The sequence below is a fragment of the Solanum lycopersicum genome, chromosome 3 (genome assembly GCF_036512215.1).
Source record: "Solanum lycopersicum chromosome 3, SLM_r2.1".
In the NCBI taxonomy this organism is placed as follows: Eukaryota; Viridiplantae; Streptophyta; class Magnoliopsida; order Solanales; family Solanaceae; genus Solanum; species Solanum lycopersicum.
The window spans coordinates 57,936,179-58,215,952 of NC_090802.1; the positions used below are offsets into that span (position 1 = coordinate 57,936,179).

Here is a 279,774-nt window from a genome sequence, read left to right on the forward strand (position 1 = left end):
AGTACTATAAATTGCAATTTTTTGCATATTAATATAATGAAAAATACATCTTAAAATGTTAGTCAAAGTTTTTATAGTTTGACTCTAAAAATAGAAACCATGACAAATAATACAGGACGGAGGGAGTAGTGTTGCATTGATTTTCTTTTTGCAATAATATAAATTTGATTTTTATTTAAGTTTTATTAAAATTATCAATGTGTATGAACTATAATCTTTATTGGACCATTCCGAATTCTAAGTTTTAAACTTGAAATAATATATTAAAAGATAAAAATTATGGAATAGTATAAGTAAATATTTTAAAATAGTATCAAAGTAAATATTTTTATGTATAAAATAAAATTTTAAGAGAAAAGACATAAAGTGACACTTGAAGTTGTCCCCAATTTTAAAAAAGCATTTTAACTATGCAGATGTCCTATTATCCCCCTAAACTATTCCGAACATATATTATTACATCATTTTTGGATCAATTCCAAATTTAAATGGCTAGTGTAATCACACACCAATCATTGTGTGACACGTGTTAATTCAATTTGGAATATTATTTTTTTTCATTTAAGTTTTTTTTTATTTCTCTCTCTTACTTTTTGACTTATTTTTAGTTTTATTTTTTTTATTTTAATTTCATTTCAAATTTTAATTCATCTTTCATCCCACCTTTCAAGCTCCCTCCATTTTCTTTCTTTATTTCTCTTCTTCACCTAACCCCACACCCATATCAAGTTGAGCCCCTCCTTTTTCTTTCTCTTTTCTTCTTCTTATTTGGTCAAATTTCTTACTTTCCAAAATTACATTATTTTTTAGACTTTGTTGAGTTATTGATAACAAAACTAATTATTTTACTAAGAAAGATCAAAATTTTGAAGGTATCATCATTTTATTTATCTCATTTTCATATAAATTCAAAACTAGAAGTGATAATTTCGAAAGCATAAGAATTGTCCGTAAATTGAAAAAGTTTAATTAAAATTTGGATAAAAAACTAAATAATGTCTAGTAATCATCTTATAATCTAATGGGTTTATCATATTTTTTGAAATGTATTAAAATATCTAGATATAATTTTAAAATTAAAGAGAGTTAAACTAATAGTAGAATAAAAGAGAGATGGAGTTGTGGTAAAAAGTGACAATGAAAGTGATAAGTTAATGAAGATGACAATGAATTAGTGAAGAAGAAGGAAGAAAGAAAAAGAAAAAAATAATGAGAAAAAGTTAAAATAATAATAATAATAAAATATATATATATTTTATAGTAAAATTCTTGTAAAAATAAAATTATATTCGTTTTTAGTCTTTAAGAGAGTGTGTACACTCTCCATGCCCGATGAACAAAAAATGATGTATTAATATCAGTTCAGGATTGTTTGAGGGAGTAATAGGACACTTTCATAGTTTAGGTGTCTTTTTGAAAATTCGAAACAACTTTAGGTGTCACTTTATGTATTTTCTCAAATTTTAAAAATACATATACAATGATGCATGCAATTTTTTACTCATATATTTTTTTATGTGTGTGTTTTGTCGTATATGTTTACGAGAAAGGAAATGCAAATAATTAATCAAGAGAGAAGTATTGAAAAGCCTCTAGAACTTGACAGATTTTATTAGTTTCGATCCCAAACCATTGTCAGCCTTAACACTCTTCTACTTGACTAACTAAGCTTATATACGCCCCTAATTTGCCACATGAAACAACAAATAATCTCAAACTCTTGCAGGAGCATGAGACTTTTAATAAAAAGTCTAGAGAAGTGTTGAAAACACTCCCTAACTTAATGAGAATTTAGGAGTGTACGTATTTCACTCATATTCCAAGATCGAATTTAAGTTTGGTTAGTCAAGTAAAAGAGTGTTTATAAGTTTGTCGACAGATTGAAAATAAAACTAATAACTCGCGCCAAATTAATCTACAACCATTCATAGAAATATTTATATTTAGGGTATGTTTGGTATAAAGGAAATGTTTTCCTAGAATATATATTTCCGGATAACAAGTAGATTTTTGACTTATTTTCTCATTTTTCGTAGGTGAGTAGAAAATATTTTCTGGAAAATATTTTTAGAGTTTGATTTATCTATGAAAATATTTTTGAGAAATATCTTTTTTGTCTACCATAGTAGAAAATAATTTTATAAATTGAAAATATTTTTTAAATACAAACTTAATTATTTTATTTTATTTTTGAGTGTGGGCTTAGGGGTGGGGGGTCGAGGATAGGAGTGAAAAAAAAAGAATTTTTGATTTGAAAATATTTTTTAAAAAACAAACTTAAATTTTTATTTTTATTTTTTTTGGGGGGGGGGGGGGTGAGGGGAAGGAGGAGGAGTAGGGGAGAAAAAATGAAATTTTGAAAGTTGAATATAATTTCTAAAAGCAAATATAATTTTTTTCGGGGGTGGGGTGGGTGGGGGGGTCGAGGATCGGGGTGAAAAGATAAAAATTTGAAGTAGAAAATATTTGTTAAAAATAAACTTAAATTTATTTTGTTATCGGATTATCGGTTCTGAATGGTTTGACGTTTTTTCTTAACGGGTTAACCAATAACCCGATAGTAAATAAAATAATTATATTTATATCATTTTGTATATAAAGTCCTTGACTTAGAGTTTGGTTTCCTACTTTTATATCATTGGTTATTCTACAATGTTAAAGTGTTTGCTTTTTAGCAAGATGTAACTTGTGAACTCATGTGCATGGTTCATTTGGTTTGTCACATGTTTCTAAGTGATTTTCAATGATTTTTTTTGTCAAATCTTAACGGTTTATAAACCCATAACCGAACCGATAGCGATCAATAATTGATAAGCCGATATCTTAATGGTTCTATAACAGTTTAGCATCTCTACAAACCGATAACCAATAAGCTAAACCAATAAATTTCAAAATCAAACTGAATCGACTGATACGCAACCCTAATCCCACCTGTTGTACGGGATACGAGGGTTGCTACTATTTAAGCAAAAATGGCAAGTTTGTAATTTGTGAAAGAGCTAGAGATTATTGAACCCAAGGCATGTACCCTAAAATGTGACCCTAAAGTTATTTACATGACTCGTCCATCTTCTGGGTTAGCCAAACATTATGAAGTTTGCATTGATTATTGCACTGCAGGAGGGTTGCAAACTATATGGATATGAATCTTTAGTTTGTACTAATATAAATGAATTGTTGAAGCGTGACTTGCACAAAAAGATATTAAAAATTATTAACCAAAAAGTAATCTATCAATATAAAATAGTGTCAATAATTCGTTTATTTTGGATTAGAGGGAGTAACCCACTCATATGTTATTAGTTTTATCGTTTCATGTAGAAAAATAGTCACCGAACACGAATAATGTGTGCTAAAAATAATGTTTTATATACCATATCAATAATAACATATTTAACTTAGGAAAACAGTCCCAAAACATGATTTATTTGTGTGCTACAAATAAAGTTTTACTATGTCAACATCAAAATATTTAATGCAGGAGAATGGTCACAAAAACATGATTTGCATAATTCAACGATAGGAAAAAGACTGAAAATAGGGCTAATTAGTGAAGAGATTAACAAAAAGTAGATGGTGACTCTTTCTTTTGATCACATCAAGTTAATTTGCGATAATTAATTACTTAATTATGACTACTATCACTATACCTTTGAAAAAAATTGATAAGTCATTTCATTTTTTTAAAAAAAATAACTTCGAATATATTCAATAGAATAACATGGCTAGTACAACTTTCACTATATTTGTTGGATCCATTATTGACTCTCTAGGGTCGTGTAAGTCCCCGTTAATCTGCACTAGAATCTAGTTAGTGATTAGTAATTTGCTCTAGATTGATTTAGACAAAGAATTACTACTACTTACATATGAAACATTAAATGTAAACATTAATTTTCTTTCTTGTAAGCAGACAAAAAATTGTAACTTACATATGGTTTAATTAATTGCATTTTCTTGCTGAGAAAAACATTTTTTAACTTAAAAGAAAAAGATACAATTAATTATGCACCATATATAGTGAGTACTAATATTTAACTTTAGATATGCCAAATATGAATCATCTTAGTTGGGTGGCAAGTTTTATTAGTAATGACGGATATATCCATTATTGTCCTTCAATTAGATACAATAATTCCACTAATTATGCTTACTACTCGATTCATATATACAGGGGGATCAAAATGAAAATAAACTTATAATACATGGACTAAAATTGTTATTTCCCCTAAAGAGATATATACGTGGAGAAGAAAATTGTTGCTAGCTAGATGACAAATATTTCAAAAACAATAAAATTAATTAAAGATGAAATTGGGGAAAAGTTAAGGAAGCGTAATTAACTAGTCAAGCTAATTACACTAACTAGCACATTTTTTTTTATTTATCAATTGGAGGCTACATAAAAACGTTTTAGTAACTATGTTTATTTAATCACTCGTTTGGCTATAAATAGGTGGAGGATAGACACTCAACCCAAACAAAAGAAAAGAAAATAAAACAAAGGTAAAAAGAATCCATAATATGGCTGTTCACAAACAAGTTAGTTTCCTTGCTTACCTACTACTTGTTGTTGGTAAGATTTCCCTTTCTCTAATTTTCTTCTCTTTAGTTTCTTTGTTGTGGCATAAACTACAAGTGTTAGTATGTTTTTTTTCATTTCACAGCTTTCTCCTTATTATATTTGTTTGTAGGATTATTGCTACTTGTAAGCGCGGTGGAACATGTTGATGCCAAGCCTTGTACTATGGAATGTGGTCATCTTGGGTTTGGGATATGCCCACGTTCACAAGGAAGTCCGCAGAATCCCATATGCACCAATTGTTGTTCAGGTTTTAAAGGTTGCAATTATTATAGTGTTAATGGGACTTTTATTTGTGAAGGACAATCTGACCCAAGAAAACCAAAACCTTGCCCCTTAAATTGTGATCCACATATTGCCTATTCAAAGTGTCCCCGTTCAGGAGGAAAGACGTTTATTTATCCCACTGGATGTACCACGTGTTGCACGGGATACAAAGGTTGCTACTATTTCGGTAAAGATGGCAAGTTTGTTTGTGAAGGAGAGAGTGATGAACCCAAGGCATGTACCATGGAATGTGACCCTAGAGTTGCATACATGATTTGTCCATCTTCTGGATTGGCCAAACTTAGCCAAGTTTGTGTTAATTGTTGCACTGCAGGGGACGGTTGCAAACTCTATGGATATGATGGATCTTTAATTTGTACTGGGGAGCCTCAGAGCTACATATCTACAGCATAAGGCATGATGCATCATCAATAATATGTGTTGTACTTTTTAATTTATAATGTATGAAATAAAAGGATGGCATGCTAATCACTATAATGTGGGCATCAAAGTTGTGTTATGTGTAACTACTTATTATTTGAATAAAAGAAAAAGATCATCCATAATTATATTGAGGACTTGGCTCCTCTCTATGGGTGATCTCCTTTGGTCTTATCCATAGTAAATGACATGCCTCTTTATAATATTTTAAGGATTCAGATCTATAAATTTATATACTTTTAAATAAACTACCTTTGGCTCTTGTCAAGGACCATCCTCTTGATGTCTACTTCAAGCTAATCTAGTAACAAATTATGCTTGCAGCTAGATTATATGTTTTAGCTAGCCTGGTTAGCTACCATTTTTACATATTAATATGATAAAAAAATATTCTCTAAAATATTAATAAAAGTTTTTATAGTTTAATTTTAAAAAATAAATTATAACAAATTAAAAGTAGACAGAAAAAAAATAGTATCTAAGATCGGAAGTTTGAAAGTTCAAGAGGAATATGAATCACTCAATGAGTCAATATCAGTGTCAAGAGGATTCTAGTGAATCCCCTTACCAAATAAATTATATTTTCTTAAAATAAAATATTTTTCTTCGTATCAAGTACACATAATAGTAATACTAATATATTTCGTAAAAGAATTTGAGAGGTCTTATTTTTGTTCGAAGGAACACATTAGATGGATCCATCTACCCCGTGAATGATGTGGATATTTCATGAAATATTTGAAGCAAGAAATATTCAAGTCCTGGAACCATTTCAATTGGAAATGAAAAAATAATTAATATATGATTAAAGAAAGAAGCATCCAAATTTCACTTGTTATGCTAAACTTGAGTTACAAGGCCAATTATGGATATTTGATGTGCCAACGGATCCATTAAAATGTGTCAATGAAGTACGATATGGTTAGACTAATTAACCATTCAATTTCAGATATTTTAAACAATAATTGGCTCTTATAGCTTAGTAAAAAAAAGAGAAAGAAAACTAAAATTGCTTGGTTATAAAAAAAATTATGTTAAAAGTTATTTCAAAGTGGATGAATTTATAAATTTTCACACACTCCGAACACAATTTTTAAGTTTATGATTAAGGCATGATCCGTTAAATTTTCATAATTTAGTTGTTTTCTCTTTTTTTAAAAAAAAATGATTTGGGACCAAGGCATTTTTATCGAAGAAGTATGATGATCCGTAAGAGAAATATCCTAAGACTATGTTCAATATTTTATGTAAATAAATATATGTTCAAATGTATTACACGTGATGTACAACATTGATATATACTATTTGAATAATGTTCATTGAAATTTGGTGATATCCTTTGATTAAAATAATAATAATAATAATATACAAACTTCCCATAACATTGTTGAAAGGTTCAAAGTCTTACTTAATTTCTGCATGTGTTGTTATGTTCTCGTTCTTATCCTTAAACTTCATTGAAGTTTCAGAATCCTACCAAGCACTTTGCTTAATTATCCGCAAGTACAAGGGTGGCTTAATTATTCGATTTTGTTTTATATATCCACGGGTACCTAAAGTTTTATTTATTTATTTTTTTAACTTCAGGATAATTCAAAATTATAGCATAATATTTGTCTTTCATATGAGTACTGAGTAAATTTCTCATGTGTAATATCCTACAAATTACACAAATCACACTAGTTTAGCTCTATATGATATGTTTGACAATGAAACTGTCGTGGGTTGATCTTAGATGGATATAAAGTTTTTTTTTTCGCAATATCAATATCAGTAATATTTATTTGTTATAGCAGGTTAATTAGTTATAATTTTTATCTTGTGATATAAATATCATAATTGTAAACTAATTTTCCACGTGGAACTTATATCATTTAACGAAAGTTCAATTTGGCAGAAAAAAATAGAGTCGTGTGAGCTCTATTGCACCACGTGAATCATTAAAAGCCGCCAATAAATAAATAATAAAAAAAAAAAGTAAGCGTATATATTGTAATTGTACGTAACTAAGCATTTAGCAAGTAGAATAAAAAATAATACAAAAATTTATCAATTCATATAATATTTTAATTAGACAATAATGAATACATCTATCCTTTTTGTTCTATAAATAGGTAAGAGAAAGACGGACCCTTACCCAAAGAAAAAATAAGTTAATTACGATAAATTTATAAAGCATATCTACAATGGCTGTTTACAAAGTTAGTTTCCTTGCTCACCTACTTGTTCTTGGTAAGATTTTAATTTTTTTTCTCCTTGGTACAATCAAATTTCTATTATAACGGTGTCATTTTTCATGAATAATATTACTTGAAACTAATTGTCAGAGAGAAATATCGTTATAGATGATTATTGTTATAACGTAACGCTATATAACTTATATTTGTAATTGTAGGAATGTATCTACTAGTAAGCACGGTGGAACACGCTAATGCTTGTACTAAAGAATGTGGTAATCTTGGCTATGGGATATGCCCAGGTTCAGAAGGAAGTCCAGAAAATCCAATATGTACCAATTGTTGCTCTGGCTATAAGGGTTGCAACTATTATAACGCTAATGGAACTTTTATTTGTGAAGGAACGTCTGATCCAAAAAATCCTAACATTTGCCCCTCATATTGTGATCCACAAATTGCCTATTCAAAGTGTCCACGTTCAGAAGGAAAGACGATAATCTATCCCACAGGATGTACGACGTGTTGCACTGGTTACAAGGGTTGCTACTATTTTGGTCAAGATGGAGAGTTTGTGTGTGAAGGAGAGAGTATTGAACCTAAGGGTTGTACTAAAGAATGTGACCCTAGAGTTGCTTATATGACTTGTCCATCTTCTGGATTGGCAAAACTTAATCAAGTTTGTGTTAATTGTTGTAGTGCAGGAGAGGGTTGCAAACTCTATGATAATGATGGATCTTTACTTTGTACTGGGGAGCCTCAAAGTATTTCCACAGCATAAGGAAGTTGGTTATTTCTATTCAATGTTGTAGTTTATTAATGTATGAAATAAAAGAATGAATGGTGATATATGATGCTATTTTATTAAAGTTCAAATTAAATAATTAAAGGTTTCAGTGAATTCGATTCAATCTCAATTCATTCAAGTCGTAATCTACTCGAAAAAAATATTCAATTGACGCAATTTAATCTCCGTTTTGAGGCTCTCTTTATTTGCAATTTGCATTGATGTAATGCACCTTCGTATATTGAATGTATGGATTAGTATCTATTCTTATATCTTTTACTATTTATCTATCCATTTATAACTTCTTTTTTAAAGTTTTCTTGAGTTGAAATTCAAATTGTGATTATAAAACATTCAATATATTAAAATTATTGAGATTAAGATAGTCAAAATTAAGCGGGTCAAGACTCAACTCATTTAAACCCAAAGTAAACTTGAATAGGTTAGGAGCAACTCTATTTCCCTTTTGGGGAAAAAATAATTTTCAACCCACTTTAATTGACACCACTAGTGTATATATTATATAATTTAATAGAAGAAGAACTGTGTAAAATGTATACAGGTGGGAGAGTTGATACACTTGAATAATATTTTGGGCTGCTTCTCTTTTCTTTATTATTGGGCCTCAGAAACTAAATGGTAGCTCCTCCTTCAACTTTGAACTTTAATCTGAATCTTATATGATCCAAATAATTCCAAACTTAAGAGATATAAACTCCTCTAGATATTAGTATAAAATCGAATCGAATCAAATCGTAAATTGAGTTTAATGGAAAAAAATCAACTAGTGATTGGTTTGATTTGATTTGGTATTGACAAAAAAATGACTATATTTGGATTGATTTGGTTTTAACTAAAAACAACCAAACCCGAGACCAAACCGCCCCAAAATTATATATATAATTTTAAATTTTTATTTTATACATAGAAATATTTACTTGATATAATTTTTAAATATTTCTTATACATTTTCATAGTTTTTATCTTTTAATATATTATTTCAAGTTTGAAACTTAGAATTTTGAATGGTTCCATAAAGATTATAGTCAACAGATGTTGGTAATTATAATAAAATTTAAATCAAAATTAAATTAGTGTCAATATTGCCGCTAAAAATTATTTTTGTTACAGTGTCATTGTAATAATTATTAGATATTAACGATTAATTTTACTAAGCTATCAAATTAATTATTTAACTTTTCTTTACCATTAATATATATTTCGAAATTTCTCACACATGCCAATGTAAAAACTGTCCTCTCTAATCACAAAATATAATCACATGGTTAAAGTTTCCAATAGTTGTAGTAATTTAGTTAGTTAGACATAAGGTCCTAATTAACTACTTCTACTTGGGATATTATTAGTATATATCTCCAGTTGACAAAAAAAATTATTGATAATTCAAATGGCTACAAAGAGCACTGGGAAAAGCTAAGATGCTAAAAATGTTTAGTTTAAATAATTAAAGTGATTAGCCATTTGCTTTTATAGAGGAAATAAGTGCTTTAAAATACTTGAAGAAGTTATTTGTCAGAAGCTGAAAAAAATAGTTTTTTTGCCAATTGCCCAAAAGCATTTTTGGAATATTTATCAAGCACGAATTACTGCAGAATATTAATGTGTGTCTTATGTTTTTATAAATTGATCAGTCAAATACAAATTACAAAGATTCAATAACAAATAGATCGATCTAACTCTCTTATTATTGTATTTGACTCTACCTCACCAAATTTACACTAGCAAGTACAAAAAAAAAAAAAGTAAATCCTACCAATTGAGGAGACTCTATATTGATGTTAATTAATTAGGTATAATAATGAGATCTTTAATTTGTATCGGAGATCCTAAAAATTATTTGTAGTATGAAATAAATAATAATAATAATAATAATATGAAATAAAACCATGACGACATATTCATTATTGTCATGTTAGTCTCTGTAATCATGTGGGCTTTGGAACTTTGTCCCCCACGATAATAAAACACTACTTTACTTAACTACTGGACTTTAAAGTTTAAAACATTCTGTAAGTTGGTTCGTGATTATCTTATCTAAATAATCTCTTTAAAATGTAAAAAAAAATTAAATTTTTTAATGAAATAGAAAAAAGACATTTCATAAGTGATATTTCATAAAGATCGTCTCCTCCTAGCTCACCTTTCAACACGCCTCATTTCCACCTTACCCCTCTACCTTCGCCTCTTATCATATTTTCTTAATATTCTCTCCAACTCATTTTATATGATTAAAGTAATTTGACACAGAGTTAAGAAAGAAAAGATTTTTAAAATTTATAGTCTGAAATAAGTGATAAATATTTGTGCGACTATAAATCACTCTGATCCTTAAAGGGTGTGTTTGGTATGAAGGAAAACAATTTTTGGAAAATGTTTTCAATTTTCTCATGTTTCGTTGGCACAAAAGTTTTGAAAAATATTTCCCAGATCAACTCATTTTCCTCAAATTTAAGGAAAATGACTTCCCTTCAAAAAGTTAAGGAAAACATTTTCCAAAACCCTCATCCAACTTCAAATTATATATTTTTTTGGAAAATATCAATTTCTAAAAAATATTTTCAATTTCAAAATTTTATATCTTCACTCCGTCCTCTCCCCTACCCCGATCACCCCTCCACCCCTCTTCAAAAAAAAAAAAAATTGTTTTTAAAAAAATATTTCTAATTTTAATTTTTTATTTTTTTACCCCGATCCCAAACCCCCCCCCCCACCCCCAAATAAAATAGATTTTGTTTTTAAAAAATATTTTCAACATTAAAAGTTCATTTCTTCACCCCTGTCCTCGACCCCACCCATTTACCCCCTACCACCCCCCATCCCCTACAAAAAAAAATTAAGTTTGTTTTTGAAAAATATTTTCAACTTCAAATTTTTATTTTTTCACCCCTACCTCGACCCCCGTCCCTCAACACCCCACCCCAGCTCCCAAAATAAATTTTAATTTTGTTTTGAAAAAACATTTTCAACCTACCCTTTCCCCTCCCCCCCCCCCCCCCCCAGCCCCCAGCCCAAAAAGTACTTTTTTTAAAAAAATATTTTCAATTTCAAAAATTGTTTTTTGTTTTAGTAAAAATAAAAGATATTTCTTTAAAATATTTTTCATTCATAAATCAAACACTAAAAATATTTTCTACTCACCAATCAAACATGAGAAAATAAGTCATAAATCTACCCCCTAAGAGTAAATGGACATTTTCAAATCAAATGGTTACTTAATAGAGAAATGTAGCATTCTTTTTTAAACTAACTAAAAAAAATGTAAGTCATATAAATTGGGACTGAAAAAATATTGTATATAAATACTTTTAAAATAATATTTTCACCATAAATACCAAACATAAGTTTTGAATGTTAACATAGGCCCTTAGGTAAGTCTTTGTTCTTACAATTAGGGATGACAATTTCAGTCCATATAAATGAAATGAAACTATTTTTGCTCATATTAAATTAAATGGATCACTCATATTTTTTTAAAATGAATAAATATGATCTTTAACCTATTTAAGCTCGTATAAATACAAATACAAACATTAAAGAGAGTTAAGGAAGTTCGTCTTAAAAAAAACATTTTGTTGGTACATATATCAAAATAAATCCTTCCCAAAAGTACAAACCAAAATGGATACTGTGGCAAATAAACATTAACTGATTTCGAAAACAACAAATACAATAGATATGATATAGCTCTACAATTGTTTTCCTAATTGCGCTCCATAATTATAGTTTTGTTTGTTATGGAGGTTGCGGTTGTATACTTCTATTTGTTTGAATATTTTGCTTGCGAATATATAAATTGCGTAAGTATATACAAATTTTGTATAATTTTTTAGAACTTCGTCTATATATTTCGCTTGTCAATAGAGCTGTCAATATGAGCTAGCCCACCCCATCCGACTAACTCATACAGGCTTTGACATTTTACGGGTCAGGCCGGGCTAGCGCATTTTTTGCGTGGGCCAGAAAATGACCGACCCAACCCACAAGTATGTGGGCTACAGGCTTGACGGGCCAGCCCACTTTTTTAAAAAAATTATATATTTTTTTATAATTATTAAATTAAATTTTAAATTATAATTTAAAATATTATCATAAATATCGACAAAACAATATTACATGATGTCAATGTTAGTACTTGTTAATCAAATCAAAAATAAAATTATTTTTATAATATTTATTAGGGATAATTTCAGAGACCTCCATGTTTCGCTCTATAACACTCACCTCCCCATTGATTTACGATATTACGTCTATCTCCCTTATTTTCATTTACTTATAATCATTCTTTAAACCTATTTAAAATAAATATAAATTAATATAGATTTGACAATTTTACTCTTTTTTATATAAATTTCTTCTTATTAATAAATATTATATAAAAAATAACTCATTTAACAAATACTTTAGAAATAAATTAACACAAATATTAACTCTTTATCTCTATTTCACCTTTACCAATTAACGTAAAAAAATTCCTCACAATAACGCATCATTTTCCGGCAACAATTTCTTCAAATAGAAGACAAAATTGAACTTTCCAAGAAAGAAATTCGATAAGAACAATAAGATTTTGTTCTAGTTAAACATTTACACAAGCGAAGAAGAAACATGATCCAAATAATAAAGATAAATCATTGAAAATTAGATCTAAATATTCATATATAAGGGTAAATTTGTCAAATCTAAATTAATTTATATTTTTTTTTAAATAGGTTTAAAGAATGGTTACAAGAAAATGAAAATAAGGGAGGTAGACGTAATATCGTAAAGCACATGGAAGGTGAGTGTTATAGAGCGAAGCCTGGAGGGAAGTCTCTGAAATTATCTCTATTTATTAAGTTTTTTTTCAAGTAAAAGTATAAATATATAAAATAAAAATATTAACCTAATTATTTTGAATTTGGACTCTCTTAAATTTTAATATTATATTATATATTTTAATTATTTGGCCCACGGGCCGATCTACCTATATTTCTTAAGCCCATCAAATCACCAGGCTTATTCAGGCCGGGCTAAAATGCCCTTTTCTTAAATGGACTTCAAAAATCTTAGCTCAATCCTATTAAATCCCGAGTTAGGCCAGGTCGGCCCAACGGGCCTAGCCCATATTGACGGCTCTATTTGTCAATATACAAATATGGTAACTTATTAGGAAATTTTCACAAATCGTATACAAATAATTAGGGTACGCATATACAAAATTTTGAATTTGTACCATAAGAAACCAAATTATACAAATTCTTGATTTATACTAATCAAACAAATTATATAAATGAAACGAATAGAAAAATTGAAGGACACTATAGCTATGAATTAGATTTTCCCTAAACAATAACTATAATATCTAATATGATTTAAATTTTGCTATTCTGCGCAATTTTCTGATTTTTCCAATATTGAGTAATCCCACGTGGAAGTGGCTCCTCTCTAGTACATAATCTCTCCCATTTCTTCGTTATCCCTTTAATATTTTGACATGTGTCATCCAAATAATCTAATGGCTCATATTTGTTTGGGCTATTAAAATTTTTTACCATAGTTAATATTTCTCACTTACTTTATATGCTTAGAATCATGTGGGATTAATATTAGGTCTTGAAAAATAATTTGGAAAATAAATATTTATGCTAAGGATAAAACATGAAAAAAATAATTATTTTTTCTTGATACGTCAAAAAATAATAAGTAAAAATAAAAATTTATTTAGATATAAAAATGACAAATAAAATTGAAAAAAAAACTACAAATAATTATATATATATGAAAATTGATTAGTCAAATATAAACAACCGCTCAATAACTAATAAATGAGACTCTCTTTTTGTTCTATTTGATCCTACCTTGCCAAACTTACACTAGCAAGTACAAATGAAGAGATTTGACAATTTTTTGTTTTATTTGATCACCTCTTTGCTATAAATAGGTGAAGGAGGACAGACACTCCTCACCCCCAAAATAAAAAGAAAACAAAGAGTACTAATTAATTATCCATAATGGCTCTTCACAAAGATGTTAGTTTCCTTGCTTCCTTGCTTGTTCTTGGTAAGTTAATTACTTTTCTCTTTAAATTCTTCGTTGAAACATACACACTTATTTAGTAGTGCTATATATATGTTTTTTCTTAATATATATATCTTATATTTGTTGTAGGATTAATGTTTCTCCATGTAAGCGCGGAGATAGACCAAGGTCGCGATATCATAAATCCTAAGCCTTGTACCAGAGAATGTGGTAATTTTAGCTATGCGATATGTCCACGTTCTGAAGGAAGTCCAAGAACCCCCATATGTACCACATGTTGTGCAGGCTACAAAGGTTGCAAATATTACAACGCTAATGGAACTTTCATTTGTGAAGGACAATCTGACCCAAGAAAGCCAAACGAACATTGTCCCAAGGAATGTGATCGTAAGATTGCTTATTCAAAATGTCCCCATTCAGAAGGACCTACTAAAATTATACCCACTAAATGCACCACGTGTTGCACGGGATACAAGGGTTGCTACTATTACGGTAAAGACAACAAGTTTGTGTGTGAAGGACAGAGTAATGAACCCAAGGTTTGTACTCAACAATGTGATCCTAAAGTTGCCTACATGACTTGTCCACCTGAATCGACAAAACTTACTCGAGTTTGTGTCAATTGTTGTACTGCAAAACCAGGGTGCAAACTCTATGGTCATGATGGATCTTTAATTTGTATCGGAGGTGTTAAACCTCATTAATAGTCCTTATATGTATGAAATAAAAGCATGATTATATACTTATTATTGTCATGCTAAACATTGTAATGTGGGCAATGGAGCACTTGCGCAATAAATTAATAAAATATTTTACTTTGAACTCTAGTTTTTTTTTTTTCCTCAAAGTCAATTTGTTTGATTTACTTTAAATCCTTTTTTTAGTTTATTTTAAAAAAATAATCATTTCTTTTAGTAATTTCTTATTTTTAATTTTACACATGACATGTTATAAGATTATGAGATTAAAAAAATGGATTTTTAAATCTACAAGTCATACCGAATTAATAAATTTTGGGTTTCTTTTAATTTTCGTGTTTTCGGATTATTTCGATAAAGTATTCATCTAAATATATAATTAACGTGTGCTTCAAATATTCTTTGGTCCTATCAAAATACAACTATGTAAGGTATTTATTAAAAAAAATAACACAAATATATTAAAATGAGTGATGACACTAAAATATTCAACAAAAAGACAATAATAATAATAATAGTAATAACAACAATAAATCACATAAAACAAATATTGTAAATTAATAAGTCATAACATAATTTAAAAATACTAAATAAGTCTATTAAGTAATAGCTCATGACTTTCTTTTGGTAATACTAATTACATGACTAAACATGGAAGAAAAATAAAATTAGGATATTCATATTTTAATTGTCTAAATGTAAAACTAAATAACAAAAATTCAAACATTATTGTCGTTCTCGATGTTCAATTAATTTTTTTTTGTTAAATCGATATTGATTTAATTTGTAAGAGTTGCTCATATTTATAGACAATTATCTTTATAGTTAATCATTCAAAATTCTAAGTCTTTAACTTCACATAATGTGTAAAAGGACAAAAATTATGAAAAAATTAAAGTGTAAGAAACATTACACTTTATATCAAATTCAAAGTAAAGTATATATGAAATATATTTTAAAATTATATATTTAATATCAGATTGAATTGACTTAGATAAAATCAAATCAATCCAAATATAATTTTTTTCTTAAAAAATCAATGCCAAATCTAATCAAACCAAATTACAAATCAAATTTCTCTTCCAATATATTTAACTCAATTTACAATTCTGTTCAATTTTTCGCTGATTATATACACCGTAATAATCATATCTACCAATTTGCTTATTATTATTATACTCAAGTGTAAGGGCGGCTTAATTTTAATAACCTGTCAATTAATTATATTGTAATTATTTTAACCATTAATGTGTCGAACATATAAGCAATAATCAAAAGCCAAAAGTTATAATAATTTAGCTAGACCTGGTAATTTAAGCACTTCTAAGAGTCCACGGTTATTCTTCGCATAGTCATTTAATCGATAGTTGTTATATTAATTTATTTAACAAAAAGTATACACGACTTTTTAGATAAAAATTACTAATTAAGTGAGAATCTGAAAAATTGATTCAACACTTCAACTTTATATATAACTAGAGAAATTGTCGGCTGCGATATTTATTAAAAAATTTATATTCATGTTAGTGTCAGATATATAAACAATATTAATATTCTCTTCATATAGGATATGATATATTTTTTTTATCTTTCTAAAAATATTAAATTGATTTTTTTTACATCTTTTTAGTGCAGGCTATATATATATATATATATATTAGGATGAATTATTTATCACGGTGAAGTAAATGAAATAGAGATCATATATTAAAATAACAATATATCGTATAAGTATTTTTAAAATCCTCTATAAAAATTTTGCTTTCGTAGTTTAAAGTTCTTCATTATGTCTTTATTATTATTTTTTTGATTTTGTAAACATTGAGTAAAATATTAATAAAAATTGTAAAAAAAAAACATGAAAAAGTTATAACAATATTTAAGAATAGAAGTTACAAGTAAAATGAAGAGACGTGAATTATGAATTTTATTAGACATTAATTGCATTAATAATTATGTATTAATTTTATTTATAAAAATAAATAAATAAATGTGAAATAAGTGATAGAACTACAATAATGAACAAAAAAAATGATTGATGAATGATTAAAAAATATGAATATATTTCAAACAAAAAAGAATAATAACTTAAACAGATTGTTACATAAAAAAAAGGCATCATAGAATTTTAATTATTTTCTTGCAAGCATAATAAAAATGTTCATTATCAGTATAATTTATTTATTTTTAAATGAGATAGTTGTTAAATTGTGCTTCATAACAGAGAAATAGATTAGTACATGTAGTTAACTTACTTGTACAAACTAAAGTTTAAAAAATCTAGCAAAAGTAGCTAGCTACCTTACCAATAAAAGTCAAAAAAAACCCAAAAAAATATTCTAGCAAAAAATAATTTCTAATTATGCTTCAAAAATTATTTTCTTTTATATCTTCCTTAATAAGTAAATTCGTCATCATATTTTGAACTCCAAATGTCGACCTCTTTATTATATGCTACCTATTGGAATTACGTAAGTCCATTAAGTAGTTAGGCAAGTTATAGTTAGTTGTAACTAACTTCATGCACCAAAAGTGTGATCAAATAGAATGACATGATTCTTATAAATAGGAGTCATTATTGTATACTTCATATATGAAAATCAAATCTTCTTCTTCTTCTTCTACATGTTTCTTACTGCATTTCTTTAGAGTTGCAGAAATCTGCAACAATGGAGTATTAACTCCACGATTATACGAAACTATTATGGTATCAGAGCAGGCGTAATTAGGACTAGTTTGAGTTCGAAATCTTCTTTCCGCGAAGAAATTCTTTGAAGATCAGATTATAGCCATGGCAGAACTTACTGTAGCAACCCTTGGACACAATCATCCACTCTATCTGCAGCCTTCAGACGTGCCTGGTGTTGCATTGATCACAACAAAACTTACAGGACCTGAGAATTATGGTCTTTGAGCAGATCGATGAGATTGGCACTGTTGGTGAAGAACAAGATAGGCTTCATAGATGGAACCTGTTTGAAGAGTATGTACAAGGATGAATTAGCAGTTCAATGGGAAAGATGCAATGCAGTGGTTCTTTCATGGATTAGCAGCACAGTAGCAAACAATTTGTTAACAACAATAGTATATGCATCAAATGCAAAACGAGTTTGGGAAGATTTCAAGGAGAGGTTTAATAAATCTAATCTTACTAGGATCTATCAACTCTGGACAAAAGTAGCCACATTAAAGCAAGGTACGGATTCTGTAACAGAGTATTACTCTAAATTGAGGGATTTATGGGATCAGTATGATGTATTGGTGCCCTCACCATCATGTAAATGTGATGATGCTAAGCCTTACATTGAGCATTTACATCAACAAAGGCTGATAATGTTCTTGATGGGATTAAATGAGACTTTCAGTCATGTGAGGAGATCAATCCTATATAATCAGAAGTTGATGCTTCTTTAGAGAATAATCTGTTGGAGCCACAACATAGTGAAATCACAGGTGATAGTAATCTTACACCTGCTAGAAGAACTGGTAGACATTCTAGGCCTCCTCTTTGGCATAAAGATTACATAATTTCAACTAAGTCTAATATGACTAGTTTGTATCCTATTGCTAATAATTTGTCATATGAACTCTTGACACCATCTTATCAAAATTTTATCAAAGGGTTCTCAGTTATAGTAGAACCCACCAGCTTTAAGGAAGCCTCCAAACACCAACAATAGGTGGATGCAATGCAGCCTGAAGTAGCTGCTTTAGAGCAAAACAATACCTGGACAATAGTAAATTTGTCATCTGGTAAACACCCTATTGGTTCAAAATGGGTTTATAAAGTTAAACTTAAGGCCAATGGTGAGGTGGAAAGGTACAAGGCTAGGTTGGTTGCCAAAGGCTATAATCAACAAGAAGGGTTGGACTATCATGAAACTTTTTCTCCAGTAGCTAAGATGGTCACAGTGAGAACTGTGATTAGTGTTGCAGCATCCCATGGTTGGCCTCTTTTCCAAATGGATGTACATAATGCTTTCCTTCAAGGTGATCTCAATGAAGAAGTATATATGGACTTGCCTCAAGGATTTCAGAGGCAGGGGGAGAACAAAGTCTGCAAATTGTTGAAATCTTTTTATGGCTTGAAACAAGCTTCTAGGCAATGGAACCTTAAGCTAACTGAGGCTCTAGTTAATGCTGGATATTCTCAAAGTTCTTATGATCATTCTCTTTTCACAAAGATAGTTGGTGATGATATTGCAGCAATATTGATCTATGTAGATGATCTTCTTATAACTGGAAATAGCAGTGTTCTAATTGAGGATCTAAAGGCTACATTGCATAGCAACTTCAAAATGAAGGATCTTGGTGATCTAAAATATTTTCTTGGTATTGAAGTACTAAGATCAAAAAATGGTATTGTTCTTAGCCAAAGAAAGTATGCACTAGAGTTGATTTCAGACTGTGGTCTTGGAGGTTCAAAACCAGCAAGCACACCTTTAGAATCAGGTGTCAAATTAACTACTGTTGAATATGATGAAGCCACTGCAAAGACAGATGATCCTTTATATGCAAATGTGACTGCATATCAGAGATTAATTGGAAGGTTATTGTACTTAACAACTACTAGGCCTGATATATGTTTTGTTGTACAAGTTTTATCACAATTCATGCAAAAGCCTAAGATGTCTCACTGGGAATCTGCATTGAGATTGGTTAGATATATTAAAGGATGTCCAGGACAAGGAATACTGCTTAGCAGTAAAGACAACAATGAATTGGAGGCATTTTGTGACTCAGACTGGGCATCATGTCCAAACACAAGAAGGTCAGTAACAGGGTATGTAATCAAGCTAGGGAATTCACTCATTTCTTAGAAATCCAAGAAGCAACATACAGTCAGCAGAAGCTGAGTATAGAAGCATGGCAGCTGCAGTATCAGAAATATCTTGGTTACTTGGAGTATTGAAAGAACTCAATGTGAATGTGATAGTTCCTATGAAGTTGCACTGTGATAGTAAGGCTGCAATTCAAATTGGAGCTAATCCTATTTTTCATGAAAGAACCAAGCACATTGAGATTGATTGTCATTTTGTGAGGGAGAAAATCAAAAGTGGTATGATACAAACAGAATATATCAACACTAAGGAGCAATTGGCAGACCTTTTAACCAAAGGACTGGGAGTTTCTCAACATCTTGAACTGATCAACAAACTTGGAGTCTTCAATGTCTATAGAGATTCCAGTTTGAGGGGGAGTATTGGAATTACATAAGTCCATTAAGTAGTTAGGCAAGTTATAGTTAGTTGTAACTAACTTCATGCACCAAAAGTGTGATCAAATAGAATGACATGATTCTTATAAATAGGAGTCATTATTGTATACTTCATATATGAAAATCAAATCTTCTTCTTCTTCTTCTACATGTTTCTTACTGCATTTCTTTAGAGTTGCAGAAATCTGCAACAATGGAGTATTAACTCCACGATTATACAAAACTATTACTACCAATTGAGTAAAACAAACATAATTATGAATAAATAAAATATTACACCAGTTGAAAGTGATTATACCAAAAGAAAGAAAGAAATCTACTCTATGTAATATATTTGTACATGATTTTTTCAAGATATAGTATTAACAATAAATAATAATCTCTTAAAATCTCACACATATTGTAATCAAACCATATTATATTCAACAAATTAACTGTTAAAGAGAACAATCACATACTAACAACACGTTGTTTATTATTACAAGTTTTTTTGAATCATACTTCCTTTGGAGAATAATAATACATACATAAATAAAATATTAATAAAGCATATCCAAATATATATAAAAATAAAAAGAGAATCGAGAATGAAATATTTCATTTCCAAGTCTTTCTTTTCATTTTTTATAATTTACCTATCTAAATTCATGTTTAATTTCATGAAAATTCACATCCACATTCAAGAATATATTTTCTCTTCTTTATCATATTAATTTGTGAATTAACTTACATTTAATGAAAAAAAAGTATATGACAAAGAAGGAAAGGATAACCTTGAAGTGAATCTTCATAAAACTAAATATGAGTTTATATAGACAAAATACAGAAATATCATAAGACATCATAAACTTATAATTAATTTTGGAGGTTATAGGCATGAAAATTATGAGTCTTAAATATTATTAAAAACAAAAATTAAAGAGGAGTATATAAGTCATGGGTAATTACTCCTCCTAAATAAATTAAATAATAAAGAGAAAAACACTCAAAATATTAAAATATATTATCAAGTAAAAAAGAATGTGAAGAATCTTTGATATATATAGATGTTACTTCATTATTAAAATATTTATTTTTAATGAATTGAGTAGTTTGATTTTATAATATAATAATTATTTTTAAAAAAAAGTCAAAATTTGAGAAAAAAAAATTACAAATAAAGATTATATAGAGGTGTCACATCACCTACTTTATATTTTTCCTCCATATATAGATAGATAGATTAGATTGTTCGATTGACCAAAGTTATTGATAATTCAATGGCGGCTACAAAGAGCATTGACTAAACTAAGTTTTATATCACAACGTCTTAATCTATGTTTTATAATTGATATTTTTAGATTGAGTGTCCTTTTACTTTGCTAAAAACTTCAAAAATTCTATGTTATTTATATCAGTAGGCCTAAGGGTATTTGGCCTTCCCTTGGGTAAGCCGCCTATCAAGAGGTAATTTTTGGAGTTAATTTAAGCTTTGAATTATTCTGTTTCATTGTTATTTGGTGATGAACTCTTAATTCTTATATTATATTTAATTTTTTCTGTCAATTGAATAACCGCCAATCAATTATACTCAATGCAAGGGAAGCTTAATTATTTTTAAAAAAATTCTGATATCTGTATTAATCTATTATAACACGTTAGTAATCAAATAATAATATAAAAAAAATCATTAAAAATTGCACTATAGGTATTAATCTATTATTATAACATGTTAGTAATCAATTAATCATGCATAAATTTTTTATTATTAATATTAATAATATATAGAAAGTAGATGCAATATAATAATCACATGCTAAAGTGCGTTCCAAATAATTGTAATAAGTTAGTTAGACCTGGTAACCACTTTTATCTTGGATTTAGCTTGTTTAGATGGGGCTCATTTCAAGTGATTTTGAATAGTTTAATAGTGTATAAGTAAGTTACAAGAAAATACTTATTAACATTAATTAGTTTTAAGTTAAATGAAAAAAATGAATCAAAAGTCATAAGTTAAAAATATAATTAATCAAAACTGAAAAATCAATCCAAACAGGCTGCTAAAACTGATAATTCAAACGGCTACAAAGAGTACTGGGAAAAGCTAGGCTGCTAACACTGTTTTAAAATTTAGTCAATTGATTTTGTTTTATTTTCATCACTCATTTGCTATAAATAGATGGAAGAGGACAGACACTCCTCACCCCAAAATAAATAAAGAAAACAAAGTAAGTAGTAATTAATGGCTCTTCACAAAGATGTTACTTTCCTTGCTTCCTTGCTTGTTCTTGGTAAATTAATTACTTTTCTCTTTATGTTCTTAATTCGTTGATACATACACAAGAATCGCAATTATATACTATGTTTTAATCTTAATATATCTTATATTTGTTGTAGGATTAATGTTTCTCCATGTAAGCGCAGAGATAGACCAAGGTCGCGATATCATAAATCCCAAGCCTTGTACCAGAGAATGTGGTAATTTTAGCTATGCAATATGTCCACGTTCAGAAGGAAGTCCAAAAAGCCCCATATGTACCACATGTTGTGCAGGCTACAAAGGTTGCAAATATTACAACGCTAATGGAACTTTCATTTGTGAAGGACAATCTGACCCAAGAAAGCCAAACGAACATTGTCCCAAGGAATGTAATCGTAAGATTGCTTATTCAAAATGTCCCCATTCAGAAGGACCTACTAAAATTATACCCACTAAATGCACCACGTGTTGCACGGGATACAAGGGTTGCTACTATTACGGTAAAGACAACAAGTTTGTGTGTGAAGGACAGAGTAATGAACCCAAGGTTTGTACTCAACAATGTGATCCTAAAGTTGCCTACATGACTTGTCCACCTGAATCGACAAAACTTACTCGAGTTTGTGTCAATTGTTGTACTGCAAAACCAGGGTGCAAACTCTATGGTCACGATGGATCTTTAATTTGTATCGGAGGTGTTAAACCTCATTAACATTTACGAAATAAAAGTATGACAATACAAATATTATTGTCATGCTAATCAATGTAATGTGGGCATTGGAGCTTTTTCCACCGCTTGCGCAATAAATTAATAAAATGTTTTACTTCCAATTTTAGTATTATTTTTCCTTTCTTATAATTTGTTTGATTTATTTTTTTTCTCTAGTTTGTTTAAAAAGAAATACTAACTTTTTTTATTTTAGTAATTTTTTAATTTTAACTTTTCATCTGAATTTAAATTTTTTTGATATTTTCATAAACTTCGAATCAAATTAATTAAAATATGTCAATAAATTGAAAGAAACGAAATATATTAGTCATCTAGTTTACTTATAATTGCATTGCTTTAAATTTTTTTATTTATTTTTTTTTTGGGGGGGGAGGGGGGGGGGAAGAAAAATAATATTAATACTAGTATCAAACATTAGTTTTTATCGTATAAAGTTTCTAGATAGAGCTAATTGCATTTCCTGCAATAATGGCAGTAATTTAGCTCTAATGTTATTAGTATCAAAGAAATCACCTATATATCCTAAATTCTAGCATCTATTATTTTTCTATTTAATTTTATTTGTCCAACTTTTTATTTTTAAAAAAAAATCATTTTTATGTGCCACTTTATCATATCATAAACATTTAACATTAAGTTTTTATTTTTCAAATTTATTTTAAAAAAACTTTTTTACTATACATCAAATAATACGGAGTGTGTATCAATTATTTTCTTTTAGTCGATGTGTCACATGCAAATATAACAAGTAAATTTATTACTGCACTTTGAAAGTCAAAAGCTTTACTTCTAAACTGTTGTATTATCTTAATATACTTAATTACATTACTTTAAAACCTAATATATTACTTCTAAAAACTGTTGTATTTTCCACATTAGAATAATTGTTGTGGACTAAAAAAAGTTGCTCAAAATATTGTCAAAATTTTCAGTTATTATTATTACATCGAAAATACCAAATAAAAATTCACAAGTAATACATTACTCCTAGATTTCCAAATAATTAAAATGAATTGTTATTTATTTTTGCACAATCAATTTCTATTTATCATAACAAGTTGGTTGCATTTTTTATGAAGATAAACTACCTAGCTAATCCCTTTCATCATTAAAATGTATAGAACTTGTACGTGAAGATGTAATAGTTTAGTTAGACTTGATAACTTATTAAATAATATATATATCTCCAGTTGACGAAAAAAAAATACTTACTGATAATTCAAATGGCTACAAAGAGCATTGGGAAAAGCTAAGCTTTGTACTCATGTTTGACTAATTAAGCTTCTAGCGATTAAACGGCTTATTTTTAAAAAATAAAATTAAAACGTTTGATCAAGTTTTTAGAGAAAAATACATTTGAACCTTAATCAAACACAAATTACTGTCCAAAAAAAATGTTCTGACCATAGTTTTTAGAGAATTTGTTCTATTGATCATACCTAGCTAGTACAAAAAATAATAATTAGATTCTACAAATTGAGGAGACTATATATTAATGTTAATTAGCTTATAATAATGATGTAATTAATCACTTCATTCACCAAATTAAAAGAAAACAAGGCACAGAGATGTTAGTTTCCATGCTTGATTACTTGTCCGCGAAATCCCATATGCACCAATTGTTTTGGTTGCAGTTATTACAGTGCAAACGAAACTTTTTTTTGTGAAGGAAAATCTGATCCTAGAAAGCAAAATACTTGTCCGAAGAATTGTTTATTCAAAAAGTCCAATGATGCCATATGGACCGTTAGTCCTTATGATTGATGAGCCCAAACCTACTTTTTAATACTGGGTGGAGTAAATGGTCGGAATTGGTTTAAGATTGAGGAGTTTGGGGATAATTATAAGATTAGGTATTGTCCATCGGTGTGTAAGGATAATTGAAATGTTTGGGTCCAAGTGATTTTCCTGTTGAAGTGAAGTTTGCATGAAAATAAGTCTTAGAATATTGCGATAGTAGAACAATATAATGTACTAAGTAATAGTAAAAATTAAATAAGTGATACTTTTTTCTTTTTAATGTAATAACTAATAAGCCGATATGCCAATGACTTGTGAGTCACTTGTAATGTGGCCTAAATTTGTGTGGAGTTTTCTAAGCAATATGTAAAATAGTCATATTTGAAATTTATGATGTACACTTTTACTACTCTTATTTTATTAAAAAAATCGATAAACACTTATCTCATAGATAATAAAACGTACATAAAAATACAAAAATAGTATTATCATTAATGACGTATATATTAGACTAGTAGTTATTCAAAATGAACTTTTTGTTCCAGTTGTAAAGATCTTAATTTTGAAATGATGGAACTTAGATAGTGCTATAAAATAATAAAGCAAGAAAAAATATTGTAAAAAAAAAAGGTAGAAGGAATAGAGAAAATGAAATATAATGAATGAGGACATCATTGATTATAGAGAGAAAAACTAATTTAATATCTAGTTGATTAGTCCCAGTCTTTTTCAAAAGAAATACGATAAATATTCACTACGATACATATAGGAAAATTACTTGGTTAAGAAATCTTATATTATTTAATTACTCATTATAGCTATAGTTATCACTCGCGACTAACATTAGACATTAATTACGTGGGATAACTTTGAATTTGTATAATAAACCGTGTTTGTATATGTATAATCGCTAGAATATATAAATACAAATGTATAATATACAATTATATAATATACATATACAATTCACCTCTCTAGCCTCTCTCCTCTCTCTCCCATTCTCATATGCCATATATACAAATACATGTATAATATACAATAATCTAACCAATATAGATATACAATTCACCTCTTTGTCACTCTTTTCCCTCTCTCGCTCTCCTCTCTCCCCTCTCTCTAGTCTCGATTCCAGTCTCGCTAGCCTCTCTCCTCCCTGTAATAACACTTAATTACAAATTATAATTATCAAACTATATCTATGGTGAGTAATTAAGCTATTTTTGAGTGATATATGTGAAAATTATAGATAAAATTGTTTTACTATTATAACTTGATAATGATGAGTTGTTGGGGCGCAGCTATCACTCTACTTACACATATATCCTATTGTTTATCACAAACTTTATAGTTATATTATAAAAAAAAAATACAATTCATGAACTCGAAATATCAATTTCCGGCTCTAAATTGAGTTGTTCACATGGATTTAACCCAGTCCGAGTGCAAGACCCATAGATTAATATTAAAGAGAAATTACGTAACAAAACATATTTATACTATTTAATTACTCATCATAGCTATAGTTTGGTATAATTATCTCTCGCGACTAACATTATACGTTAATTACGTGGACTGATTTCGAGTTTGTATAACTAGTCACGTCTGCATATGTATAATTCCCCATAATTTACAAATACATATGTATAATATACAATTTTTTAACCTATATACATATACAATTCACCTCTCTCCCACTCTCTTCCCTTTCTCAGTCACCTCTCTCCTCCCTCTCTCAATCTCGCTCGTCTCTCTCCTCAATCTCACGCCTCTCTCCTCAATCTCACAATCTCGCTTGCCATTTATACAAATGCATATGTATAATATACAATTATGTACATATAATTCACCTCTATCCTATTCTTTGCCCTCTCTCCCCCACCTCTCTCCTTCCTCTCCCAATCTCTCTCGCCATATATTCAAATACATATGTATAATGGACAATTATCTAACCAATATACACATATGATTCACTTTCTCCCACTCTTTCCCCCTCTCTCTCGCCTCTCTCCTCTCTCTCCCAGTCTCGCTCGCCTCTCTCCTCCATATAACATGTATCTACAAATTGTAATTATCAAACTATAGTTATGGAGAGTAATTAATTATTTTTAAGTGACTATATGTGAAAGTTCCCCAACATATTAAAATATTCCTATCTATTTTCGTGCATATTTAGTTCAAAACATACATTGGCTTTGACTCCTTTGTTTGATTGCAATGTCACAATCTTCATTAAATAAAAATTAGAAATCGGTTAAAAACATCTTTTTTTTTCAATCTTTTTTTTAGTGGAGGACATATATAAAATATACTATATATTTTTAAAATGTTAAATATCAACGTTGAGAGTAAGTAAGTCAAATCCATCAATTTAGTTTGTTGGCAAGTTCTTGAGTTGTATGCATCTATCCATATGCCAAACTTACCTATAAAAGATTGGGTTATTTCTTAAGAAACTTAATCAACCAAAAAAATTCCAATTCCTTTTTCACAATAAAGAAAACAGAAGTATTTTGCATTTTCTTAATTACATTATTAGTGTTTATAAAAGATTTTCTACTTTTTGAAGCAATTTCTGCACCTAATCCTGTGCTTAACACGACAGGAAAAATAATTCGAGTAGGATTCGACTATATGATTGTGCCAGTAAGAAAAGACTTAGGAGGCGATCTTGGGCTAGCCTTTTGTTGGAACCCAAGTTTGTCCACTTGATGTTGGCCCACGTAATAATAACAATCCAGGTCTTTCAATAAATTTATTTTCAGTAAATTTAAAAAAAAAATGTAATTCACGAGTTCATTGATCTAAATATTAAGCTCACAAAAACTTATACCATAGGTCAACATCACTCCAATGTATGGAGGTTGGACCACTATAATCCTCAAAAGGAAGATCATATGATCGCGACACCATTAGCAATTGGTTCAAGATTGTGAAATATGGAGTTGGATACAAGTTTGTATTTTGTCCAAGTGTGTGCACTTATTGTGATGTGATTTGTAAGAACGTTAGATTTTTTGTACAGAATAATAGTCAGGCACTCTTGACATTGAGTAACGAGCCATTAGAAGTCGTGTTCAAGAAGGTGTGAACAATATGTTCCTATCAAATAAGAAAAATAAATTATGAATGATCTTCATGTAATATTTATATTCAAATAAAAAAATTTATGTTTTTATATACTACTACTGAGGATGTATAGTACTCGAATACAACTTTTAATCCATCAAATTTGTTGAAAGTATGTTAAATTATTTGCAAATATCTTCCAAATAAATAGTTTTCAAACTTTATGTATCTCATCTGCTTAAGTAAAATTGTATGACTTGTATATAAACGAAGACGAATTTAAACTCTCAAAAGAAGCTGATACATATAATGTCATGTGAAAGGCACGTGATTTTTTTTTTCAATTAACAAAATAAATATTAATGAAGCGTTGGAACATGAAAAATTGAAAAAATATTTTTTTAAAATAATTTTTATTTTTAAAAGTGAAAAATGATATTTGGACATCGGAGTTATTTTTATCCATGAATACAAATTATAATTGCTTTTGAAATTTTTGTGAACAATTTTAAAAATTCTGAAATACTTTATTGACAGATAAATTTTTCGCAATTCAACTTTGAATTAACGTTACAAAAAACTGTGTCCAAACGCCCCATAAAGAGAAATCCATATTCAAATTCTTTTCGGGAGAGATTATTACATGCCTAATTTCTTCTCATTCATAAAACTAGATATGAAGTGGTCTATTAATTATAATCAATATATCAAAAATATGATGAGCTTAATTTAAAACTTTATAATCACTAATAAGGGTTTGTCATGCATGGTAAAAATAAATAAGTTTTACATTCAATAGGTAAACATGTAGCTTATAAGCTATAACTGAAGTGTTTAAGAGTAATAAAGCCATCTTCTAATAATTTATATGTGATGTTTATCAAGAGTTTTCTTTTAGGCTTACAAGCATTTCTTGACTAATTTTATTCATAATATTATGATAATTTCTCAAATATTGTTTCCAACATAAAATTTCTATTTTCTTTTAAGGATTATTTCAAGGAGCAGTGGTTATGAGACGATTTGGTTAGGTTATCGATCTAATCAAACTATTGTTATATAAGGTTATTTAGATACTAAATTTATATATTTATGTTTTTATCCTTTATTCTAATCACTTTTTAAATTAGAGATAAGTGTCAAAAACATACCTAAACTATATTTTTTTTGAGTTTCATACTTAGACCTGTTTGGCTCAGCTTAAAAGCTGGTCAAACTGACTTAAAAGCTGGTTTTTGACTTATTTAGCTGTTTGGCAATACTCAAAATAATTTATTTTAAGTTAAAAAAAACTTATTTTAAGTCAAAAGTTAAAAGCTGGGATAGGGGTGCTTTTTTTTTCCAGCTTATAAGCTGTTTTAAGTTGACCACATTTTTACCTTTTTGCCCTTAATATTTTTATACAATCTCCGAATTACCCACATAATCCTAACATTTCTTTCTTTTATTTTTCCCTTTTCACGTGTGGATGATAGACATTACTATTACTAATGAATGAAAATAAAATAAATCTTAAATCAGGTGATCTATTCAAATTATATATTAATAAAATGTAACATAAGTTGCACATATAACTTAAATAAAAAATTATATTCTTCTTATAAATAACTTGTGATAATAAAGAAATATGTGAATGATAGACAATTATTATTACCTATGGATGAAACTAAAATAAAATCTTAAATCGTTCTTTAATCTATTCAAATTATATATCTTTAAAATCTATAATAAGTTTATATTCCTCTTATAAACAATTTGTGATGAGAAAGAAATATGTGAATGATAGCAAAATATAATTATTTATGGCTGTAAAATATAAATTAATTAACTTTTATTATATTAACAACTTTTAAGGGTATTTCAGATATTTTGATTTAAAAAACTGTTTATCAGCACTTATTTGCCAAACACATCAACAATTTTTTTTAACTTCAGCACTTTTATCCAAACGCATAACTGCTTATTTTAAAAATAAGTTTCAGCACTTTCAAAAGTACTTTTTTAAAACTGCTTTTATTAAGCTCATCCAAACGGGCCCTTAAACTATTGAAAGTTCGAGTTTCATACCTAAACTATCATTTTTTAGTTTGAGAAACACACCTCTCTCTTTTATACCACTCTCATCATGGTATGTGTAATACACACTCTTTCTTTTACTTTAAAGAATTTCCACATCACACTTCACATGGACAAAATATTCAATTTTGACAAAAAATAAATATATTATTAATATTAGTTAAAATTAAAAAATAAAAAATTATTATAAAAAAAATATTTTCTTTATAAAATAAAATGTAAAATATTTTTCTTACCCATGCCATTTTTTAAAGTTTTTTATTTTGTTTAAGTTTATTTTATAAATGTATTTCATTTTTACTTCGTCTCCTCCCCCTCATCAAATACTAATTTAGATATTATTTTATTTTCTTAAAAATATAATTCTACCCATCCCCCTTAACCTTCTGCTTTCAATTTTTTTCCCGGTGTTTAAATATACATATCGAAAATATTTTTTACTTGCCACCACAAGACTTTTTATATTTTTTAGTTGTTTTTGTTATATTCGGTACACTAATAGAATTTTTTTTAAAAAAAATATATGCACGTGCATATCTAACTCAAAACAAGAAAAACGTAGAAAAAAATAAAAATTAGGAGCAGAAAATTAAATAGGATGGGGTAGATTTTTTTAAATAAAATAATATCAATTTCTATCGTGGGAGGGGGAGGGGGGAGGATGAAATATGAATTTTTTAAAAATATTTTATAAATGATTTTTTTTTAAATGATGGGTTGTGGGGGGGGGGGTGGTACATGGAGGAGGTGGTGGAGTGAGATAAGAAAAATAATTTAATTTTTTATATGGATAGTAATTTTTTATTTTCAATTAATATTAATTTCTTATTATTTAATTTTTATCTAGGTAAAATATTTTATTTTTGTGGAATGCCATGTGTCAAAGTTTTTTCATATAAAAGAGAGAGTGCACTACACACACCACTGAGGTGTGTTTTTCAAATTTAAAAGTGATAGTTTAAGTATGAAATTCATACTTTCAATAGTTTAGATATGAAACTCAAAAAAAGTAAATAGTTTAGGTGTGTTTTTGACACTTATCGCTTTAAATTATTATCAAACAAATCAAATATGAGATATTTATCATTTGGTTGTTACTGATTTCGATTCAATTTAATATGATTGTCAATCATACACGAAAAAAAATAAAAGAAACTTATTCAAAAAAAATTAATTATTATCAATTTTGATTCAATTTGATATAATTACTAACCATGCCTTTTATTTTATTTTTTTAAAAAAACAATTTATTCGAAAGAGAAAAAAAATACAAAGACTTCATTCAAAAAGAAATAATTATCTTGGTGCCATTTGATCTTGTGATTCTTCTACCGGAACTCCAATCATGTTTAACTTTCGCTAATATTATTAGCTAATTCACTGTTCTGCACAAGCCATCGATATTGTTGCACGAACGAAAGATGCATTATACCTTATATCTTTTTATCGTGTTTAAATGGTTATTTTCTACTCCATTTTAAAAAAAATACACATATTAAGATTATAATAATTAATATAGTAAAGTTACATTTTTACTTTTATTAAATATGATTTCAAAAAGGATGAATTAAGACTTAAAAAATTTCAAGAAATTTAAATAAATATATAATAAGAATTTTTTTTTGTTCTATCTTGATTTGTCAAAATGGATAAATAAATAGAGATAGAAGGAGTATTGTATTGAGTTATTAGTTTAAATATAATATTTATTTAGATTATTATTCAAATTTTATTATATTGTATAGTTTAAATTTAAAGTTAGGTAAAGACGGAAATATCTTTTTTCTTTTTTTGTAACAACTGATTTGGTGTGGTTGCATCATTACCTTACTATTTTCTTCTTATGTTATGTCTTATTATTAAATAATTTTATTTTATATCTTATCCTACCATTTTACAGTCACTTTATCTCGTATCCTACTTTTCTTATACATAGATCATTCAAATAATTATTGTGTAACATTATATAGTAACAAAAATAATACAATCTATTAAATACTATATTTTCTTAAAATATTACAATATAATATAATATACCATGAAATAATACATAAAACCATCCAAACAAAGTGTTAATTAGTGTGCCACATTTTCACATGAAAAATAATATATTATGCTATATATGTGTGGGTCGGGGGAGGGTTTAGTTCACTAATTTCTTCGATCTCTTTAAATAAAATTAAAATCAAACTGAATATTATCAATACATAAACCATCCAACCATTGTGTTATAATATTATGTTATATATTATTATTTTTTTAAAAATATAAACTAAAAATCAAATAAAAATCATTGTAGATTTAATTCGATTTTTAGCTTTGAATTATTTTTATTCAAACCGTGAAAGCGATCTCATTTAAAGAGCCCAAACAGTTCAAAGACGAAATCACCCTCAATATATAATAGAATAATCTTGTTAATACTAGGATAATAGAGTCAATTTTCTGGGTTTAATCAGACTCTTCTCCTTGCCTCTTCTTCCTCAATGTGGTAAAACCCTAGCACCAAAACAAGATTCAGATTTAACGGTTCGGGTCAAGTTTTTCCGGCCGGAACACGGGAAGGTACGGAATGGGTCGACCGGAACCCCATGTTATCTATTCCCACACTTTCAACCACCCCCAACTCGATGAGTATGTAGACGAGGTAACTGAACATCTAATGCAGTTATATAGACAATACCAACTACTTTGTTAGTTTGTTCTTGAAAAGTCTTTGGTTTTTATAAGCAAATTGTTTAAATTTTGGGCAAGGGAAGGGAACTAATGGTCATGATATGTGGAGAATTATTGTTTTTTAATTATTTAAACTGTCTAAATTCTTATAGGGGATGTTTTTTTTTTTTGATGTCATTGCTGTATCTGTGTGTTGCCAGGTGTTATTTGCAGAGCCGGTTGTTGTCTCTTCTTGTGAGATTGTTGAACAGAATGCCCCTTCAGCATGTTCTTCGCTGAAGATTGTGGGGTATGGTTCCTATTCATACTTCCTTATTTCGGTAATGTGTAACAGCACAAGTGTTGGTGGTTGTCATTATTTTCTTGAATTAAACTTCCACTTAATGTAGTATGCACCATGGAGTAGTATTGCACAAAGGTGTATTCAATCTGTCCTTGGGAGTGTGAATTCAAAGATTTCTAGGTTGGTTACTTTTGATGTTTTATTGCATTACTGTTGGTTCACACACACACACAGAGTCTTGATACACCATGTATTATGCTTACAGTGGAAGGGGTGGTGGTTCTGAGACCATCAGACAATCAGGTTATCAGTGTTGACATGATAAGTAAGGAAGCAAAACAAAAAGGATGTGTCATTCCTTAGAAAATGTTAGGAGCGTAATTTGTCAAAAACTTTTTAGATATAAATATTTGCTTGTAAGTCTGAAGTTTTAGGGCTTGGTTCTACTCAGCTTTGAACAAATTCTACACTCTTTGTGATGCATCTGGTGAATGCAGGGAAAACATATTCATCTAATTACTTAGTTCGTAATTCGTAAATTAAGGAAAATCTTTACATGTTCATCTGGGTTAAGCCGAAAGTCAAAAGCCTATGTCAATACTGATAAGCTTATTTTCTTTTTCAAGTGACTGTGGTCAGTAAGGAGGTATATACAGTGAAAAGTGTTTTTTTGGTGCCAAGCAGAACTAATAAAAAATGCCTCACAGCCGCAGTAACTTTGCAAGTCAGTAAAGTAGATCTTTTGGAATTCTAGCTTATGCTATTCAAAAGTAGAATATCTCTAGTGTTCTAACCAGAAGTGCATCTCTCAAGTCTCAACCAGATTTTTATGGGATCTTGCTGTTAGTTCTTCACCAACATGCAGCTATGATTTTAGACTTTTAAGTCAAGCGGATCCTGAAAGATATCACATCCTCTCCTATTAAATCTGCTTTTACATTGTTAGGACAAATTTACCCATTATTGGTTGAAGAGGGTTTACTCTTTTCTGAAATTGTCATCATCTTGCTTTCCTCGAGCTTGTTGGAATTATGAAGAGATGAACTTTATATGTCTTCATGATTGTTATGACTTAGAAATACCTCTTTAGACATTTTCGTAAAGTTTATCCAGTTCTAACTTTAAAATGAGAATTTCTCTTGACGTATAATTTGACACTACCTTTCATTTTGTCCAGGGCCACTTCACCACCCTCATTTGCTTTGGAAGTTTTTGTCCATTGTGAGGGAGAGACGAGGTTTAGGCGTCTATGTCAGCCTTTCTTGTATTCCCATTCTTCATCAAATGTTCTTGAAGTTGAGGTACCAAGTAAAATTTGTTTTTATCGTCTTATTCATATGATGGTCTTAAACGTGGGTTGTGTTTAGGATTTTTTTTGTAAGAACTAAGAATTAATCCATATGATGGTCTTTTATTCAGCAGTACTTAACGTTCATATGTATCATCCGTACAGATTTTTTTCTGGATAAATACTTATGGCAGTTCTTATTTTGTGGCCTTTAATGACGTCCTGCTGTATATTTGCTTGTATTTCTTCACTTCTATAACTGAAGCTTCCTTTTTTAACTGGTTGTTTCAATTCTAACCACAGTTGCATTTGGAGGAATTTGTTTTGTATTCTCCTGTTACAGTGTGACACTGGTTTCTTTGGTAGGTTATCTTGAAAAAATAGCCCTTTTCCTGAATGGAGTATGTTTAGAATTAGTTTTCAAATGGTTTGTTTTACCCTTTATTGTATATTATCCAAAACTTTTGACGTCTATACAATCAAGAGAGAAACCTATTAGCCCATATTGAGTCCACCTGCCAATATATATATATATATATATAAAATGTTGCACCATTAGAGGGAATACGACTTCACAAAATCCCAACCAAGCTTAGGCTATTGCTTCACAGGAATCATGTCGTATCAACTAGTGATTTAGCCTCCTCAGCATAACTTTCTTTACACCTAAAATATAACATAAAATATACAATTCATCCTTATTTTTAAGTTCCAACTCGACAAACAATCCAATTTCAATGTGATCTGTTTATTTTATGACTTGATCCATTGTGATGTGTCCCTTCCGTGGACCTGCGTAAACGTGGGATGCTTTGTGCATTGAGCTGCCCTTTTTTGCTAAAGCTACTGTTAATTTACTAACCCCCCCCCTCTTTTTTTTTTTTAAAAAAACAATTGGTGTTTTTCTAATAGTCGTAGAGATATGGTCTCCCCACACATCACCTTCACTAGACCCCACTTGTAAGATTATACCACTTATGTTGTTGTCGTGTAATAACTGGAGTGTTCGCGATAGCTTGCACGCGTCTCTACTAATCCGTTATCTCCCACCAACATAGGTATCTAATCTGTGCCCCAAGGCTCGGAGAAATGGGAAAAATCACCTGGTGTTTTCATCTCCGCTGGGTTTGAACGTGAGACCTCAGGATTCTCAATCTGCTTCATTGACCACTAGGCTACACACATCTCTTCCTTTTTAAGATTATTTAACTGTTTTTCCCCTTTCTCTTTGAAATAATGAGGATTAGGATGCCTGTATAAATTTGTCATTTAACCGTGTTTATGTAAATGTTTCTCGAGAGTTTGGACACCTGGTTAATTTTGGGAGGTCTTAGAGGTTAAATCAGACTCCAGTACAAGATTTTGGATAATAACTTCATACTTGAAGTAGTTTTCAGTGGGATGGTTAAATATTAGATATAGTTCTCTGATGTCCTCCAAGTGCACACACTTCGTTTTCCTTCTTTACGGGATTGGGACTGTGAGATTAGTTCTGAGGCACTGAACAACCTCTGGAAATTGGTCAACAATAGTTGAGACACTGCAGAAAGGAGTAAAGAATCAATCACATTTGGTATGTTACTCATGAATCATAATGCTGCTGTTACAGCCTGTCATGAGATCTTATCTTAATTGTAAAGGTCAATAGGTGGTACTGCTATTTTATGTATCATAGTTTCCCCAAGTTGGCTAATGGAAATACTTATTTATCCTTATAAAGTCAAAGTATGGTTTGCTCTTTCAACTTCTAATGCATCTTTAGAGTTACTGATCTTTGTACTTCTGATAGCTACATTTTCCGCCTAATGAGTTGATGAATGTGCTGTCCGGGTTAGTTTTCACTAAAACATCTCTTATACAAGCTCTTCTGAAACTCCTCTTGCGCACTAAATAACAAACGCTGCCAGTAATCTTCTTGTGGCTCAGCATCTGTTAAGTTCTATTATTATTATTATTATTTTTTGACGACAACGGAAACCCGCAGCCGTTACCCTTTGGGTGCGCACAGGGTAAAACCCCGCTCCTATGCAATAGCTCGCAAACCACATAGGAGAGGTAATCCGCATTAGGCAAGCCTGGTGCGACGGGCTCGACCCAGAAGGCAAACCCCTTGCTTTCGCTGGCAATGAGTTTCGAACTTGATATATCCAACATGGAAGTCCCAAAGCTCAAACCACTGGGCCACCCCGAAGGGTTCTGTTAAGTTCTATTATTGCGACTTTTCTTTTATATCTCTCATTTTATCAATGTGCTCTATACATTTTTTAATAACTTAGAATAGCGCGAGTCTGTGGACATCTTCTGATTTTAAAATTTCACTGATGAAGTACCAAGGGGTGCTAACACTATAGGTTATAAGACATGATATCCGAAGGATAAAAATAGAAGAAAAAGAGATAAACTGATTTATATGCTTTTTTTATCATAAAAATCTGGTAAAGTAGCTAATTTCAATGAATCTTAGTGTGTCCTACTTTTTTTTTTTTATGAGAATGGTAACATATTATATAAGTAGCACAAGGGCTGTGCTAGAGACATCTAAAAAGATTTCGAAAGAACAAAAAAGCCATAGTTATGTTCTTTCCCCTATTACAAGGATCCTATGATATCTGTCCGACAAGTGTATCTAACATATTTCATGGTTGGTTCATCTGTAAACAAGTATAAATATTGAACAGATGGACTCTGCCTGTTCAAGGCATTTTACCCAGAAAACATCTTATCTATTTCTATTCAAATAAAGCCCAATAGATTTGTTGAGAATGTCCTCCATGATTTTCTGTTTCTTTAAATGTGACAGCTGCTTGAAGCAAATAGCAATTCAAGACATCACCATGACATAATACCTAGTGACCGAATAAGACACAGGACTTCATTTTTTGTTTAATAAGAGGCAGGCTTAAGTGTCCACTCACAGTGGGGAAATGTGATAGCGGTCTTCTATTTTAGCTCACAGAAATTTTGTTTGTGTTTGGACTAGAAAATAACTTGTTTTTGTTATGCTATTGTTCTGTTATGTTATATATTTTACGAGTGATTGGATTTGTAATGATTCTAAGTTAATTGATTTTATGAAACATGAATGGATTTTTAAAAGATCCACCGCGCAAGAAACTAAAGCAGCTTGACTTCAAGAGCTTCCTATCATTTTTTCCTTTTCCTGTTATTATTACCTGTGAGAGGTGGTTCCATGCTGCTCTCTGATGGAGAAAATTTTTGCATTTTGAGGATCTCCTTGTATTTGCAACAAACTCATGGGGTGCTATGAGTGTCAATGCTATCATATGCAACTAGAAGGTTTATCTATGGTTCATACGTTACTTCAGTTGGACAAAGCTGATCTTAACTTGTCTTTCTTTCCCTCCTTGAATTTTATCTATGTCTTTATTGTCACACTTTTTGTCCTCCTAAAAGTTTCAAGCAGCAAAGGAAAATGAGAAGCTTTAGTATTTTGCTATTCATTAAAAGGAATGATGACTTGTGCAGGCAATTGTTACCAATCATTTGGTTGTACGAGGCAGCTATCGAAGCCTCACCTTGGTTGTATATGGAAACACCACTGAAGATCTTGGCCAATTTAATATAGATGTTGATTTAGATGGCTCTTTGGCTAATACTGTAAGTGTTGTTGAGGGAGACCTTGAAGACCTCCCACCTGCATTGCGTCCAAATAATCTCTCTACTGAGCAAACATTGTCTTCTCTAAAATCATTATCTTTGAAAAGCATTCCTCTGGCTGTTCCTCTTGAGCTCAGGCAGTTATTACAACTCACCCTTAGAATGTTGGAATCACCTGAATTTGGAGTCATGAAAAACAAGGTTCTTACTTCCTTATTATCAGTGGCCTCAATCTATGCAACTCCTTGCTTTCCTTCTACAACTACAATGCACGAGCAACTTGGGCTGGATAAGTTGGTTTTTAATCAAGAAGCTCAATTTGCAATTGCTGAAGCCAAAAAAGAGCTTTTGGAGATGTATAATAGCTTTATTTTTCAACCTGGTGACCGTTCTGTTGAATTTTCAACTGATGCTATGTTGGTGGAATCTGAGATTGAGGATGCTGCTCCAAAGCAGCTGCTGGACTCCTTAAGCCACTACTTCAAATTTGCTAGTAGTCCTGATGCTGCTTCTCATCGTGAGGTTTCAAAGGTGATTGAATATGTAGCTTGTTAGTTATATCATATCCTCTTTTTAATGTAGCCACAAGTTTTCTGTTTACTTCATTTTCTAGACGTGTCTACGGTTTTCACGTGTAAATGTTGTCATGTATGATTCTGATTCTGATTTCTCTTTTCAGAGAGAGAACATGGTTCTCTGTTTGAGTCTGGCTCTTTTAGTGTCATCTGCAAGAGAAAGCTGCTATCATTTTGTTAATTCTGGTGGCATGGAGCAGCTTGATTATGCCTTTTCTAGTAGCTTGCTGAACTCTAGTGCTCTCAAATTGCTGCACCTTGGAGTTATTGAACAGGCAACTCGTCATTCTGTTGGCTGCGAAGGTTTCCTTGGGTGGTGGCCTCGTGAGGGTGAAAATATACCTTCTGGTACTAGTGAGAGATACAATCAGTTGTTGAAGTTATTGTTATTGCACAATCAGAGGCATGATGTAGCCTCTCTTGCCACTTATATACTTCATCGTTTGCGCTTTTATGAAGTTTCCTCCAGATACGAGGTAAATTATTTTGTTAATGCCCTCCTTTATGTCTTGTTGTGCATTTGATAAATATTTTCTCAGAGATGTGAACTTTCTCTCTCTTTTAATTCTCAATAGTGTTCCATATTGTCTGTCCTGGGAGGTCTTTCTGGCTCTGGTCAGGCTACCAGTGCCACATTGGTGGATATACTTACCAGTGCTAAAAATCTCCTCAAGAACCTTTTGGTCAGTTAAAGTTCCCTTTACATTTGGTGCACCTTGGCTTTCCTGTCATTACCTGTTTATCGTGGTATTATAATTGCTTTGTCATCCACTTTTGTTGACAAGTATTGGTGCAGAAATTAATAAATTCCTCTGGCCCAATTGAAGATCCTTCTCCGGTGGCGTGTGCAAGTAAATCTTTGGTTCTTGGTGACAGTGGGCAATTATTGTATAATTCAACCAGTAACTTGATTACTCAATCAAGTTGTTGCTTTTCTAACAATGACATGGATCAACATTTGCTTTCCCTTCTGAAGGTATATTATAACCAATCTTTAGTAGTCCAGAAGCTTTTTCTTTCCCCTGTCCCCCAACATTTTGGTTATACTTTTCAGTAGCACAGAAGAATTTGGTCCACAAAAAAGGCTTTTGACTTCTAGACAACTCAAATGCTACACAAAAATAGAAAAAAGTAGTGTTTCAAAGTTGACTTCCTTAGATCCATTACTTCAGTTTGCCACATGTTCTCACTAGCCAATTGCGTAGCGAAAATGTTCATCAATGGATCTGCTGAAAGACGCAAAGGATGATTCCTTTATGCAGTCTTACAGAAAGTAGAACAATTTTTGGATGAATCATTTCTTTTGCTTTCACTGGTCCTGAATGATAAACGGTGAAAAAGATACATAGGCATTAATCCAGGGTCGCTTTGATCTATTTCACCTTAACCCTTCATCCCGAAGACAGAATGGCTAGTGGTGTGTGATTCTGCTCATTTCAAGTTGTTCTCACTTACACTAAGAGAGATGTTGGTTTAGTTCTCATACAAATTTGTTCAAACTTTATACTGGTTGGCAATGTAATATAAGCTCTTTGTTTCACTTACGTTATTGGGAATAAAATAATTGCTCTATATTTGATCATCATGGTATCCATTCATTTTTTTTGTTGATGATTGTGGTGTTCGGGCCAATTGTTGGGTACCTCTACTAGTTTCACACCTCCCACCAGCAATATATTCCTGGTAACTCTGTCCACCAAGGCTAGGAGCCTAGGACAGATGGGAAGAATCACCTAGTGTTCTTTTGTCTCCACTGAGGTTTGAACCTGAGATCTCAGGGTTCTCGACCATTTCAAGCTTGTATAACAAAAGGATTTTCATTTTCAAAAAAGTGAAGACCTTATAAAAAAACAGTTGTTAAATTCCTTACAGGAGTTCCCCTATTGAATTCATTCTCAGAGTTATCGTTGGAGCAACTCCTCCGAGATTTACTCCTATGGTCACTCTATTGCCTTTGATTTTCCTGATAGTCTTATTCATTGTTCTTCTTGTTGATAAAACTTTGTATTGAAACTAATTTTGTCAAATCTTTTTTGTTCTTTTTTTTTCTTGTGAGCAGGAAAGGGGTTTTCTCCCTTTGTCTGCTGCTCTATTGTCATCTTCTGCTCTATGGTCTCACGCAGCCTGCACGATAGACTTGTTTGTGGATATTTTATCGTACTTTGAGGCCATTGTTCTTTCTCTTCTTTCTACTCGCTCAGGTTTGGTTTATATTAATATGATATGTTTGGTTTCCAACTCAGTTCTATGTTAGTGTTACTTGTCACTACAAACACTTCAAAGTTTTTCTGTTATTTATACTATTTCTGTCTTCAGGGTTGATATTTCTTGGTCGTGACCCTGAAGTTGCCACTATAATAATTCATGCCTTAAGGGGTGCTGATACTTGGAAGAAGGAAGAGTCCATTTCCCTTCGACATGCATCTGTCCTAATATCCAAGGGTTACTTTTGTCATCCACGTGATGTTGCTCTGATCATTGAGATGCATTTGAAGGCAGTGAGTTCTGGTTATGTTGAAAATCAATATCTTCCTTGTTTCTTTGTTCCTTTGAACTTTTCTTTGTTACATAGACACGAAAGATAGCAACGAACCAAACTTTCTCGTGTCATACTTCTCGTATACGGGCTTGTTTTTTGCCCCTTTTCAAAGAGATTCATTACTTGATAAAAAACAATTCTCTTCACAGTTATTTGGTTCTGACCTTCAAACTGTGTATATATTTTCTCTCTTCTAGTAATCAACTATATTTCTATTTACTCCTGTACCTGTTGCAGATCACTGCCATAGATCGTTTAGTGACATCAAGTCCAGACTCTGAAGATCTGCTGTGGACGGTATGGCAGCTCTGTAGTCTTTCCAGGTAAGAGCTTGTTTCTGTTTCATGCTAAAGGTTTTCAATCTCTAAGCTTTTTAACTAATGCTATTGAGATGTTCTCCAGATCTGATTGTGGACGCAAAGCTTTGTTGGCTCTGGTTCATTTCCCCGAGGTAATATGCTCTCATTCTGCATCAATCTAATCTAAAGTAGAAGCAATTCAAAGCTTCATGTGTGAGCATTACTGGTTAATGCAGTTACTGCCATCATCCTTATTGATTATAGCTTATCATTTACTGATTCAATTTTAAACTCTAGCTGCAGAGTTTCCCTTGTTCCCGATTATATGTATTTGACCATCTCAGGTGTTTTAGATCCATGGTCTGAAATTTCTTTTGTATCATGTAGGCTCTTTCAGCTTTAATTGCGATACTACACTCAGTCAAGGAATTGGATCCAGTTTCCCCAAATAGTGGTACTTCAGAATTCCGTTTGCAGCAATTTCTCCTCAAGAGAAATGGAATTGATGCTACTTTATGCTGAATACATTCAATTTTTGAAGTCTTTGCATAATGTCTATTAACTTCTTGATTCTTAGGAGCTCCACCTTTGAACCTTGCTATCTTTCACTCTACGGCTGAAATTCTTGAGGTCATTGTTTCGGACTCAAGTGCATCTTCTCTGGGGTCTTGGATTGGACATGCTAAAGAACTTCATAGAGTCTTACATTCCTCCTCCCCAGGATCCAGCAAAAAAGATGCTCCTGCAAGGCTTTTGGACTGGATTGATGCTAGTGTGGTGTACCATAGAAGTGGAGCAATTGGTCTTTTACGCTATACTGCAATTTTAGCTTCTGGTGGGGATGCTCACATGGCCTCAACAAGTGTTTTGGCATCTGATGGCATGGATGTTGATAATGTCATTGGGGATTCTTCCTGCACTGATGGTAATATCATAGAGAATATGCTTGGGAAGCGCATCACTGAGAGGGATTTTCCTGGTGTTGTTCTTCGTGACTCATCCATTGTTCAGCTGACGACAGCATTTCGAATTTTGGCGTTCATTTCTGATAATTCGGTATGGCATTAGTGATGAATTTTATCATATTACATGTCTCAGTAAAACTCTTGCGTAACATTGTTTGTTGGTTGAAGGCTGTCACTGCTGCTCTTTATGATGAAGGCGCTGTCATGGTTATCCATGCAGTTTTGATCAACTGCAGGCTCATGCTTGAGAGGTCCTCAAACATATATGGTCAGTTTCTCCAACAATCATGTTTGCTTGAATGTCAACATTTAGCTATGATCATCATACACAATAAACTGTTCTTTCCTAACTGTTGACCCCATGTTGGATGTTTGAAGTGTTCATAACATACTATGAATGTGAAGTTCTATTATACAGTGTATCTGAAAGTAAAAGAAAACAAACGCTCAACATATTTTCCGACAATGGAACACTGGTCAAACCCCGGTCAGAAGAACCTATGTCTAAGCAGTGCATAATCTTTTGTTGTAAAATCTGTCATAGCACCACCATTTAGACCTTATTATGTATAAAATAAGTTGATATGCTTTAAAATGATGTATCAACTTTCCTTAGACAAAAGTTTTTAATGATTTAATCAATTGTAGTATTTGGTGCTTTTTTGTGTTACTTGGAGTAAGTTCTCTTGTTAATTTTGTCAAAACAGTTAATATATGGATTTCTTTTGGGGGTGAGAATGGTGGCCGAGTTGGGTTGCGTGCATTTCCGTCTTTTGGACTGATGGAAACAAATCCCTCGACATTTTTGCCTTTACTAGGATTTGAACTCTGTAGTATTTGGTGCTTTCTTTGTGTTGCTTGGAATAAGTTCTCTTGTTAATTTTGTCAAAACATTTTAAGACGTGAATTTCTTTTGAGGTGACAATGGTGTCTGAGTCGGCCTGCGTGCATTTCCATTTTTTCGACAAACGGAAAAAAATCACCCAATTTTTTGCCTTTACGACAATTTTGAATTCTAGTCTACTATGGACCTATGATCCATTCTAGTAGTGGCAAATAGGCGGGTTGGACTGAATTTGGGTGGGTCGAGATGAATAGAATTGAAGTTACTTGGGCTTAAATGGGTTGACTTGAAATAGACTAAAATACAAGTCAAAACCTAACACCGGCTAGTTCATATTAAGTTTTAATTGTTTTTTCTATAAATAAATATTTTTTTCTGGGTACATACAACATAACAAATAAAAAAATGTCTTTGAAGAAAGTAGCTATAGAACACTTTTCCCGATAAAGCATGTGAAGAATGTCTTGTAGACTTTTGGACTTTGTTTAAGTGACAAAAGTAGAGCGACTTGTTAGTCAGGTGTCCCAAGTTTGAGCCCTACACCTTTTGAACAAAGCCTTGGTATTCAAGTGGAGAAGGGTAAAGGTATGGGTCTATTATCTTGAGGTTTGAAATTCACAATTGGTCCTCTTCTCCTGCGTCCACTTTCCTCACTCAACGCTTGGTTGATCTTTCCAGGGAATTGGGTGTGGATTCGTTCTCCATTATGCCACAAGGAAATGAAAGTGGAACTTGTGGATGCACAGGTTTTCCTAGGATATGGTTTGTGTTTGTTGAAGGGGATGGTGTCCGATAGAGAATTTAGGTCTTTGTTCTTGTCTCAAATGTGACCATTTTTCGTTTTGTCGCGTTTCATCCTCGCACTAGAGCCATTCTTATCTTCTCTTAAAAATTCCAAGTTTATCAAACATCCTGAAGGGAACCTTAGGAAATGTGGATTTTTAATCTGTTCTTGGAGTCCCTCATCATTGCAGTGCACCAGTGCCACATGAACCGGGACCAAACTTCACATGTCAATTAACACAGTGCTCTGAAGCAAGTAGCGACTACTAGATTGCAGTTCCCTAGTTCCATTCCACTATGGCCAGTAAGATCCCCTGGAAACAAAGAGAATTAAATTTCAGATTTGTCATCTCCGCCAGCCAAATCACATTAATATGGAAATTATAGGCTGAATAGTAAATTGGCATGGTGTGGAGCTTCTGCTTCTAGCAGATATCTGTCATTTTGACATTAATGCTCTATGGACTTTGTTCTTGCAGAGACTTTTTGGAAAAGCTAACTTAGGTTTTGTTATGAATATTAAAAATTTACTTTTATTTAGCTGTGGCATCATATCATCAATTCCTTTCTCTATTTTACTTTTTGTTTTTTCCTGACTTCATAAAGTATATGTTGTTCATGACAGTCTTTCATGTTGTTTACACTTTCCCTTGAGCAGATTACCTAGTTGATGAGGGTACAGAATGCAATTCAACTTCAGATTTATTACTGGAACGTAATCGCGAACAGACCCTCCTTGATTTGCTAATTCCTTCTCTGGTGTTGTTGATTAATCTGTTGCAGAAGCTAAAGGTTTGTAGTGACTATGAAGAAAGTTCTTGCTGTTATATTTTCAAGTTGCTTCTTTCACTGCCAGTCGTCAAATGCTTGATCTTTGCATTATCTCTCCTTCCTCATTGAAATGTAGAGCAGGTTGACCTTCCAAGATAATTTGCCATATTTATGTCCTGAAACAAGATTCTCCTTCTTTTATAGACAACCAATGTGGGCTTATGTTAGCGCAATTAGAGTTTAGCTCATGCCGAAACATAAGTTACAAGATGTTCTCCCTAGTAGTTGCTGTCTATTATACTGTTAGATCTAATTCAATGAGCTGTCCCTTTTCTTGCACATCTCTGGTTTGGTGGTTACCATTTAGATTCTCTATGATCAATCTTTTTCCAAGTTCTGCATTGCAGTGCATATTCCTGACAGAGGCAAGTTGTTCTCTTCCTCCATTTTACTCCATTTTTAGGAAGCTAAGGAGCAGCACAGGAATACTAAACTATTAAATGCTCTTCTTCAGCTGCACAGAGAAGTGAGGTAAGGGAAACCTCTTGCAGTTACGTGTAAATACAGCAATTCTTTTCACCTAGTTTGTCTTCCCTTCTTTATTTAACTATTTTTATTCCTCTGTTGCAGTCCAAAGTTAGCTGCCTGTGCAGCCGATATATCCTATCCTTACCCCAGTTTTGCACTTGGGTTTCAAGCGGCTTGCGATCTTCTAGTTTCTGCATTAGCCTGTTGGCCAGTTTATGGTTGGACCCCTGGCCTTTTCAATTTCCTCTTAGATAGTCTTCATGCAACTTCTGTTCTGGCGTTGGGTCCCAAGGAAATCTGTAGTCTGCTTTGCATATTGGTATGTGATGTTTTATAACGCCGTCATCCTTCAGTAGCTAGATTAATATTCAGTTTTTCTAGATTTTTCATGTTTGATGCTAGCTGAAATCTGACTATCTCTTCTCTGGATCATATATGTACATTCAAGAATGACTTGTTCGCAGAGGAAGGGGTCTGGCTTTGGGAAAATGGAACACCTACATTGAGTGTCCTGAGAACCTTGGCTGTTAGAACACTATTAGGGCCTAAGAAGGAGAAGGAGATTAATTGGTTCTTGCAGACTGGACTACGGGAGAAGCTGCTTGGCCAGTTGAAACCGCACTTGGGCAAAATTGCACAGATTATCCTATGTTGCTCCACCAGTGTAAGTAATTATTCATCAATCCCTAGTTTTCTTCCTATTATCTTCCGATGTTTACATCTGTTTTTAGGGCTTTAATAGGCAGTTTTGGAGAATATTCTCATTTATCCTTGATTTGCAATTTGTCTGATCTAGTGTTGTAACACTTTTATGTGGGAGTGGCAGGGGGTAGCCTCCTCTTCTCTCTTCTCTTTTAATCCTTATTTAGTAATATTAGCATATTATCTTATTCCTCAATTTCTACAACTATCTATTGATGTTCGTCTAGCTATTTTTCTTTTCTTATTTTCAATTCTGCATTTATTACTGTTCTTTTGAGCCGAGGGTCTACAGAAAACAACCTCTCTACTCCACAAAGGGGTAGGAGTAAGGTCTCCGTACATCAGATCCTCCCTAGATCCCACTTGTGGGATTACACTAGGTATGCTGTTTGTTGTTGCAATTTGTCTGATGATTAAGGTGCAATTTATCAGACATTGGTGGTCATCCAAGACATGCTGCGCGTTTTCATTATTCGCATTGCATGTATAGGCGGTGATAATGCTTCAGTACTTCTACGGCCAATGGTTTTGTGGATTGGTGATCGTCTTTCTGAAAAATTGCCACCATCTGATTTGGATGCTTACAAGGTTATATTTACTTTCCATCTTTACATGTGTCATGGTAATGATATTGTTTCTGATTTTTGCATGGTAATTAACTTGAACTTGTTTTCTTATGATTGCTAACTGTTCTCTTTCAGATCCAGCGACTGCTCTCCTTTCTGTCTCTACTATTAGAGCACGCACATGGAAAGGTGTCTTCATTCACTTATAAATTCAATCTGCTTTACTAGTTTTACACATGTAGTAGTTATTAAGCGTTCACCTAAAAGTTCAATCTGCTACTAAGCTGCTGAATGTTATCTGCTTATCGCATTTTTTGTGCTCAGAGGTTATTCTTGAAGGAGGGTGGCCTTAGGATGCTAATCAAGGCTCTAGAAATGTGTTTAGCTGCTGCTAGCTCGGATGCAAAACAGTTAGCTCAGAAAGGGTTTTCCCTTATTAGTTGGTGTGTGCCTGTATTCAAGTCTATTACACTACTTAGTGAATGCAAAACTCGACAAACCCCGGGAATAGTTGAGAGGTTAGCTACGGTTACTATGGTTCATCAATCTTGTGTAGCTCTTTTTGGTTGTATGGAGTTTCTATGGTTTTCTACTGATGCTTATGTATCTGGTCTATTATTGTGGATTTCCAGACACGTCCCTGAAGATATGACTGCTGAAGAAAATTGCTTGCTTTTGTCTTTGCTCCTTAAATTTTGCAAGGTATTTCCTTTGCGTTTTCTGTTTTTTGGCTTAGGTAATATTACTCATGGGTGTCTCTGCATCTTCTATGCTTATTTGATATTTGTTTTCTGGAGATCAGTTTAAGATTTTCATTGAGTATCTTGATCAAAAAAGATTTTGGTTATGCTTCTGAAGTTTTGCAGCATTCAGACTTCTCTGGGTTTTGCTTTCTAACTTATGTTGCACTGTCTAATATAATGGTACCTTGGCGTTTTCGTCCTCTTGTTTTTTATTGAGCTGGCTAGGCGCCATCGATTTTACCTTTTATTTCCTTTTGTAATTAGTGCATTATTATATTTGTTCCTTCTTTTTGGTCCTTTTGAAAAAAAAGAAGCATTTTCGTTTTTAACTAATACTCATAGTATCATTTTTCTTAATGAGATCTTGATTCTCCTATTATGATCCTCTGGGTTTATATTGTGATATACACGGGTCTCTTTGGTTGAAAACTTTCTTATTTTCATTCTCACACAACTCTATTTTTAAACTATCTGCCAACTGATTTTGGTTTTCATATCTTGCGAAACTTGCTCGTAATGGTTGTGTACATCTGGTTTTCTTTATTCCTAAAGGAGGTTGATAGGTAGCTTGGGAAAAAAGAATGTCCAAAGTATAGTTTTTAGCCTGTTAGATTGAAGATGCAAGTTAGAGCAACAAGTGTTATAGGACGAAGTAAGAAAAATGGTGCACTATGTTTAACTTTATCAATGGATTAATTATACCTTATATTAGGTCTTATTTTATCCCTAGAAAATGGAGGGATCTAATCCAAGGTTTAACAATTCTTAGATAAGACCCCTAAATGACTAAACTTATCCCCAACCATTTTTCCTAAATTTCATTTGTAATTTGATGTTTTTTATTTATTCATATGCATAGTTGTAAATGTTCTTTTTAATTCTTCAAATTTGTTCAATGTAATTTGATGATTTCACAACTAATATTTTTTTTCTCCATGTTTGATTTGCTCTATTGGGTTGATTTTTTTCAGTTTTTTTTTTTAAATGTAGTTTGTCGGTTGACCACTTGAACTATTGTTTTTTTTTGTAAATCTATGTTAAGTTTAAGGCATACTGACCAACAAAAAAATAAAAATAAATCGTGTTGTCAAGGATCTCCGTAGTGGCACACCACACCTCAAAATTAATAATATATATTTTAAATATATTTTAGTATTTTAACTTGAGTAGTTAAATGAAATAGAAAAATCCTATAAAAATTCAAGGGTATTATTGTAAAGAAGATTTTTGTAGAGTGTTATCCTCGAATAATTCAAGTTAGAAAATAGCAAACATGGCGACAAAATTATGCTTCTCCTACGTAGTTAGGAGGCACAAAAAAAATATTGTTCGGCAATCATCTATCTTGTCCCAATTACATGAAATAGGATATCCAATAATAACTCTAGGGCATAATAGGAAAGAAACTTTTTGTAGAGTTAAACTAAACACAAGATTAGGTGAGAAGCAATGAACAGAACACTTTATAAAAACTAAGTTATGCAGTACTAATCCACGTGGCTTTATGCATCTTTTTACCAAACGACCCGTTAGTAGTATTTCTCCAACAACCATCTCTTTCCCTTCCCTTTTCTCAATGTGGAGTCGAGTTTTACTCGATTGAGGAGTAGTCTTTGTTCACTTATTTACCTTTGGTGCCATAAAGTTCCTTGATGTATAAAAGAAAGTAGCAAGATACGTACCATGTTCCATGAAAAAGAATATTTAGACAAAATGGATTGGTGTTGAGAGGCTTAAAGAAAAGTTCTCTATCTTATATAGACTCTTTGTGAACAGAGAAGGTGTGGTCTCTGAAGCTTGGTGGAGTATTCTATTTTAGAAGGAACTTTAGTGATTGGTAAATTGTAGAAATCAGTCAGCCGTAGCTGCTTTGGAACATTTTTAAAAAAACTACTCACTGGTGTGTCTGGCTAATAGTGAAGGAATTTTACTGTAAGCAGTTGCTATAATATGTTCCAAAAAAATTTGAGTAATTGGAAGGAGGCATTGACTAGGAAGATGAACCTGGAGACTAAAGCACCTTCAGAAATTGCATGTTTTGGATGGATTGCTACAAGAAATACGTGTCTAACTAGCGGTCGTCCCAACCTGGAGTTCACCAAATGATACAATTGATGCACATGATGTTTTTTGGAGAACAACGTGATTGATCTTCATATTGGGTTGATTATCCAGGGAGATGGAGAGATAGAGGAGGATGTCACTCACTGAATTGGTGAAGGGTGGATGAAATGGAGGCACGTATTTTGAGTCTTGTATGATGAGACGGTACCACCTAAACTTAAAGGCTAGGTTCTACAAAATGGTTGTTAGACCAACTATTTTGTGGGGGGCGAAGTGTTAACCAGTCAAGAACTGTAATATTCAGAAGATGAAGGTGACGAAGATGAGGATGTTGTGATGGATGTGTGGGTTTATTAGGAAGGATATGATTAAGAATGAGGATACCCGAGACCGGGTGGTAGTTTCTTTGGTGGGAGATATGATGCTGGAAACGAGGTTGAGATGATTCAGGCATGTGATGTGGAGATGCAAGATGCTCCAGTGTGGAGGTGTGAAAGATTGACTAGGGATGGATTCATGAGAGGTAGAGGTAGACCGAAGAAGTATTGGAAAGAAGTGATTAGACAGGACATGACAAAGTTGCAGTTTACCGAGGACATGACCTTAGATAGGAAGGTGTGGAGGATGCAAATTAGTGTAGAAGGTTAATAGGTAGGTGTGCGTCCATGCTAGTTGGTAGGAATGCATTATCTTGGTGCCTCTTAGTGCTATGCTTGTAGTTTCTTATTCTTTGATTTTGTTGATATCTGTTTTTTTTGTGTATAATTCAATTGTAGTATTGTTCTGCTTCTATTTGTTGTTTTTTTACTATCTATTGGCTCTTGTACGTTCATTATGTCTTTTTCTAGTCTGTTTTGGTTTTAAGCTGAGGAAAGGTTTGCGAACATTCTATTCTCCCAATACCTCACTCTATGGGAAATTGGGAATACAGTGGGTATGTTGTCGTTGGGATTGGTCTCCATCATATCTTAATTCTGTGGGGAACCTTTTTAGTAATTTGGATTTCAGCCCATGTAAAATATAATTCGGGTTGTTACTGCCTACTGGTGTCCCGAACCTGGAATGTATTTTTTTTGTTCAATTTCTAACTAAGGTTTAAGATGATATGACTCAACAAATAGTTTTCTTTTATTAGATGGAACTTAAGAAGAATATTTCTTTATTTTTTTGCTCAATTGTGAATCTTCTGACATTACTTCTTTCTGCAAATATATCAGGTCCTACCTGTTGGAAAAGAATTGCTTTCATGCCTGTTAGTATTAAGATTATTTTGGTCATCTGCCAAAGGAAAAGATGCTCTGCTCTCACTTTATCTGCATGCTAAGTCCTCTAGCATCGAGGAGCAGGAATCAGAGAAACAATTTGAAAATGGTCTAAACCGTGATTTTTCTCTAGACTGGAAGGAGCATCCTCCATTGCTATGTTGCTGGGAATCTCTGTTAAGGACACCTGCTTCAAAGGATGATCTACCAACTTATGCTGTTCAGGGCATTGGAATATTATCTTCGGGGGCATTATCTTTCTGCATGGATGGTGAAAGGTCTGTTTGTCCATGTTCAATTTTTACATTTTGTATGGTGAGGGACCGCGGGTCTATTGGTTAAGCGTGAGGCTCTGCCTGTTTCTCAGGTGCATGGCAATAGGTCAAGTCCATTCAGATGCATGCCTATCAATTTAATCTTAAATCACATGAAAGGAATTCTGAAAGATCAGCAATCTCTTGGATTCCATCTATAAGACCTAGAGGAAAATGGGGGGATGATAAAAGAAAAGAATCTATTTAGTTGATACCAATTAATTAGGATTAGGTTATAGTCATGTTAGTACATTTACGTAGGTACAATATTTGCTATGAAGTCTTTTGTCTTGTTATAGCTTTATTTGCTATTAGAAAATGTTATCTAATGTGGAGAACTCCTAGTGTTAGAGAACTTTTTCCTGGATGTCGTAGGCTGTTTCAAGTTTTAGTTTATATATAGCATTGGACTGAGATGAGTTCAAATGGAGCAACTGGAGAATGATGATCCATCTTGGCTAACCCTAAGTTGATTGAGCTGTAGTTGTTGATGTTGTATGTTAGGATGGATATAACTTGCTACTTAACTGATGTTACATGAACCCCTTAAAATTAACTTTCATTTTTATTTATCATCCCTACTTGACTTCCTCTGATAAGTTTTCATTCTTATCATTTGGAAAATTCCTTATGCTAGAACATCAAAGCAAGCATCTTTGCTTAACTGATCTCTATACATGAAAGAGCAACTAAGTCTGAAATGTGCTTTATCTGAATAGGGAGATATTGCTGTATAGATCTAAGAAGTTAGTACTGAGGCAGTCATATATAACTTAAGACGTAAAACAGAATTGAATAGGTCTAGCAACATTTTTTCTTTGGGTATTGTTCTTGTACTATACATGAATTTAATACCACTCTTGTATACACAGTCCCTTGTGATTTTAACAACTGAAAGACATGATACTCTTCAGATGTGCATTTATTAATATGGGTCGGGCTTATAAGAGTTGTGATTGGATATATTCATGTCCTCTTGTTGTTATCTATAAGCAATTTCTGCATGCTAAACATTCTTCTCTACTTCCTATAGCCTGATTGTTATCCTATTTGGATAAATATTAGTCAAAATCAGTACCATGACCTGTAAAGTTTAACATGAGAAGGCATTGCTAACTAACTTCTCTTGTAATTTGATGTGCACGTTGTTCTTAAACTGTTATTAATTCTTCAGTGTGAACACGGAGAGAGTTACTGCAGTCAAGTACTTCTTCGGGCTTGAAAATGACAATGTTGCAATGGACGGGCTTTATGAAGAGAGCATTGAATCTGTTGAGGAATTTGTTAATTTGTTGAAGGCAAGTGACAGTTCCTTCTTGCCTGTATTGGACAAGATTTCTTTGGATCAGGTATACCTCCAATTTTCCTGTTCTTGGTTCGTTCTCATTGTTGCTTCAAGAAATGTATGTAATTGGATTTTTATTGGACAGATTAAGGAGTCAGCAAGATCATTAATGCTTCTTCTGCATAAACCTACTGGCACAGTTAAGGCAGATGATATAATGAGCAATATTCATTTTCCTTCACCTACTTATTCCTCAAAGATTCACACCATTGAAGATAGTGGTACTGAAAGGATTGAGGATTATGATTTAAATGAATTTGGAGACAAGTTTTCATGGGAGTGCCCTGAAAATTTGCGTGATAGTTTGACACAGACTAGTCTTACTAATAAAAGGAAGATCTCCTCAATGGAAGGGCCAAATAGACGCATCAGGGGAGATAGTGCCTCAACTGAGAATGCCATACCCGGTGCATTCTCACGGGGATCTGTACCTACCATTGTTCCTTCAGGTCCTACTCGTAGGGACACTTTCCGCCAGCGTAAGCCTAACACGAGCAGGCCTCCTTCTATGCATGTGGATGACTATGTTGCAAGGGAAAGAAGTGCAGATGGATCTAATAATCCTAATGTAATAGCAGTCCCACGAATAGGATCTACCAGTGGGAGACCACCGTCTATTCACGTGGATGAATTCATGGCTCGGCAAAGAGAACGCCAAAATCCTCCGGGGATTTTGGTTTCTGATTCAGCTGCTGCACAAGAGAAAGCAGCAATACCTGAAAAACAAACAGATGCGGAGAAGTCAAGTAAATCTCATCCCATGAAGTCTGATCCTGACGATGATCTCCAGGGAATTGATATTGTATTTGATGCAGAGGAATCTGAACCTGATGATAAACTGCCTTTTCCTCAGCCAGATGATAATCTACACCAACCTGCACCTGTAGTTGTTGAACAAAACTCTCCTCGGTCAATCGTTGAAGAGACAGAAGGCGAGGTGAATGAAACTAGTCAGTTCTCCCAGCGGGGTACACCTGTTGCCTCAAATGCTGATGAAAATGCCCAAAGTGAATTTTCTTCTAGGATGTCGGTTTCTCGTCCCGATCTGCCGTTGGCTCGAGAACCTAGTATAACTTCGGACAGGAAATTCAATGATCAGTACGAGGACATGAAAAATTTCCATCCTAAAACTTCCACTATGTTTGCTTCGCCTGCAGCAGCAGTTAGTTCTGGTGTAGGTGCTTCTGCATTTACAAAGGCTTCTTCATCTATACAAGTAGCTGTTGATTCTCGAATGCCACCCAACTTCTATTCTAGACCTACTGGTCAGCAAAGTGGAGTTACTCCCCCAAACATTGGTTCCCAGGGATATTTTGACCCGAAAATGCAGCCACCATTACCACCAACTCCGCCTCCTGTGACAATGGCATCCTTGTCTCAGAATGCTGATCGCATTTTGAGCCAATCTTCTCCATTTGTTAGCTCTATGATAGATGTCCAACCTCATTTACCACCAGGCTTCCATGTGAGAGAAGAAGCAATCTTTGTGTTCTATTTTCAGTTATTATTATTATTATTATTATTTATTGGCTTAAAATTGTGTTTTCCTTTGTAATAGGTTCAAGCTGAGTATTTATCAGCTGGTGCTTCAACCCCTATGACGTCCAGTCCTTTGCCAGATTCAAAGTTCGGTCGGACTTCACTTTCTTCACCTGGGGGACCTGTTAGGCCTCTTCCACCACTTCCTCCAACTCCACCCCCATATACAATTAGCCTTTCTAATTTATCGTCATTAACGAATCTAACTTCCCAGACTCCAGTTTATAATCAAAGTGTTGGAACTAATGAGCTTCAGCAGACCTCCAATGCACATTCAAGTGATGTTCGATCAGGTAATGTTTCAACATCTGGTCCCATTTTAACAACTTATCCTCCACCTCCATTAGCACCACCCTTGTTATTCAATAGACATGGATCAGTGCCTGTTAGTTTTTATGGAAGCAGTTCAGCTCCATACCACAATGAAAAGCTCCCTAGCATCTCACAACATCTTCCTGCCATTCACTCTATACCATCCGTCACCCAGCTGCAGCCACTCCAGCCCCCTCAGCTTCCTCGTCCTCCACAACATGTTAGGCCAATTGTTCCAGCTTCGCCCCAGTCAGAGCAAAGTGTTCCTTTGCTACAAAGCCCCATGCACATGCAAATGCAATCACCACAGATCTTGCATCAACCTCAAGTTTCTCCAGCTCATGTGTACTACCAGACTCAACAGCAGGAGAATTCGTTACAACAGCAACAAATCGAACATTCTCTTTCTCAAGTACCACAGCAGCAAGGTGATATTGTCACCCAGCAACAAGATTCTGGGATGTCATTACAAGATTTTTTTAGATCTCCACAAGCTATTCAGGTACCTAACACTAACTTGCCTGTCATATTGCATTTGTGACATCCAACTCCCGGTAGGTGATGTTATTAGGAGAGGCAAATCATGAAACACTAGAAATAGTTATAGAAGTCCATCAACTAGTTGGGTCAACTATGGTGTCTTTATTTTAGTAGTTGTGTCAAATTATTAAGTATTCATTATTAGTTGTATCAGATTTTTATCTAGTTGATTTTGATAATTTACCCATCCTTGCAGTCTCTCTTGAGTGACCGTGACAAACTCTGCCAGCTATTAGAACAACATCCAAAGTTGATGCAGCTGCTTCAGGTATAATTGACACCTGCTTATTATGAAGTTAAACACATTCATCTGTTCTTTCTTTTGGGCCACCACTGTGCACTTCACGATTGAGTGTTATTACAATTTTTTTAAATCTTCTTTTCTTATTCATATTCTCCTCCCTTTATTTATGTTTTGTTTCACATGGGTAATGGGTCGATATGTGGAAAGTTTCTAATAGTGCTAATGATTTGGCAGGAGAGATTGGGCCATCTGTAAGTGGGATACCAGTGGAATCATCGCTATGTTCTGGCTTCTTGTCTTTATGCCTATAGAATATGTATAAAGAAGCTTTGGAGAAAGAGTGTTCACCCTCTTGTACAGAAAATGTTGTGTTAATGGCACAATCAAATGTTTATAAACCTTTTATGTCATTGTACATTATATTTAGTTTGTTAGCTTGAGATCTTTTTGTCAGTTGATATGTTCAACTAAAGTTTTTTGCAGCTAGCGTAGATTATTCTCTATGATGGCATCACGTACATAAATTCTTCTTCTTCCACTTTGCCCTATTTTTGCCAAATCAGAATGGATTCTGGTCTCTTCTGATACACAGTTTCTTTTATGTGATTTAAGTCTACTTTGCCCTTTTTGATCTAAGCTAATAATCAGCTTAGATAAGTTGAAGTTTCGGCGATTTTGTATAAATAAGTTTCTTTTTCCTTATCTAAGCTTTCATCGTAACAAATCTGCAGAAAGAGAAAGTAAAGCATGCACTCTTTGCATGGGAAATAAGAGACGGCATTTACTGTACAATATGTAGTATTAGAAGCTCCTCATATTAATCAAAAGAGTACAATGCATGAAATTGGTAAATTGTTTATTTTTCAACGTTGGAAGCTGATGCTTCTCTTATTACAACTACAATTAATCACAATACCAGACATATAAGTTACTAAGAGTAGTTTGTTTGTTGAAGACTTGACTAGCCTCTAAGCTTTCTTAAACATGACCTTAAATGGGACATCACTCAAAGCCAAACGTCTAACTCCATCCTGAATGAATATGCCAATATCTCTACAAATGACTTTGCAGAAATCACATACTGTAGGACAATATAGCAGCTTATAATCGCGATCGTATTTCTCAATCTTGAACCAATTACTTATAGTTTCCACACCAGGGTTTCCTTGATCTCCACCAAGCGTAATAAAGTATTGTCCTGTTGTTTCATCAAAGTCATCTAGCTTCCATTGTGTTGTTTGAACACAAATAGAATTTGCTGAAAAAATGATGTTTAAATCAGTCGATTCGCGAATCACACCTTTCTTTGGATCAACGGGTGTGAATGTCAATGGGAGGCCTTGATCAATCTCATTATGTTCTTGGACAACAGCATCAAGTGGACACATTTTATCACCAATACTGTCCATGGTGAGTCCACCACCTCTGCCACGTACCACCGGTAAAATGTAGTAATCGACGCCTGTACGGAGTATCTTTCCATCAATGTCGACTACTTCCGGTGGGGATTCAGCAGCTGAGGAGAGTAAAGAGTTAAAAGAGATGGCTAAAATGAGGAAGGGAAAGAAAAGTTGGTTGATCTTCATTTTGAGGTTTGTTCTTTGGTATGTGGAGTTAATATGATAATGTTTGTGAATGGATTGAAGGTTTTGTTGAGGTTTTATAGGTGTGGGGAAATTAAGTAGTGCACATGGCCATGGGATCAAAATATTGAAAGACAATTTTTCTTCTTCGTGTTGTGTTTGACTTTCACATGATCCCAAATTTCTAATTTTAGATCAATATAACTTACTATTCTTTGACAAAACTTTGCTTTACGGCACGTTATGGAAAATTATGCAACTACTTTTTCCCTCTAGCTTCATTTTACTTATAAAATAGCATAATATGGATATTTTTTTGTCCAAGTTTCAACGTTCAAAAGGTCAAACTTTCAACATCATTTATTGGAGTTACATGTTGGCCCCCTAGTTCTGCTACAATTCTACTTATTGACAATTTTATTATTGAGATTAGATCATGCATTAGCTAAGCATGATAATTAAATAATGTGGATAAGATGATGTGGATGCACCTCACATGAAGTGTCAAAGAAAATCTCTTAAAGTATCAATCAAAGAGAAGAAAATGGAAGTTTCTTACTTGTACTGCGGCATAGGGGCTGCTGTAAACTCTAATTTTTGAAAAAGAAAAAAATAGAAGAGAAAGAAAGAACAATGATCAGAATCTCCTCTCTGGCAAGATGTAATAGTTTTGTTTCCTTTTACAAATGAACGAGTCAATTTGTGCGTGCCTCGATTAATTCTAGAGTTACCTAATGCCTCTCACTAATACTAGTATCGAGTAAGTCCGTCCACCAAAGTTTGGACATGTCTTGGACATTTGGGGCTGAGTTAGACCTAAATGTCATATCTTTAAATGATATAAGAGCCAGGTCACTTTTCGGGCTCCAATTGATCTTGGGCGTGAAGGGGTTATTAGAGTGGATTAGAGTTCCCACATAGGTTATGACATTTTTATATGGATTTAGGCAATTCTCACCTTATCTAGCTTCTAGAGATGAGTTACACCCAAGTGTCATATCTTTACGAATAGAAATCACCTGCTGATCTGATTATAGTAGTGTTGTCATCAATAATGCCAGAAATACATTGATTGAGTGAAGTCACAGGGTGGAGAAGAAGAGAACATAAAAATCGAAAATTTATAACAACACAAAGTGCAACAAATGTATTTGCACATTGCCAAAGATAATCAATTAACCGAGGAACACTTCCTGCATTGTGTTTATCTACCACAATTAAACAGCGTCTCCCATAGTTAAAAGAACTCGTACCGGAACTTTTTCTTGAAGCTTTTGTCCTTCGTCATAAATCACACCAGAATCCAGGGCAGAAAATTGTATTGCTACCAAAAGACTACAATTCTGCAGGAGTAGCAAAAAGTTTTGATTGCTTTAGAATTGTATCTAACACCCTGTAAATACCATCATAGACATGTTGTCTGGAAGGTTCGGCCATAAATTCATGAAGAATTCCGTTAATTTCAATCCAACTACAACCAGGCTTTTTCTTGATTCTTTGATCTCTCATCATCTTCACAGTCCTGGAAGCATGTTCCAACATATTACCAGAGTTGTACAAATTCCATAGCAGTACATACACCCCGTCATCGTGAGGTTCTAGTTCAAGTGCTTTCCCGGCAGCCATTTCAGCTAATTCCAAATTTCTATTCATGACAGAAGCACTCAGAAGTGATCTCCATATGACAGCATCTGGATTCATTGGCATTTGTTGAATTAACCGCACTGCTTCATCCAAATGACCAGCACGGCCAAGGAGGTCCACCAGACATCCATAATGTTCTATCTTAGTTGCACAACTAACATCATTCTTCAGCCGGTTGAATAATTCTTTGCCCTCGTTAACTAATCCAGCATGGCTACAAGCAGATAGAACTGAGAGGTAAGTTATCTCATTAGCAGTCACACCAGATTCCAACATCTCATCAAAAAACTCGAGGGCATTTCTTCCTCTACTGTGAAGTGCCAATCCTAAAATCATACTAGTCCACGAGAAAGCATCCTTCTTTATCATTCCCCTAAAAATCATCATAGCAAAATCAAGATCCCCACTTTTAGCATACATATCAATCAGGGCATTATTTACGCCAACATCCATAGCAGAACCAGCTACCTTGTTTACATATCCATGAATAGACCTTCCAAAATCCAGAGCTCCAATATCAGCACAACCAGATAACACAGCAACTATTGTAATTGAGGTCGGGCTATCATCACCTTCCTCCCTCATTCTCTTAAACAGTTCCAATGCCCAAACCGGTTCTTTACCACGTACACATCCCACAATCATCACAGTCCACGAGATGGCATTCCTGTAGGACATTTCCTCAAACAACTTCCAAGCAGACTCGATTTCCCCAGAAACTACAAACCCATTGAGCAAACTTGTCCAAGTAGCTATATCCTTAACATGCATACTATCGAATACACGTCGAGCCAACAAGATTCTCTCCGTGCGGCTATACATATCGATCAGAGCATTACCCACAATAGGTTCAGGTCGATTAAGAAATTTATAGACCATAGCATGCACCGTTTTGCCATTACACAGGTCTCGCGTGCGTGCACAAGCTGAGAGAGCTGCAACTATGGAATGGGAATCAGGTTTTAGAGAAGTTGAAACCAGTAAGCTAGTGAACAGACAAAACGCTTTAGTGGGATGTTGTAATTGCAAATGCAGAGACAAAAGACAACTCCAGGAGACAATATCTGGTTGGGGAATTTGATCAAACACCTTATGGGCAGCAACTGGTTTGTTCAGTTTGGCATATACGTTAAGCAATTTGCAGGCAAAAGATTGATGAGATTGGGTTAAGAGACCCAATGTGATGGATTGAGCATGAATTTGCTTGATTAAATTCTCATGGTTTATACATTTGTCTAGTAGCCGTTTCAAAGTTGTAACATTTACTAACAGTTTCTCACTGTTTTGAAACATCAAGTTACCTACACTTCAATATTATGTCCGTTCACTCACAGTTGCATTTTACTAAGCAGAATATTGAGATAACAAAGTTTCGACATTATTATATTAAAGATTTGGAACATTAATATCCTATTAAGATGGAATAATATTAAGCCTTAAGTATGCTTGGAGGTTGATTAACTATAAATATAACCAACATAAATCCAGTTAGTTTTGTTCTAAAAACTTTGGAACAAAATAAAAACAGCACATCTGACTATGCTTGACTAACAATGCAAATTTTGAATGGTATAATTAGCAGATATCTTCCCCGCCCGTTGCTAAATTTATTTATTTATTATATTGCAATTCATCAACTGAAATGTGCAAATATAAAGAAAGAAATAGTTTTTTTTTTAATTCAAAATGCATATAGGAAATGTCTATTACAATAGTTAATTATGCCCTCAATCTCCCAGAGATAACAAATTGAAGTCTTCTTTGAAGATAGTGAAGGGCAGAAAGCCATGTTTATTACACTATTTCTTCTTCTCCTCCTTCTCCTGCCGCTGCTCCTTCTTCTTCTTCTCCCTCTGACAACGATGATGATGATGATGATGATGAACTTTCTTGGAAGGGAATATCTGGGCAAAGTTGTATACAAAATTTGATAAGAATTAAAAATGATTAAGACTTGTTTCAAGTAAAAAATCAGACCTACAAATTAGGAAACACTACCAAAGTCGAACAAAGAAGGCACACAATGTGTCTTATGTAAATGTCCATTTATCTCAGTTGACATGTTTTTAACTTTTAAACATAAATTTGAAAGGAATAGTGAATCCTGACCTTAATTCTCATTTAAGGCATCACAAAGAAGTAAAATACAAAATTCAGCGGAAACAAACTGGTACCTTCGATGATAAATCTTCTGATGTCATCCAAATTTGCATCGATAAGCTCCTGATCATCAGCATCTATATCATCAGAGGGTGTGTGATGGGCACTAGCTAACGTTGGATGGAAGTAATACATTAGAGAATTAACTCCGTGCAACACTGCAGCATGTTCGTACCCATTGATATTAGTATTATGCTCGTATAGATCATAATTCAGTGTCAAGGGACGTTGTACCAGAAAAGACACTTGCTTGTTTTCGATCCATAATGGGAAGCCATGAATAAAGCCTTGTGGACCTAAAATAAAGTTGGCAAATTTGTGGGAAACCGTCCAACGTCTCTTTGTACTGCAATAAGTAGCAATGACTATGTGCATTCTGTAAGCGCATACAAGGGTAAGTGAACCTTGCACCTTCCCTAGCCATTTACTCTGACCAATCAAAATCTTACCATAGGTGTGATCAAAATTATCAAGAAACTCAGGACGGTCAATTAGTATAGCCTCTTCTTTGTTTGTATCAAAAGCTAAAACACTACCGTCCTTTCTAAGGAAATACAGAGAACCGCGCCAATAAACAGCTTGACTACCAAAAGCTAAATATTGGACAGTATTGGTTCTCAGTTGGATTTCTCGCCACAAGCGAGGTTGCTCTGATGAAAGTAGGTGAAATTTGTATAACATGTTGGAATTTTCAAAAAAGCTACTGACGGTTACCAATTTGTATTGATTCGGATTCGGGTAATCAACCGCTAGACTTATTTTTCCTCTACCATTTGGATAGGGCGCCATTGGGTATGGTATCAATTGGTGCTCTCCAGTCACGGGATTAAAAACACAGTAACGACTAACTAGATGAAAGTCAATGAGAATGAGACCATTACATGAGGCCAATATATTCATATAATCAGGTGTACTCGACTCAAATTGAGTGATTGGGTTTAAGGAGATTTTGTTGAATCTTCTTCGTGCTCCTTCACCATATTCTGTATAGATGAGTTGTGTAGAAGTGTTTTTATGACGTTGGAGCAATAATTGGGCAAACTCAGAATTAGAAATCATACTTTTAAAATTCTGGTTTAAAAGTTTACATTGAACCACACAATTCAAGGGCAAGCGGGAGAAGATTTCCCCAAAGACATCTATCTTAGATTCCATAACATTATCTGCCATTTTATTCTTCTAAACTATTTTTGTTACGTTGGAATTTTTTGTTTAAAAGAAAAGAGTCCTATTTATATAATACAGCCATTACTACAACTAAATGGTGTGTCTTTTAGACGAAAAATTGTAATTTAAATGAAAGGTTCTGTTGTTTCGTTCTTTTATGAAAGGATGTGTTGTTTCATTCAATTTGGGTAAAACTCATTCAATTTGGCTAAAACCAACTCCAACGTAACTTTTACGGTGAACAAGAACTAATATCAAGTTTGAATTAAAACACAATTAAACAACACAACTTTTGTTGATTAAATTGATAGATGTAAGACTGCCCTTATAAGAAACTAGAAAGGTTGAATTTTGTTATTGACCACATAAAACCACATGATCTCTGTTCAGGTTGTGAACTAGTTCCTGAGTAAGCGACATTATCAGAAATAGGTTTACCTTTGGAAAAAAAACGAACCGATTAGATGAAAATAATCTTGTTTATTTTCTTGGAGAGCAAGCAATTTAGAAATGATCTGAGAAATAAAGATACTTTACTATGGGCCTAAAATCAGGAGTGTATCTCATTTTCTTTTCTTTCTTATTTTAAATTTAGCCAATTTGCAGAGTTATATCACTTATCAACTTATGAATAATTTGAGTGTTAGAATTTCATATCCATTATTGTATTGATGTGTCAATATGTACAGATCAATTCCACAACTATGCATACTTGAAGGGATTTATGGAGTCCTAATATGGAGAATTTATCAATGAGGTAGAAAGTGACAGGTTCTTCATAATTGTTATAAAAAAAAATTGATTCTTCTATATCACATATTTGGACCTTTTGATTCATCTATCACAATTTTTTTGACCTTGAATCAATGTTTCTTTTATGGACAGAAACCTAAGGGAAAATGGAGCTTCGAATTCGGCGGGTGATTATTAGGTGGATTCGAGTTTGGGTTGGGATTTGATTGGTTTAGATTAATTAAATTTTTAACGAACCACAGGCTGCCACATATTAAATGAAACTCTAATTTTATATGTTAACAGAGTTGTTTGTGGTAAGGGTATTATAGGGTCGTAACGATTGACGTTAGGAGTATTATAGAATTAATTGGTCAACGGAGGATATTTTTTTACCAATTTCAATAGTTTAAGGATATTTTAGGATCTTTTCCGTTTTTATTATTTATTTTGAGAAATGATTTAAATTTAAAACTATCACATTAAGCAATTTAATAAAACAAATATTTAATAATTTTACTTTGAGAGAGTTATTAAAAATAAGGGTAAATATAAGTCAAATGATTAACATCGAGAGTATTTTTGAGTCAAAAAGTGAACGTCAGGGGTATTTTAGCATTGATGGATAGATGGGGATTATTTTGTACCAATTAAATACTTAAGGGACATTTTAAACCCTTCTTAGCTAATAGAATGGATGAGCTATATAGAATTTCTTTATGACTTTGATAATGAGGATGAAAATCATACTTTAATATATTTGGATAGAAATTTATATTGAATAACAATCTTCAAAGGCAAACTGGGGATAACCTTCCCTAAAAGTATATCGTCCTGCAATTCCATAACATATGTAGTTATTTTCTTCTCTTCTGTTATCTCGTTTGATATGTTTTTGAAATTTTGTTTAAATAAAGAATTTTATTTAAAGGAAGAGGAAGAAAGAGGTTGGTGTCTTTTTAAATGAAAGAGTGTCTTTGGAAACCACTTGTTTTATTTGAATTTAATAACTAATTAATGTTAACTTTTATTGAGAATATATTTCTTCGGTTAAATAATAATTATTTTAAATAAAAGAAAAATTTAAAAAAACTGAAACGATGTGTCTTTCATTCTCTAGTTATCACTAATTTTCCACTAATGTGCATTTGAAGAGATTCAACATTATTAATTAACGGTTAATATACTCTCCGTTTCTCTCCATCCAACTTTGCTGGTCCAAATTTACTTTGGAACATCTTTTAAAAAATAATAATAACAAATAGATAATTTTAGTATATATTATAAGGCATTAATTTAAAAATGAATAATATTTAATAGCAAAGATAAAATAAACACAAAATAATAAATTATTTCTTTCCAAACTAGACAAGTAAAGTTGATCATATACTTGCCGGATAAAGATGGACGGATGAAAAGTAATTAATACTAAATGTTTTTACTTTTTACTATTAATCAGAATGTTAGTTTTATATTTGTATACCATAAAAAAGTTATATAGTAGGAGTAGTAGTATATGATCGAAGGCCAAAGCTATCACTTTAATTAATTTCTACGAATAGTAAAGTGCAGCACCTAACAATCTAAGGTTGAAAAGATTATTATTTCAATGGAAATAAAAATTAAAGCGCAATATAAAAAGATATATCGAATGAATAAAACCATAAGTATTGTCATTTATTTTGATCGATTGTACATCTTTCATGATCTTTGTTCATAACGGTAAAATTTTCATTTAGTTTGATTGATTGTATTGAATTCTTTCATGAGCCTTAAATTCCTATTTGTAAAGATTGTCATTTATATTAATTGATTGTAATGATTTTTTCCCCTATATTAATAGCCATTCAATAATGTATACTGCTAGTGAAAGGAAACAATTATTGATATTATTATCTTAATGTATCTGAGTTTCCTTTTGATTATTTTTCTTGACACATTGCAATGGCATATAGCTTTCCACACAATGCATCATTTCCGAAAAAATGTCGCTATAACATTTACGAATGGCGATACTAAAATCTTTCATTTATTGGAATTCATCACTTGAAATGTGCAAAAAAAAGAAAGAAGTTTAGTTCAAAACGCATAACGTCTATTATAATATTACCAATGCCGCCCTCAATCTCCTTAGTCGTCTCTCAGAAATAACAAATTGAATCACGTTTGAAGATAGTGAAGGACAGAAAGTCGCGTTTATTACAGTATCAAATGCTAGAATACTACCATCATCTCTGAGCCAATACAGAGAATCGAGCCAATAAACAGATGGACTACCGTAGGCTAAACATATGAAAGTATTGGTTCTCAGTTGAATTTCACGCCACAAGCCAGGTCTCTCCGATGAAAGTATATGAAATTTGTAGTACAAGTTAATGTTAATTTATTTCTTAGTAACCATCCGTTTTATTTGAATTCAACAGCTACTTAACATTAACTTATTTCTTAGTAACCATCCGTTTTATTTGAATCCATCTGCTACTTAATGTTAACTTATTTCTTAGTAACCATCCGTTTTATTTGAATCCAACGGCTACTTAACATTAACTTTCACTGGAAATATATTTCTTAATAACCACCCGTTTTATTTGGATCCAACGGCTACTTAACGTTAACTTTTACTGAGAATATGTTTCTAAGTGATCATCCATTTTATTTGAATCCAAAGGCTACTTAATGTTAACTTTTATAGAGAATATATTTATTTTGTTTAAATGGTAATCTATATCTATATATATATCTATATTATCTTAAAAATATGAACTCCTAACTTGAATGTTAAATTACTATAATATTCCTAACTTATGTTGTGACTTTTTTGATAAGTTGCGATTTTCTCAAAAGGGTTGTGAATTTTTCAAAGAGTTGTGACTTTTCAATCAGTGTGACTTTTTCAATGGTTGTGACTTTTTCGATGAGTTGTGACTTTTACGATAAATTGTGACTTTCAAAGGGATGTGACTTTTTAAGTTGTGATTTTTCCAAAGGATTGTAATTTCTTGGAAAGGTCATGATTTTACAAAAAAAAACTTGTTCACATTATTCTTTATTGACTATAAATAGAGGAGCTTCCCCTCATTTTTCGACCACAATTTGTTTTATAATCTTCTATTTTTTCTCTTCTTACATTTTTAATTTTTTTTTGTGTGATTTATTCTCGATTAGTGAGTTTGAAGTTTAGCAGAATATGAGGTATCACAATTTTGATGAAGTATATGGTTCTATTCTAAGAGGGTATATTCCCACCCTTGAGTATTTGAGGAAAATAATTATTTTTTTGCTTAATATATACATTAGTATGTAATGTTCTAATATATGAAGTTAACATTATTTATATTCTTTGTTATAATATTATGAATTCTATATACATTAATTATATTTATTTTTCATCTTTCTTTATATTAGCTCTTGACCAATAATTTTTCATATTATTATACTGCCCTATATATGTGATAATATCGTGTTGTTATTTTTTCATTGACGAATCATGCTTAGTTGAATATATTGAAAATGTTTACAAGTATATGGACTATATCTTTATTTGGTGTAAGATGAACAAGTGATTGTACGTATGATTTCAAAGATAGAATATATTCTTAAATTTTAATTTTTTGTTTATTCTTTAAAAAAAAGTTTCTAAGTTAATTATGAAAAGTAAGATGACTATGTAAGATGACTATCTTTGATTTATGTACACAATCAATTGAGAAGTCAAATATATGAGAGTCAACAACGTAAGAAAGTATGTCCTCTATTATGTTTTAACTTATAAAATATAAATTAATATATAAAAAATAATTCTGAAAGATAAAAATGTAGTTGTTCTATTCACATGTTCCTATAACATCTAAACAGTTTAACGTAAAATATATACAAGTGCAAAGCACATCTTGTTAGATGACAAGAAAAATACGCAACAAATATCGTCTTTATGATAATATTAGTGAAATATGAGTCTATAACTAATTACATGATTGAACCTCATCAAATTCAAATAAATATGTACAATATTACATTTAACTAATAAAAGTTTTCATTGACTATCTTTATTAGTTCGTGTAAATAGGAAATATATATATATATATATATATATATATATATATATATATATGACGATCCACATTAAATATTCACAAAAAGTAATTATAATATTATTTTGTGCAAAATTTACTATTCAAATTTTCACTTAGATTTTCTAAAATAATATAATCACGTGGAACGCAAGTGTATAAAACTTAGTTATTTTAAATGAAGAAGGGTTTTCTTTGGTTACCGCTAATTTTATTTAGATGCACAGTGATATATGGAAGTTGGTGAAAAAAGATTTTCCATTCTTTGAGAACTCACCATAATTTTCCATTAATGTGCATTTAAAGAGGTTCAGCATTATTATTATCATAATAATTAATAGTTATTGTGCTCTTTCCGTCCAGCCATATTTGTTCAAATCTACTTAGAACGTCTTTATAACAATAATAATAATAATAATATAGATATACCATCCCTATAAATTACAAGTCATTAAAATATTGAAAATGAATAGTGTTTGATAGCAAGGATAAAATAAACACAAAATGATAACTTATTAATCTTCAATTAAAATCATCTCTTCACTCATTTGTAAATTACTTTATATAATTATAGAGCATACTCTTGAAGTTGCATTTCAATGTAAAGAGTTTTAAAGGTAGAATTGATAATCCTAAACTTCCCCATACTTTATTGTCAACAAATAAATTGTTACCATCAATATGTTGGCTGAAAATTGTAGGCATCTGAGTTATGGCATGAAATCCAACTGAGAGCCGATACTTTCAGCTCTTTGGTCTTTAATTCTGTATAAGTAACAGTAGTGTTCTAGCTTTTAATACGAAGAAAGAGAAGGCTATACTAATTAATTGACGGTATTGAGTTTATATCATTGTGTTTGCTTCCATTGTAAAAATTTGAATGGTCGTGATGGCACACCATGATCAATAAACTCACGATATTTAATTAGTATACCTCTTTTTTCTTTGTATGAAAAGCAAGAACACTACCTTCACTTCTGATAGTTTAAAAAAAAATATTAATTAGAACCGAAAGTATTGGTTCTCAGTTGGATTTCACACCATAAAAAGATGAAGCTAAGGATCATGATCATGCAGTAGAGGATCTGAAAATTACTTGATCTACTTGAGATATCGTATGCATCAAAATATATGATGCTTAATTAGCCCTAACTCTTTCGTTGGACGATTGTTGTTTAGTTCTATTAATTCCCAATATATATATAAGTGGATGAAGAAACTCTTAGCTAGTCCATTATCTGTGTATATTTCAGCTCAATATAGACTGCTTGAATGAAAAATATGCACATACTTTGTCCTCTTTTTTTATAGAACAAGTAGCTAATATCAATAAAAGCCATTTAATGTATACTCCAAGACCCAAGTCAATGCCTGTGTTTTATAAATTGAGGAGTAGAAAGTGCCTAATCTTCAAGAAAATATTAGAATATAATTACGATTACATCTGTTCGAACAAGTGCTGCATCAAATATATGACAGGGGTGATAGATATAGCGCACCAGGGCTAACTCAACCTCAAAAGCGGGGAACATTTCCCAAGTCCATATAAGAAGACCAAAGGATCCATCCCCTGATGTGAGAAAGGGGTCTTTCATGTGGAATGAGAAATATAGGAACTCCAGTATATCCTATATTGAATCAGTGAATTTACAGAGAAAAGATGGGGAGTTGACTCAAATAGAACAGTTCTGGTTAGTCAGCCCAACTCTTGATTAAGAAAAAGATTAGTTGATATGTCCTTACCTTGCACCAGAAGTTTGTGACTTTTTCAAGAGCTTCTGCAAAAAGTTTTGATTGCTTTAGAATTGTATCTAACACCCTGTAAATACCATCATAGACATGTTGTCTGGAAGGTTCGGCCATAAATTCATGAAGAATTCCGTTAATTTCAATCCAACTACAACCAGGCTTTTTCTTGATTCTTTGATCTCTCATCATCTTCACAGTCCTGGAAGCATGTTCCAACATATTACCAGAGTTGTACAAATTCCATAGTAGTACATACACCCCGTCATCGTGAGGTTCTAGTTCAAGTGCTTTCCCGGCAGCCATTTCAGCTAATTCCAAATTTCTATTCATGACAGAAGCACTCAGAAGTGATCTCCATATGACAGCATCTGGTTTCATTGGCATTTGTTGAATTAACCGCACTGCTTCATCCAAATGACCAGCACGGCCAAGGAGGTCCACCAGACATCCATAATGTTCTATCTTAGTTGCACAACTAACATCATTCTTCAGCCGGTTGAATAATTCTTTGCCCTTGTTAACTAATCCAGCATGGCTACAAGCAGATAGAACTGAGAGGTAAGTAATCTCATTTGCAGTCACACCAGATTCCAACATCTCATCAAAAAACTCGAGGGCATTTCTTCCTCTACTGTGAAGTGCCAATCCTAAAATCATACTAGTCCACGAGAAAGCATCCTTCTTTATCATTCCCCTAAAAATCATCATAGCAAAATCAAGATCCCCACTTTTAGCATACATATCAATCAGGGCATTATTTACGCCAACATCCATAGCAGAACCAGCTGGTATTGTTTACATATCCATGAATAGACCTTCCAAAATCCAGAGCTCCAATATCAGCACAACCAGATAACACAGCAACTATTGTAATTGAGGTCAGGCTATCATCACCTTCCTCCCTCATTCTCTTAAACAGTTCCAATGCCCAAACCGGTTCTTTACCACGTACACATCCCACAATCATCACAGTCCACGAGATGGCATTCCTGTAGGACATTTCCTCAAACAACTTCCAAGCAGACTCGATTTCCCCAGAAACTACAAACCCATTGAGCAAACTAGTCCAAGTAGCTATATCCTTAACATGCATACTATCGAATACACGTCGAACCAACAAGATTCTCTCCGTGCGGCTTATACATATCGATCAGAGCATTATCCACAATAGGTTCAGGTCGATTAAGAAATTTATAGACCATAGCATGCACCGTTTTGCCATTACACAGGTCTCCCGTGCGGGCACAAGCTGAGAGTGCTGCAACAATGGAATGCGAATCAGGTTTTAAAGAAGTTGAAACCAGTAAGCTAGTGAACAGATAAAACGCTTTAGTGGGCTGTTGTAATTGCAAATACAGAGACAAAAGACAACTCCAGGAGACAATATCTGGTTGGGGAATTTGATCAAACACCTAATGGGCAGCAACTGGTTTGTTCAGTTTGGCATATATGTTAAGCAATTTGCAGGCAAAAGATTGATGAGATTGGGTTAAGAGACCCAATGTGATGGATTGAGCATGAATTTGCTTTATCAAATTCTCATGGTTTATACATATATCTAGTAGCCGTTTCAAAGTTGTAACATTACTACCAGTTTCTCACTGTTTTGAAACATCAAATTACCTACACTTCAATACTATGTCCGTTCACTCACAGTTTCATTTTACTAAGCAGAATATTGAGATAACAAAGTTTTGACATTATTATATTAAAGATTTGGAACATTAATATCCTATTAAGATGGAATAATATTAAGCCTTAAGTATGCTTGGAGGTTGATTAACTATAAATATAACCAACATAAATCCAGTTACATCTGACGATGCTTGACTAACAATGCAAATTTTGAATGGTATAATTAGCAGATATCTTCCCCGCCCGTTGCTAAATTTATTTATTATATTGCAATTCATCAACTGAAATGTGCAAATATAAAGAAAGAAATAGTTTTTTTAATTCAAAATGCATATAGGAAACAACGTCTATTACAATAGTTAATTATGCCCTCAATCTCCCAGAGATAACAAATTGAAGTCTTCTTTGAAGATAGTGAAGGGCAGAAAGCCATGTTTATTACACTATTTCTTCTTCTCCTCCTTCTGCTGCCGCTGCTGCTTCTTCTTCTTCTCCTTCTTCTTCTTCTCCCTCTGACGACGACGATGATGATGATTCAGATGAACTTTCTTCTGGGAAGGGAATATCTGGGCAAAGTTGTATACAAAATTTGATAAGAATTAGAAATGATTAAGACTTTTTTCAAGTAAAAAATTAGACCTACAAATTAGGAAACACCACCAAAGTCGAACAAAGAAGGCACACAATGTGTCTATGTAAATGTCCATTTATCTCAGTTGACATGTTTTTAACTTTTAAATATAGATTTGAAAGGAATAGTGAATCCTGACCTTAAGTCTCATTTAAGGCATCACAAAGAAGTAAAATACAAAATTCAGCGGAAACAAACTGGTACCTTCGATGATAAATCTTCTGATGTCATCCAAATTTGCATCGATAAGCTCCTGATCATCAGCATCTATATCATCAGAGGGTGTGTGATGGGCACTAGCTAACGTTGGATGGAAGTAATACATTAGAGAATTAACTCCGTGCAACACTGCAGCATGTTCGTACCCATTGATATTAATATTATGCTCGTATAGATCATAATTCAGTGTCAAGGGACGTTGTACCAGAAAAGACACATGCTTGTTTTCGATCCATAATGGGAAGCCATGAATAAAGCCTTGCGGACCTAAAATAAAGTTGGCAAATTTGTGGGAAACCGTCCAACGTCTCTTTGTACTGCCATAAGTAGCAATGACTATGTGCATTCTGTAAACGCATACAAGGGTAAGTAAACCTTGCGCCTTCCCTAGCCATTTACTCTGACCAATCAAAATTTTACCATAGGTGAGATCAAAATTATCAAGAAACTCAGGACGGTCAATTAGTATAGCCTCTTCTTTATTCGTATCAAAAGCTAAAACACTACCGTCCGTTCTAAGGAAATACAGAGAACCGCGCCAATAAACAGCTCGACTACCATAAGCTAAAGATTGGACATTATTGGTTCTCAGTTGGATTTCTCGCCACAAGCCAGGTTGCTCCGATGAAAGTAGGTGAAATTTGTATAACCTGTAGGAATTTTCAAAAAAGCTACTGACGGTTACCAATTTGTATTGATCTGGATTCGGGTAATCAACCGCTAGACCTATTTTTCCTATACCATTTGGATAGGGCATTGGGTATGGTATCAATTGGTGCTCTCCAGTCACGGGATTAAAAACACAGTAACGACTGACTAGTTCAAAGTCAATGAGAATGAGACCATTACATGAGGCCAATATATCCATATAATCAGGTATACTCGACTCAAGTTGAGTGATTGGGTTTAAGGAGAATTTGTTGAATCTTCTTCGTGCTCCTCCATCATATTCTGTATAGATGAGTTGTGTAGAAGTGTTTTTATGACGTTGGAGCAATAATTGGGCAAACTCAGAATTAGAAATCATACTTCTAAAATTCTGGTTTAAAAGTTTACATTGAACCACACAATTCAAGGGCAAGCGGGAGAAGATCTCCCCAAAGACATCTATCTTAGATTCCATAACATTATCTGCCATTTTATTCTTCTAAACTATTTTTGTTACGTTGGAATTTTTTGTTTAAAAGAAAAGAGTCCTATTTATATAATACAGCCGTTACTACAACTAAATGGTGTGTCTTTTAGACGAAAAAATGTAATTTAAATGAAAGGGTCTGTTGTTTCGTTCTTCTGTGAAAGGATGTGTTGTTTCATTCAATTTGGTTAAAAACAACTCTAACGTAACTTTTACAGTGAAGAAGAATTAATATCCTGTACAACAACCGTCTACAAAAACTCTCGTTCTTCTCGGAACTCATGTGATCAAGTTTAACTTAAAACACAATTAAACAACACAACTTTTGTTGATCAAAATTGATAGAATGTAAGACTGCCCTAATAAGAAACTAGGAAGGTTGATTTTTGTTATTGACCACATGATCTCTGTTCAGGTTGTGAACTAGTTCCTGAGTAAGCGACATTATCAGAAATAGGTTTACCTTTGGGGAAAAAAAACGAACCCGATTAGATGAAAATAATCTTGTTTATTTTCTTGGAGAGCAAGCAATTTAGAAATGATCTGAGAAATAAAGATACTTTACTATGGGCCTAAAAATGAAAAGTGTATCTCATTTTCTTTTCTTTCTTATTTTAAATTTAGCCAATTTTGCGGAGTTATATCACTTTTCGACTTATGAATAATTTGAGTGTTAGCATTTCATATCCATTATTGTATTGATGCTGAAAGGATGTGTGAATATGTCCAGATCAACTATGCATACTTAAAGGGATTTCTTGGAGTCCTAATATGGAGAAATTATCAATGAGGTAGAAAGTGACAGGTTCTTCATAATTGTTATAAAAAAAATTGATTCTTCTATATCACATATTTGGACCTTTTGATTCATCTATCACAATTTTTTGACCTTGAATCAATGTTTCTTTTATGGACAGAAACACAAGGGAAAATGGAGCTTCGAGGTTCGGCGGGTGATTATTAGGTGGATTCGAGTTTGGGTTGGGATTTGATTCGTTCAGATTAATTAAATTTTCAACGAACCACAGGCTGCCACATATTAAATGAAAACTCGAATTTTATATGTTGACAGAGTTGTTTGTGGTAAGGGTATTATAGGGTCGTAACGATTGACGTCAGGAGTATTATAGAATCAATAGGTCAATGGAGCGTATTTTTGTACCAATTCCAATAGTTTAAAGATATTTTAGACGCTTTTCCGTTTTTATTATTTATTTTGAGAATGGTTTAAATTTGGAACTATCACATTAAGCAATATAATAAAATAAATATTTAATAATTTTACTTTGAGAGAGCTATTAAAAATAAGGGCAAATATAAGTCAAAGGATTAACATTGAAAGTATTTTTGAGTCAAAAGGTGAACATTAAGAATATTTTAGCATCGATGGATAGATAGGGATTATTTTGTACCAATTAAATACTTTAAGGGACATTTTAAACTCTTCTTAGCTAATAGAATAGATGAGCTGTGTAGAATTTCTTTATGACTTTAATAATCAACATGAGAATCATACGTTTAAGATATTTGGATAGAAATTTACATTGAATAACAAACTTCAAAGGCAAACTGGAGATAGCCTTCCCTATAAGTATATCGTCCTGCAATTCCATAACATATGTAGTTATTTTTCTCTCTTCTGTTATCGCTTGTTATGTTGAAATTTTGTTTAAATAAAGAGTTTTATTTAAAGGTCTTTATTTAAAGGTAGAGGAAGAAAAAGGTGTCTTTTTAAATGAACGAGTGTCTTTTGGAAACCACTTGTTTTATTTGAATTTAATAACTATTCAATATTAACTTTCATTGCGAATATATTTCTTCGGTTAAATAATAATTATTTTAAATAAAAAGAGTTTTTTTTAAAAAAAAAATGAAACAATGTGTCTTTTGGAAACCACTTATTTTATTTGAATTTAATAACTACTCAATGTTAACTTTTATTGAGAATATATTTCTTCGATTAAATAATAATCATTTTAAATAAAAAGAGTTTTTTAAAAAATAAAAAAAAATTGAAACGATGTGTCTTTCGTTCTCTGGTTATCACTAATTTTCCATTGATTGATAACTTACCGTAATTTTCTACTAATGTGCATTCGAAGAGATTCAACATTATTATTATTATTATAATAATTAACGATTAATATACTCTCCGTCTCTCTCCATCTAATTTTACTGGTCCAAATTTACTTGGAACATCTTTTTAAAAAAAAAATAGATAATTTTAGTATATATTATAAGTTATTAATTTAAAAATAAATAGTATTTAATAGCAAGGATAAAATAAATACAAAATAATAAATTATTCCTTTCCAAACTAGACAAGTAAAATTGACAATTGTTTTTAGTATATTTGCCAGGTAAAGATGCACGGATGAAAACTAATTAATACGAAATGTTTTTTTACTTTTTACTATTAATCAGAATGCCAGTTTTATATTTGTATACAATAAAAAAGTTATATAGTAGGAGTAGTAGTATATGATCGAAGGCCAAAGCTATCACTTCAATTAATTTCTATGAATAGTAAAGTGCAGCACCTAACAACCTAAGGTTGAAAAGATTATTATTTGAATGGAAATAAAAATTAAAGCGCAATATAAAAAATATATCCAATGAATAAAACCATAAATATTGTCATTTATTTTGATCGATTGTACATCTTTCATGATCTTTGTTTATAACGGTAAAATTTTCATTTAGTTTTATTGATTGTATTGAATTCTTTCATGAGCCTTAATTCCTATTTGTAAAGATTGTCATTTATATTAATTGATTGTAATGATTGTTTCCCCCTATCCTTATGCATCCAACCTCTTGATATGGCCATTCAATAATGCTAGAATACTACCATCATCTCTGAGTCAATGAGTCTAGCTTCTTCTCTCTTTGTATCAAAGGCAATCTGTGGATAATCTTCCCCAGAAGTATATCATCATTCAATTCCATAATATATCAATATTGGAATTTTGTTTAAATGAAGATCTAGTTGAAAGAGAATGGAAGAGGGGTTTTATAAATGAAAGGATATGTGGTTTCATTATTTGATAACCACCCGTTTTATTTGAATTCAACGGCTACTTAACGTTAACTTATTTCTTAGTAACCATCCGTTTTATTTGAATTCAACGGCTATTTAACGTTAACTTATTTCTTAGTAACCATCCGTTTTATTTGAATCCAATGGCTACTTAGCGTTAACTTATTTCTTAGTAGCCATCCATTTTATTTGAATTCAACGGCTACTTATCGTTAACTTTTACTGAGAAATAAATTTCTCAGTAACCACCCATTTTATTTGAATCCAACGGCTACTTAACGTTAACTTTTACTGTGAATATATTTCTAAGTAATCATTCATTTTGTTTGAATCCAAAGGCTACTCAATGTTAACTTTTATTGAGAATATATTTCTTTTGTTTAAATGGTAATCTATATCTATATCTATATCTATATTACCTTAAAAGTATGAACTCCTAACTTAAATGTTAAATTACTATAATATTCCTAATGTGACTTTTTCGATAAGTTGCGATTTTTTTCAAAAGGGTTATGAATTATAGTAGGAGTAGTAGTACTTGATCGAAGAGCAAGGATATCGCTTTAATTTCGACTAATAATAAAGTGTAGCACCTAACGATCTAAGGTTGAAAAGATTATTTGAATGGAAAAATAATTAAGGGGCCATAAAAAAAATACAAGATTGTCATTTATTTTGATTAATTGTATAGAAGTCTTTCATGATTCTTATTCATAATTATATAAAGATTGTCATTTATTTTAATTAATTATTTTGATTTTTTTCCTTATCTTTATCTATCCATCTTTTTGTATAAATACCCTATTCGTTATCAATAATATCATCTCTTAACTCTTTTGTAAATTACTTTATATAATTATAGAGCTTACTATTGAAGTTGCATTTCAATGTAAAAGAGTTTTAAAGGTAGAATTGGTAATCCTAAACTTCCCCATATTTTATTGTCAACAAATAAATTGTTACCATCAATATGTTGGCTGAAAATTGTAGGCATCTGAGTTATGGCATGAAATCCAACTGAGAGCCGATACTTTCAGCTCTTTGGTCTTTAGTTCTGTATAAGTAACAGTAGTGTTCTAGCTTTTAATACGAAGAAAGAAGAGGTTATACTAATTAATTGACGGTATTGAGTTTATATCATTGTGTTTGCGTCCATTGTAAAATTTTGAATGGTCGTGATGGCACACCATGATCAATAAACTCGCGATATTTAATTAGTATAGTCTCTTTTTTCTTTGTATGAAAAGCAAGAACACTACCGTCACTTCTGATAGTTTACAAAAAAATATTAATTAGAACCGAAAGTATTGGTTCTCAGTTGGATTTCACGCCATAAAAAGATGAAGCTAAGGATCATGATCATTACTTGAGATATCGTATGCACCAAAATATTTAATGCTTAATTAGCCCTAACTCTTTCGTTGGACGATTGTTGTTTAGTTTTCTTAATTCCCAATATATATAAGTGGATGAAGAAAATCTTAGCTAGTCCATTATCTGTGTATGTTTCAGCTCAATATAGACTGCTTGAATGAAAAATATGCACATACATTGTCCTCTTTTTTTTATAGAACAAGTAGCTAATATCAATATAAGCCATTCAATGTATACTCCAAGACTCAAGTCAATGTCTGTGTTTTATAAATTGAGGAGTAGAAAGTGCCTAATCTTCAAGAAAATATTAGAATATAATTACGATTACATCTGTTCGAACAAGGGCTGCATCAAATATATGACAGGGGTGATAGATATAGCACCAGGGCTAACTCAACCTCAAAAGCGGGGAACATTTCCCAAGTCTATATAAGAAGACCAAAGGATCCATCGCCACTGATGTGAGAAAGGGGTCTTTCATGTGGAATGAGAAATATAGGAACTCCAGTATATCCTATATTGAATCAGTGAATTTATAGAGAAAAGATGGGGAGTTGACTCAAATAGAACAGTTCTACGGTTAGTCAGCCCAACTCTTGATTAAGAAAAAGATTAGTTGATATGTCCTTACCTTGCACCAGAAGTTTGTGACTTTTTCAAGAGCTGAATAATTCTTGCTGCATATTATAAAGAAAAGATTAGGTGAATCAAGCACCAAATTCGTTGTTTTTATGTCATGTATTGATGCTCTAAGCTGTGATGGTGATGGCTTAAAAGTTACAAAAAAAAATACCATTTACAAGGGGTATCCTCTTTTGCTTCTTGACATTTCCAAAATGGAAGTTTTCGTAGCGAGTTTTAATTTCCACGCCTTTCTAGCTATCCATGCTGTGTTTCTTGTGTTCTTATTCTCATTTTCTCTCCAACATGCTGCATCAGCTGCTTTTCTTGGCAATGAAACTGATAAACTTGCCTTACTTGGATTCAAGTCCCAAATAACTGAGGATCCATCAAGAGTTTTTGTCTCTTGGAATGATTCTGTTCCTTTCTGTCAGTGGACTGGAGTAAAATGTGGCCTGAGACACGTAAGAGTCATCCGTTTGAATCTCAAAGGGCTGAGGCTGGCAGGTACTATCTCAGATCATCTTGGAAATCTCTCTTTTCTCAATTCTCTTGACCTTGCAGAAAATGCCTTCCATGACAAAATTCCTCAACAACTCGGCAGGCTGCCAAGGCTTCAATACCTGAATTTGAGTTTTAACTATCTAACAGGAGAAATTCCAGTTAATCTATCACATTGTGTGAAACTCAAGAGCCTTGTCCTGGAACAAAACACTCTAGTGGGAAAGATTCCTTACCAAGTTGGATCTTTAACGAAGTTAGTGAAATTGTACCTCAGAAATAACAACCTGACAGGAATCATTCCAGGTTCTATTGGAAATCTTACATCTCTAGAGGAGCTGTATTTATCGTACAACAATCTAGAGGGAGAAGTGACAGCTTCTTTAGCTCGATTAACCAAGTTGAGGCTTCTTGGACTGTCAGTAAATAGCTTATCTGGGGAGTTCCCTCCTCCATTGTACAATTTGTCATCCCTGGAACTTATATCACTTTCCCTTAACAACTTTTCTGGTAATCTCAGATCCGATTTAGGCAACTATTTCCCTAATCTCCAGATACTTTACTTGGCAAACTGTCAATTCATTGGTTCCATACCATCCTCTTTGGCCAATGCTTCCAAGTTGCTAGAGCTTGATTTTCCTGTAAACAATTTCACTGGAAATATACCTAAGAGTTTTGGTAACTTGCGGAATTTGTTGTGGCTCAATGTTTGGAGTAATCGTCTTGGATATGGTAAGCATGATGACCTTGACTTTGTAAATTCTCTTACCAACTGCAGCAGCCTACAAATGCTCCATTTTGGAAGCAATCAGTTTGGAGGTACATTACCCCATTCAGTAGGCAACCTTTCTAGCCAGTTACAACGCTTACTTTTCTCCGAAAACAGAATTGGTGGAAGCATACCAAGGGAGATATCAAACCTGGTGAATTTGAATCTACTCGACATTGGCTCCAACAATTTTATAGGTAGTATTCCAGATTCTATTGGAAGAGTTATAAACTTGGGAGCTCTCAACTTGGGTAACAATCTCTTGACAGGGGTAATCCCTTTTTCAATAGGAAACCTCACTGAACTCGTCTATCTTTATTTGGGACTTAACAGGTTAGAGGGTAACATACCTTCAACATTGGGAAACTGTAACCAACTGCTAAGATTAGGATTTTCTGAAAACAATCTGACAGGAACTATACCACAACAACTTTTTGCGCTCTCATCCCTCACAGATATTTTAGCATCTTATAACTCTTTGACTGGTGAGTTACCGGTGTATATTGGTAACTGGAGTCATCTTACTTACCTTGATTTTTCTCACAACAACCTTTCGGGTATGATTCCACAAACACTTGGAAAATGCTTGGCATTGGGGGAGATTTATATGAAGGGAAACTCTCTCCAAGGAACCATTCCCAATTTAGAAGATCTGCCAGATCTCCAATCCTTGGATCTTTCCCTAAATAACCTATCAGGGCCAATCCCTCACTTTATTGCAAATCTTACTTCTTTACACTACTTGAACTTATCTTTTAACAATCTAGAGGGTGAGGTTCCTGTCACCGGAATATTTTCAAATTTGAGCGCAGATGTATTAAGTGGAAACTCCAAGCTTTGTGGTGGGATTCAAGAGCTTCATTTACAGTCTTGTGTTTATCAAAAGACACGGAAGAAGCATGTGCTTGCTCTCAAGTTTATTTTGACAATTGTTTTTGCTGCTTCATTTTCAATCCTATCCTTGTTATTAGTTTTCCTTTGTTGGAGAAGAAATTTGAACAATCAACCAGCACCGGAAGATAGGTCTAAATCTGCGCATTTCTACCCCAATATTTCGTATGAAGAGCTCCGCACTGCAACAGGTGGATTTTCTTCTGAAAATCTTATTGGCTCTGGCAGTTTTGGAACTGTTTATAAGGGAACTTTTCCCTCTGATGGAACGGTCGTTGCTGTGAAGGTACTCAAACTCCAGCATGAAGGTGCTTCAAAAAGCTTCTTAGCAGAATGCCAAGCATTGAGAAACATAAGGCACCGGAACCTTGTCAAGGTCATCAGTGTATGCTCAAGTTCTGATTTCAACGGAAATGACTTTAAAGCTTTAGTCTTTCAGTTCATGCCAAAAGGGAACTTGGACGAATGGCTACATCCAGAAAATGAGATGCATGAGAAGAGTAGCTTGACCATACTTCAGAGAATGAACATCATAATAGATGTGGCCTCTGCACTTCATTATCTTCATCATGAGTGCCAAACACCCATGATTCACTGTGATATAAAACCACAGAACATTCTTCTTGACGAAGATCTCACCGCTCATTTGGGTGATTTTGGTTTGGTGAGACTCGTTCCTGAATTCAGTAATGAATCGGTTCTACATCAGTTTAGCTCACTTGGAGTTCTAGGAACCATTGGCTATGCAGCTCCAGGTAATGTTTATATGTAAACAAAAACTATGAATATATATATGACAATAGTGGTTTATTTATAAGCTGATCAATTTGCTTGTTGCAGAATACGGCATGGGTAGTAAGGTCTCCATTGTAGGAGACATGTACAGTTTTGGTATCCTAATATTGGAGATATTCACTGGAAGAAGACCCACAGACACTTTGTTCCAAGCAAGCTCTACCCTCCACCACTTTGTCGAAACAGCATTGCCAGAGAAAGTTACGGAGATTCTAGACAAAACAGCTTTTCAAGATGAGATGAGTAAAGCAACCTGCCTCGAAGAATACTGGGGCAATATCAAGAAAGAACAGATGGAATGCTTGGTTGGCATACTCGAGATCGGTGTTGCATGTTCAGCTGAATCCCCAAGAGACAGATTGACCATGACACAAGTTTACAGTAAGTTGACACTAATAAGAGAAAAATTCTACAAAGGGCAGATTGAGGCACCAAGCTATAAGTGAAAGCATAGGATTTGATCTACAATGGTTTAAATTCTGCCTACTTGGTAAGAATGCTTACCTTCTGTCTATTTGGTAAGCAGAAGAACTAAGATAGGATCAGATTTCTTATTACTTCGCTACTGTTTGGTCATACATTTCCAAATATTCTTGGTAAATATTATTTTGGGAGAAAATTTGACCATGTGTTTAGTCAAATATTTGGAAAATATATTTCACTTTTTTAGATAAATATGATTTAAACCCATAAATGTTAAAAAAAACTATCAAAACTGACCATAAGTTTGTATTACAAGTCAATTGGATCTTCGTTGCAACAAATAACAAGTAGTGCCCATGACACTAGATCAATGTAGTAGTTTGGAGTGAGTACAAGCATCATTCCATACATCATGAAGTAGATAAAACAAATGATTTTGTTACCCTAAGCCGATTGTTTATCATTTTCATCAACAACCATATCATTACTTTCATAATATTCACGTAAAGAATTATGCAATATAATCTTAACAACTACTATAGAGGGTGTTTTTGTAAAAGATAAAAGTTTCGTGTAAAATTTCAATTTCCAAAAGAACCCAAATAATTCAAACTGACTATTATTGCACAGGCGGTAACAGTTACGTAGAAGTTGGATTCAAAAAAGAACGGTTGGAAACTGAAAGGACATATCCTTTCATAAAAGAATGAAACCTTCAGCCTTTTGGTTATAAATATGACATTTTGTTTACACAAACTAATGTGAAGGAAGAAAATATGGCAAATACTTCAAAACCTGATGTCGATGTTCTTAGAGTGATTATGTCCCGTATGCCTTTGAAAGTAATTGTTCAATATAAACTTCTATCAACGGAAGTTAGAAATTTGATTTCTCATGATGCTGAGTTTGCCCAAATTTTGTCCAAACGTTATAAAGACTCTTCTACACAACTCATCTATACAGTGTATAATGGGTGGTCAGAACGAAATAGTTTCTACAAAATCTCCTTAGACCCAATCACTCAATCTGTGTCGACTATACCCGATGAAGTTGATATTTTGGCCTCATGTAATGGTCTCATTCTCATTGACTTTGAAATAGTTAGTCGTTACTGTGTTTTCAATCCCATTACTGGAGAGCACCAATTAATACCATACCCAAATGCTTTGCCAAATAACAATATTGAAAGGACTGGCCTCGCGGTTGAGTACCCGAAAGCAGATCGCTACAAATTGGTAACCATCAGTAAGTTGGAGGAAAATTCCAACTTGTTCTACAAGTTTCGCCTACTTTCATCACAGCAACCAGGCATGTGGCGCGAAATCCAACTGAGGACTCCTTTTGTATCATTTTGTGTTGGTAGTCCACATGTTTATTGGGGTGATTCTCTGTACTGGCTCAGAAAGGACGGTAGTGTTCTAGCATTTGATACTAAGAGAGAAGAGGCTACACTAATTGACCGTCCTGAGTTTCTGGACAGGGATTATGGTAAAATTTTCAGTGGTCAGGATTTATGGATAGGGACAGCGCGAGGTTTACTTACCCTTGTATGCATTTTCAGAACGTGCATAGTCATTGCTAATTTTGACAGTGTAAACAGATGTTGGATGGCTCCCCGCACTATGGACAACTTTGTTTTAAATGAGCAAGGCAGTTTGAATGGCTGTCCAGTCTGGATCGATAGCAAGTGTGTGTCTTTTCTGGTACAGAATCCCCAGGCACGGCATTATGATCTATACGAGTATGATACTAATACCAACACGTACCAAAATGTTGCAGCGTTGAACAGATTCAATGCTCGCATGTATTGCTACCATCCAACGTTAGCTTCTGTCCATAGCACACCCGACAATGATGTAGCGGTTGATAAACAGGAGTATATTGCTGAAAATTTGAATGATATTAAAAGATTTATCATCGAAGGTACCAGTTAGTTTCAATTCAATTATTTTAGTTCGTGTGATGTTTCCTTCCAAATTTATATGTCAACTGGGCGAATGGACATTTTCATAAAAATATTGTGTATGACTTTGGTGGTGTTTTCTAATTTGTAGGACTGATTTTATACTTGAAACAAGTTAAAATAATTCTTATTCTTCTCAAATTTTGTATATAATTTTGTCCAGGTATTCCCATTGAAGAAGAATCATCCTCATCATCATCATCATCATCAGAGGAAGAAGCATTTGAAGATGAAGGAGGAGAATTTGAAGATGAAGAAGAAGCATTTGAAGGAGAAGAATTTGGAGGAGAAGAAGAAGCAGGAGGAGGAGGAGACGATTGAGGGCATAGTTAAATTATGTAATAGCCGTAGTTTCCTATATGCATTTTTAGTAAAAACTTCTTTCTTTTTTTTAGCATCGCCATGTAAATTTGGCAATCTTCATTTATAATATGATTGATAAAAGTACATATTAGAAAATTTTGTGCAAGTATAAGAAAGAACAAAATGTAAATTTTTCATGTAGGAAGGAGTAAAAGGCAATATGACGAGAAGAAAATGTTGATCAATCAATCAATCAATTACTTGAGCAATGATATACAACAAATCTTCTGCATCTTAAATGCAAACAACCTGCTCTTGCAATCATCATTGATACTCTCTACTTTAGAAAAAAATACAATACTAATCTATGCACTCGCTACATTGTTGTAGACATAACCATCACCCTCCCTTGTCTTCAATACTCCATGAATGCATCAAATTCTCGTATATACTCTGAAAGAAAATGATAAATCATCACATGCTCGCAGAGAAAAGCATCAAAGAGTCTTCACAGCACATCTAAGCGTTGGGATAGTTTGTGTTCCCCCTTCTATTTGTAAGTGAGTATAGCAATGCAATTTTTTTCTTTATAACAATAGCAGTGCATGGATACAAACCTTGAACCATCATACACCTACAACCCTTTCGCAGACAGAGTTCAAGTCCGACGCTTTCTTGATACTGCACCCAGAAAAAAACAATCATGTTCACCAAAAAAAGTCATGCAAATTAACAATTATTTTCTCCACCAAAAGGAGTCATGCAAATTAACATTCTCCAAAAGTTAATGCTACTCTTAACTATAAAAAGTTATTCAAGTGAACAGTATCCAATGTTTATTGGTTTATGGTTGTCTCTCCACGACAATCCTTGACCATAATGATAGTGCTAGAATTTAATGATAGCTTAAATGTCAATCAAGAAGAGTTAAAACTCCAAGCGAATCATTAAAATTACTTATAGAATATTTTTATAACTTTGTAATTGTTGAAAGTCATTATTATATGACAATTGACTAGGCATCCGAATTTCAAAGAGTAGGAAACTTCCTTGTTTCCTCTCAAACTCCATATAAGGAGCCCTCTTAAACATTGTTAACCAACAAATCAACAAAATCTTAGTCTCGTTTCTCTCTTCACAGGGTGAATAACTAAAAGGTTTGTGCAAAACAGATACCAGGAAACAGCAGCTGAAGTGCTGTTACCAAGCCATTGAGCAACTATCAATGCAACAACATTGACCCTACCTTTTAAAAACCAAATTTCAACAATATAATATGGATAAAGATTTTCAAGGATAAGCGTCTGCGCATGAAATCACCTAAATATCAGTGGAAAATTAGATTCTGTTGAGAAAATCCCTGTGGAGACTGATCCTGAGACCCCTCTAAAACAGAAAAAAAAATCCCACCACACCATGCTCCTTCACATAGTAATATCAGAACAAAATCCAGTACAATGTTTTACACCATAGATACCTGTACAGAAGGTCTCCAGTGGAAGCAGACTCCTTAGAGAGCCAATCTGGAACTAACCTTTCAAGAAGTTCTATCTGCCCTTCCACATCAACTACATGAAGACAAAATACATTTAACTCTATCATAAAGAAGATGAAAATCAGTCGGCAAAAATTAGAAAAAAATGGATACAGCTTTTGACCATACTGTTCTCATCAATATCAAAGTCATGCACTATGATCTTGTGAACAAGTTCCACTTTAGTCATTGATCGACAGCCAACAGATTGAAAAATGCGGTGAATAAGACGAACGAGATCGGATAAACTGAAGGATTCCTGCCGGACTGCAGTTAAATGACTTTGATAAATCTTCTCTTCCTTGCTAAAGGAGCAACTCTTTTTCTGAACCTACCCAGAAGATTCACAATTAATTTCATGGTAAACATATCAATAAAGCAAGTGAAAAATGTTGAGGCAACTTTTCGATTTCCTTTTCACCTTTGAATATATGCTAAGTAGACATAAAGCAACTCAATCATACACCTGAATGATGGCAATCCCATTTAACCAGGGGTGTCTAAGATGAATGAAAACTTATGTATATATAATTGGAATTTTTTTCTGTAGAGAACCATGTGTGGGTTCTTCACCTTAGAATACCACTTAAACATTGGGGAAACTTATATCAACATATTATCATTGTATGAAAACTGATGTATCCACCATTTAATAGTGTTCTCACTTTCTTGTCACAAGGCAATAGTGTTTTCACTTGCTACTTTCTATTACTTATCTCTGGCTGTTCTTGTACGTGACTTTTGTGAGCCATCACATATTGTTTGCGGGGAGGGGGTAAGTTATTGATCCAGTACCAGGGACTTGATTCTGCCTAAAATTGATATTTAAAAAGATTCCACCTAAATCACTAAACCTTACCCTTCTTTTACTTTGCACGAAAGTATTAACTCCAATGTTTTGACCAGTAAATCACACCCATAGATGCGCAACAAGATACTTCTACTAATACCAAATAGCCAACCAGAAAATTGATGCCCAAATTAGCATATTACTTAGCAGCTTATACAAAAGAGAGCGGAAGGAAATATCTTGACAGCAAAAATTGACTACAGCATTAAAGAAAAAAAATATCTTAAACTAGTCAAAGATAGTGTATGTCACCATTTAGAGACTAAATGAGTGAAGAGAAACACAGGTAATCCCTGGGTAAGCTATTGAGTGCGCACATTAATATCAGAAGATTCTTTGTGGCTTAACTAAATGTAAGAACATCTAAGAACTTCTCCAGGTAATAAATGGTACCTCATTAGGGCATATATCAGCATCAACATGATCTTCCTTTGACATAGTCTTCTTTTCTGTGTTAAGGTCATGATGTTGTTCTATACTTCCAGAAATCAAATCTGAAGACATCTCTTCGCCAGCCAATGTGGAAAAATCTAATGACCTTTTGACAGTTAAATTCAGAACAACAGACTCTTGATCTGTCATTTTCTTGTGCTTGTCTTCAGTAATTGGAACCGATCTCTTTGGTGTTGGTTGAGCAGGTGTTTCAAGCATTATTTCACTCTCAGGCAGAATCTTCTGAGGAGTTCTTTCATTTTCAACCAAACTACAACCAGGTATAGGTTGGCACTCTTCAACATTGTTCAGGTTGATAGAAGATTTGGATAACTCAGGAGATGTCCTTTTAGAGCCAAGTTCCCGATTCAATGTACACTCAGACTCACAAGGTGAGCATGTGGACAAAGGTACCGAGAACTGATCTATTTTTGCAAAAGCCGTTTGCCGAGAAAAGCGTGGACTGAAGGATGGACAGAGATGGGATGATGATAATGATTTGGATTCACGAGAACTTGATAAATCCAAAGGCAAGTCTGCATTGCTAGTGAGGCATCTTTGGTTAAAAGGGTCAGGAAGTATGGCTTCAGGAATGTCACAATCCTGCTTACATTAGAAAATGAAAATCTCAGAGTATATATATATATGATGTAATCAACTTAGTTGCACAAATAAAGATGTATGATCTGTGTCTTGACTTCCAAATAGTGTGATACCACTCATTCTAAGCTTCAAAAAACAACTTAAAGAGCAAATTATTTCAAGAAAGTGTTATAGCAAGACCAAAACCTAATACACAGAATTATAAACACTGTTCAGGATTAAGACAACTCATATCCATCCAAATAAAGAAATCCTTTGCAACAATAGCTCCTCATAAAATACCCAATAAGAACCTAATAAATCAGCAACAGAAATTATGTGACATTGCGATAAATATTTTTGATCAATTAGCTTTATCTGGTTATGAAACAGCAACTTTTTCATGCATCAGAGGAGAAAAATTCTATGCACACGTGGAACCAAAGAAAAATAAGTAGGGTATTTTTCAATTAGATACAACTGTTTACTGAAGCACCAGATTCCACATATCCAATTCCTAATCGCGTCAAGACTAATTTGAAGAATTCTTCCGGAAATAGTCAAATAACAAAACTTTAAGGGTCATTACCTGAGCATGTTTGCGGAAAAAATTCATAAGCCTGGATGCAAAAAGACTGTTGAGGGTCATAAACTTCGAGTGTTCTTGGTGATCTTCCACAACATCAAAATGCAAGGTAATATTAACATCTGGCTTCATACACATGGTCTTCGCATCATGTACAAGTAGTTTATCTATCTGGATGGCTTCAGGAACTATGTACTTTATCTGTGCGAGATGCTTGTGTGTGAATTTTCTGACAAAAGGAAGTAGCGGAATATAAACTTAATTGTTGAAATATGTTCCAACTATCGACTGAGAATGATGATGATACCAATATACTCGTATATGATACATTTTATGGATGCAATTAGTGGACAGTAGATTTACTAATGAATTGAAACTGATAGCACTTGCAACCTCATAAAATCCACATCAACACTACGTCTCAGTTCTAGGCAAATTTGAACCCACTTTACCACCCTTCCAAAGCTCAGTTTCATAAAATCCATATGTTTCCAACAAAAGCAGGACAAAGTATCACAAAAGAAAGTCATAATAATTTACTTCCTACAACTTTTTATAATTTAACGGGAAAATCTGTGTAAAACAACTAACAAACCAAAGGGATCTCCTTGACCCGCCAATGCTTACAAGTGAGCTAGTTGGTCTTGGTAATAGAACAAACATCAGGCATCCCAGTCACGTGGCTCAGTCAACAAACAACTGTAATATACATAATGCTCTAGTTCCTTTGAAAATCACAATTTTTCACAGATTAAAAGCAAGTACCTCCCAAGCTTTTCTTTTCAGTAAATGTTGCTATTTGCAACACCAAAGATTTACTATTCCGCAGCAACGCATATTATGTGTCTCACTAATAATACTAATTGAGAGATGAATCAGAAAAGATTCTTTAGACTAATGAAAGTTCAATGAACGGATTTAGGTGGCATTTGTTTCCAAAAAGTGTTGGAAGTTTTTTTTTTTCAACCACACTATTAGAGAATGATGTTTGGTGAAACAAAATTCACCTGGTTTTGAAACAAATGACAATTAACAGTTTCAAATTGTTATTAACAAAAACTCGATGCTTCAAGGCATTGATCCAAAAACATGGATTGGATGATTCTAAAAGAAGAGATATGTACAAGGGCTTGAAGAAGGTTATATCATTCATGTAATGATAACATGTTTTACTAGCTTCAGGACACTTTTTGTTTTGATTTTCTCAAGAATAATAACCAGATAGAGAGCTGTCACCATCAAGAAAAAATTGCAGAGGTAAGACCAATCATCAATTACCACATGCAGGACAGAGATTTTGAGAATAGAACAGATATAAAAGGAAATCCATTCTGATAAGATAGTCAAGAAAAAATAGTAATGAGAAGATGAGGTTGGAAACCACCCAGCTACCTTCCTGTCAGTACTTCAACCTGACTGGACACGTTCTGAAAAGTAGGCGCCCGTTTTCGTAGATTAAGCAACCTCAGCGAGCAAAGAATGCGATCAAATAACTCTGACAAGTTTCTGTATCTGAAGATCAATACATACTCACTGTTAGAGTTAGAAAACATTACATGGATAAACTTGTAATCTAGCTTGAGGAGGAGCAGACTTTTCAGGAAGCTCAGCAGTATCTATTTCATGGGCAATGTGTGATTGCTCATTCTTTCTCGCTGGTGTCAAAGATGAAAATTCTGTTGCAACTCCAGAGTCCCCCCTCTTCTGCAAGGGTAAAGGAGATAGAACACTTGACTTCTCTGTCTGATTTTTTACATCCACAACTCCTTCTTCAGCAATTACGGCATCTGTTTTCTCCATGTTTTAATACAAAGAGCAGAACAAACCTGGAAGAAGAAATCTCGTGTTAGAAGCACCTTTACATTAGGTTAAAAATAATTCAAAAAAAATCATATGAGAGCCTACTGCCTTAATCTAATGCAAGGACATTGTACAACACATTAACAACATGTAAAAGTGGATGTATCCACTAAACTGAACTGAGAACAGCATAAAACTAATGGAAACATTCAGTAAAACAACCAGTATAAGTGTTTGCTACATAACGAAGTTGATTGTCCAGAGACCAACCCAATGAAATAAAAAGCCTACTGGTGACAAATTTTCTTTGGAGAACTATCTACATGAAGCTGATAGGCTCCTATACATGAACAGAGTAAAGCATAATCAAGATTCAAGACACAATTCAGTTTAAAAGAAATGAAAATCAAACAGTAAACACAAACATAGTTAGGAAGACAAAGAGTAGCTGTGAGCTACAATTTCACAAAATTGGATTACAACCAAAATCCCACACCATTCTTGTGGAGTAGGTTCAATGTAAGCTTTCTCTTTTTTATTCTACTAGCACAGCGACTTACTATGTTAAACAAATTGACAACACAAATTAAAACTCAAAAAGAAAAATAGGTCCCCAGTATGAACAGCTACAATGAAACCAAAATTTATAACCCTTTCATTTCGAAACATTACATCTTTGGCATAACAGTACGTGCATACATAAATTACTCTTCAGTACAGTAATTCAAAGTTATTTCCCTCAATTTTCTTAATCCGTCTTCTCAACACTTACTCCCAGCGAAAGAACATAACCAACTGATCTTCAAATTCATAAGTAAACTATGGTTGCCATGAACTGTTTTACCCAGTAATGACAAAAGTAAAATTTAACCTAAAATGGTCCGACTAAGCTTAAGAAGTAAAAAAATGGAGAAACCGTCACCTTCAAATCTAGTTCAGGAATATGAATCGGCTCTTTCAACTATCGAATTTGCAGATCACCAAAAGCGATTAGAAGAATCAGTCAATCAATTTTTGGAAACCCTAGTGTCGAAATTTTATTTTTTTTCCGTTGTGAGAGGAGGGAAAGAGCTGTTGGATCTACATTCAAAAATCTACTCGTTATAAAACTTTGGGCTAAAAGGCCCACAGAATGTTATAATTCTGGCCCGTTGGGCCTTCCCCTATGCAGGATGTCATCTTAATTTAAGAAAGTTCTCCAAAAATGCTGTGACGCTAAATCTTCAAGTTGTTCAAATATATACAAGTTTTATTATTAATTCTAACTTGTTATTTTATCTATTCTAATTTATATGAGTTAGTTTTATTTGACAGAATGAAGATTGGAAAAAAAAAGATTTTTAAAATTTGTAATCTAAAATGAGTAATAAAAATATTTTACATTCATGTGGCTAGAAATTACTTATAAAGCTTAATAGACATTTTTAAAGTTAAATGATGACTAAATATAAAAATACAGAGTATTTCTTTTTTAACTGATTAAAAATGAAAATAAGCCAAACAAATTGTGACGGTTAAAATAATATTTTTATCAAAAGGAAATTTAACAAATTACTATGAGAAAACAAACCAAAAATTTGTTTCAACTTGAAGATTAACCTCCATATTTATCAATTTAATAAAGTTTTAACTCATCCAAATTTTACTCAACTACTATTAAACACCCTTACGTGGAGCAAACAAAGTAACAGGATAATTACTGAAACACCCTTTTCTTTTCTAATAAACTTATGTAGAAAATAAATGAATTAAAAAGAAAAAAGGTCAATTCCTGAAGAATTCCCCAAACGCCACGTACAATCGAAAATCGAAAATGGAAATAGAAAAATATATTATTATTTTCCATTTCCTTTCCATCTCTATCCAAATTGCTATCATCAATAAATGGGCTCACCAAGAATAGGAAAGAACCAATATAGTTTTGTTTTTGCTTCTTTTAGTTAATAGTTTGATTGTTATGTTATCTGCAGCCATTTATTAGGGTTATATTTATATGCATATTCTCTATATAATATATGAGAGTTATAATATCAAAAACAAAATCGAGTATCCAGTAGCTCGGAGGTGGACCTACATGTATGGTGTCATTTAAAGATATACGTATATATAGATGATTTCTTTTAAAAGAATAGTATATGTGTGTGTAAATAGTTTAAGAAATAGTGATATTTTTAAGAGAAATTTTTACATATAGCCATTTAAAAATAATTAATTACTCTCCGTAGCTATAGTTTGATAATTACAATTTGTAGCTACATGTTAGATGGAGGAAAGAGGCGAGCGAGACTGGGAGAGAGAGGAGAGAGGTGAGAGGTGAGAGAGAGGGGGAAAAGAGTGGGAGAAAGGTGAATTGTATATGTATATTGGTTAGATAATTTTATATTATACATATGTAGTTGTATATATGGCAAGAGAGATTGGGGAGGGATGAGAGAGGCGAGCGAGACTGGGAGAGAGAGGAGAGAGCCAAGCGATATAGAGAGAGGGAGGAGAGAGGAGAGTGAGACTGGGAGAGAGAGGAGAGAGCCGATCGATATAGAGAGAGGGAGGAGAGAGGCGAGTGAGAGAGGACATAGAATGGGAGAGAGATGAATTGTATATGTATATAATTATATATAACTGTGTATTATACATATACATTTGTATAAATGGCAAGCGAGATTGGAAAAGGAGGAGAGAGGCGAGCGAGAATGAAAGAGGGAGGAGAGAGGCGTGCAAGAGTGGGCAGAGAGTGGGAGAGAGGTGAATTGTATATGTATATATGCTAAAAAATTGTATATTATACATATTTATATGTTATCCTGGTGAATATATATATAGAAACATGACTAATTATACAAACTCGAAGTCAGCCCACGAAATTAATGTATAATGTTAGTCGTGAGTGGTAATTATAGCAAACTATAGCCATGATGAGTGATTAAATAGCATAAATTTGCTTATCTACGTAATTTCCCTAATTTTTAATTGTACACTCTATTAAGTCACAATTAAAACTTATTTGGATGCAGTAGTTAAAATCGTCACTTCTCGCAACACTGTAAGTTTGAGAATTGATGAAGGGCTATTTCTGAAATTTTACTCCCTTTGTCAACAATATATAATTGTTCATTATTGACTTTATATACTTTTTAAGAAACTATAAATAGAAGGGGCCGGGTTTGTCCTTCTTCCTCTTTGATAGAGTAATAAATACAATGTCTTGAAAAAATGTAATAAAAAAGTGATTATACTAATAACAAGGATAAATTAAGAAGTGCAAATATCTATTGATTTCATAAAGAGGACAAATATTTTTAGACATTCCAAAATAATATAATAAATAATTATTATTAAATAGAAAATAATATTTCTTCTAAGAATAATAATGTCCCCAGTCTTCAAATCTTGAGTTTGGGGTGAGCTTAATTTAATTATCAAACAATCAATTGTTATTGTATAACAAAATAAGAATTTAAAGAATTGAAGAGATCTGTAGTGGATTTTTTATGATAAAGAGTTTTAACAAATACAAATAATAATAAACTTCAAATGTCGAATCACTCAATAAAGTGAATTTTTACTACTAAGTCCATAAATAAGATATTCTTTTTAGGCTTATAAATTTTTTTCCGAAGGAAGGCAATAGCATTTTTGTAAGACTTTTAACGAACAACAAATTTTCTAAGCGAGATTGGGAGAGGATGATATTTGTACTTTTTTTTTATCATGAGAAAATAACAATGTTTTTTTTTTAATCTCTCTGACTGAAAAAAAAAAAAGAGGCAACAATAATAAACAGAAACAATATCAAAATCAATAATATAGGTTACATAAATAACCTATGTAGTAATAGAAGTCTGAGAATTTAAAAAATACAAATATATTAGTGAAACTTGCTGAGATGAAAAAATATACATTCCAACTATCCATTACTAATTTTTTGTATTAATTCTCATCCTCCACACTATTTCTATTAAAAAAATTTATATCCTTGGATAAATTGAAATTACACCAAAGAAATTAAAAAAAAAAACTTTCTTATAATCAACATCAATCAACTTACAAAAAAATCTGAAATCTGACATCAAAGAGAGGGTACTATCATTTTCTATTTGTTTTTTTTTTTCCCTCTCCAGAAATCTTGCAGTGTCCCTCCCTCGAATCTTTAATTTGATAGCGGCAAACTCATCAGGGCCCACCTAACAAATCATATGTGGGGCCCCGCCGGCCAACCTCCCTGCTCCTTCCACGTGGCCAAGACACCAGCATGACGTAAGCATATTAAACAATACACGACCTTGATTTGTTTCTAAATTTAAAAAAAACAATTATCCAGTTAATTATCTAATTGCTAGATTATCACATAACTTCCTATTCAATTTAATTACATTGTAATTTTTAGAAATATTTTAAGGTCATTAATCTCATTTATTAAGAATAGATTTTTGTATGTAGCTTAGATATTGTAAAATTTCTAATATTATGTGTATATAATTATATGATATTTTTTTAATCAATAAAAAAAATGAGATTTAAACCTTAGAATCTCAACATGCATTTTAAACCGCTAAATCGCTGAGGCAACTTTAATTCTTATGTATATAAAGATAATATAAAACTTTTTTTTATAGAGAGAAGTTAATTGAAGAGTGTGTTTGGTACGAAGGAAAACATTTTCTGGAAAATGTTTTCCAATTTTCTCATGTTTGGTTGGGGTAAAAGTTTTGGAAAATGTTTTTCAAATCAACTCATTTTCCTCAAAATTAAGGAAAATGACTTCCCTTAAAAAATTAAGGAAAACATTTTCCAAAGCCCTCCTCCAATTTTAAATTACATTTTTTTTTTGGAAAAATATAAATTTTTTAAAAAATATTTTCAATTTCAAAATTTTATTTTTTCACCGATCTCGGACCACCCTCCCCCTCTACCCCCTCCCCCAACACCACCCCTCCCCAAAAAATTAATTTACTTTTTAAAAATATTTTCAACTCCAAATTTTTATTTTTAAGCTCCTACCTCTTCCCCCCCCCCGGCCAGCCCCCTACCCACCCCTACCAACCCCAAAAAATTAATTTTATTTTTTAAAAATACTATCAACTTCAAAAAAAAAATTCATTCCTACCTCCTCCCTCTGCCCCCCCCCCCCACCACTACTACCCCCACCCCTTATCACCACCACCCAAAAAAAAATTATTTTTAAAAATATTTCCAATTTCATAAATTATTTTTTATTCTAGTAAAAATAAAAAATATTCCTCAAAAGTATTTTTCATTCATAAATCAAACACTAAAAATCATTTCCGAAAAATAATTTCTACTCACCAACCAAACATGAGAAAATAAGTCCAAAATCTACTTATTTTCTAGGAAAACATTTTCTAGGAAAACATTTTCCATGGAAAACATTTTCCTTCATACCAAACACACCCGAAATCCTCCAAATTTAGCTCTAATAAATAATTAACTTCAGTTCTTTTTTTCTTTTAAAGATTCATTCATGTCACATAAATATGCTCCACGTTATATAGCTTTTTTTTTTCTTAATTGAAACAGAATAGATAATGTTACACCATCAATAATTATAAAAATATTATAATTTTTATTAAATTCGAATGACGCTCTCAACAATAATTGAATTAATGAATATAGAGGAAAGTGGTAATAATAATGGAGAAGGGAAAGGTGAAACGGAAGACACGCGTCAAGAGAGAAGCGGGTGCTTGGCTTGGACAGCACGTGATATTGCTTTTTAATGTCAAATGCTGAAAAGTTGGTTGCTTTCCCTTGCCGTTTCTGCCTCACAATTCACATGATATTTCTTCTTATGTGTTTACTCACAATAAAATATAAGTTGATCACTTAAAATAGGTATACTATTTAATAATATAAATTAATTAATGGTAATAAGTTGTAAAAAGTTAAAGATGATGTGCATTATTTTTTAAAATAATAAATTTTTAAGTGATTAACTTATTTATGTAATAAATATTATTATACATAAAGGCATTTTAAAATTTAAATTTAAAATGTTTAATGAAAATACTGTGTTTAATTAGATGATCAACTAAGATAAATTAATGCAATGTACTTCACCAATTTTTTCTTTTAAATTCATGTAGTATATTGCTCTTTAGTTGTTCTAAAAACAAATAATATTACTCCGTAATATAACTAATTTTATTTTGTACTTTATTCTAACTAAATAATTTACATTCATACGAATACGAATGTTTAACTTGTCCTCAATTATAATGTTTCAATTTACTTGCCTATAAATATTAATTTTTTTCGTAATTATAAATAATTTAACTTAAAGTTTTTCTATTATATATTTATGGTAAAAATGTAACACGAATAATTAAACAAGGTTGTAGATAACAAATTTAATAAATTCCTTTATTTACTTAATTTTTATCTAAGTTAATAGTATTAAATAAATTGTGATCAAGAAAAATGCTACTACTTAATTAAATAAAACGTTGATGGGAGAGTTCTTGCTATCAGTCAAACCATGCCACGTAGCTGCTAAATATTTATTAAACTAATAAATGTAAGGTTTGCGTCGTTGCCTTTTTTCAGTCTATTTCAAAGTTCCCTATTCATCATTAGATATTTATATAGTAACTCGTTTTCAATTAAAATTGAATTATTTTTTGTCTCTTTTTTTTTATAGAAAAAAATGATGTATTAAGTTGATAAAGATGAACGAAATTCTTACAAATAACAATCTTTAGAACATTTTAAAATAAAATTAATAGAGAGAAATTACTAAATAAAAGATCGACTTATATCATAAATGTTTCGATAGTATAATATTTTGTTTTTCGTTTATTCAGCATTATGTTGACCAATTAAATGAGGTTTCAATATTAAATGATTAATTAGTCTTATGAATTTCTTAAAAAAATAATTGGGAAGAATAAAATGTTGAAAAAGACTGATCATCGACATGATATTTCATAATTAATCCAGCTCTACCTCTGATCAACACGTAGTTTGCTGCATTTTGTATCATTCTCTTTTTTTCCGTCCATTTCAAATTTCAATTCAATTGATTTCTTATTTATCATTATGAGATATTTAGGAAATCGTTTTCACTTAAAAATTGAACTCTTTTCCACAAATTCTAGACTTTGCATGCTTAACACGTACCCTCAGTAGTTGTTGTCTCATATTAATTTGAACAACCACGATGACGATGAAAAATTATATTATTTATATATAAATTAAAATTACCTTTTATATTTTTTTCAACTTTTTTATATCTTTACTGAATTATTCATTCATAAAAAATGATAATTCGATCACTAATAATTCGTAATGGTACAAGTTTTGGACCACATAAGAATAGTAGTACACTAATATTTTCAACATTTGTTTGGCCAACGTAAAGTTGCAACAATTTTTCATATATGATGATCAATAGTACCACTTCATCAATGTTTTTAAATTTTAAATGAGAGTTGGGAAGTCAAAAATAAAATGTTTAGGTCACCAATATATATTGAAACTGACATTATTGTCCAAAAGAAATTCAGAAATTTTATATATATAATATATGTGCTTTCATATAGTTCAGAATAATTGGACGGCGCCCCATGTCCTATTGCAGTTGTTGATTGGTCATGCCTCCGTCACAAAATCATGCACAATGTAAATATCCTAAATAATTATCAAATGAATAAATTTTTATCATGATTAAATAATGTAGTCAACAAAAAAATATAAAATTAATAATAAGCAAAAACATATACTATCATTTTTTTCAAAGTTATTCAGAATTTTGAAATATTTCACAATCGCTACAATCTTTATCACAGTCTCTGTTCTTTGGGTAAGCACTCTGTGATGAGTACTAGACAAGTCACATAGAGTATGTAAACTGCACTAGGCAAGTGCTTTGCAACAGACTCAACTCAGAAGGAATCGATTCCAAATCTTTTTTTTTTTTTAAGTACTAAAAAGATACAGGCTTCTGATAACATAATTGTGAAAATAGCTGCACACATGTCAATGTACATAAAACATGCTACAGTATTCCAAATTAAGGGGAAATTGTCATAAATTTCTAAAATACTTAGATTAACAAGTCATTTTCTTAAAGCGATCGAGGGGCAGTGCGCACCCTGTTCCATATCATTTTTTGCATTATTGGATACTTTACAGATGTATCAAGTACCAATATCACCAACTAATTAAACGTGATATATTTTTTTCGAAAAGAAAGAATGAATGGGATCCCCTATTTTATGAAATTTAGGCTAGAAGGGATATAAATTATAATATATTGATGATTGAGATCCTTCTTCTTTAAATATCTGAAACATCAAAGATAAATTTATCGTGAAAAACTTTTACCTTAATAAATCCTAGGTTAAATATGTAACAATGGAGCTAGTATATATTTTGAAGCAACTTTGTTTAGGTTAGGATCAGATTTTAATTATTAGGGAATCGGATTCGGATCTGTACATATTTTGTTGGATTGAAAAACTTGTCTTTTTTGTTGTCATCAAATTTAAAACTGACGTCTTTTTGTAATGGGTTCTTCAAACAATATATATGATTCATGACTTTTATTGTATTATTATTATAAAAAATATATTCGCAATATTTTCTAATATTGGTCATATGATAAAGTGATATAGACCACACACCAACATAAAATTATATGGTCCATACATAGTTTTCTAATCATTTTATGCTTTACAATTCCCTACTCGAATAACTATAGATTCAAATAATGTATGTAGTCAAGGGGATATATTTAACGATCGTGATATTTATTAAAAAATGACTTTAGTTATCATCAAATGATTGAACAATCACAGTAGTTTACTTACAATAAACGATTTAATTATCTTTTTTATTCATAAATTATAAATGTTTGATTAATAATTGACTTTAAATAAAAATATAATATACGCACATTGATGACAAAAACCGTTTTTCAAAATGAACATTTAGTTGCAAAGTTGAGATGTGTTTTAGAGAGAGGTTTTTTGAGAAGATGATTTATAGTAAAAAAACTTATTTGCATGATATATGTGTTTAATCGAATTAATGTAACTTATCATAAATAAGTGACTTAATTGAATGACAATGAAGATTAGGTAATTGAAGTTAAATAATATTTTTATACACGTGATTTGGTATAACCTTTCATAAATGTTTACCAATGATTCATTAGAACTAGAATATCTAAGAAGTAATTATTGTTTCAATTAGGTAAATATCCCTAATAAATCTCAATATTTCAAGTGCATGGGACCTGAATCTATATATGATAGTGGCCCTTTGGAAGTCAAAGGCTGTGCAATGAAAAGTTTAAGTTATTGTATTATTAGTGTAATTGTCATCTTACAGTCATCAATAAAAGAGAGAACAATAACAATTAGTAATTGTTTCGTTGATAGTTAAAAAATAATATTGACTAATCAATGGTTTTAAGACTTTTAGGGGTCCTTAAGGGATCAATTTATAGTTTAATCTAGTATTTAGTTTTAGAATAGAAAAACAAACTCTACCAATGAGGTTAGGTAGCTATTTTAACACCAACTATTAGTATTTAGTCAATTTTTAAAAAAAATTATGATAAATATTTTAGAACGAAGGAAGTATATTGAAACTTAGTGGTTTAATTATATTGAAATATATAAAATCCTTTAACGTTTCATTATGAAAATTTAGTATTGTTATTATATGGAGAATTCTTCATGTCTAAATTTAATTATCATTACTATGTAATTTAAGTAGGTGAAACTAATTTAGTTTTCTTTCTTTAATAAAACATAGTCGTTTTGATTATGTATTTGTAACATCACACGATTAGTTAATTGATGAAATCGATGGAGTAAGAACAACTCCTCTTTTGATTTCTCTTTTTTTGGGAATAATTAACTATGTGATGAGTGAATTGTCAATACTTCCACGTGAGGAAAACATTTGGATTAGTGCAATAAAAGGGTTTATTTTGCAGATAATTAATAAAACACATTAATTAGTCGATAAGACATCCTTTATATAGTATTATTAGTCCTATTAAGCAAAGCCAATTGGCAAAACAAACGTCCATGATAAAATAACTAATTAAGGTACTACGCTCCTACTATTGAAGTCAAAACAACACATTCCTAAATCCTACCGACAAAGGCTGACTAATTCAAATAAGCAGCTGAATTAGTTTTTTTTTTTTTTAATTTTTCATTAAAAAACTTAAAATATGGTATAGAAATTAAAAAGGGATTAACATCTGTCATATATATATATATATATATATAATCATGTATAAATAATATAATTTCATTCGAAAAAGATGACAATATTTGTCTAGACATAATTTTACGATAGACTAACATCATGATATTTAATCTCAATAAATTAAATAGAGTTAAACATTTTATCGATCCTACTTTGTTCCAACTTATTGTAATAGAGCGACTGAGCTATAAATTCTGTCTTTTATCTTTAACCAGAAATTTTGAAATCAAATCTATATTTCTATTCAAAATGTAATATGGATATGAATGTGCATATCCTACCTACCCTCCTAGAGACACAAACAATTGTAATTTTGGACTTAAACATATTGTTGAGTCGAGCTTTATTTAATACATATTCAAATTATTTTTATTAAAAAGTATTTAATGTTAATATATTTTCAAATTATTTTTATTAAAAAATATTTTAATCTTTATGCAAATTAAAACTAATCATTTAATTAGATATGACTATTAATATAAATATCAGAGGTCCGATATTGTCCCAGAAGAAAAAATCGTTGGAGTACACTCTTTTACTTTGCCCATACCGGCCAATCTTAATTCTCAATAACTCAGATTCTTCGTGCCATTGCGCTTATATTTTCCAAGTAGATAAGAGCTTTTAACTTACATATATGGATATACAATAATTCTTTTTTTAATCCTAGCATCTCATTTTTATGTTTATAGAACATGCAAATTGCTTTATTTTAAAGATTATGAAATTTATTTAATAAAAAATTACAAGTGGGAAGAATAATTCAGATACAACCCCATAGTAAATTTATACACATGTAAACTAAAAGGAGAGTCATTAATGGACTTGATTTGTTCTTTCGCAATTCATTTAATTATTTTACAAGAGTACGGTTGTACGAAGTTTTATTTATTTAATCTAACTTATCTATACTAATTAAAGCTAACTCACATTATGAATTAATTGTTAGCTAAATTCCGAAAACATTAGAAATAAAAATCCCAACAAGGCTCAAATGGACCACATTTTGATAAAGTCAGCATTACTTTCTAGCATACACACAATTAAGCATATAATTAGAGGGTAGGTGTAAAAAATTCGTACGAATATTCGTAATATATCTTGAACTAAAATTATTATTAAAATTTCTTACGATAACTATTGAATTATTTGATGGAAATTTTGATTCTAATATTAAATAACGGAGATGATGAAAATCGAAAAAGGCTGTATTCGGCCTTTTATAAAATGCAAAACACCACCTCCAAATAATTGTCGTTACATTAGCACTAACTACCAAATTATTATGACAAATAAACGCCTTCTGGAAAGCAACTTCACCAGTAATAAATAATAATTATACTATTAATACTACTATTAATTTACTCTTAACCCTTCAATTTTTAAATATTTTTTGTTCTATGGGTTTAATTTTCTCTCTCTATCTTTATCTCTCTATTTTTGACGATTGCTTATCGAGATTTCAACTGTACGTTGAAGATTGAAGAAGCTTCCTTTATTTTTCTTCAACTCTTTTTAAAGACCCATTTTCTATCTCTGTTTATTGTCTCTGTCACTTTTTTTTTTCTTCAACAAATGTTCCAAGATTGAAATTTGTTAGCTGATTCTACAACCAAGTTGAGGTTGAGTTGATTTCTTTTGTATTTGCCTTTTCACAGAGGATTTGGGTTTTGCTCAATTAAGCTAAAGAGCGTCTATAGTAGGGTTTATGCTTCATTTTGAATCGATTCCCTGAAAATACGAACCCCATCTTCTTGTTGTTTATGGAAATTTTTGGGTCCTCTGTTTCAAACCAGGTATAATTTTCAATAATACGAAGTGGGTCTAATGATTTCAATGTTTATCGATCATATTTGTGCAAAACCTGAGCTGAGCTGCGACAGAATTTAATTGATTTGATTTGATTTTGGAAGCTTTAATACAATTGAATTGAATTGGGTTTCTTAAATTCGCATGCTTATAGAGTTTTGGTAATTGGGGTTGGTTGTTTAGCTGCTCCACTATCGTCCCACTGGATAATTTGATAATTTGAACTTATGAGCTTAGTGCGCTTTGTTCAAATTAGTTGTACAAGTTGGGTTTTGCTTATATGTTCGTTTGCTTTATTAAATGGGGTTTGCAATCCTTTACTCCAATGTTACGTGAATTAGAAGTTTGTGGTTCTCTTTCTTTCATCTTCCTTATTGGTTCCCCTTTCAAGAGAAGAAAAGGTACTTTTTTGTGACTTTTTATGTAATTGGGCTCAAAGCCGCCAACTTGTTTGACAAATCTGTCCAAGTTCATTATTGAAGGAAGAATTTTAAGTTTTTGTTAGAGGTAGAAACACAAGTCTGGTAATGTAGAAAACCAATGCACCTGTCACTTTTCATGCAATTCTTGTGATCTCCTTTTTCCTCTTTATTTTTACTGCCTGTTTGCACCTATACTCACATGAATATTCTTTACTTCTGATGCAGAAATTACCACAGAAATTGACCTATTGCCTAATCTGCTGATTGTAAAACCAGGGTAAGCTGGTTTGTTTTTATATATATTTAGTTTAGATACCTTTTGTGCATATTTAACATAAGAGTTTGTTGACTTAACAGATGGTTCTAGTAGCACTCTATGCCTCTATGAGATAGTACTCGTGAGCAGCCAACTGTTTGTTGGTTGCTCATTTATTGTGATTTTATTTCACTTTATGACTAGTCTCCAGCTTGAGTCATCCAAATTTTCTTGTGATGATTTTGCAGGGTTATTCATGTTAGAAATTTTTTTCTAAATGTGTTCATGATAGTGGTTATTATTTTTTCTTGACATAATTTTTGTCTTATGACCATTCTGTAATTTATGGTAGTGCTCTGGCAGATACGAGAAAATTTTAGGATATGGGATGCTTTCTTTCGACGCCGCAGGATACTGGTGGGAATAGAAGGCGGCCAGGAAACATTGGTGAGGTGTCTGTATTTGTTCCTGGATTACGTATCCCTAAGCCGGTTGATTTCTCTCTTGCACTTGGTGATCAATTGTCGAAAACCCTGGTGGAGCGCCTTTCCGCTCTCAGGACCAGAATAGTGGTTATGGCAGGGCAAGAAGCTCCCACAATTACAAGGACAAGAAGGAAAACTGCTACTCAGCATGGTAAGTTGCAGAAGAAGCATAGATATATCTTTCGGAATTCGACCATGTTTTTGTTTCTTTCCTTACATGTGGATATGATGCATAGCAGCTTTTTCTTGCAGGAGGTTCAACCCTTGCTGATCTATTGCAGGCTCTCGAAGATTACTTGCCTGTTATTTTGGGGCTAGTTAAAGATGGTAAATACTTTGGCTGCTATCTCGTTAGCATTTTCACTTTGTTGATTTTAATTGTGAGATGTTGTCTTCTTGGCCATTTTCAGGTAGCACATTACAGCATAAAGTGCAATTTATTTGGGTCAATCAAGAGGATGATGCAGAGGTCAGACTAGAATATATTTTCTTTTCATGTGTAGTCTTCTATGTGGTTTTGCCACCATGAAGAAGAATTGTCTTATTTGTCAAAATATTTCAGGAAACTGCAATATTTAGTGCTTGGTATGAAATACTGTCCGTTTTGCACTTGATGGCAACACTATCATTATCGCAAGCTAACTTGCTGCTTCTTCCTAGAACATCTCTTGATGGTTATTCACCAAAGGTATCTGAAGGTGGGTATTTCTCCCATGTTTAATTTTGCAGATACAGTAAATGCAACATAAATGTCTTGACGTGTTATTTTAATTTATAACACTTGTTTTTTGCGAAGTCTCTAAACTTCTCTTGGGAACTCATGTATCTTCGGTTTCAAATGGTTCTTTCTTTTTCCTCATTTTATGTTTAACATCTGACAGAGAGCAGGCGATCTTCTGTTGATATTTTCCTAAAGGCTGCTGGATATCTTGATTGTGCAGTTCGAAATGTTCTTCCCCAGTTGCCAGCCGAGCAAAGGTTTTGATACCTATGCAATTCAAATTAATTATGTCAGGTTTTGTGTTAGGTTTTCACTATTATTTGCTTTGTAATTAGGAGAAACCTGCCGGTAGACCTCGCTGAAGGAGTTCTGCGAGCATTGTGCCTCCAAGCATTAGGGCAGGTAATAGCACATTCATAGCATATATTGTTTCGGTTGCATATTTGAAAATTTAAATTGCCCAAATAACACCAATATTTTGCTCCAAGTTCTACTGAATATTCTCTCTTTCTGCATCAATGAGTACTCAATGATATCTGAGATTGTTATGGATGAATTTGGACGATGTAATTATATGAAATAAATTAATCTTCTTCTAGTGATGAACTTTTCAGCTTCTCTTTACTATAGGAATTTCTATATTAATCAATAGGATTTGTAGAAATTATCTATGACCAGATGTAGCAGATTTGCTGAAGAAGGAAATGAATATTTTTCATGGATCGACTCAATAAACACTGGAATGAAACATGAAATGTTCATGCAAGGTTAGCACTATATGTGCTATCTTGTCAATATCGATATTCCAACTTTTGAAGTCTCTGTCCTAATGTGTAGTTTTGCTTTTGCATTGGTTGTTAGTGGAACTTGACATGCTGTTACCTATGCTTTCAAGGAATAGAAGCATACTCTAATGACACTAATTAACAAACTGCAAGATACGTGTTTAGTATCTGGAGACAGCAAAAACAATCTTACCTATGCTTTCAAGGATGGAAGCATACTCTAATGCACACTAACTAACAAAGTGCAAGATTTGTGTTTAGTATCTATGAACAGCAAAAGCAATCTATTTTCAAAGATTTATTGTTATAACTGTGAACAATTGCGAAGGGGATCTTCTGGGTACATGCTTAATATCTAAATGCAGCAAAACAACTCCATTTGGCAAAATTTCTGTTATAGAAATGTGCATGTAGTGAAAGGAATCATCTGAATTTTTGTGACCTAAATTCAGCGGACTTTCGTGCATTTTAGCCATTTAGATTATGTCAGGTTAATATCAATCTATCCCTGAGCATTAGACACATGCTTGTTATTTTGGCTGTAATATGGTGTTGTCCATTTGCTTTTCTGTGCTGATAGTTATTGTTGAATGAAACTGTCAGCTGTTGCTGAATATCTAGTTAAGAGAATGTGTACTGTATGGATTGAATTTTCTTCCCCATCTGATGTTACTGTCACCGGTGATCTTAGGCTGTTGATATTCAACTAGGACTTGCGATTGACAGTACTAAAGCAACACTAGCTGTCAAAAGAAGGCTTGCTTGTGAGATGGTAAAATACTGGCAGCAGGTATTGAATCCTCTTGCCAAAGCATACTCACTTGCTTTGTTTGATAGAGAACCATATGGATTCTCTATATTATTCTGCTATAATCTAGTTCATTTCATTCCAATGCTAATTAAATATGGGCATCTCTGAATGCCACACTTATTGCTATACGGGTAACTTGTTTATTCTCAAATGGTTGGCATTGGCTCTGTGGATCATTTGCTTCCATTGGAGTCCTTGGTCCTTTTAAACTCCTTTACTAACATAGTAGTAATAGAAAGAGGAAAATAAAGCTGTGTTTTACTTTACTCCAGATAGTGTCTGAGATATCAACTACTTTGTTTTTTTGTTACCATGCAGGCTCAAGATAACATCATGAACCTTCCATTATCAAATGGTTGGGGAGAAAAGCATAGGTTTTTCGTGAAGTGGAAATATATTGAAGCCAAGGTATCTTATGATTCTCTTTCTTGTTTTTACTTATTCAATTGCAACCTAAAATCCTCTTAAGTATGTCATGGAATGGGTATATATAGCATAAAGCAATTATGATTCTTCCACATTCCCTGCCATAGCATGAAAGCTTTCGTCTCTACTCCATTTTGACTGTTTTGATTAGAATTTCTCCAGAGTTCAGGGGTTTTGGAGACTAAGATTAAGAGTTTAGGGGTTTTGGAGACTTAGAAATGTCTCTACTCAACTTCGTAATCCATTTATCCATGCTGGTCTTTGCAATGTTTCTGCAGCTTCTTTGCCTTCTATATCTATTACCTTATTCTCACTACAAAGTTTATGCATGACACATAAAATTCCGCGTAGGCTTCAGCATACTATTATCATGGTCTAATCCTTGACGAAGGAAATACGGAAAAATCTCATGGAATGGCAGTAGCTGCCCTGCAAGCAGCTGATGAGTATCTGAAAGAAAGTAAGAAGGCATGTGAAGCTTTCAATGCAGCCATTCCTCTCTCCAGGTAAAGTTGGACAATCCATTTAAAGTTTTCCCCCCTTCATTACTCTTCAACTCCCTATACTTCCTATAGTTCTTTATATCACATGCTATGCAGTGAAAGAACTTATTTTGGAAAAGAAAAAGTGGAAAAAACTACTTGTAGCTCGGCTATAGATTAATTATGAAACCAAATCTATAATAGAGACCAGAACTATTAAGAATATTGGGAACCTATCTGTATGTTTAACTCCTTTAGTTATCAAATTTGATTAGGAAATAACTCTTCCAATCAGATAGGTTAGTGCAGAGTTTCAGTTATGGCATTCATCTAATGACTCAGATGATGGAACAGATCTTCAGTTTATCTTCAGCTTAAGACTTCCAACAGGTTTCGTGCATCTGGTCTTGTTATTAATCAATTTGTACTGTATCCCAGTTATTATCTCTTTTTTTTATCCTTAGTGTTTCCATCTTTCTGGGAAATATCTTTGAGCATGCATTGTTTTCAACAGAACCTCAAAATATAACTTCAAATGGTAATCAATTACCCTTGGATGTTATTTTAAAAAAAGAAGAAGATATCCTTGGATGTGTTTTCTCAAGATGTTACTGTATCTAAAGCTAGTGTTGTTTTAATTTCGGTGTACATGAAGCAATGTTATGAGTAGTTTGCTTCTAGACTTAATAGGATGACTTTACTATTTAAAGATTCATACTAACTTGTAGAAGTAGTGTCTAGTACTCAAAATTTATCAGACTGGGAAACATCATATTTTCATTTGAGCAACTTTTACACCCATTGATGTGCTATACTGATATTTCACTAGAAGCATCTAGAATTAGAAACTGCATTAAGCTATGTTTTGACAATGAGCTTGCTGGTGGACAGGAAGACCATCTGCTGATAGCCCATCTGATTTTGTCCCCCTCCCCCTTGCCTGGTTGTAGCATGCCATCATTACATTTATCCTTTCTTATCTGTCTGCCTGACTTCCATTTGCCAATCCAGAAATCCTCCACTTTGGGGAACGATGAAGTATCTTGCCGAGAAAATCCCAAAGGACACTTCGAGCAAGGTGCGGATCAACAGGGATTTGTACTCTTATGAAAAGTAAGTTTTCTTTTTGTGGCTTTGCAGATATGATGACACTAGGCTGCAGAATTGCTTATCTGAAGTAGATTGCAAAAATTTGATATTGGTTTTGAGGACAGCATGTTTTCCTTGTATTTATTTTGAATTTGGATTGACATATTACAAGGTAGCCTCTTGACTTTGATGAGGTACAGAATTGTAATAGTAAGGGAAATCCTTTTTGCTGAACCGCAAGTTAAACCAAGTCCGTTGAGCCTAAATAAGAATTAAAAATTAAAGAGACTTTTTAAATAAAACATGAAAAAAATGTGCAGTTATGACATCCAATTACAAAAATGAGTAGAAATGCAGTAAGAGTTAGATATTCTTGTCTCTAGGGAAGTTTTTAATGAAATAGTTAATGCATTTTTTAAGTTTAATCAATGTCCAATATAGAGTTTCCATGCTGGAAAAAAGTACTTATACCTGAAGAGGATTGCTGTAGGATCATGGAGACAGCCCCAACGCTGCCAGACTTTGCGTTGGCTCTCAAACCTGATGAATATCAGCTTCCTCATGTGGATGCATCTTGGGATGATGAAACTTACAGGCAAGGGACAGCTTAACCCAAACAAGCTCAAAGGATGACTTAATTTGGCTCATCACATTTCAGTCTCTGGGAAATCCAGGCTGGTTGAAAATGCAGCATGACTGTCGTCATATCTCCAAGCTATCAAACTCTTGCTATTCGCCAAAGGTCCCCTCTTTGCTGCTCCTCTAGTTGAATGTGATCTCTACTTCTTCGAGTAAATTTAATCTTTATTTCCTTTTTCCTATTAGATGTATAGTCAACCCTGTGAGTGAGTTCTGTACAAGTCGCTTTGCTTTTGTTTGTAATCTTTGATCAACAGGAAAAAAGATGTATTTCTTTCCCAGCCTACCAAATAATTTCTAGTTCCACTTGTCCACCAACATGAAGCCAGAACCAGTTGTGCAAGTTGTTTGAAAGAAAATGATGTTCTATAAATTCCACAATTTGTCTTTTGAAGAAGCTTATGAGCTAAAAGAACCTCTCTGTATCTTTATTTATTTTTTCAATTCCAATTACTTACTTGTAAGTGTATAAAATGCAAACAGTTCTCCGGAAACTATTCAAATGCTAGATCTCTTTGGCACTGAGCCTTTAATGAGGAGTTCAGCTCCTGAAGAACTAGATATTTATCATCCTATGCTTGAAACTAGTGAAAGCAAAAGACGGAATAAGGAAGGGAGAGTTCGGAGAAGTATTTTCTTCCTTGTTAGATTTCTTTGGCAACGACTCTTAATCAGAGTTAGATTTCTCATATGATCAGTCAACTAATAGGTTGCTACTTGAAAAAACTGGAATCGAAAAGAAATGTGGCTTTTTGAGATAATAACTGTCAATTGTGTGAGCATTTGAAAAAATGGAGAATACTCAAGTTGTTTGCAGAAATAGAAATTCTTCATCCTATGCTTGGAACTAGTGAAAACTAGAGTGGAAATGGCAACAAATCAGGAAAAAGGAAGTGGGATATCAGAAACCCATTTTATTCTCTTTGCTTTAGTGTTGGGTGGAAACTGGAAAACTTGTGACTTCATTTCAACTTTTGCACAAAACAGAACAAGAGGATAAATAGAATAATTTATGATTCTTAACAGTTTCCGGCTAGTGTATAACAAACTAAACTGCCGGCGGGCTACAAATCACAAGCTTTTAGTATTTTTGAGTAAAGATACACACTCTACGTAATTTCTCTTCAGAAACCTCCGCTATTTGAGTGATGCAGAGTCAAATACACCTTATAATATATGAACACAGCTACTGCAACAATGAGTTAATAATGTTGGACCCATAAGTAACTGAAAAAGTTTTTGCTCAAAGGCTGATGACTTGACAGTGAAACCACAGTTAGACTAGATTCTCCAACTCTCACCAGTTAACTAGCTTTAATCACATAAGCTGTTTTCCTTTTTTCTTAGACTCCGTGCAGTGCTTTATAGAGGGGGAAAAAGCCATTATAAATGGCACCATTACATTGGGAACCCTACAACTTATAAGTTTTTATGAAAAACACAGTTTTTTGGTGTGTTCCATATCTCTAATTATTTCGGAGAAATGACTATAACTTCCACCATTTTAACACGCTCTACAAAATCTATATAACGAATGAATAGTGAAAAGACAAAAAAAGGATTACAGAAGGTAGTATTGGTGACACTGCACCTTTTTGGACCGATTCATTTTTTATAAAGAGTAGTACCCTTTTAAGGTCAAAACTCAAAACTCTGCAGAGCCAGGTGTTCGAGGGAAAGGTATTGCATCTCTGATATTGTCTATTCCAGTCGCAAATTGAACGAGCCTTTCAAAGCCTAGTCCAAATCCAGCATGAGGAACTACAGCATTAGAAAAGGAGATGTCCAATTATAATCTTATGCCGAAAAATGAAAGACTATAAAATGATGAGCCGAATTAAAGGTATTGCAGGCGGGGTAACTACTTGAAGGCAAGTTGCAACCAAAATTAATTTAGCAATAAATGAAAGTTGGATCAAGAATAAGGTGCATGCATTACAATACAAAAGTTCTTGAACTTTATGAATGATGACAAATTCAAGCAAGAAAACACCAAATTTATTTAACAAACTCAAATCACCTGAACCATAACGTCGCAGATCAAGATACCACCAAAAGCTTTCTTTGTTGAGGTTCATGTGATCCAAACGTTCCTCTAGGTATTCAAGGCGTTCCTCTCTTTGACTTCCACCAATAAGTTCTCCAACCTGAAGATGAAAACAACCTTGAGAGATTGAGCTAGAACAATATTATACATCAGGCCTGTCCATCACCTCGACTTGTTCAACTTTATCAAATAAATGGAATCTGGACCTCTAAGTCACCTAGAAACAACAGTTAACAATCCAGCAGGCATCACAAAAGAAAAATGTCAGTGGGTTCCTGGCAATACCAACCTGTAAGACATTGACTTTGCTCAGGATTCAGATTCATACACGAGCATTTCATGCTATGAATAATATTATTGGGTTTTGCATGAATGCCCATCTCATGATAATGGGTGAGGGTGGGGAGATGGTATCCACGACCATCCTTTAAATGTAGGATTCCATGTCTCATCTAGACGATAAAAATAGGAAACAGCTATGTGTAAAAGAGGTGGTTTATCTGATGTGAGATGTCTATTTTAGTGTAAATAAATAACAACTAATGAAAAAACAATTTATTCTCCATTTGTTCGATTAATAAAAGAGAAAATATACATGACAAGTAAAGAATTGACTAAGTTTATGGACTCTACCCGAGGTACCAACATATCCATGGCTGCAACAGTCTTCCCATCATCGTTCTGCCGCATGTAAAATGCCTTGATGTCCTGAAATTATGGAACACCGTCAATTATCTGAAGTCCCCTACAGCTTCCATAATATGCAGGTAGGAAGTTAAACCTTCGGATAGTCTCTAATAATCACAGGACAACCACCAAAAGCCTCCTCGGTGATATATCTTTCATGCTCACTTTGCAAATCACATCCCCATTTCACCTACCATATGCAGAAGCAGCTCATTACAATTTAAGGAAAAGTGACAGAAGTACGGATGGAGAGAGACTGGCCAAAAAATGCATGTGAGAAAGCATGCAAATAAAAGCACACCTACCGGGAAATCGAACTTCTTTTTTGCTTTCAATAGAAGCTCAACAGCATCAGTGTAACTCAACTGCACAAAGTTCTTCTCAACAACATCCTGTGGAGCATATGATCAACAATTAGACCAACTATTAGGAGCACACTATAGACCCCAAGCAGAGTGGAGAATACGTTGAGAAGTAAACACATCAAAATCATAGAAATTCATACGGTAAGTCTATTGATGATCCCTTTCTCAATCCAGGTGTCAAAAAAATCCATATCTTCTTTGCAATTCTCCAACACATGTTGCACCTTTCAAGCAGATACGTCAATGCAAAAGTCTAGTTGTGAGAACAAAGTAATAAATATTCACTAAGGAACAGCGAGATGTGAAAGGTAACATACTACATACTGGAGATAGGCAGTAGCACAGGCCATGTCATCATCCAAGTCCGCAAAAGCTAGTTCTGGTTCAATCATCTTACACAAAAGAACTTAGTGTCAACATTTTATTTGTTTCTGCCCACAAGTATGGAAAGAAATATACAAAGAAGTTCTACTATATTTTATCAGTTTTAGAGTATAAGCTTACCCAGAATTCAGCCAAGTGCCTGGAAGTGTTAGAGTTTTCTGCTCTGAATGTAGGGCCAAAGGTGTAGATCTGAACCAAAAGTTGACATTGTCAGAATATGAAAGAATGAAGAAAATAGCATGAAGGATTCTGTGACCAAAAGATAAAGTTGGGAAAAATGATTACAAGCCAGAGAAGGTAGCATATGAAACTAAAAAGTGAAAGGAGACTCTACATCGGAGAGCGCAGTAGCATATGTTTCACCATTGAGTTGCCCAGACACGGTTAAATATGCTCGTTTCCCAAAGAAGTCCTGCAACACGGATGCAATTTACAAAAGATAATTAGACAGTTAATGCAGAAATCCAACATCAAATGCATGTACCTATTAACTTTCTGAAATTTAAAAGTTCACATTGCTTGTAAGGATATAAACAGACTTCAAGCCTGTTTGGATGGGCTTATAACTTTTAAATTATTTTTGTTATTTTGGCTTAAAAACAAGAGTCCAAAAGCACTGTTTATTTCACCCAAACACTAACAAACTGCTTAAAAGCTATTATTATGTAAATAAGCTGCCCAATTCAAGCAGGCTCTTAAACTGCTAGCTAATAGATTCACTCTAAAATGGGCAAAGCACCCTGTTTGATGATTTGACTTACTTGTGACCAGTCAACAGAACCAGACTCAGTAGTAGGAATAGCACTAACTGGTGAATCTCCACCTTCATTGGAGTTTGGAATCTGTTTGGCAAACAAACATCTTACTAAAGCACGAGATATTTCATAAAAAAGAATATAAGGAAAGTTCTACTAAGATATTTGAATCTAACGAAGTATTGTTGGGATCTGAACGAATTGAAAAGAACCAAATAACGTGTATATTTTGCAAAGTTATATGCACAGTAGCAAGAAAAAAACTAATCAAGAAGAAAGAGGTCAAGATAAAGTTAACCATAAGAAACCATCTATATATCTAATAAAAGACAAATAAAAGCATTATTTCTGCAAGACTAACAAGACTAGAAGTAGACTAAGCTATAAAGCTTTGTGTTAAGAGTCTAAACAACAATATGACAATGCAAAGTAACATGATGTAGAATTTTGATCTTTCAATGCATCATCCTCTTAGCCCTCAACCATGTTCAGAGCTTTGTTGCTTGTTTCTTTTTTTCCTCCCTTTCTAAGTTCTTAGAAGAGGTAATTAATGTGAAGAGACAAGGCACAAATCGCACTAGAACACCTATTGGGAATTTTGGAGAAGACCACATAGATGATGTGACATATTAAATCAACAATACATACCAATGTAGTAACACAGAATTGCTCGCCAGCTCCTTCACAATCAGAAGCAGTGATTATTGGACTAGAGACCCAAACAAAGCCATTTTCTTGGAAAAACTTGTGTGTGGCATAGGACAAAGCATTCCTCACCCTCGAAACCTAAAAGAAGCTGACATATCAAATTAGGGACCGGAAATGATAAGGATATTGTCTTATAATATAATTTTGCATCTTATAGTTACCACTATAAAAAAAATAATAACAGAAGTTTGCATCCATAGAAACAGAGAAATCTATCAAACACAGGAAATGCAATGGCTACTAAGTATGCATTTTTTGACTCACAGAATTTATCCCATGGGTGATTTCACGAGTCAAGTTAATCACTCCTTCATGTTAAGTCTAATGCTGTGACAAATTACCCTTTCAAAATGCCAAATCTATTGTGGTTCCATTAGCAAGATCAATTCCTACCAAGCTACCCTGTACTAGCTTCTCAAGAAATCCTGAGTTTCACCTAATAGTAAACCAATAATTTAACATTTCCACAAAAGGGGGATCCGGACAATGTAAGTTAATAGGTAAAATAGGGAATAAGTATTACTTGCCTCAGAAAAGGACAACCAGACAAGAGCCTTGAGAATTTTAAGAACTAGAAATATAGCCTCCCCATGTGATATATTTGCACAAGGTCTACTGTAACTATTCTACAATTCATTCCACATCACTAGTTACATTTTCTTGTCATAATTGGACAGTGATCCAAATAAATGTTCACCTTTTTGGTACTTATATATGAGATCTGAAATCGAAGGCTATACAGATGAGGGAATAAGGATGAAGGGGCTAAACAGAAAAGGTAGTTTGGTTCTAGCATTAACTGATCACAGGCTGCAGCGGCAACCATAAATATAAACAGGAATGTATATAATTGTCATGAAAAATGGATGTAGAGAAAGTAATTATTTTCTTTCTTTCTTAAACCATTACAGGTCCAGTAGCTAATTTTTCTTGTAAAATAGGGAATTGATTTGTAAGTATGTCAAATAGAAAGGGGTATATCAATAACCACTTGGAGGCAAGGTAAACTAACAAACTTATTGTATGGACGATCAAATAGAATACTTCCTAATTACATGCAATTAACATCATTTTACTACCAAACAAACTAATTGCATGGACGACCAAATAGAATACTTCCTAATGACATGCTATTAATATCATTTACCTACCAAACTACATGAATATTCCAATACCTCCCAAGAGAATACAGGTAAAACAAAATCAAAAGATTGAAAACTAGAAATGACAAAGTGCAACTATCCCAACTCATACCGCACCAAAAGTGTTTGTTCGAGGGCGAAGGTGAGCCTTTGTTCTCAAGAATTCTCTGCTGACTCTTTTCTTCTGGATGGGGAAAGAAGGATCACTTTTACCAACCTGCAAGCAACCCAACAAGAGCAAACCTACTGATTAAATGGACAGTGTCATTGGGTATGTTGTTGTTGTCATAACATAGGCAACAATTAGATAAACATGAGAACTACACAAACACTCCCAACTTTTTTTTTGATGACAAGGAAACCCGCAACCGCTACCCTTTGAGTGCGCACAATGTAAAACCCCCTTGCAAACCACATAGGAGAGGTAACCCACACTAGGCAAGCCTATGTGGGCAAGATAAGAATGCTTCTTGAAATTATCTAAATGGAGCTGCTAAAGTGTCCTTGTAGCTTCTGCCAATTGTTTCCAACAAATTTGATTCATTTTATACTTAGATAATGAAGGATTGACAGGAAATCATTCCAGGGTTCAAAATTCTCAAGTCAGTAAAAAAAAGAAAGTGCAAATTATGGTATCACATTCAGCATTCATAGTTTGGTAGCTCAATATATAAATGATAAATTCTTCTTTGGCATCTAGCAAGCCATAAAACAATGTCATAAGCACTGAGATCTTTTGATGATTGTACCCTCCCACCCCCTCACCCCCACCCCCAACCCCACTCGTTCTCTCTATACCATGCTCTATGTTGAACTGTTAAATCTGTTCAGGGAGTTGATCTTATTTCAAGCTAGTACAGAAAAGAATTTGAACCACCATGGCAGTTCCCCCTGAACCTTCTCAATAACTATGTTCAACAAGCTATAAATAAATTGTTGGAGTTGCCATGTGATCAGAGTAGTTATTAGCAAAGAGCAAAAATTTGCAGCAATATTAAAATTCTTGGTGAAAGATTAAAGTAGGCATGGAGTTAACTATATCGCTCTACTCGCTGGTGGAGTCTCGAGAGCTGCTGGAAGACCATGAATATCATCTAACTTCAAATACATTTCAATAGCTATTGCACATGTTGTGATTTATAAAGATAATGCATTACACAAATACAAAATCTAAAACAACAATATTGATAAGCTTATTTGGAGGCAGAAGATGTAGTATTATGTATGTGTATAGTTCCTCTTAGGATCTTATAATCAAGTTGCTTCTCATATCCTCTCTTCTGAAAAAAAACTAAGTCAAGAATTACCCGTCATAGGTAGATGCTCTGTAAGGATTGTTACCAAAAGAAAATAAAAGTATCCTAAGGATGTTTAAGCAAACTCATAAGCTCAAGCATTGACAATAAGATGAAATTGACAAAGTCCTTACCACTACAAGTTTCTGAACCTTCAACTCAATTTTCTGCTTTGACCCTTGGCTGCTGACGACAGTACCTTCAATCCATACTGATGCACCAGTTGAAATTAAGCCATTCTCCACCTATAAGAAATGTGTGGAACAAAGTAAACGAGCATTATAGATTGAAACAAGCAGGTCAACCAGTCAGATACAAAGTTGAAAACCAATCGATCAAGTGATCACCTTTCCTGAGGACCAAACTACAGTTGTTTTGTTTCTTTCAAATAAAACTAATATATGTGACCCTGCAGATATTACCTCCCAAGATTTATGCACAACTTCTCTTTTTGAAATGGACTTCATTTACTTCCAAATTATATGCACGTGAGCTTATGATAATAAGAAATCAGCACAAAATGTAGACTAATGTAGTTTCTAACAACTTTAAGCTAGCTGGTCACTCACACAGGAAGCTATAAACAGTCAGTACCTGATCATAACCCTCAGCATCAGAACCCATAACACATTGCATATTTGAAAGACAAGAACCATCATTAATCTGCACATTGGACAAACCAGCCAAAAATTTACAATCTCAAACCTATGCAATAAAAAGAAGAAGAGGCAACTCCTCAGTTGCAAGTTATGACATTACATCAATAAACGTCACACTGCTCTGAGCCCTAACCGTGCGAACCCATCCTCTAACCACCAAAGTTTCACCAAGACGGTCCAAACCTTCTTCAGGTCCTCCCTTTATGTCCGCAACCCTCAACCTTTTCCGAAATTCCCCAACTTTTTCAGTTTTTACCCCCTCTTTTGCCTCAATATTTTCAAATTTGGGTCTTTCAACTGCTTCTCCGGATGAAATAGCGGCGGAAACCACAGAGCAAAAGCTCCGTCGACGGCTCAAGTAGGGTGCTGGAGGCAGCTGTGGAGGGTACGATGAGTAGAAATTGGGGTTTAAGACTTTGATAGGTCTTCGGTAATGACTGAAGAACCGGACGGCGTAGAAGGGCTTAAGGCGGAGAGTGGTGGCCGGAGACAGAGCACCAGCCATTTTTTCCAGCAAAAGTCTTTTGAGTATTGCTATCAGTATCACCTCGCCAATGGTTTTCTACTGCTCCATATCCGGATATCCGCTCATAATTCAAACCCGATTTATCGCATGTATGATATTTTTAAAAAATAAATAAATTATTTAGTAAATGAGAGAAAAGAAAAAACTCATCCTCATGTTAAATTTAAGGGAAAAAAGCTCAAAAATGTCCAACTCATGGGAAAGGTTTTAAAATGCCTTTTTCTTTATTTATTGGTTTAAAAATACTTTCAAAAGAAATACCTATTACTTAACAAAATCTAATAGAAAATTTACTACATAAGTGACAAAATTTCATTGATCTAACTAATTTTTATTCAAATAAAATAAATTTTATTTAAATCAATCCTGTTTTACTATCAATTTGGATATTTTTCTTGTTTTTTTTCTTCTCTTTATTTCTCTAAGGAATAACTCTCAATTCAAAACTTGTCGAACTTTTATAAACTCAATGTGCTTGTAAAATCTTGTTATTTAAAATCTAATAGAAAATTTAACTACATAAGTGACAAAATTTCATTGATCTAACTAATTTTTATTCAAATAAAATAAATCTTATTCAAATCAATCCTGTTTTACTATCAATTTGGATACTTTTTTTGTTTTTTCTCTCTCTTTATTTCTTTAAGAAATAACTCTTAGTTCAAAACTTGTCGAACTTTTATAAACTCAATGTGCTTGTAAAATTTTGTTATTTAAAAAATTAGACATATGAATTAGCAATTAAGATATTTTCATATGATGTTTTATAAATCCGTATGTATGAAGTTTGAACTAATCCTAAATTTAGAAAAAAATTTATAGCTTTAATCCTTTTCAAAAGCGATTTAGTCAGAGATGATGAGCAAACAAAAGTTTAGATCTTAATGTGACAGAAACAAGCAAATAACATGAGGTATAAAATTAAAGATACGAAAATTGGATTAGATTTATCAAAAATGGATTTAAGTGTAAGATTTATTTATTTTATAAAAAAAAGTTATATGTATCGCTCATTTAATTAAATTTCATGTCAAATTTCTGTTAATTGAAGAGTTTTTTGAGCTTAAAGAAAACGTTAAAAGATATTTTTAAATTAATAAATGGAAGGAGACATTTCTGAATTTTTTTTATCTTTTTTCTAATTTTAATCAATTATTTAATAGCAGTTCTATAACACAGATTAAGAGAAAAAAAAATATAAAATCACCATTCAAATTATCAAAAAATAATAATCTTTAATTTCGTGAGTGTCTTGTTAACTCTGAGGAGGAAGGGAAAACTGAAGACAATGGAAAGGGACGAAGGAGCAGTGGAAGATGGCAAGAGGAGATGTAAAGTCCTCAAAAATCGAATTGAAACCTTAACAACTACTCAACAATCCTCATGGAAGACTACCCTTTTCAGGCTAATCAACTCTGAGCTTTCTTTCCTCAACCGCGTTTCCCTCTCCTCATCTCTCAAACTCAGCACCAACATTGGGTATCTTGAAGCAGTTGTTCACATTCTTCAAAACCCACTAGTAACAGCAGTTTCACGGGTCTGCAAAACCATTTCGGTATCGTTGAAATTGAGTGTTTATATTGACGTAATTTGCTCTTTTAATGGAAACCCAGTTTGGTTTATAGTATCAGATAGAAACCCCAGGTACATTTCTTGGGAAGATTCAGGGGAAATTAGGAATTGCAAGGGTTTAAGAAGCAAAATCGTAGAACTCGTGTTTGCTGCCTCAGAGTCGTCTGTTACGGTGAGGCCTAGTTCTATTATCCTTTTCTTCTCAAATGGACTTCAAAGTTGTATTCTTGATAAGCTTCGAGGGGAATTTGGAGCTACTGATCTCGGGTTTGGGTTTTCTGACTTTGATTGCGAGTTTTATGATGAATTAGAGGATGAGGATTGGGTAAGTGTACTGGGGAGGTCTTTTGAAAGGGCATGTATTTTGGAAATAAAGATTGGTTCTTTTTCGTCTAGTAGTGCAATTTCAGACTCTAGTACAGATGTTAAATTGCAGGGTAAAGATGGAGAAACATTAACAGACCTTTCTGGGAGTTCAGGGAAGATGCATAGTGATGATGCTAGTAATGATGTAAATTTGGGTGATTCTTTCTGTACTCTTGTCTCAGCATTGAGGAGTTGGTCCGGTTTTGATGTTGAAGAAGCTGAATTGGTCAATTTTGATACAACAGCACTAGTTGCTATAGTGTCTGGGATTAGTAATGGTAGTATCGATCGAATTCTGGCTACTCCAGAGAGTGAGCTGAGAAGCCGATTCAAGGTCAATTATGAGTTCATGATTGGACAGGTGAAACCTCTTATCTTAAAATTTCTGGAATCCTTCTATGTTAAAATTTTAGAACCCTGTTTGAATTTGGAGAGTTTCTTTAATGTTTCTCTGTTCATTTTGATTGCTTTATAGAGCTAACATACCTCAGACTCGTACGAGAGATCTACTGGGTTTAAATCCAGAGATGACTTACATGAGGCTGGTTGATTTAAATTTGTACATCAGTTGCCTCTACAGCAACTAATAACAAATTGAAGTCTCATGCCACATCATCTTATTGTTTGTAAAAAAGAAAAGGCAGCTTAGTGTACTAAGATCCAGTTATGTATGGGGTCTGGAGAAGGGCTGGACAAATGGTTTATTGTATGCAGCCTTACCCTGCATTTCTGCAAGGGACTGTTTCACAGCTTGAACCCGTGACTCGTGGTCACATGGTAGCTGGTTTACCAGTTACACACCAAGGTTCTTTTCCATCATCTTATGTTTGTTGTTTCAGAAAACTTCACTATTGGAGTGGCAGAGTACCGAGTGTGTGAACTGGTTATGGTTATGCTATGTTTCTGCTTCAATTGATGGTTCATGCATTAATTTTGCCTAAAATACATAAGCATAATAAATTGCTAGTTTTGGTGTTCCTTGTTCTGCGAAGTCTATAGTCTGACTCGAAGCACTAAAATTTGTAGTGAGTTGGAAATGATCAACTTTCTCATGTATGTGGTCCTTTTGTTTACAGTCCTAAAGAAATCTTTTTATATATGAACTGCAAAGACTCATATACTATTAGCTTAACCACTGTACTTTTGCATTTGCCAAACATTGTAGTAACATTCTTTGGTTTATTGTTGACTTGGCTTCCACAAGGTGAATTCTGAAATGAAGAAGCCAATCCATATGGAGCTGATGCCTTCTATATTGCAAAAGCGAGGCATAGTTTGTGAAAGTGTTTGTGCAGAATTTCAGGAGCTTGTTTCGATGTGTGGTGGGCCTAATGAGAAGTCTAGAGCAGAGCACTTTCTGAACCATCTAAGGTGAATTTTGATAAATTTCAATATGTTTCTTACAGCAAGTTTTATTTCCAAAAATTTTATTGCAACAATCGTTACATTCAACAGTACATGCTCTGCCGTCCTTTCCCATTCTTACCTCCAGAAAAGAAATTGGAAGAAAAATATGAATTGCTTGCCATCCTCTTATCTGACTTCTAAATTTCCTACTAGATAAATTTGAAGGAGTTCTGTTCGACTTGCTATATGACTTCCAAATTTTAGGTCCCAGTGAACTTTTGTAAGCAACTCTGCTGCTTCTTAAACATTATTCTTATCTAGCATCTGTTATAGATTTGCTGGCATGGTCCTTTGGTCTCTCTGTTACAACGGCTTAGTTCTTACAAATCTGATGCCAATTGCCAAATAGTAAAATAACCTGAATCTCGTGATGGTAGATTGTAGTAAGCTAGCAACACTTGCCTCGGACCTGTTAAGAGTTGCATTGGGAATTTCTCCATCTCCATGTTCCTTTTGTTCTTAGTTTTAGTTTTATAGTTTTCCTAGTTACTTAAACTCCATATACTGATCATCTGATTAACTCAAACAGGGTTGTGCCTGATTGCCCGTCAGAACGGCTAATGAGCCTTCCAACAACCAGAAAATTGGCATTAAAAAACAAGGTAGCTTTTGGGACTGGTGATTATTGGCATGCTCCTACTATAACTGCAAACATGGCATTTGCCAGAGCTGTTTCACAGACAGGAATGTCCCTGGTTACCATAGAGCATAGACCACGAGCATTGGTTGGTGATTAATCCCCTTGGCAAATGGCATTTGAAAACAGATGTTGATCCTAATCCTGAGGCTACATTGACTTAATGGAACTGAAACTTTTCTGCGAAAAGAGATGTTGAGATACCCAAGTGTGACGCGTCATTTGAACTAGGAAGTTGTGAAACTTGCTTGGCTATTACACATGTATATATCAGACTAGCACAATGTTTTAATGGGCATTTTGTATGTTAGCTTGTATGATGCTTCTTGGTAATAAAATAAGGGGCCTCAGTTATCTTAATCTTCTGCCATATGCAGATAGTTCTTTCTTGATATAAGTATCAAGTTGGAGCAAGTAGCAACACATACAAATCTACTTTGGAAGAACAAAAGCCATAGGCTATCTTTTTTCTGCAATAAATAACTTTATATTAAAGCTGCATAACAAAGTAGTAACCAACTGCCAATGGTTGGCTTATCAACATGAATAATGAAGATGAATTTAATAGAAATCTCCTAATGTTTATGGATAACATCCTCACTAACAAGAGTTGAGACCCCAAAAATAAAATAAAATACACGACAACTGAACTAGAAGCCTAAATTACTTACTAACATACATGTTGAATACAATGCAGAAGCTTTTAGAGCTTCAATCCAAACTTGCAAGTACTGGCCTTAATTCGGACCAAACTATTAGCAGAGAGGCTATCGACAATCAGTAAGCAATCTCCCAATATTTTCACCTTTCTCAACTTGAGCCTCCCAAGTTTAACGCTAACTGGGACTTGAATCTTAAGATCTAATGGGATTCTTCCAGTTTGTGCTGCCTCTTGAATTGCAGACATCAACGTATTACCATATTCTGATTGCCCAGTTAAGGCCACGTCGAGTACTGTTCTGTTCTGATGACCTTGGTAGAACTTGGGAAGAGACCCTTTACAAAGCTGTGTGTTCTTGTACCACACACTCAAATGACTTCCTTTCTCATAGTAGATTCCAATCTTCTTGTTTGGGTTCACAGCAGTGATTCTGACATTAAATCTTGCATAGAGGCTCATATCAAAATTTAGCCTCAAGTCTGATATTCTGAGGTTGTCCACAGAGTACTGAGGGATTTTTGGTTTGAAAACAAGGTAAAGAATGCCAGCAATTGCTGCAATAATGATGAGTAGGAGTATGATGAGGCTAATTGTCCAGCAAATGCATTTGCAAATGCAACTTCTCTTCTTAGTGGGTGGTCTTGAATACATTACAGGAGTGGTACGTCTGACTGGCTGGTTCACTGTTGGCTGCTGAAAAAGCCGCGTTGGATCGCCTTTTTCTGATTTAAACGAGCCTCGAGGCACTAAAGGACGTGTTGTTCTTGTTGGTGGTGGTGCTTCCATGTCCACAACTGGATGAATTCTTTGATTTTCTGTCATTTGTTGTCAATTGTTACTTTACACAGAACGCTATTGTTTTTTATCAACAACTTACAAATGAAACTCTCTCACGTAATGTGCAGTATACGATTATTTATAAGTTAAAATACTTATATGTTGCTTCATATTTGAAGTTTAGTTAATTAAATATCCCAAGAGAAGATGGAGGTAGGAAACTTTTTGGCTTATTTCACCTAATAACAAAGAAATGTTGAGAGGAGAAACAAAGTAGGTCAGCTATATGAAGAGCTTTGACTATTTTCTGTTCTCACTGCTTAATGACTCATAGCTAATCTAAGTAGAGAATCAACCATAAACAATTAGTATAACTTTACTCCTTTAGTTGACCTACAAATAATTAACCTAGATAGCCACGTCTATATGAAGGTGGTAATATTCTTAATATTTACATTTATCAATTTACAGAAAGAAAAAAAAAAGGTTCAAAAGGGTACTGATTAGCTTTGAGATCCTTAGCTTGAAAGTAGTTAATTACAACAACATACCCAGTCGAACCCCACCACGTAGGGTGTCTAAGGAGGATAGAAAAAGCACAGTTAAAACTATGCAGGAAACTAGGAACACAGAAGTTAATAACTTGACCATCTCTAATCACTAAAAATCTTGTCACACTTACAAATTATGTACAACGATAGTAATTTTCCAGCTTCATAACCTACAGAAAATAGGTCATAACAAAGGGAAGGGGGAAGGAAATAGAGAAAAGGGCTGGAACTAAAAGGAGGCTGGCAAAGTGTTCTATGAACTCTCAACAAAAGTAAGATTATGGGTTAAGTTTGATGATAAGTCTCAAAAATTATTACATTAGAGAAAATGTATCGTCTACCCCTCCGCTAAACAAATTACTTTGAGTCAATTCATCCATCTTCACTCTCCAGACTCTGCACAAAAAAGTAACACACTATCAGTACTTCCCGATGAACTTCCTAATGACCAAAGTCATCTCTCACATAGGCTCATACCATGTATCGCTTCCATATTGTCTTCCTTGTAAACACCGAGAGGAGAGCCGTGGACAGATAGAAGCATTTCCCCAGGTTTAGGCAGTCTTAAAGTTTTGGGAGTCATCCCAACAGATAATCTGTTATTATATGCCTGTAGCCAAAAATATATTAATCTATGAATATTGTCTTTAGCACAAAATACTCGTAGAGACATCAACAAGAAACTGGTGCTGATGCTACTTCGGGACAAAATTAGTTTCATCTAAAAGTCGCTTCTTTGAACCATCACAGGCATAAAGTAATGCCGCTATTAACATAGCATTGTTCCTAAAGCGTCGATCAACTAAACAATGCTGTATGTCGTAAGAGAGTACCAAGAGGAGCAGTCATCCAGATAGAGAAATAAATAAGGAAAAACAATGCTTCATACTGCAGGGTCTATGTGTCAAATGAAATATTTCCCAACCCATCACCCCGATGTTTAGATGTTTTAAAGGAATAAAATGAATAACATCAATTGTTCAGTAGAGAAAAAGATATTGCAAATAACAACAAACCGCAAAGAAATTATATTATAGCTACGTACACCAGGAGTCTGAAGAGTATCAGGCAAATCAAGCATTTGGGAGTCAGATGGCTCTTCCAAGACCTTCAGTGAAAAAAAGAAGCAAAATAAGGAACAAAAAAGAGTAAGCAAGTATTGCTATCATCGCAAGCGCTAAGGGGGTACATCCATTGCCCAATCAAAAGAAGCATGAAGAAATGTCAAAAAAACCAGACACCTCTAGAGCTACGTGATGAGCCAGTGCAAAGGCAGAAATGAGTCCACCCCACATCCCCACAAAAAAAAAAAGGAAAAAAGAGTCTGAAGCACAAAAAGATTAGTTGTAAAAGAGGCTTTTCAGAAGTACCAACTAAATGCTTCTTACTTCCAAATCTTAAATGCAAGAATTTAACCATACAGCCAAAAGGGGATCATCATGCAACCTAAATTACTCGAAATGTAGTATTGAATGACATAAACTGCAGGAAATAGTAAAATGAAGTGCAATGAAACATACAAATCCCTTGATCTGGAGGTTTTCGACACCATAGCATGATGTTTTAACTGCCAAAATGTTGTTAAACTGAGTTAGCAGAAATAAACTTGAGTGTCTAGCGTTTCCATAAAAGGATGAGTAAAAAGAGATTCAAAGATACCAGATTTATTTGAGAGTTCAAATCCACCAAGTGACGGCATGGCACTGGAGCAATCAGGGTACACCATGGACAGGTTATTAAGAAGAGAAGCATGTAGATTCCTTCCATCAAATTGGTCCATGCTTAAATTAACAGCATTGTCTTTCCTTTGCACTTCATACTGGCCATTTTTCTCATTTCTTACAATAGCCAGGTTTGGAAATTTTTCCTCAAAAAATTGCGTTACTGGAACTTGCAGCTGTTCATTACTAAAATTTGATCGCAGCAATTGTAACATATCTTTTAAGTGTTCAATCTCCACATCACGAATAGCCCTTATAGCAGTACTTTGACGTTCAGCTGAAAAGAGAGTACAATAAGGTAAAGGACATATTCAGTGACATTCAACCATGATGGTAATGTGAGAATCAAAATTCATCAGGAACAAACAGATAACTGCAAAAAATTAGAATAGATGTGGAAACCATGTTTCAGAACTTCATATTTACATGCTTTCGAATATCTTTTGACTGTCCAAGTGATTAGTTGGAGAAACTAAGTTTTGAAAGTGTAAATTTAAGTGCTGAAAAGTTAAAATATTTGGAAGGGTGATGATTTTAGTATCATCCATTTTCTTACTTTAAAAATTCCTACTCAAACACATACTAGAAATATTTCCTTCTATACTTAACTTTCCTTGTGAAATGCATGTTCATAACCTTCTCTTAAATTTCAAAAAGTATCACATCAATGGAAGGTAATAGACCTAGCAAATTGAGAATTTTACCTTTTTGTTCAGCTTGCAGGAATATATCAGAACAGATAGGTCACACGGAACTTATATCATACATCAACACATAAAAAATAAACGAGAATGGATAAGAGAATATAGCTTCATGGATATGAAGTGCAATCAAGCAAATCAAAATTTCCTGCTTCAAGATTTCTGCACCCGATCTATATATGCAACCGTTGTCCATGTGGTTTTCCTCTTACTATATTTTGTTTTTCTAAAATAAACGACTTACTTTTTCGTTCAAATGATAAGACTAACAAACATTTGTACATTTAAAAGGTACCTTCTTGCTTGAATATATCATCTTCCATTTTCACTTGATGTTGTTCTTCATTAGCATCCTTTACAACTTCAGTTGTTTTGCGATGTCTTCCTCTTCTTCTTGGCATGGAGATATATAACTTAACTGAAAACATTTTTCTCTCATCAAGTTAATAATTACTTTTACTAGTCAACGTGCATACACTTATGTTGTATGAGTAATTATAAATAAAAAAAATTAACCCAACTCTAGAGTTGTTACCTTATCTTTCTTTGTTCTTGGTAGTAGATTAAACATAAAGTACTTCCATCAGTTCTCTTGGCACAATCGCTACCGAAGATTATTTGGTTCATACTGATTAAGTGGGTGGAATTTCTATGGAGTCACAAGAGGAGATTATACACTCTTATTTATAATGTTGGAGTCAAGGCCATCTTGCTCGACTACAGTATTGTACGTCTCTTTTCTTAATGGGAATAAAGATGAAATAAACATCCTTAACTGCTTAAAAAAGAAGATGATACAGTTAAGCTATTTGTAGCAATAAAAATAAATATCCTTGTGGTTTGATAGAATTAGTCAGTTTAATTGTGATTTCTTTTCTTTTGCCTTGTTAAGTGAAGTTTATATATTTACATGCCCAATTACTTTCTTTATTGTCTCTATTCTATGGACATTGTACCGATTTGCCATTATTATTCATCCATTTTGAAAGCCATAGAAGATGGATATTTATTATACTGGGAGTTGTCTCTCAATGAACTTAAATTCATTTTACAGATCTTTCTAAGTTCCTCAACTGACTGAGTTCGATTTTGTAAGATGTCTTGTAAGCTTATAAACAAGAATCAGTTTGAATTGTTCCAAATTTCTTATAACACTGGACTCTTTTCACCTGAACTATTGACTCACTTGACAACAGTTATCTGTAAATAAAATATTATATACCAACCAAGAGTATGAGTTTCAGAGCTAGTGCCTTTTTCATTTGTATGAAGAAACAACACAAATTTGTACTTGGTAAATTCCATTCTCTAAACAGAAAAAAATCTAACTATGCTAAACATATTGCTACAAACTACTCTAAACATGAATTTATGAACAGGCATAATGAAAATCATAGAAACAAAGAAATATTACCTGGTTGTGGGCAGCAAACCGGATGACGAGTTCAATGGAGACGATTCCACCACCTCTCTAAACTCGAACAGCCACAAAATTTTGAACTATGGAACAAAGAATTCCCAAAACCTTTAGGGCACTCTTTAGTCTCCAAAAATTGAACAGTGAAGAGAAGGGCCTACTTATAGGAGTTGAGAAATGTGAAAATCACAGCCTAGAGTCGATGCGGGACTGTGAGTAATTTGAAAATAAGACTAATTCCGACGGAAAATTGATTTGGAAGGCTTAATCTCTTGAGAAGGACGATTGAGCTATCAAGATCGCAACACCTGTCTCGTTTGTACGATTGGCTTAGAAAAAGGACAAGGGAGGACGACGCTGCCACGATCTGAGCTCGATTTTGGACCGAGTTTGCGATTTGTGGGACTGGCGAGCAAGAAAACGCTGAAGGGGGTCGATTGGTATGTGCTGTGCTGTCTATTGTATTGAAAATGGGTTTTTTCTTTTGAGAAGAAAACGGGTCATTTAGGAGTTGGACGGAGAGGCCCAAGATTTGGCTTCTTAAAATAAGTGGGCTAGAATTGACTTTCGTTTTGATCATATGAATTTAAATTAGAACCAATTGAAGTTCTGAACATAGCAAAATTGAATTAATGAGTGAAATTAGCTAAAAGTTAAGTAAGATAAACTATTATAATTAATTTACGAGCTTAACAAAATAAAAATAGCTAACTTAATTATAAATTAAACAATTCAGAATTTATAACAATAATTTAAACTAAACTAATTTAATAAAATATTTACTAAAAATAAAAAATCCTTTTGAGATAGATTTTCGAAATATTAATAAAAATATAATAATTACATAAAAAAAATTATATAAGATTATAAAAATGGTGAAAAAAATCAATTAAAATATTTTGAAATTTAAGAAACTCGAAAGTCAATTTTTGGGTGTCAACAAGCTATCTCCACAAACATTTGCAAAATCTGCAACACCTCCATTGAAAACCTCCAAGCATATTTTGTGGAGTGCATTATTGCCCAAAATTTTTGGAACCAACTGAACATTGCCAATCTTTCTCCCAACTCTCAACACAATGATGACTGGCTTCTTCTGGCCACTATAAACTTAATAGCTCATACGGGCCCCATAATATTCAAGCTTTTATCCGATTTTGAATTGTAAAATGAACAATAGTTTTCAAATTCAAAGCAAAAATAAAATGTACATCTAGCAAAAATGCAAACGAGTAAAATCTAAAAGACTGTAATCTGGTCAAGGTACAATATCACCAATATGACACATTCAAAAATAATTACGGAACAGATGGGGAGCAGCATTCGAGGCCATTGTAAATACATAGCACAAACTATTCGGAGCCAGTGGGGTCAACCAGACAAGCTAAGGCATATACCACCATCTATTCAGTCCCCTCCGGACAGACACTCTCCCTTAAATTTTCCCATTAATAAGGGGGTGGCCGGATGAAATGCAGAAATAATATCAGAAGAAGAAAAGGCCGAGCATTCCTCATAAGAAATAAGGAACTCCTGTCCTGGGCCCTCTCATCTGGTTGTTTTCCTCAGTTTCAGAGAAGAACTTTACCTCTCTCTCCTGATAAATCACAAAAAAAAATCAGAAAGGAAAAAAACAGATAAAATGTCTAGATTATAAAATAACAAATAAAGGGGGATACGACAAGCAGAGCAGTAACAGTACATTCCAAAATGTAGGAGACTTCGACCATAGGACAAGTCGACACAGCAATTGCCTAATATGCTTCATTTCTTATCCATTTCTCCTATCACCTAGCTTGCTGTTCCAATACCACAAGCAGTTCCCATTCTTTCATCTTAGAAACTTCATTTCCATACTAGTGCAACAAACATGCTTCAGGCATCAAAATTGGGCATAAACTCTTGTATGTGGGTTCAAGTCCTATAATTTTCATCTCATCTAATACTTGAAGAACATAGTTGATTGATTTTATCTGCTCTTCTATTTCTTATTTTTTTTCGCTCTACTCTTCATTTTGTTATCACAAAAGGATGAGAACATTTCAAGGTATCCAGATAGACAGAGATCAACCAATTTTAGCCACCATCCATAACTAATATAGATGCTCCTGCTATCTAACCCGCCAATTTATTATGTGGTCTTTCTTGAGTGCAAAAAGTTGATCTTTTGGTATTCCTATTATGTGGTCTTTTTTGAGTGCAAAAAGTCGATCTTTCGGTTTTCCTCCTGCTGACTTCACACAGAGGTGACAAGATTAGCCCAATTTTCTCAATAAAGAACTCTATTGCACAATCTTGAAGGAGCTTAGATCCACCAAATGTAGTTAGTCCCCAATAGATTAGACATGCCTATTCATGATAAGGTCTTAGCTTAGTTATTCTACTAAGCTTTCCCAACAAATAAATGAGATGCGGAAGACAGAAGACTAATGTGAAACTTTGTAAAAGTCCGTACTTCTAAGGGGTAAACATTATAGCACTGAACTTTCCTTCTATGAAACTAAATACCATCTTATGCCAAGTGATCTTTTTTAAATGACCGTGGTGTCCGGGCCAGCTTTTGCAAAGCTCGATTAATTCCACATGATACCTGCCACCTCCCACCAGCAACACCAACATGTACCAGGAAACTCTGTCCACTAAGGCTAAAATAGATGGGAAAAATCACCCAGTGCTTTGTATCTCCATTATGACTAGTGATCTTATTTCAAAAGAGTCAATGGGAGTGAACATATTCATAGCAGTAGATGAAGGGGAAGAAATCCTAGCTCTTCAAGCTAAAGATGTTGACATTGTCACTGCTCTACCTTGAACATGGAGAATGTAAAAGAATATGTTTATGCAGTGAGAGGCAAGATCTATATATGTACCATAAGATTGAATCCTTTAGTACAAAGATTATGATGGCATTACTCACAAAGAATGACAAGAAAAAGGTAGAAGTGTGAATTAGGAATGGACCACCAATGCAAGTAGAAGATAGACGAGAAGAAAAGGTGAAGCATTTTTAAATCCTACGGTCAATCAACTGAGCAGAACTGAAGAACATTTTCACCAGGAGGTCCAGTAAAAACAACTAACCATCATCATTTTTTTCTGATGAATTAGTTAACAATTACTATGTCACATCACCTTCTCCAGCATTTCATATGGGAAAATGTTAATTTCTACAGTGTTTTTTATATGTAATGTCGAACTCTAAAGTACTAAAATCCAAAAAGTGGAAAGAGGATCAACTCATGGCTTAGCTTGCCTTTGGGACATTCTAATTACTCCTTTCTCAATTCGTGTCCTATGATCCTTTTTAGTCAGTTTCAACAAAAATGCCTTTCTATACGTGGTGCATTTTTAATTCCAAAATTCACATTTACCCTGACACTCTGAATTGCATGACATGTTTAAGGCCAAAAGATTCAACAAATATTTTTGGTATGTTATGCACAATTTTTTTGGATTAAAACCATGAAAGTTAAGACTTATTTACATTTTCCACTGCCAAATCAAACTAAAAATGAGACAGCAGTGTTGTCAAAGGCACATTAAAGCCCTGAAGCGAATCCCAAAATGTGTTTAGCGCTTCGCCTCACTTAATGTGTGTTTCAGTGTCGTTGTCAAGAAGGTTCTAAGGCAAATTTTTTCTTGACATAGAACCTCTTATGAAGAGGCAACACTTAACATTTGATATTTCACATTAATTACCTTTCAATTTCTTTGTCCATATATTTGTCATTCATGCTTGTATACTAGTTTTGGACTAAACATATATGTGTATATTTTTCTCTCTAAGCAACTTTTTTCATTAAAGCCAACGCGTAATTTGTGCTTAAAGCCCCAATTCCTTAGAGCCTTTTTGCTTTTGATAACAGTGAAAGGGAGTAGTAGGTTTCTCCTAATATCAGGATGAGACATTATGTCCAAGACACAAAAATCCTCCTATCCTCACAATATAATTGCAGACTTACTGTATGCATATATAACAACACATGTTGACTTGAATAGGTCAAATCATATGAGACAAACAAAATTAGAGGATACAACTGTCAACGCACAAGGGCACGACTAAGTACTCCTGAAATTCCAACGGCTAACTAGTAGAAGGTCAATAATGCAGGAAAATAATAGCAATACTACCATATTCTCATTGAAGTTCAATATTGAAGCAACATTTCCACATCGGTAACAATAGTTGGGAGCAGACCACACCTGCATAGAACAGAAGGCAACAGTGACATGATTTCATTATATGCTACACATCAGATGACAAACACAATAAAGAATAGATTACTTACCGTCACCAATCCTTTATCTTGAAACATGTATTTCAAACCTTCCTGGACAAGCTGGTGAGCCCGGCAAACTAGATCTAGTTTATTAATGTGATTAAACTGCAAATCATGCGCAAAATATTTATTTGAAACAATGATCACAACTATAATTAACATCTTGAGCTTACATACCTCAGAGGTAACCCTGGATCCAAAAAGCCAACCTGCTCCTCGAGGACTTACTGCCCATGTTTCAATATCTTCGGGGTCACTCCACATAAGGTCACAGAAAGGCCCTTCATGCGGAATTTCACAATTACGGTCAATCACTCTGATCTGCCATATCATTTACAAAGAAGGAAGAAACATTAGCTCTGCATGTGCCCACATTTTGAACAGAAGAAAGATTATGCAAAATGGAGAAAACATCAACTTAGCGAAAAAATTTATTAAAAGCATTGACATAGGCACAATCATTTCCAGAGAATCCTCAAGTAATCACATAGAAGAGGAAAAGGACCTCATATGATCTCCAGATACACAACATGTTGTGAGATATTAAATCAATATCATTTTTTGATTGATCTAAGTTCATGCAATTTATAAATTGAAGTAATGTTCCGGTCAGTCACTGACTAAATCAATTGAAAGGGAAACCTTTCGCCCTTTCTTTATATAATTTTATTTGATTACACATAACATAAACAACTTGCAAATTTTCACTTCTTCATGTGTTTAGAGCATTGATATCTTTCTAGTACAGTGAAAACATATAGAATCCATGACACTGAATAATTTGAAACTAGTTATGAATAAAACAAGTAGAACCACAAAAACATCAAAGTCCAAGTCAAAATACCTGATCAATTGTTCTAACATCAGGAGAAAGTCCACCATGGACACATAATACCTGTATGGGAAGAAAGGTGTTAATTAATAGGATTAGAAAACATGGCAAGTGATAATGTTTATCCTGAGTGCTAGAACATACTGTTCCGTCTATGATTGCCGAGAGAGTAAGATAGTCAAAAACATCAGTGCAGTACCGCCATGCATTCGCATTTCCATACTTCCTTTGACACTCATCATAGAATCCATAGACCTATTGTAACATGTAAAATGTAAAGCTGATCAGAACATAGCACATCTCGAAAATGCTTCCTTCTTATAGCATGTGTGTATCTTCACTAAGAGGAAAAAAGATTCTGTGAATTTGAAGTGGTCCAGGTAACAAAACCATAGGCAGCAGCATTAAGCAGTGCAAACTTGACAATCCACTTGTATCTCCTCTTAATCACAAAGATACCCAGAATTATGGGTTGAGAATTTATTTTTTTTAAGCACAGAAAGTAACACCATTGCTCTTTGCAACTAAACATCCTCAAGAACCTTACTATAACTAGTAAGATAGGATTCAAAATAGCAACCAACCAACTAATAATATGCAGACAAGTAATCATTAGAAAAACACAAATAAAAAAATTTTAAAAAAAAACACTCTCCAGACACCATTAATATGAGAGAAAAAACCTCATGAAACATGATTTAGCCCGGGATCTATCAAATGGTTAATTAAGGCACAACAATGACAGCAAAAACAATTGCCTCTTCAAAAGAATTATTGAGAGAAAGGGGCAAGTATGAGGTAAAGAATTTCAACCACATCTATGAGACCTCGGCATTTATTACCTACACTTCACATGTAGGCACCATAAATTTAAGGTATAGTATGCATTACCTGTGTTAGTTGCCTGCTCTCGTGATTTCCACGTAAAAGAGTAATGTTGGCTGGGTATCTGATAGAAATTAAAAAACGGGGAAGATATAGTCAGGAATGAATGTTATTTCACCATTTAACAAAGAAACTTCCAGAGAGTAAGCAACACGGGCATTTGAATTACTGTTGCAGCACAGATAATGTGAATGTGAATCAATCTCGAACATGAGGTAACAACTTTATAAAGAGTGGAAAGGTAAAGAAGGGGAATTATCAGAATATTTGGGAAAATAAATGAAATAACAAACTAGTTTCTATCAGAGTCCTCTTGGACCTGACAAATGGTATTCGGTCTTACTTTTAATTAGTCATTAGTGAAAGAAACATTGAATATTACAAGGCTCCCAGTCGCAAGCATTATTTTCAAGACAACTTCATACTGACAGTAACAAAGTCATGCCTTTTCTTACTTAGCTTTTCTAAGAAATACAAATCAGCAAAAACCTATTCATTCGTGCAGAAAAGAAACATGAACCAACTACAGACAAGTAATATAAAATTGCATCCAAATGTTCCATTACATACCTTGCTTTAAGGAGCAACAAAATTGTAAAAACTTCTAAACTATTGTATCCACGGTCAACAAAATCTCCCTGGCCAAAAACAAAAAATCTTAAAGTCTGATGACTTAAACAGAATACTTACTGAAGTTCGTGGAAAACTAATCGATAACAATTCATATTATACCATGAAAATGTAATTTGTATCAGGTACATGACCTCCAGTCTGGAAGAGTTTCATTAGATCATGAAACTGGCCATGGATGTCTCCACAAACAGTAACTGGACTATTGACGGGCTGCACATTTGACTCCTCTATCAGGATTTCCTTAACCTGGATAAGAATAACATGTTTTAGACGCGATTAAAGGTTTCTCAAGGAAAATGACATCAGATGCTCAACCTGAACATAATTCTCACAAATGTTAAAAAGATGGACACAACATCTGCGTGGGTACCCTTTTTGGAAATATCATTTGTCATGGTACAGTACAACTTATGAATGTGAAGAACTATAATGACTACAAGTTACAATATGTAGGCAGGTTGAAGATACCAAGCTAATATACCTAAAGTTATTAATCACAAATGCAATCATAACATTTTCCTGTGAACAATGCCCATAAGCAGAAAATTCAGATATCCTCTTTCAGCAATGAACTATACATAAGAAGATATCCTTAAAAAAAAACTTACATTCTAGCAACACAGAATAGTCCCACCGCATATGCCAAGAAAAGGCTAGACATTACAATTCCAAAGTCTTTATCTGATTTTGTTTTTGATGACCCAAATAGAAACAATAAAGATGATATCAAAGGCTACACAAAGCTAAATCCACTCTGACATCCCCCCCCCCACACAAACACACACATAAACAGAGGCTTTGCTGACCTCTATCATCATGATGCAGCCACAAACTTTAACCATATCATTGACCACCCGCATTTATCATCACTTTAAATATGCAACAAAAAGCGAAATACTCAGCTAGTTCAGCCACTAGGGGTCATTTGGTGTGAGGATAAAAACAAATAGTGATGGGATAAAAAATTTATATCTTGTTTGTTGCCTTATCCCACCATTTATATCATAGTGACGAATAAGTTGTCACAGGATAGCTAATTGGGATAACTTGTTCCCAACCTAACGACCCCTAGAAGTTTTAACAAGGAAACCTAAACAACTGTGTGCTCCAACAAAGCATTGTTCTTTAGAAATTAATGGAACCCGTCTTGTCAAAGTGAAGCCAACAAATTAAACACGAACAATTATAGAGATTGCCAGTAATTTCAGTTGACCATAATACCATTTTTTCCCTAAATATCATACATGCAACATTTCAGGATTCCTTAAAATGTGAACGTAACTATTCATGAAGCCCACTTGTGGAAACTTTGATATGAGCAAAAAGCAATAGTAACAAACACAGTCTCGCAACCACAGTAATATCAATTCGCAAACAATCAAACAATCATATGCCCCTATGATCCCCCTTTAACGGTTTCCATCAAACTCCTCCTCTCCCACACAAAAAGCCCAAAATCAATAATATCCCCAACACAGAACCCGACAAAAGAGGTAGGGTTTTCCTATTAACAGGTTTAGTAAATCACAAAAATTCAACTAACCCAATATTCTTATTGGCCAAACAAACCCTAACCAATCCAACACGAAGTTTTAGAAGTAGAAAAAAAACAACATTACATATTCACAAAGGAGCTGAAGCTCGTCCTCCGCCAAATGCTGCCCCTCTTTCACCGTCGTAATCCACTGATCCAAATCCATCGCCCTTTGATGCCCTGCCGCCTTCTTTGTTGCAAATTAACAAATTTCTTCGTTTATGAATGCAATAATTTGCCCAAAATGCAGCGTCGACTGATTGAACAAAAGTGTTAACAGTGAATTGAATCTATCTCGCTCTCTCTGTGTCTTCCCGCTCTGTTTTGAGAACACAAATGAAGAGTAAAGTGAATCTGCCTTCAGATTCACTGGATTTTGAAACCCTGGCAAGCTGGAGATTTTACGAACGCCGAAAAATAATAGGACTCTTTTGCCCTTTCAGTCGTACCCAAATTTGGAAACTGCACCACTTTAGGAGTACTAGACTTTCGTGACCTGTTTTAATTAAATATTTTCGATTTAAATTTTGGAGAATATTGTATGAATTTTCATTCATCTATTAGGTAATTAAGATAATTATATAGGATTCAAAAGTATTTAAATGAAATATTTTATAAGTAGTTGAGATATTTTATTGACGCAAAACTTAATTTGATTATTTTTAAATGTTAATTATATATTAAGCCATAAAATAATTAACTAAAAAATAAAAGAATACTACGAGTGTGAGGATAATAATATTCAGGAAGAAAAATCTACTGATTGAGTAGGTTGATCGAATTGATATTACACAATTGTAGTAACTAGGAAGTATCGAGTAAAATATTTAATTTGAAGTCTAGTAATAAGTTGTGTAATAGAAATCGTGTTAACGTAGGCATGTGTTATAGAGGGGAAAATTACATATACGTATAGTACACATTATTTCAACTATTTTGCTATTTTGTTGTCGCTATTGTTTTTCTTATAGATATTACATTGTTTTTTCTTCTTTTATTTAGATTTAATGCATTTGAGTCAAGATCTTTCAAAAATAACATCTCGAGATAATAATAAGATCTAAATACCTATCCATATGTTAGATGTTGCATATATGGTACATCCTGGAAAGCTCACCTGTTACCATCAACTTTGGAGTTCAATTATAATTTTAAAGCTATTTTCTACATATATAAATATCATCAAGTAAAAAAATCATTATATTAGTTATAACATTAGAGTAATAATATTTAAAAGAAAAAGTATCACAGTTGAACAACTCTTATATAAGGACATCAAAGAAGCAGACTTATATTATACATCCTACAATAGAATTCGTATTTTTAACATTAGCAGTTTGTTGAAAAAGAAGTGAAATAGCTGGGAACATATTTTTTAGATATAATTATGGTGTGGCCACAAGTGCTGCTTATGATTTATGATAATAATGATAAATTAATAATAATAATCACATCTAAACTGAAAAGTCTAAACATAATAGTCACATGCCTATTTGAAAGAATTGCTTACAGCTTTATCCTATTACTATATTTATCTGGGAACTTGAGATATCCAACGACAGCCTACTGCCATCTAGTAAATTTCTTTCATGATGTATGATTTTAATACAAATTTGGTAGGCGTCATAATAATAGTTAGAAACACGTCCAACGTACCTTATTCTTAGAAGGAAAATACATGCACTGATATATATTCTGACATCAACAATTCCATAAAGAAACACATAATTTCTTCTCATTAAAGTGGTTTTTGTTTAATTTTGAATGTCACAATTCACAAATAAATCTTGCATCTCGACTGAATAAATATGAATACTTAGTCTTTCAAACATGAATATCCAAGGTTATCTGGTGATGCTTAATAAGACATCAGTACTCATATCTTAAACTTCAAATCATAGACGAAAGAAGGAATAGCAGATTTTTCTGCTATATAAGAAAGGTTTAAGAATGAGCATCTCCGTAGCAAACTATATAAATTAGAATATGTCATTCATTTTGGGCAATGACACTCAGCTGCAATTCACTTCAACTGCAAGTTTCTTTACTGTACTTGGACACAATTGCATGTTAAAGTTTGCGCTGGACATTTCTAATGCACACTCATTTTGGTTCAGGCAAACCTGCAAAACAGTAAATAGCAACCTCAGGTTATTACAGAAGAGAAGAAGTAGTTGGTCACATGCTAGTTGAGCTTAGAAATAACTCAGTCAACATAAGCTAGTGAGTCGCTTTCTGGTACAGTTAATCGCTCAAGGCCTTTGTTCAACCGAGAAAATTAATGAATCATGCAGAGGGGCTTGTCAGATATTATGTTACCTTTTCGACCAGTGCTGCAGAATTCTGATCGTGGCAGTCTCCTAGCATGTAGGAGCCACATGTACCATTAGGATTTCCAAAGCTGGCAAATTTGACAGAGGAAATATTAGTATTTGTGGGGCATTTCAAACTTAGAGTTGGCCTGTTTTTGTCGTTCTCAATTTCACTTCCTTGCAGATTTTCAACATCAAAGGATGGATGGTCCACTGAAAGATGACCACAAGCTCCAGAAACCTTTCGCATTGAGAATCTAATTTGAGAGGGATCTCCACCTATTTCCTCAAAGATAATTAAGACATTTCCTGATGGCTTGAACCAAGATCGTGGCACATGATACCTAATTAACAAGCAAAATAAGAGAAATTCTACTTTAAAATATGGATGTATATAAAAAAGAGAAAACAACAAAAACTAGCATTAAGGTTGCAAACTGATGATACTACTTCGAACACTACTGGTCTTTAATCCATAACTGGAAACAAAGAAATGACCCATTAAAAAGTATATAGGAGTTTTAAAATTCTTAGAAATACAACAAAGAAATGCTACTTAAAAAATAAATAGGAGTTTTTTTTCTCGGGAATTCATGCAAAAAATATATTATGGTCTATGGACGAAGTCTGAAAACGTGTATACTACTGAAGTACTGATACTGTTTAGGCAAACATTTGGTCTTACCATCTCTGTGTAGGTTGTCCACAGCCAGTGACACACTTATCAGGGTTAAATTTGCCTCTGTAGTCACATTGAGTAACACAATTCTCATATTTAGAAGTTCTCCTCGGCCAATATCTGCCAATTTCTTGTCCATTCAACCAAGCCATTCCTTTTCCCATATGAATCATATCAAGTGCAACAGGTTCATTACCAGGAGGCGCATCTACTACTGCCTGGAAAAGCAGAAAAGGACCAGCGGTAATGAGAAAGTTGGAAAGCGTAAAACAACTTCAGAAGCAACTACAAAACAGGCTCAATGTTCGGGTGGCATTGTTTCCTTCTTACCTTATACCATGTGAGGGGCTGTTGCTTTGGTGGCTGCGAAGTTGGTGCCCAAATTTTACTCTTCAAGTTATATGACTTCTGTATCCTCAAATGTTCTCCTTGCAATCCAATCTAGATGTAAAATATTAACAGTTAAAGTGAGCAATCAAGGTTCCCAATATTTCAAACAAAACACAGTAGTGAATGAAACCTTTTGGAACAACATTTATTGGTTTTGGGGTACTGAACTGTAAATGAGCAACATCGAGATTTTTAAATACGAAGCACAATATGGGGAGAAAATTTGAGTAGGGCAATGAAACATTGCACAAGACTAACAACTTGTGGGCCTCATATAAATAAGAAGAAGAAATCACAAACCTAAGGCCTCTCTAACTTGTTGAGAATACAATTAAATAATAAAAATGTGCTCTCTCTCAGCTTATGCTTTTAATGAGATGGTCACACACTTCAACATGATATTAGAGCAGGGAGAGGTTCTGAGATCAAATCTCACTGCCACACAAATAAAAAAAAAAGAATTTCCATGTGTTTGGCCCATGAAAAAGATCAGGTCTGCACGTGAGGGACAATAAAGGAAAGTTTTTCCAGATATTTACTAAACCAAAGAGTTCTGTCTTTTTGTCTAGGTATATGTTAGATCTCATCTCACTCAAGAACAGTATCCTAAATTGTTGGCAGGTGAGATTTAAGCATCTTAAGAAAAAAAGTCTACATATGTATCCAATCTGGGATAAGGCTACATTGTCCTACAATCAAAGCTTTGACGTTCACATCAGACTCCATTGCCAATAGAACAGTCTAAGATCTGAGAAGAAGGTGTTTGTTGAGGAATGAGGTATTATACTTATAGATATATTTCTTTGCTTACATTATCATTTGGTTCTTTTGTGCAGTATCACTGCCTTTTAGGTTCATGCTATTAATGTACAAAATGAAATACAGCTAAATAGAAGTAATGAGTCCTTTCTTCCATATACATTCCATGATCTTCAGCCTAAATCTCTTCTCCTCTTAAAAGAAAAAAGAGGTAATAGCACAAGTGCCCACTTTAACAATGTCATTACCTTACCATGATTAATAAAGGGATTTTCCCAAATATTGGAAGAGGATGTCCAATAGTTTCAATTCTGTGACACACCTTTAAAAAGAGGAATACATGCTTCCTAGATTGACAATGATGCAAGCTGGAGTGCAAACTTAACTGAAGGAAAATGCAATACCTTATAGGTCCAAGCAGACGCAGTCAAGTCCATAGTCCCAGTCTTGAACCCTGCAACTTTGACACTTGTTGGACCAGCTCCAATCCATTCATAAAACGCTCCAGCTGTCTTCAAAGAGAAAACGAAGTACTGTTAGTCTAAGGAAAAGCATTTGGAATAAGGCTAGCCTTGGAATAAATAAGAGCTATGCAATATTTGAAGAGTATTAGTCTCTTTTAACATCCCAAAACATTTAACTGCAGTTAGATTAGTACTGTGTGAACTTTTGCAGAGATCCAAAATGCATTAGTTATCTATCTTTTTTTTGCAAGAATTGCAGAGTATCACTTATCATCATAGATAAATAATTTCTGCTTTCTTTTGGAGATTTCTTTTGTAACTCCCCCACCAAAGAAAATGTTGAAATTTTGTTCTTTGCATTATGAATCTTCATATTACGAACATAGGAACTAATAGATGATGCAAATAAGGAACAATAATAAATGGAAACATGATGAATACACAACTCTGGATCTAACAAATACACCAAATCCAAAGTGACCGTCTTATTTGTATCTTGGGTTGTTCAAAATTGTCCACTTTCTTATAAATAGAAATTCATACTGAAAGCTCTATACTCTTCAGTATTATATCATAAAAAGTGCTAGACAAACTTATGATAATAAAAGTACAATTCTTCAAACGTCAAGTTTCTCTAGACATTTGGACCCACTTCCATTTCAATACAATGAAACTGCAACTCTTACCTTAATAATCTCACCCAGACAAACTGGGATAGGGACAGAGGGAGTATAAGAACTAAATAAGTCTATCCTTATCTTAAAATAATTAAAAACAAGTCCCTTATTACTCATTTTGGTGCTTATTTCTTCTTAGATAATAGTAACTATTGTTTACTTCATATACACATAACATTCTTTCTGACCACTAATTTTCTTTTTTGACAAATGGTTAGGTCCTTTCTCTCACAAAATCTAGAAGTAAAGCAATAAGCTCAGTAATGTGTTTTTGCTTTAACCTCCACGTCTCTACTCTCTAGCATATGATAGGCACATATTCTGCATGGATAGTACTAGCTACAATAAATTTCATATGTGCACGTCATATCAATCGTGATTTTCCTAATTTTGTGAAAAATGGTTAGTTTGTAACTCTCACATAATCTGGAGCAGAGCAGTAACTACTGCTCTGTGATTTGATGATTACTTTAGATGAAGAAAGTTGTAGTCACTTACTTGTAGGCCCACAGTCATGCTTAACAAGGCAATTTCATTCTTCCCTGCCTTTAGAGCAATAGGAGTTCCAAACTTGAACTGTGGCACTGTGCCATTTCCAGATGCACTGGCTATAGAGAAATATGCACAAGTAAACAAAATTACTCAAGGGACACGTTCGCTTTATACAAAAAGGGATATACTTCCAATTCTAAGCAAAAGAAATTTATATAAAAAGGGGTTTCCCTAGCATTGAAGTAAGGCATATAAATACAGACCTTGAAGCTTTTTATTGATGAAGACATGCATAGCATGACCCTTTGATTCAACGAAAAGCATTGCAGTGCCTCTGTTTCTTAGGAAATCCTCCTCTGCATGAACAAAAATACTGCCAACAATAAAAAGTTATGAGTTCGTGTTTATAGACAAGAAAAACGATTTCAAAAGGCAATGTCACGATTTCTGTAGAAAGTGAACTAGCTTCTTTCTTTCTCGTGAAAGTTCATTATCACCTTTCATCCGATTGGTTATGGAAAAAATTGAATGCTCCTAATGTAAAAAATGTATGATTGAGAAATTGCTAGTGATTATGTGTTTTGGAAACCAAAGAAAGAGGAAAGTGGCATCAATCCACTCATATTGATGTGGTTCATCCATGTAGACAAGGTATTTAATACTGGTCATATGCACGTGCTCAGGTAAAATGATGGTAATGCTATCAACCGAGAGTGAGACCAACCTTGTTGTGTACCAGAGGTAGTCTGTAGCATCTTTTGTGGTGTTAATGTGATCTACAAATCCGTTTTTAGTGAAATCAGCAACTCCCCATACTCCAGCTGTTTCCTTGAAGACTTCCCACTGAAGAGACTTGATGTCTCTCTTTGGTGAACTTGCGGTGGGATGCAAATCTATGGGTGCCATATTGACAATAGAAGTTTGACATCCAACCTGCACACAGAAGGAATTAAACAAGGCATAGATTGTATTGTGAAGCAAGTTAATGCATTCTGAAATGTGCTTTATCTTAAAACTAAAATATTAATTTTAAACTTCTGGCTAGATTCACTAGGTTATAATATGTTATTAGAAAAGCCTCTAAATTCATTTGTTTTATTTTGACCTAGCACAATTATTTTAATGTGGGGGTGTTCTCTCTGAACAATAACCTTGAAAGGTCTCTCTTTTTTCAGAAAATAATATCATGTCAGCAAGTTAGTATTTTTCAGTGACTGCAGAAGAGGCCTTAGGGCCACTGTGAAAAATTAGCATTAACTGTGTCATTAAACTCTGTTCCAAGTTCATTTATCTATTCTTTGTTTACGATGATAAGATAAATAGGGAACCTCAAGGTGACAATAGCTATTTAAAGGTGTTGACAATTGAAGCCTTGTAAAGATACAATTTTAAATAATGATTTACTTCTCCAATATTTCAGAGACAAATAATCATAATCAGCACCTCTTTTAACTGATACTATTTGTTTAAAAAAGACACTTTACCTTTGCTGTGTTGAACGCTACATTTTTGCAGTCTGGCAAAATGCTAACAGACCATGCTGGCAAGTGGTATGATACATGTCGGAACTGTACCACCTTGTCATTTTTGTCATCCATATTCGCGAGAAAGGCAGCACAAGCGCCTGAAGCATCTTCATAAACATCAGCCTGAAGAACCAATGAATAAAGAACCGATTCAGTTAGAGTGCAAAACAGTTAGTCTTATCATAGAAAAAACAATTACAACCCACTGCCACTTGTATCATGGTCCTTAGTTCAATACACATGCGTGTGAAAGAGGATAAAAAAGAAAAGGTCATACTCTAGACACTACCATCAGAGGAAAAGTCACTCCAAGTCAATCTGGGAATGAAAATGTTAGTTCAGATGGTTTTGCTGCCTATTCAAATCCAGAACTATTGGGGTATCATCTTTTATTTTGGTATACTTCATAAAAAATAAATTAAAAGGGGTCTCTGAAACATTTTGGAGCAGAATTTCCAAGTGCCTGTTCTTGCACTTAGATTCTGATGAACATAGTTCAGCAATAATCACAAAAAGCTATCAGCCCCAGAATTGAGAGCGTGAAGCGTGTGCGAAGACTTAATGAAGTAACAATTCAACCATTTCTTGTAGCTTGTGAAAGGCACTATGCATTAATTTTGAATTCTACTAATAGAAAAACATACACGGGACAGAAATAGATGCAAATGAAGGAGCTGATGAAAATAAAAATCTAAATGGAAGGGAAGTTACCTCTTGTAGAGGACCTAATGAAAGAAGAGTTGGATCATTGTTCAGCAGAGCATGCTCACACGATTTTATGACTTTATGAAGTTCTTTAAGGTGACCCCATTTTGGAAACCTTGGTAAACCTGGAAGCCATATTACACAAGATTGATACTGTGTTTCAATTAAACAGAACTTGTGTTTTCTAAGCAATATATGTAACATGCACAGCTAATTCTTTTAGCAACAGAGACAGATAGGCTAACCATATTCGTCAATTGGGGCATCATAGTCATAACTTGTGGTAATGAAAGGGCCACCTGCTGTCCTGCCAAAGTTCGTCCCACCATGGTACTATGAAGAAAAAAAGTTAATGTGAAAAGGTAAGAACGGAAAATCCCTTAACAGGATGTTGGTAACAACTTGTATAAGATTATATCAAACTAAAATAAGAAAATGATTTACTTATGGCTGATGATAGGTTACAAAAAATAATAGGATACCATGTAATAATTCTGCACGCTTCCTCCTTTTTGGAAAAAACGAGCCACGGAATAAGCAACATCTTCTGCAGGCCTGTGAGGATCTCTGGCCCCAAATGTCTTGAACCTGATAAATTTATGTTCTTTTTAATTTCAGCGTTGACTAAACTTCATCACTGCCTCTCAGATAGGCCAAGAACTCATCAACAAGATGCTTTTTCTCCAAATATTATTGAAAAACACATCTTTTGAATGGAAAATATTGAATGAGATGGTAGTCTCAGAAATGAAAAGATGAGCAAAATTTTAATGGCACAATAAATGTAAACACACATCCTGTTAAAGAAAACATAAATGCCTGTTATCTTATAAATTCAAAACAGAGAAATAGAGAATGTGAAATTGTACCATCCCGGCCAGTTCTCTGTCCAAATTTTGGGCTTGTTTGGAGAGATTGGTTTAAATTGGTCGCAGTAAAATGAATTGCATGTGTCAATCTGCAAAGGAAAAACAAGTATTGATGATCTGAGTTGAACCAGAATTTCCAAAAACAGCATGATAGCCTCTCAATTTACTTATGGCCAGAAGCTGCTTAAACAATAACAATTCAAGCTTACTCAAAAAGTAGGTGAATAAGTGTTTAATTGCAAAAAAAAACTTGGGGCTATACAGTTATCTTTTATTAATACATTTATTGTTGCTGCCGCCAACTCTCGCACAACCACTCTGTCTTTGGAGTGTGTGGATGACTAAGATCAGAAGCAAAGAAAATGTAATCTCACACTAGATTACAAGAAAGTGTGAACTTGACAAGCAAACGTATTTGTCCTGTCCCAATAATGAAATATTCATTTAGACACCCTAAATCTACAATAGCTGGATAAAAGCTTCTCTGGACTCTGTTAGATAAATGCATGGACATGAAGCATCAAAACTTATTCGGCAAAACCTAACATGAACTGGAAAGAGTAAAAAAGGCCCATCCTAGAGCACGGAAACAAGTTCTCACCACAGGATCAGGAGCATCATACTGCTGGCACATTATCCAAGGTACACCAGTATTTTGAGAAAGGGCCATTTTAGCAGCCCATAAGGCATACCTTTTCCCTCCTTCTCCATATGCATTTTCATAGTAGCCGTACTCATTTTCTACCTGCAACAAAAGATTTTAAGCAAGTGAAAACCTTCATCAACAAGATGCAGTGGCAAAAGGAAGGACGACAAACATAATCTCATCAAAGGCCTAAAACAAATTGCAAAAGAGTCATCCTGCAGTTGCATAACTTTCTTAAAAGTTCCACTAGAAAGTTACAAGATAACTATAAATGCTTGATGAGTTAAGAGGATCTGCAGTTGCATGTCTACTATGTTTCCTAATAATTCTTGACAGTCGGTAAATCCAGTTATCAATGTTTTGGAAGCAAAAAGATTAGAAGGTGAACCAACAAACTACATGAATGTTTCTAGGATAAAATAAAGCTACATTTATGAATCTAAAGGATTGAAACTTAAATTAAGATATTGTGAGGAGCAAAATCAATGATGCCTAAAATTAACTTTCAGATTCCTAACTTGCCTGTGACAAGATGATTGGACCTCCTTGAGATGCAAAAAGCCTCTCTCTCTTCATTAAGTTCACTGTATATGTCATGAACTTCTGCATGTGATACTGAAATACCAAGAAGCAGATTGATCAAAAGGAATCCTTTTATAAAAATAATGCAAATTTGGCTTCATAGAGTCGACATTCAAGAGTTGATTCTGTTATAGGCTAACCTTAAATGGTTCACTATCAGTCCGAAAGGTGGTACCTGGCACATAATGCAACCACACAGGAAGTCCACTGCATGATTAATAATTTCTTAGGATTTCTTTCCTGCTCTTTAGTATTTGACAGAGAGAAAAAAATCCTGCTAACAGAGTTACTAAAATTTCACAAATGTTGGTATGCAGTGCCTGGAAAGTCCACTATTTACTTGGTAGTATGAACCTCTTCAGCAGGAGTGCTTGCTACTTAATTAAGTGGAATCTAGAGATCAACATATATGTGTCAAAACATACCCAAAGTTCCATTCTGCAGCTACAAATGGTCCAATCCGAAGAATCATATACATTCCAGCCTGCTGAATGATCTTACAAAATTTGACTAGATCAAACCTTCCTCCAAAGTAATACTAACAAGTTCTCGCAAGAAAGAACAAAAATATCAGTTCCAAATTTGACGATTCACTAAGAAAGCTTCAATTTTAAACTGAACTAGTCTTACATTGCCCGGAGAAGGTTCGTGACCGTTCCAGAAAACATACGTTTCAATAACATCCACTCCTCCTTCCTTCGCCAATCGAACCAGACCAGGCCACATCTATCAATTCCCACACCATTAGAGCAATTACAAAACACAGAAATTGAAAACTAGAACAACAATAAGTCTGCATTAATCAGGCAAGTAATTAACTCAAAAATAACAGTAGTGCAGTCACAGTAGACTCACGGCAGGGACACTGCGAGGATAGTGAATGGAAGCGGAGATGAGCAGCTTCCTCTGGCCGTTAATAATCAACGAGCGTCGATCGTAAGTCACACTATCAGTACCAATAGTAGTAACATTGGAAGCATCTACTGCTGCTAACGACGACGACATTACCGTCATCCATATCACAGTCGAGGCAAGGAAAACGAACTTGAAATTAGAGGACAAACAACTCATTGTGTTCATTGCAGAGGCAAAAGTTAGCTAGCTAAGCTGCTTAAATCACTATTCAGATTCCGACGAGAGTTGGCATTGGCCGTTTACCGGTGTTATTCACCGGAGAAGTTGCCGGAGTAAAGCAATGGGAGATGAGATGCGGCAGAAAGTAGCTTAAATCCCATTTATATAAGTGTGTGGGCGCACTTATTTAAAGCTCCGCGTTTAACTTTCTTAACTGCAACAGTATAGGATATTTTTTCAATTAATCATTTGTACAATCTTGTATGCACAATGTACAATCCCCTTAATGATGGTTTAATAAATTAACCGTCATTTTGCCCACTAAATTCTCTTAATGTCATTGAAGGAAGCTCTTATTACAGTATGGAGTCAAACTTTATTACAACAATCATTAATATATTTCACCTAAGAAAGAATTATTCTTCATGTTGTATTTATTTCTCTAAAGCTATAATGATATTTATGGTAATCTTTTTTATCTTTATACTCTTTCTAATTTTACATACTTTTGTTTATAATAATTAAACAAAATAAAATATAAGGAGCAATTATAAAGAAATATGACGATATAAAATTTTATATATATAGCAATAATTATAAATTTTATAACTTTTCACATAAAAATATTTATATTTTAATTGTAAGTACCAACTCCAAAAGTTTTAACGAAAGTTGGTACTTTGTGCATTTATATTTACTCATTCATATTCTAAAAGATAATTTTTTATTTTTTATTTTATTTTTATTATTTAATATTATACTAATTATTTTCATTATGCTTCAACATATATTATTAAAAGGTAAAATATGTAATATCAAAGGAAGGTGAGGTGATTAAATGAGAAAACGTGTTGATGTCAGCATGGTGTTCGGTTGGCGGGAAAGAAGCATTGCATTCTGAATGAAAAGTTAACTGCTCGAATACTGTTGGCAAAGTATCAAAATTGTCCAAATTCTCTTCACATTTCTATTGTTCAATTTTATTTTATTTTATTCTTAATTAGAAATCGATTAATTTAAATTTATGTCACATAAAATTTTATTTAAAGAGAAATCATTCATCTAAAGATTTTTTAATTTAGTATTTAAATTTAAGATATTTAATTAAGAGTTATGCAATCTCGTTCACTACACTACATACTTTGTTTATCTTGTCTATTTTTACTAATTTCATCGCTTAATATAAACGAATATTGAAAAAATGATACGATCTTCTCCTTTTATACTGTCTATTTTTATTTATTCAATATATTATAAATAAAATATGTATTTTACTTATTCAATATCATAGATATTTTTCAATGCATTTATCGAGATATTAAATTCATTATATTCAAAAATTGATATAGTTAGAAAACCACGTCGAGGGAATAAATGTCTAAGTGACACTACTTCAAAACATTTTATTAATACTATGCCTAAATCGATTTAGAAGAAATGAAATGACACCATTTGACCAGAATTATATTTTGATGTGTTGTTAGTTTGAAGTTGGGGGGTCAAACACCAATCAAATTTTTTTGCAAAATATATCATATTTATGCTTAAATTTATGGTTAAGTTGAATTGGATTCAAGACCTCTTTCAACTTAAAATTAGTCTAAATCTAAAACTAGTCCAAATCAACGCTATAACTTACTCATGTGTAATTAAATTTATCTCTTCTTCTAGAAATATTGTTATTATTTTTTAAAATTCATATATACATCATTAAATATAATAAAATTGTTATTCTATTTATATTTTTTTAAAATTATGTCAAGTCAATACTATATAAATAAATATTATCAATCTAAAGAATAAATTAATAAATAGAGCAGAATATAAAATCATGTTATTAAATAATAAATAAAAGTAAAATAAAAACATGCGACCATCACTAATTCAGTACCTAGCAGCTACATAAAAAATGAATTTTGTATTATTATGTAATGATAACAATATAATGAAATTAAAATAATAATAAAAATGTAATACCCCATTGGTAACATATATTAACTCCATTCCATGTTACTTGCCTTTGACGTATAATCCTTTCTCTTATTTTAATTATTACTCCTTTTCTATAATTATTTAGTTTTACAAATATAAATAAATAATTTTTTTTAAAAAAAATTGTACTTGTGAAATGAAATCTAATCTTATTACTGAAGCAAAATAATCAGTGGTGAAGTTATAATTTTTTATAAAAAAATTAAAATTTGCAAAAATAGATATATGAAGTAGTTAAAAGAAATTTAACATATATTATATACATTCAAAAAATATGTAAACAACATATATATATATAATATAACTTTTCGCCTAATAATAAAATGACTTCACCGTTAAAAATAATATGAACCGGAGGAAGTAACAATGATAGAAAACAATAAAGATAACGTTGGAAAATGTGGGGAAGGAGAGGCCCACATGAGATTAGTTTCACAGGAACAGCTAAGCCTGATTTTGTTTAATGGGCTGAGTATGGTTCTATGTACGTGATGACACTTCAGAACTCCCTGTCTTTTTTCTGTTTTTACCTTTAACCAGCTGCCCACTTGTGAATTTTTTATTTTACAAATTCAATTAATTTAGATTTATATTAAAAATAATATTTTGATTAAAGATAATTTTATATTTAAAATATAAAGTTTTTTAAAAAATAATTAATAGGTCAAATCTATAGATAAATCTTTAAATTTCTTGAATTTTTCCTTTCAGTTACTCCAGCTATGTTATTTTTCTATTAAATTATTGAATCACCATAATTTGTTCATTTTGAATGTTATTACTTCAATTGTGTTTATATTGTAATGATTATGATTAAATGAATGAAGATAAATTGTGTGTTAATCTCATTTGTTTTTTAATGTATTCAATGACTTGAAGTAAATTATTCTCAAATATTTTCACTATCAATTGGGCTAATGAGTCCCGGAATAACATATATTTCATCTATTAATATCCCTCATAAAATCTGATTCCACATTATCCAACAGTGTCTAAAGAAACAAATTCAGATTCAATAGGAAAAAAGCTTATCTGTTTATACATTTGCTTTATTAATATTAAAATATTACTTGTCATATCATGGCTTCGCGTTTAGTGATAGCTAGCTAGCCACCTGTTATTGAGATTGGTCCATCGTATCTTGTTTTCATCGGAACTTTAAAGAAATTGCATTATTTGTCAAACCATATTACAACACTTAACATTTTGATAATTGCATTATTTGTCAAACCCTATTACTATAATCAACATTTTGATAATTGCATTATTTGTCAAACCCTATCACAATACTTACATTTTGATAATTGCATTATTTGTCAAACCCTAATACAATAATTAACATTTTGATAATTGCATTATTTGTCAAACCCTATTACAATACTTACATTTTGATAATTGCATTATATGTCAAAGCCTATTACAATACTTACATTTTGATTTACCAGCTACCAACATATAGAGCATGTGTAAAGAGTGTCCTATAAGGAAATGAGTGAACTCTTTTTATGATTTGGATAAAAAAAATAATTATTAGTTAATCTTTTAACTATTAATCAAATTCAGAATTTATTTTTAGCTGTGGTATTGAAGAGTCTCATATATATATATATATATATATATATATGAGAAAGACCCGAATTTGGGTTTGTCGGACAAGTTGTCTTATGTCATTCAATTATAATAGCACAAGTCCACAATTCACTAGACAAGTAATAGCGCAAGAATCGAGATATTTCAGTTCGTTCTTATTTGCACATCGATTTTACTTTTAAAAAATTATATTTGTTCGTTTAAAAAAGAATAACCTCATTTTATTTTTATTCTATTTAAAAAAAATGTTCTCTTTTTCTTTTGACAACATTTTAACTTTAAATTTTTATGTGAAATGTTTAAAACTATAATAATAAAAGATATTTTGATACATTTGACATAGATTTAAAGTCCTATTTTTTTAGTATATCGGGTTTTATAAAAATAATGCATAAATGACAGAACATTCATTACAATTTTGATAAATTCTTTAGGAAATTAGATCACGAGCGTTTAGTCAGTCCCATTCTGCTCTGTTTCAGAAAAGAAAAATGACATTTATGCTTGCCTCCAAAATATTACCACACTTCAACTAAATACTAGTTTGGAATATTATGATTTTTTTCTTTACCCAGATGTGATGCAGATTATGCACCCGAATATTTCGTTTTTTCGACACGAAACAAAGATTCAATATTTGAAAACTTCCTAAACTTCAACCAAAAAAAAACAATTAATCTAAAATTCTAAATTCATAATCTCGATATTGGTAATTGAACCCGTCAAATTTGCATTCTGAATTTGTATCTACTAAGTACTAATTACCTATCAAATTTACCCAATGCGTACAAAATACTCAAAACCAATATAAGGGTATGCTCATGTTTCATGTAGATTTTTCGATTTCCTTAAAAGAGTACACATTATAGGGTTTTTCTCCACCATACAAGTTATATGTTATACCACAATTATTGTATTTTTACAAGGGCAGTGGCAACACAGGAAGACAGATAAGAAAACTCATTCAATTTCTATCTGTTGTGGGGTGTCCTCTGCTTGATCATCACCAGCCTCAATTTCTTTAGCTGTAACTCCTGAGGCCTCAACTGTTCTAGAAACCCATTCCTTCAGAGGATCGTCATTCAAATCAAGTCTTAGAAGCCCAGCAAACATCCCTCCTGCAAAGGCAACAGGCTCCTGCATATTTTGGAGAGAAAGTCACATCACGAGAGAGCTCGATAAAGTGTTATAACAGAGAGTTTTTCCAAGTAATTAGAGACCTGATCATCATCCGTGACGTCTAAACAGGCATAAATTTAAAGCATCACATCTTAATGCATAATCTACTTTTTATTTTTTATTTTTCGAAACATCATATTGTCCAGCTTTCCCTAGCATCCTTCCGTGAAAGAGTTCATACATGGATTTGTGCAACTAATTTTGGCGTTGGAAAATGACAGTAAATTCAACTTGCGAACAAGCTGTTTAGTCCCACAATGATCGCGTAGAAATAATCTAAGCCTCCGAATGATACATTTCCTCCAAAGAGACGATTTTTACAAAGTTGACTCAACTTTGTTCACCACTCTAGTTATTCTTCCACTACATAGTCCTATTAAATTTTAATTATTAGAATAGTGATCCACTAGATTCAAATTTGTTCAAAAGAAAAAAGACGGGTAATTTATATTTCTTGAACAGTCCTGGGAGATGTGGTTGTTTGCTACCATGTTTAAGTGACCAAGTAAAATGACAATTCACATTATTTGCTGTGATATCATATGATGCAAAATTTACTTATATCGATAAGCTACTGAAATTGAATAATACTGAACCTTCTAACTATGAGAAGAACGCAAAAACTTAACAGTGATGCCACAGGCATGAACTTTACTACAGTGACATCAGACAATTTAGTTATAAGGCAGTGTAGAACTGTTCAGTAAAGTTACAAGGGCATAACTCTTAAAAAATGTCACCGTTGGAGAGGGCTTCTAGAACTTTTAAATATCTCAAATTCTTTTTTGAGTTATTTGATTAGTAGTTTTGTTTAAGTATTTCTTCTGCTACTAATGCCTTTTTTCAAATTGGCAATAATTACATGCTACACTTCAGTGCTCCATGCCCAAAAGCATATGAGTTACTCTTTCAGCTTTTTCCAAGGGAATCTCCAACATAAAATTGAATAGCTCTTACTTACCACTAAATGGGGATCATTGGTTCAAGCCATGTAAATGTTTGTTGCAGAAATTAATGTAAGAGTGCGTACAATAGCACTAATGTGGTCAGTCCTTTTCTGGAGCCAGCCCATAGCGGGAGCTTAATGCACTAGCTTCCCTTTAACTAAATGAACTAGGTTAAATTTCCATCATAAAGTTAACTATCCACAGTCTCTAACTGCAGGAGGCTCATCGCCAAAATCTATAGCTTCTTAAAGAAAAAAATGGGACATTCATCATCTTCTATGTGCCAAAGCTGATGTATAGTAAACCAAATAGGAGTTCTTACACACTCCTTCAACGCCAACTCTAATCTTAGTCGGTTGCATCACCTATTCACTTTCATTCCCTAGGTCTGGCAGCTGATTAATAATTGAAAGACTAGTAGTACAACCAATCATTTTAGTGCAGTAACCAAGCACTTCACTAGCAAGGACTTCAATCCAGTAACCAAGCACACCAAGCCTTATGTTTCTTTGTTGTCCAAAGGAGCTAAGCAATACACTAGCTCATCAGCATATACCTCATCTTGGAAGCAACCACATACTACACCATGTCAAATACTGCTAGATTGGAGAACTATGTAACAAAAGTAAAACAACCATGATACTGTGAAGTTTCAAGTAGAAATGAACATTCGTTGAGCAGCTCACTAAGAATAATTTTGATACCCAAGAGGAGGCTTGGATGGTTCATTCTTCTGTGTTCCATTAAGAATTACATAAAGCTAACTGGCCAGGATGAGCTCCCATATTTTGATTACAGAAGATATTAACAGTAGGAACACTCTTCCTCCAACTCATCCCTGGCACCCAAAACATTGAGCTAACACCACTCACCGGGAAAAATTAATTGTCTGGAAAGATTCAAACAATACTCCCTCTGTTTTAATTTGTTTGTCTTACTTTCCTTCGCATCTTTGCTTATTTCTTCTTTTGACAACTCCTTAATTCCTAAATGTCACGTGACATATTTAACACTATAAGATTAAAAAATATTTTGGTACATTCTACGTATATTTAATTTAAGATCACAAATTTCAAAAAGTCTTTTTTACTTTCTTAAATTTTGTGTCAAATCATACAAACAAAAATTGAAGCGGTGGGAGTAACTAGCTAGATCTACAGGTTTAAGGAAATTACCTTGAGAGCTTCTTTGAGAATGGGTTCCTGTATGGGATTGAAGAAAAACGCATTGACGCGAAACTTTCCATAAGTCTTAGCTGATACTGAAAATGGTGATGTTCCAGAAGGTAACTGTTTCCCAAGCACAGCAGGTTTCCATTTCCTCTGGACAGAAAAATGAATTTCAGTCACGGAACTAACAGTAACAGTTACAGTACAATGGACAAGTAACAATGAAATTAACTAACAGTGGCACAAGAAGGTGATGCAGCAACACAATTCAGAACCATAGACATCTTCTTCAACAATTTAGTTGTGCTTGTAGTTCTCTATTTCAGCTCCGGCACATTCAAGGAGGAGTTACAGACGAAACGGGCAGGATAACTGCGTCCGGGTTCAACCCGGGATGACAGGGGCCCAAAATAAAATACAGCCCAAAAGGGCTAATGGGCTCGTCTTGAATTTTGGGACCCAATAAGTAGAGATGGGCATAAGTCAACAAAAATTATGGGCCAAGTTGGAAAATTACTTTAGATTGAAAATTAGTGATTTTAGCGATACTTTTAATTTATTATTATTTATAGCAATATTATATTAAATTGGTAATATGTATTAAAAGTGAATTATATATGCAATAAATATGTATTATAACTATTTTTAAAAATATATTATGTTTGTTTTATATGAAATTGACACATTGTATTATAAGTATATTAAAATATGTGATAAATATATTGATCATCAATAAAACTTGTATTATATGTGAATAATAAATTATTCTTTGTAATATATATTAAAATGGTATTACGAATGTATTAGAAGTGATCAAGTGAAAAATAATGTTATTGCTATAAGTGGTAAATATTTCTTAATATAGTATATTTGTGTAAGTTTCCCATTTGTGTTTATACATTTTCTTCTCGAAGAAATTACTCGAGTGACTACTTTTTAAAAAATAATTATTAATTTAATAATATTTTTTATTTATTATCGATTATAGTAATATGTTAGCAATATTATGCATGCAATATAGATGGATTATAAAGTGTTTCAAGATATGTTATGCTTGTTTGAAAAGAAATTAACATAATGTATTAAAATGTGTGATAAATGTATTATCCATCAATAAAATTCGTATTGTATACTTTTTGTAAATTATTTTCTGTACTATGTATTATATTATAATTATATTATAAGTGTCCAAGTGAAAAATGTTATTATTATAAATAATAGTAAATATTTCCTTCATATAACATATTTATATAAGTTTGTTTTTTTGGGTTGAGTTTAGCCATTTTAGATGGAATTGCAAAAAATTGAGTTTAAAGTTAAAAAAGTTATTTGAAATTTGACATATTACTTATGTAAGTATGTATATACGTGTTATAAATTGATTTGTTAGTGTCTGAAGTTTCAAATATATATATGTTCGAAATAAATAATTGTACTATATGTTTTTAGTTTGACATGTAATTTTTGAACCCTAATAGGCCGGCAAAAAAATATTATTATTTATATCAAATTAAAATTATTTTGTAGATATATATAATAAATATTAAATATCCTTTCACTAGTTCATATATTTATTTTTTAAATTTTAAACCTCTTCATTAAAATTTCTAACTCTGTCATTATAATCGTGACATAAATTATTAACACAAAAGGATTGACTAGTTAAAAACAGTAACAAAATTAGAAGTTGTACATAAGTGCCAGAAATCTAGGGTAGTTGTGCTGCTTTTCTGTCCCTAGGTTGACTATTATAGTGCCTCCTCTAATTTCATATACTACTTATAAAATTCATATAATTTTATAAAGTATTCCATCCATTTAATTTTAGTTTATAATAAAAATATTTAAAAATTAATACTTTCTTTATTTCATATTAAGTAATTCTTTAAATTTTTTAAATTGTTCGTAATAATGAAATTATTCAAAATTCCAAATAAATATTTGGAATTTTTTTCTTCATATTTTGCCCTTTTCTATAATAAAATCTTATATTTTCTAGAAAATAAATAATACTATGTATAAAATTATGTTTATGATTTTACAAAAGGAGTAAAAAATTGTACTAGTTTAAATTATGTCGCCAAAATATTGTTTTTTTAATATGTGTATTATTTCACAAATTATTTATTATGAAATAGAGGATATAGCTAAACAATTCAAGATCAAAGTTAATAATTATTTATGATTATACCATTAACAAATAAAAATACATACTTTTAATATCACTAAGTTTTCAAAAATATATACTTTCGCCGTTCATTTTTTCTTGCCACTTATTTTTAAAATAAATATTTAATTTTATTTATGACTTTTGACATATAAAGAAAAAAAACAATTTTTGTTATATACTTTATTCTAAGAATTAAATACTTATTTTCCATTTTTTTCAAAACCTAATACTTTCTCCATTTCAAATTAATTGAATTGTTGAAACATTTTTCATTTTTCAAATTAACTTGATTGTTCAACTTTCAAGATTACTTTTAGAATGTTGCTTTAATTTTATCCTTCATTAGTCAGTATTGAAATTAGTTATTAAATAATATTCAATTATTTTAATCATAAATTTAATAATAAATAATAATTATAAAAAATAAAAAATTATATCTAATTTATATCTTAATCTTCTTTTCTAATAATTCAATTAATTTAAAATGAAAAAAATACGTAATAAACATCATTTAATAAAAATAAATAAGTAAACTACGTATATCAATAATTATTTTGTTAAAGAAGTAAAAGAAAATGCCTTTTTCCAATTAACATTTGTCGGGATTGTTCCTAACAATTGAAGAACTTGCATTAATATTTAATGGGAAAGCCAACAATATTGACTAGTCCAAACATCGAGCCTTTAAAAACAACCAAAGCTTACAAAACTTGGAGGACAATACAATATCCAAAATTGGGAATTGAAAGAAACAAAGTCAAAATCATATATCAATCCCGCTTTAATTTATTTATCTTATTTTCTTTAAAAAATATATTTTGTGATAAATTTTTTAATTTTAAGATCACAATATTAAAATATGATTTGACATATACTATATATTTTCTAGCTTAAAATATCCAAGGTTAATTAATTTTTAAAAAAAGTTCATATCAAATTAAAAGGAACCTAGGAGTATTTCTTAAAGAGTGGACTAACAAAATTAAAAGGAATCATATTAGAAACTCAAAATGGAGCATATATTATAGTCTTTTCTCCTATTAGAAGTTTTCTCACATGATATATCGTTAAATCGAAAATAGATAGACATAATAAAAGAGAACATATTTTTTAAAAATATAATAACTTATTTTGATTTGGTTAATTAATTTATATTTATACACATATATGAGTATTTTATTATATAAAGAAATATAAAATATTAAAAAGATAATCTCCCAAAATTTACTTGGAATACAACTAAATTTATATAAATGTCATTCGAACCACATGTGTCTCACCATCTATCCTTCAGCAAAGACTCTCAGAACACTATATTGTGGATGATTAATGCTACCAAGTGAGAATGATATGATATAATAACTTTGAAATTTTTTCATTTTTTCATGTTTAAAGAATGTAATAAGATGAGTGAAAATCATGAAAATTCATGGTCTAATTCTCAGTAAAGCTAAATAAAATATTATGTAATTTCATCTCATCAATTCAAAGGTCAAAAAAGATTCTTACTAACCCCCTAGTCAACTCTTGCCAAAAGGGATATATATGGAAACAATAAAATTAAACGAACGTTTGATAATGTTTTATTTTAAAATTTAAAGAAAATGATTTTTGCTTTTAAAGTGAATAAATAATATGAAAATTAAAGTTGTACTTGTCTAAACTGAAATTAATTTTCATTTTTTAGTAATACAAAATATATTTTATACTTCATATTTTTTTTTTTTATAAAATATGAATATGAATATATGTTAAATAGCAACAGTAGAGAGATAAGTGTAAATTACCATCAGACTGCCTCGTTGTCCGTGTCCTCGTACTCCTCTAAAAGGAAAAAATCTATTTGATATGAGAGTGAAATAATTAATTTCTTTTATTAATAAACCAATATATATATTATCATTTCCAATAAAAAAATAAATAATGATATAAAGTGACAATTATGAGATTTGCAGGCTATAAGAATGGAAAAAAATAATCAGATTAAACTATAATAAATCACAGCTAATTTGAGTCCCAATTATTAAAATGTGACTTAAGAATTGCAAGGACAAAAAAATAAAATACAAATACTAGTTGAGAAGAGATCTAGGCTGATTATAGTCTAAAGTTTAAAAAAGAGAATAAAAATCTGAAACTAAGGGTCATTATAACTGAAAGAATAGTATCATATCTAACAACAAAAGAATGTGAAAAATACTTTCTTTATTATCAGACCTAATTATGATGAGTTGACAAAAAATAATTAAAACTTTAATTTTTTAATTCTCCAAACAATAATGTTATATAATTTTTTATTTTATTTTATAATTATGGTGTTCAAATTAATTTTTTTGCGTCTTGATTAATTTCACAAAATATCTGTCATCTTTCACCAATAATAAATTTCAGATAATTCTATCTATCAAAATTAAAACAAATAGAGAGAATCACCTAATTTATTTTTATTTTATTTTAATTAAATTTTAAACTTTAAATCTTGCATTCACGAATAATAATTTTATATGATTTTTTTTTTTGCACAAATGTGAAATATATTCCCATTACTTAAGCTACAAATAATACCTCAGACGTGGGTCTTACAGATCTTGTTGGGTCAACGAACGCTTATTTGCCCTTCACACCACCCTCTTTTGTTTGTTTCTGCCTTTAATTCTCCATTAGTTATTTCATTTATAATACATACTCTAATATTTACAGTTGTATTGAAGTAATGAAATTCTTTATTAGGGGAGCCAAGAATTCTAATTTATGAGTTTTGAATTATAGTATTTTTTATTATTATGTTTAATAAAAGTAATTTGTATGTATTAAACGAGTTTATCATATAAATATATGATTTAAATTAAAGTTATAAAATTATGTCGAATATATAGTCGCTAATATAGCTCCACACTTGCTAATATTTGAGATGGTGATGAAATTAGGATTTTAATTTTATGAAGTCTGGATTTTATAATGATAATTTTAAGTTGTGTTTTAAACTTAATATTTGCATATATATAATGAATTTATTAAAACAAAATCTATTGAAATTGATTGAACTCGCATATGGAGTATTAGCTCCGATCCTAAATATGGGATTGTGGAGAATTGGTAAATACTTTACCATCTTTAAATTGAAGTCTCATATATAAAGTTATCTTTATTTGAGAATATTTACCCTCAATATAAGATTTTTTGATCGTAAATTTAGATTTAATTAAGCTTCAATATAAGTAGCCGAAGATCAAGTGGGACCTAGAGAAGAGGGAATTTTCTGATTAGACAGACTTAGGCTAATAATTATGAATGTCAACTTTTCATTCAATTCTTCTCCTTATCATTAACAAATGTATCATTCTCTTCACAGTCTCATAATTCCATCTGTAATGGAAATTTATTCAGAATATTGTGTGTTAATCATAATCACTCTGTTTTCTCTTATTTTCATCATCAAATACTACAAGAAATCAAAATCCCAATATGGAAATACAAAAAAATTTCCTCCTGGAAGAAGAGGCTGGCCAATTATTGGTGACAGCTTTAATTGGTATAATGCTGTTGCCAGTTCTCATCCTCCTTGTTTTGTTGAACAGCAAGTTCAAAAGTAAGTCCCCAAAAAAAATATACTATTTTTTTTTACTTGAATCTAATTATACCAAATCCTCTGTTTATTTTTTTTTTAATATAAACTTCTTAATAGGTATGGGAAGATATTTTCATGTAGTTTACATGGAAAATGGGCTGTGGTATCAGTGGACCCTGTTTTTAACAAATTTGTAATGCAAAATGAAGGGAAATTATTCCAATCAAGTTATCCAAAATCTTTCAGAGATTTAGTTGGAAAAAATGGAATAATCACAGCACAAGGAGAACAACAGAGGAAACTTCACTCAATTGCATCTAATATGATGAGATTAGATAAACTTAAGTTTCATTTTTTGAATGATATACAAAGGGTTATTCAAGAAACATTGAATAATTTTCAACATAATGAGGTTATTCTACTTCAAGATGTTTGTAGAAAGGTATGTTAATTACTACCCCTCTAGTCCCGACTAATTCAGATTCATGATGTGTAATATTTTTTAGCAATTTTTCTCATTTAGAGAGTTAAATTCGAGAACTCTGGTTAAGAGTCACCACATGAGATTGTGTATAACATTGAAATAATTTTCAGCTAGCCATTAATTTGATGGTTAATCAATTGCTGGGAGTGTCAAGTGAATCAGAGGTGAATGAGATGGCTCAGTTATTCTCAGATTTTGTGGATGGATGCCTCTCTGTTCCAATCAATATGCCTGGTTTTGCTTACCATACTGCTATGAAGGTAAAATAATTTATGAAATTCTTCTTCTAGAACACAAGTCGATTTTCGATGTTAGGTTTTCAAAAAATATTTTTCATAAAAAACATTTTTGAGATAATTTATAAAATTCTTCTTTTAGAACACAAGTCGATTTTCAATTTTAGTTTTTTAAAAGAAAAAATTTCATGAAAAACCTTTTCGAGAAAAGAAAAAATGACTCCTCTCACTTTCAAATGGAAGTCATTTAAAAAAAATAATTCCAAAAATGACTTTCGTCACACCAAACTCTAATGATCAAATTTGCTTATATATTTTTATACATAGTGAACATGTTTAGATTCTTGTTTATTTATAAGAAGTAATTCAATTGGTTGGCTAGATGATGATAGTTTGATTTGCTTACCCCATTTTTTTGGCTAGCTGAACTTTTACCTTATCAGTGATAATAGTTCGATTCGCCTACCCTATTTTTTTTTTTAAAAGAAGAAAAGATAGTTGTTAATCATGAATTATTATGTGGGAATTGAATGTTTCTTTTAAGGTATAATATAATATATAGTTGAAAAGCCATAATAGAAATAATCATGAAGTGTATCTCATGTCTTATTATTAATTGATGAAGAATAGGCAAGAGAGAATATTATAATCAAGATAAACAAGATAATTGAGACACATAGAAAGGAAGCATCCAATGGGAATGGTGTGATTTATAGATTGTTGGAGGAAGAAAGCTTACCAGATGAAGCTGTTGCTGATTTCATTATAAACCTCTTGTTTGCTGGAAATGAAACCACAGCTAAAACCATGGCATTTGCTGTTTACTTCTTGACTCAATCTCCCAAAGCCATGAAGCAACTACAGGTACATCATTCATCTACTAGAAAATCGACACACTAATTTTACCTCCCTTCAAACATGTCTACGTCTCGTTCTTTTTGACATTCAACAAATATCTGTAATACAAAACACGACAAGTATCATTATATGTTGCATGTTTGAATGTAGTTATTAATATCACTCTAAGAAGAATTTAAGTTAGATACGTGGAAAACGTAAATGAATTTTGTTCTATATTAGTGGAACTTAAGTGGCGTTACCAAGTTATAGTATATTTTTCAGGTTATACCTTATTAGATTTATATGTTGTCAGTGTATAGAACTTGAACGCAAAAACTTTAAAAACAAAAAAAAGTAAGTCAATCTTTTTTTTTTTAATTTTTATCTTGTGTCCCTAAGGATAGGATGAGCAAGAGAGCTTTAGAAATGAGAAAGGTAGCAACTTTGATAATGAGGAGATGCTCTCTTGGCAAGATTACAAAGCTATGCCTTTTACTCAATGTGTAAGTACTCAATTCCTTTTTCTTTCTCATATTTTTTTGTCATAAACTTAAAATTCTAATTCTGTCCGATTTAATCTTGTGATAAAACTTGTATATATTGACAGGTAATAGATGAAACTCTTAGGCTAGGAGGCATTGCAATATGGTTGATGAGAGAAGCCACAAACGATGTCGTATATGGAGGTATGCATGCCTAGTTTTATCTTTGCTCAATCCATAAAAATTCCACATTTATTTTAAAAATTATAACTAGTGTGAGTGGAGGTATTGCATCGAATAAATGAAAACCTCTCAATCTCTAACTGATTAAGCTTTTAGATAAAAAATACTTTATATAATTTTATATGATCTTAGGATCTTAAGTTGAGTATTATGTTCATAGATAGAAGAAAATATTTTCATGTGCTCTGTTCAAGAAAAACAATCAAAATTAACTTAAATAGTAAATAAAAAAATAGCCGAGAGAACAAATATGTAATTTCTTCTAAAAAGTCTCACGTGTTCTTTTTCCTAATTACTTAACCATCATATCTTCATAAGATAGGAGTAAAATTGCGTACTCATCATCCTGTTCAGACTTCACTTATAAAATTACATTGATTATATTATTATTATAACTCACTTTGTATTTTTGTGGGTGTAGACTATGTTATCCCCAAAGGGTGCTTTGTGGTTCCATTTCTCTCAGCAGTTCATCTAAATGAAAATATCTATGATGAACCTAGAATTTTCAACCCTTGGAGATGGATGAATCCTGAAAATCAGGTTAACCATTTAATCTATATTTTCAACCATTTTTTTAATGGATATGTTTGTAATTACATAAATAAATGGTCTTTTGTTATATCACAATTGCAAAAATAGGAAAAAAGAAATTGGAGAAGTAGCCCATTTTTTGCCCCATTTGGAGGAGGTGGACGCTTTTGCCCTGGCGCTGAATTATCTCGTCTTCAAATTGCACTATTTATTTATTACTTCGTCACTAATTATAGGTACGTACTTCATCTAATATATATGTTATTCATTACTTCGTCACTAATTATAGGTACGTACTTTATCTAATATATATGTCGATGAAAAATCATCGATAAATGAATTATGCATAAATTGATTCAGACGCCTCGATTAATTTGGCTAACAAAGTGAATGCTTACTAAATTTGTAGGTGGAAACAAGTAAAGGAAGATCGTATGTCATTTTTTCCATCTGCTCGTTTGGTCAATGGCTTTCAGATACAATTAACCAGGAATTAAGCTGCCCCACATAATAATTAATATGTATTATTGCTTTTTATTGATGTTTCTGAATTCCAATTTGCAATTAAATCATGTACTATTATACTCTATTTATTAGTTTGTTTATTTTCATGTTGTGATATAAAATGTTTTGTACTAATAAAAATCTATTTTTAAAAATTAATTATCAGTGTTGTGATGATTTCATTGTAAGCATTGATTGTTAAGATTGTACATTTCTCTTGTAGACTGGTTTAAGTGATTCCATGTGAACAATATTTATAGTGAAAGTGAAGAGGAAACAAGCCTCCAACAGCATCATGTGACATGACCAAACTTAAGAGTTAATTGTATAATTTTAAAAAAATACCGCTAACAATAAATGTATGAAGTTTGATGCCATTTTGAGCATTTATTTTGTTTGTGTATTAAGTTAGTTAAATTAAATTTCCAATCTACTACTAGAAAAAAGTATTGGAACTCGCAATTTGTGTAGGGGTTGACATAATCAATTTATGAAATATAATTCACCTTCTTTGCCTGAATTTGAGCAAATATTTATTAATCATTATATTTTAATCCAATTAAATTTCATTTATTTAAAAATTTTGCTAAATTGAGTTTAGCTCAAAAGAAGGTGATAATTTTCAAGCGATTGATGAAACGGAAAGAAAAGTTATACATGTATTATTATTTTTTAATATAGTAATAACATATCAATGCACATAAAATATTAAAAAAATAATAATTCATGTTTAAGTAATTAATAATACCATTATTATTATTGTTATGGAGGGTCATGAAGTTTCTTGATTCTTTGGTACTACAATATTCAAAGAGCGAAATTTGGTCTTTCAATACCAAAAATATTCAAGATATAACTTTTTGATAATTTAGTAAAATTAATTTGTATTTTAAAATTCATTTGTTTAAGAATTTCTATTCTTTTTTATATTTATTATTTTAAAAGATTAATTTATTTATATAATAAATATTTAATGAGAAAAAATTGTTTGAAATAATAAACATTCTTCACTTTTAATTCGAAGAGCGTGACAGTGCAAATGAGTGAGAGTCCTCGAGGTAAAAAAAAAAAAAAAGAACATTTAAAAATATGCATGATTTTTTTTTTTAAAAGTAGCTTATAATAAGATCACTCTGTCACGTGTTTTATTAAAACAAACTGTAGATTTGGATTATCCAAACAAAACTTATAGTCGGGACAGAATAGCCAAAGCAAAGGGGGCAGAAGTATAGACCCGATTGCGAAGAAATAAAACCCTAACCATCTCCGTTTGGTACTCCGATCAATTGCAGCCATGGCCGGAAGAGAAGTTCGAGAATATACCAATCTCACCGATCCTAAAGGTACTTCTCCCCATAACTCTAATGCATCGTTTTTACTGATGATTACCTTTTTGTATTCGTTGATTTAGAGTTTCATTCAAACGAATTGCAGATAAGAAATGGGGTAAAGGTAAGGATAAAATTGATGACGAAGAAATCGCTTTCCACCGCATGGTTTCCAAGGTTAGAGAATCACGCTTCATCGTTGTTACTCATGATTTTGTTTTCAAGCTTCGAATTTACCTCCAGTTCTATTTATTTATTTCATTTGAAAATTGATATGTTTCTGCTATGATATTTGGATATGGATGAATTTCCACTGCATTGAGTGTTCTAATAACCTGCCCTGGCAGGGATCTTGGCGTTTCCTACTGGGTGATTAATATGTTCAGATGCAAGATGTTTCTGGGGAACGTGGAGGTTATCTTCATGGAAGAGGCGGTATTGATTTTTGCTCTTTTGGATGCATTCCTTTAATTTTCTTCCTGTTTTCTGTGTGCTATATATACATATATATGATATATGATAAAGGGAGTTGTAGTTTATTAAGCATTGTGTAAGTTTTTAAAATGCAGCCCTGGACAGTGATGACTTGCTGTATCTCAAGGAACAGATGGAAGCTGAGGAGGATGCAGAACGTCTTCTGCGTCGCACTGAAAAACGTGCGTTTCAAGCATTTAAGATATCCTTTTGTTTGTTTTCTTGGATCATATCTCGCTTTGCATGTGTATCGTTTGCTTATTGACTTTGGGCTTTGTCCGGTGATGGAAAATTTTAAAGATGTCAAGTGAATATGATTTACATATAGAACTGTCGATAAGGTTTATTTTGATGATTTATCGCATGTAATTTCTTTTACCAACACAATACAAGGCTGTGACTTTGAAAAAAGGCATTGGTATCTATGGTGATCAAGTGATACATTGTGGTTTCCTTAACAATTTAAAACAAAGCTGTTGCTAACTCGTCACCTGCATTGCTTCCTCTGCCACTTCGTGTTGAGCCCAAACCCAAGAGTGGGATCAGGTATCAGTTTATCACTTTTACTCCAAGGCAGATTATTGCTTTGTGGTTTTACCCTGTTTTTTGGTTCCTTTTTTATTGGGTTCTGTAACCAAACAATCTTTTGAATTAATCCAACATTATGAGATTGATTTCTTGGCAACAGGCAGCAAGATTTACTAAAAAGAGTTGTAGAAGTCAAATCCAAGAAGTCAAAAGTTCCTAACTCATCCAATGGGAACAATTCCCCTGTAATTCCAAGTACACAGGCTATGCCAAGTGGCAAGTCTGGTGCTGATAATAAGGAGATAGAAACTTTGCCGGTCAGGTCAAGTGAAGCTGGTGATAGAAAGATAGATAATCCAGTAAAAATCTTGCTCTCAGTATATGACAGTTCTGATGACGATGATGACTGATTTTGCAAGGATTTATCAGTTCATGATGTTTAATTTAGTGTTAGAATTAAGTATCATCAATCGTGGGTCGAATCAACAAACATATCATTAGTTGTTCTACTATGCACATTTTGATCAGTGCCCCTGACTTGTTTGCTTTAAACATGGTTACTGTTGATTAACTTCAAACGATTGAGCAGGAATCTTCATCTGTGTGCAGTGTGCTGTAAATTACTGATTACATGGATTGTCGGTGCTACTATGTTGCAATTTGTTTGTTAAGTGAAATGTTAAGTTCACCTTTGGATCAAAAACTTAAATTGTAATGCTGAGTGCACTAGATAGTCCTATACATAGTACTTTGGTAGTTTACTACTGAAAATTGCATCAATAATAAGAAAACTGCGAGAAGTGTTGCTTAACTGTATTTCACGAGTTATGTTGTTCACAATAGGTAACAGTTTGTACGTCTCGTGTCAATTAGGATATAGGTTTAATATAACACGAAAAGGGTTTAAAAAAATATTGAGAACCCATCTTCTAATAGCACAGATTGCACACGGGGAATAAACTTTGAGGTCATTCTCAACTGTTTCCATTTACAGGAACACACTGAACTAAAATTACATTCATGATATCATGAAAAGTACTATTGAGTAATGAAAAGTTCATGCTTAGTTATGAAATAACGACCAATAATGTTTGCTTTCTCTACAATAAACTGTTCATGAAAGGTTCCCATCCGTTTGCTGGGTATGTCAATAGAGAGATCTTTCAAGTTTGGCAGACCCTCAACTTGCATACCATCTCCACAAATGAGGAATTGATTTCCAACTATAAAAGACCCAGAGACACGAATTGCTACTCCGTCTTGACCATTAGCTCGACATTGAAGTTTCTCTACAACATGGACAAGCTTTTCTGGAGGCCATTCTCCAGCTAATGTGTTCCGTATGTTAGACAGGGTTGAAAAAATATTGTTGGGACCGATGGATTCTTTTCCGCCAAAACTTAAGTCAAATAAACATAAATGTAAGTCAAGAAGATAAAGAGCTTTAAAATCAATACTAAATGAGTGCACAAGAGTTCTTATATTCCACAATATCTCAGTGTATATACAGATACTCTGGTCATCATGTTGGTACACCCTTAACAGTTTCATGAAAATGCTACTCAAGGCATGCACAAAAGGGCCTCAAGATCCTCAGATCCCACAATCTTCCCAAGTAAGACCTATCCCAGGGTGTTTATATGCATGCTTGTTACATGCGTTAATACACAGACAACTGAAGACGGACATATGCTAAAATAAACTCCTTGCAACAAACAAGTGTAGATTTAACATAGCAAATGGCATATACCTGAAAGTGGAGCATTCATTATATAATGTCTTGATATGCTGCCAAAATTCATCGGATCCATCAAATAGTAAATAATAATGTATTGTCAGCATCTGAACAACAAACAAAAAACATGAATTTAGAATTACCTACTCCAGAAATTTTGGCCTATTGTGATTTTAATTGATAGCGAGTGAGCAAAATTGGGACGAGCAAAATTGAGACGGCAAACAGGTAGACCTATGCTCTCTAAGACATCTTGATTCTTAGATTTTCACTAAATGAAGAAATCAGAGTTATTCAACAGGCAAATATGAAGTAGGAAACTCACATCCGCCAGATCCTTCATCCTCTGTGTTGGATCAAAAATGTCTCTGACAAAAGTACCCAAGTCTAATGCAGAATCGCTATACTTCATAATGAATGGATGTGATAGAAGCTGCAATCAAAGAGCACACTAAGCCACTATCCAATCTTAAACCAGTCTACCTTGTATATCATATCATAACATAACAATTATATGTCGTCAAAGTCCTGAAGGTATCAGTATATGCAGAAAACTCTATGATCATTGAAGTAACTGCACCCACCCGTTCTTACAGGTTAAATAAAATTTAATTCAAGTTCTAACAATGATAAGCAGCTCAGTGTTTAATGAATATACATGTACACACTATCCATCCAGCTCCAACAAAGGAAACTATATAAATAATGTTAAACCCATTCAGCCTGGCGGTTAGGAAGTCCTAGAAATTTTAGACAACCAATCCATCATGAAGCACTGGTCTTCATTTAATAAGACGAAATCATATATGTCATAGAGAAAAGGTCATTTCCCCAGTTCAAGCTTTTTAACAATTTGCACCATTTTGTAACTATCTAATAATCAATAGTATGCACTTGACTGGAGAATGGTAAGACATTAATAACTAGAATTATAGATTATGACATTCTGGTTCTGTTTCCAGCAGAATCACAGTGTCTCCGTAGGAGCTTAAAGACGGGCTGAAATATGCTTACCTATTGATCTTGTACTATCAAGCTCATATGAACCACTAGGCTGAAAATTATTCCAGGTTACATCCCTCAGCTGAAGAAAAATACATCTAACCTATTCAACTGTAAACAATGATGTGATGATTCCCTTATCATAAAGACATATTGACTTTTACTTTGTGTCTTTCATGCTCTTAATTATATACTTCACCTTGTCATACTCAGAGATGCAGTCAAACTTATATCATATAGAGTGGGATAATATTCCTTTTTTTTTTTTCAAGATCGACATATAAGTGTACAAATGATCAACAAATCATTACTAGAGGTACATGTGACTAATATTTCTTCACAGCTCCATTGTCTATTTAGAATATGTTGAACATCCACCCTTTTCTTGTGATTAATTTCCTTGTAAAAGAAAATGTGTACTAACCTGATCTGCTGTCAGCCTGTCATCAGGATTTTTTTTGAGGCAAGCATCAACGAATGAGCAAAATTCTGGTGAATAGTCGTGTCTTGACAGTGAAGGAGACGGATCATCTAGGATCTGCCAACATAATATTGGAAAAACAAGGATGTGATGATGAGATCTTTATGGTAGTTTGAACTCAAACTTGCATATTTATATATCCTGGGTGAGTGGAGGGGCGTTACGTTACATATCCTATTAAAATAAGCAAGAACAGAAAGGCAAGAAAGGAAGCGGTAGAAGATTGACCTGCAACATGAGATTGACAGGTCCTTCATTAGCTGTATATGGAAATTCACCTGTACCACACTCAAACAGTGCAAGCCCAAGGCTCCAGATGTCAGCTGGATAAGAGTAATTCTCATTCCGTATTCGTTCCGGCGACATGTAAGTTACTGTTCCAACAAAAGTAGCACACTGGAAAACAAAATAAATTAGAAGAATGAATCTGAAACAAGATACACTAGAAGATTCATTATCCATTTCCTGCATAAAGAAAAGTGCTATTCAATATAACCTTCGTTAACTAACCATAGCAATTGAGCTTTCTAAACCAGCACTAATTCCAAAATCAGTTATTTTGGGCTCCCCCTTGAGATTGACAAGTAGATTTGCTGGCTTTATGTCTCTGTGGACTAAATGTCGGACTCCGTGCAAATAACTGAGACCCTTAAAGAGCAGCAAGCATCTATAAATAAAAATGAAAGACAATACTAAGATAACCACTAAAGAAAGATGTTGAACAAGAGTCCTTACATGCAAGAGCTTTTGAACCATTGAGGAAAGGATAGGTTCTGGAATGCTCTTCCTAATTTTTATGATATCGGCAAGAGAACCCCCATCCATGTACTCTAGAGCTATGCTTATTTGCCCAGAATCAGGAGTATAAAAAGCTCCATAGAACTCAACAAGACCTTGGTAACATGGTGCCTCACACAATGTCCTTATTTCAGTAAGGAGTTGCTGCCTTTTCTCCTAAAATGCAAGAGGAAATATTTCAGTAAACAGAAAATTGGATGTCCCTTCTTAAATCATTACATGGTCAGGTAACATTCAGTTATCAACATGCACAAAATTCTTGTTAACATAAGATGATCTATTGATACTACACCCTATGCTTTATGGATGCATATGCTATAGTTTGCTACACCGAAATAGATAAAAAGCCCAAAATAGTCCCTCATGTTTCAGCTAAGACTCAAAATCATCCTTGTTTTTTTATATGGAGCACTACTAGTACCCATGTTTGTAATATTAGTGCAGATATGGTCGTACCCAAACTTCCATCTATCTTTTAACGTTGATTTTGTCCACAATTTGGAGTATGAAATGTTCGGACTTCTTCTTCTATGTATAGTAGAAACAATTACTCCTGAGAGAGAAGGTGAGAAGAAGAGCAGTCCTTGTTCTGTACAGTCCAAACGTAATTGCAGGCTTGCAGCTAAGCCAAGAGTCTACTTTTGATTTTTTTGTCTACTCACTAGGGGTACTACCTTGTAGACATATTAGGGATTGGATAAAGGAAGCAAAACATCAGAGGAAGGAACACATTAAAATTACAGGGCTTATAAAGGAAAAAAAAAATGAAAGATAGAATTAAACAAACATTAAAATGGAATTCACAAACCTTCTCAAAAATATTTATCTTCTTCAAAGCAATAATCCTATGAGTTGGAATATGAATTGCCCTCTGAACAACACTACTGGCGCCAGCACCTATGGCACCAAAGACCCTCATCTCATGGGAAGCACATCTATATGTCTTTTCACCATGATCTGTATCATCAACAGGCCACTTTTGTAATCCCAGTTCATTGATATTGTATACTCCATACGATTGACTCAACAAATTCACTGTCCCGGCATCCGATAGCTTCACAAAAACCGCAATATCATCCCTCCGGCCATTCCTCATATAAATTCAGTCCACAACAATAAAGAATAACTTACAGAGTACGAATCAAAAGGATCGGATGTAGAGGTAGGTGAAAAACCCTTATCAGCATCAAACAAAGGCACAAGCTTCTTCTTCAATTCCTCCAGTCCAGCCATCACACACTAAAAAATTTCAACAACTAATAAGGGCTCAATTCCAAATCAGTTGTACATCAATTACACATCATGTGAACTGAATTTGTAGAATTGAAGCAATATGAAGAAATATGAACAGAAAAACAAAAGCTCCTAAACACTTACAGATTACTTATTAGAACAAAATCAATTCGATTTTACGGCCTTCATGGACGAACCAGTTCCACTTGATGGAGACGATCTGCTCTTTAGCTTCTTCTATGGTACAACAAAAGAAGCAAAAATTACAACAAGAAATACAGAACGCAAGCAAGCAAGCAATCACCTGCTTAGGTGATCAAAAGGTATAATGATGAAGATGATGGATCGGTAGACGTTGGATTTGGAATACAAAATGAGAAAATAAATAAGTTGGCTCTCTCTATATTATATACTAGTTTCCAAGCACGCGCTATACGCACGTAACCCATGAGTAAATTATTTCTTAAAAGATAATATTACTAAATAATAAAATATGTCTAATTGAGATTTCTTACTTTGTTTTCCTACTAATTGTGATACTCCAATTTTCTGACCTCCTACTGAATGCATCGAAATAATAATATGAAAAATTAATAAAATAAACTTCGTTTATAATTCAAAAATAAGTTTACAAAGCAAAACGGAAAAATAACAACTATCTAAATTAAATTTCTCGATAGTTCCTTTTTACTGGTAGAATAATGTTAGAAGAAATAGTGTAAGATTAACTTTGAGTGAAAGGAAAACAAAACCTTTCAACTTTTTTACTTTGCCTTTTGAATCTCCTGATAATTATAATGAATGTGTTTAAAGTATTGTATTAAATTTTTATCCACAAACACTTTAAACTAATTAGTTAACTATAAATATTTAAAACTATGACGTAAAAAGTCTTATTATTTATATTTTTAAAATCAGAATATTTATGAATAACTACTATTTTTATATAAAATTTAATTTTCTCTTCATACATAACTTATTCACCATTAATCTAATATTATATGTTTCACCTTTTTTTTTTCCATAAAAAGAAAAGAAAAGAGTAAACATCCTATTTTATCACATTCATTCTTAAAGATGAAAATTAATGTATATGTAAAATTATAAGTAAGAAGCAAAAAAAAAAAAGATACAGATGAGCAAGATAATTAGGCATTTCATTTTATTTTTGTCTCTATAGTGAAACTGAACATTTGAGCATACAAAATACAAATATGAATTTAGAGCAACTTGCTAATAAAACAAGAATTCAATTATATGAAGAGAGACAAAAAAGTCTTATTATAATTCTTACAACAAATAAGTATAGAACTAACACATCAAGCTCCGATGCTTCAATAATTGAATTTTTGTCTATTCTCGTGACTGCAGAAGGGAATCTCACAACTTTCACCTCAAATTGTGACATTATTTCACATGTTTAGAGTTCCAACACACAAGAATTGTAGGAGTGGTAAATAAAAGTTTTTCTTGAAAAAAGTTAAATTTATAGAACAAAATTTTGGAAACATGAAAAGTCACATGAATTATTGTTAAAATAAATATAAAAAAGATAGAGATGAAATTTAATTTCATACATGAATCTACTTTGTTAAAATAAATATAAAAAAAATAGAGATGAAATTTAATTTTAAAGATACATGATCTACTTTAATTTATTGTCTATAAGGAATAATTACTCATTTTTATTTTATTTATATTTGTGTTAGAAATTTGAAAAGTCAAGATTATGGAATGAGAATAAGAAGATTATATATATGAAAATTATAAAAGTTTTAATTTATTAGAGGGGCAAAATAGTAATTCAACTTTTAAGTTTTGAGCTTCATGCTTATAATAATATACTAGTTTCTGAGTACGTGCTTCACACGTGTGTTTCATGTGAATTTTTATAGATACCTTAGAATGACTAAAATCGCATGGAAATATATATGTAAATTGTAATGAATAATAAAATGTAACAATTACAAAATAAGAATAAAGACTTACGGCAATAAAACATTCATAGAAAACTAAATTAAGAAGTCTAACAGAGAGGAAAAAAGTCAAAAAGAAACAGAATATTTAAGAAAAAAATACAATATAGACACTATTCTTATAACACTGATGTATATCTAGGTGAAAAAATAAGTACAAAATTAGTACATAACTTTCTGAGTTGTTATCGACTCCTTTCATATCCTATCAAAATTCAAGAGTCTTCATCATCTACTTTTACTATAGAATAAATATAATTGCCTAATAATCTTGGTAGGGGCTTCACGAGATAACGAAGTTGAATTTATATAAATAGAATAGAAGGAATATCAAAAGATATTTTAAAGTTTTAGTTTAAATATTTTGAGGTTATGAATATGAAAAAGTTGAAAGTTATGAATATTACGAGTAGAAAAGTTAAATAAGTAATTAGAAATAATAATAAATAAATGAAGAATATGAAAAAAAAATTAAAGTTAGCAAACCATGTAGAAAGAACAACTTAAGTTCTTATCATGTAATTAAGCATTAATAAATTTAAATTTGTCAAGCTAGAGTCATTCCATAATGATAATCAAGAGGACATTATTAATGTGCGTCTCCATTTTGTAGATTTGCATTCTTTAAATTATTAAATTTCGTTATTTATCATAAAGGATTTTACTTTATCCACATCAAGCATATTATTCATGAGAGGGGTTAAGGAAATAGTAATAAGAAGAAAAAAAAGTAAAGAAATTTAGGTAAAGATTTTTTTTAAAAAAAAATTATAATTATTATATACATATAGATTATAGATGATAAATATTAATAGATTAGATATTTAATTAGGAATTAATCTCCGAAAGTCTAAAAGTCATTAACATTTAATTAAATTTATACCATCAAATATTTCAATATTTTATAACAATTTAATTTATATAAGGGGTAAAACCGTAATTCAACTTTTAATTTTTTTGTTCATGCTTTTAGTAATATATTATATATTTTATTTTATTAAAAAAATAATAATTTAAATAGCTACCCACTAAAAAAATAATCACCAGATATAAAATATACATATAAATAAAATACTGGTATATATATTTATGATAAGTTAGTTTTGCAATCTTTATTAGTTTATTTTTAGTTATATGTTATTTTGAGGTATTTTTATTTTTATACAAAAGATTATGAAGCATGAGAATAACATAAGAGATGCTTAGTAGGGATTGCTATATAGGCAAATCTGAAATAATTAAATTTCATATCAAACACCGTGTAAAACAGAAAAAATAACATAAAAGATGCTAAAATCATATATTTTTCTTTTTCAAAAAATGCAAATAGTTAAATGAGGATCAAGTGTGTGACTTCCTTTTTTTTCTTTTGCAATATTGTCCCCATACATTTGTGTAGTTCAAAGAAGTCAGTATTATCTATTTTTATTGGTTTTGTCATAAGAAATTTAATGGAGCACCATTGGAAAGACATTTGTTTTCACTTTTCTTTCTTGTAATTCTTTGAGAAGTTTTCTTGCAAAACAACTGGGGAAAAATTGCAATAATTCATTTAGAGGATGACTATATTTAGTTTGCTTGGATGTTGCTTTAGCATTTCTTCCATCTAACTTGCCATCTTTGGGTAGAGGGATGAGCTCATTATTTACTGAGTTACGAACCGCCCTGTATGCTCATCTTTGCCATCTTTGGGTAATTTTGTAGAACTTCAGCTTCCCAAAAAAAAAGTATACATATTAAGGAATAAGAGGAACAAATAAAAATGGTTAGATTGTTTAAGAGATATTTACATGAACATGCATCTCCAGTGAGAATAAAATTACACCATCTCCTATATAAACCATTTTATATCCAATGCAGCTCATCTAATACACCAATTCTCTCCTACCTATCTTGTAAAGAGAATAGAACTGCTTCAAAACAATAATGCTTCATCACCAAGTTCTCTCACTAGTGATCGTTTATTCATTGCACAGACATGCCTGCATAACATTATACTAACAAGATCTCTCATGTTGACACAAATACAGTCCATCTCCTTGTTTTTCGATAACGCTGCAGAACCACAAAAGTCCACTTTGGAGGAAGCCATCAATACAGAACTCTTAGCTACAGTAGGAGATGATAAAAACAGTATCATATCTAAATGGAAAAATTCATAAACTAGAGACCACCTGGGGGCTAATTTACTGTTTCCACCACATGTTGAGGATTCCATCTGCAAAAGATTTCATATTTTTCCACAGGGATGGTTTGCTTTCAGCTTGTATATCAGCCTTGCGCTCATTCGATAATTTCCTATATGAAGCTAGTTCATGTCAGATAAGGCGTAAACAAGACTCATGCATAAAGGATTTTAGTTGAAAACCAATAAAATAAAACAAGATTGGAGACCTCTGATTGTCTGTTTATCTGTCAAATGCAGGCATAACTAAAAACGCAATATGGGCTGCATTAAGATGCTCTAACCTAAGGGCAATTCCACGTTTAACTGCATTGAACAGATGTACCATTTTGCACTTCTCAATAAATACCATTTGATTTATTATTCTTAACTCCTGGGTTAGGAGGAATTCCTATACAACTTAAGTAACACAGTAAAAGCATTTTCAGGGATCCTCTTCCTTTCGTACTACAAACAGGGCATCATTGACCGGTCTGGCCAATTCTTCGAAAAAAGTCTTTACAAGATCCTTATCTATCAAATTTTAACTAGATCGTAATGGTATCCCTCAAAACATCGTGTTTCACTTGTGTGTTTACAACATCCATTGCTTCTGTACTAAGTTGATTAGATGGGACTGCAAAGACAACCCACCACATAAATCATTATTTGCCCAAATTTGACGCTTGAAATAATCAACTTTTTCATTATTTGCTAGTCTGGTTCTGCACCTGGCAACTTATGTAATACTGTAACACATTCAAATGATACTTCAAACGGAAAGATGACAAGTCCCAACATCATCGCCAATGAAGAGTTTCATTTATTTTTTTGGGGGGGTGGGGTTGATGGTTTTGGTGAGCCTGAGACACGACATGCATCTTTCAAAAAAATCAACTTAAATGACCGGGTTACCTTGTACGCTTTTCGGGTTCAGGTGAATGTCTTTGCTCATCCATCTGCTTTCGGCCATCAAAATTGAAATCTTCCATAGGGGAGTCTTTCTGTTTTATGTTATTCTCAGGTAAAGGTTCCTCGGAATGTGAAATAGATTTTACCTCCGCACCAAGAACTTGTGCAGCAGCATCTTTATTATCCTGCATTAGAACCTTAATTATTTTACCACATGCAACATACAAGTGAAAAATTGGGGACTCAGAAAGGAAATAGATAGTAAGATAGCTTGCTAAGTCTCTTTTCTCTTTAAAGGCCTGATTGTATGGAGTCCTCAGAAGAGGATTCAAAACCCCAGTCAAAAAATCAGCATATGGTGGATAACAATAACATCATTGAACATCTTAGGATAACTATTAATTCAAGGTCAAGACTTGTTGGTCAAATTTGTGATCAACCTTCAATATCTCAGACAAACTCAAAGAGCATTTAGTGATTTTCTAGTTTTCCTCTAATTTCAGTCCAGTTCACAAGAATCACAGCAGATAACCTTGATGGAATTTTTCTAATCAGTAGAAATTGATGAATTCTATTTGATTAGAATCCAGAATCTTGCAGGAAACAGGTCTCTAGCATACTTACACTTCCAGAAACTCTTGATATCTCATGCAACAACATCTGCTCTGCTGCAATTGGAGTTTGTAGCTTTGCCTCTGCCTCACCGATGCTACTAGTATCCTCACATTCATGTTCGAGACATGTTGCACTGCTTAATTGCAGCTTTACCTCGTTGCTCTTATCCTTCCTAATTGCAGCTTTTCTAGCGGAAACTTCTTTAACCACAGAGTCTTTATCTACTGGCATTTTAGCATTGTATTGCATTTCTTGGACAATCTTCTTGACGTTGTAATACCCACCACCAACTTCTTTCATTGCCGCATAAGCAGGTGGAAATTTTCCACCATTCATGGCTCTATATCTGCAAAACGGAAAAAAGATGATTAGCTGATCTAAAAATTCAGAACTCCACCGTAAATCCTGCAAACCAAATTAAGGACCTGTTTCATGTGCTTACATATTAGCTATAAACATTCACTTTTTGCTTGAGACTGGAGCCGTCTAGCTTAGTGATGCCATGTAAAGGTGGTGTAAAGGAACAGATATAGACCTAACTAGTAGTCTGATTGACATAAAAGCTCCTAGGTAACATCCTTATTGACAGCCAGGATTACTCACAAATAAATTTCAACTAGTAAACACAGGTTTGATGACTTAAAATACAGAGGATCCCATAATCCAGAGACAACGATACCTTTAGGGAACTCCTGAAGGCCATCCAGAGGCTCTATTATGATTGTTAAATAAGAAAGGGCCATTATTTAGTAACACTGACAAAGATATTACTCTATCCAGTATATCTTCATCTTTCTGCACTACCACTAGAGATTTTCTCCCAAGTATGAGTTAATAGAAGAAAATTTAATCCATGGACACTCCAAGGTGATCAATAAACCTATGTATGAAAATAAGAGTACATATTTTTGTTGATTACTGGACACCTCCAAAAATAAAAATTCAGTTTACACCAAAAAAAATCATTTTTAACTTCTAAAATTCTGCCCCTAGGATTACCAATTCACTTGGTCATATTCCTATATTGTAGCTTTCAGATATCAACCAAATAACCAATTCATGAACGCTACTTTTTTGTTTTTGCTTATCAACTCCATCAGGATGACAAAAATTCACAGGTCCACTTACACAGAATGTACTCAAAGGTCATGAAGGAAGCTGAAGATACAATAACATGGATGATTGTTACAGCTAGTTCAAGTTTCAAAAGGAAAACAGAGGTCCCTACTTCGGTTAAGCAAGTTCAAAACATAAAATGAGCCCTTTCTATAGATAGGTAGAGCAGCACCATGATCAAGCCACACAAATATCAAATAATAATGCATGCCTTCAGAAAGCTAAGGACACTTCATAAGCTGACTGTAGTTTTTAGGAGAAGGTAGTTCCAAGAACATGAAATATCTTGGTTATGAGCTCCCAGCTTCTGACCAAATGGGAAATGAGAAGGGATCTCATTAGTGTGGAGTGTGGACCAATCAAGAGAAAGAGCATCATACAACCATTGAAACTCTACCAAGTCATTGATATAGTATACAAAAGGGTCATATAACAGGTTTTTGCCGCCAAATTTAGAAGTAGGACTCGAAAGACGCCAGGGAAATTCTTTTTATAAAGTATCAAGGGTAAAGATACAATCGAGAACCATGATTTCCAAGAAAACAACACATCGACTATCCCATTGCTATATTTGGGTAAATGATAAGTAACAAAAAAAATTCACTTGTGAGGGGGACGGGAAGGAAAATTATCCAAGAAGTAAAATATCATCCACCATATTGAAAAACCCTAATGGTACCTTGCCTTTTTCCTCTAAAAATAGTCAACCATCAATCACCAAATTGAACAAAACTTCATGTGTAAGAGAGAAAGTTGAACAGCGTGACTTGGCTTCCCCTAATAATGATAAAACTAAGGCAGAAATATCCAATTTTATATTGCCTCCACAAATTTGCATATACGGAACTTTGTTAATCCTCCTTCACACTCGTATGAACTTGTAAATGAAATTCAGAAAATTCTTTATGCCTATTTGGTTAGCAGTAGCCCTTTGCATCAGTCTTTCAAAGCTCATCAAGGGTTGCATTTGAAAATAGAAATCACCAGCAAAATCCCTGTCATGTGTCTTAAATAAATATATAGCACCAAACTTCATAACATATTAAATACTTGACAAATAATATGAAAACCTACTCAGGAAACTAATGGGACCAAAGTCTAACTTGTAATGCATTTCAGCTACTTGGTATCAGGTCGTAAAACTGAAACGGTCCTCTCCACTATCCATGCTGATTAACAACAACAATTATTATGCCTCAATAACAAATTTGTTGGAATCAGTATATGAATCCTCAAAATTCATGCCATTGGAAAGGTATCAACATTGCACTGCAAATAGGCTTCTCCAAAGATGTTGGCCACCTTTTTTAATGCAGAGATTACCAGCAAACTGTGGAGCAAGTTTGTGGCAATCTTTGACATGTTCTAAACCAAGCCAAATACACTATTGAGCTAATACAATGCTGGAACAGAGACGTCCAAGAAATCACAAAAGACTTGGAATAGCATTCCTCAAGCCAATCATGTTTGGCTTGAAAGAAATGGCAGAATTTTTAAAGGTCATAAGAGCAACATACATACCCTTAACAAAGATGTATTTTTTTTCTGCTAGCTTTTTTATGCAGCCTGGTTACGATGCAGATGCATATTCTTATACAACAGGGGATCTACACAATCTGTCATTATGTCTGGCTCAGTGCAAGCATTTATAAAATCTCTGATTACTTATATATAAAAAAAACTCTATGGCTTCAAAATAGCAGTATTTCCTATTTAAGTGTACCCAAATTGTTACTATTATGTTAAATTCACTTTTTAATCAGCTTGCAGCCTAATTTTGAATGTGTACAGTCAAATCAGTGCCACAATAGAGTTGCTCATTGGTTGTCGTAGGTCACAGGTTCAAGAGTGGAAACAACTTTTTTTGCAGAAAATTAACAGAAAGGCGGCATACAATATATTTTACACTCCCCCTAGACTTGAATAGGATTCAACAAATTATTGCATCAATTAAACACAAAATAGTAGCAGAAGTCAACCTAAAAAAGAGGGAAAACGATATACTACTTGTTAACAAAATCTTGCACCATTGCTATCCTTTCTTCCGTTGATACTTTTTTCTGTTTCCTTCTATCTGCCGCTGAATTAGACGGAACAGTGGCCGCAAACGACCTCCACCGGCACTGAGTCTTCGATCCACGAACTGAACTGGCAGCATCTCCAACTACTGTCACACACATCGGATTCAGCATGCATTTGAATTAACATTTTCTCAGATATTGAAGATCACAAAATACTACTACTTCTATACACAGATTAACAAAAAAATTACTTGTAACAAACCTTGTTTGGATACAGTAACGGAGAGCCGCCGAACAATCTGCATCTCAAATCAACACGAAATTGCTGTGTAATGATATTTGGTGTTATATTTGAAGTGTAAGCGTTGGCGAGGGAGGGTTTAAGAATCCAAAATTACTCATGTTTTTCATTTTTGGGGACTGAGGTTTAAGACAGCTTTTCTAAAAAATTCTTATTCTTTTTATTTTTATTTTTATTTCTCTCCCTCTCCTGTACTGCTTTTATTTCAAATTAAAAAAAAAACAATTGTATTGATAGAGTGAAGTCATTAATTTTTTTCGTTTATGACGTAGATAATTCGTATTAGGTAAATATGATGCAATATGTTTAATTCAAAAGATAAATTTCTTATTTTTATTGGTAAGAGATTTCAAAGGTGAGATCTTCGATATGAAACTCTCAAGCCCAGATTTACTGGGTCATCCCAAAGAATAAAATGAAGTCATTTTTTTAATTAGAAATTTCATAAGAGATTAAACTTTATAAGTTCTCTCAACTATAATTTGTTTAATTACCTTATATTATTATATTTTTGTTTGCTATAGGTATGTTCATGTATATATTTCATTAGCCAATATATAAATAAAGTAAGTATATACAAATTATATATTTAGGAATTTAATATTTTATTAAAATTTATACAAATTAAATATATCAATAAATCATATACAAATAAGATAAATGAAACATATACAACTAGTTAAGGTAAACAGATTCAAAATTTTGATTTATACAATTAGGAATTTAATTATATAAATTCTAAATTTATACGATTGAGAATCCAATTATACAAATTCTATACGTGACCCACAGAAATATTGTTATATGTTAGTGGTGAAAAGTAATTTCTTTAAACTATAGTTATCTTAAATAGTTAATTAATATAATTTGTTTAGTCGCGTAATTCTTCTTCTTTTTATTTTTTATTTTAAGTACTCAATATGATTAGTGTCAAAATTTATTTTTGTGATAGTTTCATATACATACAATAAACTTTTTTATTCATAACAAATATATTTACAGTTTTATTTATAGAAAAAATACTTAAAAGTCGTAAGAAATATATATTAACTATATAATATAGCCTACAAATATATGAGTTATACACTGATTATATATTATGATACATCTAAAAAACTGAATATAACTTAATTGTATATAAAGTATACAACTGATTTTTCAATCCCGATCAATTATGATTGAATGGTCATTTTAGGTAATTGATATAAATTAGACTAAAAGGATGATAAATAAATCTTATGCACTAACATTTCTATAATTTGTCCATTATTATTTTTTGTATAATTTGTCCATTATTATTTTTTTTATCTGATCAAATTACTACAATGAATCGAAATTTTCTTTTAAAAAATATTTTTTTAATATTTATCATACTGTCTTATTAGTAAACACGAAAGAAAATACTACCAAAATTCTTATGTAATCAAATAATTGCTTTTCTTGTCTAAGATGTCAGCCACTTTATTAATGCTTTTTATAGATCTCCTGTATATTGCATCAATGACTTATCTTCACGAATTATAAAAGCTCTAAAATTCATTATTTTATTAATGATAAAATTAGCTACCTTAATTGAGTTCCTGGAGATTTTCAAAGGCACCAAATTATTATCCTAATTCCTACTCTTACGAACCCGAGTTAAAAAGATTTGACAAAAAATATGTCCGAAGTTTGAATCATCGAAAATTTATGAACTATAATACAAGAAAATTGATAAAATGAGGGTTTATTTGCTCTGACTCGTTTGGACTTAAAAATAGGTCAGTTTATCCGTCGGGGACCAACTGGCTCCATTACGAAGGTCTTAACGGACATCCATGAAGTTTTGGGCTAAAAACATGTCAAATTTCTGGATCACCAAAAATCGATAGACTTAGCACACATAAATCGGTAAAATGGGGTTTTACCTGCTCTGAGGCTCGTTTGAATTTGAGTGGGCCGGTTTGTCCGTCGGGACCAATAAAATACACGTCGAAATTCCATATTACCAAAAATTCATGGAATATAGCACACAAAATTGGTAAAATATGGATATACCTGCTCTGGACTCGTTTGAACTTGAAAATGGGTCGGTTTGCCCGTCCGAATCAACTGACTCCATTACTAAGGTCTTAACAAACGTCCATGAAAAAATTTGACAAAAAACACATCGAAATTTCGGATCACCAAAAATCCATGAAATATATGTTTAATTTAAGATCACAAATTCAAAAATCTTTTTTTTAATACCCATGTCAAATTAAAATTAACCAAAGAAACTAAAATGAATGGAGAAAAAAAGTCAACAACAAAAAATAATATGATAAACAAAGTTAAGAAAAAAACAGGTAATAATTAAATCGAAGAATACGAGGAAAACTAAATAATTATCGATTACCTATTACTAGCTTTAGTTTTTACTTTAATTATCGACTTTATCATATCATTTTATTTTAGAGTCATGTCCTCGATAAATTTTATTTATATCATATCGACTTACTTATGCCTCGTATAAAACCTATCATAAACTGAAACTTGAGCATGTAAAAGAGAAGAAACACATATATTACACAAAAATCGCATGCCACAGACGGGTTTTACATTTTATTTAATATAAGGGCATTTTTTATATTTAATTACACTTATGTCCCTACTGCATTGCCTGTAAGTGCCGCAATTCTACTTTTGCATTGTATTTTAGTTTTTATCACAAAGAGTTATCTTGTATTTTTATAAATGAAATGTTTTCATGTGTTTATGTTAGTGGAAAATATGCGATTGTTTTATATATATTTTTCGTTCTAATTTATGTAATACAGTTAAAATTTGAAGATTTAATATGACAATTTTTTTAAAAGATATTTTTTATATTTTTGGTTAACGGGATAAAATTTGCAAAAAGGTTTAAGCAGCAGCATAGCAAAATAAGAGAGTAGTTTGGTTGCTCTCAAATTACTACAATGAATCGAATTTTTCTTTAAAAAATTGTTTTTAAATATTTATCCATACTGTCTTATTTGTAAACACGAAAGAAAATAACAAAATTCTTATGTAATCAAATAATTGTTTTAAACTCTTTTTGTCTAAGAGGTCAGTCACTTTATTCTGCTTTTTATAGGGTATGCGAAAGTTTTAAATCTCCTAATTATTGCATCAATTACTTATCTTCACGAATTATAAAAGCTCTAAAATTGATTATTATTATTGATAAAATTAGCTACCTTGATTGAGTTTCCGGAGATTTTCAAAGGCACCAAATTATTATTCTAATTTCTGCTCTTAACGAATGTCTATGAAAAAATTCGATAAAAAATACATCGAATATTCAGATTATCAAAAATTTATGAACTATTGTACATGAAAATCGGTAAAATGAGGTTTACCAGGTCTGGCTTGTTTGAACTTGAAAATGGGCTAGTTTGCCCGCCAGAACTATATGGCTCATTACTAAGGTCTTAACGGACATTCATAAAATATTTTGACAAGAAACCACGTCGAAATTCCGAATCACCAAAAATCTATGGACAATAGTGTACGAAAATCGATAAAATGGGATTTACCTGCTCTGGGGCTCGTTTAAACTTGAGAATGAACTTGTTTCTCCGTCGGGACCAACTGGCTCCATTACTAAGGTCTTCACGGATGTCCATGAAAAATTTTGGTAAAAAACACGTCTAAATTTCGGATCACCAAAAATCCATAGACTATAGCACACAAAAATCAGTAATATGGGGGGTTACCTGTTCTGGGCTTGTTTGAATTTGAAAATGGGTTGGTTTGCAGGTTGGGACCAACTACTCCATTACTAAGGTCTTAACGGACATCCGAAATAATTTGACAAAAAACACGTTAAATTTTGAATCACCAAAAATTCATGAACTATTTATTTAATTTAAGATCACAAAATAAAAAAGTCCTATTTATTTTTTTAGTATCCATGTCCAATTAAAATAAACTAAAGAAACTAAAATGAATACATAATGGAGAAGAAAAGTCAGCAACAAAAGATAGTATGATAAACAAAGTTAAGAAAAAAAAAACAGATAATAACAAAATTGAATAACATGGGAAGATTAAGTATTTCTCTATTACATATTACTAGCTTTCTACTTTAATTATCAACTTTGTCATACTACTATATCTAAAATTGTATCCTCGATAAATTATATGTGCATCATATCGACCTATCTCATATAAAACTTATCATATACTGAGACTTGAGCATGCGAAAGAGAAGAAACACATATATATTACAAAGAAATCGCGTGCTTTTTACTCTTCATTTGATATAAGGGTATTTTTGGTATTTAATTACACTTGCGTCTCTACTGCATTGCCTGTAAGTGCCGTGCAATTCTACTTTTGCATTGTATTTTATTTTTTATCACAAATAGTTATCTTGTATTTTTATAAATGAAATGTTTTCATGTTTTATTTCATGGAAAGTATCGCAATTGTTTTGTATGTATTTTTCGTTCGAATTGATGTTATACGCTTAAAATTTGAAGATTTAATCAAGTTTTTTTATTGGTACATTTTTATGCATTTCATGTGTTACTTGAAATAAGCTGGTTATGTAGATTTCTGTATGTCGGAAGGTATGTTAATTCATTGAATATCTTATTTGATGTTTGATATTTATTTTAAAGCTTAATCAATTGAACTTTATGTTGAAAATTTTATTTTGAGGTAAATTATTTGTTATTAAATGGGATTTTATTTTTTGAAGACTAAAGTTTAAATCTAAAATATTATTAAGAATGAAAAATATTTATCGCAATATTTAATATTAGTAAAATAAATTGATCATCAAAAAACTTTGGTGATCACTAAGAATCATTACAAAGATGAGAAGCTTTTTCTTCAACTTATTTAACCGGTCTTTACACCAACCAAATGTCACAAAAACTACTTGCTATTAATTCTAATTCAATGATAAGTTCAGAAATATGCCTAATAATAAATGAACATAATATAAAACTACAGACTTGGATTCAAATCGTAACAAATGGAAAAAATAATAACCCAACAAATGAAAAGAAGTGCACATGCTTAAAAAGTTCTAATAATTAGAGTCAACATTCCATATGGTGGTGATTCGATTTGCCTAAATCATATTATAGGTAAAATTATCACACCCATATTTATATAAAAAAAAGTAATAATCCGATGAAATAATCAATTTATACCTAAATTAACTTGGTACTTTTTTTTTGTTTTTTTTTAAAAAAAGAAATGGAGGGTAAGGGAAATGGGAAGGGAATTATAATACGGAGAACCAAACAAGATAGCAGTTCAGATAGTCAACTAACTGAGTTTTCTCTCTTCAACACCACTATTATCCCAGGAAAAAAAAGCCATAATATGAAATTTTGCTAATTAAATACCAAAAATTGTATGTGGAAAAGCCAACATATATAGCCATTTTTTTCAAAGGGAAGTTGTGTCTATGGTACTCTAGTCTAGACCCTCAAACTAAAAATATTAGTACAAAATTCTTAGTTGCCAACCACAAAAGAAAAAAAAATGAACTTATTTGGTAATGGTATCATTTGACTTATTCCCCTTAAATAACGTAGATAAATGATTAATTTCATTGACACTGCAAAGTCTCAATTGGCGCATACAAAATGTCAAAAATAGGAAGGAAAATATTCAAATATTTCAACAATATTTTGTTACAATGCTGCCAACTCTAATCACTCTCATTGAAATCAACATCATCTCCAATGTATTATCATATAAAAACAATATTATAATATTGTAGTATAATATAATACACTATCAAGAAAAACTTCTATCTTATCTATGATTAGGACTCCCTTAAAGGTGTTTTTTAATATATAGTTGTCAACAACCACCAATAATTATGCACCTAAGTATATTGCCCAATCATCAAATAAACGGAGGAAGATTTCAAGTTCAAAGAGACAATAACAAAAAATAATAATAAATTATTTCTTCACATCGTATTAAGTTTTTAGTGAAAATAATTATTCAGTATCTATATTCATCGAAGGTAACATAAATCTAATGGTTTAGTCCATTTGGATTGACTTAAAAAAATAACTTTTAAGTCAAAAATAAAAAGTCAAACTGAAATGACTTTTAAGTCAAAAAATAATAAGCAGGGGAGACCTACTTTTGATTTGACTTATTTTAAGTTATTTTTTATTTATTTTAAGTTATTTTTTATATTTGTCAAACACTTCCAGAAGTCAAAAACTGACTAAAAAGTAGGTCGAAGTCAATCCGAACGGGCTCCAAATATCATGAAATTTCAAGTGATATTATTTCCAGTTTTCTTACGTCTTGATGAACAAAGTTACCTCTACTCTTTAAAAGTGACAAGAACCAAATGAAATGATTGAGGTGCATACAAACGTCTGACACTATCTTTAAATTAAAAAAAAATATTGAATGGTTTAGAACCCTCCTAAATTATCATCTTTTTACGAGTTTCATAACTCCATTATTCATTGTTGTCTTTACCTATCTAAAGTATCAATCCATTTATATCAAAACACACATAAATGCTTGCGTTGACCAACTTAGCATTGAGACTTATTTTACATTAGTTGAAATATGAAACTCGCGAAAAAATACTATAGCGTATATAAAAGAAACCCCAATTGTCATGCAGAGTTCAACTCCTCGACCCAAACCACCAACTTTAAACAAGAATAAAAACATTGACAAATATCATATCTCTACATGTCTTGTTTAATACTATATTAATCTACATAATAATCATATTCTTTGTTCTTTCCGCTTTCACGTCTTTCTTTGGGAATCTTTTTTGGTCTACAACGTCAAAAGCTGTCTAAAATAACAAAACTCTGTAATGGAGATCACTATAAAAAAAAATTCGACTTTTTGATGTGTTTGACATTGTTTGAATTATACCCCACAATGTTCAATTTCACTTCACCTACTACATACAACTGGTAAAAATTCTCAATCTATTATTACTTACTTATCTATTATTCTTCAAAGTCAAGGTTGCCACGACCAGAAATGCGTAGGACGATCCTATTTTTCGCCTTGTTTCTGGTGGTGGAATCAGCTGAATTTTTCCCAAATGAAAGAGATGCTTTGTTGCAGCTGAGAGATAGTGTAAATTCAAGTGTTGTTGATTTACATTCACATTGGACAGGGCCTCCTTGTTACTACAACCAGAGTAAATGGGCTGGAATTTCGTGTTCTGATGGCCATGTAAATCAACTTGTTTTAGAAGGAATTCAGTTAACTGGTTCACTTCCACCAACATTCTTGTTGCACATAACTTATTTGACAAAAATCAGCTTTAGGAACAATTTATTTTATGGTCCTGTTCCTAATCTCACAGGACTAATCGACCTGGAATTTGTGTTTCTTTCAGATAATCGATTTTCAGGTTTGATTCCGTTTGGGTACGTTGAGTTAAAGAAACTAACAGATTTGGAGCTCCAGGGGAATGAGCTTGAAGGTTCAATTCCACCATTTAATCAACAGAGTTTGATTGGTTTCAATGTGTCTTCGAATAAACTGGAAGGGCCTATCCCTGAAACTCCTGTTCTGAAGAGGTTTTCAAAGAGTAGTTATGAGAATAACGCGAATTTGTGTGGTGAAGTTGTAGGAATACCTTGTTCAATATCACCAGCAAGTCCACCTAAAGCACCAAGTGAAAAGAAAAAGAATGGGCTTAAAGTATGGAGTATTGCTTTGATTGCAGCAGCAGTAACAGTACTTGTTCTTGTCTCAATCATGTTCATCTTTTTCCGTTACTTTAGAAGATCTAAAAGAAAGGGAACACAAGGAGAAGACAAACAAGGTAAGATTTTTGTAGTATTATCTATCTTATCCTAACTAGTGCCAGTTTATCTGGGGGAAAAGTTGCTTAGATTGAATTAGATGAGGAGGTTATCTGGTGCAGGGCAGTTTTCGTGTTCTGTATTTTTCCTCGAAATAGTTTAACCATTTTTGTTAATCGCTAAAAGAAGGTCATTCAGAACTCGTTGGCTCCAGAATGGGGCAGCTCCAGAAGTTCTAAAGATGGTTAATTCGTGATAGAAAGAAAACCAGTACATGCCCATTATGAAGTCGAATTCAATCATTTCTAGCTCAATAAGATTGAGAACTAGTCTCTCGCCCCTGAATTGTGGCTATACAACAACAATAACATACTAATATAGTCCCACAAGAGAGGTCTGGGGAGGTTGAGATGTACGTAGACCTTGCCCCTACTTTTGTGGGATAGAGAGACTGTTTCCGATTGAGATGATGGAGCAGTTTATATTGTTGTTATTACATCTTTTAACATTTCCCATTTCCATTTTGACAGGTAATATTTCAATAGAGAATGTGGTAAAGAGAAGTTATTGGTCCAAGAGCACAGAAGATCCAGAAAAAACATTGGACTTAATATTCTTTGAAAAGGATATGTCAGTCTTTGACATGGATGACTTGTTAAGGGCATCAGCTGAAGTTTTAGGAAAAGGAAAACTAAGCACAACATATAAAGCAATACTGGAATCTGGTTCTGTTGTTGCTGTTAAGAGACTCAAAGAAATGAATTCTTTGAGCAAAAAGGAATTCACACAACAGATTCAGTTGCTTGGGAAATTGAAACATGAAAATCTAGTGGAGATGATGTCCTTCTACTATTCCAAGGATGAGAAGCTCATTGTTTATGAATATGTTCCACAAGGAGACTTGTTTGAGCTCTTGCATGGTTCGTTCATCAACTTTCTTTTACTTTTGGAAAAATGTCTAAATACACGAAATATCTTAATTTTATCTTCCGTTATACTTTGAGGTCATTCATATCCTTATCATTAGTAAAACGTCTCGTGTTATACTTTGAGGTCATTCATATATTCATATTCATTATGATTCTAAACTATGAACTCATGATCAAATGACTTTTGAGGTGCGCTTTCCCTTCTCTATAGTGCTACTGTGAAAATTGAAATTGCTTTGAGGTAGGTGTAAGGTTTGCGGACACTCTACCCCAAACTGCACTTTGTAAGATTACACTGAATATGTTGTTGGTCTGTGGACATTCTACCCAAAATTGCATTTTGTGGGATTACACTGAATATATTGTTGTCGTAGTAGTAATAGAGGAATATCTTTTCCATTTTCCCTTCTTTTTTCCCCTTAAGATTCAACCATGTAAAAACTTATGATTCTTGATTTCAGAAAACAGAGGCATTGGGAGACAACCACTAAACTGGACAGCAAGAATATCCATCATAAAAGATGTAGCAAAGGGTCTAAATTTCTTGCACCAGTCTTTACAATCACAAAAGGTGCCACATGGGAACATTAGATCAAAAAATGTTCTAATCCAGCAAGACCAAAACAAGAACTACCATTCTAAGCTGACAGATTATGGATTCTTTCCTTTGTTACCATCTAAAGAATCCTTAAGAAAATTAGCAGTAGGAAAATCTCCAGAGTTCTCTCAAGGGAAAAAGTTAACAAGAAAAGCTGATATCTATTGCTTTGGTATTCTTCTGTTGGAAGTGATCACTGGAAAAATACCAGGTGAATTGTTTTCACCAGAAAATGGGGTTACTAGTTATGTTGATGATGATTTATCAGAGTGGGTAAGGACAGTGGTGAATAATGACTGGTCAACAGACATTTTGGATATGGAAATACTTGCACAAAAAGAAGGGTATGATGAAATGTTGAAGCTTACTCAATTGGCTTTGCAGTGTACTGATGAGGCACCAGAAAAGAGGCCTAAGATGAGTGAAGTGTTGAGAAGAATTGAAGAGATTGAGCTTGAACCAAAGAATTTAGTCACTGATGTGGAAGATGATTCAATCTCTTAGTTGAAGACTTGAACTTTCCCTCCTAAATTGTAATCAAGCCGTGGCAGCGACATCAACATATCCAGTATATTAGGTGGAATTTGAACAATACATTCAATATAATCTCAACCGAAGTCAAGAGTCTGAAAATATATCCAATATAATCTCAACTGAAGTTGGAGTCTGAAGAGAATACAGTGAAGTGTAAACATTATCCAACCTAATCCCATTGGGTGAAATACGAAAGAAGATAAGAGTATACACATACATTATCCTACCCCAACCAAACATGAAAGTAAAGAAGGATAAAATATGCACATACTTTACTCTTACATAATAGAGTATAATAGAGTATGTGCATACCTTACCCTATAATTAAGGGTTGAGAAGCTGGTAGGAAGAGGCTTTTAGCTCAACAGCAGAGTAAACTTAGTCTGATGATCTTACTCACATTCTACAAGTTAATTCTTTGTAGATATTGATTTTGTTTTTGTTTTTTCATTATTAAATCTTTTCCTTGATGAAAACACCCTTTTTGTAGGAATAGCATATACAGTTTTCTTTTTCATCTTTTTATGAGTCATTAATTAGAATAAATTCCATACAAAAATTTGGAAGGTGTGATTGTCTCAAGTTCAATTGAAGGATAAAGGGTGTAGTTAGGTCACAACAAACGTATAATTAATCAACTCAAAATTCGTATATCAAAGACATAGTAATTGTCATTAAATTCCTGGAGATAAAAACAAATTTACAGTTTGGTTTCATACATCCTGAAAATAATACTATACTAATATAAACTTCTAATTCAAAAAAATATATATTTTTTATAATCAACTTAAGGAGTAACCTCAAGATCATATTTATTTTCTTAAAAAAAAAAAACAAACTTGGGAAGTGTTCCCATTTTGTACATAATACGTGTACTAGTAGCCAAGAAACTCCTGAAGTGGGACCAATTGATTTTGGCTGCAAGCAAGCAAAATGGATGACGATTAGAATAGAGCCCACACTTCATTTCTTGCAATTTGTGGATGAAGATGAAATTGAGGAAATAAAATAGAAAAAACTCGAAAATGGTTTTGATTTAATCCTAGTACTAGTATGGATGGACTTTGACGTAAGTCTTAGGTGTAAGAAGAAAACGGTGTTTAATTGGATTTGAAATAGACACCTATGTAGTACGTGTCAATTTTCATGCAAACGATCACCCAAGTGTCCACTTCATTCCAAACTTCATTTTTCTATAACACTATCTCCTTCTTGATCATCTTTTATCTTTTCTTCATTTCTTGGGTCACTCGATAAAATTAAGAATCTCGATTTATAGATTACTAAATAAAGGTTCTCAACATTGACAGCTGATTTATTGGTGTTATGGCTATGCCAGCTAGGAGATATGCTTTTGGTAGGGCCGATGAAGCTACTCATCCTGATTCCATGAGAGCCACCTTGTCTGAGCTCTTATCCACCTTCATCTTCGTTTTCGCCGGTGAAGGCTCTGTTCTTGCTATTGGTAAGATATAAAAATGAAGTTTGTGAAGTTGTTTTAACATGTTTCTTATCTCTCACTAGCACAACTAACTGGTTACTCTGTCTACCAAGGTTATATTTGAATTTGAATGTTGTTTTACTATGGATTTTTTTTTTTTTGGTGCAGACAAGTTGTATCCAGATACGGGGTTAGGGTCATCAAGACTGATAGTGATAGCGTTGGCGCATGCGTTTTCCTTCTTTGCAGCTGTAGCTTCTAGTCTGAATGTTTCTGGAGGACATATCAACCCAGCTGTTACCTTTGGTTCACTTGTGGGAGGCAGGATTTCTGTTGTTCGTGCTATCTATTATTGGGTTGCTCAGCTTTTTGGTTCTGTTTTAGCTTCTCTTTTGTTGAGGCTTGCTACTGATGGCTTGGTAATAACTAGAAAATAATCTAGTTTTTTTTGTTTGTTGTTTTAAGATTGAGGTGTAATTGTTTGTGTTGGTGCAGCGGCCACGGGGATTTTCGGTTGCAGCAGGGGTGGGTAACTTGAATGCACTTGTGATGGAGATAGTGATGACATTTGGACTAATGTACACAGTATATGCAACTGCTGTTGATCCAAGGAGGGGAAGCTTGAGCACCATTGCCCCTCTTGCTATTGCATTTATTCTGGGGGCAAACACCCTGGTGGGAGGGCCTTTTGAGGGTGCATCAATGAACCCGGCAAGGGCATTTGGACCTGCTTTAGTGGGTTGGAGGTGGAGGAACCATTGGATCTACTGGTTGGGCCCTTTCATCGGTGCAGCCCTGGCTGGACTTATCTACGAGTACGGGATCATACAGCATGAAACTGTTCCACGACCCACGACCCACCAGCCCTTGGCACCAGAAGATTACTAAGAGAGTCCTTCATTTGTGAATAAAAAAGGATTGTGCTTAAAAAACTTATGTGATGTTTGTAGTCCAGTTTATGGTTGTTTTTTCATTCCATCTTCTGATGTTTTTTTCTGCGTTTAAATACTTCTGTATGTAGCTGCCTGCACATCTCCTAAGTTTCAGAAATCAAGACGATAATCCCAGACCAGTAATAGCATGAATAAAGTCTACCTTTTATCCGTCTTATTATTTATTTATTGGACATTCTATGTCTCTGTTTACTTGCATATATAGAGGCAATTCCATCTTAAGATGCTCATGGCAGGATACATTTTTCAGTCATTTCCTATAAAAGGAATCTGTACGAGTGACAACGGGAAAACTGAAAGAATGTAATGACTAATTAAATCAAATTACAGAATGGTGATGGTACAAAAGAATGGGGTAGAGATTGCTAAAGCTTACGATAAAATCTGGCAACCCATGGGGCAAGTTCAGTTACATCAGGGGTTCTAGGATTAGAGGCATAATAATCAGACCAGTAACAGGGGGACATATTCTCAGTGAGTTCACCATTAGAGTAAATGCAAAATGGCAGCCAATCTTCTCCTCCATTCATTCTTCTTTTCCTCTCTCTTGGATACGCTAATGGCGCCTGCACATACCTGCATCAGATAAATGAACTTGAGGTTTCGAATTATTCACAACAAGTTTCAACTCCTACGTTCAACTGTCCATTACTGAAGCTAACTTGATCTTTGTCTGTCATATTGTAAGACCAGAACCCAAAGGAGAAAAGCAAAAAGTGGTTATACACAATAAATATTGCTTCAATTGAAATTCCTTTCAAGCAAGTGTTTATGTGAATAAGCAGTCTAATGCATTCAAGAACAGAACACACCTGATACCATCAAGCAGGATATCCCAGCAGAAATGGGTGTGACCAAAAATATGACAAGCGTTTGTGCTCCCTCTATCTCCATGTATGTATCTTATACGGGCCTCAAGAAAGTCAGAGCCAATCATTTTTGGAAGGTTAGGATAGAAAAGCATTCTCTTCTCTGGACAAAGCTCTACTCTGCAAAAAAGATTACAAATAACAGTTCCATTCAGGGTAAAACAATGTAATCATCAGCATAAGATGTTTAAGGACTCCAATCCTCAACATAATCTTTCTGAACCTTGATTATTTCGTAAGCTCGTAGTGCCAGTGAGGTGGAATGCCCACTACTCTGATGAATCATAAGTTTTTAAGAATGCATTGCGCCCTGCCCCTACCAAACCCCCACCGCACCCACCTTAAGGCAGCCCAAAGAAAAGGCAAAATAAGTCCCTCTATCTTGATGCATGTATTGATAAAAGTAGCATTAGAGAAGTTTAGCTTTGTAACACAGCAATTTCTGACTTGGGAAATGTGTCCCCTTCTCTCTTTGCTACACTATGCTCTTTCTGGCGAGTCCCCTCTATGGTGCTACTTTATTTTTTCATGGGTGACAAAATATATTTCATTTTAGGGGGAACTTTCGAATAAATTAATATAAAGAGGATTCTTATAGATGGTTCGTGTTCATCGAGCGGGGCCAAATAATGATGGACGAAAATCTTGTGATGGGTATGTGATGTTTTACAGAACGTATCAGGGGATATGGCATACTCAATGGGGAATGGAAAGGAAATTATAGTCACATTTCTACAGAGTCTAGAAGAACTACATCACTTATGGCAGGTACCTCATAGTGGAAACATGGTTCGCTGACACGGAAAAAGCCAACCACTGAGATATCAAACATTTTATGTTTATCACTGATATGTCAAATTGGTAATCTATAATGGAGAAAAGGGGCAAATTTTCAGCGGGTCTTTTTTTTTGAAAATGGCAACACCAAATTTTCAGGACTATCTAACAAACATCAACCTCATTAAATCCTACTAGAAGTCTCTACTGTAGTGCGAGACTGAGGTTTTTCAACCATTACCAATCAAATTTAGATAGCAACTCAGAAAATTTTGGAATTGTCTGAGCTACTCACTCACCTTGGAATGAAGTGTGAGAATGAAATTATCTGGTTGCAGCTTGCCAGCATTTCCTGGACTGTATCCTGATTTTTGTCATTCATGGCATCAAAATGTGTAGCAAGGGAGTTATCTCCATTTGTGAGTCCGTCGGGCCACTTGCATGCACGGAAGTCCTTACATGCCTGTGGCATAAAAGATAAGAGTGAATTACAACAGTAACATTGCAGTGTACTAGCAGTCTACCATAGAACACAGAATCAGTAAACTACAAGTATCATATAAATCAATAGATAGGAAAACTTTTTGAAAGAAAAAAAAAATTCTGAGAATTCCAAACTCACCAAAAACACAGAAATGCTACAATACAAGTAATAAAATGACCAGGCTCAGAACAGAGGAAGTGCATCCAAAGCAGCCAGAAACAGAAGAGTCACAAAGATAGCTAATAAATAAGACACAAAAGAAGATGAGCAAGTAGCTTGCAATATCAACTATTATCCCCATATACTCACCTACCCATAACAGAAAGGTTGAAGTCACCCCAAGGTAAAAAGGACGTTTTCCTTGGACCAATGAAATCTTTTACTGATAAAAACAAAGTGCAAAAGGATGCACATTACTTCAGAGCACACTGAGTGTGATGGAAGAGCTAACAAATTGACTTACTTTTAGATGAATTCAGTGATAACGAGGAAGTCAAGTAAGCACTTCTCATTTCAGTTTCAGTTGTCAGTAAGCACTTGCTCACTTTTATCTATTTTCAAAGAAAGCAACGTTGAGGAGGGAACAACTAACATATCATCAAACTAAAAGATAAAATCCTTACAAGGAGAAAGAAAGTGAATCACCAGCTCCAAAGAAGGAATGTGGATGCCAGGTATGTCCTTTTCCCTATCAAAGCTCTGGGATAAAGCAGAAATGACATCAAGATGTGCACAGAATGACCCAGCTGCAAAAAAGAAATAGTTTGCTATTTCACAGTAAGATTTACCTCATGGTACCATGAGAATAGAGGAATAATTGCCAAACCATCAATGACACTGGGATTAGTTTCCACTCCAAGCCTATGACATGCATCAAGCATTTTATCCAGCTTTTGAAGAGAATCAATCTGAATACAGCGGATGCATCACATTAATCATGTGGTCTTGCTTTTAGTTTAACAAAACTACCATAATAGCAGGAAAAATAATATGCTGCTTCAATGCAAACAGAAGAGGGAAAAGGGGAGAGGAGGAGAGGAAACACCACCAATATTCATTCTCAAGTGTTAACTTTTTTCTGCATGGACAAAGTTTTGGAGACCTAAACCTAATAAGACTGTCTTAAAGGCAATGTTGTTGATTGAAAAAAGGGGCATGCATAAAAAATGCAGCTATAAATGCTTCAAAAGGAGAATTTCTCCTCAGCTTAAAGTCCCCATAAGCGACAAGATCCCATAATGTCACAAAATAATTTTAACGAGGCACCATGACATATTAATGTAAAATAGCAACAAGAACTAGTGACATATGATGCAATTCTACACATTGCTATTGAACTAAATTCTGCAAATAATATCTTCATGGAACGATATGAAGAAAGACTGCTTACATAATTCTCTTTCTCCCTACGGAGCCAAAGGTCGTGGTTTCCGGGCACAAAGAACACGTGCTCAAAACTAGCCTTCAAGAGGGACATAGTTAACACAAACTTCTCATAAGTCTCCGCAACATCACCTGCAACGAGAAGCACTTCCTTTTTCTTTCCCTTTTTTGGTAAACCCTTTAACCATGCCATGTTCTCCTCGTATTCTGTATGCAAGTCTGAAACTACAAAAACCTCCAAACCAACTGTATCTACTCTAGCAGAAGGGATAATCTTTTGCCTTGTAATATCAACATGCTTCATGAGATATCTCCCACAATTCTGGATTCTCATACATTTCTGAAGATATCTTGAACGTCCAGGCTGCAGATAGAAAATTGAGCTGGCTGTAATTAAGCATAGAACCATGTTGTTGCTTTCCTCTCCTTTCCTATTTCCTCTATTCTGGAATCAGCTAATCCTACATCAACACATCAAAATATTATTCTGGAACATGAATAATAGACTATTAGTCAATGAAGTGAGTTAAGAAACACAAGGTCTCAAGTTCAAATATCAGTGGAGGCAAAAATACTAGGTGATTTTTTCCCATCTGTCCTAGTCTTGATAGACCAATGGAATTACATATCACGTGAAATTAGCTGAGGTGCATGCGAGCTGACTCAGACACCATGATTAATAAAAAAGAACACATATAAAGTTGATCACCTTTATATATGATGCACATATCGTTTTTAGTTTGTGTAAATTCAACCAGTGTAGTGAGTATTGCATTCCCTAAAAGAAACCTTCATCTCAAAATGCAAATATAAATCGACCAATCACATAATGAACGGGTAAAATAACAATAATGCAGGAAAACAATACCAGAAACATGGAGCGAGTAATTCTATCCCTTAACGCTTAGCTATTTTTGTTCAGGGCAGATATTGAACTTGAGAACTCGTAATTCTCTTTTCACTTTATCCCCCCACACGATGGGACAATTGCTAATTCTTTAATCTAATAATGAAGCTATCTTAATCTCGAAAAATGAAGATCTCATATAAAAAGGATATAAAACTAAAAAAACAAGTTTGTAAAAGACTACAAAACCAAATCTCCGGGTACAAATAATGAACTGAATAGGAATTCTACGTAAACAATTATAGTGGATAAGGTAATAACTACCGAATCCTGTAGCTAAAATTCCGTAAAACTGTGAATTGAATACGAATCGCTAAGGATGATAATGGAGATTAACAATCTACAATGAAATCAGTCTGATCCATTGACCTAACAACTTGTAAATCACCAGGAATATTGAAATAGAAGACGAAAGTACCATAGTATCACTGCGAAATGAACCTCGATCGTCTGGTGACCGGAGATGGAGAAGAAACTAATTCAGAAGCAATTCAATTATCCTTAACCCAGGAAATGGAGAGAAAAAAAAAGAAAAAGAACTTACTTATTAGGCGTTTGGTCACACAAAAAAATCATTTAGAATTTGAAAAAAATATATGAAACTTTTACTTTTTTTAAAAAAAATTAGTATTATTGTTATTTGAAGAGTTAAATGTTACTAGTTGGTATATTGTTATTGGAAGAGTTAAATAGAGTATATGTTTTTTATTCTTACTCTGGTCATTTTTAATTGTTAGGTTATGTTTTTAAAAATTAATTTGATTAATTTTTAAAGTTAAATTAAATTATATTAATTTGATTTTTTATGCTCATTTCGTCCACTTTTAATTGTATGTTTCAAAAATTAATTTGATCAATTTTTAAAATAAAAATAAAATTACATTAATTTGATATTTTAAATAAAAAAAAATAGAAGTTCAAGAACAATTAAAAAAAATACAATAGATTGAAATTATCTGCATATTAATATAATAAAAAAACACATCATAAAATATTAGCCAATTTTTTAACAATTTTACTCTAAATAAGAAAATAAAATAATTAAAAGTGGACGAAAATAGTAATCATAATCAGTTTAAACATTTCCAATATTGAGATGATTAGCTTTCGCACTTTGAAACAATTAGGACTAAGATTTAATTTATATACATATAATTTAAAAAATATTATTTGTGGGTTTCTTCCTTTTTAATTGAGAACTTACCTCAAATGAAATCATTCTTGGGTTAGATGTGATAGATAGGATATGTTCGTCGCGACATTATAACTTAACACAAAATTTAATCAATTCGCAAAGTATTGATACAAAATTTTATGTTATAAATTAAAAATATCTTATTATATTTCTTTCGTTTAAAATACTTGACACGATATTAATAGTTAGTTTAATTAATTTTTAAATTTAATTTTAATAGAATTCACTCAATAATTTAAAATTAAAATTTTTAAAAACATACATAAAATACTATAAGATGTGATTATTTTCATACACAAATGAATTTCTCTTTCATTAATATTTATTATCAATAATAAAGTAAACTTGCTTAGTTTATACTCGATTTTTCGTCCCTTTTACTTATTCACTTTTGAATTGACATACTGTTAAGAAAATAATTAATAACGTAGTGAGTTTATCATTTTATCCCTATTAATTATGAAGTAGATGAAAATTGTTATATCTTTTAAAGTAATTCGTCATTTAATTGAGGGTATAATAAGTCAAACATGAATTTGATTCACACTCCATGTTCTGAGAAAGAATTATCATCCGAAAAGAGGAAAAGATAGAGTCTTTGTCTAAAGAAATGCGTTGAGAAAGAGCAGACGTATAGAACCTTTCAACGAGATAGTGCTTTTTCAACTCAAAAACTTATTATTTTTTAATTTATCAAAATGAATAAGTAATTAGGGACGAATGGAGTAGAAAATTAGTTAGAATATTTATGATGATAAAAGTTCAATTAATATGCACGAAGAAAATTTGAAAATTTTAACCAAAAGTGCCATGAATAATTGTTCTTTTTTGTTCAATTATATATTTTTTTCTAATAATATCAAACAAAAAAATACTCTCACTAGTCCCTTTGTACATACATACCTCCACCAATTTTGAAAAAATTAAAAAGAGAAGAAACGGGTTTTGTAATAAAATAATACTACTCATTAAGGAACCAAAATTATCATTACTTGAGGACTGTACACGACTCTTTCCTAAACCCTTCAATGCCCAGCCCTTAACGTTTTGCTCCATTTTTTCATCTGACTGTCTCGTCCGTCGCCGCCGACTTAAGTCGTTGAACTCTCTTACTCTCCCGGCGTAATTTCATCAGATCTGGGCGTCTCTTTTATGTATGTATCTCCTTTGGTTCTTCGTTTAAACTTGCCTGTTACTGGAATTTGTTTCATTTTTGTGCATCTTCAGTATGTTTTTTCTACCTGAATTTGTGATTTTTTTGGTTCTTTGGAGGCACTTATTTTTTGGGGCCTAGGGTTAAGCCGCCCTTGTAAGGAACTAACCGGGATGTGTGAACTTCTTAGCTTTAGGGATTAGAACTTAGTTAGAAGGAGAATCTGCTTTTAATCTGTTGTGAATCCTGAAACGAGTTTTCACCATTGGAACTTACTTGTCAGCTATGTTGGTGTGACTCTTAGAAAAATGCAAACTGCTGTGTGTAGGTTGTACTGTTTCAATTGTTAGTCTGATAACTTGTTGTGCCTCTGTCAGTTAGCTAGTTCTATTCTATTCTAATAGAATCAAATTACTGTTTCTGCCTTTCTCTACTGAATTAAGGTCGAATATGCTTATGATTTATTTCATTACCAATAAAAAGCAATGTTTAAATAAAGGAAATCAAAGTATGTTTTCGTTGATGGGAGAAGATTCGCTCCAGTCCAGTATTTGCAGTATATGATATATGACATGTACAGAAAAAAGTTTTAGTGGTCTTGATTCAGTTTGTAATGACATTCAAATTTTATTTGAGTTCACCATTAAAACATTAGAACCACAATGCTTCTTCTTTCTCTGGTTTGTCTTCATTTCTACTCCCTTCAAGGTCATCTTCTTATTTCTTCTGGATATAATTTCTAAACAAGAACAACAAACCCCAGTGAAATTCCACAAAGTGGAGTCAGAGGAGGGTAGAGTGTATGCATGTCTTTTCACTACCTCTCCGAGGTAGTAGCTAGTAATTTCACAAAGAGCTTAACTTTAAGAGAATTAACCATCTTGATTTTTCTGCGTAAAGAAGCCCTCGACCTAACCATATTATGAAAAAAGATAATATTGTGCTAACAATGACAGAAGAGAATGGGCTGAAATTTTGTAACTAATAAAGTAAAGGAGTGATCAGTGATAGTTTGTCAATGTTTTCTGGGTAGTCTCAGTATGGGATTGCAGTATACTTCGTATTATGACTGTGCTTTTCTTTTTCTTTTTCTTTTTTGGCAGAGAAACCACTTTTGGCGCTTTGCAGAAAGACATAATTGATAAATCTGAAAGAGTCATGGTCCAAGGAGTTGAGAAGGAGGGTATGCTTCGTAAGCTGGAGAAGAAATCCAAGAAAAGCAATAAGAATGCTGCCTCAAGTGGTCTTGGAGGAGAGAGTGATGAGTGTGACGTTAAGAGAAAGAAAAAAAGAGAAGGTGGAAAACCCAACAAAGTCAGCGATGAATATGCTGTGAAATGTGTTGAGAAAAAGAAAAAGAATAAGCTGAAGAAAAGCTACTTGAATGAGCCTTTAGACACCAAAACTAGTGCTCCTGCAAGTGCAACTGAAATGCGGGACAATGACAAGGTAGTTGAGACCCTTGGTGAGGTCTCTGGTGGAGACGTTGTGGACGTGATTACAAGGAAGAAGAAGTCCAAGAAAAACATTAAGACTATCAATGGTGTAGATGTGACAAACACTGATATTAAAGTTAAGAGTGATGACTCTGACATCAAGAGAAAGAAAGAAAGAAAACATGGAAAACGTTCTGGGAAGTTTAGTGAAGACAGCAATGAGGTTACGAGAATTATTGAAGGGAATAAAAGTAGGAAATTGAAGAAAAGCTGTGGGGATGAGCTGGAGAAAATGCATGATACTAAGGATATACGTGAAGATTTTGCTGCTGAAGTCAATGAAGGTGATATTTTTTCACCTATAGAGATGGAAGATAAAATCAAAACAGACAAAGGTAAAATCAAAAAGAGAAAAAGGGAAAAAGTAGGACACAGCTCTGAAGATCCTACACATGAAAAGAGTGAAAAGAGAGTGAGATTTTCTGGTCAGGTTCAGATTTTCCCTTCATTGAATGATTCAAGTGATGAGAAGCATGAGATCGAGGAAGAAAATTTAGTGCATGGCAAGCGATTCTCAAAGTTAGAAGATGAAATTATCAAAGAGGCTGTTCATAAATACATAGAGGTACATAACTTAGGCGAAGAAGGGCTGAAAAAGGTTTTAAATGCTAGATCTTATCCTGAAATAAAGGGTTGCTGGAAAGAAATTGGGAGTGCTCTACCATACAGACCTTCTAAGGCATTTTATTGTCGTGCACAGGTCCTGTTTCGAAGGAGTGAATCACGTAAATGGACTGAAGAAGAGTATGAGATGGTACTGAAGTTCCAGAAAGAGCATGGGAATAATTGGAAGGTCTTAGCTGATGAACTTGGAAAACATCGGTGGCATGTGAAGGATACATGGCGAAGGATAAAACTGCCCAATCGAAATAAAGGACAATGGACTCAAGAGGAGTACCAGAATTTGTTTGATTTAGTAAACACCGATCTGAGACTGAAGCTTTCTGAAGAGAAAAAATCTAAGCATGGGATGCTACGGGATAATATTGCATGGGGTGCAATAAGTGAAAACTTGTCCACGAGAACTGATGCAAATTGCTGCTTAAAATGGTATGATCAATTGACATCACCCATGGTGGCCAAAGGTGAATGGGCGGATACTGATGACTATCGCCTAGTTGATGCACTTTTTGAGCTGGATGCAAGCTGCATAGAAGATGTGGACTGGGACAATCTTCTTGACCACAGGCCTGGAGAGATATGTCGAAAGAGATGGAACCAAATGATTCTTCACATAGGTCAACTTGGAAACAAGTCATTTACTGATCAAGTAGAAGTTCTAGCTAAGAGATACCGTCCGGATTTAGTCGAAGTAAGAGAGGCTTGGGACAGTAAACCAATCGTTCCGTGATATGCCCATCACTCAGCAGTGACGTGTCTGAAGAGAGTTATTTAACAACACCACATACTATTAGCAAACCCCCCCACCCCCCCCCCCCCCCACCCCCTCTTCCATTTTAGTAATTATTAAAAGATTTTGTAGAACATTTAGTAGACATAATTCGGAAGAGGTCTAGTGTTGTGTGGTGGAAGGAAAATGGGAAGATTTTCACAGTTTGATATTGGATTGTTGTCTGTATTCTGTAGGGCAAGAGATCAATGTTTTGGCAATGTGTTGTAGTCATGGCTTTTGTGTTTCTATCACAATTTTATTATTTGTAATGTATCTTTGTTTTCCCCCGATTTCATCACATATGCATGTGTTCAGTACATCAGGTAATCTTCAGACATCATCATGCTATTAAAACTTGTGTCACAAAATCACTCAGGAAACCAGAAGCTCCAGCTGCTCTTACTGGGGTAGAGAGATATTGCTAGCAATTGTTTGATTGTAGTTAATTTGAAGTTTGATTTTGCTTTACTGAATCTCGCAGGCAGTTTCTTTTATCCATTTATTATTTGTTGATAAACTTGTTTTATTTATACATTGCTGTTTTGTGGTCTCTTTTCTTTTGAGCAACGGTTTATCATAATCTTTTTGACCTTTTCTTTTGAGCCACGGTTTATCATAAATAACATTTTGCCTGCAAAGGTAAAGGTTAGGTCTACATAAATCTTTACTACTTTCAAATTGCACTTGTGTGATTAAACTGAGAATGGTATTGTTGTATTGTTTCACCCCATAAAAAGATTATGACATGAATGATCAAAACAAATTAAAATCTGACTTATGGAGCAGAAGCTTGACACAGTTGGGTTCACAACAAGAAGCATATATACATTTGTTGATTTTAGCATATATACATTTGTTAATTATGTTTTTATTATTTGTTTTTATTTAAAGAATATAATTATTTAGTAATAAAAGGGAGAAAATCAAGCGAGAGAATATTTAAAAAAAGGTAAGGATCACTTAATTTTCTCATTAGTTACATTCTCAAATAAAATTTAAACTTCGTTCTTTTTCTTCTCCAGAATTTTTACTTTTTTAAAATTATATTCATTCCACGATATATTCTATTTATATTTATTATAGTTTTTTAATAGTTTGTATTCATTTCAATAGGTATGCTGAATGTATCTATATAGTCATTTAAGAAATATATTTGTATTCATATAATTTTTTTCCCTATATAGTTATTTTTTTCTTCAAAAATCTTGTATGTGTTCATTTAAATATTTATTTTATTTGTATTTCTATTTATTCTATTTTTTATTTAGAATTTGTATAATAATATATAAAATACAAAAAATTAGTATGATGAAAAAGTGAATGAAATATAAAATTGAAAAGAAATAATTGAATATTTGGTGTTCTCATTCTTAAATAAAATACATAACTAGTTGACAAACCTTTAGAATAAATACAAATTAGAAAAAAATATCAAATTCAGAAACAATGCAATATAATGAATACAACTATTAATTGTAAAAATGCATACTGACTAAAACAGTATCAAAATTCAATATATACTACCAAATTTATGAATACAAAAAACAATAAAACTATGAAATACAAAAATAAATACTAAATGTGGTACATTGACATAACTATCACAAAAAAACAGAATGCAAAATGAATTAAATATATGAAATACAATTCCAAATCTATGGATACAAAATACAATAAAACAATGAAATACAAAAATACATACCGACTAAAACAGCAACAAAATTCAATATACACTTCCAAATCTATGAATACAAAAAACATTAAAACTATGAAATATACACAATCAAACTCATATAATGTGTTACATTGACATAACTAACACACACAAAAAAAAAAGAACACAAAATACAATAAATATATAAAATACAAAAATAAATACTAACTATAACATTATAAAAATTCCATATATACTTCCAAATGCATTGTAACATGAATTTTTTTGAATCTTACATATTACTAAACAAATTAAACTAAACATGCAAAACACAGTACATGCAAAAAAGAAGTATCTCTTCTCCAACAAATTGGTCTTCTTCAACTTCATGGTTAAAAATTTGTGTGGAATTTTGTACATCGACGGATTCAGGCATTTTTCTCCGTCGTATATCCTCCTTAGATTTACAAGCGGAACCTATATTGTTGTTTAATTCTTGAGTGGAAAAAAAATAAATGATAGAAAATCGGAAGAACTTTGATTATTTTGTCCAATACCTCTAGTAATTCTCTTATAAACGTCCATTGAAGATAGAATTATATAGTCTCAAATCTTAAAAAATGTTTTAAGAACAACAAAAAACACTAAAATCAGCAGGTAAATAAATAAGGAATCTGAAAAACATAATACCCAAATCAATGTTAATTTTCAAATCAAATCTTACAACGAAATTAAATGAGAATAATAGAAAATATTAATATATTGAATCGAAAATCTGTAGAATTGATTTGGAAGAATGTTAGAGAGAGAAATTGAAAAGAAGAGTAAGAAAAAAGAGAAAAATCTGGGGATTTAATAAGAAAGAAAGTATGAGACAGAAATTGATAAGCTTAAGAAAAGAGAGAGAAAAATTAAAATGATTTTAATATCTATCTAATTACATAAATATAGAAAAATGTGTAATCTATGAGAGAGAGAAAAAGGTTGTAAATAATGAGAGAGAAAATATTAATAATATCAGAATAATTATTTATTTTTAAAATAATGACATTTTTGACATATTTATTAATATTATTAAAATATAGTATTATCATTAAATAAGTTAATTTTTTTAACTAGTTAGCTAAATGGATACGTATTCTTGGACAATGATGACATTGTATGAGGCTCTTTTATTTGAAAGGAAACTGGACTAGGCCCAATGATATAAAGGAGGATGGACCAATTTAGATTTATATTTTGGTATTGCACAGTCCAATGGGCCTATAGCTCTTGAAGGTGGGAGACAAATGATGAACAACAGGGTGATATTGTTTTGCTCATGTGAAAAGAAATGGTGAATTCCAGCATGTGTAACGTCACAACAACAACAAATATAATATTGGAAAAAAGTAAAAAATAGGATAACCGAAGAGGAATAGCTGGGGATTAGGATGAGAGTTCGTATACATCTATCTATCTGCGTTCAGTTGCGTGTTCATCTTAAGACAAAACTCGATTATCTACCTGCGTTCTCAGTTGCGTGTTCATCTTAATACAGAGAACTCTTTTGACGTAAAAACATAAATTTATGTGCTTTTATTCACTAAAATTGCAATAAATAGTAAGTCTGAACTCATAAAACGTTTCTTTCCATATACCTATCGTTGTAGAAGGAGGTCACATGAGAAGATATACAAATATAATACGTAGACTCGTATACTCGTATGTATACAAATAAGGGCATGACATACGATAATGCAAAGGACAAATGAATAATTCTAGGCGTAACAATATTGAAGACTACATTTAAATATGTATATCTAGAGTTCACATGAGGCATCATGAGCAGTGCCTTACTGTCCCTTAAACAAAACAAAACAAAACAATGCCGACACTCTCGTGCTTCAATATGAAGCTCCACACTCGTCTTATTTATATACTTATAATATACATACTTGATTTTTTACTATTTTACATCTCTCCCAATAGTAAGAATTCAGTGACAGAGGTAGTAATTTGCATGTGAGTTATTTATGTTAATATATTCGATAAATATCATGTTAATAAATTCATTAAATATATATATTAAATTTAGGATTCAGTTATTATCATTTAAAATGGTAATTATAAAATATATAAAGTTAACATTTTAATTTCACTGTTGGGTAAGATTACGATATCTTTACCACTTCCAAGGAATCAAATACACCCACTAAAATAGTTAATAATGGTTTGTTTTAAGTCGCTATCGTTCTTGATAAACTTTTTTAAAAAAAAAAAAAAACGAATTTTGATTTGTTGAGAATTTGTGGTAATATCGGATGGATTATGTATATATCAAGATGTGACATCCAATTTACATATACCAAAATAAATACGATGCGTGACAAGAATTTCGATCCTACCTAGGTTGTTATTTTTACAAATATAATGGAGTGATGTTTTTATTATAATATTAGAAGTTTTATTGATTATTAGGTGAATTGTATAGTACGTTAAAAATATATATTTTTGGAAATAATAATTCTTTTACTGTTGAAAAGTTAACATACAAGATTTATTTCATGTTAGAAGTTATTTTCTATGAGTTTCATTAATCGTGTATATAATTATTTCACACTTTGATGTATTCTTTTTCTAATTTTGTATTATTATACTATATTGTAAATTAAAAAAATTAAGATCCATAGCGCTTACCCCAATGCCTCGAAGCTTACACCTCATCCTATACGAAGTAAAACACACTGTCTCACGCCTTGCCTTTTAAAACACTAATATTTATATTAATAAATTCATTAAATATATATAAATATTAAATTTAGAAGAGTCTAGTTACTATCACTTTAAATCACAATCATAAAATTCAAAATTTATAAAGTTAAAATCATAACTTTGTCGCTGAATTCTGATCGAACAAGATGCATGATGAAAATCTTTGCAATTATTTCCAATGAATCAAATACACCCACTAAAATAAGTTAATAATTGTCTGTTCTAAGTTGCTATCGTCCTTGACTAGTTGAAAAACGAATTTTAATTTGTTGATGATTTGTGGTAATATATCAAGATAGTGACATCCAATTTACATATAAAAAAAAAAAGTACAATGCGTAACAAGAATTTCGATCTTATCAATATAATGGAGTATGTTGCATTTCACCATTTCATTAAATACATTATCTTAATTTGATAAAAAAAAAATCGTTGGACTTCATATTCAACAAGACGGTTACAAAAGTAATGTTGGTCCACCATTTTGGTAAGAGCAAATGTCATAGATAACTATAGTAGTAAATAACATTTAAAATTTTGTCAGATCAAGAATAGATATATAGTAAGAGCGTAAAATCCTGAGAGTTAAAAAGATTTTTGACGAATTGGATCGGAGTCAAAATTTAAAATTTTAAATTAATAATTTATATATATTAATATTAATAATCATTTTGTTACAAATTCAAAATTAAAATTATTAAATTCTACTTATAATCCATACACTAGCTCTACCGCTAGTTTGGAGGAATAGTGCCAGAAGTCAAATGATTGATGAAGAATACATTGCATTGTGGCACCACCACCACAAACTAAAGTGTCACTTGTCATGACATATATATCTCTATAAATAGAAAAATCTGCCTAGCCAGATTTAATTTACTTGTCCACCTCAAGCAGTAACAACTTTTCCTCATCAGCCCAACATGCCTGATCATGACACGAATTGAGAATTTAAAATTTTATTTATAATAAATAATACTATATTTATCATAATGAGTTACATACATATATATATATATATATTAATATAAAAATTATTTCCATCTGCCGACTGCCCACATAGCATTAATATAAACAATATAAATAGGTAGGTTGTCATTCACATATTAAAACCCCAAAGTTTTTTGCTTCCCCTTTCACTTAAAAGGGGCTCTCTTGAACATTTAAATATTGTTCGTAGCCAAAGCTCTAAAGCCTATCGGAAAAACGATGTCATCAACTTCACCACTTCTGTTGTGGTGCTGCTTGTGTTTGTCTCTGGCTACGGTATATGCTCGTCTGCAGCCACGAAATCTCATCGTTAATTCAAATTTAAGTGTAAATGAATTCAACCGGAGAAACCTCTTGGGCAATGGCCTTGGCCAAACTCCGCAAATGGGGTAAGATTTTGTTTAACAATATATACTGTCGGTGCACAAAACTTATTTCTGCAAGACATTATTGATTGTCTGAATATGATGTCTTTGTAAGTTACGTAGGATATATAAGAATAATGTTAAATTTGATATATTAATAATACTAATGCTCGTATTAAATAATATATTAAATTGTTTCTACAGTGCAGTGTTTGATTTTGTGTTTTAATAATAACAATCACCAATATAGTGAAGAGGTGACAATTGCGTGTTTAATCTATGTTTTTATTACTAATACTACGGATATTAGTTATATGAACTTTAATATATATATTGAAAAGTAATATATTAAACAATATATTACTAACACTTAAAACTAATACATATATTATTTTTTTTTAGTACACTGATGACCCCTCATTGTTATAATGAAAGAGAAATCACAAAGGAATGCTGTGTAGGTGGGAGTCATAATAAAAGCTCGTGAACTTGTCAAGTTGTCTACATGTTTGTTGTACCAATAAAATAATTAACTAAGGTCTGTAAATTCAAAAAATGTTTTACGAGCAAGAAAACAAAAAACACTTCAAACTTTCCAGTGGTTTATTAATTAGTAAAATAAAAATAAAAAATTATCAGTTAGCACATAATTTTCTTCGATTTTTCATCTATGTGGACCCCAACAACTCCATTTATTTCTCATAAGAAATGCGTTCCAAAGAGGACGTCAACTTACCCAAAGAGGACCCCAACACTTCTAAAAATAAATAAATGATTCAAACTGAAGTGTCATACTTTCTCTGTTCGTGGTATTTTTCGTATTTCGAGATTCAAATGAATCTTGATCAAAAATTTTTTATAAATCCTTTTAACATTTGAATTAGTAATTATTGTGACTTATAGTATTTTTTACGTTGTTTACTAATATATAAATTTTATTTCAAAAAATTTGAAGATTTCATACGCAAATGTCTATTCAAAATTAAATTATTTGACTCTTAAAAAATAAAAAGTGTCACGTAAAATAAAATAGAGAAAATAATAAATTACTTATAGTAGATGCGTCTTTTCTAACCAATAAGCACGACAGTAGAATAACACCAAAGACGTTTAAATATAACAGTAACATTTTTTAAGTAACTTTTTACCGTTAATAATGCTCACAAAGTCAAAAGGTAGTGAACACCCATTTGAATATGAAAATCTATTTCCCTTGTTAATTTTTTTATTAATATATCTGAATTAAAATATATAATTATATTTTTATAAAAAATATATGAAATAATATTGATACTTTAAAAGTACAGATGGAGCAGCTGGAATCATTTTGGTTGCAATATAGATGAGAACATAATAAAGGGGACAGGTCAGCAAAATTATTTTCTACTTTGAAATGGAAAAGAAAAGTGTAATTAAAAATATACATACATGTAACCATATAATAACATTTCATTTGCTAGCTGCACAACAGTTGTCACTTTTTTTCTCTTTTTGCTTTTTTCATGTGGCAGCTGATGCAATGGTACATACTGGACTTGCTTCTCTTGGATATGAGTACATCAATATAGGTAAAATATTATATTAAAATGTATAAATTTATTTTATTAAAAGATTTAATTAATATTACTCCACTTTTAATAGAATAATATATGTATCAACAAATATTTTTTAGTCAGTAATGATAATGACTAGTAATAGTGATTGTCATATAGTAAAATAGTAAATGACCTTTTCAATTTTATTACTAAATCATTTATCGTATATTATTCCTTCAGATGACTGTTGGGCCGAAGCCAATAGAGACTCGCAGGTATTCTACGAGTCGTCTTAGTAGCTTTTGTTCAAATAATATATCATATATATAAAAATGTTTATTATTATGTATAAATATTTGATCGTAAACCAAATTATCGTACACTTTAACAGGGAAATATGGTTGCTAAAGGTTCAACTTTTCCTTCTGGGATTAAAGCACTGGCAGATTATGTTCACGGCAAAGGATTAAAACTTGGAGTTTATTCTGATGCTGGGTAAAAAATTACTAATTAACATATTTTATTAGTTACATTTTTAGTCATAATTTTTATTAAAACTAACCATTTTAATTTTTTTTAATGCAGGACTCAGACGTGTAGTAAACAAATGCCAGGTTCATTAGGACACGAAGAACAAGACGCAAAAACTTTTGCTTCCTGGGTATTATTGTGTATGCTTGGCCTACATTATACACACATTTTTTTTTTAAAAAAAAAAAACACAATACTTAATCATGGAGATTATTTTTTTTGAGTTAATTATTTTTAGTTTAGCATTTAATCATCAATATCTAACTTGTGTTATATTCCTTAGGGTGTTGATTACTTGAAGTATGATAATTGTAACAATGAAGATCGAAGTCCAAGAGAAAGGTACGAACGTACTATACTTGTCTCTCGAAAAATAATTTATATTCGCTCGAAATTAATATCAAATCAATAATATTCTATTCTGATTAAGTAACAAATGAGTTGAAAGATTATAGTGGTACGATGTAAACACCATGGGAATAAATTTTGACCGTTTCTTCCTGTCTCAACAAGAATATAGATATATTAAAATGTTCATAATTAACAATATTTGTTTCCTTAAATGGAACAGGTATCCCATAATGAGCAATGCTTTACAAAACTCTGGAAGGGCTATATTTTATTCCATGTGTGAATGGTGAGTGCATTTTCTTGAATAGTATTTTTACACAAATCGCTACTAATCTGTCTATTTTTATTTGTTATATTATTTTTAAAAAAAAAAATTAAATTGATTAATTTTTAAAGTTTAATTTGATATTTTAAATAAAAAATTGAAATACGTTATTTTGTCACTTTCAGGGGAGATGATAATCCTGCCACGTGGGCTTCCTCTGTTGGAAATAGTTGGAGAACTACTGGAGATATTACTGATGATTGGAACAGGTAAAATATAGAAATTATAAAAATAAATAACTTTAAAGTGTTATTCAGAATCTTCACTTATAAATTTTCACATTTTTATTATATTTACTTTTTAGAGTTTTAAATAATTCTACGCTAAACGTTATGACAATGAATAAAATAGTGATAGTTAGTGTGTTTCGCGTTGCAGTATGACTTCTCGGGCTGATTTGAATGATCAGTGGGCATCTTATGCTGGTCCAGGTGGCTGGAATGGTATAAAATTAATTATCAAAACTTTGTGTATTTTATTTTTTACTAATTATTAAAAAAAAAACACTAAAATTAAATTTCTTTTTAACTTAAATTGAAGTGATCTTTAATTACATGGTTTTAATTTGTTATTTCAGATCCAGATATGTTAGAAGTTGGAAATGGAGGAATGAGTTTTGGAGAATATCGTTCTCATTTCAGTATTTGGGCATTAGTAAAGGTTAGTTCTAATTATTATAATTTGAATTTTAAATTTAGTAAATTCGATTTGAAAAAAAAAAAAAGAATTTAATATGTTATTGATATATTTGTTTTGTATAGGCACCTTTAATTATAGGTTGTGATTTAAGATCAATGGATAATACTGCCCATGACATTCTAAGTAATCCAGAGGTCATTGCAGTTAATCAAGGTAAAAGATTTTGCCTTCTTCTTTTTGGTTCCGTGTGCGTGTGGTAAAATTAACATACGAAAATATGATTTGTTTAAATTTGAGCGAGTTAATGACCTAATCCAGTTCATTTTTAGCTGTCCCATTTAACTCATCTCAAAGTTGTACATATACTCTCATTCATGAATAAGCCATAAGGAGTCTCAAGTTATGCTCAACAAAATATCTGAAGTTACATACGAGTGAAGTTCATGTATTTCCGTCTTAAGTTCAAGTAATACGGTTGGACTTCGATCATTTTTACCTAAATTTTAGTCATGTACTTTTTGCAGGACTTTAGTCATTTTTATTCAAACGTTAATTACATGATATTTCGTTTTGAATTTTGAAGTATGTACTCTGTCGAAATCGAATAACAGAGCACTTTATCAATCATTTTTGTTTTCTTCCAAGTTCAACTCAATCTGTTCATTTAACACCTCTGATTGTATTCTAAAATGATCAATAGCACGTAGTTGAAGACAAGAACATAACATGTTTTTATTTGTTGACATTGAGATCAGATAAACTTGGAGTTCAAGGTAAAAAAGTTAAGCAATATGGAGATTTGGAGGTAAATATTTTGAATTTTGATTTGTATTTCCAATTAATTCCTCTTATATTTATTTACTAAAACTAGTAAATATATACACTTTGTAACAGGTTTGGGCAGGGCCTTTAAGTGGGAAAAGAGTAGCAGTTGTGCTATGGAACAGAGGATCATATAAGGCTGATATAACTGCTTATTGGTCTGATATTGGCCTTGATTATTCCACTCTTGTTGATGCAAGAGACTTGTGGGCTGTAAGTCTTTCATTTATTTTATTTCAATTTTTTAAATTTCTCATATTTGATATTACGATCTATTAATAAATGAATATTAGGCCTAACTTAATTATAAAAATTATCTTACGAGAAAAGGGTTGTCTAAGTCATATTAAAGCGACGACTCATCCCTTAAAAAGATCAGTGTTACCCTTGAACTCTTTACTCGATCATTATTGTTAGTTTATATAGGAGAAATTCTAGTCTAATTTCTAAAATAGTGAAAACGAATTCGAAATTTTAAGTCAAAATATATAGTACTAGTATTTGTTTTCTTGGTGCTCCTTGAGCTAGTGCCTTATTATTTTCGAGCATTAAGCTCAAGAATATGTTTATGTAATTATATGTTAATAATGATCGAATCTCGAATTATTATTGAGCATCAAGCTTAAAAAATAGTAGCAATCTTTTTTAAGAAATTAAATTCTCACGATAGTTAGTATCGTCCCCTTTGGGTCATGAGTTGTTTACATATAGTGAGAGAAAAAGGGCAAAAAGATGATCCAACTAAATGTGTATATATTTGGATTTAACCCAAAAATGCTTTGAGTTTTATAAAAAGCATTCTATCAAAAAACAATTTCATTTTTAGAACTCAAACAAGCGATCTCTTACTACAATATATATTTTACGACTCTTTGCGCAAAACCACAATATTAATTAATCATATGTTGTGTAAGTTCCCAATTTTAATTTATTTGACACTTCCTAATTTATCATTTGGATTGAATTGCAGCATTCAACAAAAGGATCAGTTAAAGGACAACTATCAGCAAGTGTTGAATCACATGATTGCAGCATGTATGTTCTTACTCCAAAAAAATAAGTTCAACCACATCAAATTAAATGTTAAAATTTATGTGGAAAAATACCACAATGCTGGAGGAGTACTAATACATAATCTAGTTAAGAGTAAGAACAATAAATTAAAAGGATTTTGTTATTATATCTATGTTATATAGTTAAGAGACGTTTCTTTGTATCGTATTAAACTTAAATAGTGAATTTTGTGTGGGGAGAATTTGATATGAGATATATATCATTATGTTTTAAGTACTTTTTTTGTATCTTGTCTGTGGATATAACTAGAATAACTAAATAGAAATTTAATCATGTTAAAATACGAAAAGATCATGACGTACTCTATTATTTTTTCGATTTGTTTTTATTTGTCCAATAATTAAAAAAAAGCAAGAGATAATTTATATTTTGAGTTATTGATGATAAAACTTGACACTTCTGATTATATCATAGAAATTTGGAAAAAGGAATGGATTTAGCCTCAAACTTTAATAAATAGTACGTGTATGCCCTCCGTTATACTTTGAGTCCATATAAGTCTATGTCATCCAATTATAGGTACATATATACCTTTTTCACTAACGAACCCCTAATTTTTTACATGTGTCTAAATCCTATCGAACTATCCGTTTGACCCTTTTTTAAGGGAAACTTATATAAATATACTATAATAACAAAATATTTACCATTTATAACAATAATATTTCTTTTTCACTTCATCACTTTTAATTCATTTACAATACAAGTTTAATTCATAATATAAAGAACAATTTTTTATTTATATATAATACAAATTTTAATGATAAATAATTCATTTATCATACATTTTAATTCACTATAATACAATGTTAATCAAATTTTTATTAAACAAACATAATATATTTAAAAAATAATTATAGTTCATATATAATTCATATGTATTGCATATATAATTCACTTTTAATACATATGACAGATTTAACATAGTATTGATATAAATAGTAATAAATAAAAAATATTATTAAAACCAATAATTATTTATTAAAATATATCAATTTATATAATTTTTCCTTTTTTTAACCCATTATCCAGCTATCCAATACCCACCGAATTTTCTCTAAAAGTAATCCAAATTAAAACACCCAAATTTGGATTACTTTAGGAGTATAATCATGTTGTACACACATCAAAGCATCTTGTACACACATTAAAGTATATTTATCATCAATAATATCCCTCAATTCTTTAATATCCACCTAGTACAAGAAATCACAATCAACAAACATAGCCCAACCCTCATAATCTGCCAAGTAAGGCGGCAAAAATCGCGAAAATGAAAATTTGAATTTTTTCTAGAGAAAATTGGATGGGTATTGGGTTATAGGGCAGATAGTTGGGTAATAGATTAAAAAAAGGATCAAACGGGTAGGTCAATAGGATTAAGACACGTCTAAAAAATTAGGGGTTTGTTAGTGAGAGGGGTATATATGTACCTATAATTGGACAGTAGGGGCTTATATGGACACAAAGTATAACGGAAGACATATACATACTATTTATTAAAATTCGGGTCCATTTTCCCTAAAAAAATTCACAACTAAATTTCTCAAATGAGCTCTCAATTACAGATAATTACCTCCTTAAAAATCATTCAACCGATTCATATAATTTTTTCGACACTTACAGTGTGAGATTTTTAAGCTAATTTTTTTTTTAAAAAAACTACTACTTCAATTAGTAAATTAATCCGCCCCACTTGGTTGAACCTTTTTGCTAAAGTTAATATGGGTCAAACATATTAGCATAGAGGACCCTTTTTATTTTCTTACATACATATATCGATTCATTTTCCTCTTTTTCAATTTAGGGCTATTTTTACATTTTCCCCCTCCCTTAATTAGTGTATCTCAAACTCTTTGTTTAAATGACTTTTTTTATTAATTATGAGGAGTGAATTTTAGTATAGCGGAAAAGTGTAGCAAACCAATTTACTCCTTAAAATTGATATTATTATAATGTAGTTACCTTAGTAGTTACTACTTTTTTTATCTTAAGATAATTAAGCGTAGTTCGTTATTTAAAAAAAAAACAAATTAATGAAGCCATCCACTGTAAGAGCTGAATCACTAGGGTTTAAAATGTAGCAAAGCCCAAGCCCAATATTAAAGCCCAACGAAAGGAGCTTTTTAATGGCTCGGCGTTCCCTTCAGTGTTTTCTCTCTAGCCGCAGTGAAACCCTAAAAGCAGAGGAAGCTAAGGGAGAGTAACAGAGCACACCAATGGCGGCAATCACACAGCAACCAAGGACATTGACGACGAAAGAGGCTGACATACAGCTGATGTTGGCAGCTGAAGTCCACCTCGGTACTAAGAACTGTGACTTCCAAATGGAACGTTACGTCTTCAAGCGTCGCAACGACGGTATACTCTATACTTCACTATACTAAACTGCAAATATCCTCATTTTCATTCTGTTCTGGATCCATGATGATAATTTAGTATGTATTTATATGATTTTCTCCTAGAATTTACGTGCTGGTATCGGAATATATGGTTAGAATAGGATATTGATACTTATTAGTGATTTGAAGGGGATGAAATACTTAGTGAATATATTTTACTGTTTGGTTATAGGCTGTATATTTTTCTTAGTTATTATGCTTGAAAAATAATAATTTGACTCTATAGTGCTAGTACATTCAGGTAATTAATATGCGATCCATGTAGATTATGTGTTTTACGATATTTTTTTCTGTGGATGAACAACTGATCTTTCATCAGTTGACAATGAATTACTGTTTATTATGCCTATTTTTGTCTCTGGTATTTATACTATCTGTTGATTTATTATTAGGTAAAAAATGATGTGTTAGTGTTGATAAATTCTGATTCTAAATTAATTTGTATTTGGCTGGGTATATATATGACTTCCTAATCAATGATATTAGTGAATTAATGTATCTGTTAGTTTAGCAACTATCCTTGTATCATGATCGATCCTTTATTCCCAGGTATCTACATTATTAACGCTGGAAAGACATGGGATAAGCTGCATATGGCAGCTAGAGTTATTGTTTCTATTGAGAATCCTCAGGACATCATTGTGCAATCTGCCAGGCCTTATGGGCAGAGAGCCGTCTTGAAGTTCGCACAATATACTGGTGCACATGCTATTGCTGGCCGTCACACCCCTGGTACCTTTACCAATCAGCTTCAGACTTCATACAGCGAGCCAAGACTTCTCATTCTCACTGACCCAAGAACTGATCACCAGGTTGATACTGCTGTAACATCACTTGTTTCTTTTTTAGGTTGTTGACATTTTATAACTAGTTTGAGTCATTTGCAGCCTATTAAGGAAGCTGCTCTTGGAAACATCCCCACTATTGCCTTCTGTGACACTGATTCACCCATGCGATATGTTGACATTGGTATCCCTGCCAACAACAAAGGAAAGCACAGCATTGGTGTTCTCTTTTGGATCTTAGCAAGGATGGTACTACAGATGCGTGGTACCATTAGTCCTGGACCCAAGTGGGATGTCATGGTAAACTATATATGGATGATAGCTATTTGCTCATAATATTTTCCTACCTGCTATACTAGTTTAACTTTTCTTAAGTTTGAATATTATTCAAGTTCCATTTTTATTTGGTATTCAATTTAAACATGTGTTGTGTGCATCTTTAAGCAGTTGAACATGTATCATTCTCTCATTTAAGTTCTGCTGTAGGTGGATCTCTTCTTTTACAGAGAGCCTGAAGAGGCAAAAGAGCAACAAGATGAGGAAGTACCTGCTATTGCTGATTATGCAGAATATGGTGGCGCTGCTCTTGGTGGTGATTGGACTAGCAGCCAAATCCCTGATGCCCAATGGGCTGCAGATGGTGCAACATCTGTTCCTGCAGCTACTGGTGACTGGTCTGGAGATGCAGGTTAGTGACGTATTTTCTGGAATTAGTTATTAAAGTCAGTGGATGCAGAACCTCTGTATTCTTTCATCTTATCTTGTTCTACTTTGTGAATGCTTTAAGAAAAAAAAAAGAATGTGATACATGATACATTGAGTTATCTCTTAGTTATTTGAGTCTGTTTTGATGTGTTTCTTTCTCTTCTATGTATAAAAATAACATAATATAATGCCCTCCATATCTTTCAGTGGTTGAGGGAGGTTGGGATGCTGCAGCTGCTCCTCCTGCTGGTGTACCAGAAGTGACCCCTGCTCCAGCTGCTGCTACTGGCTGGGAATGAACTTGACTCCTTCAGAGAGTTCTTTTTTGTTAATTTAGATGTGAGTTCTTGTTACAGACGGTTTTGTTTACAATGCAATTTATAAAAATTTTGGACTTGTTGATGTACGAAATTATTTTTAATCATTTATAGCATGTCTTTTTAGTGAAACCTTTTTTAACCCAATTTTGCCCCACACCATCTTACATTTTCTTGATATGCTAAAATGGACAATAAAGGAAAATTTGAGTCTTAATTGTGAGGAGTCAATTAAAATGTAAGTACTATGCTATAAATAAGTAATGAAGTTGAATCTAGAAGGGGTAGAGTGTAATGTAAGTTCTTAAGTATTTCATAACATTGTGAAACGTTAATTAAGTATTTTATAACATTGTGAAACGTTAATCAAACTAAAAACCGAAACCTGACGTTACGAAAGTTCAACATGGAAATGCTCCTTTTAATCGTGAGAATGGTCTATTAAGGACACTCGCAATTATAAAATTTTGATTAGTGACACCTAAAGTTGTCCCGAATTTTTAATAAGACACTTTAACTATATGAGTGTCCTATTACCCCACGAAAGTAGGAGATATAGACCCGTTTTCTCCCTATGTTTGTTTTCACGCAAATAATGCGCGTGAATGATAGATTTTTCATCCAAAGAACGAATTAACAAGTGACACGCGTCATTTTTTAATCTATTATTTAATTCTTTCCTTTTTAAAGTACTCATCTTCCCTAACTTTTCCCCATTCTTTCAAAGGAACCATTTTTGACAATTGTTGCTTTTATTCCATATGGTCTCCTTGTTGCCTCTTGTTATACTAATGAAAAAAAATTCTTTTCTCTTTAATGAAGGTACTGCCGAAGTGAATCTTGCCCAAGCTCGTAGATAAATGCTTCGAAGCTGGCAAAAAGGGTAAGGCAAACTAGAGCTTCATTGAATCAAATTTGATGAAAGGCGTGAGGATCTTGGTCCTTCTGTAGAGACTTTCCTCTTCTTTTTTTTCAAATTCTTTTCTTTTTTTAAAATTGGTGATTTTTTTTTGTTTGTCTGAGTCTTTTTAACCCAAGTTGTAATTTTTTCTCATTTATTATTAATAATAATGGACCATTGGTCCAAGATGAATTTTTAAAAAAAAGAAGGTAAGATTCTAACACTTTTTAGTTTTTATCTTAAAATAATTTCTTACATGTGTTTTTCTCCGAAAGATCACAAATCCATGAAGAAAAAAAATATAATCTTTATCAAATACTAAAATGAACATGAAAACTTCTTGTTTGCTGAGCTAATTTTCCAAGAAATTGACCAACAAATGGCAAAATTGAAATAGATGTAAACTTCAAAAGAAGTTGTAATTGAATTGCAATTGAGAAAGAAAATAAAATATAAAGAAAGAAAGTGAGAAATTTAGAGAGAAGAAAAGAAAAGAAAGTGTACCATTTATCTTTTTAACGATTTGGGTCGGGTTAAACCTGTACTTAATTGATATTTAAATTAAATTAATTAATTAAAAGGAGAGTGTGTCTCACGCGTGTGAGGTTGATGAGAAAATGAGTCAAAATGGTCAATTTACAAAGATATTTAATACTTTTGTGGGGTAATAGAACATTTACATAGTTAAGGTGTGTTTTTAAAAATCTGAGACAACTTCAGGTGTCATTTTATGTCTTTTCTCGAAAAAAAAATATAACTTGTAAAGAATACAAGACCAATTTGCTAAAGAAAAAGGACTTAATAATCCTGCATTACAAATCTTAGGTGTTACTTTGAAGACCTCTTTTTGTATTGACCATTCTGTCTGCCTACTGCAAGTGCAAACATGGGTTGTCATTGGCATATAACAGACCATTTTTAGTTAAATAAATCTGATTTGGTACAAGTGTATTCATCATTTCTGCAAAGACTAAGCAGTTTAAATCTACTATGTGACTGTACTTGAAATGGGTTTCTAATGGCTACAATTTTTACTTTTACAAGTGAGAAGAGATCATCGACAAAGGGTATCAGGGCACAAGACTGAGTATGGATCCAATTTTCGTTAGCTACTTGAATAAGTGAGAGAAACTTGCGTATAGTCTAAACTGAACAGCCTTTGAATAAACTGACCCGTGTTTTCCCTTGTTCAATCAAACTGCAGATTTACGAATATTCCTTGTGGCTTCTCATCCTTGTCACCAAGTGTCTCCCCTTCTCTTCTATGTGACGCTTCTTCTCTTCAAGCTTTTCCCCCATTTTTTTCCGCAAACCAAGCATCTTAGCCCTTGCACTTGTTCTTCTTGGCTTCATCTCATCTTCTGTAGAACTATTTTGTTCCTCCAGCATACTCAGTGAATGAGAAGATGAAGGTGAGTAGCTTTGCATGTTTTCCTCTGTGCTCATGCGGTGACTCTCTAGCTGTTCATTGTGGCTCAACAAAGGGGCATGCAAGTCCGCTCCAGAAGACTGGCCCATATGAACTGATAAATATACCTGTGGGTCTGATGACTTGCGTGGTAGTGTCTCTCCCTGATGTTTCTTAGACTCAAGGTGTGTTCTTTCTGGACTTGTAGTGAGGCTTCTGAAACTAGGCTGGACCTTAGGAGCTGAGTACAAAGAGTGTGGATCCAGGGACTTACTCTTTTGAGTAGCCCATCCAACTCTGTTCAGTTTCTCTTGTTCACTTTCAGCATTACTGCTGGTACTTCTCCTATCTGATTCTTGTTTCTTGGCATTAACTGCAGATTTGTTATGAATCCATATATAGGGAGCATCTTTTAAGGGAACCCAATCATCCTTTTCTGCTATCATCCAAGGTATGCATACATTCTCACAGTTTGGAAGCACAACAGATTCACGAATAGCAGCCTGCATCAGTTTGTAACAGCATCAGCTCAACTTCCAAGAAAATTTAAGCAAACAATGTAGCCGGTAGGTGCAGAGAAGAGAACATATATGGAAAAATTGCCAACACATCCCCTGGTGTAGAATCTTAAAATCAGTAAGTTGGTTTTTCTTTTGTAGTCGGCACGATTTGCAAAAAATTCAGGTCATTGAGTAAGTGCCACGAAAAGACAAGTCCTAAAAGTAATAAACTGGCTAGACGAGCTGTGTATTCTACTAGCACACTATCTGTTGGTGCCATATAAAGTACCATCATCCTCTCTCCCCACGAAATAAGTAACCAAATCACCCTCTGAGTACCTTTTTAAATTTCACTGAATAGATACTGTGATGATCTATTTGAGACCAATTTACGTATCATCTACACAAAATCCGCTCATGGATCTTTTGAGGTGGATACTCTGATTGGGCCAACTAAAGTCGAGAAGCTTTTATGATGCTTTAAGTTGAAGAAAATCAGGAAGGAGAAGCATAGCAGATGGCAATAGTACCTCATGCTAAGACATGGGATCTTTGGTCAGTTGTCGAGAGTACGGAATAGTTGTCTCCTAAGTTTCAGGCCATTTTGGCATACATTCTACCTTTGTCATTCACAGCACCTAAAAGCTTGTGTAGCTGACTGGCAATCTCAATTTACTTGATGAATATCATTCAAACAGAACAGAAGATTACTTTTAAAACTGACCTTAATTCGACTGGTTATGAACAACAAAAGGTGTCCACTTGAGATCTTACGATCCCCAACAGAAGAGTTCAAATGGATATCAATATCTGGCATCACTGTGAATCCAAACCATATTTGATCTGAAGGTGGTGGCTTTACGTATAACCTCAGTGTTCCTCGTAGAGATGCAACCCTGATCCCCAATGAGAGTGGAACCTGAATGTTGAAAATTGAAATACAATGGTTAGAAATCGATGAGCTACTTCCACTAGCTACAAGATGGACACATAAAATTTTCCATTCACTACTGCAAAGCCAACATAAACAGGAAAAAAGGAGCATTTCTGAATATCTTCGTAATACAGGCAATAGGAAAATAACAGTGAAGCACAAGTCTCATGATTGTATAATAAGTCAATCCCATTCTCAGCACAATTTATTCTTCCCTTCTTTACGTCATCCACCACCTTGTCCTATCCACTCTCCCCTAGTCTCAAGTCGTAATTTAAATAAGAAAGATAAGGAAATCCAATTAGAGATAAGCTGCCTTCCCAACTCTACCACCTTGCATCCATATCTAACTACCATTTTCTATTTTCATCAATTATGAAAGAGAAAATACCAAAGGTCAACTGTATGACATGAGTTTTAGTTACTTCCTTTTTTCTATAGCATAACAAGAAGGCAATTATTACAGATAATTATGATCGAACGCTAGTGTTGTACCCTAGTTATGAATTTTGCAATAGGTTCAAAAGTATTGCAACACGTTTGTTGCAGCCATTGACATCCACCAGCAAGTTAAAGCGTTCAAACACAGCAAAGCCAGGAAGTTTACTTCAGGGAAACCCAAGGTTAAATTGCTAGAGATAAGCAGAACATTATAACCAACCTGTGAAACCTGCTTGGCCACAGAATGTAAGATTGATTTCCACTTAGATCCAGGAGGTGAGCAACTAGAGCAATTAGAGCTTCTGCTTGCGGTTGAAAAGTTACCTGATTAATGCACTTTAGATTACTAACAGATAAAGATAAATCTATTTTTCAACAATGAAATAACCAAAAAAGGTTTTATTACATACGTGCAAGCATATCACCACCACTTCTTTGGTCCATCTTATCTGCGTTCTCGTCGGAATGCTTAAATTGTTCACTGAAGCGTTCATAACCTTCTAACAGATCTGATTTGACGTTATCAACAACACTTGAATCTAAACTTGCTTCGTCCCCCTCATGTAAATCAAGGTCTTGAACTTCAAGCCTCGTTTCAAGGTCTAATATTGCACCACCAGAGTACTGAATATCAATTTCGAAAGCCCAGAGCTCGTTCATATCTGAGGGAAGAACCCTCATTGCATGTATATAGGGAGGGAGGTCACCAACATTAACAGCTGCACAAGTTACTTCACCTATGTAACTGGGGCTACGAATATTGGAGAGGGTTCTCTACAAATAAGGAGAACATGGAGTTATAGCCTTATTACAACAACATATTTCTCTTCAAGTGATCATGAAACTGTCACATTAAAATATATGCACAGAAAGCTTCAAAGTGAAGTGCATTAAATAAACTTCTCGTCTTAAACTGATAAATTTTCTTAGTGCCATAGCAGGGAAAGAAAAGTAGTTTAATCCTTCAAGAGCTTACTTAAGTAGAAAGGTGGCAAGTACTGAACCAAGTTCATTTTCTTACAGAATAGCTTTCTGCTGATCACTAGCCATTTATCCAAGCACGTGGCAAAATTTCTTAAAAAATGTTACACATAGAAGTATCAAGTTGTATGACATTTTATAGGAACAAGTCTCAGATTAGAGACAACAATTTTTTTTGTTGTTTAAAATCCAAAAGTTATTTGAGTCTCTGTTGAGATTATAGAGGCTCTGATACCAAGAAAAGTGAGAAGAAGAAAACTACACATTGACGACTTCATTAATGACATTACACAATAAGGGCCCCTTGTGTAGGAGTCTTTACTTAAAATAATAAGATATGTACTTATTCTCTACTTGATAAGGTCAACAATTATTCTTTACTTAATGTAAGGTACATCGTTGTTTCATATATATCATTTATAATATTCTACCATATTCGATTTATCAAATCAAATGATCCAAGACAAATTGTGCATTGAACATTTTATCATACAACCGTATGAACTATATTTTTATTTTCAACATTTATTTCATTCCCAATTAACTTGGGTTTCAGGCATAGAAGTTGTTTAATTTTTATTTTATTGAGTTTGCTCGTCTCGAGTACTTAGTATTAATATCAAAGGAAACCTACTAACACTCAAATCTTGCTATAAAACTGCTATCAAAATGGAAGGGAAGGTTGCATGCCAAGCCGCCACCAAAACGGTCGCTGCAAGAGGAACGATGCTGGTCGGCTAAAAGAGAGAAACAACACTGATCACCAGAGAAGGGAGCGGTGTTGAGAGGACTGGTGCCCCACGGCAAAAGGAGGAGTGGCGCATTGGGAATAGAAGGGAGTAGAGAGCATAGGACACCGGCCAAAAAAGAGGGGGAAAAGAAGAACTGGGTCAGGAAAAAGAAAGATAAAAATAACACTGGCAAACACGTAAATACAATTGAGTCTACCAAATTTTGAAAGTTCTGATACCATGTAAAGAAATAGAAGAGAGAGAAAGGAGAGATGAACTGAGGATTTAATTATTGACATTACATATTAGGGTCGTCTTCCTTCATTAACAAGATAGTGTTGGCAGCTATATGTACAATTAAAGAAGACCTTGTTCAACTTACAAGGAATCTAGAAATTCTACTAAGGTTTCTGCATCATCTACATAATTTTCTTTACACAGAAATGGGAAGACAAAAATGAAAATTCGTTCAAGTCCTCTATATATGCTGGAGATTTTATTATTGACACAACACATTAGGGTCTTGTAATACAGGAAGCTTCATCTAGTACAATTATAACACAAGTCATTATTATCCTACAATTAAGTAGAGATTGTCCTAGTATATCATATAACGTCCTTTTTCTTAATAGGGTAGGAACACTATAACTCCTGTAATATGTACTACACAAAAAAATATGTCTACAATATTCAATCATTTAAATACAATAGATCATTGTATCTAGAGACATCCTAACGAAATTTGACATTATTTTTTCTGCATTTCATGTCTTGAAAAACTAATTAATGAGTTTTGGCATGAACTAGATCCAAATAGACAGAACAGATACAGAGTAAACATACAACCAACTACAACTACCTTGGAATTAAGGTGTGGTAGTATTTTATTTTTTTTGAGATTGGTAACTTGAAGGTGTAATAGTATGTATACCAGTTGTTAACGTCCTAGAAAAGCAATACAAGTAACTTAATAACCAATATTTAGCCTAAAAACTAAAAAAGGCTAAACTATGATGACAATTGAAATTACGTCACATCTCATAATCAAGTAAAAGGAGACACGAACCTGAATCCGTTCTTGCAAAGAACTTTTCATCTGCTCATTTCTTTTAGCATCAAAGAACAACCGTGATATTAACAAATTCCAACAAAGGGATCCTTCATCACCAATAACCCTGTCCTCAGAATCTGCATCAGAAATGACAGACCCAGTAGATGAAGGCACTATAACATCCTCATTGGAAAAATCAAGAGGCTTTCTTGTTGGAGCAACCTTCATGACACTACTAGCCAAGTCAAGGTCTTGGAATGAAGGGCCTTTCTCAATCAACTTTCGTTCTTCAGGGCCTAATTTTAAACTGCTACTTGCCTTATTTTCTGGAGCATTCTTGGAAGCTTTCTTGGTTAACTTTTTTAGAAATTGACGAACTTTTGACGAGGAACCATCTGGCTTACTTGATTTATCAACTACTTCAGCACCAAAACTAGAAGATGGTTTCATAAATGAAGGATACGCTGCGTTTAGTGACGTCAGGTAATTCTGGAACTCTACATTTAACTTTGCCAGCCATTTTATTTTTTCTTCATCCTCACAGGAAGCAAGACGAAGGGCTTTGCACCATGCTTCCTTCTCCCAAGATGTTTCCAGGTAAAGGTAAAATATTCTACTTCCTTTATATACAGCAGATGCTCCACTTTCAACTTTAATTGGGTATCTTTTCGCCCTGTAACAAAATTGAAGTGCTAAGCTACAGTTGGTGTCATCCTTTCTTATATAAAAACTAAAGAAACATTTATGTGCCAGAGGTTAAAACCTTTCAAAGTAAAAAGTTCCCTTATACGATCTTCTTTAATGAGGTTAAAACCTGTTTGAATTGATTACATCTTGGAATGGTAAGGCTGTGCAGCTTGTGTTCCAACTTTTCATTCATAACTACTTGGGCATATTCTTATTATTCATGAAAAAATATGCTTATTGATTTATCTTTTTTTAGACAACTAGATGCTTATACCATTAGAAATGGCAGGCCACATCTTTGTCTTAGAATATAAAAAGCACAAAGAGAACTGCTTAATGCCACTTATTGCCTAACTAAATTAATGCCACACAATGGGATGCTTCTAGCGTTGGAGAATTTTAAGTCCCAAATTGAGCGTCCTACCTTTTATGGTCATTCACAGGTTCTATTCTTTAAGAGAAATTTGACTATATATACAGCACCCACTTTTTTTCTGGTGTATGTAATACTCTAAAAGATATTTAACTACTTTAGAGTAGAGAAAAAGGGGAAGAAACCACAAGCTAAAATACTAGTATGAAATTTATCATATTCAATCAATTATTTTAAGTAACAGTAGGCAAAAAATAGACTTACTCATGTTGCCTCTTATAACCTTGAATAGTGAAGATTTTACACATCGTACAAGGTCAAACTAGGATATGAAGGAAAGGCGCTGGGAATGGAGTTTTAAGAACAGAACTATTGGACCTATGCCCTTGGGCTGTTGAACAGAATTCTTTCGATTATCCCATCTCCCCACTAGAAAAGAAAGTAGTATTCAAACTCCCTGGGGTGTCTGTGGATTAAAAAGACTGAGTTCTAGCTATGTCTCTTGCCTGCCCCGTGTGGAGGCAATCTAGCAGAGCACTATGCCCATTATATATCTTTTAGCTTCAAGCTGAGATTTGTAAATAGAACAAACATCAATTTTTGGGTAAGCAAAATATAAGAAGGTATGTGATAGGCATTTTACCAGTCTATATTAGGATAAGATTCAAGTCAATATGTCCAACAGGTCAACCAACCATATAAAACAAAGTTAAATGCATGGTGCGCAATACAATCTGACATGCATCTTCATTCTAGGCAAAACTTGTCAGCAGAAAGCACTTGCAAAGAGAAATTCATATTACATAAAGAAGATATATCTCTAGGTAGCATGAATTTACCAATCAATTTTTTTATTTGTAGAATATAAAGATTACTAGGTATCTGTCTTCTGGTGCATATTCTTTTATTGGAATTTTCCTTCATATAGCTTCTAAAAGCTCAGAGAATCATTTTATATACTTCACACACTATGGATCAGGAAGAAATTTTGCTAAAATCAAATCAGCTTCTCACAACCAGATGAATTCAAGCTAAGAAGAAGTATAAAGCTGTCAAGTTCTCTTTGTACCCACTCGAGTTTTCCTGCTGCAGTGCCGGAGACACAAAATTAGGATTTGCTTATAACTAAAACAGAGCCAAGAAGGCTTTCTTTAGATCTTATGCCTCCAACACAAATAATCTACCATGTCCATAAAATTGCTAGAACAGGATGGATTACTCTTGAATATTTCCAACTTTCATATTTGAAGTGAGTAGCTCAAGTACCATATTTAACCAGTGAAAGATGCAGGAAGAGTTTTAACTCAGACGCACTTCAAAAAGTAAAGTCAAGTAGGTTCTAACTTACCATTTTCTGCTGGACAAGCTTGAAGCAGAAACAGCTGCAACCATGCAACCTTTGAGTGGAATTTCAGTATGGGAACCATCCGATTCTATTAGGATGAGAGAGTGATTCTTGATTTTTCCAAATTTTTGAGAAGGTATTACCTCTAAGATCTCTTTCTGGGCTTTGTTCTGCTTTGTAGCTTTGTCCGTGTTTAATGCTTTCAGGATTCTTTCAGATTCTAGAACCCATACTATTCCCTGGGAACAAATACACATAATACTATAAGTTATACTGATCAAGTCCACTGAGGAAAAAAGGCACGGTGCTTGAATAGAAAAGAAAACTCCAGTTTAATTATAGAATACTAATGAAAATAGCACTGCACATGTATCAAAAGAATATTAGTACGATAATATAAATTCCATTCCCAGATAATTGCACATCAAAAAATAATCTTCTCACACACCATATAACATTCATTTAATGGTGATAAAGAGATGATTCATTCACTGTTTTCTAGTAGCACAAGAGACAGAGAGGTGATTAGTCAATGATTAGAGCACTGGTCTCCAGCTGGAATCTGTTAAATTATCAGAAGGTTATAACATGAAATGGGAACTTTCTCTGGTGCATTTACTCTTCTAATAACATTTACATTGTCTTCAAGAACCACTACCTTTCTCTGTTTCTTTATATATATATATATAAGGGAAAGATGACAGACTGCTGATAATAATCATTGAAGTGTGTAAACATCATATTCATTAATAAAAATCTTCTCATCAAGAAATACCAAAACACTGCAAGATTGGGCATTCTGGGAGCTTCCTGTTGTGCATAGAATGGTCTGTACTAGATTATACTTGGAATACTCTGAGGTATTAGACTATTAGTTGTACAATATTAGGATGGTTTCCACTATAATGCCTGGAAATGAGACTTTTCAAAAGAATTTGTGTGCAAAAAGTGCAGTGTGAGTTTTGAAAGTTAGGAAGTCATCTTTGCCCGACGTGTGAGGCTCCTTACACTAGTCAAAAATCTTGAATAGTCCCAAACATTACCAACAAAGTGACACGTTTCAAGTCTTCGGACTTGCAGCAAGACACATGTCACGTCCTTATTGAGTAACTATTTTCTCGTACACCTATACTACCTGATTATGACTTCTTCATTTTAAATTCAAAGAAGAGTTAGCCCAACCATCAGTCCATCATACCTACCTCGACTTGCTGATTTTATTATTGAAATTTGTTTGTTCCTGCAACCACCCATGGAGTTAGGCTTGTTTAATATTGGAAAAACATTTCACATTGCTAAAATAGTTTCTTAAGATAGTGCTAACATGATCAAAACCACTTTGTATATTTGCTCACAAATAGTACTCCCTTCGTCCTAATTTGTGTGGCACCGTCTGACTTGACACATCGAAACTGACTAACTTCTCAGGTTAGTCCGGGATGAACCGATTAACTACTCAATACGCAATTTAGACAACAATACAAACAGAATGTGTGCAAAACAAAATTGTGCAGTGAAAAAATCACACACATAATACATTAAACATTAGGGCAAACAATAAAGCAAGAAAAATGGGTACCTGCCTGCTTGTTGTAGAAAGATGGATCAATATCCCCAGCAAAAGACAAAGACCCTTGAGGTTGTTTTCCTTTATCAACCCTTCTCATAAGCCACCATATAAAAATAGCAATTCCTACAGCTTCCACTGCAAGAACAAATATCCCACCAAGAACAAACACTGCTAGCATCATGATCATCATCTTTAATCCTTAATCTTCTTTCTCCCCCAAGAAGAAGAAGAAGAAAATTCATGAGAAATTTCAAAATTCTATGTAAGGGGGAGAAAAATGGTTATTGGATACAAGGATTCCTGTCATGCAGGGCAACAGAGAAATGGGCGCTAAAGGTTTGCTGTATTTAGAAGCAACCATTTTACATATTTTGGGCGAAAGTTACGCATTTTTATTTTATTTTTTATTCTTACGTTGAAATTTGAGATACAAAATTAAAACTAGTATAGGATAGATCCGTCAACCTTGGACTTGCACGAGAAACGGAGTTGAGGTCCATACTCATTTATTTTGTTATTATATACATAATTTAAAATTATAATTAATATATAAAAATAGAGTAATTATATATTGAATTAATCTAAAGTTTGTTTGAGTACAAAGTTGTTTGTATCACGAACGGGACATGTCAAGAGTGATATTGTTGGATTTGTATAGATTATATCGCAATGGACTTGAATCTTCTTAAAGAGAGTGAGATATATGCTCCTAACTAAAATTCTTTTTTATTCTTTTTTTGTTTATTTTATTTTTAACTGTAATTTTAATACATAAACATGCGTTTTAATTTGGCATCATTTCACATTTATACCCTTCAATTTTGAGTGTGCATAAATAGACACCTAAACATGTAAGAAGTTGAACAAGTAGAAATATGAGTCTTATGTGGCGTAATACACATAGGATACCACGTACGATGCAAATTATCATGTAGGATGTCACATAGAACGTGTGTGTTTATTTCTTCAATTATATACAATTAAAGTGTTTACTTATACATGTTCAAAGTTAAAAAATAAATAATAATAAAACAAAACTAAATAACATATTTATATATTATATGTTTGTTATATATTACACCAACATTAAACAAAACCGAACAAACTGATATGTTGATGTAGAGCGAATTGATACATTGAACTATTGCTACATTTGGTAATCGGTCAAATTATCATTATTAATAATAATTAGGATTCAAAATATGGTTGTTCCAAAAACATTCTCATAATTTTAATTTCATAGTATTATTTTGCTAAACATACTCCTATCCTTTCGAAATAAATGTGGCATTAAGTTGGGGACACCTTTAGATTGGTTCATTTCATTTTATTAAATGTAATGTTTATGGTTGCCTTGTACTTCCTCCGTTCCAAGTTACGAGTTAGTTTGATTTGATACGGAGTTTTAGAAAGAATTTTTTTTAAAATTTTTAGTCTAAAATGAGTCACAAAGATTTGTGAAGCTAGAGATTATTTGTTAAGGGTAAGATAGACATTAAGTTAAATTATTACTAAGTATAAAAAATTGTCATACTTTTTGGGACAAACCGAAAATTAGTAAATTATATTAATTCGGACAGACATATTATTATTTATAAGCAAGTCTTTGTACTTTCTCAGCCGCTACAACCTTTGACACAGTCTCCGCTTTCAGGTGATGGCCTGCAAATCACACACAAAGAGGCCTAGTCAGGGGCGGATCTACGTGGCGAGGCGGGGGTGTCACGGCACCCACTTATCTCGAAAAAAATATTGTGTATATATACAAATATGTATAATAATGCAATATATATTACTTTTGCCACCCAGTAATTTGAAACGCGGAACAGTTCAATTTGCGAAGTAGAGTGTCCGCCACAAAGACGATCCTGGTTCAAACCTCATCAACCTCACCTTTTTTATCTGCTTGTTCCTTCTTCTTTTTTTCATTCATTAGGGTTTAAAGGACTAGATTTTTTCTTTCTCCATTCATTCTTATTTATTTACTATTCTTTATTGATTCAAATTGATCTTTTTTTATAATTAATCTTTAGTCTTTTTTTCACTTTCTCTTGCACTAATTATTAATCTCTTAATAGTGTAACGTATTATTTTTTATCAATTAATGAGTTATGAATTATGAACTTCAAATAAAAATTATAAAGAATATATTTAAATAGTTATCTTTTAAAAATATATAAATTTTTAAAATTATGAATATTACTATTAGAGTTTTTTTTTTAAATTTAAAGGTTATTTTGCTCTTCACTGACGTTCTTGCTAAATAAGATGATTAGGCTGGAACTACAATTTTTATTCTTTCCCTATTATATATCTCCAATGACACATAAAGTCAATGGAATATGAATATATTATGTTAATATTATTATATGATTTATACACAAACTCAAATTTAATGTGAAAATTCTTTTTTTCTCTCAAAGTTTCAGCGAATAAGACATCTAATTCCAAAAAGTAAATTAAAATTGAATTGTTTAGTTATCTCTAATCACAAATAATCTAAACGAAAATATTACTAACATGCATATTTGATTGATTTGTTTATAAAAAATAATAATCAATAACCAGAATTGTAACCCAAAATCAAAACAACCGATTATTTTATCTTAGATAAATGTTGTGACACCCCCGATCTGTAAACCATAGATCCGCCTCTGGACCTAGCGCGACAAACTCAACTCAGAAAACGTCCCTCCAAACCAATTGAGTCGGTCAAAGGACCTTTGTACTTTCTTTATGGATAAGGTTTTAACATCCTCCTCTTAACCCCTCGGCGAGGGGCAGATGGAATATTGCCAAATACACATGAGATTGAACATATCCCCTTTACTTAATATTGACGATCAATAAAACTATTTATTTTCATAAAATAAATATATTTTTATCAACTTACTATTTATAAAAAATTTTAAAAATATATAATTTTTTAATATTTTCGTAATTTCGTAAAATTTCTTTCTTTAAATAACATAATATAAGTCGAAAGAACTTCGTTAATGTCTTCTTGGTAAAGTGAGAATCACTTACTATTTGAAACAAAATAAAAAGTTTTTTTTAAAAAAAACACACTTGTTTTGAAATGATGAAGTAATTGATTTGCTAACAACTGCCATATGGTTGTTTGATAAACTTTTTTGCTATTTTGGTCCTCCAAATCATCTTATTCTTTCCTATTTCTTTTCTTTGTTTTCAATTTGCTTATTTAGTCTCATCGGTCTACAATTTCTTTCATGTCTCCATTGATTTGACAATTTTTTATTTGAAATACTATTCTAAAAAAAATAAATATATAACTTTTTGATATAAAAAAGGATCTTTTGGTATTTTTATTTTCAATTCAATCGTTTTTTCCTTATCGGAACTTGATCTCGTGTGCGTTCCAGCTTGAAGAAACAAGGAATCTCATTCAACAAAGGAATAGAAAGTCTAGCTAAACTATTAGCTATTTTGTTCAAACATCTAGAAATATATATATATATAACTCAACATGATCAAACATGGTCCAAAGCATCCAAATATCTTTACATGTCACTTCTATGTTTCACGATACAACCACTTATTTCTGATCATATCAACAACATTCTTAGTAACAGAGAAAATCTTTACATTCTTCTATCCATTACTAATAACATATTCAAGAGTCTTCCTTATAGCAATCACTTTAGCAGTCACAGTTTTTTCGACGTATTGCATTGTTTATGAATATAGGATTGCAGACTAATGATCATAGACCAATACAATTCAATCGTTCATTAATTTCATTCTAAATTTCAACTCTATTATTTAATTTAGGTGGTCCAAAATGTGGACCAAAGATAAGGATATAACTACACTTAATATGAATATGGGGGACCAAACTAGAGATGTACTAATTGGATAGTACTTCCCAGTTTCCACCAATCTTTAAGTTTAAGTCTGGCCCAATTATAGCATCTGATTATGGCCTTAACCCAACATAAACACAAAAGCCCATACATTTTGCTAACTACTCCTTGAGTCATTTTACGCAGAGAAACTACTTTGGTGATATTATTCAAAATCTGTTCCTGTCTTATATCGGGACGGTCTTTAATTTTTGCTCTTTAAATTTTAGGGCAACTTTCACATATAACAAATAAAAAAATATTTATATGCTATAACAAAGTTTGCATAATTGCGCTTTATAGCAAACATAGAAACTGTATAATTCGCTATACATATACAGTTGAAGCAAATTGTATAAAATAAGAAAGAGAAAGACATTTGGGCAGAGAACTGTATAAAACAAAGTGTAAAACAAATTGTATTATTATAAGTGTATAAAACGATTATATACAATTTGAATTTGTATAAAATGAGAAAGAGAGAAAGACAAGAGAAACTTGACAAGGAATATACAATTGAATCAAATTGTATAAAACGAGAAGAGATAAATTAGATACAATTTGAAAATTATATAAATCGAGAAAGAGAGAAAGAAACAGGGCATGGGAGTATTTTTATTGTATAATTATAAGTGTATAGGACGAAAATATATGTACTTTCATGTGTATATACAATTTTCTCACGCTTTATACAAACAGAAACACAATTTATACATTTCGCTTCTGTTTGTATAAGTGACAAAGGCGAGGGTGGAGAGCGAGATTTGGGAGAGTGGCGAGCGAGATCTGAAAGAGGGTAGAGAGGAAAACAAAAATATATGTACTTATACAATTTTCTCTGCTTTATACAATTAAAAATAATTTTTATACACTTGTGTTTGTATAAAAAGTGAGAAAACGAGCGAGAAATTGGAGGAGAGTGGCGAGCGAGATATTTGGGAGAGAGGCGTCTGACAATTTTTTGCAAACGTTTGCTATGGAGCACAATTAAATCAAACCTTAGCTACTCCACTTATTTTAGATTATTAATTTGCTATTATATACAATTTTCTCTTCGATTTATGATATTTGGTCCATTTAATGAAACATTAGAACCATTGTCTTGTCTGGCAAAAGTTTAGAGAACTTGTGTTTATCATCAAAACAAATTTACCTTATAAGAATGACGGTTGTCTTGCATATTTTTTTTTTTCAATATCAAGGATATTTCGACCACGTTTTTGTTACTAAGCTTTTAACCATGTAAAGCAAAAAAAATCCACTTTGTTAAAAAAAAAAAAGTTTTAAATTGAAATTGTATTTGATTTTTTTTTTTAAAGAATATTTAGAATTCCAATTCTATATTTAGTCCAATACTATGAATATCATTTTCTATTTTCACAATAAGACTAACTACTAGACTAAATTGCCTTTATATTTATTTTTTATCTCGCAAATTTTTATATCTCGATAGAATATCTATTAGAGTACAAGTACTATAATCGGAAAAGACAATTAAGTCTTTTTTTTATTTTGAAAATGATAAGTATTTAAAAATAATTATTTTAAATAACATTGACAAGTAAGTAGAAAAATGAGAATTGAAAATTTAGCATACTTTTATTACATGCACAAGGAACCATCTCATCTATGTTTTCCCAATCACGAAATTATATATTTATTATTGTTGTCATTATCGATTTACATAATTTAACTTTGTAAAATATTTTTATATCATTAGTAAATAAAACTTGCTCAAATTAAAATATCTCGATGTACTAGAAAGAGTGTCCCATTAATAACTTCAAAGTCACCAATATTGTAGACACAAATTTGGTTAAAAGTACCTCTCTATGTTCACTCAAATTCCATAATAGTAGTAGCAAAATTGAGCTAAAATATAATGAAAATTATTGCTTTCAATTTAATGAAAGTTGTTAGGTTTATTTACTGCTCTTTTAGTGCCCCCTACTTATCATTTTATTCATTGTAGAGTGCACACGTTGACACCCATCAACTATTAATAAAGGCTATATTCAACCAACCCTAGTACAAAAAATTGAACCCCAAACTACATGTGGGATGATTACGAAATGAAGTTGCTCGAGTCAGAAATTTTAATAAGGAGATTTAGAATTTGTAGAAATAGAAATACGAAATAGTCGAAGGGAGTTCATTATCTACTATATATACATAAAATATTATTTTAACCATGTATAAATAGTATAATTTTCCGTTGAATAGGGTTAGGTCGTTCGGATGAACCTCCTTTAACCAAGGTGGCTCCTCCCCTAGCTCGGATGATAAGTATTTTTACTTTCAAATTAAAAGTTGTAAATTTGAGTCATCAAAAGAGCAAAAAGAATGAAAGCTAAAAGGAAGAACTTAAAAATAAAATTAAGAAAGACAAAAATATATTTTATTTTGATAGTGATCTAAAATTAAATTAAATTAAAAAAGACAAAAATATATTTATTATTATAGGGGTCTAAAATAGGAGTTAAAATAGTCCCTAGAATGTTATCTAATTTTTCTGAATATTTTGAGCTTGACAACGTGAGCACTTTTAGTTCTTTAAATTTGTCAAAAATAAACACAATATTAAACACCAAAAAATTAGTCAAAATCATAGAAAAAACAACACAAAAAAATTACACCAAATACTAAAAAATAAAATAGTAAGTAATTAAAATAGTACCTCATAGAAAAAACAACACAAAAATTATACCAAATACTAAAAAAATAAAATAATAAGTAATTAAATAGTACCTCAGAAACTTGCACTGGATTGTTAAAATAGACCTAAAATAAAATAAATAATACTTTCAAATGTGAGTTTTAATTTAATATTTTCTCATTTCATAGTATTGATTAAATTTTAGTAAATATCTAAAAAAGATTAAAATTGCTTACTTTTAAGATACTTGAAAGATTGGAACTTAATTTTTAGGTGATACTAAAGCATATTTGGCAAATTAGATATTTTTTATAAAAAAATTTGTCTTGACATAATTGATTTGAAAAATATTTTTAAACTAAAAAAATTTGAAAAATACTTCTAACTATGTTTTTTCAAATAAAAAAAAAAGAAGAAATTACTTCACTCAACTTCTCAAAAACAATTTATTTAAAACACTTATTCTTCTTAAAATTTAACATACTTTTAACTTTTTTTTAATAAAAAAACATATGTATTTTTGGCCTCGAAAAAACTTTTTGATCAAACCAATTATTTAATCATTTTAGCTCCTTCAACATGAATATTTATTTATCATTATAAAAAATTAAAATTTTACTTATTATAATATAATACATTGAGAAGTTCATTAATCATTCGGTGCTGACAAATAAAGACTATTGACTATTGTAGTTGGTGTAGTAATATTATAAAACATGATAAGACCCTTCAATTTTAAATGGCAAAATATATATTATAAAAATTTGAAAATGAAAAAATGACTGATAAATGTCATTATTTTTGGGTCGATTTTGAAATAAATGCCCACCCAACCAACACCTACCAATAGTACTCATTTAATGAGCTCACAAAACTAAAAGAAATATTGGCTTCATGGGAATATGTCAATATCTTCTTCTATAGTATTTATTTATTTATCCTTTGGGATTGAAGTCCAGTTTGAGATATTTACTACTAGCTATTGCGATACAAAATTTAAATTTCGATAAATCAAAAATAATATTATTATTTTTCTGATTTTTTTTCATAACATAATTTATTTCGAATTAAGGTTTCATTGTTATACATTTAATTTTTGTAATATTCATAAACCAAACCTATCCATTTTTTTTTGAAAAAATAGTCTGTAATGGAAAAATATTATGGGAGATTAATGTTTAAATGTCAGTACAAATTAAAAAAAATACTACTATTACTTTGGATAATTTTTCTTATTTGTCTAAATTTTAGCAGACAAATATTGATCGGACATGTGTAGGTTCACACAAAATATACTCTGATCACAAATTATCCGTGTTTTGTTTTCCCTGTGAGGTTCAAAGTTATGTAAACTTGAATCAAACAATTTAAAATGTATTCCTTCTATATACTGACATGAAAATTTTATAATTTATGGTATTATCAAGTTTTCTTTAGTCTAATTTAATTTAAGTAATTAATCAAATTAACTCTCGAAAAAAAATTATACACTTACTTAAGTAACAAATACTTACACTTTTTCATTTTACTGACCTCAATATAAAAATGCAGGATTATTTTATCATGTGTTTGGTTGGAGTTATTAGGTCCTCCTAATAGTAGTACTCCCAATTTTCATCATTTATATATCGTAGTATTGAAATAATTTATCCCAAAATAACTTATTTTGAGATTAACTTATTTTCGACCAAACGCCTCAAATATTGAACGAATGAAATACACATGATTAAAATAATCGAGATAACTAAGACATCCATCCATATTTGGTTTTGCGCTTAATGAAGTTGGATGGGTCGATAGTTGTTATGAATGAGCATGTGAATTCAGTGATTATACAATTCAAATTCAGTCAAATACATAACTATTTCATTTTTTTCCCTTCTACCCATTTCACTCATACATACAATATTCATTTCTTTGCTACATTCTGCAAAGAATTTTTTTTTTAAAAAAAAATTAGTTATTTCCTCATCTTTGTCCATACCTAGCCGATTTATACATGCACCCCTTTTAGTAGAAAAAAAAAAATAAAAAACATCCATGCTTATGCATTGAGTTTTCCCTTTTAATTCCTCTGTTTTCAGATTGGAGAAAAGTCCAAAATATTTAATCTATTTTAGTTGTTTTGTCCAAAATAGAAGTGATCTAATCTAAAGGTTAGATATGAGGAATTCGTCATCGTCTACTACTTCAGCAAATGATGTGATGATGGAAATTGAAGCGAATAAACCACAAGGTAATGGTATCGTTGTAGGTGGGTTGAGTCCGTTGAGTGAAACATTATGGAAGGAGAAAAGAAATACAGAGTTTATTGGTGATGTTTCTGCTAGATTGGCTTGGAAAGATCTAACAGTAATGGTTACTCTTAATAATGGTGAAACACAGAATGTTCTAGAAGGACTTACTGGTTATGCTGAACCTGGAACTTTTACTGCGTTAATGGGTCCTTCTGGTTCTGGAAAGTCTACTCTTCTCGATGCTCTCTCTGGTCGTCTTGCTTCGAACGCTTTTCTATCCGGCAGAGTTTTGCTTAATGGACGTAAAGCTAATCTCTCTTTTGGAACTGCGGTATGTAGGAAAACAGATCTTACTCTGTTTTTTTTTTTGCTTTTTTTCGTAGAGGTGCTGAAACTTTTGGGTTTTTTTTTTAAAGGCATATGTGACGCAAGATGATACGTTGATTGGGACATTGACAGTTAGAGAGACGATATCGTATTCTGCTAGACTACGCCTTCCTGATCGGATGCCATGGTTGGAGAAACGGACGTTGATTGAGAGTACTATTATTGAAATGGGACTTCAGGATTGTGCTGATACAGTTATTGGAAACTGGCATTTACGTGGTATAAGTGGAGGAGAAAAAAGGAGAGTTAGTATCGCGCTTGAGATTCTTATGAGGCCTAGATTGCTCTTCCTTGATGAGCCAACTAGTGGTCTTGACAGGTACTTGCTTTGAGATCTATGGAAGATTGTTACTCAACTACTCGTTATTATCTCAAAAACTCATATTTCTTTGTTTATTCCAAATTACTTGGAAGTCTGTTAGTTGAGTGAGTATCTGACAAATCAACTCCAGAAACGAATCTATGCATTTATTTTTTTGGATTTTTACTTATATAAACTTACCTGTGTTTACGGGTAGTTTGTGTTGTTTTATAGGTTACTAATCTAACTTTCTTTTTTCATAGTGCTTCGGCGTTCTTTGTTACACAGACACTACGTGGTCTGTCGAGAGATGGAAGGACTGTGATAGCTTCAATTCATCAGCCGAGTAGTGAAGTATTTGAGTTGTTTGACAGATTATATTTGCTTTCTGGAGGCAAAACAGTTTACTTTGGTCAAGCTTCTGAAGCATATGAGGCAAGATTCACTCTTCCCAGCTCTACTTCCCTTTTTTTTCTTCGGGGACATCTGATAAAATTGGAACAATACGGAGAAGATCAATGTGATTCCTGTGCTAGAATGGGACCAAACAAATTGAGAAATAGACTCGTGCTACTTTTGTTATTGCTTTTGATAATCATCTAAATTCTTAGAAAATTCTGTGTTTGCAGTTCTTTGCACAAGCTGGATTTCCTTGTCCTGCTCTAAGAAATCCATCAGATCATTTCCTACGATGTATCAATTCTGATTTCGACAAAGTTAAGGCAACTCTAAAGGGGTCGATGAAGCTACGGGTAATTCAAGTTTCTTTCCTTTGATCATCTTGTTCCCCTTGAAAAATTATCAAATCTTTGTTACCTTAGGTTAATGTTTTATAAAATATGTGTTTTTTTTAAATTGCTGGTGTTGATCTGTTTCTCAGAAGGGAACTATTGAAGTATGTGTACCATAAGCTTTTGTTTCAGATAATACTGCAATATAATAATCAAATATATACAGCCTGTCTTATCTTTTCTTAAGCCAAACTAAACTACTTTTAAGCAATATTAGCATCGTTTTCTTCATTTAAATTTGTGTTTTCTGATTCCTAATCAGTTTGAGTCCAATGAGGATCCTCTTGACAAAACAACGACAGCTGAAGCTATACGCATCTTAGTAGACTATTATCGTCGTTCTCAGTACAGCTACTCAGCTAATGAAAGGGTTGAAGAAATGTCGAAAGTTGTAAGTTTCAATGTTTCAATACTATGTCATCCATCTAACCATGTTTTATTATCAGATACGATTACTGATTATGTTTTTTTTTTGGTGTATCACAGAAAGGAACAGTGCTAGATTCTGGAGGAAGTCAGGCTAGTTTCTTTATGCAGGCCTACACCTTAACGAAACGTTCCTTTGTTAACATGTCAAGAGACTTTGGTTATTACTGGTTGAGGCTTGTTATCTACTTGGTGGTCACTATCTGCATTGGAACTATCTATCTTAACGTGGGAACCGGTTATAGTTCCATCCTGGTAACATCCTAATTCCATTGAATCAGAATGTGATTAAGCATTTTACCTTCTATATACTGACAGTCAGTGTAAAAGATCTTTTATACGATTAGATCAGCTAAAAGATAACTAGAGCCAGGTTAATACAACCATAGAGTTGAACGATTTTAACTTGTTCCTTTGTAACAAGTGAGAAGAAATCAACCTTATTTCCGATATGTTTTCAACTGTTATGAAACAGGCAAGAGGAGCATGTGCATCATTCGTCTTTGGATTTGTGACATTCATGTCAATTGGAGGATTCCCTTCTTTCGTCGAAGATATGAAGGTTTGCATCTTGTGTCATAATCTCGAAAAAAACTAACCAATTTTTTTGGCAACACAAAATGACAACTTGAGCTTTTTTTTCTCTTTGAGAACAGGTTTTTCAAAGAGAGAGGATGAATGGGCACTATGGTGTTTTTGCATTTGTCGTGAGCAATACCTTATCTGCAATGCCATTTCTGATACTGATCACCTTTCTTTCTGGCACTGTATGCTATTTCATGGTCCGGTTACACCCGGGCTTCACGCACTATTTATTCTTTGTAATATGCCTCTACGCCAGTGTCACTGTTGTCGAAAGCTTGATGATGGTCATAGCTAGTGTTGTCCCTAATTTCCTCATGGGTATCATTATAGGTGCTGGAATCCAGGTAATAAACTTTCATCGTTTCCCCATTCAATTCGTCCAAAATTACAACGAATTTTCAAGAGTCTTAATTAACTTTTTGTTCTGTTTTCATTTTGATGCTAGGGAATATTTATGTTAGTCTCTGGATACTTTCGACTCCCCAACGACATCCCAAAGCCTTTCTGGCGTTACCCTATGTCTTACCTCAGTTTCCATTTCTGGGCACTACAGGTAAGACTCATTTAACTTCAATACTCTGACGGTGTCACAAACACGTCTTATTTTTAACTATTTTTAAATGTTTCTTGTATATTGTACAGGGGCAATATCAAAACGATTTGATGGGATTGGAGTTTGATAACTCGAGTCCTGATCTCCCCAAAATCCCAGGTGAATTCATACTGGAGCAGATATTCCAAATTGATCTGAACAGATCAAAATGGATAGACGTGAGTGTGATCTTCGTGATGATAATCACCTATCGTATTATCTTCTTTATCATGATCAAGATCAACGAAGATGTAACCCCGTGGATCAGAGGTTACATTGCTAGAAGAAAAATGCAGCAGAAGAATGGAAATCAAAAACAGACAATTGCTCCATATGGTCTTACTCAATCACCCTCTCTCAGGGCCTATGTTGGAAACAATGGACCAAATAGCAATAGGTAAAATGGAGTCATAACAAATGTTAATTAATAATATCAAAAGGACAAAAAAGAAGAAATATGCATGGAGGCTTAATTTATTTGTTAAAACCTCTTATGACAAGTGGTTAATTGCAAGAAATTTGTATTAAAATTATATACGAGATGATGGTAGTTAATTTTTTCTTTTTTCTTTTTGCCACATTTAACCATTCTTCAGCTTCATGTAATGTGCTAGTATGAATTTATCAGCTACAAATGTTGTTGTTTTTCTTCTTTTGGTTATGCAGATAGTTTTCTTCATTTTACCATCATTTTATGTTGCTTTCAAGTTCTATATGTAGGGGCAATGTTGGTTTATGATATGGTAGATATCGAATTATTATATTGAAATTAAAAAAATTTTATTTTGTGCGAGGGAAATAATTTTCTCGGTATTTAGTTGTATGAGAGAGAATCATATAATTTATTAAACGAATGCATTTAATATATCATAATTTTATTCATTAAAATTGTAAGATTGACGATGTGTGAGTACAAGTTAAATTAAAACAAATGATACAAAGTTGGTAACAACTAACAATCAATACACGTGATCCACACCCCATACCACCCAGACAGCTGATACAACCTATTAGTGAACTAATACAACAACTAAACTAGAATAGTAGTAGTTACTAATGACAAATAAACAGACTTTAATTGAAATTAATATTTTAAAGTCATTAAATTATAAGAATTTATTTTTTAAAAAGTCATTGAATTTTATTTTACATGAATAAAAATCACCTAATCTAAGGTTTTTATGTTTAAAAATCACTCAACTACATCACAAAAAGACTATAAACATTTGTGTCATATAAATAATTGTTATTCTCACATTGTTATTGATATCATTAACTTTTATATTATCAAGTTCCTATTTCTCTCTCAATTCATTTCATGGATTCTCAACATAAGAAGAGTAATCGCCAACATAAGAAATGGAAGAACTAAAGTCGTATGGGTTCACAAAGATTCTGTGGTTAAAAAGCAAAAAAAATATATCGAAGTTATTTTGATAATTCAATAATTTTATTATTTCAATTCGAAGTTCTTAGTTGTATCAACTTTTCCTGTTTTTGGTGTTTTGAGAGTCTGCCTGATTATGTTTATATGTAACTTAAGTGAATCCTAAACCAATTTGAAGAGTTCAGAGTTAAACTAAGAATCAAGTAAGAGTATACTAAATACTATGAAGTTTTAAAAAGATATTAAAACTAGTTATATGTATTATGTAGAATGCAAAGATATTATAATTAGTAATTGATGTGTATCAAAAGTGTCAAATCTTTTCTCTTTTTTAAATCAAAAATTGTTTTAAATGGGTAAACAAAAAATGTTTATTTTGTTTAATTCTTTTATAGGTTTTTTTTTTAGTATAATTTACCTAAATCTCATAGTGTTAAAAGATAATTATATTATTTTTTTGTTTTTTTTTAAATTACAAAAATCCCTTAAAATTATGGATTTCGGATACATCACTGACTTACAGAGTCACTAGCACGCATCCAGATACATGTGAGAGATGTATCAGAGAGAGAATGGATGTATCAAAGAGGAGATAGGACATCTAGATACATTACTAGACTTTTAGATACATCAACCGACATCAGATTACATATGTGAGAGATGCATTGAGAGAGGAGTAATGTATTAGAAAGGGGAGGGATCTATCCGGGGGGTGGGGGTGGGGGGATATGGATAAATCACCGAGAGGAAGAGTGATGCATCCAAAGGGGATTTTATTTATTTATTTTTAAAAAAGTAGGAAGTTTTAAAGATTATGGTAAAATAAAATGTGTATTTAGGTAATTTTTTCTATTTTTTATGATTTTTTTATTTCTTTTTTCTCACGAATAAATTTAATTTAGAAAAATTTATGAAACATATAATATTATTAATTTTGAAAAATTATTTTGAATACATTTCAAAATAAAAAAACTCATGGATTTTTTTAAAATAATTTTGTAAAAAATATTTCTTTTTCAGAAAATGTATAGTATTAAGCTCAAATTGTATTTTATTCATAGTTTTTTGTTCATTTTTTTCAATAAAAAAATATGATGTCAAATTATTTATTTATTGTTTTTCATTTTAAAGGTGCGACTCCTTTCAAAAAATTTGCGTACGCCATTGCCTCTAAATAAACATATTTACAATAATTAAACTATTATTATTAGCTAGTTATCGCTGAAAATTATTTTTATAATAATGTATACCAAGGATGAAGCTACACCTTAGCATGAGCGGTCAGATAAACAATCTTCGTTGAATTTTTTTTTTACAAGTACATATATAAAATATCAATAGTTTAAATGTATATAAATTGTTGAACAATCTTAACTAACTAAAGAAAGATAGTTCACTAGTTAAGGTTATTTAAAGTTGCTGCAAGGTCTTGGGTTCAGGCCCAAACAAAGATGATTTGTTTAGTTTTTTTTAGTTTCATTTTTTAAGAGAAAAAAGTCGCCTCCAGGGCTTGGGTTCGAGTTCGGACTATTTCTTTTTAGATTTGCTTTTTAGAGAACAAAAGTGAAATTTCAATCTTTATAATTTTACCAATATGTTTTTTTTTTCTTTTTTTAAAGTGTAAACATCCTTGAAGAAAATCCTAATTTTGTCACTGGTATATATTCAAGGGACGTAAACTTCTTTTATTTGATTCAATATGTTGTATACATAATACTTAGTTTTGACTTTATTTTATTACTTACGTAGAATCCTTGATTAGCTAGCTTAATGATATCGTGAAAATGAAAAGTTCAAAAAGATTAGTCTTAGATCATATGTCCATCTTCAATCCACCTCTATTTTACTTTTCATTCTCTATATTTGGAGAGTAAAATACAGAAATGACACTTCAATCCACCTCCAAAACACTCTTTATTCTTCAAACTTAGAGAGTTGAATAGTAGTTCTCCAAATTTGGAGAATTACTATTCACACTCTTTATTTCGCTTTTTTCAATATTTTATTATTATTTTCATTACTTTCTAATCAACATATTATTTTACATATAATTTCATTAATTAAATTTCCAATATTCATAATTCTTTTTAAATGTAATATGATGTTTTTAAAAATATATTGTTTAATATATACTACTTTAATTTAAATTAATAGTTTTTTTTATTTTTTCCTAATTTTCATCAATAATAAATTTATATTTTATTATTAATTTTCATTATAAAGAATACACTAAATTAAAATGGTAAGATGAAAATTTTAGTTTAAATATAAGATAACAATACAATACATAAGATAATAATTTAAACACAAGATAAACTACAATACATAACATAATAATTAATTCATGATGAAACAAGAATCATGTCGAAAAGATGTTGAACGTGCATTCAGAGTTCTGCAATTATTGCAGGACCATCATGTTTTTGGAGAAAGGAAGGACTACATGTATTATACTGCGCGACATGATAATTGAGGATGAACGTGATCTTAATGCACCAATTCAAGATGTCGTAGAGGTCAACTCCAACGACAAAAATGGTGGTAAATGAAAATTTCCGGTTTGAACAATTTTTAGCGAGACATAAAAATAAGGCATAATACATATATTGGACCTATACTTGGATTCAAATTTTAACTTTGACCTCCAACTTTCATAATGCACAAACAGACACTTTAACTATCCAACTTTTAAATAAATAAACACATGAGTCCTACATGGCACAATACACTTAGGACAAAAAATGACATATAGGATGACATGTAGGACATGCGTGTATTTGTTCAATTTTATACAAGTTTAAGTGTCTACTTGTGCACAACCAAAATTGAAGGGCATAAATGTGATCTGAAGCCAAGTTAAAGGGCATATTTATGTATTACGCCTAAAAATATTTAAGAACAAAGGTGCTCATTTTGTACTTCGTAATGCATTAATAGAACATTTATGTGAGCAACGTAATAATTTCGAAAACAGAGAACTAGATCGAAATTGATTGTCTGGAAAAATAAAAAATTATATATTTGGAGAGTAAAATATAGCGTGGGATCTGAGAATAAAAACGGGTGAGATTGGGGAGTAAATGATTAAAAAAAATCATTCACGGTGGTAAAAGGTAATAATATGAAATAATAAATTTATGAGGAAATATTAATTTCGTATGGTTTTAGCATGTAACTGACAACTTCGATCATAATTTAGGTGGATTTAAATGCCTTATTGCTTTTCAAATGTTTTCCATATTTTTTAAAGGGAATTTTTTTAATTTTTTTTTTAATGAAATCTCTATAATATGAGATTCACTAAATAAGTTTGACTTGACTGTTGAGTGTTGACCAAGCAAATATGGAGAGTTAATTATATAGTACAAAATATTATTAAGTGAATGGTAAAATAGTCATGAGATTTACTAACTAAAGTTGAACATCTTGGTTGATTTTTTTTCTAAGTTGACCAAGATAATAATAATATATAGTCCAAAGTAATATAAAGTAAATGGTAAAAGAAATTAGAATTAATAGAGCCAAAACAATTTAATGTAATTTTCTCTTAAGTTTTGAACATATTAACCTCTGAGTACTATATATAGACCTCTCTATATGTCATGATACTTGCTAAGTAAAGAGGAACAGAAATACCATTTGATTAAAAAAAAGAAGAAGAAGAATGGCTCCAACTTTGAATGGTGAGGTAGACATAGTGATACCAACCATAAGAAGCTTGAACTTCTTGGAGAATTGGAGGCCATTCTTTGAGCCATATCATTTGATCATCATTCAAGATGGTGATCCCACCAAGGAAATCAAGGTCCCTGAGGGCTTCGATTACGAGCTCTATAATCGCAATGATATCAACAGGATTCTTGGTCCTAAGGCCAATTGCATCTCCTTCAAGGATGGTGCTTGTCGTTGCTTCGGCTTCTTGGTTTCTAAGAAGAAGTTTATCTATACTATTGATGATGATTGCTTTGTGAGTACTTGTTTGTTGGTTTTGTGTAGATAAGATTTAATATGTGTTGTATTTTATTTGTGAAAGATTTGATTTTTTTTCTTGTGTGTGTGTGTGTTTGTGATGAAGGTGGCTAAGGATCCAAGTGGGAAAGAAATTGATGCATTGGCTAAGCATCTTGAAAATCTGACAAAACCATCCACACCCTACTTCTTCAACACTCTGTATGATCCATACAGAGAAGGTGCTGATTTCGTTCGAGGGTATCCGTTTAGCTTGAGGGCTGGTGTACCAACTGCTGTCTCTCATGGACTCTGGCTTAACATCCCTGATTACGATGCCCCCACTCAGCTCGTCAAGCCTCTGGATCGTAACACCAGGTTAGTTCATTGTAGCGTATAATCTATGTGGTAAAAACATTCGATACATACTTTTTTACTCAATAATGATAAACTTTCTAGTGTTGGTTCAAACAGGTATGTGGATGCTGTGTTGACAATCCCTAAAGGGACTCTGTATCCCATGTGTGCTATGAACCTTGCGTTTAACAGAGAACTTATCGGTGCTGCTATGTACTTTGGGATTATGGGTGATGGACAGCCTCTTGGCAGATATGATGATATGTGGGCTGGCTGGTGTACCAAAGTATGATTGATAATCTGTTTCTTGATTTTGTTTAAATGTGTTGAGACAGTCACCCATTTTTGTTTTAAACGCGGAGTGTTTGAAAAATGCAGGTGGTGTGTGATCATTTGGGCTATGGTGTGAAGACAGGGCTGCCATATTTATGGCACAGCAAGGCTAGCAATCCGTTCGTGAACCTGAAGAAGGAATACAACGGGCTGTTCTGGCAAGAAGAGATGATTCCCTTCTTTCAATCTGTGATCTTACCTAAAAAATGCACCAATGCTCAAGAATGCTATCTCGAGCTCGCTAAGCAAGCCAAGGAAAAGCTTGGTCCAGTTGATCCATATTTCAACAACCTTGCTGATGCTATGGTCACCTGGATTGAGGCCTGGGAAGAATTCAACGCACCAGCAAATGTCAAGAACGGGTCTGCTTAGTCGCCTAGTTCATTTCGTTTCATGATGAATCAATCTTGAAACGACATTTCTATCGTTTTCATTAAGTTCTGTTTTTATCATTTCCTAGCTAGTGACTCAGTGTACTAGAATATTGAGTTACCCTTGTCTGCAGCAACATATTAAATAGTTGCAATATATATGCTTGCTTCTTCTGCTTGCATAAGAAATAAAAAATCGGATTTCCTTTTTTTATCTCCTGGAATTGATATAGTATCATTACTTCATACTAACAAATTGAAATATCACAAAAACACACAAGATCCCAATTACAAATTCTGCAAGTTTAACAAGATAGACTCATCATTCATCGTATTCATAACAAGTCGAGAAAATTGATTAACCAACCACGATCACAAAAGCTCAAGTTGGGACTAGAACAACTTCTTCTACTTGCTTCCCAATTCCTATCATCAAGCAAATGCCTCGTGTGAACACCGATACAATGATTGCAAAAATAATCACAACAAGTAACCATAAACAAGTCCTACAACGCCTCTCCTTCCGTTCCAGCAGATTTACTGGTGCTCTGTGATTGCCTTCAATCATCCTAATTTCGCGTTCTTTTGATACTTTTTCAGTCGAAAAAGAAGAAATTGATGAACCAGATATCAAAGAATCACCATCAACATTCTCATTGTCATCCATTTTTTCATGTAAAACAATACAATCACTTTCTTGTGAATTAGAAGTATCAGTCGTAATAGAACTTTTCTCATCACTAATTTCTCCGAAAAGGCGTCTGCCTTTAAGTTTACCACTGGCTATTGCAGTTCTTCTGTCACATATTATTTCTTCAACAAACAAATCATTCTTCTTCTTTACTACTCTCCAATTAACCCCTTCTTCTTCAAACGGAGATTCGTTGTTTTGTAGTGATGACATTAAACTTCTTGGTGATTTTTCAAGAAGTTTAAAAAAGTCTAATGTAGTAATAGTAGTACTACAAGAGTCTGATTTATCAGAAATTTGAGGAAAATTTAGTGATTTATTGGATCTCTTATAATTGTCCCAATCTTTTTCAAGATTAATTAACTGTTGGTAAAGTGCTCTGTTTGATCTTTTCATTATGATGATTTTTGCTTCTTTTTTTCAGTATTGAGACAATTTTTTGCTTTTGTATTGTGGGGTTTCTATAGTTTTATTTTTGAAAAAAGTTGAAAAAGTTTAGTTTTTTTCTTCAAGAAAGAAGGATTATCTGTGGTAAACTAACTGTATGAGATTAAATCGGGATTTTAAAAATTAATCATCTCTTCTTATGGTTTTTTGAAATTTGATTTTGTGATAAGTTTTACCGGTCTTATTTGAACTAATAATACCCTTTGGTAATTTTCTAACCCACACGAATAGATAAGTGCACGTTTTGATGCGTGTGGCTCGGACTTTTTAAAAATATGATGAGGTAATGTTATTTACATGAACTTAATAAATTCAATAATTTTTGTTCAGATTATAAATATATATTAAAAATCTACAAAGTATCTAAAATTATTTGTTTGTGAATCCAATTATTATTCTTTATCAACTTGAGGTCGTAATTTGAAACTTATAAACTCTAAATGTGTGTTAGATTCTTCAAAAGTAATAGTTCATTTTCGAAGAATTTGACTTGTATACTGCAATAATTTTTAAAAGTCTGATCAGAGCGTTTTTAATTGTGTCACTTGAGTTAAACATGGTTTCACTATAAGTTGAAGCATGCAAACGTTGTTTGAATAAATTTTCGTCTTCTATCTTTCTCAATTACTCTTGTTTTTTAATCGAACAACATAAGTTGATTCAAAAATCTAAAATTTATGAATTTGAATTTTGAAAATTTATAACAGTTCATTTGATTCCTAAGTACGAAATCAACTATGTCTATATATTTACTAAGTTTTTACTTAAATAACGAAATTAATTATGTCTACATATTTACTAAGTTTTTAATACATAAATAAAGTTTAAATTGGAGCCGGGGCTTTTCCTAATTTGAGGGAGTTATAATTAATACTTTGTCCGTCTAACAACACTTATCAATTATTGACTTGGTACACTTTTTAAGAAATAATAAATAATGAAATAGTATTATTATTGTTATAAATATATTTGTGTTATAGTGAATATCTAATTATGTGGAGTCCTACACTTGTAGGATATGATTAGAAATTTTACTTGGGGACCAAATAAGGTTTTCCCTATAAATAAAGGGTTTTCTTCAAAAGATCTATGAATCATAAATATACTTCAAGAGAAATAAGAAGTTTTTTCTCTTCCCGTACTTTCTTCTTATTCTTAAATTTCATATAGTTTCATAACAACAATATTAATTTTTAACTTTATTAAATTTTTTTTTTTTTAAATATGTTAGATGATAAATAATATTATTTAATAGTAAAGATAAAATAGATATAAACAAAATAAATCATCTCTTAGTTTTTAAAATTGAACAAATATTATTAAATAAATATTTTTAATTTAATGAAAAACTATTATTAAACGTAGGGAATAAAATGCAATGCTCAATGGTTGAGTACCAACAAAGCAAATCTCTATTTATTGCTTGTGTTCTGAAAATGAAATTTTGAGGTGGTATCTTATGATACTTCTTGATTTACGTGTTACTAATGCCTAATTGTTTCTTCAAGACGTATAAATCTGAATACATATCTGAATATTAAGGTATTGTTTTTGGATCTAAATATTAAATTATTAGGAATGTTTGTTTTTAATATCTGAATGTACATATGAAATTAAACGTTATATCAATAAAATATTATAAAAATCTAGAATATAATTTTTTTATTAGAAAATAATATTTTGAATACTTTTATATAACAATGTAATATGATTCTTTTTAAGAATTCAACATTAACTTACGTTATTAAATACGATTATTTTTTGCACTCAAAAACTTTAAGAATCTAATCTAATGCAATGCAATGTAAAATATCATATAGAGTAGTAATATATTGTTTATGAAAACATTTTATTTTATAATAGGTATTTGTTATTGTTATCCATAAAATAATTAATATTTTTTTATTTTCTGAAATCGTGCTAAATATTGTACCATAAGATTGCTTATCAATTCAAATATATTGATTAATTTATGAAAGTAAAAAGCGTATATTAAGTTAATAAGAATAAAAGAAATTATAACGATAAGCAATTAACATTAATTAAACAAGAAAACAAAGTGACTTTTATGACTTGTTGTGATGTAGTCAAATTAAGATGACCCTTATAAGGAAATAAACAAACAAATTTAATAAACTAAATTTGAATAATTAAGATTCAGTACTAAAAAGACAAATACACTTGGAGCATCTCCAGCCCTAACCACTATTTTAGTCTCCAAATATTAATTTTTTTTCATTTTTTCAGACAATAAACCTTCAACTCCAACTCAATTTTATATTTTACCCTCGAAAAATGAATTTGTTTTCTCACTCCTTAATATTATATTATTATTTATATTTCATTCTTATCTTTTTATTTCATAATATAATTTTTTATTTAATAAATCACTTTGTATAATTTTCATGTAATATAAATATATTTTTTGAAAAATTTTATTTAATTTAAAATTTTATTTTATCCTAAGTTTCTAAATTACATAAATTGCAAATAAATACTATATAATATACAAATTAATGTACATAAATTGCAATTAAAATTGTTGCGATAAAATTATTAAGTTATTCATTGAGTTATCTCATATTTAAATTATAATGTTATGCATTGTATTTTCAAATCAAAATATTCATCTTATCATTTTAATTTTGTGATCATAGTGACAATTAATAATGATATCAAATCACATTAAAGTGAATATTTTTTTTTAAAATTAAAATATTATTAATTCGAAATCAAAATAGATTAAATAATTTATTTTTAAAACATTATATTAGATTAAAAAAGAATTATGTACATTAAACACTTAATTAATGATTTATATGAAAAAAATATGTTAATGTAAAATAATAGAATAATAATAAAACAATTAAAAAGTAAAATAGAGAATGCGAATATCAATTCTCCAAATTTGGAGTACTACTATTCATCTCTATATATATAGAAAATAAGAAATCTCTAACCCACCTTTATTTTACTCTCTATTCTCTATATTTAGAGAGTAAAATAAAGAACGAGTTTCTAACCCCCCTCCATATTACTCTCGATTCTCCATTTATAGAGAGGTGAATAGTAGTTCTCCAACTCTATTTCACTTTTTGATTATTTTAATATTATTTCTATTGTATCATTCATTAAGTCTTTATTATTTGTAATTAATTTTTTAATATAATATAACATCTAAAAACACATTATTGGCAAGTTACTATTTTAATCCGAATTAATATTTTTTTTAAAAAAAATAATCAACACTTTGAATATGTAATTTCAAATTATTTTAATTATTTATATTATATGAAATTAATAATTAAGTCTTTAATTTTTGAATTATTTTCTAAGTAATATAACATCTAAAAAAACATACAATTGATAAGTATACTATATATTTTCATCCCGAATTAATAATTTTTCAATTTTTTAATTAAAAAAAATTGTCACTTTAAGTATTTAATTTTAAATTATAATTATTTTTTATAATGAGACGAATCTGAATGATTAAGTTTCATATCCCTATTAAGCTAGTGTTTGTAGTCTTCTAGAAGAATTATTACTATAAGTATAATGAGAAAAAAATTTAATTTATCTCAATTAAAAAGATGATAAGTATTTGAGACATATCTTTGAGCCCAAAAAAAGTATTTTGTAGCTATTTCAATAACTCTATTTCAAACTATTTTGTAGCTATTTTGTCCTTTTAAATATTCTCAAATTATTTTTGAAAATATAAATAATTTAAAAAAAAGGATAATTTAACTCTCTTAGAAATTATCACTTAAAAGATGTAAATAAGGGCTGAAAATGGAAAAAAAATTTCAACAGTTCTCTTATACTTTGAAGAATTCACTTATTTTCAACTAAGAAAAAAATGTTCAAACAGTGAAGTTATTTTCAAATATGAAAAAAATGTTCAAAAATGCACTTATTTTGAAACAAAGGAACTACCTAATATTGGTTTGGAAAAATCCTTTTGGCTGGAAAATATGGCCAGAATAACATTTTACTTATATTATTTTATCTTTTTGAACATTTTTAACATTTTAACTTTAATATCTTTTAACTAAAAAATAAAAAAAAATTATTTAAAAATTATAAAAATATTAATTTTTTTTTAAATTTTTTAGTCAAATTTTCTAACTATTTAATATTTAAATATTGTTTCTCTATAAATTCGACCTCGATTCACGTTGGCCCCTTAAAATGATTGTGCGACTATTACACTTCTAATTTCCTCGAAGTTTACAAATTTCCCCTCATATTTATTATGAATGGAAAAAAATTCATCCCCCTTTAATTATTTTATTTTTCGTTTTACATTCTTTTTGAAGATATAAAATACTTGTGATAAAATACTTGTGGGCTTGAAGATCATATATATATTTTTCGAAACTGAAAAGTTTGAGGAGTGGCTATGTTTGCTACTGCTAATCAAAAGCAAGATTATGACGGAAACATTGGTGAGTTAATTATATTTAGTTTAATTAAATATATCATCATGATTACTAATTAATTATTATATCACGTAGAAGAAGAAGATGGTGAAATTGCAAACCATGTTATAACAAGATATCAAATACTCATACCTATGTTTGACAGGTACTACTATAGTTTATATTGCCATTACTTTTGCTTGTCTTACTTTATTTTTCTGCAAAACGTTTGAAATAAAAATTTATGAACTATTTTTGTTTTTTTTTACTTGATCACTTATTAAATCAAGATATAATTCACTAAACATATTCATCATCATACTTAATGTTTTTAAATATTCTCTTTGAAAGTTGTAGAGATTGAAATTTTATGGGATTCTATAATATGCGTTCAATTCGAGATGAGGCTCTACAAATTAATTTCAACTTAAATTACAATTCTTGGACTCTACTGACTAAACCCTAGTTCATTCACATATTAACTGATCACTTTTATTTTGTGTAAGATAGATTAATTTGACTAATTTATCCTTGATTCATATTAATCGAAAACAATAGTACAATTTATAATGATATATGACATATAAAAAACATTACACTAATTTTATGTGCATTTATTTCAATATCATTAAAAAAAGTTCAAAATTTATCAGTGGCAAAAAAGTTTACATGAACTATATCTTTTATGAATTTTTAATTTTGTTAACGATAAAAAAGTTTACATGAACTATCTTTTTGTTTGTGTTTTTTTGAGTGCTGTAACATATTAAAGTAGCACTTGGATTGTTTTATTGCTCTACTTGAAACAAAATAATATTGAAGATGATATTACAGAAACACTTTTTTAAAATAATTTTAAAAAGTTATATTTAAATGATTTTTAAATTAAAAAAATAAAGGAGAGTCGTAGAGTCCTATTTTTGACTCTTAACTTATTTTTAAATTGATTTTTCATTTTAAAAACTAAAAATAATTTGATCAAAATTTTAAATTAATCCAAATAAATTCTAAGTAATTGTTGAGATATGACATACTGAATAAAAAAAATATTTAATAACATTAACTAAAAACTACTTTCCTTTATTACCATTTAAATTATTTTCAAACTAGTTTACTAGAAAAAGTAAAGTAACTAAAATCGCATTAAATGAAAGTTAAATATAAAAAAAAAGTATCAACAATTCATATTATATAAGAATCACAACTATTAGATATTAAAAAATACAATATATATTTTATTTTTAAATCATTCATATTTTAAAGTTTAAATTTCTTGAATCTTGTAATTTATAGATTTTGATGTACTTACTTTTAAATATGTAAATTTATTTTTCAAAACTCCATAATTGGGATAGTGGGGGTATTTATAAGCAAACAAGGGAGTATAATTTTAGTATTTTGACGAATTGATGCACAAAAGGAAGAGTAGAATACATTATTCGTCTGCAAAATTTCTTCAGTTATTCTGCCATTTGAGGGTAAGCTCAGTTAACACTAGTTCGTCTTCATCTCTAATTTCCTTGTTAATGGGTGGTATTCCCTTTGTTCAATTTGTTCTTTCTGTTCTTATGGTCGCAATTTATTCAGGTTGCAAATGGGAACGGAAGGTGAGCAATTGACGGAGCAGGAAACTGCCATCTATGATCGACAAATTAGGGTTTGGGGCGTTGATGCTCAGAGAAGGTAGGTTTTGAACAGATAAAATTTGTGTTTCGTTTGGGTTTTAATTTCTATTATATGTTATTTGCTTCAGGCTCAGCAAATCCAATGTGTTTGTTAGTGGACTGAGAGGAACTAGTGTTGAGGTACTTCTTCTACTTCTTGAACTCTTTTTTTTTTCTTAGGTTAATTAGCTAGTATTATGGATTTTGTTAATTGGAACATTGTAATTACTGATTATAGATTTGTCTCCTTGAACTGGGATTGTTATGTGATAATTTACCAATTATATCTCATTCTCAAACAAGTTGGAGTCATGTTTCTCCATCTAAACTATCTAATGTAACGATTATACAAAGTAAAAGTAGCACCAAGGGTGTGACCTAGTAGTGAATGAAGTGGGTTGGGTTGAGGTCTTTTAAGTTCAAATTCCAGCAGAGGCAAAAGGTATTAGGTGATTTTTTACATTTCTACAGGCCTTGGTGGATATAGTTGTTCGATACCTATGATGGTCGCAGGTAGGAAGTATCTTGTAAAATTAGTTGAGGCGCGTGCAATTTTTTGTAAGAATCTAGCACGCAATTATATAGACAAAAACCATTCAAATTGAAGTAGTAAATAAGTTAAATATTTATTTGAATACTAATAACAAATAATATTAGGTGTTGTCTATTCTTTTTACAGGAATATACATAATAAATCTATGATAAGGCTATAATACTCCTAGAAAAGTCTGACTTAAGTAAAACCTTCCAACTCGACTAAAACATCCTTTTCAACTAGTTGATATCATCCATATAGATTCTTTATTTATTGTGGCATATCTTTAGTCAAGTCTGCATGGACTTCAAGGATTTATAGGTCTTTTTAGCACCTCCACTCACATGGGTTCACACCTACATACCGGTTCATCTGGAGGTCGATGCAAGACATGACCAAATCATCTCAATTGACAATTTCTCATTTTATCCTCAATGTGTGCTACTTGCACCTTCCGACAAATGTGGTCATTTTTAATCTTATCTAATTTTGTATGAACACACATCCATTTTAGCTTTTGCATTTCTGCGACACTGATCTTGTGGAAATGTTGCATTTTTAATAGTCCAACATTCACTTCTATATAACTTTATTGGTCTTATAACCATTTTGCAATACTTACCTTTCACTTTTGCCAAGTTATATGAATATTATTGACATCATAATTATTGTCCCTTTGATAGTATATGTCCTATCTAACGACTACAACCCTAGTTGCTAAAATCATATTCGAGTAGTCTCTTCTACTTACGTTTTTTTATGAGGAGTAGTTTCTTGTACTTATTCTAACATTTTTTTTCCCGTTATGTTCTGTTTAACGATTTTCCTTCTTTTCAGTTCTGCAAGAATATTGTTTTAGCTGGAGTAGGTAGTTTGACACTAAATGATGACCGGATGGTGACCGAAGATCTATTATTTGCTAATTTCTTAACTCCTCCCGCTGAAAATGATTTCCGGGGGAAGTCTGTTGCTGAGCTTTGCTGTGATTCTTTGAAGGATTTCAATCCTATGGTTTCTGTTTCTGTAGAGAAAGGTTGGATTTTTTGTATTCTTTTGATTTAAACTATTAGTTTGCTTCTTTCCTCTAATGCATGCAAAAATTAGCATCTCCACTTGTTGTTCCTTGATGTATACATTCCTTCTTATATCATTCTTGATTTGCTGAATGTTAGTCTTTAGTGGAATGCCAGATGAAAGAAATAGTTATGGGGGTTTAAAAGGGAAAAAGCTGGAAAGAAAACTAAGCACACATCACAATTTCACAAGCATCATCTATCAAGAGAATGCTAAAGAGATTTTGTTAACTATCTTAAGTTTAATAGGAAACCTGAGGATGGCGCTCATAAAAAGTACTGATTTCTTTTGAGCTATCTTTGCAAATTAAGCGTTTGAGATTCTTGATTTGCTATCTTGGTGCATCAGGAAATTTCCATGTCATATATTGCCTGGAATCTTAGGCTCTAGAATCTCTTGACAAACAGCTATAGCCCATAGCCGACTTATCCGAATCAGCTCAATGTCAACCAAAGAAAATTCTCACTATCTCCCAATTTTGTCTCAGCTTCCCTGGTGTGTATCTAATAACTTATATTATTACATTTCCTGAAAGCCAAAGCTGACCACTGAATGAGGTGTCAATTCACCAATGCATTTTAAGCTATCAGATAACGCATTCAACAATTGCAAATTCTATAATGCAACATGCTGTACTTGTGTCTTGTTGAGCTTGATTACCTGAATGAACTTGTAATTTTTATTTTCATTAGCTGTTGTGCTATATGTATGTTAACTAACTTTTTCTATTTAACGTCAAAATCAAATTTTCTGTTGGATTTCATTTCTCATATGACTTATATATACTATGCTTTTCAGGTGCTCTGTCCATCTTCGATGCTGATTTCTTTCAGAAGTTTGATGTTGTTGTTGTTAATTGTTGCTCCCTTTTGACAAAAGTAAAATCCTACTTCCATTATTTGATGAAATTAAATGTTTTAGCTTTTGTTGAATAAAATTATTAGATTCTTTTGTAACTAGTGCTGTTTAGAAAATACCTATTATTGTCATTTTGTTGATGTTTTCCCTTGCAGAAATCAGTAAATGCAAAATGTCGCAAGTTGCCAAAGCGTGTAGCATTTTACAGTGTAGAATGCCGTGACTCCTGCGGTGAGATATTTGTTGATTTACAGAACTACAGCTACTGTAAGGTTATAACCGATTCATTTCTTTGTTTATTCCTCTGCATTCAGTCGAATTTTATCTTTTTTCTCTAGACATAATCTTTCCCTCCTAAATGATGATAAAGCTAGAGTTACTCATTCTTTTGCCTCTTTGTGCAGTTGGTCTATATCTTTTTTCATGTCAAAAGAAACTAGACTTGAAGGCCTTCAGTAATTCCTTTCTGTTTCTTTTTGCAGAAAAAAAATGAAGAGACAATTGAATGTAAATTGCATTATCCAAGTTTTGAGGTACAACTCCATTGAAGAATACAAGGAAAATTTGCTTTTGTTTAGCCATAATAAATATGTTAACCTGTTTCACTATTAAAATTACAATAATCTTTTTATTTGTGATAAGCGTTTTATGATTAAATAAATTGTGAAGTCCTTAATCAGCAAAAAATCATAACAATTGAAAGTTAAAATCGAGAAATATATTTTCATTTAAGTCAACTTGAGTTTTTGTCAACTCAATACTTATGGAAGTTTAGAAACTTTATTAGTTCCGGCAAACAAATGGTATTTTGTTTCGTATGGCAAGTTATAGCTGCATGCTTCACCCTCTGACAGTATTTTGCTCAGTTGTATGGGGTTTATATTGTAAAGTATGATGCTAGTGGTTCCATTTCTTAGTTCACTTTTAACCTCGTTTATGTGCTGTTTGAAGTATTTGATGGTCGGTATTTGTGAAGCTTGTAAAATCTAACAGCTTTTAATCATATATTATTTTTGCCCAAGTGATTCTCCATGTTGTGGTGGATTTTATTGGTGCAACCTCTTTGATTCAATCTAGAGAGAATTATTAAGTCGTTGTCCCTGCCCACCATTTTTTTGTGGATGTGTTTGTCAATGCCTCTGAGTAAAACATCAAAACTTGTTTCCTGTGTTCTTTTGCTCTTCGTCTCCCATCGTTGCCATTTTTACTCTATCATTGCCAGGACGTCAGTTGTCGGCTTTGACAACTTGTTAATAACCACTATCAGCACTGAAAGCCTGCAGTTCCAGTTCCGATTTAAATTTGGACACTTATACTGCATTTAGATTTCAAATACAATGGAAGTTCACATCAATCTTCCTATAATTAAAATTGGAAAAAAAAATGCAGAAACTCTTTGACTATAATTTACATACCATTTTCAACAAGAACAGCATACCCAGTGTAATCCCCATTTGTAGGGTCTGGGGAGGGTGGCGTGTATGCAATCTTATTTCTATGAAGGTAGAGAGGTGGTTTTCGATAGACCGTCGTCAAATGTCATTTTGAAGTCATAATATTGCTGAAAGATACTGACTAGTAACTAATTTTGTGTATATACTAGAGAATCTTTTTTAAACCCGTTAACAACTACTAATACACACTAAAGAATGCCTTTCAAACCCTGTTAGCAACAAAAATAAAAGCTTCACTCTGTCATTCCATAGGGTTTCCTATGTTGCAGAGTGTTCCCGCATTTGGTTGCCCTAAAAGTTAGATTTTGCAGGAAGCCATTGCAGTCCCCTGGAGATCTCTACCGAAGAGAATGTCAAAGCTGTATTATGCAATGAGAGGTAACTGTCATTTCTCAGTTTCTTGTAATTTCTGATGCAGTTACCATGATGGTTGGAATACAGAGACTCCTTATCCGAGATTTGCTGAATGCCACTTGGTATTCAACAATTTAGTAAAAATATGTATTTAATTTAATTACAAAAGGTAAGGACTAAACCAACTACACACCTATGAGTAGATCCTCCCCCTCTCCGCCCCCCCCCCCCCCCCCAAACACACCCCAATACAAACAAGAAACTAAAGCCTCTCATCCAGGTTCGAAAAACTTAATGGAGTAGTCTCAGAAGTCACGATATTTTGTATTTCTGGCTTCTTTCTCATCATATACTGTTTGTGTTTTCAAAAATAATAAATGTCTTTTAGCTGAATTTGTAGTGAATGTAATAAATTAATGGCAGTTTTTGGTTATAGTCCTCTGTTTGGCACCCTGAACCTGTAATATTTCAGTTGGTGATCTGATTGTCTTGTATTTTCAGTAATAATGGTGACAAGAAGTTATAACACGTTCTTTAGATATATAGTGGCTTGCCTCCTGACTCCTAGACCACTAACTTCTTTGCAGTTATAGAAAGGTTTGAAGAGCTTGAGGGACAAAATCCTGGAGAAACTTCTGTTGATGACCTTCCAAATGTTCAGAAGTTGAGGAAGGAACTCTGCGAGGCACATGTATTTCACTATGCAATATGCTCTTGTTATATAAGTTTCATTCTTTTCGTCTAGGTTACTAACATATTTGCCACTTAATTGCAGTCCTTAAATGAATCTCAGATCCCAGATTCTCTTCTGAGAAGATTGATAGCAAGTATAAGTGAATTTCCTCCAGTCTGTGCTATCGTTGGAGGAATTCTTGGACAGGTAGTTATGCCTCTGTAACGTTGACAGACTGTTTCTGACTTCTTTCTCATTTGTTGAAATTCTCTTCCTTTGTAGGAGGTAATAAAAGCAATATCTGGCAAAGGCGATCCTCTTAAGAACTTTTTCTTCTTTGACGCCATGGATGGTAAAGGGATAATAGAGGACATATCTAATGGCAAGAGCTGAGGATTGACCTGTATGGTAAAAACTATCTTAAAGAAATGCTGACATTGTTGGGTATCTTTTTTTAGGACTAATCACAACCTAAACTATCTGACATTCCTTCAAGTTGTGTTCTGATCAGCAAAATTATGATATTTTTTTTGACATTTGGTACCTTCAGTAAAGTGCTCATGTTGGGCTTGTATTTTGAAACATTCTAGGTAATGTCTCATTTTCAGTTGTCTGTCCCTGTTCTCTCCAGATCTCTGGTCATGCTAAATTACTCTTCCCATGCTTATCTTCCATGGCTAGTAATCAATAGAACAGGTAAGTAAAGTAAGTCGCCGCTTCGTGTCCCCATACACAGTGAGGTGCTCTGAAATGCATGTTTTGTGATGGAGATGGATCTACCGTGTAACATATGAGTTCACGTGATTCTATTAGCGTTTGCCTAGATCATGCATAGTAGCATTAAGAAATTCACTACTTATCTATGAATTATATATGATTGTGAGGTCTAGTTATTATTACTATATATTAACTTTTAAGTCGCTAAAGAAATTTATAGACTATATAAATCTTTGAATCGTGATTCTTTGTTGGACATGACCCCCTCCTGCCAGTCTTCTGATCATATCAGATTCCCCAAAAGGAAAAATTAAATTAAATGGTTTACACAAATTTTATATTTCAATGACACACCTATTATGTATGTTATTCATAAATGACGTGTCCAGCATACTCGAATGGGTGCTTACAGTTATTGAGATTTTATTGACATAACTTAAAAAGGTAAAGTATATTTTGTAATATAGTTATATTTTCGATTATTTTTAATCTATAGTTATAGTTTCACAGTATCTTGCTATTCGGTTGTCTAGTTGTATAATTTCAGTGTATATGATTTAAGAAAATTATCCTCTTTGTATATATTTGCAAGTGAAATATACAAATGGAATTAAAAAAATTTCTAAACGTATAAATACATAATTTGTATATACTCAACATGTCTGTATTGAAATAACACAAACCGGGAAATAAAATATGCATAGCTATGAGCGCAATTATCGAAACTATAGTTATAGAGCCTTATTATGTTTATTATTTTTATTTTTGAAACTTAAAATAAAAACAAAGGGTACTAAAATTTATAATTTTATACTCTCTCCATTTTATACTAATTGAATTTTTGAGGCATTTTGCATTTTTCAAATTAACTTAATTGTTCTATCTTCAACATTATTTTTAAATAATTCAATATTATCCTTCATTTGGATTTTCAATGTGATAAATTTGAGTATATGACAATAATTAGTAAGGATAAAAATGGAAAGCTATATCCAATTTATGTTTTGATCTACTTTTATTAAAGAGTGTGAAACACCTTAAAAATTCATCATTTTAAAGAACTTTCATAACGTGTAAAATGGAAAATGTGACGTTAATTATTTTGAAACTTGGAAGTATGTTAGAGCAGGTTGAAAAAAGAAAGAAAGATATTTATATAATCGGTTTGGTCAAGCTATCTCCGTTTTTCTTTTTATGAAATTAAAAATCAAATCAAATCAAACTCAAAATGTCGTTTATTTCTTTGATTTGCTTCTTTTTTCATGAACACCCCTATAAAAAAAGTTGCAGTGCGTCGATGTGAAGTACCTCAAAAGGTGTTGGAGCATAGCTTAAAATGTATTAACAGATTATTTCAAGTAGCTATTATTATATCCCAAAAGATATAGTACATTATTTTCAACGAAATAGGTAAATGAGACAATAATAAGAGGTATATTAAAAAAAGTTATTTTTATTTTAGAAAGCAAAAAAAAAATAAAAAATCTATATTCATACAAAGAAAATTATCATCCAAATATACTGCGAGGGGGTTATCATTCCCATTTATTCACCATGCGAAGGGGATAACCTTTCTCAACAAAAGGATAAAAAAAAAAGGAGTCCTCCTGGATATAATATATAGCGTTTGTCAACTCCAATGTAGGACTTTCTGGCGAGAATACAAATCTAATCGGACTTCAATGTGAATATTGAATACCAAAGCTTTTGTCAACTCCAATGTAGGACTTTCTGGCGAGTATACAGATCTAATTGGACTTCAGTGTGAATATTGAATACCAAAGCCTTTGTCAACTCCAATGTAGAACTTTCTGGCGAGAATACAGATCTAATCGGACTTCAATGTGAATATTAAATACCAAAGCCTTTGTCAACTCAAATGTAGAACTTTCTGGCGAGAATACGGATCTAATCGGACTTCAATGTGGATATTGAATACCCGTTGAAAAAAAAGGAGAGGATAAAGTGGTATTTACTCAAAAATAATTACTACAACGTAATTCTAATATTGAACACGATGGATTGTGTTATTGTGGAGCACTAAATTGAAAAGCCATATTTGATGTTAACCACAAAGTTATCTCTAATTATGTTATACGAAACTTATAATCGATATAATGTGGTGTATATGTCATTAACAATAAAGTTAAATGGTATAATTTTACTTTTAAAGAGTGCCTTAATAAAAAATTCAACATGACCACTATGTTTGTAACATATTAACAGTTAGTTTGTGCTCATAATAAAATATATTCTCTACACAAAATGTACAATAGTTTTATGAAGAAACAATTTTAAATAACTAAACACTAAACAAAAACAAATATCTCTCCATCGGGTTAGAGTTTCACTCGTTTATCATAAACAATTTGTCTGCCCCAACATAGAAAGGTTTTGAATATTATAATGATAGTAACAGAGTCATAAATTTTAATAACGAAAGGTTTTTTTTCCTATATACTCCAATATATACACAATACAAATTAACTTCACTAGCTAGACTCTAAACATAAAAGGGTTGTCCAATTACAATTATTGTTCCATCAATATGTAGTTTCTTAAGTTTGGTACAAAAAAACATTTTCACTCGTATCTCATGTTACTTTTCATCTACAAATATCAAATCACAATGCTTACTATTATAATAATAAATAAAATCACAATAATTGTGTCAATGCAAATGACGATGACGTGTTCTATATTGGGAGGTTTATTTTTCATCTATAGATGAATATCAAGCTAGTGAAAACTCATTGACACCTTTCAAATCTTAATATATAAACAAAATATTATATCATATACTAGTTTCACCACTTCTAATTTTTCTTAATAGAAATGAAAAAGAAAAATATTAAGAAAATAAAGATATAAAAAGGAGGGGCTGATTACCCAAACTAAGTACTATGATCTTAGAAAGTCAGTTTTCTTTCTTAATTTCAATTTCATAAGACATTTTTATTAGTCAGTCGATCATCTGAGAAATCAACACTAAAACAAAAAGAAAAAGAAGATGGATGAGCATATATAAGTAAGATGATATTGGCACGGCTCAATCAAATGAAATGACCCAATACTTTGAGGAATTTGATTTGATTGAGCCATTCCAACATCATTTTACTATACTATTAACTACAAAGCGAAAAAGGAAAAAAAAAGAACTTTTAAATTTACCTTTCCAACTTCATAATTTGTAGATCATCAAATAACTAAGAACTTGATTTTGCAATATTCCTAATTATAATTGCCGGCATGATAATGATGGAACCCTAACCCTAATTTAGAGAGGAGAAAAAGGAAGAATAAGCTATAATAAATATAAGATAAGAAAAGAAAATTAGTTGTATTGGAGTTTATATAGATAGAAAAAATATACATTAAGTCAAATGGGCATTTTCACAAATATACGTAGTGGTGGTTGATGAAAAACACCTAATATGTCACAAAACCAGGTCCCCTTCAATTATATATATATTTTTTTGTATTTACAAGATTGCTTTTTAATCATTTGTCAACTTATTGTTAACCTAACCTAATTACTCATTTTTAAAAAAAATTTAATGTACTTTTTCTTAGTTGTCAATACTCCGTCATCAATTTGTCACTATAAATATATTCTATATTTTGCTTAATTGCTCCCTTTCGTTTTATTTCACTTGACTTGATACAGTCCTTAAAAAAACTTTTATATAGTAAAACACTCGTTTGATTAAAAAATTCCTAAGAGCTGTGAAAAAAAGAGTAATAATAAATAAGATCACAACGTTTTAGTTAATGTTTTCTTAAGGGTTGTAGAAAAAGGAAAACATAACAAGTAAAATGGATCGAAGAGTGTATTTTCACGCTCCTAAATAGATGTATATCCAAATAAACTTTGTGGAACCATCCAAGTAGAAGAATAATTAGTTTACAATTTACAAATCTCTTTGACATTTTTATTTAAACCCACACGGTGTGCTTATTTTATGAAAATAATTATATGATCCCCAAGTAATAGTTTTTTTAATTTGTCAAATAGTCTATTGTATATTCTCTCTACTTTAGGCTTATCTATCTGATGGACTTGTTCAATTTGCCTTCTTGTTGTATAAAATTGAACTTAATTAATAATTAGTCACCAACTTTGAAGAGTACAATATTTTGTATCCCTTGTGGCATGCTGTGGAATAGGTAGACTTTAAAAAGATAAATCAAACAAAGATCACATTGAATATGATAGTCTTCATTGGTTAAATGGTCCATACTTAGTGATTAAAAATACATTTAAAATTATATTTTTTTCCTCAAGTTTCATATCTCAATATTTATTATCTTTTCACGAATTTCATACCTCAATCCTTTCTTTTGTACTAAAACACAACTCAGAACTGACTATGAACTTGTTTAAGTAGGTTGAAAGAATAATAGACAGTTAAGATATGAATTAACTTTATTTTGAACTAATGGGGATATACTTAATAATTTATATTTGACATAAAATAAAGAAAGGAAGAAGAAATGTGGAAGGAAATTGTTAAATTGATTGACAATTATTAGTTTGTACTGCCTTGCCAGAATATCTAGTGGATAGCCTGCCTGTTTGTATATACAATTATTGTAAGCTTTTTTATTTGTGATTGGTTGAGATTATATGGGCTATAAAGACATACACAAAACTAAAGATTCCCTAACCTATTAAACAAAAAATAGAAGGAATAAATATGTTGAACCTATTCTTTTTTGTCCCTTTCTGTGAAGCACTCAACTCACATTATGTGTGTGGCCCAAACAAATTACTTGGAAAAGATGGTATTTGACCCTTCTACATTCACAAGAGCTTTTTCTATGCTCTTTCATCTTCGAAAATAAGCAACATTGATTCTAACGGCTTCCATCTCATGGTCACGGTCAATAGTATATCTAAACTATTATTAGTGTCTTGTCGAGTGGGAACAATATTTGACCAACTCAGCATTCTAAGTGTGTTTTAATACAAACGGATATCTCAAACACCTGCCTAAATAATCACTCCCTTTGTATTGAAACACAACTCATTGTTGAATTGTTATTTGGTCTACATGCATCTGTTGTTGAACTGGAACAATATTTGGCCAACTCATATCAAAGTGTATTTTAATACTTCAAATAAAAGGTGATAATTTATGTGTTTTTGACTTGTATGGCGTATGATACTAGATTTCAAATTCCAATCCAAATTTTTGGAGAACAATCAACGAATTGAAATTATATTTTCAAGCAAAACCACATTGCTTACGACTAGCTCATGCTGCCATTCAAGTTCAGATGCTTTAACAGAGGGCTTTACACAATAGCTAAAAGCTCTTCATCTAATTTAATACAAGAAATCTCGAAGCATATTCTGAGATTTTGTAAAGCATAACATGAATTGATGTCCATATCGGAGTGTTAGAAGAAAATCCATGAACAGAGAACAAACATTTGCTCCGCTGGGTTGTAGAATCACATTTAAAAAACAACAGACCCTAAGTTTCACTTACGAGTCTTACAATTTTCTTATTTCCTCCCAACAAGTACAATCGAAAAAAACAAAACTTCTAAATCGAAATACCAAATGATTTCTTAAGCTTCTCAACTTCCAAATATACGGTGGAGTAAGGCAGAAATTCTGAGTGGTGAGCATTGGCCAAATCATTTATTGCGGTAGAAAGCTTAGGTATCTCTTTTATCTCTTCATGGGTCAAGGTCCTGACAAATCTTGCGGGATTCCCAGCCCAAAGTTCACCACTTGGAATCCTCCTCCCAGGTGGGAGCACCGACCCAGCTTCAAGGATCGAGTTAGTTTCCACCAATGAACCTTCCATAAGGATAGAGTGCTGGCCAATAATGCATTCTGGCTCAATTGTGCAGGATCGCAACAGACAGTACGCACCAACTGTAACGTACCTGTCTACTACTGTTTCTGCTGGCAACCCTGTTAAATGAATGAAAAGCAAACAGCTTGATCTGGTTAAGAACAGATAAAGATAGACAACATAACGTTCTGCATAGCTGGAAATTTAGTTGGACTAGGAAGGAAATCAGCTTCACTTGAGGGAAGGGGACACCTTAAAATGCTCCACGAAAATGCAGCTTCTAAGTAAAATTAATGATATGCAGCAACTACAGACAATCATGAATATAAACTGTTAAAAGATCTGACTTCTGAGATGAAGTTGGTATAACTTATAAGATTCATCAACGTTGAAACATGTATGCTCTTTACTATGAAGATGTGTTGGGAAAGATTGAAAAGACACATCTTTATGATATTTGGAAAGAAAAAGTAAAAGTTGTAGCAGGAGAAGGCAACTGCAGGATTGTAATTACTTTCTCTAACATTCATGTATTATAATTTATAGCACTCCAAAATTCCCTCATTTAGCATTATATGACATAATTCTCCAAAAGCCTTCACTGGGCAACCAGAGGAATTACTATAGACAGCCCATAGATGAGCCACACTAACAAAAAGGCTTGTTCGCTAAACTTTTAGCATATCCATTATTTCTTAGTTTTACTTGTACTAAAACTATTAATTTTAAAAGTGCTGCAAGCATAGTTCAAGCTTTTAATTGACTTTCCTACTACTTCCAATAAATTAATATCTGCAAAATAGTATGCACCATAGAATCTCCCATATAGCGTGTACTATTATCCAGAATGAGCTTAAGCAAGTATAGGTTAAACAGCTCAAGACAGATTTATAATATAAAACACGCTAACCAACTACCATGGACAACTCCTCTACAACGACTCCTGATCTCACACTTGTGACAACTCCTTCATATATCACTTAAAGCATTTACATATTAGATATGAATCATTTCTTCTCCAGCACCTAGTAAAAGGCTTTTCTTGACACTTAATCAAATAGATTTTCTTGGTAATTAAAAATTATTTGAAGATCATTCTCCTCACCCTGTATATTTATCAATCTTTGCAGAAAATCTGTAACCTCTTTTGTTTTTTTGAGAAAGAAATCTATAACCTCTTTTGGATATTTACCATGCATAAAAATTAAGTTAAATATGTTAAATTAATTCTAAACCGGAAAATATTAAGAACATGACTACTGGAATGGTTCAAGTTTTAAGCAACAGAGCAGTCATTTAAGAATGTAATCAGCAAAATCATTGGAATAATTGTGCTGACTCTTCACTTTTGATGCCGCACCTGTGTCGGATTTCCAAAAATAAACTACTTTTGGAGAATCTAGCACGCACCTGTTGACATTCTTGAAAAGACCGAACATAGGACCAAAGTCTGAACTTCAATAACACGTCATTTCAGATTGACTTATTTAGGTTGCAAACAGAATACATAATTTTGTAGGTAGTTTTGTCTTTACAAAGTTGGGGTGAGAGGCAGCACTTATTTTCTTCAATCCCAACATTTTTGTGGTTACTCATTCCTAGACATCAAACCAGAGCAGCATAAAACATGAATATGAGAGGTATATCAGTGTAAGTTATGCTACCCCTCGTCTTTCTCTAAAAGATCTCTAAAAAAAACTTCCTCAAAAAGTTATGTTATCCCTTGTGAGAATGCTTTGCTAAAAATTATATTCCCCTTCTTTTATGTTTTTTAATTAAAAAAACAATAATCACTACTCTCTGTAGTCCATATTAAGTACATAGTTGAGACTACTTCATAGTTCAAAATAATTAAATTATTCAAAGTTCAAGAGAATTGTTGAGACTTCTTCTCATATTTACCCTTCATTTATTAAGGTTCTTAACTACTTTACGTTTACAAGGAGAATAGTATGAGAATAATCAGAAGGGTAATAGTAGTAAGTAGCCTTGATTCATGTCCTTGCACATTTTTCTTAAGGGGGTGAGCATAACTCAATGATTCACTAATATGAACTAGAGGGAGTACTAAAAACTAGGAAAACAACAATCTTTACGCATGTAATGAGTCACAGGCGCTCCTAGATGTAAAAATTTGTTATTTACATTCTCCTTCATCCACGTCACTACAATCTCCTTTGTGGCTGCCGCATACTTCTCCTTTTAACAAAGAGCCTTAGAGCCTCTTTACCTAATACTTTTTTCCTTCTACTAAAGAGCCTTGAACCCTCTTTCTTCCCCCCTTCAATCCACCATATTCTCATTTCCTTCACCATGGAATTGCTCAAAGTCTTTATTCCTCTTTCTTCTCAGCTTAGCTATTACTTGTTTTCTTCATAATTATATGCTTGAGATTTACTCCTCTTTAGGGGGCACTTATCCATGAATTATTTTCACTTAAAACATGTTTGGTCATAAAATTCTGGAATATTTTGTTTTCTCTTTTTTCAAGAACTTCCAGATATTCCAGAAACAACCAAAAACTGTTCGCTTTTTCACAAAAATTTAAAAACAACTCCAGTTTATTTCATGGCAAACACCACTTGCAATTTCCACATATCATTTTCACTTTGAAAACAAAAACTATTTTTTTCTATTTTCACAATGAAAAATGGCCAAACGCCTACTTATTTTTTGACTGAATAGACAAGATTACACTTGATCTTAGCCAAAAGGAGATAAGATAGAAGATTTGTTAGTGTTATCACATCACATTAGGTTCAGTGTTTGTCATTAATCTTCTTAGTCTGGTTACTGTTTTGTCAACATCAAGACAAGTGTGAGATTTACATAAACCCTACTTCTGGAGAACTCTAAATCACGTCGAAGGATAAAAGGGTTACTAGCACAGTAATGAAACAAGGGGATGAAACAATCCCTATTATAACAGAATGGAGGTAGAAGATTCACACAGGCTACAGCTAACCCCAAAGGTTTGGACCTGAGAAGCAATTTATTGATTAATTTTTTTTTATCTTTGTTATGACGGTAGGTCCAGGACAGCCTGGGCACATCTTAATTATTCCACTAGATACCTACTACCTTCCACTAGCACATGCATTTGGGTAACTCTATTCAATAAAGACTTGGGTAGATGGAAGAAATAATGATGTGTTATTTGTGTCCACTGTAATTTGCACTTGAGACTGCAATTGATTAATTAATTTTCTTTTTCTTTTTAGAGAGTAATGGATTCATTTTGTAGAGATAAATGTCATGGAAAGGATCAAATTCATAACAAATATGAAGATCTGTTTTTGTTTCATAAAATAGAAGTACTTCAATGGGAAAATATGTATGCTTGAGGATAAAAAAATTGTTGATAGACAAAATCCCAAAAAAGAGAGGTTTGTGCAATGTTTCAGGTCGCAACTTGCATGTGACTACAGGTACCAGGCTACAACCAGAGTGGAAATTTGTGTAATTAACCATTGACTTCCGGAATTCTTAGGACAAATTCTATGCAGAGTTCTTTCTAAAGCTACCATCGGAGATTCACAAATTTTACAAATCCCTTATATTGAAGCCCTTGAGCAGGCAACTGGCACTTGACAAGCTAATTAAACCAATTCTTCCAAGGTAAAATATGTTGTTGATCCTTACTGCAATCATCAGTGCAAACATGCGTATAGTTGTAGACTAAAAGACCTAATTACAAACCATATTTTTTGTCAAAACAACCTAACATTGTAGAATATATTTGACAAACAAGCTTTCAAGAGCATATTAGTTCCACAATTAAGATTGCTTTCTTGCTTAAGCACTTCACTTACTTATGTACTCACTTCCTATACTTCCATATATGTATTCACAATGACTCACTGTACACTAGTAATATGACGATCTGGTGAAAAATAAGAAGCAATTAATAATTCTTATTGATAGCTTTCCTTATTTTCCTGAAGATTTTTCTATTCAACATTGTAAATCACAAAGAAAGTTGAGCTTATGTGCAAGTCAGGGCCCCCTTGATTCTGAGTGTGGAAGTGAGGAGAAGTGAGAATTGAACTGCTTTTCGGCTGAAGCAATAATACATCAGAGCAAGAAATGTATACTTCTTTGTTGTCTTGCATTTGTGACAGAAACACAGGGAAATAAAAAATCTGACTGCATTTTACCACTCTCCTCATCCGCTTTTTAGTGATTGGAAGTTGCAATTCCACTACAGCTCTACTGCAATGACATTATCCTTCACTCCTACTTTTATGCTACGTCTTATAAGTAGCATTGCACTACAACTCGTATCCATTGTCTAGAGCTTTGCTGCAATAACCGTCTTCCCTTCATCCTCCCTTTTGAAAACTACATCACTTCAATAACGTGTAATTTTGCTTCTTGCTTAAAGCCCCAAATCTTGAAAAGTCTCAGTTCCTCTTTAAAACATTGGGTATTAAGGCTTATGTTGTCTTGCTGCAGTTAGCATACCTTGGAGATCTACACTATGTTTTTTATGCATTAAGAATTTCAGTTGTGTTATCTAGACATCTTTTACTTCACGTAAGTGCCCCTCTTTAATGGCAAAGACAAGATAGATAATAACAATTTAACACTTATGACTAACAGAATCAATTTGTTCTAATTTTATCAGATGTCCCAAAAGGAACTATCCCTAATTGAATCAATTACATGGTCACTTGACTTACAAGCATTCTACGTGTTCCAATAGAAATATATATCGTGTTAATTGTAAGGCTCTAATCAGTGAACATTCAACAAGATTTCCAGATTCCTTGAGTTGATGTATTTATTTGACTTTGGAAAATGAAAACCATTCAGATTCATCGATAACAATCTTCAGTAAGTTCCATAAATCGTTCTGAATACAATTTTGTTCTCAGCAACATAGTCATACTAGCATAACATTTCTTCCACATATAATGTTATCCCTATCAATATCCAACTGATTCACCTAAGCAGTGAATTGCCGAAATTCCCTTGACAAACAAAATTTTAAATAAATTGGAATCAAAACATCAGTTAAGTCAGCTAAGCTAATAGTGCGCAATAAGCTCATTGTGATGAAAAATACTCAAATCTTATCAACAAACAGCATAAATGTACTTAATTCAAGCGAGGAAAAAGAACTAATCACCTGTAGGAGAAGACCAAGCAGCGTGAACCACACATTTTTCCTGAATGCTAGAGCAGAACCCTACTGTAATCTTATTTAGATCTCCTCTTAGGACGGCTCCGTTCCATACAGAAGCGCCGTCACAGACAGTCACCTGACCAGCAAGGACAACATTCGGCGCCACGTAGGCATCGACGGCGATTTTCGGTGCCCACTGACCTAATGGAATGATCCTCCTCTGCCCTCTATAGTCCCATTTCACTCGATCCGGCGATTCATTTATTGCCGCCTGAGCTTCCGTCGCCAGCGACCGGCGGATGAGATTGTGACTCTGGTGGTGGCGGAGGTGACCGGAGATAGTTGACGCTATGACTCTTCTCGATAATCTACCTAGTGTCGCCATTGCAGATTTTGAAGCGGCTTCTGTGCGTCTGAGATAGAGAAAGGGATTTTTGCGAGCTCACAAATGGATGTGAAATGAAATGATTCAATAGAGTCGTGGACTTGAAGGTATTTTTCGTTTTCTTCTAGGGGTGCTTCAGGAAAAGCATGAAATAGAATTATCAGTCCAAAAAGAAGAAATAATTACATTTTGACGCCAATACGTTTTTGATAATTGTATGAGCCCCAAACACATTTCATAATTATATCTATGCACCTTTACTTTAGGAATAATAGCACTTTTGATCCTTAATTATTAATATATTCTAAACAAAATAACATTTGAACTTTCGCAATGCAACAAAATTAAATATAAGTCGAGGTCATACTTTGTTTAGCTAAATTTTCATACTTTGTACCGTGCTTTTTTATTTGTAGCTTCGAAATTATGAAGATTTTATAATTATAATTTTGTATTATCTGATCAAATTTAATAAGATCGAGTATAACATAAAGTCACATCAGTTTATCATGGATTATATATTATTATCCCAAAGATAGGTTATTATGAGTTACATAAAGAAAGATATAAATAGTAAAAGAAATTAATAAAAGAAATGTGCAATAAAAATAATGAACAAGTAAATTAAATTAGAAGAGGTGTGTAATATAATTGAAAGGTTGAAATCATAAAAATCTAGTTTGATTCGTGATTTGCCTAACAAAATAGTTTGGTCAAACACAGTTTGAAGTCATATTGTTTTGATATAATTTGTATATTACATATCTAAAATGTACTTTCTTCTCTTTGTAGCTTTAAAAATATATAAAATCATGACAATCTGATATGAATAATTCAATATGATGAATAGATTACATATAACGTCATACCCACTCAACACTGATTTTAATTTCTCACTTATCAACGAATTTCCTCAATTTTCCTTTTCAATCCTTCAATATAACGGTAAAAGGTTTAAAAAATGAAAAATAGTATCAATTTCTTTTTGCAATATACGACAAAATCAAACTATACAATATTTCATATATAGATAATACACATATAATTAGATGCATACGCAATTAAGAGTCGCTTAGAATTGAACTTAAAATTCATATTTCAAATTATAATATTAACATAGTAACTTCATATTTTTTTTACCTAACATTAACTTGGAATGAAAATTCTAGATAGTCAATAAATATATTCAAACAACACAAAAGAATTTATCATCCTTAAATATATCATACACACTATTTATAATATATGCTACGTATACGTCCACTTAAGGTAGCAATTGAAGCTCTGTAAATCATATAATCCTCATCCCTACACCACCATAAAAAAAGCAAAAAAAGATAGAAAATAAAAAGGGAAATGTTAGAATAATCAAATTAATATAACACGACTAAATAATACATATGATTAATAAAAATATTTGTTAAAGTAGTTTACCTTAGAAAGTAACTCACTTGGATTTGAATCGAGAATCCTTGAGCTCCCTTCTACTTCATATAATTTTACCTGCATTACGCGATAGATAAGTAGAGACACATATACATAAATCGTACGATCTTTAATGAATCCTCCTTTGTATATACGCAGTTGATGCAACCTAGATTTTCCTAGCTTTTTCTGTACATTAGATAAATATTATTGAGAAAATAAGAGCTAGTTTCTTTTTAAAATTTGATAGTACTTGGTATTTTAAATTTAAACAAAATTAAAAATTATAGAAAATGTCGTAATGAAATGTGTGAGGCCTATTCGCATTTCTTCCCATTCCAAGTTCATAAAATGTTAGTATTATATACTCTTTGTTTTAAAATTAACGTGATACTTTGTAGTCAGATAATTAATTGAGACTAATCTATTGAAATATTAAAAAAAAAATATTGGAGTCCGTATAGACAAACTCACTTGCTTTTGAAGATGGATGTTCTCCTCATGAAGGATTTTATGCTGCATAAGTAAGATGAATACACAATTAAGCTCATTATTAATTAAAAATGTATAGTTAATTACTTTACTTTCTTTTTAGATTCATTAACATGTTTCTTTTAACTTTCTAAATCATTAACATTTTGCATTAGTCTATTAATTAGTTGTATGCTTGTATATATGCTTAGCTATTTCTATAGTGTGTTTGATATGGGGAATTTTTTTTAAAAAATAAAATAAAATTTATAATGTACTTTAATTTTATGTTTATTAATGTCTCTCGATTATTCTATCCCCGAACATTAACTCTCCACTCTCCATCTCATTCCACCCTCGTAATATTATATTAAACTTTTACATAAATGTTTTTGGTGTATTTTTTTTTAATTAATTACTTATCAAACCTAAAAAATAAGTAAGAAACTCAATGTTTTTCAAAAAATTATTTTCCTACATACCAAACACACCCTAACAGAAAATTAAAACTCCAATGAACTATCAATAAACAAGCATCAACGAATACAAAATATTAATTAACCCACATAATTTGCAGAAATTCCAAATTAATTTATTCTTTTTTGTAAATTAAAATTTTAAAAACTATTTTCCCATTAATTAGAGTCTCACCCTCCTCTTAAGCCAATGAATATGTTCGGAAATGATACGCCTCTGTTACATGAAAGTAAATAAACTATAATTAGATTTAGCTCTTAATTATATATCAACTATAAAATTTGGTGGAAATTAATTAAAATTAAAAAATATTAAATGTCGATAATTAAAAAATTTCTTGTTTATAAATTTAAAAATTAACCTTTTTAGATCGAATGCGTTCAACTCCAACTCTGAGTTGACGCTCCAACTGCTTCAATTCTTTCATACCAAGATTTGATAACTCTTCTCCAGTCAAATGCCTGTCCAAAATATATAAACGGAAAGTTATAGATATATATCGTTATTGTTAAAATAACTAATTTATTAACGTGGTTAAAAACTTAAAATATACATTAGTGTATAAATGTATTTTTTATAAAATATACATAACATTTATAAACTTTGTATATATTTTCCAAACTAGATGGTCGAATGGTTCAGACCCTTATATTCCGATAAAATATACAATTAGTGACAGTATCTTTTTTCTCTAGTAATAATCGAGTTAATACTATTATATGCACGAAAAATAAAATGTTTAGTAATATTTATATAGATTTTTAAACAAACAGTAATATAAGAAAATTAAATAGAGATCATAATTACATACTTATCTCTAGCTTCAAGTTCATGTATTGTTCTTGTCATGTCATCAATCTTAGTTCTCCAAACCTAATCCATGAGAAGAAAATTAATTAATTACTCATCATATTCAATTAAACTATATATTTAGTTAGAAAAAAAAGTGACCCTGGCTCTTAATTATCAGAAGTTTATTTAATTTTAGAGAAAGCTTAAATATATTATCGAATTTTTTATAAAAGATCCATCTAGTCATAAAATTTAAAGTTTGGCTCATCAGCCATTTTCATTTGAGAAAATGGTCCATGCTAATGATTTGTTAACTCAAAAATCAAAATAGTTCTAATTTTGCAAAAAAAAAAAGAAAGAAAAAATTACACGTGATCAGTTACGATTCAGTGACTGATTAATTCAATCATTTTATTAAAAGAAAAATATTTAAATATATCATCAAACTATGAAAAAAGATCCATCTAGTCATAAAATTTAAAGTTAGGTTCATCAGCCATTTCCATTTGAGAAAATGCTCCATGCTAATGATTTTTTAACTCAAAAATCAATATAGTTCTAATTTTGCAAAAAAAAAAAAAAAAATTTACACATGGTCAGTTACGATTCAGTGACTGATTAATTAAATTATTTTATTAAAAAAAATATTTAAATATATCATCAAACTATGAAAAAAGATCCATCTAGTCATAAAATTTAAAGTTTGGCTCATCAACCATTTCCATTTGAGAAAATGCTCCATGCCAATGATTTTTTAACTCAAAAATCAATATAGTTCTAATTTTGCAAAAAAAAATAAAAAATTACACATGATCAATTATGATTCAGTGACTGATTAATTAAATTATTTTATTAAAAGAAAAATATTTAAATATATCATCAAACTATGAAAAAAGATCCATCTAGTCATAAAATTTAAAGTTTGGCTCATCAGCCATTTCCATTTGAGAAAATGCTCCATGCTAATGATTTGTTAAATCAAAAATCAAAATAATTCTAATTTTGCAAAAAAAAAAATGAAAAATTACACGTGGTCAGTTACGATTCAGTGACTGATTAATTAAATCATTTTATTAAAAGAAAATTATTTAAATATGTCATCAAACTATGAAAAAAGCCAATCTATGCTATAAAGTTTGACTCATCTATGTTATTTTAGTTAATAAATAATGACATAAATGAACCTTTTTCTCAAACGAAAAACTTTTAACAAATGAAGATATAATTCTTTTCTCAAAATTCAATCACATATTTAAGCATTTTTCTTTAATTTCAAGAGGAAAGTAATTAATTACCTCCATAGCTCTGGGGCCTTGATCACTATTTTTGGACAATCCAACTTCATTCTTGTACCTTAAAATAGTCCTTTCGATGCTACATCGATTCATTAATAAAAAAAAAAAACCATTAATCTCATGGTTGTATCATAAACAAATATAATCGAGTACTACAAGTATATATATAACTGAATTCACAGAACTCGAACACAAACAGTACTAAGAGTTTGAGACGACTTACTCGTGACTCGCGAAATGATAAGCTTTGCCAGAAGGAGAGAAAAGGAGAAGGGCAACTTCAGCATCACATAGAATAGAGAGTTCATAAGCTTTTTTAATTAAACCATTTCTTCTCTTGGAGAAGGTAACTTGCCTATTTGTTTGATTCTCTATTCTCTTCAATTCAACTTTCCCTCTCCCCATTCTTCAAATGATTTTAGATAATTTAAGAGTATTATTCTTTTCCCCCTTACTTTTTATTTTACCTACTAAGAGATTGAATAAAAGCACCATATTATATACACATGTAATTAATTAATTATTCGACCCTCCAATTATGTCATGACCTCATCATGCCCAATCTTGACGTAATATCTTAGTTATGTAGTATAAAGCTTTTTTTTTTACTTATATAAAACAAAGGTTTAATTTAATTGACCTTACCTCATGATTGGTCGTTCATTTGTGTTGTGTTATTTTTTACCCTAATCATGGTATTTTTTTTATATTATATATTTTGGAAAAATTACTAGGTATACATAAAAACGACGCTTTAAAATTTAAAAGGTTTAAATTATTAGAGCATTGCTGAAAGGTAAAAGCTTCATCTTTTATTTTTCTAAAGAAAAATTATGATCAAAATTTTGCGATCTATTGTTGAATTTATCTTAAAATTCAAAGTTGAGGACTCTTTAAGTTTCTAAACTAAACGATCTTTAGCATGATATTTTTAATTTCATTTAGATTCGAGCAAGTTTATCATAACAGATTTAAAAAAGGATGTTCTATTGCACAATATTTATTGGTAAACTAAAATGTTTGTTGTTATATTGAATTATATATCAACGCATTAGTTCTTATATGCTTTTGTGGCCTAGTACTATGTTTGAGCTTGTTTTTTATAATTTGATGGAAAATTCACCAATTAAGCGTCTTTGAATTCTTAAAATCATAAAAAAAATGATGTTTTAGGTCGGATTATTTGTAAATAGCGATGTTAAATAGATGGTTTGAGTTGAAATTAGAGATATAATATGTTAAATAAATAAAAATTGGGTTGAGTTCTAATCTTTCCAAGTTTACTTTAGACTTGGACTCCAATGCGCTTAAAAACAGGTAACGTTTTGATTCACTCAATTTAACTCACTTAATCTCAATAATTCTAATATATTATTTATTTAAATATTATAACCACAATTTAAATTTAAACTTTTTTTTTTTAAATTAAATTCAATTAAAATTGTCTTAAAATAAGTTAAATCGAACTATCTTAATCTCCATCCTTTAAAATTATAAACAAATTAAATTAATTGAACGTGGATAGACACGACAATCTTTTGTTTTTTTCTTTAACAAAGTACTTTCGTGGCTTTAGTATATTGGCTCAGTACATGTTCATACCTTTATATTTTTATTAAGATATTTTATATAAATAGTAACAATTAAGTCACTTTTTTCAATATTAAATATACTCAATTTCTAATTTAAGTATTTTACTTTAGACAATTTCAATTCAAAGTTTTGCAGAAAGTTCATTAGCGTGTTTTTATTTATCTATTAGATAATTAAATTAATTAAATAAAATATGATATTTTCTTTAATTATACTTATCAACTTCAAATAAAATTAAAGTTTGCATATAACTAAAAGCAAATAATATGTTTTATACAACATAAGTACATAACTATCTAAATTATAAGTATGATATAACTAAAGAAAATGTCATAATTTGAACAAAGTACTTGTAGTGATATAACTAAAGAAAATGAAATAAATCGAATAAAGTACTTACAACGACAACTGACAAATTTAAAACGTATTGGTATAGATTGAGTTGATAAGGAATCTTCAGTGTCTGTCTTTATCATAAATATGTTTTTCTTTTCCGAGAATATAAAGTCTTCATATTTTGATAGTTCATTTCTTGTAAGAAAGTTTAAGACTCTCTATATAAAAGTTCGTTTTTTTAACTTAATCAACATTTACGTAGTTCTATAGGTTTTGAGAGCTTTAGTTAGAATGGAAAATTTGTTGGAAACAAGTGATACATTATTATTTGTGTAAACTTTTTTGCATTCTCAGTGAATTGGATAAATCTTACTTCTATCCATATTTTAGACTCTCATATTTTTATAGTGAATTGTTTATTTCCTTTTAAAACGTAAGTTGATTGACCTAACCACGTTATATTTTTATGTCTTATGATATAGTTCTTATTAGTCTTTTTACTCATAATCTTCTAAGATTTGCTTAGCTAGCTTCCGCATGACACCTAATTATTTTAATCCTAACAAGTTTAACTTATTTTTAGATGTTTTTAATTTGTAAACATCTTTTTGTAGGTTTTGAAAAGGTTAAAAGTGATTTTAAGCACTCACTTTAGATAAAAGAATTTGCGGTACATCAAAAGTAGAGCATTTTCTACTTGTAACTTTTAATTTTGTATTTATAAATTACTTTTATAAATCCACCCAAACAGACCCTTAATACGGCTATAAAACTTCTGAATTTTTCGATTTAATTATCTAAATTGTGATAAAAACTAGAAAAATGCTATTTACGGTGATTTATTTGTTCAAAGTTCAGAAAAAAATTCAATTATTAAAACAGTTAAAAGAAGATCTTCATTAGATTTAAAAATATAAAATTTAATATATATATATATATATATATATATATATATATATATATATATATATATATATATAATTAAAACCAATATATTTCACATAGATTCATAGAATAGGTATCAATCGATGCCTTTTACCGAAAAATTATGTTATATATATAAATTAAAATAATTTATATATCTCATTTTATATGATATTATTTTCTTTTTAGTTTGTTAAAAAAAATGTCATTTTACTATCATTAGTCTAATTTTAAAATTCTTCTTTTAATCATGATTTACAACAATACAAAATACTCTAAAAATTAATTAGACTACAAATTTTAAAATTTTAACTAACATTTTACGATGAATATTTTTTTCAATCATTATATTGATACGTAAAAATTTACGATTAAACTATAAACTGGAATGGTAGGGGAGAGGGGGACATTTCTAAAATACACTATATAAAAAATCGACACGTAAGTGTTTTTGATGAATGGGTAGCCCCTACTACTGATCGACACGTTTCATATAGAAGTGATTGATAATATATTCACAAAAGTTTAATGTCCCAAATTTAGGGATATAATAACAGCCTGCTCTCCAACATTATCTTATAAAAGAGTTCATCAAACAACATAATGACTTCTTTGAAGTGATAATTAGCCTTTTTTTTGGTTAATTGTGCTTTGAGGAAAGTATCTAATTAATTAACTTGGAGGACTAATTTCAAACGGATAGTTTAATTTATTTTCAATATCTCAATCTTTTAAAAGATACTATAGATTTATTTATTTTTCAAAAGATATTTATCTTCGTACCAAACATGTCAGTGGATTGATAAAGCTCCATAGTCAAAGGTGATATGATATTCCCAGTACATCTTACCCAGATTGATCCCCCCACAAAGGAACACACTACTCAAGTGTCTTAGGAAAAGAAATTTAATGTCCAAGTAACGTGGAGATTTCAGAGGTTTTGAATTAGTCGGATTTATTTTTTATTTTTTTTACTATATATACATATATTATTTATTATTTATGCTTATATTATATATTTGTTATCTTTTTTAAATTTAAGTGGTTGAATGAACGACTATTTAAGTTAATTCTTTCTATTTAATCTGTACCAACATTGGGTCTATATACTAATTAGTTGTATTGGATAAGTAATCCTTCTCTTTTTGGTTGATAATCACTTGAAATTAAGATCTACTATAAACATTAGTGTAATCAAACGTTTGGTATCTTGTTTCCATATGAGGGTTACATACTTTTTCTCGCTTTTGTTAGGGTGTGTCCCGTATGGAGGAAACATCTTTTGATCTTTTCATGTTCGGTTAGTTAAATTATTTTTAGAACAATAAATTTCTCAACAATAAAAAAAATAACTTTCCTAATGAAAATACGGGAATGAAGATCTACAAATGTATTTCACATTGATCATCTTTCAACACTTTTATCTGTACGCCCCAGTCCCGGTCCCTCCTCCACCTCCGATCGTATTTGTCTATATTTTTTCCTTTAAAGGTGGGAGAGGGGAATGTTTGAAGATTATAAATGGTGAATACTGCATCACTTATGTATCATGGGATATTGTATCGTGAATATTAGGATATGAATTATGAAGTTTCTCTTTAGGAAGTCGAAACTTTTCATCCTAGTCGATCTTCTTATGGATCAAATTTAGACCTGACCTTGACCTTGAATTGATCTTTAACTTCAATTTAAATCTATTTTGTAATTAGAAAGGATAAAATTAGCCATGGAAATATGATTTAGTGGTTCATTGATCAGTTCACTTGTTATCTTAACTCAATTTAAACCGTTAAACTTTTGTTCGACCAAAAAGGACAAAATAGCAATTATTCATCATAGAGAGCTACTTTATAGTGGCATCCCATTTTCATAGTGTCCTTAATGTCCAAGGAGCATGGAGCTTTAAGAGATTGATGCCCATTCAAGTGCATATGTGCTGTGGACGTGATGAATGTTTTCCACTTCTATCTTTGATTTGACCATAGTATAATCACTATATATTAGGAATATAAGAGTTCGAGCTTAAAGGTATAAAATGTTAATAAAAATTTTAAAACGGTATATGAATTTTTATTTTAACCAAAAGGGTAAAATTGCTAGAAGATCAATTTATAATACCGTTTTGAAATTTTGGTTAATATAAAAATTTATAATACCGTTTTGAAATTTTTGTTAATATTTTATATCTTTTAGGCTCCGGACTCAGGAATATAATATCTTTTTTAAGCTAGAGTTGGGCATTTTGAATAACTTCAACACAAAATTATCATTTTTTTTGTCAACTCGATAATATTTTATTCAAAAATCATAATACTTTATATTAATAAAAAGTATTAATAACACAATGGGAATTCGTAAAATTTACTTTAGCATTGTAACTTTACGAATGTCTAAGTACCCCTTTAAAAAATTTTCAGGTGAATTAAATACAACCTTATATATACAATACCAACTTCATGGTTAGGAGGTGATATACACGCTGCCACATCAGCGCCACCTCAGTGACACGTGTGAAATTATTTAGTTTTATTTTCTTTTTTCTTTATCCATGTCATATTTTCTTTTTCATTTTTTTTCCATACAATTTCTTGTTCCCATTTTTAGTGTTGCTCGTCTCCTTCATTGTCCCATTTCTCCATTACAATGCTAAAATTAAAAGTTCCCTAAATAGAAAACTAACACAAACAACATGATTATCTAATAATTTAACGAATATTGTGTGTCCAACAGAGAAATATATTTGAAATTAGAGTTGCTAGAGCTTCAATGGCAATTATGTCGGAGTCATTGTTGTTATAATAAATTTAAGATTAACAGATCTGAAGGTTTTCAAACCTTTTATCGTGGAGCTTCAATGGCAATTATCAGAGTTATTATTGTTGTAATAGACTTAAGATTGATAGATCTGAAGATTTTCATATCTTTTACCATGGTTGCGGCAAAAATGAAAACACATAAAAATACAGAAAAGAAAATAGAAAGAATGGTAGAAATCCAAAAAAAAAAAGGGTATGCCCAGCAATTTGTCTATAATTCATCGGCGTGGTGAAATTTTTTGACAAGATCTGATGGTTATATGACATCTAGTCTCTTTTAGAAGCAGTAATGAAGGGAGTGGCAACAAGGTCTTTCATGATTGAGAACGGGTCTTGAAGGAAGACAAAGTGATACCCACTTATTTTCTTTTTATTTTTTTGCTATTTACGCGCTTGAACCTTTTTTATTTGTCACATCAGCCAGTAAGGTGGTATGTAATTCACTTGAAAGTTTTTCAAGGGAGAATTTAACACCGATAAAGTTACAATACAAAAGTGAATTTTGCGGACAAGTTTAAGAAGATTTTATGTATTTTCCCTAATACAATTATCAGCTATTACAACGTAGAGCAAGACCCAACAGTCAGTTTCTAAAATCTAGACAGTCATGAAGAAAGCTATATGTATGGAGTAATATTTTCACTCCTAACTTATCCATGAAAAATGCAAATTCATATGGGGGAAACTAATGTTTTTGTGTCATCGAAAAACTGTCATTTAGTTCGAAAATATTCTTCTATTGCTTACAAAATGGTGTCAACTTACAAGTTGCATCCGTGTAGCATCTAGTACTTTTTTTTTTGAGCCAGATAATTTTGAATTCGTGTTAAAAGGGGGAGGGAGGAATTTGCAGAATCCTTACTAGGAATATTGGAATATACATTCGAGAGAAAATGGTTTAAACTGACACAATTTACATCCTAAACGCTTACCTGACACAATAAGTGTATTATAATCTTTTTTAAGCGAGTGATGACTGATATTTTATTTTTTTTCATAAATATGTTTATTTTTAATCACTCTTTTTTCTTATTTATTTCCTTTGTTCTTTGCAATAACATAAACCATACCTCCACCACTCACCTTCCCTAAGTCGCCATAACCACACATTCATTGGATTCACCATGGAATTTCATTGATCTTCTTAATTCTATAATTTTTAATTTTTTAATTTGTGCATTAAATAAGAAATTCTGAAAATCAACTCTTTATTAATATTATTAAAATTGTTAGTCATCATTTTATAAGCCAAGCTATAATATCAAATGGGTTGAAAAATTCTTATCTTGATTTCTAAGGCCCTAATTTAACAATGTAAATTCAAGTTCAGAAAGAATTTTGAATTGTCAACGAAATTCATATGTAATTTTGAAAATAAAAATAAAGAGAAGAGATCCATAGTTATGTATCCATTACTCCAATTTGAAAAGGTCGACAAATTCATCCATAAAAATAACTTGAGTACCAATCAAATGGTGGATGAGAAGGTTAGGAATTAAAATTCTTGCTGAATTTTTACTCTTCAAAATTGTCGTTGCAGTCATCGATGATGAAAACATGAAACCTGTCGTCAACTCCTTCTAAACTTGAGGTTTTTTTTTTTTGGTCTCAAAGGTTTAGAACATGATAATATTAATAGGGTTGATTGATAAATCTTTGATGTTTGTACGGAAGATGAAAATGGTGGGAAAAAAAGTTATCAATGGCAAAAAACGAGAGAATATTATAGATTTATGACTTCACCTTTCAATAATAAAACTTCAATTTCATAACTCCACATATCATTACCGTATGCTTAAAGTTGTCACAAATAAAACTTTGAAATTTTCTCTTCATTTGCAGAAAAAGAAAAGGGCCGCAAAGAGAAGATAAAAAAAAGCAAGAAAAAGATAATATTTATTTATTATAAAAATAATATATTATGCGTGACAAGGAGTGTGCATTTACTACAATCTAACACGAATTTGAATATGACCTTTTAAGGAAATATATATATATATTTCATTTTTAAAATGTGTAAAAACAAAATAAAACCCCCCATAAAATATAAGTTCGTAGTTAGTAATAGATTAGGGGCATTAAGATTGTAGATAATGAACTTATTGTTGCATGATTAGGGGAAATAAAATTAATTCATAAAAATATGACTATTCATTCGCCTGATGTAAAAGAATAAGTCGAGCATGTCGCATAAGACTAATTTAATTTATATTCACAACGATTTATCAGTTTGCTTAAAATGTTCACCAAGAGCAGAGGCTTATCGGATTGTTCCGTCTCAATGCCTTTTAAATTGACAATGCCTTTTAAATTGACTATATCATCGCACGGAATTTGTCTAGTACAAATTAATCCCTATATGATTTACTGAATTTTACACCGTGCAAATTTAATGGTCACAACAGAGTGTTCATCGAAAGGGCAAAGGCTGAGACAGAGATTCGAGAGGGAAAGGGGAGAACAGTGCAGGGAAAACTACTAAGGTTAGGGGAGGCGCTAGATTGTAAGTAATTCGAAGATCAAAAAGGCAACAACGAGTCACTGTATTTAACGAAACAAAAAGTAGAACATAATTTAAAGAGCAACAAAC

At 32.0% G+C, this 279,774-nt stretch overlaps 38 protein-coding genes, 4 long non-coding RNA genes and 2 other non-coding genes across 70 annotated transcripts in view; 22 read left to right on the forward strand and 22 right to left on the reverse strand.

Moving 5' to 3' along the window:
- Window positions 1-4,411: 4,411 nt before the first annotated feature.
- On the forward strand, window positions 4,412-5,470 carry LOC104646135 (proteinase inhibitor type-2). Its single transcript, NM_001324474.1, has 2 exons — window positions 4,412-4,576; window positions 4,695-5,470. The coding sequence occupies exons 1-2, from the start codon at window positions 4,525-4,527 to the stop codon at window positions 5,261-5,263; spliced, it is 621 nt and encodes a 206-aa protein (NP_001311403.1). The 5' UTR covers window positions 4,412-4,524; the 3' UTR covers window positions 5,264-5,470.
- Window positions 5,471-7,427: 1,957 nt separating this feature from the next.
- On the forward strand, window positions 7,428-8,352 carry CEVI57 (proteinase inhibitor II). The gene is made up of 2 exons (NM_001247317.2): window positions 7,428-7,522; window positions 7,686-8,352. Exons 1-2 carry the CDS (start codon window positions 7,477-7,479, stop codon window positions 8,243-8,245), a joined length of 606 nt encoding a protein of 201 aa, NP_001234246.2. The 5' UTR covers window positions 7,428-7,476; the 3' UTR covers window positions 8,246-8,352.
- A 9,558-nt stretch (window positions 8,353-17,910) lies between these two features.
- Window positions 17,911-18,402, forward strand: LOC109119751 (uncharacterized). Its single transcript, XM_019212678.1, has one exon. It carries the CDS (start codon window positions 17,911-17,913, stop codon window positions 18,400-18,402), a length of 492 nt encoding a protein of 163 aa, XP_019068223.1.
- A 3,938-nt stretch (window positions 18,403-22,340) lies between these two features.
- Window positions 22,341-23,281, forward strand: LOC109119847 (proteinase inhibitor type-2-like). Its single transcript, XM_019213010.3, has 2 exons — window positions 22,341-22,476; window positions 22,583-23,281. Exons 1-2 carry the CDS (start codon window positions 22,428-22,430, stop codon window positions 23,155-23,157), a joined length of 624 nt encoding a protein of 207 aa, XP_019068555.1. The 5' UTR covers window positions 22,341-22,427; the 3' UTR covers window positions 23,158-23,281.
- Window positions 23,282-27,371: 4,090 nt separating this feature from the next.
- On the forward strand, window positions 27,372-28,097 carry LOC112941193 (uncharacterized). Its single transcript, XR_003246253.2, has 2 exons — window positions 27,372-27,653; window positions 27,751-28,097. It is a non-coding gene; the product is annotated as an uncharacterized lncRNA (long non-coding RNA).
- Window positions 28,098-32,482: 4,385 nt separating this feature from the next.
- On the forward strand, window positions 32,483-55,444 carry LOC101258924 (protein virilizer homolog). Of its 2 annotated transcripts, XM_026030030.2 has the most exons (29): window positions 32,505-32,704; window positions 32,934-33,022; window positions 33,123-33,196; window positions 34,194-34,317; window positions 37,791-38,453; window positions 38,602-38,973; window positions 39,073-39,180; window positions 39,294-39,473; window positions 40,557-40,698; window positions 40,814-40,995; window positions 41,274-41,359; window positions 41,439-41,487; window positions 41,723-41,789; window positions 41,913-42,391; window positions 42,469-42,568; window positions 44,586-44,719; window positions 45,162-45,229; window positions 45,329-45,545; window positions 45,675-45,890; window positions 46,361-46,516; window positions 46,630-46,683; window positions 46,819-47,012; window positions 47,127-47,196; window positions 50,519-50,841; window positions 52,052-52,226; window positions 52,308-53,687; window positions 53,781-54,575; window positions 54,810-54,881; window positions 55,092-55,444. In XM_026030030.2, the coding sequence occupies exons 2-29, from the start codon at window positions 32,999-33,001 to the stop codon at window positions 55,110-55,112; spliced, it is 6,525 nt and encodes a 2,174-aa protein (XP_025885815.1). In that variant the 5' UTR covers window positions 32,505-32,704; window positions 32,934-32,998; the 3' UTR covers window positions 55,113-55,444. The 2 variants fall into 2 exon arrangements, with proteins under 2 accessions (XP_010317556.1, XP_025885815.1); XM_010319254.4 differs by lacking the exon at window positions 33,123-33,196 and having other exon boundaries at window positions 32,483-32,704.
- Window positions 43,966-44,067, reverse strand: LOC112939972 (U6 spliceosomal RNA). The gene has a single exon (XR_003246316.1). It is a non-coding gene; the product is annotated as a U6 spliceosomal RNA (small nuclear RNA).
- A 193-nt stretch (window positions 55,445-55,637) lies between the features above and the next one.
- Lemir (miraculin) lies at window positions 55,638-56,715 on the reverse strand. Its single transcript, NM_001320392.1, has one exon. It carries the CDS (start codon window positions 56,441-56,443, stop codon window positions 55,826-55,828), a length of 618 nt encoding a protein of 205 aa, NP_001307321.1. The 5' UTR covers window positions 56,444-56,715; the 3' UTR covers window positions 55,638-55,825.
- A 1,060-nt stretch (window positions 56,716-57,775) lies between these two features.
- LOC101258627 (pentatricopeptide repeat-containing protein At2g22410, mitochondrial-like) lies at window positions 57,776-59,377 on the reverse strand. The gene has a single exon (XM_004234294.3). It carries the CDS (start codon window positions 59,375-59,377, stop codon window positions 57,776-57,778), a length of 1,602 nt encoding a protein of 533 aa, XP_004234342.1.
- Window positions 59,378-59,737: 360 nt separating this feature from the next.
- On the reverse strand, window positions 59,738-61,437 carry LOC104646138 (uncharacterized). The gene is made up of 2 exons (XM_010319260.4): window positions 60,259-61,437; window positions 59,738-59,988 (listed from the first exon to the last, which is right to left on the reverse strand). Exons 1-2 carry the CDS (start codon window positions 61,412-61,414, stop codon window positions 59,879-59,881), a joined length of 1,266 nt encoding a protein of 421 aa, XP_010317562.1. The 5' UTR covers window positions 61,415-61,437; the 3' UTR covers window positions 59,738-59,878.
- A 6,197-nt stretch (window positions 61,438-67,634) lies between these two features.
- LOC138337090 (pentatricopeptide repeat-containing protein At2g22410, mitochondrial-like) lies at window positions 67,635-69,577 on the reverse strand. The gene is made up of 5 exons (XM_069296004.1): window positions 69,554-69,577; window positions 69,068-69,299; window positions 68,745-69,003; window positions 67,957-68,656; window positions 67,635-67,841 (listed from the first exon to the last, which is right to left on the reverse strand). The coding sequence occupies exons 1-5, from the start codon at window positions 69,575-69,577 to the stop codon at window positions 67,635-67,637; spliced, it is 1,422 nt and encodes a 473-aa protein (XP_069152105.1).
- A 317-nt stretch (window positions 69,578-69,894) lies between these two features.
- Window positions 69,895-71,604, reverse strand: LOC104646134 (putative F-box/kelch-repeat protein At1g20790). Its single transcript, XM_010319252.4, has 2 exons — window positions 70,433-71,604; window positions 69,895-70,163 (listed from the first exon to the last, which is right to left on the reverse strand). The coding sequence occupies exons 1-2, from the start codon at window positions 71,583-71,585 to the stop codon at window positions 70,036-70,038; spliced, it is 1,281 nt and encodes a 426-aa protein (XP_010317554.2). The 5' UTR covers window positions 71,586-71,604; the 3' UTR covers window positions 69,895-70,035.
- Window positions 71,605-76,758: 5,154 nt separating this feature from the next.
- LOC101258336 (putative receptor-like protein kinase At3g47110) lies at window positions 76,759-80,192 on the forward strand. The gene is made up of 2 exons (XM_004234293.5): window positions 76,759-79,533; window positions 79,619-80,192. The coding sequence occupies exons 1-2, from the start codon at window positions 76,833-76,835 to the stop codon at window positions 80,017-80,019; spliced, it is 3,102 nt and encodes a 1,033-aa protein (XP_004234341.1). The 5' UTR covers window positions 76,759-76,832; the 3' UTR covers window positions 80,020-80,192.
- A 552-nt stretch (window positions 80,193-80,744) lies between these two features.
- On the forward strand, window positions 80,745-82,353 carry LOC104646136 (putative F-box/kelch-repeat protein At1g20790). The gene is made up of 2 exons (XM_010319259.4): window positions 80,745-81,919; window positions 82,123-82,353. Exons 1-2 carry the CDS (start codon window positions 80,773-80,775, stop codon window positions 82,278-82,280), a joined length of 1,305 nt encoding a protein of 434 aa, XP_010317561.1. The 5' UTR covers window positions 80,745-80,772; the 3' UTR covers window positions 82,281-82,353.
- A 146-nt stretch (window positions 82,354-82,499) lies between these two features.
- On the reverse strand, window positions 82,500-89,151 carry LOC101254874 (CDT1-like protein a, chloroplastic). 4 transcript variants are annotated; one of them, XM_010319250.4, is made up of 9 exons: window positions 88,969-89,151; window positions 87,841-88,072; window positions 87,639-87,758; window positions 86,250-86,475; window positions 85,040-85,681; window positions 83,926-84,127; window positions 83,740-83,830; window positions 82,880-82,943; window positions 82,500-82,715 (listed from the first exon to the last, which is right to left on the reverse strand). In XM_010319250.4, exons 2-8 carry the CDS (start codon window positions 88,044-88,046, stop codon window positions 82,889-82,891), a joined length of 1,542 nt encoding a protein of 513 aa, XP_010317552.1. In that variant the 5' UTR covers window positions 88,047-88,072; window positions 88,969-89,151; the 3' UTR covers window positions 82,500-82,715; window positions 82,880-82,888. The 4 variants fall into 4 exon arrangements, with proteins under 4 accessions (XP_010317552.1, XP_069151309.1, XP_010317553.1 ...); XM_069295208.1 differs by having other exon boundaries at window positions 83,926-84,121; window positions 88,969-89,122; XM_010319251.4 differs by having other exon boundaries at window positions 83,926-84,121; window positions 85,040-85,684; window positions 88,969-89,107.
- Window positions 89,152-99,496: 10,345 nt separating this feature from the next.
- LOC101254569 (uncharacterized) lies at window positions 99,497-106,628 on the forward strand. Of its 4 annotated transcripts, none has more exons than XM_004234281.5 (13): window positions 99,497-100,084; window positions 100,745-100,796; window positions 101,139-101,411; window positions 101,513-101,587; window positions 101,671-101,729; window positions 101,823-101,958; window positions 102,142-102,238; window positions 102,317-102,383; window positions 103,458-103,556; window positions 103,896-103,985; window positions 104,355-104,509; window positions 105,497-105,598; window positions 106,065-106,628. In XM_004234281.5, the coding sequence occupies exons 3-13, from the start codon at window positions 101,159-101,161 to the stop codon at window positions 106,183-106,185; spliced, it is 1,254 nt and encodes a 417-aa protein (XP_004234329.1). In that variant the 5' UTR covers window positions 99,497-100,084; window positions 100,745-100,796; window positions 101,139-101,158; the 3' UTR covers window positions 106,186-106,628. The 4 variants fall into 4 exon arrangements, with proteins under 4 accessions (XP_004234329.1, XP_010317549.1, XP_069151311.1 ...); XM_010319247.4 differs by having other exon boundaries at window positions 99,568-100,084; window positions 101,128-101,411; XM_069295210.1 differs by having other exon boundaries at window positions 99,601-100,084; window positions 101,128-101,411; window positions 101,500-101,587.
- LOC112941100 (uncharacterized) lies at window positions 105,156-106,186 on the reverse strand. Its single transcript, XR_003246067.2, has 2 exons — window positions 106,046-106,186; window positions 105,156-105,835 (listed from the first exon to the last, which is right to left on the reverse strand). It is a non-coding gene; the product is annotated as an uncharacterized lncRNA (long non-coding RNA).
- A 946-nt stretch (window positions 106,629-107,574) lies between the features above and the next one.
- Window positions 107,575-114,978, reverse strand: LOC101254276 (asparagine--tRNA ligase, chloroplastic/mitochondrial). The gene is made up of 15 exons (XM_004234280.5): window positions 114,356-114,978; window positions 114,191-114,259; window positions 113,731-113,841; window positions 112,414-112,518; window positions 111,100-111,237; window positions 110,458-110,538; window positions 110,031-110,108; window positions 109,817-109,885; window positions 109,630-109,704; window positions 109,453-109,536; window positions 109,253-109,339; window positions 109,042-109,137; window positions 108,894-108,968; window positions 108,234-108,360; window positions 107,575-107,974 (listed from the first exon to the last, which is right to left on the reverse strand). The coding sequence occupies exons 1-15, from the start codon at window positions 114,758-114,760 to the stop codon at window positions 107,859-107,861; spliced, it is 1,716 nt and encodes a 571-aa protein (XP_004234328.1). The 5' UTR covers window positions 114,761-114,978; the 3' UTR covers window positions 107,575-107,858.
- A 930-nt stretch (window positions 114,979-115,908) lies between these two features.
- LOC101253975 (uncharacterized) lies at window positions 115,909-119,123 on the forward strand. The gene is made up of 3 exons (XM_004234279.5): window positions 115,909-117,080; window positions 117,924-118,090; window positions 118,656-119,123. Exons 1-3 carry the CDS (start codon window positions 116,070-116,072, stop codon window positions 118,861-118,863), a joined length of 1,386 nt encoding a protein of 461 aa, XP_004234327.1. The 5' UTR covers window positions 115,909-116,069; the 3' UTR covers window positions 118,864-119,123.
- Window positions 119,124-119,306: 183 nt separating this feature from the next.
- LOC101258038 (NDR1/HIN1-like protein 6) lies at window positions 119,307-120,680 on the reverse strand. The gene has a single exon (XM_004234292.5). It carries the CDS (start codon window positions 120,244-120,246, stop codon window positions 119,467-119,469), a length of 780 nt encoding a protein of 259 aa, XP_004234340.1. The 5' UTR covers window positions 120,247-120,680; the 3' UTR covers window positions 119,307-119,466.
- A 156-nt stretch (window positions 120,681-120,836) lies between these two features.
- LOC101253457 (uncharacterized) lies at window positions 120,837-125,153 on the reverse strand. Of its 4 annotated transcripts, XM_010319246.4 has the most exons (8): window positions 124,589-125,063; window positions 123,710-123,949; window positions 123,470-123,592; window positions 122,412-122,750; window positions 122,273-122,319; window positions 121,798-121,860; window positions 121,230-121,362; window positions 120,837-121,148 (listed from the first exon to the last, which is right to left on the reverse strand). In XM_010319246.4, exons 3-8 carry the CDS (start codon window positions 123,573-123,575, stop codon window positions 121,135-121,137), a joined length of 702 nt encoding a protein of 233 aa, XP_010317548.1. In that variant the 5' UTR covers window positions 123,576-123,592; window positions 123,710-123,949; window positions 124,589-125,063; the 3' UTR covers window positions 120,837-121,134. The 4 variants fall into 4 exon arrangements, with proteins under 4 accessions (XP_010317548.1, XP_004234325.1, XP_019068559.1 ...); XM_004234277.5 differs by lacking the exon at window positions 123,710-123,949 and having other exon boundaries at window positions 124,589-125,153; XM_019213014.2 differs by lacking the exon at window positions 121,798-121,860.
- A 571-nt stretch (window positions 125,154-125,724) lies between these two features.
- On the reverse strand, window positions 125,725-133,867 carry LOC101253161 (phytochrome-associated serine/threonine-protein phosphatase 3). The gene is made up of 11 exons (XM_004234276.5): window positions 133,824-133,867; window positions 132,841-133,251; window positions 131,321-131,467; window positions 131,159-131,226; window positions 130,595-130,652; window positions 129,848-129,958; window positions 129,716-129,766; window positions 129,049-129,192; window positions 128,881-128,976; window positions 128,723-128,794; window positions 125,725-126,188 (listed from the first exon to the last, which is right to left on the reverse strand). Exons 2-11 carry the CDS (start codon window positions 132,919-132,921, stop codon window positions 126,105-126,107), a joined length of 912 nt encoding a protein of 303 aa, XP_004234324.1. The 5' UTR covers window positions 132,922-133,251; window positions 133,824-133,867; the 3' UTR covers window positions 125,725-126,104.
- A 596-nt stretch (window positions 133,868-134,463) lies between these two features.
- On the reverse strand, window positions 134,464-144,089 carry TBG7 (beta-galactosidase). 2 transcript variants are annotated; one of them, XM_069294834.1, is made up of 19 exons: window positions 143,712-144,089; window positions 143,487-143,582; window positions 143,282-143,394; window positions 142,997-143,063; window positions 142,793-142,889; window positions 142,230-142,369; window positions 141,629-141,717; window positions 141,242-141,347; window positions 141,005-141,092; window positions 140,766-140,884; window positions 140,013-140,177; window positions 139,253-139,461; window positions 138,792-138,901; window positions 138,535-138,644; window positions 137,300-137,407; window positions 136,077-136,187; window positions 135,753-135,964; window positions 135,075-135,411; window positions 134,464-134,878 (listed from the first exon to the last, which is right to left on the reverse strand). In XM_069294834.1, exons 1-19 carry the CDS (start codon window positions 143,934-143,936, stop codon window positions 134,768-134,770), a joined length of 2,613 nt encoding a protein of 870 aa, XP_069150935.1. In that variant the 5' UTR covers window positions 143,937-144,089; the 3' UTR covers window positions 134,464-134,767. The 2 variants fall into 2 exon arrangements, with proteins under 2 accessions (XP_069150935.1, NP_001234307.2); NM_001247378.2 differs by having other exon boundaries at window positions 134,475-134,878; window positions 142,230-142,373; window positions 142,797-142,889; window positions 143,712-144,065.
- A 4,247-nt stretch (window positions 144,090-148,336) lies between these two features.
- Window positions 148,337-151,309, reverse strand: LOC101252850 (UPF0426 protein At1g28150, chloroplastic). Its single transcript, XM_004234275.5, has 3 exons — window positions 151,044-151,309; window positions 150,814-150,960; window positions 148,337-148,649 (listed from the first exon to the last, which is right to left on the reverse strand). The coding sequence occupies exons 1-3, from the start codon at window positions 151,089-151,091 to the stop codon at window positions 148,473-148,475; spliced, it is 372 nt and encodes a 123-aa protein (XP_004234323.1). The 5' UTR covers window positions 151,092-151,309; the 3' UTR covers window positions 148,337-148,472.
- A 4,916-nt stretch (window positions 151,310-156,225) lies between these two features.
- Window positions 156,226-160,027, forward strand: LOC101257738 (abietadienol/abietadienal oxidase). The gene is made up of 9 exons (XM_004234291.5): window positions 156,226-156,566; window positions 156,663-156,987; window positions 157,140-157,289; window positions 157,896-158,129; window positions 158,510-158,608; window positions 158,713-158,791; window positions 159,252-159,373; window positions 159,473-159,600; window positions 159,774-160,027. Exons 1-9 carry the CDS (start codon window positions 156,310-156,312, stop codon window positions 159,859-159,861), a joined length of 1,482 nt encoding a protein of 493 aa, XP_004234339.2. The 5' UTR covers window positions 156,226-156,309; the 3' UTR covers window positions 159,862-160,027.
- Window positions 160,028-161,008: 981 nt separating this feature from the next.
- LOC101252362 (uncharacterized) lies at window positions 161,009-162,901 on the forward strand. Of its 2 annotated transcripts, none has more exons than XM_069295214.1 (6): window positions 161,009-161,211; window positions 161,303-161,373; window positions 161,544-161,631; window positions 161,766-161,872; window positions 162,142-162,216; window positions 162,359-162,901. In XM_069295214.1, exons 2-6 carry the CDS (start codon window positions 161,336-161,338, stop codon window positions 162,606-162,608), a joined length of 558 nt encoding a protein of 185 aa, XP_069151315.1. In that variant the 5' UTR covers window positions 161,009-161,211; window positions 161,303-161,335; the 3' UTR covers window positions 162,609-162,901. The 2 variants fall into 2 exon arrangements, with proteins under 2 accessions (XP_069151315.1, XP_004234321.1); XM_004234273.5 differs by having other exon boundaries at window positions 161,583-161,631; window positions 162,140-162,216.
- Window positions 162,902-163,140: 239 nt separating this feature from the next.
- LOC101252056 (mitogen-activated protein kinase kinase 3) lies at window positions 163,141-167,837 on the reverse strand. 2 transcript variants are annotated; one of them, XM_010319245.4, is made up of 10 exons: window positions 167,592-167,837; window positions 167,346-167,453; window positions 167,023-167,268; window positions 166,152-166,370; window positions 165,927-166,064; window positions 165,645-165,812; window positions 165,360-165,473; window positions 164,259-164,366; window positions 163,949-164,040; window positions 163,141-163,597 (listed from the first exon to the last, which is right to left on the reverse strand). In XM_010319245.4, exons 2-10 carry the CDS (start codon window positions 167,445-167,447, stop codon window positions 163,237-163,239), a joined length of 1,548 nt encoding a protein of 515 aa, XP_010317547.1. In that variant the 5' UTR covers window positions 167,448-167,453; window positions 167,592-167,837; the 3' UTR covers window positions 163,141-163,236. The 2 variants fall into 2 exon arrangements, with proteins under 2 accessions (XP_010317547.1, XP_069151314.1); XM_069295213.1 differs by having other exon boundaries at window positions 167,346-167,470; window positions 167,592-167,817.
- Window positions 167,838-171,136: 3,299 nt separating this feature from the next.
- LOC101251753 (uncharacterized) lies at window positions 171,137-176,726 on the reverse strand. Of its 5 annotated transcripts, none has more exons than XM_069295215.1 (6): window positions 176,514-176,719; window positions 176,238-176,394; window positions 173,124-173,460; window positions 172,503-172,684; window positions 171,598-171,721; window positions 171,137-171,499 (listed from the first exon to the last, which is right to left on the reverse strand). In XM_069295215.1, exons 1-5 carry the CDS (start codon window positions 176,554-176,556, stop codon window positions 171,610-171,612), a joined length of 831 nt encoding a protein of 276 aa, XP_069151316.1. In that variant the 5' UTR covers window positions 176,557-176,719; the 3' UTR covers window positions 171,137-171,499; window positions 171,598-171,609. The 5 variants fall into 5 exon arrangements, with proteins under 5 accessions (XP_069151316.1, XP_010317545.1, XP_010317543.1 ...); XM_010319243.3 differs by having other exon boundaries at window positions 171,137-171,478; window positions 176,238-176,397; window positions 176,514-176,698; XM_010319241.3 differs by having other exon boundaries at window positions 176,238-176,397; window positions 176,514-176,698.
- A 6,461-nt stretch (window positions 176,727-183,187) lies between these two features.
- On the forward strand, window positions 183,188-186,861 carry LOC101257441 (probable leucine-rich repeat receptor-like protein kinase At1g68400). The gene is made up of 3 exons (XM_010319240.4): window positions 183,188-184,344; window positions 184,855-185,244; window positions 185,715-186,861. The coding sequence occupies exons 1-3, from the start codon at window positions 183,549-183,551 to the stop codon at window positions 186,353-186,355; spliced, it is 1,827 nt and encodes a 608-aa protein (XP_010317542.1). The 5' UTR covers window positions 183,188-183,548; the 3' UTR covers window positions 186,356-186,861.
- A 727-nt stretch (window positions 186,862-187,588) lies between these two features.
- Window positions 187,589-188,932, forward strand: LOC101251154 (probable aquaporin TIP3-2-like). Its single transcript, NM_001287372.1, has 3 exons — window positions 187,589-187,850; window positions 187,995-188,245; window positions 188,322-188,932. The coding sequence occupies exons 1-3, from the start codon at window positions 187,712-187,714 to the stop codon at window positions 188,712-188,714; spliced, it is 783 nt and encodes a 260-aa protein (NP_001274301.1). The 5' UTR covers window positions 187,589-187,711; the 3' UTR covers window positions 188,715-188,932.
- Window positions 188,933-189,073: 141 nt separating this feature from the next.
- On the reverse strand, window positions 189,074-193,764 carry LOC101251447 (uncharacterized). Its single transcript, XM_004234270.5, has 7 exons — window positions 193,618-193,764; window positions 192,300-192,753; window positions 191,698-191,817; window positions 191,555-191,608; window positions 190,725-190,888; window positions 189,592-189,768; window positions 189,074-189,355 (listed from the first exon to the last, which is right to left on the reverse strand). Exons 2-7 carry the CDS (start codon window positions 192,699-192,701, stop codon window positions 189,145-189,147), a joined length of 1,128 nt encoding a protein of 375 aa, XP_004234318.1. The 5' UTR covers window positions 192,702-192,753; window positions 193,618-193,764; the 3' UTR covers window positions 189,074-189,144.
- A 1,562-nt stretch (window positions 193,765-195,326) lies between these two features.
- LOC101250866 (uncharacterized) lies at window positions 195,327-198,726 on the forward strand. Its single transcript, XM_004234268.5, has 2 exons — window positions 195,327-195,548; window positions 196,651-198,726. Exon 2 carries the CDS (start codon window positions 196,706-196,708, stop codon window positions 198,392-198,394), a length of 1,689 nt encoding a protein of 562 aa, XP_004234316.1. The 5' UTR covers window positions 195,327-195,548; window positions 196,651-196,705; the 3' UTR covers window positions 198,395-198,726.
- Window positions 198,727-203,847: 5,121 nt separating this feature from the next.
- On the forward strand, window positions 203,848-209,692 carry AGAL (alpha-galactosidase). Its single transcript, NM_001247042.2, has 15 exons — window positions 203,848-204,223; window positions 205,507-205,565; window positions 205,711-205,767; window positions 205,975-206,009; window positions 206,126-206,229; window positions 206,320-206,395; window positions 206,549-206,607; window positions 206,837-206,902; window positions 207,067-207,150; window positions 207,320-207,384; window positions 207,519-207,601; window positions 207,703-207,793; window positions 208,336-208,385; window positions 208,475-208,615; window positions 209,373-209,692. Exons 1-15 carry the CDS (start codon window positions 204,054-204,056, stop codon window positions 209,460-209,462), a joined length of 1,230 nt encoding a protein of 409 aa, NP_001233971.2. The 5' UTR covers window positions 203,848-204,053; the 3' UTR covers window positions 209,463-209,692.
- A 1,900-nt stretch (window positions 209,693-211,592) lies between these two features.
- Window positions 211,593-213,817, forward strand: LOC101250574 (small ribosomal subunit protein uS2). The gene is made up of 5 exons (XM_004234267.5): window positions 211,593-211,837; window positions 212,428-212,690; window positions 212,766-212,963; window positions 213,150-213,351; window positions 213,576-213,817. The coding sequence occupies exons 1-5, from the start codon at window positions 211,696-211,698 to the stop codon at window positions 213,665-213,667; spliced, it is 897 nt and encodes a 298-aa protein (XP_004234315.1). The 5' UTR covers window positions 211,593-211,695; the 3' UTR covers window positions 213,668-213,817.
- Window positions 213,818-215,483: 1,666 nt separating this feature from the next.
- LOC101250278 (uncharacterized) lies at window positions 215,484-225,028 on the reverse strand. Of its 4 annotated transcripts, XM_069295216.1 has the most exons (8): window positions 224,617-224,924; window positions 224,240-224,277; window positions 223,041-223,276; window positions 220,648-221,305; window positions 218,280-218,643; window positions 218,090-218,193; window positions 217,219-217,413; window positions 215,484-216,497 (listed from the first exon to the last, which is right to left on the reverse strand). In XM_069295216.1, exons 3-8 carry the CDS (start codon window positions 223,082-223,084, stop codon window positions 215,793-215,795), a joined length of 2,070 nt encoding a protein of 689 aa, XP_069151317.1. In that variant the 5' UTR covers window positions 223,085-223,276; window positions 224,240-224,277; window positions 224,617-224,924; the 3' UTR covers window positions 215,484-215,792. The 4 variants fall into 4 exon arrangements, with proteins under 4 accessions (XP_069151317.1, XP_010317540.1, XP_004234314.1 ...); XM_010319238.4 differs by lacking the exon at window positions 224,240-224,277 and having other exon boundaries at window positions 224,621-225,028; XM_004234266.5 differs by lacking the exon at window positions 224,240-224,277 and having other exon boundaries at window positions 224,617-224,941.
- On the forward strand, window positions 216,040-217,213 carry LOC112941101 (uncharacterized). Its single transcript, XR_003246070.2, has 2 exons — window positions 216,040-216,179; window positions 216,374-217,213. It is a non-coding gene; the product is annotated as an uncharacterized lncRNA (long non-coding RNA).
- A 7,060-nt stretch (window positions 225,029-232,088) lies between the features above and the next one.
- ABCG5 (ABC transporter G family member 5) lies at window positions 232,089-237,096 on the forward strand. Its single transcript, XM_004234265.5, has 10 exons — window positions 232,089-233,694; window positions 233,780-234,069; window positions 234,315-234,486; window positions 234,681-234,803; window positions 235,105-235,233; window positions 235,329-235,523; window positions 235,744-235,830; window positions 235,925-236,197; window positions 236,299-236,406; window positions 236,496-237,096. The coding sequence occupies exons 1-10, from the start codon at window positions 233,290-233,292 to the stop codon at window positions 236,844-236,846; spliced, it is 2,133 nt and encodes a 710-aa protein (XP_004234313.1). The 5' UTR covers window positions 232,089-233,289; the 3' UTR covers window positions 236,847-237,096.
- LOC112939971 (U6 spliceosomal RNA) lies at window positions 234,522-234,623 on the forward strand. The gene has a single exon (XR_003246315.1). It is a non-coding gene; the product is annotated as a U6 spliceosomal RNA (small nuclear RNA).
- Window positions 237,097-241,327: 4,231 nt separating the features above from the next.
- LOC101257145 (probable UDP-arabinopyranose mutase 1) lies at window positions 241,328-243,055 on the forward strand. 2 transcript variants are annotated; one of them, XM_004234289.5, is made up of 4 exons: window positions 241,328-241,799; window positions 241,908-242,158; window positions 242,255-242,423; window positions 242,516-243,055. In XM_004234289.5, exons 1-4 carry the CDS (start codon window positions 241,497-241,499, stop codon window positions 242,840-242,842), a joined length of 1,050 nt encoding a protein of 349 aa, XP_004234337.2. In that variant the 5' UTR covers window positions 241,328-241,496; the 3' UTR covers window positions 242,843-243,055. The 2 variants fall into 2 exon arrangements, with proteins under 2 accessions (XP_004234337.2, XP_069151313.1); XM_069295212.1 differs by having other exon boundaries at window positions 241,436-241,799; window positions 242,240-242,423.
- Window positions 243,056-249,743: 6,688 nt separating this feature from the next.
- On the forward strand, window positions 249,744-255,790 carry LOC101249529 (SUMO-activating enzyme subunit 1B-1). 3 transcript variants are annotated; one of them, XM_069295218.1, is made up of 12 exons: window positions 249,744-249,881; window positions 249,991-250,086; window positions 250,157-250,208; window positions 251,440-251,635; window positions 252,475-252,554; window positions 252,690-252,806; window positions 253,017-253,067; window positions 254,300-254,366; window positions 254,930-255,033; window positions 255,118-255,222; window positions 255,298-255,423; window positions 255,647-255,790. In XM_069295218.1, exons 2-11 carry the CDS (start codon window positions 249,998-250,000, stop codon window positions 255,406-255,408), a joined length of 972 nt encoding a protein of 323 aa, XP_069151319.1. In that variant the 5' UTR covers window positions 249,744-249,881; window positions 249,991-249,997; the 3' UTR covers window positions 255,409-255,423; window positions 255,647-255,790. The 3 variants fall into 3 exon arrangements, with proteins under 3 accessions (XP_069151319.1, XP_010317537.2, XP_004234311.2); XM_010319235.4 differs by lacking the exon at window positions 255,647-255,790 and adding an exon at window positions 255,606-255,632; XM_004234263.5 differs by lacking the exon at window positions 255,647-255,790 and having other exon boundaries at window positions 255,298-255,632.
- A 1,279-nt stretch (window positions 255,791-257,069) lies between these two features.
- Window positions 257,070-259,226, reverse strand: LOC104646129 (uncharacterized). The gene is made up of 2 exons (XR_011220077.1): window positions 258,904-259,226; window positions 257,070-257,649 (listed from the first exon to the last, which is right to left on the reverse strand). It is a non-coding gene; the product is annotated as an uncharacterized lncRNA (long non-coding RNA).
- Window positions 259,227-261,057: 1,831 nt separating this feature from the next.
- LOC101249243 (gamma carbonic anhydrase-like 2, mitochondrial) lies at window positions 261,058-267,180 on the reverse strand. Its single transcript, XM_004234262.5, has 2 exons — window positions 266,674-267,180; window positions 261,058-261,661 (listed from the first exon to the last, which is right to left on the reverse strand). The coding sequence occupies exons 1-2, from the start codon at window positions 267,053-267,055 to the stop codon at window positions 261,285-261,287; spliced, it is 759 nt and encodes a 252-aa protein (XP_004234310.1). The 5' UTR covers window positions 267,056-267,180; the 3' UTR covers window positions 261,058-261,284.
- A 953-nt stretch (window positions 267,181-268,133) lies between these two features.
- TDR8 (MADS-box transcription factor TDR8) lies at window positions 268,134-271,998 on the reverse strand. 4 transcript variants are annotated; one of them, XM_069294846.1, is made up of 8 exons: window positions 271,739-271,996; window positions 271,516-271,594; window positions 270,240-270,301; window positions 269,790-269,889; window positions 269,603-269,644; window positions 268,955-268,996; window positions 268,507-268,558; window positions 268,134-268,363 (listed from the first exon to the last, which is right to left on the reverse strand). In XM_069294846.1, exons 1-8 carry the CDS (start codon window positions 271,918-271,920, stop codon window positions 268,347-268,349), a joined length of 576 nt encoding a protein of 191 aa, XP_069150947.1. In that variant the 5' UTR covers window positions 271,921-271,996; the 3' UTR covers window positions 268,134-268,346.
- A 7,707-nt stretch (window positions 271,999-279,705) lies between these two features.
- Window positions 279,706-279,774, reverse strand: part of LOC101248948 (uncharacterized) — a 547-nt gene continuing 478 nt past the window's right edge. Inside the window, exon 1 of the mRNA XM_004234261.5 lies at window positions 279,706-279,774. This exon is cut by the window's right edge and continues 478 nt beyond it. The gene's annotated coding sequence lies outside the window, so the exon portion shown is untranslated.

Excerpts from the sequence above, each read along its gene's own strand:
- LOC101254276 (XM_004234280.5), bottom strand. The coding sequence starts at position 114,760 with ATGGCTGGTGCTCTGTCTCCGGCCACCACTCTCCGCCTTAAGCCCTTC. Across the intron at positions 112,519-113,730 it reads AGGTTCAGAAACTTGTAGTG|GTTGGTAAAAGTGATCCTTC; the intron begins GTAAGGACTTTG and ends GGTTGCTTGCAG. Across the intron at positions 110,109-110,457 it reads GTTCTGTTGACTGGTCACAA|GACTTCTTTGGGAAACGAGC; the intron begins GTAAGTCAAATC and ends TCCGTGTTGCAG.
- TDR8 (XM_069294846.1), bottom strand. The coding sequence starts at position 271,920 with ATGGGGAGAGGGAAAGTTGAATTGAAGAGAATAGAGAATCAAACAAAT. Across the intron at positions 271,595-271,738 it reads TATCATTTCGCGAGTCACGA|CATCGAAAGGACTATTTTAA; the intron begins GTAAGTCGTCTC and ends GAATCGATGTAG. Across the intron at positions 268,997-269,602 it reads TTCATTGGCTTAAGAGGAGG|CATAAAATCCTTCATGAGGA; the intron begins GTGAGACTCTAA and ends TTACTTATGCAG.
- LOC101252056 (XM_010319245.4), bottom strand. The coding sequence starts at position 167,447 with ATGGCTGGACTGGAGGAATTGAAGAAGAAGCTTGTGCCTTTGTTTGAT. Across the intron at positions 164,041-164,258 it reads GGATGAAGGATCTGGCGGAT|ATGCTGACAATACATTATTA; the intron begins GTGAGTTTCCTA and ends TTTGTTGTTCAG. Across the intron at positions 163,598-163,948 it reads AATGAATGCTCCACTTTCAG|TTTTGGCGGAAAAGAATCCA; the intron begins GTATATGCCATT and ends ATTTGACTTAAG.
- LOC101251753 (XM_004234271.4), bottom strand. The coding sequence starts at position 176,556 with ATGCAGATTGTTCGGCGGCTCTCCGTTACTGTATCCAAACAAG. Across the intron at positions 176,398-176,513 it reads CGTTACTGTATCCAAACAAG|TAGTTGGAGATGCTGCCAGT; the intron begins GTTTGTTACAAG and ends TGTGTGTGACAG. Across the intron at positions 173,461-176,237 it reads GTGCAAGATTTTGTTAACAA|ATATAGAGCCATGAATGGTG; the intron begins GTAGTATATCGT and ends TCCGTTTTGCAG.
- LOC101257738 (XM_004234291.5), top strand. The coding sequence starts at position 156,310 with ATGTATCATTCTCTTCACAGTCTCATAATTCCATCTGTAATGGAAATT. Across the intron at positions 156,567-156,662 it reads GTTGAACAGCAAGTTCAAAA|GTATGGGAAGATATTTTCAT; the intron begins GTAAGTCCCCAA and ends ACTTCTTAATAG. Across the intron at positions 158,609-158,712 it reads CTATGCCTTTTACTCAATGT|GTAATAGATGAAACTCTTAG; the intron begins GTAAGTACTCAA and ends ATATATTGACAG.
- LOC101252362 (XM_004234273.5), top strand. The coding sequence starts at position 161,163 with ATGGCCGGAAGAGAAGTTCGAGAATATACCAATCTCACCGATCCTAAA. Across the intron at positions 161,632-161,765 it reads TTATCTTCATGGAAGAGGCG|CCCTGGACAGTGATGACTTG; the intron begins GTATTGATTTTT and ends TTTAAAATGCAG. Across the intron at positions 162,217-162,358 it reads AAACCCAAGAGTGGGATCAG|GCAGCAAGATTTACTAAAAA; the intron begins GTATCAGTTTAT and ends TCTTGGCAACAG.
- LOC101250278 (XM_010319238.4), bottom strand. The coding sequence starts at position 224,797 with ATGATGATCATGATGCTAGCAGTGTTTGTTCTTGGTGGGATATTTGTT. Across the intron at positions 217,414-218,089 it reads TGGCCAAGCAGGTTTCACAG|GTTCCACTCTCATTGGGGAT; the intron begins GTTGGTTATAAT and ends TTCAACATTCAG. Across the intron at positions 216,498-217,218 it reads TCATAACCAGTCGAATTAAG|GCTGCTATTCGTGAATCTGT; the intron begins GTCAGTTTTAAA and ends AAACTGATGCAG.
- LOC101257145 (XM_069295212.1), top strand. The coding sequence starts at position 241,497 with ATGGCTCCAACTTTGAATGGTGAGGTAGACATAGTGATACCAACCATA. Across the intron at positions 241,800-241,907 it reads CTATTGATGATGATTGCTTT|GTGGCTAAGGATCCAAGTGG; the intron begins GTGAGTACTTGT and ends TTTGTGATGAAG. Across the intron at positions 242,159-242,239 it reads CCTCTGGATCGTAACACCAG|TGTTGGTTCAAACAGGTATG; the intron begins GTTAGTTCATTG and ends TAAACTTTCTAG.
- Lemir (NM_001320392.1), bottom strand. The coding sequence starts at position 56,443 with ATGAAGATCAACCAACTTTTCTTTCCCTTCCTCATTTTAGCCATCTCT.
- LOC109119847 (XM_019213010.3), top strand. The coding sequence starts at position 22,428 with ATGGCTCTTCACAAAGATGTTACTTTCCTTGCTTCCTTGCTTGTTCTT. Across the intron at positions 22,477-22,582 it reads TGCTTCCTTGCTTGTTCTTG|GATTAATGTTTCTCCATGTA; the intron begins GTAAATTAATTA and ends TATTTGTTGTAG.
- LOC101250574 (XM_004234267.5), top strand. The coding sequence starts at position 211,696 with ATGGCGGCAATCACACAGCAACCAAGGACATTGACGACGAAAGAGGCT. Across the intron at positions 211,838-212,427 it reads CTTCAAGCGTCGCAACGACG|GTATCTACATTATTAACGCT; the intron begins GTATACTCTATA and ends CTTTATTCCCAG. Across the intron at positions 212,691-212,765 it reads ACCCAAGAACTGATCACCAG|CCTATTAAGGAAGCTGCTCT; the intron begins GTTGATACTGCT and ends AGTCATTTGCAG.
- LOC104646138 (XM_010319260.4), bottom strand. The coding sequence starts at position 61,414 with ATGGCAGATAATGTTATGGAATCTAAGATAGATGTCTTTGGGGAAATC. Across the intron at positions 59,989-60,258 it reads CAGAAGATTTATCATCGAAG|ATATTCCCTTCCAAGAAAGT; the intron begins GTACCAGTTTGT and ends AACTTTGCCCAG.
- LOC101258924 (XM_010319254.4), top strand. The coding sequence starts at position 32,630 with ATGGGTCGACCGGAACCCCATGTTATCTATTCCCACACTTTCAACCAC. Across the intron at positions 39,474-40,556 it reads ATTTGCTTTCCCTTCTGAAG|GAAAGGGGTTTTCTCCCTTT; the intron begins GTATATTATAAC and ends TCTTGTGAGCAG. Across the intron at positions 47,197-50,518 it reads TGCTCCTTAAATTTTGCAAG|GTCCTACCTGTTGGAAAAGA; the intron begins GTATTTCCTTTG and ends CAAATATATCAG.
- LOC101254569 (XM_004234281.5), top strand. The coding sequence starts at position 101,159 with ATGGGATGCTTTCTTTCGACGCCGCAGGATACTGGTGGGAATAGAAGG. Across the intron at positions 101,959-102,141 it reads TTCACCAAAGGTATCTGAAG|AGAGCAGGCGATCTTCTGTT; the intron begins GTGGGTATTTCT and ends AACATCTGACAG. Across the intron at positions 104,510-105,496 it reads GCAGCCATTCCTCTCTCCAG|AAATCCTCCACTTTGGGGAA; the intron begins GTAAAGTTGGAC and ends TTGCCAATCCAG.
- TBG7 (XM_069294834.1), bottom strand. The coding sequence starts at position 143,936 with ATGAACACAATGAGTTGTTTGTCCTCTAATTTCAAGTTCGTTTTCCTT. Across the intron at positions 143,064-143,281 it reads GCTGCAGAATGGAACTTTGG|TGGACTTCCTGTGTGGTTGC; the intron begins GTATGTTTTGAC and ends TTAATCATGCAG. Across the intron at positions 141,093-141,241 it reads GCGTGCAGAATTATTACATG|TACCATGGTGGGACGAACTT; the intron begins GTATCCTATTAT and ends TTTTCTTCATAG.
- LOC104646135 (NM_001324474.1), top strand. The coding sequence starts at position 4,525 with ATGGCTGTTCACAAACAAGTTAGTTTCCTTGCTTACCTACTACTTGTT. Across the intron at positions 4,577-4,694 it reads TTACCTACTACTTGTTGTTG|GATTATTGCTACTTGTAAGC; the intron begins GTAAGATTTCCC and ends ATTTGTTTGTAG.
- LOC101251154 (NM_001287372.1), top strand. The coding sequence starts at position 187,712 with ATGGCTATGCCAGCTAGGAGATATGCTTTTGGTAGGGCCGATGAAGCT. Across the intron at positions 187,851-187,994 it reads AGGCTCTGTTCTTGCTATTG|ACAAGTTGTATCCAGATACG; the intron begins GTAAGATATAAA and ends TTTTTGGTGCAG. Across the intron at positions 188,246-188,321 it reads GGCTTGCTACTGATGGCTTG|CGGCCACGGGGATTTTCGGT; the intron begins GTAATAACTAGA and ends GTGTTGGTGCAG.
- LOC101250866 (XM_004234268.5), top strand. The coding sequence starts at position 196,706 with ATGGTCCAAGGAGTTGAGAAGGAGGGTATGCTTCGTAAGCTGGAGAAG.
- LOC109119751 (XM_019212678.1), top strand. The coding sequence starts at position 17,911 with ATGAGATTGGCACTGTTGGTGAAGAACAAGATAGGCTTCATAGATGGA.
- LOC101251447 (XM_004234270.5), bottom strand. The coding sequence starts at position 192,701 with ATGGTTCTATGCTTAATTACAGCCAGCTCAATTTTCTATCTGCAGCCT. Across the intron at positions 191,818-192,299 it reads GTAGGGAGAAAGAGAATTAT|ATTGATTCTCTTCAAAAGCT; the intron begins GTAAGCAGTCTT and ends CGCTGTATTCAG. Across the intron at positions 189,356-189,591 it reads ATCCTGCTTGATGGTATCAG|GTATGTGCAGGCGCCATTAG; the intron begins GTGTGTTCTGTT and ends TATCTGATGCAG.
- LOC138337090 (XM_069296004.1), bottom strand. The coding sequence starts at position 69,577 with ATGTTTCAAAACAGTGAGAAACTG. Across the intron at positions 69,300-69,553 it reads TTCAAAACAGTGAGAAACTG|CCCACTAAAGCGTTTTATCT; the intron begins GTAGTAATGTTA and ends CAATTACAACAG. Across the intron at positions 68,657-68,744 it reads TATGTAAACAATACCAGCTG|GGGAATGATAAAGAAGGATG; the intron begins GTTCTGCTATGG and ends GATGATTTTTAG.
- LOC101258038 (XM_004234292.5), bottom strand. The coding sequence starts at position 120,246 with ATGACAGAAAATCAAAGAATTCATCCAGTTGTGGACATGGAAGCACCA.
- LOC101253457 (XM_004234277.5), bottom strand. The coding sequence starts at position 123,575 with ATGCCAAGAAGAAGAGGAAGACATCGCAAAACAACTGAAGTTGTAAAG. Across the intron at positions 122,751-123,469 it reads TGATATATTCAAGCAAGAAG|CTGAACGTCAAAGTACTGCT; the intron begins GTACCTTTTAAA and ends CTCTCTTTTCAG. Across the intron at positions 121,363-121,797 it reads ATACTCTTCAGACTCCTGGT|GCATATAATAACAGATTATC; the intron begins GTACGTAGCTAT and ends TTTTGGCTACAG.
- LOC101249243 (XM_004234262.5), bottom strand. The coding sequence starts at position 267,055 with ATGGCGACACTAGGTAGATTATCGAGAAGAGTCATAGCGTCAACTATC. Across the intron at positions 261,662-266,673 it reads TGCTTGGTCTTCTCCTACAG|GGTTGCCAGCAGAAACAGTA; the intron begins GTGATTAGTTCT and ends TTCATTTAACAG.
- CEVI57 (NM_001247317.2), top strand. The coding sequence starts at position 7,477 with ATGGCTGTTTACAAAGTTAGTTTCCTTGCTCACCTACTTGTTCTTG. Across the intron at positions 7,523-7,685 it reads TGCTCACCTACTTGTTCTTG|GAATGTATCTACTAGTAAGC; the intron begins GTAAGATTTTAA and ends TTGTAATTGTAG.
- LOC101253975 (XM_004234279.5), top strand. The coding sequence starts at position 116,070 with ATGGAAAGGGACGAAGGAGCAGTGGAAGATGGCAAGAGGAGATGTAAA. Across the intron at positions 117,081-117,923 it reads ATGAGTTCATGATTGGACAG|GTGAATTCTGAAATGAAGAA; the intron begins GTGAAACCTCTT and ends GGCTTCCACAAG. Across the intron at positions 118,091-118,655 it reads CACTTTCTGAACCATCTAAG|GGTTGTGCCTGATTGCCCGT; the intron begins GTGAATTTTGAT and ends TAACTCAAACAG.
- LOC101249529 (XM_069295218.1), top strand. The coding sequence starts at position 249,998 with ATGGGAACGGAAGGTGAGCAATTGACGGAGCAGGAAACTGCCATCTAT. Across the intron at positions 250,087-250,156 it reads GGCGTTGATGCTCAGAGAAG|GCTCAGCAAATCCAATGTGT; the intron begins GTAGGTTTTGAA and ends TATTTGCTTCAG. Across the intron at positions 252,807-253,016 it reads AGAACTACAGCTACTGTAAG|AAAAAAAATGAAGAGACAAT; the intron begins GTTATAACCGAT and ends TTCTTTTTGCAG.
- LOC101258627 (XM_004234294.3), bottom strand. The coding sequence starts at position 59,377 with ATGTTTCAAAACAGTGAGAAACTGTTAGTAAATGTTACAACTTTGAAA.
- LOC104646134 (XM_010319252.4), bottom strand. The coding sequence starts at position 71,585 with ATGGCAGATAATGTTATGGAATCTAAGATAGATGTCTTTGGGGAGATC. Across the intron at positions 70,164-70,432 it reads CAGAAGATTTATCATCGAAG|ATATTCCCTTCCCAGAAGAA; the intron begins GTACCAGTTTGT and ends AACTTTGCCCAG.
- LOC101252850 (XM_004234275.5), bottom strand. The coding sequence starts at position 151,091 with ATGTCTATGGTTCTGAATTGTGTTGCTGCATCACCTTCTTGTGCCACT. Across the intron at positions 150,961-151,043 it reads CATCACCTTCTTGTGCCACT|AGGAAATGGAAACCTGCTGT; the intron begins GTTAGTTAATTT and ends TTTTCTGTCCAG. Across the intron at positions 148,650-150,813 it reads TTCTCAAAGAAGCTCTCAAG|GAGCCTGTTGCCTTTGCAGG; the intron begins GTAATTTCCTTA and ends CAAAATATGCAG.
- LOC101258336 (XM_004234293.5), top strand. The coding sequence starts at position 76,833 with ATGGAAGTTTTCGTAGCGAGTTTTAATTTCCACGCCTTTCTAGCTATC. Across the intron at positions 79,534-79,618 it reads CATTGGCTATGCAGCTCCAG|AATACGGCATGGGTAGTAAG; the intron begins GTAATGTTTATA and ends TGCTTGTTGCAG.
- LOC104646136 (XM_010319259.4), top strand. The coding sequence starts at position 80,773 with ATGGCAAATACTTCAAAACCTGATGTCGATGTTCTTAGAGTGATTATG. Across the intron at positions 81,920-82,122 it reads TAAAAGATTTATCATCGAAG|GTATTCCCATTGAAGAAGAA; the intron begins GTACCAGTTAGT and ends AATTTTGTCCAG.
- LOC101253161 (XM_004234276.5), bottom strand. The coding sequence starts at position 132,921 with ATGGATTTGGATCAGTGGATTACGACGGTGAAAGAGGGGCAGCATTTG. Across the intron at positions 129,959-130,594 it reads AGAGCAGGCAACTAACACAG|GTCTATGGATTCTATGATGA; the intron begins GTAATGCATACT and ends ATGTTACAATAG. Across the intron at positions 129,767-129,847 it reads CGGCAATCATAGACGGAACA|GTATTATGTGTCCATGGTGG; the intron begins GTATGTTCTAGC and ends CTTCCCATACAG.
- AGAL (NM_001247042.2), top strand. The coding sequence starts at position 204,054 with ATGTCATCAACTTCACCACTTCTGTTGTGGTGCTGCTTGTGTTTGTCT. Across the intron at positions 206,903-207,066 it reads TTTTATTCCATGTGTGAATG|GGGAGATGATAATCCTGCCA; the intron begins GTGAGTGCATTT and ends TGTCACTTTCAG. Across the intron at positions 207,794-208,335 it reads GGTCATTGCAGTTAATCAAG|ATAAACTTGGAGTTCAAGGT; the intron begins GTAAAAGATTTT and ends CATTGAGATCAG.
- LOC101254874 (XM_010319249.4), bottom strand. The coding sequence starts at position 88,046 with ATGGAGAAAACAGATGCCGTAATTGCTGAAGAAGGAGTTGTGGATGTA. Across the intron at positions 86,476-87,638 it reads GTTGAAGTACTGACAGGAAG|AAAATTCACACACAAGCATC; the intron begins GTAGCTGGGTGG and ends TCCTTTTGTCAG. Across the intron at positions 85,685-86,249 it reads TTTTCCGCAAACATGCTCAG|CAGGATTGTGACATTCCTGA; the intron begins GTAATGACCCTT and ends TTCTAATGTAAG.
- ABCG5 (XM_004234265.5), top strand. The coding sequence starts at position 233,290 with ATGAGGAATTCGTCATCGTCTACTACTTCAGCAAATGATGTGATGATG. Across the intron at positions 234,804-235,104 it reads AGGGGTCGATGAAGCTACGG|TTTGAGTCCAATGAGGATCC; the intron begins GTAATTCAAGTT and ends ATTCCTAATCAG. Across the intron at positions 236,198-236,298 it reads TTATAGGTGCTGGAATCCAG|GGAATATTTATGTTAGTCTC; the intron begins GTAATAAACTTT and ends TTTTGATGCTAG.
- LOC101257441 (XM_010319240.4), top strand. The coding sequence starts at position 183,549 with ATGCGTAGGACGATCCTATTTTTCGCCTTGTTTCTGGTGGTGGAATCA. Across the intron at positions 184,345-184,854 it reads ACAAGGAGAAGACAAACAAG|GTAATATTTCAATAGAGAAT; the intron begins GTAAGATTTTTG and ends CCATTTTGACAG. Across the intron at positions 185,245-185,714 it reads CTTGTTTGAGCTCTTGCATG|AAAACAGAGGCATTGGGAGA; the intron begins GTTCGTTCATCA and ends TCTTGATTTCAG.